General features: G+C 42.2%; 1 protein-coding gene across 6 annotated transcripts; it reads right to left on the reverse strand.

Moving 5' to 3' along the window:
• Positions 1-55,075: 55,075 nt before the first annotated feature.
• LOC140205050 (low choriolytic enzyme-like) lies at positions 55,076-186,739 on the reverse strand. Of its 6 annotated transcripts, none has more exons than XM_072272161.1 (14): positions 186,665-186,739; positions 181,363-181,474; positions 181,208-181,286; positions 170,564-170,641; positions 147,630-147,779; positions 138,001-138,118; positions 130,704-130,882; positions 123,865-123,946; positions 122,149-122,273; positions 106,482-106,603; positions 96,665-96,887; positions 96,456-96,571; positions 63,010-63,241; positions 55,076-56,280 (listed from the first exon to the last, which is right to left on the reverse strand). In XM_072272161.1, exons 2-14 carry the CDS (start codon positions 181,429-181,431, stop codon positions 56,177-56,179), a joined length of 1,677 nt encoding a protein of 558 aa, XP_072128262.1. In that variant the 5' UTR covers positions 181,432-181,474; positions 186,665-186,739; the 3' UTR covers positions 55,076-56,176. The 6 variants fall into 6 exon arrangements, with proteins under 6 accessions (XP_072128262.1, XP_072128264.1, XP_072128263.1 ...); XM_072272163.1 differs by having other exon boundaries at positions 181,363-181,446; positions 186,665-186,719; XM_072272162.1 differs by having other exon boundaries at positions 181,363-181,479; positions 186,665-186,697.
• Between the last annotated feature and the right edge of the window lie 101,619 nt (positions 186,740-288,358).

The raw sequence follows: 288,358 nt of genomic DNA on the forward strand, positions 1-288,358 counted from the left end.
CAATATGACCTTGCAATTCTTGTTTAACCTGCACGATGTGCTAAAACTGTCTAAAAAAATGAGGAACTACCTCATTGTGCACAATCTCATTGATGGCTTTTGCCTTTTAAGGTAACCAAAGGGTCTTTGTCTTAAAATACCACTGTTGCTGGGCACATGACCATGGAGGTAGCTAAAACTTGTTTCCTGTTACATGGCATAAATGATATAAAAACCCTGTGTCTCTGCACTTTGAGGGAGAGGCCACTGGTACGGATCCCGTGTGTGTCCGAGAAGTGCGCTCTCTTTCCAGTAGCGAGCTACTAATAAAGAAGCAGTTGCTTTATCTCCCGTAGTACTGTGTGTTCTTGCATTGGGTAACAGGTGATAACTAGAAGTAAGATTCAACAATTAGGCGAGCCAGCCAGGAGACCAAGACGAAGTATTCCCTGAGACGGCGTCAGCGACCAGCTCGGTGGCAGTGACCTGAGATGGATGGGCCCACAGGTAAGATTTACCTTGATCTCTCATTAATTGTCCACCTTGATGACCCCTTCGTCTGGCAGGCAACCCTCTGACAGACTCCTGAAGAACCATTAAAATTACCCGAGTACTATGGTAAGGAGAGTGGGCTTGAGGATTCACCCTGGTATAAGAAGAGTGGGCTTGAGGATTCACCTTGGATGACAGTTAGAGGATTCACTGGGATAACAGTTAGAGGATTCACTGGAGTAAGCTTATAATAATTTGCCTGTCTCGGACACCCTGCCTTAGACCGGTTGTTAAGAGGGGAAATGCCCCACACGAAGGTCAGGACCCTGAAGTGGGTGCAGAGAGACATGGCACAAGATTAATGGATTAAAGGAAAACGGGTCAGACCCTTGATAAGTCAAGACCAGACACCCCCTTGTTCACAATTTGTAAGGAGAATCCCAGGGACGAAAATGATTTCTATAAATGATCTGCCTCATTAAATAAGAAACTGGGAAATGGAATGTGGCCACTAGGAGGGATCTGGGATGTGGAAAAATGCATTCAAGCAGAGGAGGCAATGTGGAAACAAAATTCAGGGGAAAATGGAAAATTTTAATAACAACATGCAGAAAAACCATTGAGGAATTAAGCAATAAGTCTAGACAAAGTAGTTGGGAACACAATGCACGTCGAAGAGGGATTAGTGTATGTGATGGGGAAGGCAAACCCAAGCCATGAGAAGTATTGAAGTATCAGTGTGAGGGGCATGATAAAGGACAGAAAAGGAGGGAGAAAACTGGAGAAGGAACTGGATGGGGACAGGAGGGTGCTAATTACCAGGGTAAAACGGTGGTACCTCCAGACATGTCTGGATTGCCCATGTTGTTCCAAAATGAGACCGATGACACAGACGAAACGAAGGAGGATTGGTTAGTGAGACCCACAGTCCCCGTTTATCCTCTCCTCCTGCAACCACAGGCATCACAACTGCCACCCCTGTACTCTCCCCAAGGCCCCCATGGGCAGGAACAGGATCGGGAGTTGGGACAATTCACTGACCCGATAACCGGCAGACTAGGAGTCAAACTAAACAGCAGTGGTAGGAAAAGCCCTCCCGGCTGCCAGTGTCCAAAGGAAGGGGCAGAAGGAGGAATTGTGTGGTAGGAGATCGACCCTTGATAGACTCAGATGAGGAGTACATTGATGACGATCCTTTCGGGCCAGGGGCCCCGAGCACTAGTACTCCTCGATTGTTACCCACCCGAATTGTTCCCAATCCCCATGGGAATGCAGGGAATCCCATCCTACAGGTTTATACTCCCTGGAAGCCACACAAGATGATTATGATTATGGGTAAAGCCCCTAATAGGAAAACTAACCCAGTTGATTTCATAGACTACATGATAGGAACAATTCAGATGTATCACGCCACCCCTCAGGCCTTTTTAGTCTATGTTGTATGGCCCCCACCCAGGATGAGAGAACTAAATGGTATGAGATGTTAGAGAACCATAGGGATTGGGAGGCCTTTAGGGATGCCAATCCTGACCCACCGCAACAAGTAGACAAGATTAAGCATACTTTAAAGAAAACCTTACAACAACCCATTGATATGACCAAAGTCTTGGAGTGTCGTCCCAAGGATAAGGAGGATGGAACCGATTTCTGGGATTGGTTTTATTCCACATATACTACTTATGCGGGGGATACCGCGTATAACACAGGTAACCTCTCGCCGCAGTTCAATGTATCCCTGAGAACATTGCCACCGCTATAAGAACTAATAACATGAATTGGCCAGATAACTCACGCCCCCAAATGAAGCGAGTGCTCATCTTTTACTGGAACCTGATCAAAGAATCAAACTCTATGAAGGTGAAGTATGAGATGGTCCAGCACACTGTCCATCCTAATGGACCCAGAGAACCACTATATGGGCCGCCTTATGCTTCAAATCCTCGGTCCCGTGGTGGTTAAAGACCTCCATTCCCCCGTCCTTCCGACCTGGCCCTGATCAGTGTCCGGTTGACAGGATGCTTTTACTGTGGTGCCGTGGACCACTGGAAAAAGGATTGCCCCTACCGCATAAAAAACCCACCAGGAAGGCCAGAACATACAGGCAGACGACATCCTTTTACCACAGATAACCCATTTTCGGCATATAGACACTGATGCCCGCTCACATGTTTCCCACACTTACCAACAACCTGGAAGAAGAGCTCGTATTTAATTTGTTAGTGGAAGGTACTAATATCCCCTTTATGGTGGATACTGGAGCAACTACTTCAACCCTTGAATCTTCATGTATTACTCAACATAGTTTTAGAATGTCAGGTGAATGTCACTCTGACCGGTCTGATGGGAAACAAAGATCTTACCCATTGACAGCGCCTTTACAGGTGCAATCTGGAGACTAGTGCACTGAAATTCAGTTTGCACAAACTACAAATCTTGGAGTAAGTCTAGCAGGAGGAGATCTATTATGCTCCCTTGGCCTCAGTATCTAGTGCCTTGACGGTGGCGTCACTGTTATCGGCCCGACAACTGGCAGAATCCTCTGGACACACCATCCTCCCCAATGGTGGTCCATAGACCTTCAGCTCGGGGATTATGACGCACCCCTCAATGTGTCCGATCCACATGTGACGCTGGCGTATGACCCTTCAGGGGTCTCAAAGGAATTGGAAACCCAATGTGCTCCCGTTGTGGGTGGCATGGTCGGAGTCGCGGTTCTGGGGGAGGTGCAGGGCAAGGAAGGGACAGCATTACTTATCCAAGTGCCTGCTGAAATTTGGAGTCAGTCAGGGTTTGTATCCCCCCATGTTACCTTGTCAGTGGCGGCTGGACACAAGCCAAAGGAACTAGGCTTCCTAGCCTATCGACTGCGGCAGCAGGCAAACCCGTACATTTTAGGAATACCCCAGACACTAACAGATGGTACACTTACCTATTACCCTATCCCCTTTTCAGTGCAGGGACCATCAGCCACACCGTTCGCCTTCAGATGAACCGGCTCCTGACTTATGGGCTGCATCAAAGGACGAAGTGTGATTGACTTCAGTGCCCCTGTGCATATTATGGTAAAACAAGGCGCACAATTACCTTCCATTCCGCAATATCCCCTTCGGAAAGAAGCTGTTGTTAGTGTTACTTCCCTAATAGACGGCTTTTGTAAACAGGGAATTTTAGTTCCCCGCCAGTCACCCTGTAATACTCCCATTTTGCCTGTCCCTAAACCCGGAAGAACGGACTGGCGCCTGGTACAAGACTTGCGTAAAATTAATGAAATGGTTGAACCCCTACGTCATATTGTTCCCAACCCTGCTACCATTCTTAGTACTATCCCAGCAGATGTCTGTGTCTTCACTATTATTGATCTGCAACACGCTTTCTTTGCCATTCCATTGTCCTCCGACTCGCAGTATCTATTTGCGTTCACTTTCCAAGGTCAACAGTATACCTGGACGCGTCTCCCCCAGGGATTTGTCCATTCACCGACAATTTTCTCCCAGATACTACATAACCAGCTAAAAGACTTACAGTTCCCTAGCGGCTCGACGGTAAGACAATATGTGGACGACCTTTTGCTGGCCAGCTCCTCCGAGTCTGCCAATGAACAGGATACCAACAGGCTCCTTAATGCCTTCCATTCCTGGGGTTATGTAGTTCCTTGCCACAAGGTGAAACGTGGCCAACGCCAAGTAAAATTCCTGGGCACCCTGCTTAGTGCGTATGAGAGAGAGTTTACCTCTGAACGAACAGCGCCCATTCTGGCGACCCCACCACCAACTACTCCCGAGAGTATTAGAGCTTTCCTGGGGCTGGTAAACTTCTGCAGGCAATGGCTGCCCAACGTTGCCCTCTTAACCAAACACCTGTCGACCTTGGCGTCGAGCCAGACGGCAGGACCCTTTGAGCTCACCCAGGAGCAAAGGGATGCCTTTGATAAGCTTAAACAGGCCCTGGCTCGTGCCCCCTCTATGATCGTCCTTTCCAGTTATTCGTCCATGTCTTGGAAGATTGTGCTACAGCAGTCCTTGCTCACGGGGATAGGAAACGGCCAGTAGCGTACTTCTCCACGTGTCTAGATCCAGTAGCAAGGGGCCGGCCACCATGCTCACAAATACTCCCAGCCATTTATTCCCTGGTAATGGCCACCTCGAATATCACCTTGCAGCAGCCGGTGGTCATACATTCCTCGCATACTATTACTGCACTTTTGATCTCCCATCAGACCGAACACCTCACCTCAGCTAGGTTGAATAGATATGAGATAGCACTCCTTAATAACCCACTTCTCACCTTTGCCTACTGTACCACCATCAACCCTGCCACCGTTCTAGGAAGCCCACCTGAAAACCCTACGGACCCGCCCCGTGACTGTTTAACAAGAAACCATTTCTTGACCACACCTCGCCCGGACCTCTCCGACAAGGCTTTTCCATCTGCGGATTTAACTCTCTACGTTGACGGTACCTCCTCTTCTCTGAACAGGGACCCGCCTTAGCGGCTATGCCATCGTGAATGACTCGGCTGTGGTCGAGTCTGCATCCTTACAACCTCCTGTCTCAGCACAAAAGGCGGAACTATTTGCCACTTTATCCTTGCCCAATATACAGGCTCTGGCCGAGGATAAAGTGGCCAATATTTTTACTGACTCCCGTTACGCCTTCAGTGTGGCTCATGACTTCGGACAACTGTGGGGATTCCATACTTCTTCAGGGACCCCTGTCCAGAATGTAAAGTAATGTATGTAAAGAACCTCCTCAGTGCCATCCTCCTCCCAAAACAATTGGCTATCATTAAGTGCTCAGCGCATCTCTCCGACTCCTCTAAAGTTACCCTAGGTAATAATCGGGCGGACAGGGAAGCCAAATTAGTAGCGCAGACTGCCATTTATATTGTCTCCGCAGCAGAAAAATTGGCTTTGCTCTGCGAACCAAACACCACAACCAAGGGCATTCCAGACATGGACACTGTTCGATCTCTACAGGGGGACGCCCCCGATTCAGAAAAACTAATCTAGAAGACGCATGAGTGTTTGCACTCTGCGTCTGAGAGCCTCTGGCTCACTCCAGTTGGCCAAGTATGTATACCTGATGCTTTGTTACCAATGCTTATTGATTGCCTGCATACTGATACGCACCTTGGCAAGGAGGGAATGAGTAACATTTTATTATGCACCTGGTGGCACCCTAGATTGGAAGAGGCGGCGCAAGAGAAAATACGATCATGTCTGATAGGCCAACAAACAAACGCGGGAAAAAGAGTAAAATGTGCCCCAGGGAAAAAAAAACCCTTGCCAAGTGGTCCTTTTGAATGCGTTCAGCTTGATTTTTACCGAACTACTGTGTGTACACTGTTACAAGTATTATTTGGTGATTGTAGAGTTCAGTAGATGGATTGAAGCCTTTCCGACCACCAATAATAAAGCTTCTACGGTGGTAAAGTTGTTACTTACAGAGATTATAACAAGATTCGGGGTACCCAGACAGATACGTTCGGACAATGGCCCTCATTTTGTGGGAAACATAAATAAAGAGCTGCGCGAGGTGCTGCACACTGAACAGCAGTTTCATTGTGCCTACCATCCGGAGGCTGCAGGAGTAGTGGAACGGGCTAACGGCACCCTGAAAAATAAGTGGGCTCAGTTGATGTCCGAAACCGGGCTGAACTGGCTAAAGGTCCTTCCGTTAGCTTTGTATCATATGAGGATTACTCCCCACTCCACTACTGGAGTATCACCAGCTGAAATTGTTTATAGACGTCCTGGAAAGACCCCATGGGATGCTAACACGCAGCCTCCCACTCAAGTTGACCTTAATGTCATGGGGGTTGAATTGCAAAGGTATTTCAAGCAATTAACATCCTCTCTAAAGTTTCTTCATTCTCAGGTGTAGAAGAAGTTTAAGCCACAGGAAAAACCAGAGGCGGAGTGGCCGGATTTGAAAATTGGAGATTCGGTACTGATAAGGGATTGGGAGCGCCCCAAGCTTGGATCCCGGTGGAGAAGACCTTTTCAGATCCTTCTCCAAACGCCCACAGCAGTAAAAGTACAAGGTCACGAACGGTGGATACACCTGAGCGATTGTAAGCGATGGTAGCCGGATGAAAAGTGATTGTTGTTGGACTTGGACTCTTTATGTTTGTACTAACAGACTTTGGAAAGTAATCTTTTTTATGAAACGCATATGCGATTATATGGTATTAGAACTGTATGCTCAGTCTGTGGAGGCACCATTTTTGGCTAACCCATCTGAAAAGAGGTGGGAGGATTTAGTGGAAGAGGATAGGTCAGACAGAGAGTGTAAAGGTGATAAGGGAAGGTTTAGAAGAGGGAGTAGGGGACGGTGTGTGGAAAGTCTGAACGATACCTCTAGGTGGACCTCTGAGAACTGGCAATCCAGTGCTGGGGAACTCAGTCCTGCCTAAAGGCACGAATGCAACGAAATGACCATTGGGAAGAGGGACGTTGAGTCACTAACTCTAGCTGTATGGGCACCCAAAGCTACCCTTTCTGTTTCCAGGGATTAGGATGGGGGGGGGAGTGTAATTGTCAAAGTTCCTAAGAACATCCCCTGCATTGAAAAACAGTGTCTGAATCATGATTGCAGAATAAAACGAGGGAAGTTTTCATGTACCTGTACTCGAGAAAGGTGTGTTTCCCTACCCAAAGGGAGTCAGTATGTATGTGGTCATTGTAATGGGACCCACGTTTCTAGAAGGACACTGTCACTGGCTTTCACCCCAATATACCGCTCTGAACATATCTGGTATCAGAAAATATTTTCTTCTGGTAGTTCCACATGCTACCGGGCAAAGAGCGGATATGTGTTCCTCTTTAACGGAACCTATACTACAGCTGCCAATGTTCTACCTCCACTATTCGCAGTAGGAACAATCAGCCCTCTCACTGTTCCTTGCCCGCAGGAAGTTCACGTTCGACAACGACCGGTGGCTCGATCCATCAGTAAAGATTTTTGTGCGGGTTATAGGGACCCGACCATTCTGGGATCAGCGGTAGGCTACGGCTGGCTCAGCACGTTCTCCCTCGGGGGATCTACTGGGGCCACAGCTGTCAGGAGTCGCAACTACCTCATCTGTGGGCTGACAGCATTGGGGAACAGCACAATGGAGGGCCTGGAGGCAATCAACCAAGAAATGGCTGAACTTCGACTTTATGCTCTGCAGACCCGGTATGCCGTGGACTACCAGTTAGCTCAGCAAGGAAGGGTGTGTGCCGTAGTTGGGGATAAGTGCATCACTCATGTCAGGGACGAGTCCTAGAATGTCTCTCGCGCAATTCTAGAGGTTCAGGAGCAGTTAGATAGTTTTAGGCAAGGGTCCGCCGGAGGAGAAGGGTGGCTCGGCTGGTTGCTAGGGGGATCATGGGGCTCTTATTTCCTACATGGGATAATCATTCTTATCGTGATAATCATCGTGCGTCGTGTATTGTTGACCTGTTTGAACACTTGCTGCAAGGCTTTCGCTACCAAATTAGTGGCACTGTTTTCAGCCCCATTTTAATTGTGTCGTCATAGAATGATAAAAGGAGGGTATGACATGTTGAAGGGGTTGGGGGTGGTTTTCGGACCCTTGTGAGGAGGGGTTGCTCGGACTTCTGTCTGGGTGGTCTATCTGTGTTGCTTTCAGACTGACAATTTTGCAGAAGTTATGTTTTGTGAATTGGGTTCCGCTTTTCTGTCTTTGTCTGTAAGCTCGTCGTACAAATACTCTTAAGTTAGACAAAGGTTCAATATGACCTTGCAATTCTTGTTTCACCTGCACGATGTGGTAAAATTGTCTAAAAAAAAAGTGAGGAACTACCTCATTGTGCACAATCTCAGTTTGATGGCTTTTGCCTTTTAAGGAAACCAAAGGATCTTTGTCTTAAAATACCACTGTTGCTGGGCACATGACCATGGGGGTAGCTAAAACTTGTTTCCTGTTACATGGCATAAATGATATAAAAACCCTGTGTCTCTGCACTTAGAGGGAGAGACCACTGGTACGGATCCCGTGTGTGTCCGAGAAGTGCGCTCTCTTTCCGGTAGCGAGCTACTAACAAAGAAGCAGTTGCTTTTTCTCCCGTAATACTGTGTGTTCTTGCATCGGGTAACAGGTGATAATTAGAAGTAAGATTCAACACATGATTGGACTGCAGCTTGTGTGGAATGCCAGTGGGCAAAAAATAACCATCATGGTCAGGAGCCATTGGCACCATTTGAGGTCCCTGAGTGCATCATGTTAGGATGCTCTCTACTGCGCATCTGTCGAAGCTCATGGGTATTGATGGGCACAACCCAGCTCTCTTCAACCTCCTCAGAAAACAGAGGTATTGGTGAGCTTTCTTGATTATGTAGGATGGGTTTGGGACCATGAGAGGTTGTGTGAGATATTAGAAACTGTTTGCAGTGATATTAGAAACTGTTAGGCCACTGATGTAAAGAGGGGTGTGAGTCTTTCAGGTTCTGCTGGAGCCGATAACAATCTACTTTTTCTTGTCGACATTGAGGAAGAGGTTTTTTGCCTGGCACCAGACCTCAAGCTCTTTCACCTCCTCATCGCTGTTGTCGACGAGCCCCACCAGTGTTGTGTCATCGATGAACTTGATGATGTGATAATTCAGGTGTTTACTCTTGCAGTCATGTGTGAGCAGAGTGTGTAGCTGTGGGCTCAGCACAGCCCAGTGTTGAAGATGTTGGGGAGGGAAACGTTGCTGTGCATCCTGACTATCTGAGGTCTAAACTAAGCTGTTGTGTAGTTAATTATTAATATAACCATATAACAATCACAGCACGGAAACAGGCCAACTCGGCCCTTCTAGTCCGTGCCGAACTCTTACCTAGTCCCACCGACCTGCAATCAGCCCATAACCCTCCATTCCTTTCCTGTCCATGTATCTATCCAATTTAACTTTAAACAACAACATAGAACCTGCCTCAAACACTGCTGCTGGAAGCTCATTCCACACAGCTACCACTCTCTGAGTAAAGAAGTTCCCCCTCATCTTACCCTAAACTTCTGTCCTCTAATTCTCAACCCATGTCCTCTTGTTTGAATCTTCCCCACTTTCAATGGAAAAAGTCTAACCATGTCAACTCTATCAATCCCCCTCATAATTTTAAACACCTCTACCAAGTCCCCCCTCAACCTTCTACGCTCCAAAGAATAAAGACCTAACTTGTTCAACCTTTCTCTGTAACTTAGGAGATGAAACCCAGGCAACATTTTAGTAAACCTCCTCTGTACTCTCTCAATTTTATTGACATCTTTCCTATAATTCGGTGACCAGAACTGTACACAATACTCCAGATTTGGCCTTACCAATACCTTATACAATTTCAACATTACATCCCAACTCCTACACTCAATGCTCTGATTAATAAAGGCCAGCAAACTGTTACGTACCCCATAACTGGGTTGCCAAACCAGCAGAAATGGACCACTTAGTTGGAGTCTGGATTACTGGAACTAAGAAAGTTTTATTAAAGAAATAAGTAACACAGTACTCTAAACGAAAGGATATAAATGCAATGGGTTAGCAATGATAAAACACACATGTACACAAAACTAGTATAATAGGAATCAATCAAGCTCTATCGCAGTCTAGGGGTAAAATGATCAGTCTCAAGTGACACAGAGTTCAGTTCAGTTTAGTTCAGTTTGCAGTAATCGCTGTTGTGCCGTTGGGGAGAGAGAGAGTGAATGATGATATTCAAATCAGATTCAAACAGACCTTTGATATTCCTCACAGTTAGCTTTCGGGCGAGCCCTTTATAATGTCTTCTGAGGTCACCGACCGTGACCCCTCCGTTCCGGATACGATGGTTCTTCTGCGGTGAACCCGGCACCCAGGCAAGAAACATAGAAAATAGGTGCAGGAGTAGGCCATTCGGTCCCTCGAGCCTGCACCGCCATTCAATATGATCATGGCTGATCATCCAACTCAGAACCCTGTACCAGCCTTCCCTCCATACCCTCTGATCCCTTTAGCCACAAGGGCCATATCTAACTCCCTCTTAAATATAGCCAATGAACTGGCCTCAACTGTTTCCTGTGGCAGAGCATTCCACAGATTCACCACTCTCTGTGTGAAGAAGTTTTTCCTCATCTCGGTCCTAAAAGGCTTCCCCTTTATCCTCAAACTGTGACCCCTCGTTCTGGACTTCCCCAACATCGGGAACAATCCTCCTGCATCTAGCCTGTCCAATCCCTTTAGAATTTTATATATTTCAATCAGATCCCCCTTCAATCTTCTAAATTCCAATGAGTATAAGCCTAGTTCATCCAGTCTTTCATCATATGAAAGTCCTGCCATCCCAGGAATCAATCTGGTGAACCTTCTTTGTACTCCCTCTATGGCAAGGATGTCTTTCCTCAGATTTGGGGACCAAAACTGCACACAATACTCCAGGTGTGGTCTCATCAAGGCCTTGTACAACTGCAGTAGTACCTCCCTGCTCCTGTACTCGAATCCTCTTGCTATAAATGCCAGCATACCATTCGCCTTTTTCACCGCCTGCTGTACCTGCATGCCCACTTTCAATGACTGGTGTATAATGACACCCAGGTCTCGTTGCACCTCCCCTTTTCCTATTCGGCCACCATTCAGATAATAATCTGTTTTCCTGTTTTTGCCACCAAAGTGGATAACTTCACATTTATCCACATTAAATTGCATCTGCCATGAATTTGCCCACTCACTTAACCTACCCAAGTCACCCTGCATCCTCTTAGAATCCTCCTCACAGCTAACACTGCCGCCCAGCTTCGTGTCATCCGCAAACTTGGAGATGCTGCATTTAATTCTCTCATCTAAGTCATTAATATATATTGTAAACAACTGGGGTCCCAGCACTGAGCCTTGCGGTACCCCACTAGTCACTGCCTGCTATTCTGAAAAGGTCCCGTTTATTCCCACTCTTTGCTTCCTGTCTGCCAACCAATTCTCTATCCACATCAATACCTTACCCCCAATACCGTGTGCTTTAAGTTTGCACACGAATCTCCTGTGTGGGACCTTGTCAAAAGCCTTTTGAAAATCCAAATATACTACATCCACTGGTTCTCCCCTATCCACTCTACTAGTTACATCCTCAAAAAATTCTATGAGATTCATCAGACATGATTTTCCTTTCACAAATCTATGCTGACTTTGTCCAATGATTTCACCGCTTTCCAAATGTGCTGTTATCACATCTTTGATAACTGACTCTAGCAGTTTCCCCACCACTGATGTTAGGCTAACCGGTCTATAATTCCCTGGTTTCTCTCTCCATCCTTTTTTAAAAAGTGGGGTTACATTAGCCACCCTCCAATGCTCAAGAAGGGCGGAACACACACCAGGTTCCCGCCGATCGTACCTTTTCACCCTGTGCGTCTATGGTCAGTCCCTCGACCAGACCTCCAAAACTCCCACCAACTTGTTTGGGGGCACCGCACTTCCAGGGTCTCGTTACCTCGCCGTGTCGTGGTGTATCTTGCCTTAGTGAACCTGTTCCTTTTATCCCCCTGCTGGGGTATCGCCTGTCCATCAAACTTCAAATAGTTCAGGTTCAAAGTAACCGGTCTAAACAATACTCGGAACTGTGTCTCTTTTTGTTAATCTCTCTCGTCTCTCTGTGATTAGCATTTTGAATGTTTCCCCCATTTGTCTCTCTCTTATCTCTCTTATCGGCATCAATCTTCTGATAACTTGGTCTGTTGTCACAAAACCAAAAGCTTTCTTCACCACCCTATCCACATGAGAATCCATCTTCAGGGAACTATGCACCATTATTCCTAGATCCCTCTGTTCTAAAGCATTCTTTAATGCCCTACCATTTACCATGTATGTCCTATTTTGATTAGTTCTACCAAAATGTAGCACCTCACATTTTTCAGCATTAAACTCCATCTGCCATCTTTCAGCCCACTCTTCTAACTGTCCTAAATCTCTCTGCAAGTTTTGAAATCCTACCTCATCAGCCACAACACCACCTATCTCAGTATCATTTGCATACTTACTAATCCAATTCACCACCCCATCATCCAGATCATTAATATATATTATAAACAACATTGGACCCAGTACAGATCCCTGAGGCACACCTTGAAAATTATTGAAATTATTGAAAAAGCTGAGAATTTTCTGGGCATTATTACATTGACAATGTGCACAGTTCTTGATACAATGATGCTCATTGCTGGGTGCAGCATGTGCTGAGGTAGGACAAGTTAGGTCTGAAGGCGTTTTCATATTTCTCTCCAAAAATGATTACTTTTTTGCTGGGAATGTCAGAAGTCTTCAAACCAAGTTCCAGAACTGTGCTGTCTACTGGAAAGATACTAACTGCCTAAACCTTCATGCCCTGTAGTCTTATTCTAACTTGCCATCCTCATTTCACTCTGTGAGTTGTGCAATAAAAATTCAGAGTTCTTTTTTTTTTGACTGTCCATGCCACAGTGCTGTTCCCAACAGGACATCCCTCTGTGTATTTTTGGCATGAATATTTTATAAAGTTTCTTCTACACAGATCAATTAGATAGTTTTAGCTTGTGGACTCATTCTTTAAACAGTTATTGTGTATATATACAAACACGAAAAGCTTGCTTTTTTGCACCGTATTCTTGTGAAAAAGCTTTGCCTGCACTTTGATTAAAATTCCCATTGTCCGTTTTTTGTGATTTTATGCCACATTGCAGAATTTTATATTTGATAATATATGCAATTAATACCATGGATAAGATCTGATTACATTTGATTTCAAAAGTTCATTTATTATCGAAGTATGTATACAGTATACAACTCTGAGACTCATCTTTTCCAGATAGCCACGAAACAAAGAAAACTATGGAAGTCATTCAAAGAAAGCAACAACCCCCCACACATAAAAAACTTACTGATTGCCCCAAATTAAATCATGCAATGGCAACAAGAGTATCACGCCCCCCCAGCAGAAAAATAAATTGTGCAATTCCTCCCCCACCCCGCAAAACAAAAACTTAGAGATTGTGTCAAAATTAAAATGCTCAGAAGGCAACAAGAAACAATGGGCATAAAGCCATAAAACCGAAAAGAATCCATAAATTGCAGGACTTTGGTAACATCTTCCAACAGCCTCGAGAGAGAAGAACACCACTTGATTACAAAAGCAGAGCAGTGAGAGAGATGGGTATCCCACACAGACATCTTACCAGGCAGCATGAGCAATAGGCGGCCACACACAGACGTCTTATCTAGGAACAGCGAATGATAGGCGGTCACCCACAGATACCTTATCTGGTAGCACTGCAGCGAGAGGCAGGTAGTCGGTGTGAATACTCATTTTTCATTACATATTCCTGCCAAGAATGTAAGCCCTTACTGGGAGCATGGACTCAACATGGAGCGATGGAGGGAGCTGAACTGATAGAGGTGTTCAAGATGATGAGAGGCATTGATCGTGTGGATAGTCAGAGGTTTTTCCCCAGGTCTGAAATGGCTAGCATGAGAGGGCATAGTTTTAAAGTGCTTGGAAGTAGGTACAGAGGAGATGTTGGGGTAAGTTTGTTATGCAGTGAGTGGTGAGTGCGTGGAATGGGCTGCCGGCGGCGGTGGTGGAGGCGGAAATGATACGGTCTTTTAAGAGACTCCTGGATGGCTACATGGAGCTTAGAAAAATAGAAGGCTGTGGGTAAAGCCTAGGTAGTTTTAAGGTAAGGACATGTTCGGCACAGCTTTGTGGGCCGAAGGGCCTGTATTGTGCTGTAGGTTTTCTATGTTTCTAACAGTGACCTGACTATATCTTGGATGTGTGTGCGTGGATCATTCACCAGCATCCTAGAGAAATATATGGCATTCTACAGGAAAGCTAGTAGTCTCAGCCGTAGTCACCAGGGAGAGGTGGTGATAGAACAAAGCACACAGCTGAATACAAGCCAATACACATTCCACGGGAGTGGTTATGTCCATGAGACCCAGTGCATTTGCAAATTGGGAACAGTGTGTATCAAAAGTGGTAATAATTGTATAAGTCATAGGAAGAATGATTAGTACTATGAAGATAATTTGGTACTTAAACCAGAGCCAAATCCATTTGAAGTTATAGAAGTGGAGATAGTGTGGTCAGTTCAGTGAGCCTACAGCAAGTCAAACTGACATTTAAACCATTGGAGAAAGAGGAGGAGAGAACAGCAATGGTCAAGGTTGGAAAGGTAGATGAAAGGAGAAACACACTATCTGGAGATGCTGGTGGAAACCAGAACAATGACGGGAGTAACAAGGGAAAACATACTCATTTGGCTGCCCAGGAAGAATGCTCCAGCTAAGAAAGTGTCAGCATCTTCAGAGCAACTCAAGTGTTCATGCAGACTCCTGGGTCTGTACCAGCTGAGTTATACTTAATCTGATACTGTATGTGTAGACATTTGAATGTTAATTTGTTCAGTTCATGTATGCACATATGCTAAGTATAATGCCTACAAATTGAAAGGAACATAATATGTTCTCATGCATAATAAGTTTATAAAAGTAAATGTTCTTTTTCATTTCCTTAATGAATAATATGGTATATGTTTTTTGAATATTGGCATTGAATATGATTGTTACTTTAAGATTGGTGGGTTGTTGTCCATTTAAGAGAATGCCCTATTATTAACAATTGTTGCACAGTATACACTGTTCTGAAACTCATTGGGTCTGACTACCATAAGGGTTCTGCTTCACAAGAAGCTTTAAGTCTAAGTGAGTTACTGAGGGACATATGTCTTAGGGATGAACTGCATTCACCCATTAACACATCTTACTTTTTTGTCTTTTCTCCTCATCCCATTCCACCTACCCCAACCTGTCCCTGTAGTTCTAACCTGTTCAAGTTTCGATGAAAGGTCTCTGTTCAGTGATGCTGCCTGATTTGTCCATAAGACAGGGGAGCAGAATTAGGCCATGCCATCATGGCTGCTTCGATGACGTCGGCTGGAATGTCTTCCATGATGAGGATGTCTCCAAGTTCACTGATGGAGTCACGTGCTTCATCCAGATGGGCAGCAACGATGTTGTGCCCCAGACGTCGGTCAGGGTCTTCCCAAACCAGAAACCCTGGGTCAATTGTCCGTCCGAGCAGCACTTACTGCGCGACATCGAGCTTACATCGCTGGCAATCAACTAGAGCTCACGAAAACCAGCTACGATCTGCGCAAAGCTATCAAGGCTGCGAAACCTTATAGAGAGAAGACTGAGTCAAGATTCACAGGGTTTCCTACTGTCGCAGACTTCAAAGCCAAACATTGTGGTGCCGCCAATATCACGGCCTCTCTTTCAGATGAGCTCAATCGTTTTTACACTCAGTTCGATGTCGTTAACTCTGAGCCTCTGAGGAAAGCCACCGCTACAACCTGCAACCTGGTCATCTCTGAGACTGAGGTACACAGATGTTTCCAACGGGTGGACAGTCGCAAGGCTGCGGGACTGGATGGCATCCCAGGGTGAGTACTCAGGATGTGAGCAGGACAACTGCCAAGTGTGTTTACAGAGATTTTTAATCTCTCCCCCTCCCAATGTAGAGTGCCCTCCTGCTTCAAATGATCCACCATTGTCCCTGTACCAAAAAAGACCAAGGTAACATGTCTGAATGATTGACATCCTCTCGTACCCACCTCAATAATAAGCAAATGCTTTGAGAGGCTGGTCAGGGACTACATCTGCAGCATGCTACCACCCACACTGGACCCCTACAGTTCACCTACCGACACAACTGATCGACAGATGACGCAATAGCCACGGCTCTACACACCGTCCTTACACATCTGGAGAAGCAGGATGCTTATGTGAGAATGCTGTTCTTGGACTACAGTTCAGCATTCAACACAATAATTCCCTCCAGGCTCGACAAGAAGCTCAGAGACCTCGGCCTTGACCCTGCCTTGTGCAGCTGGATCCTGGACTTCCTGTCAGATCGCCAGCAGGTTGTAAGAGTGAGCTCCCTCACCTTCAACACTCTGACTCTCAATACAGAAGCCCCTCAGGGCTGCGTACTGAGTCTTCTCCTTTACTCCCTGTATACCCATGACTGTATCACCACCTACAGCTATTTAAATTTGATGACAACACTACATTGATTGGCCTTATTTCAAACAATATCGAGGTGGTCTACAGGGAAGGAGTCATCTGTCTGAGACAGTGGTGTCAAGAAAACAACCTCTCCCTCAATGTTGCTAAAACAAAGGAACTGGTTGTGGATTACAGGAGAAATGGAGACGGGCTAACCCCTATTGACATCAATGGATCTGGCGTTGAGAGGGCAAACAGCTTCAAGTTCCTCAGCATCCACATCACTGAGGATCTCACGTGGTCTGTACACTCCAGCTGTGTGGTGAAAAAGGCACAACAGCAACTCTCACCTCAGACGGTTGAGGAAGTTTGGTATGGGCTCCCAATTCCTAAGAACTTTCTACAGGGGCATAATTGAGAGCATCACTGTCTGGTATGGGAACTGTACCTCCCTTAATCGCAGGACTCTACAGAGAATGGTGTAGACAGCCCGGTGCATCTGTAATTGTGAACCTCCCATGATTCAGGACATCTACAAGGATGGGGGTGTAAAAAGTGCCCGTATTATTATTGGTGACCCAAGTCATCCCAACCACAATCTATTCCAGCTACTACCATCCGGGAAGTGGTACCACTGCATAAAAGCCAGGACCAGCAGGCTCTGGGACAGCTTGTTCCACCAGGCCAACTGACTGATAAACCCCATATTGCATTGACTGGTCTATTTATTATAAATTACTATGATTGCACATTTAGATGGAGACATAATGTAAAGATTTTTACTCTTCATGTATGTGAAGGATGTAAGAAATAAAGTCAATTCAATTAACCCTTTCAATCCCATCTCCTGCCTCTTCCTCATAACCTGTGACACTCTGACTAATCAAGAACCTGTTAACTCCGCTTTAATCATACCCAATGACTTGACCTCCACAGACATCTGTGGCAAAGAATTCCACAGTCTGACTACATTCCTGCTGAAGAAATTCCTTCTTAGCCGTGTTGTCACAACCACGGATTCAGCAGCACAACAGATACGGAAGTTGTGCTCGAGAATATGCATGTGTCAGCTCATTATTATTTCATTGTGATAGTATTTAATTCAATTCTTTCCATCGTAGTGGTTGTCAAGACTTGAACCCAGCATGGCAACGTTTTGCTGCCTGCTTGCATTCGGCCTGGCCTGAGCAATTGGGACTGTCGAGTCAACTGACTCTGAAAACTAGTGGTATTCATTTTATATTTAGTTAGTCCCTTCAGCCGCAGTGTACGCTTCGTTGTCCTTTTGAGAGTTTTAGTTAATGGCCCTGTTTGGCCTAGTGTTTATTGTTTTCTTTTCCCTTTTAACTCTGTTTGTCTTAAAGTTTGTGAACTATCAACCCATTTCATTGTCTCTCGCTTCGCACTTGGGCCATATCCAAACCTGGTGACATTTATTTTAAACGGACGTCTATTCTGAGCCTGTGCCCTTTGGTCGTAGACTCCCTGTTGACTATGTTGCTGTTGAGTGGCTTGCCAAGACGGCTTGTTAGCTTGCAGACTTCTCATTACCCAGCTAGGCAACACTATCAGTGCAACTACCACTGACGTGTGGGTGATCTACATTGTTCGTCTTTTGTGTCCTATGTTTAGTCCGTTTGTGTGTGTGCGTATATGTACCATTTCTATTGGTTACCAATTATATAATCCGCCATTGGTTTGTTAAAATCCCATTAGGTGATAATTGTGCTGCAGGCCATGTTAGTCGATAGTAGTGTTAACTTCATCCTCATTGACACGTATAATAAGAAGCCTCCAAGAAAATCATAGCTTTTATGTATAAATGAATGGAACTAAGAGTAGGCGACGTCTACAAAAGAACGGACCACCTACCACAAGGATCAGTCCTGGCACCTCTACTATTTAACGTTTACACAAATGACCAACCAACCTTTCCTAACACACGCAGGTTTATCTATGCAGACGACCTATGCATAGCAACACAAGCTAGCTCCTTCCAAGAAGTTGAAGTACAACTTACAGCAGTCCTCGAAGCAATGAAGCAGTATTCTGAAAAATGGTCTCTGAACCCAAATCAATCAAAAACTCAAGTGTGTGCATTTCACCTGAGGAATCGAGAAGCAGCTCAGAAACTCAAGATCTTCTGGTGTGGGAAGGAGCTCAAACACCATCCGACTCCAATTTACCTGGACGTGACACTGGATAGGATGCTCTCGTTTGCCACCCACATCCAAAAACTCCGAGGGAAAGTTGGCTCTTGCAATTCTCTCTTGAAAAAATTAGCAGGCACGAAATGGGGAGCTAATGCTCACACACTTGGATCAACTGCCCTAGCACTCTGCTATGCACCCGCAGAATATTGTGCTCCTGTGTGGGGCAGATCAGCCCATGCAAAGAAAATAGACCCATTGCTTAATGAAGCCCGCTGAATAATCAGGGGCACACTGCGCCCCACACCCACTAACATCATTTACAGACTTGCAGGCATTGTTTCCCCAGAGATCCGAAGACACACTACAACAAAAATTGAAGAAGGTAAACAGAACTCGGATCCACGGCACCCACTACATCATCATGTGCCAGTTTCCAACCGCCTAAAGTCGAGGAAAAGCTTTGCTACAGTAGAGGAGCTACTACACGGAACATCCTCCCAAACATACAGGATTGACCTCTGGCAACAAACAGAAGCCAGAACCCCACCAAACAATACAGTGCAAGACCCCACAGAAATGTTGCCAGACGAGGCACTGCTTGACAGACGGAAGTGGTTCACTCTCAACAGAGCGAAAGCGGGAGTTTGTAGGACGGGAGACAATACGTTGAAGTGGGGTTTAAAGACCAGTGAATCCTGTGAGTGTGGTGAAAGGGTGCAGAACATTGAACGCGTTCTGTGCAACTGCCCACTCTCACCTGATTTAGCTGACACTGACCTGCTCGACATCAACCAAACACGAGTGGCTGGCTGTCTGGTGTGACAAGCTACGATGATGATTAAATGTGAATTGGCTCTGGACTGACCACTTGATGCTGAAGTGGGATGTCAACTGGGTTCATTTCGACGTGCTTGTTGATAAATTGCACTGATGTTGTTACCTAGATGGGTAACGGTACGTCTGCAAACTAACGAGCCAGCTCGACAAGCCACTCAACACCATCAACCCCAGCTGCGCATCTTTTCCAACATCTCAATGACTATAGGAAACATTCTCCTCACATCCACTGTACATGGACTTATGAACATTTGATAGATTTCAATGATCTTTCTGCTGAAAAAGCAGGACCTCCCAGTGGCCACACATTTTAATTGCACCTCCCATTCCCATCCTGATACAGTATGTCTATCCACGGCCTCCTCTACTGTTGGAATGAGGCCACACTCAGGTTGGAGGAACAACATATATTCCATCTGGGTAGCCTCCAAACTGATGGTAAGGACACTGATTTCTTGAACTTCCAGTGATGCCCCCCTCCTTATCATTTCCCCATCACCTTTTCCCTCTTTACCGTATCTCCTCAGCTGCCCATCACCTCCCTCTAGTGCTCCCCTCCCTTTTCTTTCGTCCAGGGCTTTCTGTCCTCTCCTAGTGGATTGCCATTTGTCCAGCCCTGTATCTCTTTCACCAATCAACTTCCCAGCTCTCTACTTCCCCCTTCCCCCTCCCGATTTCACCTATTTTCCCCTTCCCTCCCCCCACATCTTAACTCTATTTCTCATTTTTTTCCCCTCTCCAGTCCTGCTGAACTCAACTGTACTCTTTTTTCCATAGTTGCTGCCTGGATTGCTGAGTTCTTCCGACATTTTGTGTGTGTCGCTAACCTACAGGTGGATTATGGATGCTGGTAGATTTGTCACTCCAGTTAGATTTCACCAGAGATGAAATGGGACATCTCATTGTTTCCATACTTAAATTGTTGGGTTTTCCCAGGAGGAAAGATAGCCAGTGGGATACTTTCTGGCTCTTTGCAGTGTTTGTAAGACATCAGTATAAAATGATAGAGAGTCTTGGGAAGGAATTTTAAAACCTCAGTCAGCACTATTATTCTGAATCACTATTGATGGCTCAGAGTAGGGCAACAGAGTGAAAGGATAAAGTCAGCTAATGAAGCTACACCCTGTTAAGGTTTGAGCCATGATGAAGTGGGTAATGATCCTACTGTGGTTCTGGGATGTAGAACACAGAACTGTCATGGTCCCTTCTGGCAATCCCCCACCATGCCATTTACCTCAGGAATTGGGCCTCAATCACCTCATTTAAATTCCAATCATTCCCAGGGTCCACTAACTACACACACCTGCTTCCCATCAGAAACTGCAGGATAAAGACCCTGTGACCACAACAAGGAGTTGCCAGTTTGTTGGTTGACTCTTGTATGAGTAGCTTCATTCTATGGTTCTTGGGACTATCAGTTCTAATTCTAGCATCGTTTGTGAATTCTCTACTAAAACTAAGACTTCGGCTAAAGACTCTCTCTAGACACCAATTCCACGCTCGCTACGGCCATAACGTCTCCTGACTCGGCCTCCGTGCCTGTGTTCAGCACTTGGGTTCGTACCACCGCCACGTCCTTGCAACAGAATGAACTGGCCACGATGAGCCCAGCGGACACGGATCCCGTACAATAGGTGGGGCTAACTGTTGGGCGCCCACGACCAACTACTTCGGGAGATCACGGAAAACCTTCGAACACTATCCACGAATGTGCAGAAGGTCAGTGAACAAGCGGACCGGTTCTTGGCTTCCGTTCCTCAGTCCCCTCCAAGAACCCCGACTACCCAAACCGCTTGGGTGGCTTCGCCCCTGAAATCAGCAACACCATCCCCTCGAGAGCCGTACGTACCCGATCCTGAACTATACGTCGGGGACCTAAGTCGGTGCCGGGCCTTCCTGTTGCAACGCTCCCTAGTCTCTGAGCTGCAGCCACGTACCTACACTTCTGATAAATCAAAGATCGTGTACATCATGGGGCTGCTACGAGGGGATGCCTTGGCTTGGGCAACCGCGATGTGGGATAACCGACCAGAAATTTGTTCCTCCTACTTCTCCTTTGTCGCTGAAATGAGGAAAGTATTCAAACAATCCATTCGCAGTAAGGACGTCGCGAAACGGTTGCTGACTCTTCATCAAACTTCGTGAAGTGTGGCCGAGTATGCCATTGAGTTCCGGACCTTAGCCACAGACTCTGGGTGCAATGACGCAGCCCTACTGGAGGTGTTTCGTCAGGGCCTCTCGGACAAGATAACGGATGAGTTGGCCGCGAGGAACGATACAGACGGTCTGGACTCGTTGATATCGCTAGCCATTCGATTAGATTATTGACTTCAGGAGCGTCAGCGAGATAGAACCAGTTGCCCCACTCCTCAGGAAAGCCCACAGTCCTCCTTACCAGTCTCAGCCAGCCTCCTTCCCCAGCCGCTCCCCGTGTGGCTCCTGCCCCGGCCGAACTACTTCGGAGGAGAGCTGGGGAATGCTGCTATTGTGGCCAGCCAGGCCATTTCCGGGATCCCTGCCCTCAGCGGCCTAAAAGGGAGGGCTCACCAGTGAGAAAGGGAGTTCGGGTGAGCCGAATGATACTCCCTTCAGCACCCCGGACTCGGATGCAGATCCCGGCAACCGTGAATTACCAACAACAGTCCCTGTCCCTATCTGCTTTGGTGGATTCCGGTGTTGAGGGCAACCTGCTGGACGTAGAGATAGCCACCCAGGCTGGAATACCTCAAGCCGCTAACCACCCCCCCGGAGGTCCGGGCCCTGGACGGAAAGCTGTTGCTCGGGTGACCCACCATAGACCGCCCCTGACCTTGTTCCTATCCGGCAATCATCGGGAGGAGGTAAGGTTCAGTCTCATCCATTCACCTCAAGCCCTGGTAGTTCTAGGGTATCCATGGCTGACCCAACACAATCCCCACATCGACTGGTCGACCGGGAGTATAGCTGAATGGAGCCAGTCTTGCCATGCCAACTGTCTGCGATCAGCCCCATCTCCCAGAGAAACTACCGCGACCCCACATGTTTTGGAACCCCTCGACTTGTCCTGTGCCCCCACAGAGTACCATGACTTGGGATAGGTGTTTAGTAAACCAAGGGCCCTGTTCCTGCCTCCGCACCGCCCATATGATTGTGCCATTGACCTTCTCCCTGGGGCCCCACTACCCACCAGTCGCCTTTTTAACCTCTCCCGACCAGAGAGAGAGGCAATGGAGAAATACATTAGCGAGTCCCTCGCAGCAGGCATCTTCAGGCCTTCATCCTCCCCAGTAGGGGCAGATTTCTTTTTTGTAGAAAAGGACGGGGCGCTTCGCCCTTGTATCGACCACCGAGGCTTAAATAATATAACAGTTAAGAACAAGTACCCTCTACCCCTCATTAGTTCGGCATTTGAACCACTGCACAGAGCCACCATCTTAAAGCTGGACCTTCACAACGCCTACCACTTAGTCAGGATGAGGGAGGGGGACGAATGGAAGACTGCCTTCAATACACCTCTGGGTCACTGAATAGTTGGTCATGCCATTTGGCCTCACCAATGCTCCTGCCGTTTTCCAAACCCTGATCAATGACGTACTGAGGGACTTTATCAATTGGTTCGTATTTGTTTACCTTGACGATATCCTGATTTTCTAGCAGCCCCCAAGAACACGTACACCATGTCCGTCAAGTCCTCCAGCGACTATGGAAAACCAGTTATTTGCAAAGGTGGAGAAAAGGGAGTTCCACGTTCCTTCGGTCAGCTTCTTGGGTTATGTCATTGTGAGCGGGCAGGTAAAAGCAGAACCCGAGAAGATCCGGGCAGTGGAGGAATGGCCTAGACCCACGACACGCAAACAACTTCAGCGATTCCTGGGCTTTGCAAACTTCTACCGCAGATTCATCAGAGACTACAGTCGAGTGGCGGCCCCCCCTTACCCGGCTTACCTCGCCTACCACACCGTTTTGCTGGGACTCCGAAGCGGACGCAGCATTCACTGACCTGAAGAGGCGTTTCACCACCACTCCCATTCTGGTCCATCCGGACCCATCACCTCACTTCATAGTTGAGGTGGACGCCTCTGACTACGGGGTAGGAGCAGTCCTATCCCACGGTCATCTTCGGAAGAAAGGCTTCACCCCTGCGCCTTCTATTCTCGCCGAATGTCCCCCGCCGTGCGGAATTACGACGCGGGGAATCGGGAACTGCTGGCGGCCAAACTAGCACTGAAGAATGGAGGCACTGGTTGGGGTGGGGGGGGGCAGAACACCGGTTTGTGGTGTGGACTGATCATAAGAACCTGGGGTGTATTCAGACCGCCAAATGATTGAACTCCCACCAGGCCCGTTGGGTATTTTTTTTTTTTGGGACGGTTCAAGTTTACCCTCGCGTAGCGTCCAGGATCCAAGAATGGGAAGCCGGACACGTGTCCCGCCAGCTTGACTCCAAGGATGACACCTCCGGTCCCGAGACTATCCTCCCACCATCCTGTGTGATTGCCACCCTCACTTGGGAGATCGAGGCTAAAGTAAAGGAAGCCCAGCGGGACGACCCTGACCCGGGCAATGGACCCGGCGATCGCCTGTACATGTCCGTCTCCGTCAGGTCCCAGGTTCTCCAATGGGGGCACACATCCTGGTTCGCCTGCCACCCCGGGAGTGAACGGACCCTGGATCTCCTGAGGAAGCACTTTTGGTGGCCGTCCATGGAGGGGGACACCCATTCTTGTGTCTCAGCTTGTTCCCTCTGTGCCCGGGGAAAGGTCTCTCATCGACCACCTGCAGGTCTGCTTTGTCCTCTACCTGTCCCTGGTCACACATCACCTTAGACTTCGTCACTGGTCTACCCCCTTCCTGCAGAAACACCACAGTCCTCATGGTGGTAGACCAATTCTCCAAGGTGGTGCACTTTGGCTCTCCCTAAACTCCCTTCCTCTCAGGAAACCGCAGATCTTCTTGTCCACCACGTCTTCCGCATCCACGGAATCCCCGTGGACATCGTCTCCGATTGAGGTCCCCAGTTTGTCTCGCAGGTATGGAAGGCCTTCTGCCAAGCCTTAGGCGCATCGGTCAGCCTGTCATCCGGCTTCCACCCCCAGACGAACGGGCAGATGGAATGGGTCACCAAGACCTGGAGGAGACGCTTCGTTGTGTAACAGCAAACAACCTGTCGACCTGGAGCGACCACCTCCCGTGGGTTGAGTACGCCCACAACTCTCTGGTGAGCTCTGCCATTGGGAGGTCTCTGTCCGAGTGCTCCCTGGGGTACCAACCCCCGCTGTTCCCCGTACCAGAAGAGGAGATTGGGGTATCGTCGGTTCAGGACCAAATTGATCGGTGCTGTAAGATTTGGGAGGAGACACGCATGGCCCTACTCAGATCAACAAATCGAAATAAGAAGACAGCTGACCGACACCGCACTCTGGCACCACAGCACCAACCTGGGCAGATGGTGTGGCTGGCCTCCAAGGACATCCCGCTCAAGAACGAACATAGGAACCTCGCCCCTCGCTTCCTGGGACCATTCAAGATTGAAAGGGTAATCAATTCCACAGCGGTCCGCCTAAAGCTGCCCAAATCCACGTGCGTCCACCCAACCTTTCACGTGTCTCAGTTAAAGCCAGTTTCTGTCAGCCGCTTGTGTCCCCCAGCCGAGACTCCCCCACCTGCCCGTATCATCGACAACCATCCGGCATACACCTTCCGACGACTACTAGATGTGCACCATCGGGGCAGGGGTCTCCAATATCTGGTAGATTGGGAAGGGTACGGTCCAGAAGAGCGTTCCTGGGTCCCCTGCTCCTTCATCCTAGACCCTTCCCTCATCCAGGACTTTCATCAGGACCATCCAGACAGGCCTGGAGGATCGCCTGGAGACTCCCGTTTGGGGGGGGGGAGGGGTACTGTCATGGTCCCTTCTGGCAATCCCCCACCTTGCCATTTACCTCAGGAATTGGGCCTCAATCACCTCATTTAAATTCCAATCATTCCCAGGTTCCACTAACTACACACACCTGCTTCCCATCAGAAACTGCAGGATAGAGACCCCGTGATCATGACAAGGAGTTGCCAGTTTGTTGGTTGACTCTTGTATGAGTAGCCTCGTTCCATGGTTCTTGGGACTATCAGTTCTAATTCTAGCATTGTTCGTGAATTCTCTACTAAAACCAAGACTTCGGCTAAAGACTCCCTCTGGACACCAATTCCACGCTCGTTACGACCATAACGCCTCCTGACTCTGCCTCCGTGCCTGTGTTCAGCATTTGGGTTCGTACCACCGCCACATCTTTGCAACAAGAACATAAAATATTACAGCACAGTACAGGCCCTTCGGCCCACAATGTTGTGTCGACCCTTAAACCCTGCCTCCCATATAATTCCACCCCCTGCCACCTTTTCCTCCATATACCTGTCTAGTAGTCGCTTAAATTTCCCTAGTGTATCTGCCTCCTCCACTGACTCAGGCAGTGCATTCCACACACCAACCACTCTCTGAATAAAAAAAACCTTCCTCTAATATTCCCCCTTGAACTTCCCACCCCTTACCTTAAAGCCATGTCCTCTTGTATTGAGCAGTGGTGCCCTGGGGAAGAGGTGCTGGCTATCCACTCTATCTATTCCTCTGATTATCTTGTACACCTCTATCATGTCTCCTCTCATCATCCTCCTCTCCAAAGAGTAAAGCCCTAGCTCCCTTAATCTCTGATCATAATGCATACTCTCTAAAGCAGGCAGCATTCTGGTAAATCTCCTCTGTACCCTTTCCAATGCTTCCACATCCTTCCTATAGTGAGGTGACCAGAACTGGACACAGTACTCCAAGTGTGGCCTAACCAGAGTTTTATACAGCTGCATCATTACATCGCGACTCTTAAACTCTATCCCTCGACTTATGAAAGCTAACACCCCATAAACTTTCTTAACTACCCTATCCACCTGTGAGGCAACTTTCAGGGATCTGTGGACATGTACCTCCAGATCCTTCTGCTCCTCTACACTACCAAGTATCCTGCCATTTACTTTGTACTCTGCCTTGGTGTTTGTCCTTCCAAAGTGTACCACCTCACACTTCTCCGGGTTGAACTCCATCTGCCACTTCTCAGCCCACTTCTGCATCCTATCAATGTCTCTCTGCAATCTTTGACAATCCTCTACACTATCCACAACACCACCAACTTTTGTGTTATCTGCAAACTTGCCAACCCACCCTTCTACCCCCACATCCAGGTTGTTAATAAAAATCACAAAGTAGAGGTCCCAGAACAGATCCTTGTGGGACACCACTAGTCACAACCCTCCAATCTGAATGTACTCCCTCCACCACTACTCTCTGCTTTCTGCAGGCAAGCCAATTCTGAATCCACCTGGCCAAACTTCCCTGGATCCCATGCCTTCTGACACTCTGAATAAGCCTACCGTGTGGAACCTTGTCAAATGCCTTGTTGTAGGGTGAAATCACCAGAGAGACAGTCACTGCTGGATACAAAGCAGCTTCTTTATTTGACACAACAAGGTACAGCAGGCATCATACGGATGGAGATGCTTTTGGTAGAAAGGTCTGCTAGCCCAATGTGGGCTCGATATTTATATGCTAAACACAAAGGGCAATCGCTATTTACAAAGTCATAGACAATGCTTCCTTTTGAAGCTACATACAAAACATCACACCTTCTGACTTCATCCTTTCCTCCTGACACCCGCATGTCTGGGTTTGTACTCAACCTTTAGGAATGCAAGTTAAATCCACAGTACATTTATTTGGTATTTTACAATAGACAATAGGTGCAGGAGTAGGCCATTCAGCCCTTCAAGCCAGCACCGCCATTCACTGTGATCATGGCTGATCATCCACAATCAGTATCCAGTTCCTGCCTTATCCCCATAACCTTTGATTCTGCTAACTTTAAGAGCTCTATCCATCTTTCTTGAAAGCATCCAGAGACTTGGCCTCCACAGCCTTCTGGGGCAGAGCATTCCATATATCCACCACTCTCTGGGTGAAAAAGTTTTTCCTCAACTCTGTTCTAAATGGCCTACCCCTTATTCTTAAACTGTGGCCTCTGGTTCTGGACTAACCCATCAGCAGGAACATGCTTCCTGCCTCCAGCGTGTCCAATCCCTTAATAATCTTGTGTTTCAATCAGATCCCCTCTCAGCCTTCTAAATTCCAGAGTATACAAGCCCAGTCGCTCCAGTCTTTCGACATATGACAGTCCTGCCATCCTGGGAATTAACCTTGTGAACCATGCTGCACTCCCTCAATAGCAAGAATATCCTTCCTCAAATTTGGAGACCAAAACTGCAAACAGTACTCCAGGTGTGGTCTCACCAGGGCCCTGTACAGCTGCAGAAGGACCTCTTTGCTCTTGTACTCAATTCCCCTTGTTATGAAGGCCAGTATGCCATTAGCTTTCTTCACTGCCTGCTGTACTTGCATGCTTGCTTTCAGTGACTGATGTACAAGAACACCTAGATCTTGTTGTGCTTCTCCTTTTCCTAACTTGATCCCATTTAGATAATAATCTGCCTTCCCATTCTTACCACCAAAGTGGATAACCTCACATTTATCCACATTAAACTGCATCTGCCATGCATCTGCCCACTCACCCAGCCTAAGTCACCCTGCATTCTCATAACATCCTCCTCACATTTCACACTGCCACCTTGCTTTGCGTCATCGGCAAATTTGCTGATGTCACTTTTAATTCCCTCATCTAAATCATTAATATATATTGTAAACAGCTGCGGTCCCAGCACTGAACCCTGCGATACCCCACCGGTCACCACCTGCCATTCCGAAAGGGACCAATGTGCTAATAGAGGACAATTAATATTTATAAAGTATAGATTAGGCTGTCTTCAAAACTACCTGTAAACTTCACACTTCCACGCGCAGCGTCTGGGCTAGTATTCCGGTCTTCACAGCTTTTAGGAAATGCATTGTTGTGAACTCAATCTACAGTACTTTGTCAAACAGAAGACTGATGGCCAAAGTCATTTAAGTGTAAATGAATCATCTACCCAAAAACTCACTCTAACAGTCCCTCCTCTTGGCCCTCCTGGACAAAAATTAAATTTGTATCAGGAAAGGCCAACCTAGGAGGATCTGCTCAAACAGGGCAGCAAAAATGCCCTGTCTCGAAATTAACCCCCCAATTTTGTGTCTCGATATCTATCCTAGCATTCCCCAATCGCTACCTACCAAATATTAAGCAGAGAGGCTGCCCCAAGTCTTTAGGAAAATGCGGCTCCTTTCGTATGCCTGTCGGCTCTTTCCCTGCAGGCCGACTGCAGCTTAATCACATCCCTTTGTCTTCAGCCCTTTATCCTCTGGTCGCTGAAACTCTCCTTCCAGGAGCACCCACGGGCTCTCTCATCGATGTACAGGAAGGGGTTGGGGTGGCCTCTACGTAAATGTCTGCAACCACCTCTCCCCGGTGGCACCCCCTTCTGAACTGGCCCGTCGATCACTGGCCCAACTGCTGAAAGGGCCCAGCTCCTCAGACTGGGGGTGTCTGCTTTCAGATGCCATGCGCAATCTGAAATGTGATCAAAGTGGTGGAACTTGCTGTCTCTGCTTTAACTCAAAAATCCCTCTGTCTATTTCCCAATAATTTTCTATTCTATGCTGTAAAATTAATCATCTACCTTCATCAACCAGCCTTCTTTAGAGTACCGTCATCATCACACTTTATCAGGCTATTCATGGTTTTCCAACATGCTTTTGGCGTTTTCTGCCTTTGCGTTTTCTCCGGGTATGTTTTCATCAGCTGTGGTCAGGTCTTAGATTCTTTGTAATTACATGGTTACTGGGTACACTTGGTCCCCTGCTCTGTCTGTGGGGGCAACAAGAGGGTGAGTCATATGCTTCAATCTGGGTCCAGGTCAAGTGATTCCACTGGCTGCCTCGCCGAGTCTGTACACAGACACACGAGTCATTGATTCAGGGTACCGTCTGTGGTCCTATCCATCTGGGGTCAAACCCCGGCCTTTCCAGCAGCACCCTCACCATAACTTGGTTGCCGGGCTGTAGAATGACTATCCCCTTTCCTTCTGGCTCTCTCTGATCAGCGATTTGCTGCCGTTGTTTCACTCGGTCCTTCAACACCTTAAGTTGGTTACAAAGGTCTTTCACATATTGTGTCATTCTATCCCTGTAAGCCCCAGGCTCCTTGTAATTACCCCATAAGGGAGTCGTATTGCTTGCCCCATCAATAATTTGTAGGGGCTGAGATTCAAACTGTGGTTCGGGGTTGTATGCAATCTCATCAGGATTCCTGGTAATGCATCCACCTATGTCTTTCCTGTCTCAGCTATAGCTTTGGCTAACGCATTCTTGATTGTTCGGTTCATCCTTTCTACCATTCCTGAACTCTGGGGGTGGTAGGGTACGTGGAACCGCTGTCAATAATTTTCCTTCATCACTTTCCCCATGAAATGTGCTCCCTGATCTGAATCCACCTGAACTGGGGTTCCCCACCTTGGGAGGATTTCCTGAGCTAAGACCCATGCAGCGGTACGGGCGGTGCAGTCCCTTGTTGGGAAAGCCTCTACCCACTGAGTGAAGTGATCCATTTGGCAGGGGCCCTGTGAAATCTATCTGGATGTTTTCCCAGGGTCCCCTCGGCCGAGGCTGATTTGCCAGCTGCAGTTTTCTGCCCTTACCAGGGTTCTGCTGGGCAAAATAATACAATAGTGGTGGAATTTCTCAACATCCCCGCCCATCCCTGGCCACCACCAGTCCTGCTGGAGGGTAGTGATCATGCTCTGCCTTCCCTGATGCATCACCCCATGATATCACTTTAGTAGTGTCTGTCTAATACAGGGTGGGGCCACTGTGACTCTTTCCTCCCCATGTGTCCAGCACCCATCTGATCCCTCCTTTGCTCCTTTTCTCCTCCATTTTTCCTTCTCTTCTGCCCCTACCTCTTCATATAATTTTACTAAGCTGGCTTCTGTAGTTTCCTCCTGCACACTTGCAATTTCAATTGCCTCTTGTTCCTCTGCTGCCGCCTTCGCAGCAACATCTGCCCACTCACTTCCGTTCCGTTTCATGCTCTCGCCTTTCTGGTGTGCTTTAACCTTAATCACTGCCACCCCTTCTGGTAGGCTCACTGCTTCCAGTAGCTGTTGTATTAGGTGCCCATGCTGAATATTAGCACCTGTTGAAGTTACGAATCCTCGTCGTGCCCAAGCTGTTAGGTAATCATACACCACCCCAAATGCATACCAGCTGTTGGTATATATATTTACCTGTCTGCCCTCACTGCAGCGTAGAGCTTCTATCAGAGCGGCCAGTTCTGCTACCTGAGCTGAGCAGCCCCCTGGCAGTGCTCCTGAAGCTTACTCTTCACTGGTTTCCTTTACCACAGCCCACCCAGTTCGTGGTTTCCCATCTATGTACCTCCTAGACCATCTGTAAAGATTTCATCTGTTCCTTCCAGAGGTGTTTCCTTCACACCAATATCTTCTTCCTTGACAATTTCAATTTGGCACTCATCTGCTTCTCCCTCTGTTGGGATGGCGCTCGCGGGATTCTCTCCCGTGTCTCTAATTATGGTTACCGACTTGGAATAAGAACTAGCTCCCAAGCGGCTCTTCGGCTATCGGTGACTGCCCTCAGCCTCCCTGTGCTCAGGAGCTCTACAATGGTATGGGGTGTGTGTGGTAATGTATTGTGTGAGTATTCGTAGCGTCAGAGTACGTATGATGTCAGGACGTGGAAAAGGTTTAAAAATGGAAGCCTGGTGAATAAACGTGGTTGTTCAATCTACACCGGTGTCCGAGTCACATCAATATTACATGGTGTCAGAAGAAAACGCGAAAAATAAAAAGGAATAGAAGACACGTAAAAGATGTCACAGTTACAGCCGCCGTCAGATTTAAGCCTACAAGGTAATCTTGCTGAGAACTGGAATATATGGATCCAGAAGTTTGAGCTGCGTTGCACCGCTAACGGCGTAGCTGAAAAGATGGAGAAAGTGCAGTGTGCTACGTTTCTGCATGTAGCGGGAGAAGAGGCAATAAGGGTTTGCAACACGTTTGTCTTCCAAGATGATGAGCAAGATGAAATTGAAGTGTTGAAGAAAAAGTGTCAAGGTTACTGCAAGCCAAGAAAAAACTTGCCGTTCATCCGATACCAGTTTTTCACGAGGGCTCAAGGACCAACGGAGACCATAGACGCCTACGTAACAGATTTGAAGAGCAAGGCGAAAGACTGAATTCAGACAACTGCATGATTCTTTAATAAGTGGCAGGATTGTATGCAGCATAAGGGATGATCAAGTGAGACGCAGGCTATTGAGAGAGGCAGATCTTACATTAGAAAAGGCGATTGATGTTTGCCGTGCCAGCGAGATCACGTCAAGTCAGGTTAAAGTGCTCAATGAAGAGATTGAAGTGCACAAAATAAAAACTGTGAAAACTGACACGAGTAGGACAAAGCCAGCTCCACAGGATGATCAAAAGGAAGTTAACTGCAACAGGTGTGGTTATAAACATGGATACAGAAAATGTCCAGCCTTTGGTCAGACATGCAAGTTATGCCAGAAAAGAAATCACTTTGCAAAGATGTGCAGATCGAAGGAGCACGCAAGGAAAATGCGTGCTGTGGAACAGAGTGAGGGCAACAGTGACATGTTCATTGGCACAGTTGAAGTGGAACAGGAGGTGTGCATCAAGAATATTGACAATGCAGAGATGGAGGATGAAGATGATTGGACCCAAGATCTGATAATAAACAGGAGGAAAGTGACATTTAAGCTTGACACTGGGGCAAAGTGCAATGTAATGTCAGCAGAAACATTCAACTCACTGGACATCAGAGGAAGACTGGAAAAATCCACCTGCAAGCTTGTTGCATATTTTAGCCACAAGACGGCGCCACTGGGCAAAAAAGCACTCACCTGTGTATACAAAGGTCAAAAATACAAGATTGAGTTTGAAATAGTGCAGCAACATGTTTCAGCAATACTGGGCAAAGCAACATGCACAAAGCTAGGCCTGGTGAAACAAATCTATGGTGTTGAAAAAGAAAATGACATTCTCAAAGACTTTGATGACTTGTTTTCTGGATTAGGATGTTTACCAGGGAAACAGCATATCCAGATTGATCCAACTATTGCACCAGTCGTGCATGCCCTGAGAAAGATTCCAGTAGCTCTCAGGGATCAAGTAGTGGAGGAGCTACACAGAATGGAACAGATGGGAGTCATAACAATACAAATAGAACCAACTGACTGGGTAAATAGTATGGTGACGGTGGTCACAGAAAAAAAGACGAGGATTTGCATGGATCCACAAGATCTCAACCAAGCCATCAAAACAGAGCACTATCCACTGCTCACGGTTGAAGAGGTTGTCTCCCGCATGCCTAATGCAAAATACTTATCAGTATTAGACGCAAATCAAGGTTTCTGGCAGATCAAGCTGGATGAAGGAAGTTCCAAATTATGCAATTTCAACATGCCCATAAGGAGGCATCATTTCCTGTGTCTACCCTTTGGGATCTCTTCTGCATCAGAGGTATTCCAGAGATCCGTGGCACAAATGATTGAAGACCTGGACGGAGTGGTCAACATCATTGATCATTTGCTGATATGGGGTGACACAATTGAGGAACATGATCAGAGACTGAGGAAGCTCCTGGAGAGAGCACGTGAGTACAACCTAAAACTGAACAAAAGTAAATGTAAGATCAGAACTACAGAGATCAAATACATAGGTCAGGTACTCAGCGCTGATGGGCTAAAACCAGATGATGAAAAGGTCAGAGCTGGGGTACAACTACCACCACCCAAAGACAAGCAAGAACTATTGAGGTTCATGGGCATGATACAGTATCTTGCCAAATTCATTCCCAACTTATCAGAGGTCAGCACTCCACTCCGAAAGCTACTAGAGAGCAACACTTATGGCATTGGGAAGACAAACAAAAGAAAAGTTTTGAGACATTGAAGCAGTTGGTCACCAATGCACCAGCACTCAAGTTCTATGATGTCAATAAACCAGTGACGATGTCTGTGGATGCCAGTTCAGAGGGAATAGGAGCTGTTATACTGCAGGATGGGAGGCCTGTGGCGTATGGATCATGAGCACTTATGGACTGCCAATGCCGATATGCTCAAATCGAGAAGGAATTACTCGCCATAGTGTATGGGTGTGAGAAGTTCCACCAATATGTATATGGCAAAGAAATCCAGGTTGAGAGTGATCACAAACCACTTGAGAGCATCTTCAAAAAGCCACTCCACCAAGCTCCTATGAGGCTGCAAAGGATGCTTCTCAGGCTACAGAGGTACACTCTCACAGTCACCCATAAGCCAGGAAAAGAACTGCACATCGCTGATGCTTTGAGCCGTGCTTACCTTAAAGAGCAAACGGAAGAGTTGCTAGGAAGAGAGCTGGAGGTCAACTGGGTTACACCTCAGCTACCCATCTCTGAGGAGAAGTTGAACATGTTCAGGAAAGCGACTGCAGATGATCCTGAAATGCAAATGCTAAGAGACATTACAATGAATGGATGGTCAGCAGAAAGAAAAGATGTTCCAGAGGAAATGCAGAAATTCTGGACATTTAAAGAAGAAATCAGCTATGCATCAGGACTAATGTTCAAAACAGCAAAACTCATCGTACCAAACCAAATGCGACAGGAAATGCTCAACAGAATTCATGAGTCACACCTGGGGATAGTGAAATGTAAAGAAAGAGCAAGAGACATTCTCTATTGGCCAGGCATGTCAACTCAGATAGAAGACATTGTGCCTCAGTGTGCTGTCTGTAATGAAAACAAAAACAGCAATCCAAGAGAGCCTCTGCTTCCCCACCCACTACCAGGAAGACCATGGGAGAAGGTTGGCACAGATCTCTTTCACTACAATGGTGCAGAATATCTGCTTTGAGTGGACTACTATTCAAAATATCCGGAGATCACCAAGTTAAGTGACACGTCCAGTCAAGGTGTCATTACCGCAATGAAGTCAGCATTCGCAAGACATGGTATTCCAGATATTGTTGTTAGTGACAATGGTCCACAATATGCCAGTGGTGAGTTCAGAGGGTTCTCAGAAAGCTGGGAATTTCAACATGTTACTTCCAGTCCAGGGCACGCTCAGTCTAATAGACAAGCAGAGAGAACTGTACAAACTGTCAAGAACATGCTCAAGAAGGCACATAGCAGCAACGGTGACCCTTACATTGCTCTGCTTGAATACCACAACACACCGATTGAGGGTGTGGGGTTCTCTCCTGCGCAGCTGTTGATGGGACGTCGTCTGAAGTCCAAACTGCCAACGTGCACAACTCCACTGACTCTTGAAGGTAATGCTCAAGTACATGACAAGCAATAGTACAAGCAAGTAAAGCAAAAGAGCTACTATGACAGACGTACAATACAGTTGCCAGATCTGCATACAGGTGGAAATGTCAGAATACAGAGAGGAGACACTTGGCAACCAGCTGTGGTTGTGAACAGACATCAGCAACCAAGATCCTTCATAGTTCGCACACTGGATGGAAGAGTCTACAGGAGGAACAGGAAGCATCTGCTGAAGACAGGCGAGAGGGAGTTTCCACGTACAGATGCACAGGACATTTCCACAGATACAGACATGGAAACAAACGACACCAAGAGTGAAGCAGACCCCAAAGACACAGAGGTCACTCGAGAGACTGACGCTGAAGAAGGTCCAGCACAGTCAGTTGTATCACACACGGTCTGGGAGACAAGTCAAACTTCCAGCTAGATACAGAGACTAGACATAGTGTGAGGCAAAGTCACGCATGTCATAAGTTCCAAGGTGTGAAATAAAAGGTTTATTAGTCTATGTTAGTAAAAGAAAATACACTGCTGTTAGTATTGTAAGATACAATGCAGAATACAGTACAAGTTAAGATTTTTTTTTGTTTATGACATGGTTGTTGCACTGTAAGAAGGGCGTACCTGGAGGCATCGTTTTGGTAATTCACAGAGTTTTTTTAAAAAAAAGTCTTGAGAAGGGGGATGTAATGTATTGTGTGAGTATTTGTAGTGTCAGAGTCCGTATGACGTCAGGACGTGGAAAAGGTTTAAAAATGGAAGCCTGGTGAATAAACGTGGTTGTTCAATCTACAGCGGTGTCCGAGTCACATCAATATTACATGTGTAAGATCAGTTGCCCCATCATCACAACTGGTTCGCTTACTCGCACAGCCCACGCGGCGCAGTCTGAAGCTGCAATGTAGTGGGGAGCCCTGCGGCAATGGGGTCTTGTTTCATAGGCCACTGGCCTTCCAGTGTCCCCATGGTCCTGCACTACTACCGCGTTGTAGTGCCCTCCCTCGTTACTACAGTATAGGTGAAGGGGGCGAGCTGCATCTGGTAACCCTACCGTGGGTGCAGAGACCAGGGCTTTCTTGATTTCTGTAAAGGCCTTTTCTTCTTCTGACCCCCACTTTGCTGCTTCCAGGGGGGCTTCCCTCCTTTAATCAAGGCCTGTATCGGGGCCGCTAGTGCTGAGAACACCGGTATAAAATTTCGGCAGTAGTTAAACCCATCACCTTCCTCACGCAGTCCCCTTACATTGACTGGGCAGCGCATGGAGCTGATTGCCGAACGTCTGTCATCTGACATGTCCTTCCTCCCTTGGGAAATGGTGTAGCCCAGGTACTGTACGGTCTGTTTGCCTAGCTGAGCCTTGTGCGGACTGATTTTAAACCCCTCGTCCTGCAGTACCTCTAAGACACTGACCATCGCTCCTAAATGGCCTTCTTCATCTTCAGAAGCAATGAGTAGGTCATAGTCATAGTCATACTTTATTGATCCCAGGGGAAATTGGTTTTCATTACAGTTGCACCATAAATAATAAATAGTAATAAAACCATAAATAGTTAAATAGTAGTATGTAAATTATGCCAGTAAATTATGAAATAATTCCAGGACCAGCCTATTGGCTCAGGGTGTCTGACCCTCCAAGGGAGGAGTTGTAAAGTTTGATGGCCACAGGCAGGAATGACTTCCTATGATGCTCAGTGCTGCATCTCGGTGGAATGAGTCTCTGGCTGAATGTACTCCTGTGCCCAACCAGTACATTACGTAGTGAATGGGAGACATTGTCCAAGATGACATGCAACTTAGACAGCATCCTCTTTTCAGACACCACCGTGAGAGAGTCCAGTCCCATCCCCACAACATCACTGGCCTTACGAATGAGCTTGTTGATTCTATTGGTGTCTGCTACCCTCAGCCTGCTGCCCCAGCACACAACAGCAAACATGATAGCACTGGCCACCACAGACTCATAGAACATCCCCAGCATCGTCCGGCAGATGTTAAAGGACCTCAGTCTCCTCAGGAAATAGAGACCGCTCTGACCCTTCTTGTAGACAGCCTCAGTGTTCTTTGACTAGTCCAGTTTATTGTCAATTCGTATCCCCAGGTATTTGTAATCCTCCACCATGTCCACACTGACCCCCTGGATGGAAACAGGGGTCACCGGTACCTTAGCTCTCCTCAGGTCTACCACCAGCTCCTTAGTCTTTTTCACATTAAGCTGGAGATAATTCTGCTCACACCATGCGACAAAGTTTCCTACAGTAGCCCTGTACTCGACCTCATCTCCCTTGCTGATACATCCAACTATGGCAGAGTCATCTGAAAACTTCTGAAGATGACAAGACTCTGTGCAGTAGTTGAAGTCCGAGGTGTAAATGGTGAAGAGAAAGGGAGTCCACACTGCCTTCAGCTCCTCTACTGCTAGCTTGCCAGAACCCAGTGATGGTCCTCATCCCCCTCCAGACCTCTCTCATGTTGCTCTGCTGGAGTTTCCAATCAAGCTTCCTCCTTTACATCTACATATCATCTACATATTGTAAGATGGTCGACTGGTAGGGTGTTAAATTGAGGGATAGAGTTTAAGAGTCACGATGTAATGATGCAGCTCTATAAAACTCTGGTTAGGCTACACTTGGAGTACTGTGTCCAGTTCTGGTCATCTCACTACAGGAAGGATATGGAAGCATTGGAAAGGGTACAGAGGAGATTTACCAGGATGCTGCCTGCTTTAGAAAGTATGCATTATGATCAGAGATTAAGGGAACTAGGGCTTTACTCTTTGGAGAGAAGGAGGATGAGAGGAGACATGATAGAGGTGTACAAGATAACAAGAGGAATAGATAGAGTGGATAGCCAGCGCCTCTTCCCCAGGGCACCACGCCTCAATACAAGAGGACATGGCTTTAAGGTAAAGGGTGGGAAGTTCAAGGGGGATATTAGAGGAAGGTTTTTAACTCAGAGAGTGGTTGGTGTATGGAATGCACTGCCTGAGTCAGTGGTGGAGGCAGATACACTAGTGAAGTTTAAGAGACTACTAGACAGGTATATGGAGGAATTTAAGGTGGGGGCTTATATGGGAGGCAGGGTTTGAGGGTCGGCACAACATCGTGGGCCGAAGGGTCTGTACTGTGCTGTACTGTTCTATGTTCTATGTTTATGATGTTTTCCAAAGTCTGCGACATGACCTTATGAAAAATAGCTGGGCTATTGTGGAATCCCTGGGGGAGTCTGGTCCACGTATACTGCCACCCACCCAGGGTAAAGGCAAATTGGTCTTGGGATTCGGGTGCTAAGGGGCGCCCCCAAAACCCATTAGCAATATCCAGGACTGAAAAATATTTATGTCCTGGAGACAGGCCATTCAGGATTGTCGCGGGGCTCACCACAATGGGATGCAATCTGGGCGTGGTCTTATTAAGGGCGGTATAGTCTATTGTTAACCGATATGACCCGTCGGGTTTCTTTACTGGCCATATAGGTGAGTTAGTAGTGGCCGCAGTCTCTCTGAGTATCCCCTGGTGTTTTAGTTCCTTCACTATACCCTGAACAGCTGCCAGCGCGCCTGGTTTTATAGGATACTGCTTATGGGGTTTATGCAGGTCCCCATCTATTTTAACTGGGCCTATCTTTACCTGCCACAATCTTGCTTGTGTCTAGCCCACACTGCTGGAAACTGCTGACAAGGTAACCCATAGACACCATCTTGGCTCCAGTCTCTAATGATCGGGGCAGCTGCGCCTGTGCTGGCCAGGCTGTGTATTCTGTTGGTTGTACGCGTTCGCTGTCCCTGACTTGTCCATATCATTTCTCCCTTTCTATAAATCTATAACAGTTCCTGCTTCCCGTAGGGTGTCTATTCCGAGGATCGCGCCCTCATTATTTGGACATACCCAGAAATACACTGGAAGCTGCACTCCCCCGATTTCTAGTATTTGTGACTCGCTTCTTTCTGCTTTTACCGTTTTCTCTCCTACTCCTGTAATATAAATAGCCTGTCTGGTTGTTGGCAAGGGTAGGTCAGTTATCGATACTGATGCCCCTGTGTCCACTAACATATTGCAATGCCGTCCCCCTAACAATGCTGTTGTGTACATCCGCGGGTCACCGGCGCTGGCAGTGGGGGCCGCCACCAGCTATTTTCCTGACTTAGAAGCCGTCTTTACTAGTTCTATGATCTGATCAGCAGTCAGATTGGACAGACTGGGTGCTGATGGGGTGAGTGACTGGGTGCCTGCCATGACCTTCACCTGGATTTTCCCCCTCCCTTTTGGACACTGTCTCCAGCCATGTTCCAATACGCCATAGCTCCTTCACTGCCTTATACCTGGTCTGGCAGTCCTTTGCTAGGTGCCCTGCTGCCGGCAAGCAAAACAAGCTCTCCGGGACATCACAGCAGCTGCATCCAATATACCTACTTTACGATTTCTCTTGCCTTTTCTTTGGTCTATCTCACTGGCCCACAAAACTATCTCAGAGTAGTTGGACCCCACCGTTATGCCTAAATCTAAAACTTCCTGGTGGGCTGAGCTCAGGCCTTCCTTCAGCATTTTTAGGAAGACTGGGTCGTCCCTGCCTGGGTAATCCAACCCGGAATATTCCTCGTACTCTTGATATTTACGTTCTGCATAATCCATGGCTGTCTCGTCAGCTTTTTAAATTACTGCCATTATCATTCCCCAGCTACTCTCGCCTCCCCCCAGCCGCTGCCTCACTTCCCCTTTAAAAGAGCGATATCTTTCTTCATTACTGGGGCTCCCGGTAGTTGCCCATGTACCATCCCGCACCCCCTGGGCCACCCTCTCACACATATTCCTCGGGCACTTCGCTTTCACTAACGCGTGTATATCTTTAGGGTGCATCTGATGAATTTCAACTATTTCCTCAAGCTTGCGCCAGAATTCTGAATTCCCACAGGCAACTTTAAGTGAGGGCAACTCAGACAAGATGCTCTGTTTCTCCCTGGGGTGAAGGGCTTATGATAGTTGTAATCAAGGTCAAGGGTTGGCTCGGATCATCAGGGTTCTCAACCTGACATTGCCTGACCTCAATAGGTGCCATTCTGGTCGATCTCTCTGGGTAAAACCTCTTCCTGAGATATCCCCACACTACACGAAATATAAAAGGTGGGTAGCAGTTAAACAGCACACACTTAAGACCACAGAGTATGTATTCCACAATCTGCCACTTGTGAGTACCTGAACTCATGGTGCCTTTGCATCACACTTGCAAATGTATACACTAAAATGCAGCTCCCCGAACGAATATACACGCCTCTACTCTGACATCTCAAACTGTATCGTCGGTTACCACCTTTCGCAACTGGTGGCTCTGTCTCAGCAAATTAACACGTAAAGTTTCCGTGCTTCCTTCTACTAAAATCCATGTCGATCACATCCACTGCACTACCCTCATCTATATGCCTGGTCACCTCCTCAAAGAACTCTATCAGGCTTGTTAGACACGATCTTCCCTTCACAAAGCCATGCTGACTGTCCCTGATCAGACCATGATTCTCTAAATGCCCAGAGATCCTATCTCTAAGAATCTTTTCCAACAGCTTTCCCACCACAGACGTAAGGCTCACTGGTCTATAATTACCCAGCCTATCCCTACTACCTTTTTTGAACAAGGGGACAACATTCGCCTCCCTCCAATCCTCCGGTACCATTCCCGTAGACAACGAGGACATAAAGATCCTAGCCAGAGGCTCAGCAATCTCTTCCCTCGCCTCGTGGAGCAGCCTGGGGAATATTCCGTCAGGCCCGGGGACTTAACCGTCTTAATGTATTTTAACAACTCCAACACCTCCTCTCCCTTAATATCAGCATGCTCCAGAACATCAACCTCACTCATATCGTCCTCACCGTCATCAAGTTCCCTCTCATTGGTGAATACTGAAGAGAAGTATTCATTGAGGACCTCGCTCACTTCCATAGCCTCCAGGCACATCTTCCCACCTTAATCTCTAATCGGTCCTACCTTCACTCCTGTCATCCTTTTGTTCTTCACAAAATTGAAGAATGCCTTGAGGTTTTCCTTTACCCTACTCGCCAAGGCCTTCTCATGCCCCTTTCTTGCTCTTCTCAGCCCCTTCTTAAGCTCCTTTCTTGCTTCCCTATATTCCTCAATAGACACATCTGATCCTTGCTTCCTAAACCTCATGTATGCTGCCTTCTTCCTCCTGACTAGATATTCCACCTCACTTGTCACCCATGGTTCCTTCACCCTACCATTCTTTATCTTCCTCACTGGGACAAATTTATCCCTAACATCCTGCAAGAGATCCTTAAACACTGACCACATGCCCATAGTACATTTCCCTGCAAAAGCATTATCCCAATTCACACCCACAAGTTCTAGCCTTATAGCCTCATAATTTGCCCTTCCCCAATTAAAAATTTTCCTGTCCTCTCTGATTCTATCCTTTTCCATGGTAATGTTAAAGGCCAGGGAGCAGTGGTCACTGTCCCCCAGATGGTCACACACTGAGAGATCTGTGACCTGACCCGGTTCATTACCTAGTACTAGATCTAGTATGGCATTCCCCCTAGTCGGCCTGTCCACATACTGAGACAGGAATCCGTCCTGGACACACTTAACAAACTCTGCCCCATCTAAACCACTGGAATTAATCAGGTGCCAATCAATATTAGGGAAGTTAAAGTCACCCATGATAACAACTCTGTTATTTTTGCATCTTTCCAAAATCTGCCTCCCAATCTGCTCCTCAGTATCTCTGCTGCTACCAGGGGGCCAAAAGAATACCCCCAGAGTAACTGCTCACTTCCTGTTCCTGACTCCCACCCATACTGACTCAAAAGAGGTTCCTGCTACATTACCCACCCTCTGTGTAGCTGTAATAGTATCCCTGACCAGTAATGCCACCCCTCCTCCCCTTCTACCCGTCTCTATCCCCTTTAAAGCACTGAAATCCAGGAATATTGAGAATCCATTCCTGCCCTGGTGCCAGCCAAGTCTCTGTAATGGCCACTACATCATAATTCCATGTATGTATTCAAGCTCTCAGTTCATCAGCTTTGTTCCTGATGCTTCTTGCATTGAAGTACACACACTTTAGCCCTCCTACCTTACTGCCTTTACATCGTTTATTCTGCTTCTCTTTCCTTCAAGCCTCTCCATATGTTAGATGTCTGGATGGATGATGAAAATGAGGAAGAGGATAGTGTGGACGCCTCAGTTTATCCCTCGAGATGATTGCCCTCTCTCCTCTGTACTTGAAACAGTAGGGACCAGGCCATTGAGCACACGTTTTGACACCTGCCATGGGGGTATCAGCCCGTGGCTTCTTTCCCCTGGGGGTGGGGGGGGGCATAGGATCAGGAATGTGTGGGAGATGGTAAAATGGATACCTTGGAGACTACAGATCAGGGAATTCTCTGCTAAGAAATTGGTGAGTTTAGGCGACAGGCTCAGGCAAAAGGCTGGGAAGTCTTTGTCCGTGTGGTTATTGAGTATATGGGATGAGGGGGGAACCGGAGTGAGCCTATCTAATAGAGATGGGTATTTTAGGGAGACTATAGTCCCCCACACAATTAATAACAGCCTGAGAACGCTGCTTGCTTCCCTGAGCATAATACACCGGGTAACGGCAGAAGGTGTCCCACACTTACTGAATGGAATTTAAAACGCCAAAGCAGAACGGAGCACAGTAGAGGGAGATACGGAAGTTCTTTGCCAGTGGGCTCTGATCACTGAATTGTACCCGATAGTAGTAGTCTGCCGGAAGGATATTGAATTAACTTCTGGAATGATAGGCCATATGGTTATCGCTGTGCGTTATCCAATAGAAGGGGCAGTACTGGCTTTATAGCAACTGCTCATCATCTTATAAACACAGCCATTCAATTATTATAAGGTTTGGAGGGTGCGCGTAGCCAGGTACGGAAGTTGAGGAAGCCGACGGGGAGTGGGGGTTCCCGCAAATAAATGTTTTCAGTGTTGCTTCCCCCCACCCCCGCACCCGACCCTCTATGCACTGTGGAGGAAGTTGTGTCCGAGCAAGAAAGGGAGGCTGTTGAGGAGAAGGGATTGTTCAAGTCCTCCCCCTATAATGGCATCTTTTGTCCTATGCTAGAGTCCTCGCAGTCCATTCAGGGTTCCCTACAAAGGACCCGGTGTACGTTCGCCAGCAGTGGGAGTGGGGGAGGGGTGTGCGTTGGCTAACATATTCGAGTCTCATTGTTGCGGGGGGGGGGGGGGTCGTTCGGCCTGCTTCCTTCTTCCCTGTAAATCGAGCGTGAATGATTTGAATGCGGAGAAATGAGGTGTGAATGTAAGGTTTAAAAGGCCGCCCGGATACTTCTCCCTTCGCAGTTGTTCTCTGATAAGGGTGCTCTTTCTCTGAGAGAAATTCATTCTCTTTCTGCAGTTCCATACTGCTACATCCACACTAGACTGGATAATTTTGAAAACGCCGGTTTCGCGTAACACCGATAGGCGTTCACACCAGGCCTCATTCCGTCGACATTAAAACGGGTCTCCTGCTACTGGGTACGCGGAGGACATACCTACAGCAAGCAAGCGCAGAGAACACGCCACACTATCTCCGTTTCCGCGGCGGCGTTGTGCTATTTCCATTGGTCAAAAACTAGAGTACCAACAACAACAGCGAAAGAAGGTTTTCAACAATGTCTTCGAGGAATACAAAGAAAACCTCCGCTGGAAAAACAGACTGGATTTCTTTGTTTGGACAGACGATGAAGTTGAGCTGCTTCTGCGAGTTACAAAAGACTACAAAGTCAGCAAAGCAGTGGCGAACGTGGACTGGGAGTCGTGCCAGACCAAATACAATGACCGTTATAAAGAACAGTACCTCGCGGCAGAGCAGTCGGAATCTCTGGGTAAGGACTACCCGCATAAATTGGACAATATAACCAAGACAATTATTGAAACCAAACTTAAGGTGATTCGCCACAAATACCGGCAGGTAGACGAAAGGGTGGACACGGTAGAGCAGTTCTACTGTACTTCGAGTTGTGTGAGCAGATCTGCGGGGTGGGGGGCTCACCAGCCACAACAGCAGTTCAAGCCGGCATTGAAACTTGCGATTTGGAGGATAGGGTCGACGCACATCACAGCGACCGATGTACAGCCTCTTCACCCGCTTCCAGTACCCCCGACTCGGACAGTTTGGAGCAGCAACAGGTGACGGCTGTGACACGTTTGGTGTGGAATCTCGCCGTGAAAGACTTGGTGCGCATTTGTCCAGTTACAGACCAGAAAAACTTAAAAGGAAACTGCCAAACGATGGACAGCTGTTGGCCCTCGCGCAGGAGGACTTAAAACTGAAAAAAAAACAACAAATACTGGAGCGTATGGAGGCAACCGACTGGGAGTTCACGGACAGTATGACCCGGCTGATGACGAACATTGAAAAACCGACTAACTCTGTTGCAGAGGGATTTGCAATGATGAGGAATATGATGGCTCCTCTCTGGGTCACCCTGGAAACATTTCCTACAGCCATAGTCTCTTCACCGATGAAAGGGACGACAGCTACAACTAAATGCATTAAGGCTTGTTATTGGGCAAAAGTGAAATTTGCTGTTACATCATCTGTTTGCCTTTACTTTCGCCATGTCTTCCTGTATTATTTTGCTGTATTTAACATGTGCAATAAAACGAGTTACGGGGAAAAGTGATTTTATTTTTACCTGAGTGAAAGTGAAACTTACAATTTTCCTTTTTTGGCCTTAACATTTTCACGTCTATGTCAAACATAAGCTACTATTTAAAAATGACATTTTGGAAGTAGTGACAATTGCATCTATTGAATGTTTGCACAAGCAATACATTAATAAAGCACCTTGTTAAATTTATAAGACATGTCTGCATCAGTGCCCTGACGAAGGGTCTTGGCCTGAAACGTCGATTGTACCTCTTCCTAGAGATGCTGCCTGGCCTGCTGCGTTCACCAGCAACTTTGATGTGTGTTGCATCAGTGTTATCTTGTATTTCCATACAATGTTACATTAGGTTGTTACACATTTATTGTCAGAGAAGTACTTGCATAAATAGGTAAACCACGTTCATACAAGCAAGGACAGAAAATGGGGCAAAGTGAGTATACTTATTTATTCAGTAAACTATGGGTCGAAGTATTTGGTGAGTACATTTCTAAATCTGGCTTCAGTCTCATTGCCGTCTGTTCTGAAATTGTTAGGTTGTGTGGGGGTTTGAAGTTCTCTGTCGTACTGCAAAGCTGCAGTAACATTCTGCTCAGGGACAGTCTCCTTGTTTGTCTCACAGGAACTGTGCAGCACAAAGCATGCATAAATGACAGGGAAAGTCCTCTATATTTTTGTCCATTACTCTGCACAGAGTACTAAAACTTGCCTTCAAACATCCAAAAGAGCATTCAATTACCATTCTTGACTTGCAGAATGACATGCCAAAGTACTGTTCCATATGGGGTCACACCACCGTTAGTGTACTCTTTCATAACATAAGGCATCGGGGTATGCAGGGTCTCCCAGCAAAAAAAACAGGAATGTCATCCTCACCCTCCACCACAACTCGTTTGTAAGAGGGAATCCTCTCATTTTTCAAATAGTCATTAATTTTTGAACTTGCAAATATACGAGCATGATGGACACAGCCTGGCCATTTCGCAACAACGTCCATAAAGCAGAATTTGTAATCACATGTAGCCTGTACATTCAAAGAAAATCTGCCCTTTCTGTTCAGGTAATCTGTGGAGTTTGTTGGAGGCTGTATAACTTCAATGTGTGTGCAATCAACCGCCCCCAAACACCGTGGCATGCCGTGAGCATGGTGGAAGTTGGTTACAAAGTATTTCTCTTAAGACTCTGTGCGTGGGATCTTGATATATGCAGGGCCCAGATGTGCAGTTATAGCCTTGCATACTTCTCTAATGATCTTGGGCACCACCTGCCCTGATAATCCAAACGCGTTAGCCGTTTTCCTGAGCCTTTCTTCCTCGCTTAGGTAGCACGAAGTGCAAGCGACCTTTTTAACCACAGCCAGCGGTGATCTCAGTCGTGTTGTCTGGCCTTCGATTATCATGGTCCGGTCCGAAGTCCGCATTCTGGTTCACGGTCCCGTCTGCAGACTCCGGACTCCAGGTCTTCCGGCTGTCCCTTGTTTTCGTTGGACTTAACCATAAGCACCTGATGGTTATCTTGGGGCTGGGATTATAAGTGGCCCTGGGATCGAGTGTGGTTGCTGGGTTGTCTTGTCAGTCTCCCTTTGGGGCAACCCACTGGTGGAAGGCTAGTGCAGTCATCGAGATATGGATTTGATTGTTCCGTAGCCCACGGAGGTTACTGCCCGCCTCGATTCTTGGAGCCACCTCGGACCTAGCTCCCTTCCTGTCCCTTGCCTCCGTCGGGTAAGCCAGGCCATTTGCTATTACCCTGCAGTTGGTTCTGTCCCTTTCTGTCCCTTGCCTCTGTCGGGTAAGCCAGGCTGTTTGCTGTTACCCTGCAGTTGGGTCCGTCCCTCCCCATCCTGCCCAGGAGTTTCCTCGAAGTACCCTTGCCCCTTCATGTCCTCATCTAGTCTCCAAGAACCCAAGCCTCGTTATGCCTTCGCCTAGATTTGGGGTCCGAGCCCAAGTCAAGACCCAGGTTCTGGGTCCTTGTCCAGTCTCTGGCCTGGAGTCCATGCCCAGGCTCCTTGTTCCCAGTCCCTCGTCCTGGTCCTGCTCCCCTAGCCTGGTCTGTATTCCTGTCCCTACTCCTAGTCTGCATCCTGTCCCGTCATTTAGTTCTGTCCGTTCCTGTTCCTAGTACTTCAGTGTCTGTGTCTTGCATTTGGGTCCGTTCACAACGCCCCTCTTTATGACAGAACAACCCAGCCATTCATGGACCCAGCAACGCAGACACTGTCGTCTAACTCCCGTCACCCGGGGTTCCCTCCTGATTGTATACACTGCCCCCCCCACCCGCTCGAGTCGTCCTTAGTCCTGGAGAGTCTCTTCGGTTGCCCGGAGGCTCCCATAGAAGGGGTGGGTGTGTACTGTCATGGTCCGGTCCATGGACTCCGGACTTCAGGTCTTCCGGCTGTCCCTTGTTTCGGTTGGATTTAACCATAAGCACCTGATGCTCATCTTGGGGCTGGGAATATAAGTGGCCCTGGGATTGAATGTGGTTGGTGGGTCGTCTTGTCAGTCTCCCCTTGGAGCAACCCACTGGTGGAAGGCTAGTGCAGTCATCGAGATATGGATTTGGCTGTTCCATAACCCGCTGAGGTTACTGGCCACCTCGAGTCTTGGAGCCACCCCGGACCTAGCTCCCTTCCTTTCCCTTGCCTCCATCAGGTAAGCCAGGCTATTTGCCGTTACCCTGCGGTTGGTTCTGCCCCTTTCTGTCCCATGCCTCCGTCAGGTAAGCCAGGCTATTTGCTGTTACCCTGCGGTTGGTTCTGCCCCTTTCTGTTCCATGCCTCCGTCAGGTAAGCCAGGCCGTTTGCCGTTACCCTGCAGTTGGGTCTGTCCCTCCCTGTCCTTGCTTCCCTGGGGTGGAGTCCCGCATCCTGCCCAGGAGTTGCCTCGAAGTACCCTTGCCCCATCATGTCCTCGTCTAGCCTCCAAGACCCCGAGCCTCATCATGCCTTCGCCTGGTCTCCAAGATCCCAAGCCTTGTCACGTCTTCACCTAGTTTTGGTGTCCAAGCCCGAGTTAAGACTCAGGTTCTGGGTCCTTGTCCAGTCTCTGGCTCGGAGCCCACACCCAGGCTGCTTGTTCCCAGTCCCTCATCCTGGTCCTGCTTCCCAAGCCTAGTCCGTGTTCTTGTCCCTACTCCTAGTCTGCGTCCTGTCCCATCATTTAGTTCTGTCCATTCCTGTTCCTAGTACTTCAGTGTCTGTGTCTTGCATTTGGGTCCGTTCACAACGCACCTCCATTATGACATTGATGTGAGGAAGTAATAGTTCATTTAGATGAAGGAAGGAGCTCCTGGACATTCTAAAGTTATCACACCCTTTGTCAGGAACCACAACTTCATTTGCGAAATTGTCCCACCAGGTACTGGTTTGGCCGGGTCGTCTCCAAAACTGCCCGTCTTTGTACGGTTGATAATGATGTTGACATTGTGCTGATCTATTGCACAACGACTTTGAGTACAAAAGACACCTTTTTGTATGTAGATATGCTGCCTGTACATGGTAGGTAGCTATGTTTAATTCCAAACAAGCTATTAACATAGACAATAAAGTAAACAACACATGCATGAAGCCGTCCGCCATTGTTGTGGTGTTGGAAGTTGCGTTCAAGAAAACAATGAAACGCTGCGCTGCCACCACCATCTGTTCTGGCACGTCATGACAGCATTTTTAAAAAGCTCCGGTAACCCCGTACACACTACACCGCCCAACCAGCGTTTTCAGATTTACACACTCTGGAGAACGGTTTAGAAAAGCTCCGTTCTCGGGGGAGGAAAACACCGTTTGTGTGGGTGGAGGGTCAAAACGGAGAGAAAAAGCTTCGGTTACAGATTTATCCGGTCTAGTGTGGACGCAGCCTGAGAAGGTGAGTACAGCCTGGGTTTCCTGTTTTGTTCTAATCTGTTACTTTTTTTCTTGTGGTTGTTTAAGCAATTACTTTGTTTCTTGTTTTCTTAATCTGTTGCGTGTTAATTGTGTCTTAATCTGTTACCTGTTTTCCCCATGCAGTTGGTAAGGATGACTCATTTCATACTGGCCAGATGAAATTTGAGTTAATGAGGTAAGAATTTGGGCAACTTACTCCAGATATGAGATGCCAGTATTTCAGAGGGACATAGCATTTGGGGAGCAATTCCAGTAGGGTTGTTGTGTTTTCTAAATATCCAGTGACTAATCAGGAGTGAGTGCATTTGTATCACTCTGCATTACAGAATGACAAAGTGGTGGATGCTAACTTGTGGGAGATCCTGAGATATATTCCCGTGGATGGCGTTTGAATTTTCACACTGGACCAATGGGTCAGATTGCTGAATTTGTATGAGGATCCTTACTGCATCACGGAAGGGATGTCACTGATATTGATCCCTTTGACAAGAAAGAGACTGTTGAGGAAATTATCTGGCTTCTCGGATTTGGCCATTCTGTTTTGGGGGAGTTGGGAGGAGTAGTCTATTCCAGCCAACCTCAACTCAGAGTTTGGTAACAGGCTTGAGGGACTTGAGCCTTAATAGCCCTGGTGGAGTGAATGCTTTAAGGGCTGGCATTTCCCCACATAACCTTCGTATAATTGGAAAGTCCTGACTCTTAAAGTGATTTCCCCATTTGACAGTGTGTTGGTGTAGGTGGTCTGTGGTACAAGGTGTAAGGTGGATGGGAAGTGTGAGCAGGAACAGTATCCTAGGATGGCTGTGTCTATGCTAAGTGTTGTGAAGGCTACCCGGGTTCCCGCAGGGTGGTGTTGTTTGTCTACCGCCTCAGTGCTCTTAATGAGCACCCCCCCTCATCCATGCCGGTCGGTAAGAGGGCTGTTCCAGAGGAGGGAAGGATTTGAATGATGGCCTTTCTCAGCATGGTGTCCAGACTGTCCCAGGAACTGATTTCAATGACCTTAGACTACCTGCTCACAAGTAGGTAGCACTGGGTCAAAATTGCTGCACCTTCATTCCTGATGAGTTTGGTAACATTGTTCACCTGGTATTGATCACATCTGAGAGCCAGTGTATAAGATTAAGTGGGGACCAGCTCACTAGCTATTACACACTGGGATGGGGCCTTTTGGGGCACAGGGAGGCTGTGCACCATTGTAGTAGACTGGGGGTTGACAACTGGGTTTGTAGTATTGAATATTGTACTCTTGTGTTTTATATGTAGCTTATTTGGGATACTATTCTGAGGATTGAATCATCACATTTGCAATTTTTGAGGGGTAGTGCTGTATTCTGATTGTTGAAAGTAGCTTTCATTGTCATTGGTTAGTTCTGAAACTGCAGTTTCTTTTCCCATTGGTTGGCTGCCTGGTTTCCAGTTTCAAATATCTTGAATATATAGAGAGCAAGTGTTTGAGGTTCTTTCTCTCTCCCTTTAAGGCAAGCGTTGCACATGACCATTGGGGAAAGTATGCTCTGAGCGCTTTTAGCTAAGTATGTTGGTTGAATATTCAGCTTTGTAGTTTCTGTAACTTGGGGAACATGAATGTTTAGTTGAATTTTTACTGTTTGTAAATAAATCACATTTATTATTTATTCACAGTAGTGCTTATTCACAGTCCATGTTCTCTGTCTTGCTTACCAGACCCATGAACCTGATTCAACATTACATCTTCCAATCAACATTCTCTTCTCCACACTTCAATGTAAACTTGAACAACTTTTAGATGTCGTGCTGAATTTCTTAAAACTCCTAAGGAAGTGAACTGCTGCTGTGCTGGGCCTAGGATAGTCTTCATGAAATAACACTGAGGAGCTTAAAGATGCTGATCCTCTCCATCTCTGATCCAATGAGGATTGGCTCATGGACCTCTGGTTTTCTTCTCCTGAAGTCAATAATCAGCTCCTTGGTCTTGCTGACATTGAGTGAGAGGTTGTTGTTATGGCACCACTGAGCCAGATTTTCATTCTCCCTCCTATATGCTGATTCATCACCATCTTTGATTCAGCCAATGTAAGGGTGTCATCAGCAAACTTGAATATGGCATTGGAGGTGTGCTTGGTCACACAGTCATAAGTGTAAACTGAGAAGAGCAGGGGCTCTAAGCACAAGGCCTTGTGGTGCACCTCTGCTGATGGAGATCGTGGAGATGTTGCCAATTCAACCTGACTGAAGTCTGCAAGTGAGGAAATCCACATTCAGTTGCACAAGGAGATATTAAAGCTTATTGATTAGCTTTGAGGGGATGATGGTATTGAACGCTGAGCTGTAGTCAATAAAGAGAAGCCTGATGTATGCATCTTTGCTGTCCAGATGTTCCAAGGTTGAGTGATGAACCAATGGGATGGCATCTGCCGTACATCTCGTGCAGGCAGAGGAGAATGTCAAAGTTTTGGATACTCTCCTCTGGTATCTTGAGGGTATGGGGACACAGCTGGACACCACAGATCCTCTGCTGTTGCTAGAAGTCATCAGGCATAGCCAGCTTTCTGTTGCCCTGCAGGGTGTTGTTGAAAGGGTGGCAAGAAGCCATAATGCTGGCCTCAGAGTTTTAAAAGAAGTGGCAGTAGTGAAAGCAGATACATTTGATCTTCAAAAATTCTCTAAATATCACCAAGAAAGGATGGGAGAGAAATTATGGAATAATAAAGGCAGCTAGCCTGAATCAATTGTCAAGTTGATAGTGGCATTGTTAAGGAAGAGATAAAAGGATACTCAGAAAATCTTAGTATGATTAGGCAGAGTCGACATGAATTTCAGTGATTCTTAATGGCAGATAGGTAATTTAGTAAGTTGCAAAATCACGGAGAACTAGTAGGAAGTACAGACTTGTAGGGATGTGGTAACATACTAGTATGGATAGAAAATTGGTTAATGGCAAAAAAAAGTGTTAATAGATTGGTCACTTTCAGGTTGTCAGGATCTTATTAATAAGCTGCAAATATTGGTTTTTCTGTGATCTATAGTAATAAACAAATGAAAGAATCTCCTGCAATTTTGCCAATGATGCAAATTTAGATGGAAGAGCCGGCTATTGGAAGGACATGAAGAAGGTACAGATAGAATGAGTTGGTTGTACTGATGACCAAGCTTGCTCATTGCATGACCTTGCACCAGTTTCTTCAAGCACAATTTTGGCTATGACCTTTCTACATGAGGTTGACTCCCAACTAATCATTGACGTAACACACACAAAATGCTGGTGAACGCAGCAGGCCAGGCAGCATCTATAGGAAGAGGTACAGTCGATGTTTTGGGCCGAGACCTTTCGTCACTGAGGTGCTGTGCCTGGCAAGTTGCTGGTTCCACTCCTCGGCATCACTGAGGTGGGGCCTCGCCAAATGCCAGATGGTAGGGATTCAAAACCCATAGTTGCATACAACAAAAGCAGGGTCTGCCAATCAACCGTTCACACTGCAGGCATGAATATACAGTATATTATACATTTAATCTCTTCTAATTCTAAAGATTTTTACACAAGTCCCAATCACAAGACAAACAAAACCTGTTCACTACTGGGGCTCCTATATCTAATTTACAACATTCACTTGAGTTAAATGTAAGTAATTTCCAAGACTTCCACTAATAGCCTTCTGCCTTATTCAACACAATCTCAGCTCCAAATTACTCTCTAACAAGCTTGCAAGTAACTGATTATTCCTTTGAGTGCAAATGCAGTGCTGTTTTCTGTATGACCAGCCTTACATGCTCCAAGCATTCACATGAATTGTGAGTATATGCTGTATGAGATGTTAATTGTATGTCATACATGTGCTAATATTGTGATTGTGACTAGTGGTGTCCCACAAGGATCTGTTCTGGGACCTCTACTTTTCGTGATTTTTATTAACGACCTGGATGTGGTGGTAGAAGGGTGGGTTGGTAAGTTTGCAGACGACGCAAAGGTTGGTGGTGTTGTAGATAGTGTAGAGGATTGTCAAAGATTGCAGAGAGACATTGATAGGATGCAGAAGTGGGCTGAGAAGTGGCAGATGGAGTTCAACCTGGAGAAGTGTGAGGTGGTATACTTTGGAAGGACAAACACCAACGCAGAATACAAAGTAAATGGCAGGATACTTGGCAGTGTGGAGGAGCAGAGGGATTTGGGGGTATATGTCCACAGGTCCCTGAAAGTTGCCTCACAGGTGGATAGGGTAGTTAAGAAAGTTTATGGGGTGTTAGCTTTCATAAGTCGAGGGATAGAGTTTAAGAGTCGTGATGTAATGATGCAGCTCTATAAAACTCTGGTTAGGCCACACTTGGAGTACTGTGTCCAGTTCTGGTCACCTCACAATAGGAAGGATGTGGAAGCATTGGAAAGGGTACAGAGGAGATTTACCAGGATGCTGCCTGCTTTAGAGAGTATGCATTATGATCAGAGATTAAGGGAGCTAGGGCTTTACTCTTCGGAGAGAAGGAGGATGAGAGGAGACATGATAGAGATGTATAATAAGAAGAATAGATAGAGTGGATAGCCAGCGCCTCTTCCCCAGGGCACCACTGCTCAATACAAGAGGGCATGGCTTTAAGGTAAGGAGTAGGAAGTTCAAGGGGATATTAGAGGAAGGTTTTTTACTCAGAGGTGGTTGGTGCGTGGAATGCACTGCCTGAGTTGGTGGTGGAGGCAGATACACTAGTGAAGTCTAAGAGACTACTAGACAGGTATATGGAGGAATTTAAGGTGGGGGCTTATATGGGAGGCAGGGTTTGAGGGTCGGCACAACATTGTGGGCTGAAGGGCCTGTACTGTGCTGTACTATTCTAGGTTCTATGTAATATTACTACTTGTATTCTATTTGTATGTATGACTCATTCAGAACTATTCAGTCATGTCATGCAGTTTATTTGATCTTTTTTATGGATCCTATTCAACTGTTCTGTGCATAGATTTGGGCAACAGCACTTAACTACTAGGCCCTTACACCCACAAATTAGAAGGTGATCAGTCTCTTCCCCTTTAACATCATATTCTCATGAGTATTTTTTCCTGCCATTTCTTCTTTGGTAGACCCTTGGGTTGAAGGATGACGTCCTTCTACTCTTGCTGTGGCTGATGCATCAAAATGGAAAAAGCAGACTCTTCACAGGTGGGGAAGGAAGTGCCTGACGGGGTTGGTGAGTGGTTTGTAAGGTGATGCACTCCTTTTCCCATGACATGGGGAATCTGTGTGCTCTCATGCATGACCTCCATGTTCCCAATACCATCCTGAATCTTCTCCTTTAAGTTATTGGGGCTAAAGAATCCCCAGAGTCAATGGAGATGCTGCATTTTATTGAGGCTTTGAGCATATCCCTGAATCCTTTCTCCTGGTTGGTAATCTCTCTCTCGCAATGGTATCAAGTTAAAGTACCAGCACTTGGAGGGTGGAGCTAACAGGAATATGAACCAAATGCAGAAATTGGGACTAGCTGGGGTTATCGGCAAGGGCTGACTCAACCAAAGACCCAGTATCTCTGCTGTATCGCTCTGTGACTTGTGCGTAAAATTAGGATAGAAAATCTACTTGGGAATTCGGTGTGGACACATAAATGATGTAATCTTCCCACTGCAACTAAATGAATGCCTTAGTGTTGGGATGATGGCCTGGGAGAGATCACCAACATTGGTTTACATGGCCTTCCAGTGGATTGGAGGGATTGGTGTTGACTCATTCCAAATCTACTTAGGCCTCTTATTTTTCTGATGCCATCTAATTGTACATTGTTTTTTCAATGTGCCATTTCATGCTCAATTAGTTTAAGCTACTCGAGAGCAGACTTGCTCTTGAGGATAATGGGCCTGATCTTTGAGATGCAACTTGCATGCACAACCCTACAACTGTAGAACTGGTTCCAATGTCTCAGAAATCTGAAGTTCTCTCTTGCTGACTGTACCTCTCATCAAATAGTCAAATAATGTTTTCTCAGCATCACAAGGCCCTGGAAGTAATCTAAAAGCTTTGAAAGCTTTGTGGATCAACCTTTTAACTTTCTTTGTAGCTCCAAAACCCTCACCCTAGGCAGAATCCCAACTGAATTTACGGTACTATTTGTTCCAAAACAGGCCAAGAGTTCTACTTGCTCTTCTAGTAGAATGTCCATGTTCTTCCTTTCCCTGGTCACCAATGAGGTAACACACAACAAAGGTCTCACATTAATGGTTCTCTCTCTCCCTGACTACTAATTACTTCTATATTTTTGTTGTGCCCAGCCTATTCAGTTTTTTGTCCTGTGGTGCCAAGCTTGAGTCTTCACTTTAACGAGTCCTAATTTCACTGGTTTGCATAGGAATATCAGTTTGAGACCAGTGTATTCCAGCAGGATGGCTGCACATTGAGCATCTTTCTTTCTTTTCCATTGGTCAATTGATACTTCAGAATTTTATCTGTGAGCCTACATGCTATACATCTTTTTAAGCATCTCATATCCAAATTAGGTGTATATACTTAAGTATTATGTAAATTAGAATGACTGATGACCTTCATGGATCATAAACTACATCTAGTTGGCTACATCAACTACACTGTAGTTGAGAATTATGTATGGTATTTGTATTTGAAATTTGGGATTCAAACAATTCAGTACCTTGGTTTGGTGCTTGCAGCTGGATTAGCTTCAGGTGGTTGCATATGTATATATATTGTAGATTAACTTAATGGGATAGAGTATGTTTTTAATTTTCTTTTGTAATTTAAAGACAAATATGCTTGGTCTTAAACTATTAAAATAGCATTTTTAATGATAAATAATTTCACATAAATATCACAATTGCTTTACCAGCAGAGCAAGAATTAAACAATGAAAGTAGGGTTAATTACATATCAGCAAATGGAGAATTACTGATTTGATGTTAAACAGCAAAATCCTTAGAGTCAATCACTATATTCTGTTTGGAGTGAAAGCCACTTGGGAAAATTGATCATTGACCTTTTAATTTCCCTTAGAAGTTATTTTAGTTTTTGACTGTTAAGTATTTAGGTTAGAAAATCAGATGTTGTCAGTCACCTGGAAAGTATGCCAGATGTAGAGAGTCCCTGGATCTCCTGACATTTATTGTTGGATCACCTTAAAATTGAAATTGCTTCAGAAGAATGCAAACTCATGGTGTTGCTGTGAACTTTGTGCATCATGAGTTAGGTTGAAGCCAGTCATCAGGATTGGTGTTATGAAGGAAAGTCAAGGTTATCAGTGACCAAGTTCTGATCTGCAGTCCCTGGTTCAGAAGGCTAGTATTGAGGAGGCTAGTATCAACTGGTAGGAAGGAATTTTTTATGGGGAGGATTGGTGATAGTCAGGAGTGAACATGGTGGCAGTTGACTACATCAAGGTTAAGATTGTTATTGAGGCTCCAGATTCTCTCAGTTCCATACTTAGCTGATGTGTGGTTCCTCAGAGCATGCCTATTTAGATGTGAGGTTCCTTTTCTGTACCTGCAGATGGCTTAAGTTAGAAAAGGACATAGCTTTTCCCCTTTCTAGCCATACCTGTATGCATACTTCCTAGCAGAGTTCCTGATCCCTCGGTAGGCCAATCAGTACCCTACAAATGGATGCTGGATGCCTGATTTTTGGGCTTTCTTTTAACAAAAATGTGTTCTATCTTTAATTATTTCAGTTAAGGACAACAGAAGTGAATGAAAACAAGAACACATTACAATATATTTGGCTCCAGGATTAAACAATTAATTAAGCAAATACAGCACAAAAATATTTGTTCCATATTTACCAGTTTCAGGTTTTTTCTTTTGTTGATTTAATTAATTGTCCTGTTTAAAAAATAATGTGCTTGTTCATTCTAACAGCAACAGTAATTCCCAGTTTGCCTTAAATGCTTTAATTTTAGTTAATCATTGTACAAAGCACATGGATTTAGAATTTCCAGATTCTATAAGTAGTGGAAATAAAGGACTGCAGAAGTTAGCACTAATGCTAAAGTATTTGGGTAACTCCCCTTGTTGTTGTAGGTAATAACTTCAGGAGGGTTCTTATCTGCAAAAAGAAAGAAAAATATAAACTTAATATTCTAAATAGTCCAAGAACCAAATTGGAGTATAGATGAAAGGAAAAGTGATTGCCAAAATCTGAAAGACATTTACTAAAATTACTTTTCTTTTAAATACTGATTGTCACAAAGCAACGTTCACAACTCTGCAATATATATAGACAGCACTTACCTTTTTGCCAAGTTACAGCTGGCAGAAATTGTGATCAAATCTAACCAAGTTAAATGCAAGGACTTCAAAAGGAGCAAGAAGTAACAAAACTAAACAAAAACCTACAACTGAAGATTTTCTAGAGTTTTACATGCATTCAAATTTTTATCTCACCTGCTACATTCAGAAGGAAAGAAGAATAGAAGTGCATGCTTATAGAATCTCATTGATAGATTGCTCATGGGGTAGTAGTGTGCTAAGCTCGGTTTTGTTTACTATGACAAGGCAATGCTGGTTATGAGACAGACTATTACAAAATATGTTCCCTGTTGACCTGAAGCCACTATAAACAGGACAGAGGCTGTGAACAGTAACAGAATCAGTAAGATAGAGTATTTGAATATAATTTTACTGAATCTTGATCATGCATTTCATCTCTACATCTTGACTGACAATGCACCTGGGTTGTAGGGGCTGTACTCTGGAACATGGCTTTTGCAGGTATGCATTCTTTCTGCCTTCTCTACAAGTGTCTGGAGAATCACTTGCCTATCCCCTTGATATTTGCTTTCTGACTCTTTCACTAAGATCTCCATTGTAACATGACAGCATGAAGACACTCTATCTCCTTTAGATAACCATTCATTGCTTTTCATCAGAACTGTCATCAGCTCTCAATATCAAGAAGCACAAGATTTGTATCCATTTGGGTTACCCGGAGAAATTGGCAGTAGCAGAACATAGCATTCGCAATGGACATAGGATTGACTTTGGCACAAATCTACTGTGCTATGCCAATGGCTTTTGGGACTGCCTGGTAAAGGAAGCCATTGAAATAAAACTATAGGGAAATGATTTTAACAAAGATGAAGGTCTCGTCCTATGTAAGAATTGGAATTCAGTTGTAAACAAGGTGGGATAGCAGAGGTCTGCTTGGATGAGAACTAACCAATCAGGTGGGACGGATGATGAGGGTATAAATATCACCAGCCTAGACATGCCCAGCCATAATTTCTGATGAAAATGGAATTGTAACGGCTGATAAAATTGATATTTGTACCCAGCTGGAAGCACAAGAATCTGATTAATGATTCTCAGTAAGCTCTTCTGCTATAATGTACCTCAATTTTATCAGATTCTGTTTTACTGTCATACATTGAAAGGTAGTCAAGTTATTGGTTTCCTTGATGATGCATGCAGGTAATGAATCAATGAGTTGTGTGGAGCACGGAATGCATGGGGAAATTATTATGATATGGCAACACAAGTTTGACTCTGCTGAATTCCATGCATTCATGCATCATACTCACTCCATTCATTTTAGTGAGCTGTTTTGAATATTTAACTCACTGGGAATAACATAGATATTCTGGGTTCCAAACAGGGGAGCTAGTCTGGGCCTGTACATTTCTATTGAGCTGTTTTATTCATGATCTCAATACAGCAGAGCAAGCATGGTTTTTTTTTTCTGAACAACACCTTTTGAAGGGAAGAACGAACTCAGAGACTGAGGGATCCTAATGGAGGAAATACAATAATTTAGAACTCCTTTATTCCAGTGGGACCAGAAGGCCATTCTTACCTAAGCCAGATGCCATGGCAGAAGATGGGACGTAGTTAATCTCCAGGAGTAAGATGCTCCAAAATATGGAGCAAATTAGGAATAACAATCATGAGATGTATGAAAGTCCACACCCAAAAATCACTTCTGATTGTACTTCCTTCAACTACAACATTCTTATTTATTACCACTCACTAAAGTAACCATGACATAAATCTACCTTGTTAATTAGTCTATTCCTCTTGCAGCCCAAGATGTGACATAATTGATCATAGTCATACTTTATTGACCCCAAGGGAAATTGGTTTTTGTTACAGTTGCACCATAAATAATTAAATAGTAATAAAACCATAAATAATTAAATAGTAATATGTAAATTATGCCAGGACCAGCCTATCGGCTCAGGGTGTCTGACCCTCCAAGGCAGGAGTTGTAAAGTTTGATGGCCACAGGCAGGAATGACTTCCTATGACACTCTGTGTTGCATCTCGGTGGAATGAGTCTCTGGCTGAATGTACTCCTGTGCCCAACCAGTACATTATGTAGTGGATGGGAGACATTGACCAAGATGGCATGCACCTTACACAGCATCCTCTTTTCAGACACCACCGACAGAGTCCAGTTCCATCCCCACAACATCACTGGCCTTACGAATGATGGCTGTATATCCATAGGAGGAAGGGGCCCTCTTGTGCTTGGAAACCAACTGACGTAGAGCTCCCCCCTCCTGTAGACCATATCTCTAGGACAACAAGTTGCAGCACAGGCAAAGAATTCACAAAGAATGCAAATATCTAATGCTTTTACATCTCTTCTCTCCTTCTGAAATGACTGTCTAAAAAAAGTACTGCAAGTGTACTGGCCATACTCTTCAAAGGTAACGGTAGCTTGTGCCCTTGTCGTTGCTGGTTCATCAGGGGAAGTCTATTATAGCAGTGCACAGCTTCAGTGCTTGAAGGATTCCCAGAAATCAGGTAAGGAGGCAACATATTTAATTTCCAAATGGCCATGTATCAGGGCACTGTGGATCCAGAAGGACATTCATCAGCTGTGACTACAGTCTAGACTCCAAACTTTAAAAGTTGCTACCTCAAATGGTCTTGCTGCTTCAACTGTGTCAATCATAGATAACCATGTCTGAGAACTTGTTTGTGTTATTCCTCGCCTTCATTTCCTTTCCTCGTCTAACATTTTTTTTCTACCAAATTACTTAAATTGCAAATTTGAATGCAGTTTAATGAAAGCTATTTTAATAAGTAATAAAACTCTTCCCTCATTAGATTTTCCAGATAAGAATTGAACAGTACTTCTAAAGTTCTTCAATGACTTATACATAGTTCTTGTGTCTAAAAGATCCAGTTTCACTTTTAGAATTCAAAGATCTGCAAATAGCATAATGAAATGAAACTCTCAATAGTAATTGACTCAACTGGAAGGTGTGGCCAGTTTTATGGGGCAAAAATCAGATTTACGATGAAAATTGATTTTTTAGTCTCTTGCATACATCATGTCCTGCATCATAAGGAAGCACATCTAAGCTCAAACTCCAAATTATCAAATTTAGTATGAAATTAATGCATATAAATTAGTGCAGCAGCCAAACTGATTCAGTGTTCATCATATTCTATTGAGCTGCATCAGATGTGGTCTCTTGTTCATAAACACAAAAATGCTGGAGGAACTCAGCAGCCAGGCAGCATCTATGGAAATAACGTTTTTAACTGAGACCCTTCAGGACTGAGAACGAAGGGGAAAGATGCCAGAATAAAAAGGTGGGATGAGGGGAAGGAGGCTAGCTGGAAGGTGATGGGTGAAGCCAGGTGGGTGGAAAGCCAGTTTCTGGAGAAAGAGGAATATGATAAGAGAGGTGAGTGAACCATAAGAGAAAGGGAAGGAGGAGAGGACCCATGATAAAAGTAGAAGAATAGATGAAGAGGGGAGAAGGGCAATTTTTTTTACTGGAAGGAGAAATTGATTTTCCTTGCACCAGGTGAACTTGAGGGTGGCCTCGTCTCATAAGAGGAGGCCATGGACCAACTTGTCGGAATGGGAATCATAATTAAAATGTTCGGCCACCAGGAAGTTCCACTTCTGGAGGATGGAACGAAGGTATTCAACAAATCAGTCCCCCAATTTATGATGGATCTCACCAATATAGAGGAGGCTGCAACGAGAGCACTGAACACAATAGATGAACCCAGCATATTCACAGATGAAGTGTTGCCTTTTGTGGAAGGACTGTTTAGGGCCTGAATGGAAGTAAGGGAAGACGTGTATGGGCAGGTGTAGCACTTAGGTCACTTGTAGGGATAATTACTGCAAGGAAGATTAGTGAGAGGTGAATGGGTGAAGGAATCACAGGGAGCAATCCATGTGGAAAGCAGGGGTTCGGTGGGGGGAGGTACAGATATGTTTAGTGGTAGGATCCCTTTGGAGCCAGCGGAAGTTGCAGAGGATTTGTTGGATGCGTTGGCTGATGGGGTGGTAGGTAAGGACAAGAGGAACTCTATAATTCTTAAGGTGGCAAATGATGGGGTGAGTGCAGATGTCCAGGAAATGGAGGAGATGCAGATGGGAGCAGCATCAGTAGTAGAGGGAGGGACACCCCATTCTTTGAAGCAGGTGGACATCTCTGATCTCTGGAACAGAAAGCCACATCCTGGGAACAGATGTGACTGAGGCCAAGGACCTGAGGAAAAACGAATAGCATTTTAACAGGATATAGGGTGGGAAGAGGTATAATTAAGATAACCGTGGGAATCAGCAGGTTTATAAAAATGTCAGTTGACAGCTTGCCTCCCAAGATGGAGACAGAAGGATCAAGTAAGGGGAGGGAGGTGATGGATCAAGTGAATTTAAGGGCAGTGTGGAAGTTAGAGGCAAATTTGATAGAAGTGACAAGTGCAGCATGGTGCACGAAGTAGCACCAATGCTGTTGTCTATGTAGCAGAGGAAGTCTTGGGGAGTAACCGGGGAAGGCCTCAAACATGGACTGCTGTACATAGCCAATGAAGAGGCAGGAATAGCTGGGGTGCATGTGGATGCCCATGGCTACCCCTCGTGTTTGGAGAAAGTAGGAAGAGTCGAAGGAAAAATTGAAGGTGAGGACCAGTTCCACCATGTGGAGGAGGGGGAATTGGTTGGTTCCTCTGTCATAAGAGAAGTGGAGAGCTTTGAGGCTTTCTTGATAGGGGGGATAGAAGTGTATAGGGACTGAACATCCATGGTGAAAATAAGGTGGTCAGGGCCAGGGAATTAAAAATTACTGAGGAGATTGAGGGCATGGGAGGTGTTATGGATATAGATGGGAAGGGACTGAACCAAGAAGGATAGAATGGAATTGAGGTATGAGGACAAGAGTTCAGTGGGGCAGGAGCAGCCAGAAACAATAGGCCTACTTGAACAGCCCAGTTTGTGGATCTTGGGTAGGAGGTAGAGTTCAGGGTAAGAAGACTGAGTTTAATGGTAACGGATGGGAGTTCTTCAGACTTGATGAGGTCAGTGATGAAGTCAGAGATAGTTTTCTAATGGCCTGGAGTGGGTTCCTCTTCAAGGGGTAGCTATGAGGAGGTGCCTGGCCTCAGTAAAGTAGAGATCAGTGTGCCACACTACAAAAGCATCCCACTTTGTGTGTTTGATGGTAATGTTGGGATCAGTGCAGAGAGAGTGGAGGGCAGTGTGTTCAAAAGGGGTAAGGTTTGAAGAGAGAAGTGTTGAAGTTGAAATGGTTCATGTCTTGTTGGCAATCTAGAGCAGGAATCAGAGAAGAGGGTTGAAGATAGAAGGCGGTCATCTGTGCAGGGTGTGGAAAGTGGTTGGAGAGTGGTGGTGGGGAAAGATGAAACTGGAGGCCCAGCAGCAGTGAGTAAAGTCTTGGCCTGGAGATGGTGGTAGTCAAGGTCCATTCTGGAGCTGGAGTTAGAGGCTGTGGAGCCATTGGAACAGGTGTTGGTGGGGTCAGTGATGGATTTGGTGAGATCCGTGATCTGAGGGCATCCAACTGAATTAAGACCTGAGCAGGAAGCAGGAATGATCATGGTCTAGGGGTGTCCAGGGCCACCAGACTTGGAGGTGGCAGGATCTGTGATCTGGAGACGGGTGATCTTCTGAACCTTACTGGATGTGAGGAAGGTTAAGAACTGACAGTTGAGAGCATGGATCTGGCAGAGACAGAGCCAGCCTTTCTAATCAGTTTATTGAGCCTGTTGGCATCACTCGTGTTGATGCCATTGCCTAGCATACCACCACAAGCAAGATTGTGCTGACGACAACTGACTGGTAGAATGTGAAGGAAAGGCCTGCATACTCCAAAGGACCTCAGTCTCCTCAGGAGATAGAGGCAACTCTGGCCCTTCTTGTACATATCCTCTGTGTTGGTGCTCCACTCAAGTCTGTCATCCAGGTGCACCACCAGGTACTTGTTGGTCCTCCTCACTACATTTACATCCTCACCATCAATAGTGACAGGGAGCAGTACAGATTTGGCCTTCCTAAAGTCCATCACCATTTCCTTTGTCTTACTGATGTTGAGCTACAGATGATTCAGTTTGCACCATTTGACGAAGTCCTCCACTAGGCACTTTATTCATTCTCCCGTCCTCCTCTCTTTATACACCCAACTATTGATACACCATCAGAGAATTTCTACAGGTGACATGACTCAGTGTTGTAGCTGAAGTCTGAGCTATACAGGGTAAACAGGAAGGGAGCTGATACATTCCCCCGTGCTGCTTGTAGCCATGTCTGACACACAGCTCTGAAGCTGCACATACTGTGGTCTGCCAGTCAGATAGTTCATTATCCAGGATACAATGGAAGTACCAACCTGCATTGAATGGAGCTTCTCCCCCAGCAATGAGGGCTGTATGGTATCGAAGGCACTTGAGAAATCTAAAAACGTGATAAACAGTGCTGCAAATGTTTTTCAAAGCTGAAATGTTTGACATTCTTATAGGTTCATGTAAGAGAAAGATTTCTGTAGCTTTTGTGTTTATAAATACTTACTAATAATAGATTTGTATTCAGCTGAAATTCCCCATCCAAGATCTGGCATTGGATGAGACAATTCTAGTACAAGTGTCCTTCCAGTTGAGGTAAAAACAACTGGCTGAGGTAGCTTTCCACAATATTTTCCAAGGAGTGTAGGAGGATTTGCAGCAACATCATGGATGGCCAAGTAGTCCTCTGTACAGGTTCCATTACTGCTCATGTGCAATGTAATTAATGTGAAGACTATCTGTAAAATAATGGCACCGTAGGATACGTTCATAAACATATGACAGTTTCAAGTGAAAGTTTTGCAAATAGTATGTCATTACGAGGAAGCTTAATTCAGAATCTTAAAATAAAATTTATACTTAATATTACATTTGGAACACCTTGTACTGATAACAAATCACTGGAAACAACACACTGGACCATTGCTACACCACCAGCAAGAATGCCTACCATGCTATTCCACGTCCTCACTTCAGGAAGTTTGATTACCTGACTGTACTTCTACTCCCTGAATATAGGCGGAGACAGAATACTGCAGCACCAGCAGTGAGGACCAAGGAGGTATGGACAAGGGAAGCACAGTAGCGCCTACAGGACTGCTTTGAATCAGTGGACTGGACTGTATTCAGGGATTCATCTTTGATACTGGATCAGTATGCTGCAGTTGTTACTGACTTCATTAAAGCCTGTGTGGATGAGTGTGTGTCTACAAAGACTGAACCAGGATGTACGTCACCTACTGAAGGCTAGTCCTGTGGCATTCAAGTCTGGTGACCCAGGCTTGTACCAGAAAACCAGGTATGATTTGCCAAGGGTTATTTCAAGGGCGAAGAGACAATTTTGAACGAGGTTGGAGGCAACATCCAATGTACGACAACTCTGGCAGGGTTTGCAAGACATTACTTCCTACAAAACCAAACCCAATAGCATGAATGGCAGCAATGTTTCACTACCAGATGAACTCAACGCTTTGAAAGGGAGAATACAACTACAGCTGTGAAGATCCCTGCTGCATCTGATGACCCTGTGATCTCTGTCTCAGAGGCCGATGCTAGGCTGCTTTTAAAGAGTGAACCTTGCAAGGCGGAAGTCCCGATGGAGTACTTGGTAAGGCTCTGAAAATCTGTGCCAACCAACTGGCGGGAGTATTCAAGGACATTTTCAACCTCTTACTGCTATAGGCGGAAGTGCCCTCTTGCACCCAATGCAATTTGCCTATTGCCACAATAGGTCAATGGAAGATACAATCTCAATGGTCTTCACACAGCTTTAGACCACCTGGATAACACAAACACCTATGTCAGGATGCTGTTCATCGACTATAGCTCAGCATTTAATACTATCATTTTCACAATCCTGATTTACCTCAAGGGTGTGTGCTTAGCCCACTGCTCTACTCTCTCTATATCCATGACTGTGTGGCTGGGCATAGCTCAAATACCATCTATAAATTTGCTGACGATACAACCATTGTGGGTAGAATCTCAGGTGGTGACAAGGGGGCATACAGGAGTGAGATATGCCAACTAGCGGAGTGGTGCCACAGCCACAACCTGGCATTCAATGTCAGTAAGATGAAAGAGCTGATTGTGGACTTCCGGAAGGGTAAGACGAAGGAACAAATACCAATCCTCATTGAGGGATCAGAAATGGAGAGAGTGAGCAGTTTCAAGTTCCTGGGTGTCAAGATCTGAGGATCTAATCTGGTCCCAGCATATCAATGCAGTTATGAAGAAGGCAAGACAGCAGCTATACTTCATTAGGAGTTTGAAGAGATTTGGTGTGTCAACTTCTATAGATGTACTGTGGAGAGCAGTCTGACAGGCTGCATCACTGTCTGGTATGGGGGGGGGGGGGTACTGCACAGGACCGAAAGAAGCTGTAGACGGTTATAAATTTAGTTGGCTCCATCTTGGGTACAAGACTACAAAGTACCCAGGACACTTTCAAGGAGCGGTGTCTCAGAAAGGCAGCACCCAGTGCATGCCCTTTTCTCACTGTTACCATCAAGTAGGAGGTACAGAAGCCTGAAGGCACACACCCAGCGATTCAGGAACAGCTTCTTCCCCTCTGCCATCCGATTCCTAAATGGACATTGAACCACTGGACATTACCTCACTTCTTAAAATTTTATTTTTTTTTCTTCTATATTATGTATTGCATTGAACTGCTGCTGCTAACTTAACAAATTTCACGTCACATGCTGGTGATAATAAACCTGATTCTGATTCTGAAATCAACAAATCTACTATAAGCTTTATTTAGCAGTCTAATGTCAATGCCTCCAACTAACCTGAATGTCCACTGTAAAGAAGACTTTGACTACCCTAAAGTGGCATGCTTAAATAAAGTTTCACTACTTAAATTATTTGTTTATGCAAGTTTTGCAATTGCTTACTCTGTGAATTGTATGAATTTCTTATAATGACTATAAACCTATTACTGTGCTATTGAATATCTAAAAGGTGCTGCTGGCAGCCCAAGTCAACAGATATCAGAGCAAACACGAGAAAATCTGCAGATGCTGGAAATTCAAGCAACACACACAAAATGCTGGTGGAACACAGCAGGCCAGGCAGCATTTACAGGAAGAGGTACAGTTGACGTTCTGGGCTGAGACCCTTTGTCAGAACTGATACATTTCCAATGTGAAAGTTCAAAGCTCAAAGTAAATTCAAAATCGGAATCAGAACTACTATCATTGGCAACAATACAATGCAGTATCTAATAATTGACAAAAACCTGTGAATTACAGGAATTAAGATAATTAAATTTGATTAAGTAGTGCAAAAAAAGTAACGAGGTAGTGTTCATGGGTTCAATGTCCATTCAGAAACTGGATGGCAGAGGGGAAGAAGCTGCTCCTGAATTGTTGCCGCTGAACAGTTTATTGTCTTCACTCTGGTTGGTCTTTCATTGATCCTGTTATATTTATTATTCTATAGATTTGCTGAGTATGCCCACGGGGAAATGAATCTCAAGGCTGTATATGGTGACGTATATGTACTTTGATAATAAAATTTACCTTGAACTTTGAATGTGTGCTTTCAGGCTCCTGTACCTCCTTCCAGATGGTAGCAATGAGAATAGGGCATGCCCTGGGATGGATGCTGCGTTTTTGAGGCATTGCTTCTTGGAGATGCCCTGGGTACTAGGGAGGCTAGTGCCCATGACGGAGCTAACTAAGTTTACAGCTCACTGAAGCTTATTTTGATTCTGTGCAGTAGCCCCACCCATATCAGATAATAATGCAGCCAGTTAGAATATTCTCTACGGTACATCTGTAGAAATTAGCGAGTGTCTTTGGTTACATAGCAAATCTCCTCAAACTCCTTATGAAATATAGCAACTGTTGTGCCTTCTTTTTATCTGCATCAATATGTCGCACCCAGAATAGATCTTCAGAGATATTAACACGTAGGAACTTGAAATTGCTCACTCTCTCTACTTTTCATCCCTCTATGAAGACTAGTGTGTGTTCCCTTGTCTCACGTTTTCTGGTGTCTACAATCAGATCTCTGGTCTTACTGATGTTGAGTGCAAGGATGTTGCTGTGACACCACTCAACTAGCTAATATATCTCGCCCCTGTATGGCCTCTCATCATCATCATCATCATCATCTCAAATTCTGTCAGCAAATTTATAGATGGGATCTGAGCTGTTCCTAGCCACACAGTCAGGGGTGTAGACAGAGTACAGCACTGGGCTAGGGAGACATCTCTGAGGTGCACCTGTGTAAACTTTCACAAAATCCCACATGGGAGGCTGGTTCAGAAGGTTCAGTTGCTTGGCATTCAGGATGAAGTAGTCAATTGGATTTAATGTTGGGAGAAACCAGGGATTGGTAGTGGATGGTTGTCTCTCTGATTAGTGTTGTGCCATAACATAGAAACATAGAAAATAGGTGCAGGAGTAGGCCATTCGGCCCTTCGAGCCTGCATCGCCATTTATTATGATCATGGCTGATCATCCAACTCAGAACCCTGCACCAGCCTTCCCTCCATACACTGATCCCTGTAGCCACAAGGGCCATATCTAACTCCCTCTTAAATATAGCCAATGAACTGGCCTCAACTGTTTCCTGTGGCAGAGAATTCCACAGATTCACCACTCTCTGTGTGAAGAAGTTTTTCCTAATCTCGGTCCTAAAAGGCTTCCCCTTTATCCTCAAACTGTGACCCCTCGTTCTGGACTTCCCCAACATCGGGAACAATCTTCCTGCATCTAGCCTGTCCAATCCCTTTAGGATTTTATACGTTTCAATCAGATCCCCCCTCAATCTTCTAAATTCCAACGAGTACAAGCCCAGTTCATCCAGTCTTTCTTCATATGAAAGTCCTGCCATCCCAGGAATCAATCTGGTGAACCTTCTTTGTACTCCCTCTATGGCAAGGATGTCTTTCCTCAGATTAGGGGACCAAAACTGCACACAATACTCCAGGTGTGGTCTCATCAAGGCCTTGTACAACTGCAGTAGTACCTCCCTGCTCCTGTACTCGAATCCTCTCGCTATAAATGCCAGCATACCATTCGCCTTTTTCACCGCCTGCTGTACCTGCATGCTCACTTTCAATGACTGGTGTATAATGACACCCAGGTTTCGTTGCACCTCCCCTTTTCCTAATTGGCCACCATTCAGATAATAATCTGTTTTCCTATTTTTGCCACCAAAGTGGATAATTTCACATTTATCCACATTAAATTGCATCTGCCATGAATTTGCCCACTCACCCAACCTATCCAAGTCACCCTGCATCCTCTTAGCATCCTCCTCACAGCTAACACTGCCGCCCAGCTTCGTGTCATCCGCAAACTTGGAGATGCTGCATTTAATTCCCTCATCCAAGTCATTAATATATATTGTAAACAACTGGGGTCCCAGCACTGAGCCTTGCGGTACCCCACTAGTCACTACCTGCCATTCTGAAAAGGTCCCGTTTATTCCCACTCTGCTTCCTGTCTGCTAACCAATTCTCTATCCACATCAATACCTTACCCCCAATACCGTGTGCTTTAAGTTTGCACACTAATCTCCTGTGTGGGACCTTGTCAAAAGTCTTTTGAAAATCCAAATATACCACATCCACTGGTTCTCCCCTATCAACTCTACTAGTTACATCCTCAAAAAATTCTATGAGATTCGTCAGACATGATTTTCCTTTCACAAATCCATGCTGACTTTGTCCGATGATTTCACCGCTTTCCAAATGTGCTGTTATCACATCTTTGATAACTGACTCCAGCAGTTTCCCCACCACCGACGTTAGGCTAACTGGTCTATAATTCCCCGGTTTCTCTCTCCCTCCTTTTTTTAAAAAGTGGGGTTACATTAGCCACCCTCCAATCCTCAGGAAATAGTCCAGAATCTAACGAGTTTTGAAAAATTATCACTAATGCATCCACTATTTCTTGGGCTACTTCCTTAAGCACTCTGGGATGCAGACCATCTGGCCCTAGGGATTTATCTGCCTTTAATCCCTTCAATTTACTCAACACTACTTCCCTACTAACATGTATTTCGCTCAGTTCCTCCATCTCACTGGACCCTCTGTCCCCTACTATTTCTGGAAGATTATTTATGTCCTCCTTAGTGAAGACAGAACCAAAGTAATTATTCAATTGGTCTGCCATGTCCTTGCTCCCCATAATCAATTCACCTGTTTCTGTCTGTAGGGGACCTACATTTGTCTTTACCAGTCTTTTCCTTTTTACATATCTATAAAAGCTTTTACAGTCAGTTTTTATGTTCCCTGCCAGTTTTCTCTCATAATCTTTTTTCCCCTTCCTAATTAAGCCCTTTGTCCTCCTCTGCTGAACTCTGAATTTCTCCCAGTCCTCAGGTGAGCCACTTTTTCTGGCTAATTTGTATGCTTCTTCTTTGGAATTGATACTATCCCTAATTTCTCTTGTCAGCCACGGGTGCACTACCTTCCTTGATTTATTCTTTTGCCAAACTGGGATGAACAATTGTTGTAGTTCATCCATGCAGTCCTTAAATGCTTGCCATTGCATATCCACCATCAATCCTTTAAGTGTCATTTGCCAGTCTATCTTAGCTAATTCACGTCTCATACCTTCAAAGTTACCCCTCTTTAAGTTCAGAACCTTTGTTTCTGAATTAACTATGTCACTCTCCATCTTAATGAAGAATTCCACCATATTATGGTCACTCTTACCCAAGGGGCCTCTCACGACAAGATTGCTAATTAACCCTTCCTCATTGCTCAAAACCCAGTCTAGAATGGTTCTGCTCTCTAGTTGGTTCCTCAACATGTTGGTTCAAAAAACCATCCCGCATCCCGCAAGGATTGGTGCTGGGTCGATTGTTGTTTATAATTTATATTCATGACTTGATAAATTTGCAGTTGATACCAAAATTAGGGTGAAGTGGACAATGTCAAAAGCTATAAAATATTGAAAAGTAACCGGATCAGCTAGGAAAATAGGCTGAGGAATGGTAGATTTAATTTAATGCAGACAAGTGTGAAGTGTTTTGCTTGGGGAGGATAAGCAAGGGTAAGATTTACACAGTGAACTGTAGGGCACTGAGGTGTGGGGTAGAACAAAGTGATCTGGGAATACCGTAATTCCTTGAAAGTGGCATCACAGGGAGAGTGGATCACAGAGAGCTCTTGAATCATTGGCATTAAGTACATGAGTTGAGATGTTATATTGAAAATGCATAAGTCATTGGTGAGGCCTAATTTGGAGTATTGTATGACATGCAGTCCTAATCACCAACATACAGGAAAGATATAAATAAATTTGAAATGTTGCAGGTAAAATTTACATGAATGCTGGGAATTAATGACCTGAGTTACTGTACAGGGACAAGTTAAATAGATTGGAAATAAATTGAATATTTTAGGACTTTATCCCTGACCTTCAGTATTATGGTGCTTCACTCATGGCTAAAGACATCTTAATTATCTTTGCCCGACCCCCTGCAATATCTGCCCTAACCTTCCACAAGGTCTGAGGAAACACATTGTCAGGTTCTGCGATTTATCCACCCTAATTTGCATCAACACAAAATCACCTCCTCCTGACAATGACCAATTTTGTCCCTTGCTATTCTTTGCTCTTATGATTCTCCTTCATCTTGCTTGCTAAAGCAACCTCATGTGTTCTTTTAGCACTCCTAATGTCCTCAGTGTTCTCCTGGATTTCTTATACTCAATTACCTCATTTGTTCCTACTTGCCTATATCTGCTATGCACCTCCTTCTTTTTCTTAACCAGGGCTTCAATATCTCTTGAAAACCAAGGTTCCCTAAAACTGTTAATTTTACCTTTTATTCTGACAGGAACGTACAAACTTTGTACTCTCAAAATTTCACTTTTAAAGGCCTCCCACTTATAAAGTGCACCTTTGCCAAAAAACCATCTGTCCCAATCCACACTTTCCAGTTCTTTTCAGATATAATCAAAATTGTCCTTTCTTCAATTTAGAATCTCAACCCCAGGACTAGACCTATTTTTTTCCATTATTACCTTGAAACTAATGGCATTATGATCTCTAGATGCAAAGTGTTCCCCTATATAAACTTCAGTGACCTGCCTTGTTTCATTCTCTAATAGATCTAGTATCACACGCACTCTAGTTGGGACTTCCATGTACTGATTAAGGAAACTTTCCTGAACATATTTGACAAAGTCTTTCTCCATCCCACTCTTTTGCAGTATTGGGACCTCAGTCAATATGTGGGAAGTTAAACATCATCTACTGTCATAGTCTTACGTTTCTAGCAACAGTTTGCGATGTCTCTATAAATTTACTTCTCTAAATCTCGTAGACTGTTGGGTGGTCTATAATCCCATTAATGTGATCATACCTTTCTTATTCCTCAGTTATAACCATAACACCTCATTAGACGAACTTCCAGTCAGTCCTGACTGAGCATTGTTGTGACATTTTCCTATTAATAATGCCACCTCTCCTCCCTTGATCGTTTCCACTCTATTGTATCTAAAATAACACAACCACGGAATGTTGGGTCCCAGTTTTACCCCTCCAGCAACCAATTCTCACTAATGGCTGCAATGTTATGATTCCATATGCTGACATCTAAAACTCTGACAAATTTCTATAGATATGTGGTGGAGAGTATATTGACTGGCTTTATCACAGCCTGGTATGGAAACACCAAAGCGCTTGAACAGAAAGTCTTACAAAATGTAGTGGATTTGACCCAGTCCATCATGGGTAAAGCCCTCCCAACAACTGAGCACATCTACATAAAACACTGCCACATGAAAGCAGCATCCAATATCAGGGATTCCTACCACCCAGGTCATGCTCCCTTCTTGGAGCTGCCACAGGAAGAAGGACCAAGAGCCTCAGGACTCAAACCACCAGGATAGGAAAAGTTACTACCCCTCAGCCATTAGGATCTTGAATAAAAGGGGATAACTTCACTCGCCCCATCATTGAACATTTCCCACAATCAATAGATTCACTTTCAAGGACTCTTCATCTCATGTTCTTGATATTTTTTGCTATTTATTTATATTTACTGTGACACCAAACCAAGTTATTGGGCGATTGATGCTAATGAGAGAGATAAGAGAGACAATAGAGAAACGTTCAAAATGCTAATGAGAGAGGAGAGAGAGATTAACGGAAAAGAAACACAATTCAGAATACTGACAGACCGGTTGCTTTGAACCTGAACTGTTTGAAGTCTGATGGACAGGTGAAACCCCAGCAGGGGGATAAAAAGAGCAGGTCCGCTAAGGCACGGGACACCACGAGACAATGAGACCCTGGAAAGAGCGGTGTGCCCCCACAAGTCGGTGGGAGTTTGGAGGTCCGATTCGTGGGAACTGATCATAGACTCACAGGGTGTAAAGGTACGATCGGTGGGAACCTGGTGTGTGTGTCCGCCCTTGCCTGGGTGCCAGGTTCACCGCGGAAGAATGGTCGTATCTGGAACGAAGGGGTCACAGTCGGTGACCACAGCGGGATAGAAGACATCAAAGGTCTGCCTGAAACAAACTGCATCTCCCCCCGCTCCAACGGCACAACAGCGATTACTGCGAAGTGTACTAAGCTGGACTGAACTCTGCGTCACTTAAGACTGATCATTTTACGCCTAGACTGCGATAGAGCTTGATTTGATTCCTATTACCCTAGTTCTGTGTACATGTGTGTATTATCATTGCTAACCTGTTGCATTTATATCCTTACGATTAGAGTACTGTGTTACGACGACAGTCCATTTCTGCTGGTTTGACAACCCAGTTACAGGGTATGTAACATAAGATTTGCATTTTGTTGTCATCTGCAGTCTTTCATTGATTCTATTATGGTTACTATTCTATAGATTTGTTGAGTATGTCCACAAGAAAATGTATCTCAGAGTTGTATATGGTGATATATATGTACTTTTATCATAAGATTTAGTTTGAATTTTTGAAAATTGATCCACGGCCTAAGCTCATCCACCTTTCCTACAATATTTCTTGCATTGAAATATACACAATGCAGATCTTAAGTTCCATTATGCTCGGCCTTAAGAGTCCTGACTTTGTGCGTAGGCTTAACAACATCTTTCCCCACAACCAATGTACTATCTGTTCTGGTCCTCTGGTTCTGATCCCCCCCGCAACTCCTCAGCAAGATCTCTCTAGTTTAGAATCTTAACCCGAAGACCAGTCCTACCCTTCTCCATAATTATTTTGAAACTAATAGCATTATGATTACAATATCCAAAGTGTTCCTCCACACTTACATTGCCTAGAAAAAGTATTCACCCATCCCCAGAAGTTTTCATGCTTTATTGTTTTACAACATTGAATTGCAGTGGATTTAATTTGGTTTTTTTGATTACTGATCAACAGAAAAAGACACTTTCGTGTCAAATTGAAAACAGATCATTACAAAGTGATCTCAGTTAATTACAAATATAAAACACAAAATAATCGATTACATAAGTATTCACCCCCTTCAAGTCAGTATAAGTAGATGCACCTTTGGCAGCAATTACAGCCTTGAGTCTGTGTGGATAGGTCTCTATCAGCTTTGCACATTTGGACACTGCAACTTTTCCCCATTCTTCTTTACAAAACTGCTCAAGCTCTGTCAGATTGCATGGGGATCATGAGTGAACAGCCCTTTTCAAGTCCAATCACAGATTCTCAATTGGATAGAGATCTGGACTCTAACTTGGCCATTCCAGGACATTAACTTTGTTTTTAAGCCATTCCTGAGTAGCTTTGGCTTTATGCTTAGGCTCATTATCTTGCTGGAAAACAAATCTTCTCCCACGTCGCAGTTCTCTTGTAGGATTTCCCTGTATTTGCTGCATTCATTTTGCCCTCTACCTTCACAAGCCTTCCAGGGCTTGTTGCAGTGAAGCATCCCCACAGTGTGATGCCCCACCACCATGCTTCACAGTAGGGATGGTGTGTTTTTGATGATGTGCAGTGTTTGACTTCTGCGAAACATAGCGTTCAGTCCAATGACTAAAAAGCTCAATTTTGGTTTCATCAGGCCATAGAACCTTCTTTCCAGTTGACTTCAGAGTCTCCCACACACCTTCTGGGAAACTCTAGCCAAGATTTTGAGTTATTCTCAACAGTAGCTTTCTCTTTGCCAGTCTCCCATGCGACTGGTGAAGCACCCAAGCAACAGTTGTATATGAAGTCACTCCCACCTCAGCCACTGAAGCTTTTAACTTCTCTGGTGGCCTCCCTCACTAGTCCCCTTCTTGCATGGTCACTCAGTTTTTGAGGATGGCCTTCTCTAGGCAGATTTACAGCTGTGCCATATTCTTTCCATTTCTTGATGATTGACTTAACTGTACTCCAAGAGATATTCAGTGACTTGGAAATTTCCTTGTATCCATCTCCTGACTTGTGCTTTTCAATAACCTATTCCTGGAGTTGCTTGAAATGTTCTTTTGTCATCATGGTGTAGTGTTTGCCAGGATACTGACCCACCAGCAGTTGAACCTTCCGGGTACAGGTGTATTTTTACTACAAACAATTGAAACACCTTGACTGCACACAGGTGTCCAAAAACATAAGACCATTTAACTAATTATGTGACTTCTTAAAACCAATTGGCTGCACCGGTGATGATTTGGTGTGTCATATTAAAGGAGGTGACTACTTATGCAACCTATTATTTTGTGTTTTATATTTGTAACTAATTTAGATCACTTGGTTGAGATCTGTTTTCACTTTGACAGAAAAGGGTCTTTTTCTGTTGATCAGTGTCAAAAATGATAAATTAACTCCACTGTGATTCAATTTTGTAAAACAATAAAACATGAAAATTTCCAAGGGCGTAAATATACTTTATAGGCACCGTACTTGTCACCTGCCCTGTATCATTTCCTAAGAGGAGTTCCAGAATTTCACTCTCTCAAGTTTAGACCTCTGTATATTGATTAAAGAAACTTTCTTGAACACATTTGACAAAGTGCATTCCATGCACTCCTTTTACAGTCTGGGAGTCCCAATCCATAAGTGGAAATTTAAAATCACCTATCACAACTTTTCACATTATTTCCTACAACTGTCTGCTATATCTCTACAAATTTGCTGTTCTAAATCATGCTGACTATTGGGAGGTCTAAAATATAGTTCTATTAATGTGGTCATCCCTTTCTTATTCCTCAGTTCCACCCAAATTGCCTCAGTAGATGAGCCCTCCATTATGTCCTCCATGAGCGGTGTTGTGACATTTTCCCTCGTGAGTAATGTCACCCCTCCCTATTTAATATAGACAATGGAACCCTAACAACATTGAGCTGCTAGTCCTTCCCCTCCTGCTACTAGATCTCAGTAAAGGTACAATATAATTCCATGCTCTAGGCTCATCTGCCTCACCAACAATAGTCCTTGCATTAAAATAGATGCAATTCAGAACACTAGCCCTGCAATGCTCAAGCTTTTGGTTTTTGTACGCTTATTGTCCACTTTCCCCACATCCACTCCACTAGATGTCCTGGCAGTCTGGTTCTCATCCCCTCCAACTATTGTTTAAAACCTCCGGAGCAGCATGAGCAAATATTCTTCCAAGGAGATTGGTTCCTCTCCAGACCACGTACAAACCAAATTCAGGTTGCACTTTCCCTGGATGAGAGCCTAATAACCCAAGAATCTGTAGGTCTCCCAGCTGTACCATTTGCTTGGCTACATATTAACCCACACTATCTTACTATGTTTTTCTCTGCTAATGCTTGGCATGGGTAGCAATCCTGAGATCACCACCATGGAGGTCCTGTCTTTTAACTTGGCACTTAACTCCCTGAACTCACTTTGCAGGATCTCATTGCCCTTCTTGTCTATGTCACAATGATCCACAACCTCTGGCTGCTCACCCCCTTCCTTTAGAATGCTATGGATCTGATTCAAGATGCCTCTGACCCTGGCATCTGGTAGGTCACATACCATCCAGTGTCTCATTCTCATTTACAGAACTTCCTGTTTGCTTCCCTAACCAAGGAATCATCTATCACTATCACTCACCTCTTCTACCCTTTCCCTTGAGCCACAGAGAAAGAGTCAGACTCAGTATCAGAGACTGGAACACCATTGCTCTCCTTCGTAGGTTGATTCACTACCCCCTCCCTCAACACTATTTAGACCAGTTCTGATGAAGGGTCTCGGCCTGAAATGTCGACTGTTGACTCTTCTCCGGGCCTGCTGAGTTCTCCAGCATTTTGTGTGTGTTGCTAAAACAGTATACTTGCTATTGAAGGGAATGGTCACAGGTTTACACTGTACTGACTACCTATTCCCTTTCACTCTCCTGACAGTCACCTAGCTACTTGCCCCCTTTAACTCCTGTCTATCGACATCTTAATCTCCTAAATGATCTGTAGGTCATCAGCTCCAGTTCTCTGATACAGTCTGTAAGGAGCTGCAGCTGAATGCACTTCTCGCAGATTGTCTCATCAGGGGCATTGGAGGTCTCCCTGACTTCACACATCATGCGATGGGCACACCATTGCTCTGGGTTCCATTTCCACTAGTCTAGTTGTGCAATAAAAAAGAAAGAGGGAACTTAACAGAAACATCACCTTGGTCTCCACCTCTTCTTGCCAAATCCTGTTACGCCAAAGCCTCATCACTCCACTCTACACTGGCCCACTCACACAAAAGAAAATAGGTTTCTATCAAATACCCAATATAATTTTAATAATTCTTATTTTAATGCCCTGGTTAAGGTTTTTACTGCTATGTTGTAGGTATTTCATTTTAGCAATTTTGTAAGAGCAGTTTGTACTGCTCTCAGCTTGTTGGGTTTGAGCTGAGATAAGAAGCTTTCTTGTTCAATTTAGGAATGTGCTGTCAACCAATCAGAACAGTAGATTTGGGAGGAGATTCTAGAGGATGCTGCCAGAGAGGTTTCTGTTGGCGGGAGCTGGGAGAAGACAGGAGGGATGATGGCTGAGGAGGCTGTCCCTGTTGCACAAGGTGCTTTGTGCAGATGAATGGCTTCAAGGAGGAAGAACCAATACTCTGGAGACCCGTTTGTTCGAGATGGATTTTGAGCGACAAGCAGAAGGTGATGTGTGCTTTTATGCAGAATGAAGGTCTAGTCTGTGAGTGACAGACAAGTTCAAGATGAGCTCCAACTTGGGTGCACATTTGGCTGTTTAAGACTAATGGGCCCTTTTTTCTTTTTTCACTTAATAACTGTTTGCTAAAATTAGCATTCTTAAATGTACTTCTTTATAATTGTATACAGAGTATGACCTGTTATTTCTTGCTGGGGACAGTAAATCACACAGTATTCACATAAACTGGGATTTGGGTGGGTGAGACATCCCAACCTCACAGATCTGACGGGACTAAAGTTGTATACATCCTAGATGTACGAAGCTGGAGGAAGGTGCGTTTATCGCTGTAGAATCCAGTGGCTGTTAGCAAGAGTTTTCCGGAGACACCTAGTAAAAGGGGAATTCATTATGTTTATTGTTCCTGGTACTAGAATTGGATGAAATATTTCCATTTGCAGATATGCCTGCCCTGTCAAACTACCCAAGTCACAAGCAGCTGTGTCCGTGTAGTTCAGTTAACCTTCAACACAATGAACACAAGGAGAAAAGGGCAATCTGCTAGCATGAAGAGAAAGGGGCTATGACTTTACCAGTGGAGCATATCAATTCAGGGAACAGATATTCAATTCTTTTACAGCCTGTGGTTTTCCAAGAAGCTGGTGTATCCATCATTGCAGCTATGGTGCTGAGCATAAATAATCTGTAAATGTATGTAAAGTTCATTCAACACTGTGTTGGGAATGTCAGAAAGTAGCTCAATATTATTTCTGATATAATACAGGCTCGCAAGGAGAAGAAACTTCAAGTCCTCTTTGAAAAGCGAAGAGCAGGAAATGATTTTCAATTTGTTCATTATGGTACAGTTGGTGATGATTGAACTTATTTTACAATGCTTGATTAAACTGGAACCATATAACCTTTTATTCACTTAATCTTCAATAGTGCATGGCCAGACCAGAATATATAATCAATGACAAACGTCAAGGTAACTTACACAACTTATTCATCTTGTGCTGATAATGAATGGCTGTTTAAGGATAAGCAGTACCTAGTTCTGATTCTAAAAAGCGGCTAAATTGCAACCGCCTGAGAAACACAGAAGCAAGAAGTGAGTTTCAATGCATCCTAGCTGAGAAATTAAGGGAGTTGGAACCTTGTCTGCGCTCAGAAAATACCATGGAACAACAGTGGACCTACATCAGCTCTGCGCTCTATGAGGCAGCAGCCCAATCCATCGGCCATAAGAGCAGGAACCACCAAGACTGGTTTGACGATAACTCAGACGCCATCCACAACTTGCTTAAGGATACACACAAAGCACACCAGGCAACTTTAGACAACTCTTCATCCACCAGCATCAGGCAGCATTGGCAGGCAACTTGGAGGAACGTGCAAAGGCAATACGGGTCATTCGAAATGAGTGGTGGACTGAAAAGGCACATGAAATCCAGTTCTTTGCCGATAATAATGTCGTGCATAATTTTTACAATGCTGTCAAAACCACCTACGGCCCAATAAGTTGATGCGTTACTCCCCTGAAAACAGCAGATGGTCTAACACTTCTGAAGAATCAGAATACCATTCTGCTGAGGTGGGCTGAGCATTTTAACACCCTGCTTAACCAGGACTCTGATGCAGACCCCACCATCCTGGACGAACTACCTGAACTTCCTCCTATCCATGACTTCAGTCTACCACCAACCTTCCAGGAGGTTCTATCAGCTGTCCATTCCCTTAAGAACAATAAGTACCCTGGCACTGACAATATCCCTGCTGAGTTACTGAAGAACGGATGGTACATGTGTATGCGCACCCTCTACCAGTACATCACCAAGGCCTGCACTGATGAGAACATCCCACAGCAATAAAGAAATGCAAACATCGTTGTCATTTATAAGAACAAGGGTGACAAGGCCATCTGTAGCAATAGTAGGGGTGTATCACTCCTTTCTGTTGCTGGAGAGGTCTTGACTAAGGTGATGCTTCAGAGACTCATTAGCAACATCACCGAGTCAATGCTGACTGAATCGCAGTGTGGATTTAGGAAGAACAGGAGCACGATCGACATGATCTTTACAGCCCGGCAGCTTTAGGAAAACTGCCGGGAGAAACATCAGGACCTGTTTATGGCTTTTGTCAACCTCTCCAAAGCATTCAACACTGTGCAAAGAGAGCTCTTATGGGATGTCCTCCTTAGGTTTGGCTGTCCCAATAAATTTGTTAACATCCTCTGCCAGCTCTATGATGGGATGACTGCTCCGGTGACCATAGGAGGACAAGAGTCCGAGCCCTTCCTTGCATGCACAGCGGTGAGGTAGGGGTGTGTACTACCGTCAGTGCTCTTTAACATCTTCCTCTTGTGTGTTACCAAGCTTCTCCACAAGGAGACTGAAGACAGCAGCGGTGTGGCAGTGGACGTCAGATTAGATGGCAACCTCTTTGACATCAGGAGGCTCCATGCAACCACCAAACTCCGTCGAGAGCGGGTCCTGGAGCTGCAGAATGAAGACAACTGTGCTCTTGTGGCCCATACTCTGGAGGATCTTCAGGCTGTCCTTGCTGTGGCGGTGAGAGCGTACAGCAGGATGGGGTTGACTGTCAATACCGCCCAGACAGAAGTGGTTTGCCAATAAAAAGCTGTCAGTAGTGCCATCTTTCAAATATCTGGGAAGCATCCTCTCTGAGGATAGTGGCGTTGACAACGACATCCGGAGCCGCATTAGACAGGCATCAGCTGCCTTTGGAAGACTTCGGCATAGAGTCTTTCAGAACAGGTGTCTTCGTTCCTCCACAAAGGTCGCCGTATACCAAGCAGTCTGTGTCACCATCTTCCTTTATAGCTGTGAAGCTTGGGTAACCTACAGTCAACACATCAAGTCCTTGGAGCACTTCCACATAAGCTGCCTCCAGCGCATCCTGGGAATCACCTGGCGTGAGCGAGTGCCTCACACTGAAATACTTGTAAAGACCAACTGCAGAAGTATTGAGGCCATGATCACCCAGCGTCAGCTGCAGTGGCTGGGGCATGTGATAAGGATGCCCCCATGTTGGCTACCTCACAGAGTGTTATACGTCCAGCTACATCATGGTTGACGCTCAGCTGGAGGGCCGAAGAAGCGCTATAAGGATCAGATGAAGAATGCTTTAAGGAAGTGCAAGATCAGACCCGAAGACCTGGAGGATGTTGCTGCTGACCATGACACTTAGCGACAGCTGTGTAGGGACGGGGTTCGAATTCTGGAGATGGAAAGAACAACCAGAAGACAGCAGAAGAAAGCCAGGAGAAATGCAGCCATGGTTCCACCTGCAATAGAGCTTGTGGGTTCAGGATAGGACTGTAGAGTCATCAAAGATCTCACTGTTAAAGGAGTGGATGTTGTCATCAGATTTCGATGGACAACCAAAGGAGTTCTGATTCTAGTGAAGATTTGATGTACACAAAAACGATGATTTTAAAAGTACAGATAAACAGCCACTCATAAAGTAAAATTTCTCCTTAGGCTATTCCTTGGGATCAAGCCTGACTGATTTCTACACCAGTTTTTGAGTACTAATGTGGCTACACAGACCAATGCTGGAGCAGCATACTCTATCAAAGACGGGTCAGGCAAGGCAATGGTCCAGTAGTTTGTAAGATGCTGCACTCTTCCAAGTTGATGTGTTTTGGCTTTTGTGTTCTCCCATGTATTACCTGAAGTTCTTAATATCATCTTAAATGTCCCTTTGCCACTTTGAGCAGTCATAGGTGAGAGATACGTATGAGTTAGAGGGGACATTGGCTTTCATCAGAGATTTTGAGCACAACTTTCTATCTTTTGTTTCTATAGGGAAAAATCTTCTTGTTCTGGAATCCTGGAAAATAGTGTCTACTTCTAGAATTTAGCATTGGGCATGCATGTAATAATGCTGGCCCAAAGGAGCTGACTGAGTTTAACTAGGACCTCAATACTGGGGAATTTGGCTTAACAGAGAACATTGCTGATCATTGTCCTTCCAGTGAATTTGGAAGATTTTATGAAAACAATTTTGTATTTTTCCAAAGTCTTGAGATATCTGATATAGGCAGTTCAGGTCTCAGGGGCACACGGGACAAATAGGACACAAGCGCAGTCTATTACAGTCTAAGATTTGTGTTGGCTTACTGCGTGTTCCAGAAGCCTGAATCCTCATAGAGGTAGTTATTACCTGCAGCTGTGCAGTTGGAGGAAAAAGATAAAGGGAATGAAGAGATGTGCAAGAGAAACAGTGGAGGTGGTCAAGATAGCAGGTCCCTTGAGCTGCAGCATGGACATACACAACATTCTACGGATAATGCTCAGGAAAGCAGTGTTTTGTGCTCACATACAGGTAATACCATTCAATGTCAAACATAGTTAAGTCAGTTGAAAGTGCCCTTTGCTCACACAGGTTTGATGTAAATGTTACTTGCCATTTATTTGTCTAAGTCACGCCTTGTGTATGTGAGTACAAAAAAAAAGCTGACTAGTTTGATTGGCTTAAAACAGTATCTGAGTGGTTTGACTGATCTTCTTCAAGATTACAGATGACAAATCAAACAGAATTTAAGACTTTTGGTAAATGACCCTTCAGTAGAACTTCATACTTCCTGTACTGGGAGTATATTCGTTATGTACTGAAGATGTGCCTTCACTATTATAATTCCAAACATACTCATCTCCAAATTCCTAAATCTGGGCCGTTGCAACTGGATCACTAATTTCAAGATCAACAGACTACAATCATCACTCTAGGCAGCAACACCTCTGCCACAATTATTCTCAATGCTGGTGCCCCACAAGGCTGTGTTCTCAAGCCCCATTGTACTTCCTACACACTCAAATATACCTAAAGACATGCCCTCCACAGCCATTTGCGGCAAGTTATTCCACAAATTCGCCACTTTCTGGCTAAAGAAATTCCTTCTCATCTTTGTTCTAAAGGGATGTCCTTGTATTCTAAGGCCGTGCCCTCTGGTCCAAGACTCCCCCACTACAGGAAACATACTATCCAGTCTACTCTTTCTAAGCCTTTCAATATTCTTTCTTTGACGATGATTCTTCCTTTGTCTCCAACACTCATCCTCTTCTTGGAAGCCTTACTCTGGTTTTCTGTCTGTTCTGGATCTTTTCTTTTTGTCATATGTCTGCGTGCGTGCGAGTCTGTGCGTCTGCGTGCATGCGCGTCTGTGCGTGTGCGTCTGTGTGCATGCGTCTGTGATGATGTCTTTTTCATGGCTTTTACAAGGCGCAGAGCGAGAGAGAGGGGAAGGTGAAAGTTGGAGGCAAAGTTAATAAAGTCAACGAGTTCTGCATGCGTGCAGGAAGCAGCGCCAATGCAGTCATCGATGTAGCGAAGGAAAAGTGGGGGACAGATACCAGAATAGGCACAGAACATAGATTGTTCCACAAACCCAACAAAAAGGCAGGCATAGCTAGGACCCATACGGGTGCCCATAGCTACACCCTTAGTTTGGAGGAAGTGGGAGGAGCCAAAGGAGAAATTATTAAGAGTAAGGACTAATTCCGCTAGACAGAGCAGAGGGTGGTAGAGGGGAACTGATTAGGTCTGGAATCCAAAAAGAAGCATAGAGCTTTGAGACCTTCCTGATGGGGGATGGAAGTATATAAGGACTGGACATCCATGGTGAAAATAAAGTGGTGGGGGCCAGGGAACTTAAAATCATCGAAAAGTTTAAGAGCGTTAGAAGTGTCACGAACTTAGGTCGGAAGGGATTGAACAAGAGGTGATAAAACCGTGTCGAGGTATGCAGAAACGAGTTCAAATAAACCCTGCCCTCAAGTTTACCTGGTCCATTTCCGACACCTCCCTCCCCTTTCTAGATCTTTCTGGCTCTGCCTTTGGAGACAGCTTATCCACTGATGTCTACTACAAGCCTACTGATTCTCACAGCTGTCTGGACTATTCCTCTTCTCACCCTGTCTCTTGCAAAAACGCCATCCCCTTCTCGCAATTCCTCCGTCTCCGCCGCATCTGCTCTCAGGATGAGGATTTTCATTCTAGGACGAGGGAGATGTCTTCCTTTTTTAAAGAAAGGGGCTTCCCTTCCTCCACTATCAACTCTGCTCTTAAACGCATCTCCCCCATTTCACGTACATCTGCTCTCACTCCATCCTCCCGCCACCCCACTAGGAATAGGGTTCCCCTGGTACTCACTGACCACCCCACCAGCCTCCGGGTCCAACATATTATTCTCTGTAACTTCCGCCACCTCCAACGGGATCCCACCACTAAGCACATCTTTCCCTCCCCCCCCTCTGCATTCCGCAGGGATCGCTCCCTACCAACTCCCTTGTCCATTCATCCCCCCCATCCCTCCCCACTGATCTCCCTCCTGGCACTTATCCTTGTAAGCGGAACAAGTGCTACACATGCCCTTACACTTCCTCCCTTACCACCATTCAGGGCCCCAAACAGTCCTTCCAGGTGAGGCAACACTTCACCTGTGAGTCGACTGGGGTGATATACTGCGTCCGGTGCTCCCGATGTGGCCTTTTATATATTGGCGAGACCCGACGCAGACTGGGAGACCGCTTTGCTGAACATCTACGCTCTGTCCGCCAGAGAAAGCAGGATCTCCCAGTGGCCACACATTTTAATTCCACATCCCATTCCCATTCTGACATGTCTATCCACGGCCTCTTCTACTGTAAAGATGAAGCCACACTCAGGTTGGTGGAACAACACCTTATATCCCGTCTGGGTAGCCTCCAACCTGATGGCATGAACATCAACTTCTCTAACTTCCGCTAAGGCCCCACCTCCCCCTCGTATCCCATCTGTTACTTATTTTTATGCACACAATCTTTCTCTCACTCTCCTTTTTCTCAGTCTGTCCCTCGGAATATACCTCTTGCCCATCCTCTGGGTCCCCCCCCACCCTCCTTGTCTTTCTTCCCGGACCTCCTGTCCCATGATCCTCTCGTATCCCCTTTTGCCTATCACCTGTCCAGCTCTTGGCTCCATCCCTCCCCCTCCTGTCTTCTCCTATCATTTTGGATCTTCCTCTCCCCCTCCAACTTTCAAATCCCTTACTCACTCTTCCTTCAGTTAGTCCTGACGAAGGGTCTCGGCCGAAACGTCGACTGCACCTCTCCCTACAGATGCTGCCTGGCCTGCTGCATTCACCAGCAACTTTGATGTGTGTTGCTTGAATTTCCAGCATCTGCAGAATTCCTGTTGTTTGTCTTATATTCAATACTTCGATTAATAAAGGCCAATGTACCAAAAGCTCTCTTTACGACCCTATCTACCTGTGACGACACTTTTAGGGAATTTTGTATCTGTATTCCCAGATCCCTCTGTTCCACTGCACTCCTCAGTGCCTTACCATTAACCCTGTATGTTCTACGTTGGTTTGTCCTTCCAACGTGCGATACCTCACACTTGTCAGTATTAAACTCCATCTGCCATTTTTCAGCCCATTTTTCCAGCTGGTCCAAGTCCCTCTGCAGGCTCTGAAAACCTTCCTCACTGTCTACTACACCTCCAATCTTTGTATCATCAGCAAAATTGCTGATCCAATTTACCACATTAACATCCAGATCATTGATATAGATGACAAATAACAATGGACCCAGCACTGATCCCTGTGGCACACCACTAGTCACCGGCCTCCACTCAGAGAAGCAATTCTCTACCACCACTCTCTGGCTTCTTCCATCGAGCCAATGTCTAATCCAATTTACCACCTCTCCATGTATACCTAGCGACTGAATTTTCCTAACTAACCTCCCATGCGGGACCTTGTCAAAGGCCTTACTGAAGTCCATGTAGACAATATCCACTGCCTTCCCTTCATCCACTTTCCTGGTAACCTCCTTGAAAAACTCCAACAGATTGGTCAAACATGACCTACCACGCACAAAGCCATGTTGACTCTCCCTAATAAGCCCCTGTCTATCCAAATGCGTGTAGATTGTGTCTCTTAGTACTCCCTCCAATAACTTACCTACTACTGACGTTAAACTCACCGGCCTATAATTTTCCGGATTACTTTTCGATCCTTTTTTAAACAACGGAACAACATGAGCTACTCTCCAATCCTCCGGCACTTCACCCGTAGACAGCGACGTTTTAAATATTTCTGCCAGGGCCCCCGCAATTTCAACACTAGTCTCCTTCAAGGTCCGAGGGAACACCCTGTCAGGTCCCGGGGATTTATCCACTTTAATTTTCCTCAAGACAGCAAGCACCTCCTACTTTTCAATCTGTACAGTTTCCATGGTCTCACTACTTGATTCCCTCAATTCCATAGATTTCATGCCAGCTTCCTTAGTAAATACAGACGCAAAAAACCTATTTAAGATCTCCCCCATTTCCTTTGGTTCCGCACAAAGTCGACCACTCTGATCTTCAAGAGGACCAATTTTATCCCTTACAATCCTTTTGCTCTTAATATACTTGTAAAAACTCTTTGGATTATCCTTCACTTTGACTGCCAAGGCAACCTCATGTCTTCTTTTAGCCCTCCTGATTTCTTTCTTAAGTATTTTCTTGCACTTCTTATACTCCTCAAGCACCTGATTTACCCCCTGTTTCCTACACACGTCATACAACTCCCTCTTCTTCTTTATCAGAGTTGCAATATCCCTTGAGAACCAAGGTTCCTTATTCCTATTCAATTTGCCTTTAATCCTGACAGGAACATACAAACTCTGCACTCTCAAAATTTCCCCTTTGAAGGTTTCCCACCTACCAATCACATCTTTGCCAGAGAACAACCTGTCCCAATCCACGCTTTTTAGATCCTTTCTCATTTGTTCAAATTTGGCCTTCTTCCAGTTCAGAACCTCAACCCTAGGACCAGATCTATCCTTGTCCATGATCAAATTGAAACTAATGGTGTTATGATCACTGGAACCAATGTGCTCCCCTACACAGACTTCCGTCACTTACCCTAATTCGTTTCCTAACAGGAGATCCAATATTGCATCCCCTCTAGTTGGTCCCTCTATATATTGATTTAGAAAACTTTCCTGAACACATTTTACAAACTCTAAACCATCTAGACCCCTAACAGTATGGGAGTCCCAATCAATGTATGGAAAATTAAAATCCCCTACCAGCACAACTTTATGTTTCCTGCAGTTGCCTATCTCTCTGCAGATTTGCTCTTCCAAGTCTCGTTGATTATTGGGTGGTCTGTAATACAATCCCACTAATGTGGTCATACCTTTCCTGTTTCTCAGCTCCACCCATAAGGACTCAGTAAACAAGCCCTCTAATCTGTCCTGCCTGAGCACTGCTGTAATATTTTCCCTAACAAGCAATGCTACTCCCCCACCTTTCATTCCTCTGCCTCGATCACATCTGAAACATCGGAACCCTGGAATATTAAGCTGCCAGTTCTGCCCCTCCTGTAGCCAAGTTTCACTAATTGCTACAACATCATAATTCCACATGTCAATCCACGCCCTCAACTCAGCATTCTTCTCTCCTCTTCGAACCTTACCCTTTCTGAATGCACTATTTGCCCACCAATCCCAACCTCACCATCAAACCCACAGACAAAATGGGTACTGTTGTAGTCTGGCTGACCGGCCTCTATAGTGCTGAGGCCATACAGCAACTCTCAGACACCTCCTCTTACTTACCCTCGATACGGACCCCACTCAGGACTATTAGGATTTTGTCTCCAGCATCATTACAAATCTCATCAACTGTAGCAGTCTCCCATCCACTGACACCAACCTCATAGTTCCCTTACATCACACTGCTCATTTCTACTTCCGATCCATAAACCTGACTATCTATCCACTTTCTGCTTACAAGGATTGCACCCTCTGTGATTCCCTTGTCCATTCATCGCTCTCCACTAATCTCCCTCCTGGCATTAATCCCTGCAAGTGGAAGAAGTGCTACTCCCCCCATTCACCTCCTCCATCATCTCCATTCAGCGCCCCAAACAGTCCTTCCAGGTGAGGCAACACTTCACCTGTGAATCTGTTGGGGTTGTCTACTGTATCCGATGCTTCTGATGTGGCCTCCTCCACATTAGTGAGACCCAAAGTAGACTGGAGGACTGTTTTGTCGAGCACTTTCGCTCCATCAGAATAAAGCAGGATTACCTGGTGGCCGACCATTTCAATTTCTATCCTCATTCCCATTCTGGCATGTCTGTCCATGGCCTCCTCTTCTGTCATGACTTCTTCTTCACCTCCCCCCGGTGCCCCTCCTCCTTCCCTTTCTCTGATAGTCCACTCTCCTCTCCTATCAGATTCCTTCTTCTCCAGTCCTTTCTCTTCTGTACCTTTCACCTCCCAGCTTCTTACTTCAGCCCTTCCCCCACCCACCGGACTTTACCTAACACTTTCTAGCCTGTACTCCTCCCCCACCCCCAGCTTATTATTCTGGCAGCTTCTCCTTCCTTTCCAGTCCTGATGAAGGTTACTCAGCCTGAATCATCTGTTTATTTATTTCCATAAATGCTGCCTGACTGGTTGAGTTCCTCCAGTATCTTGTGTGTTGTCCTTTTAATATTTGATAGATTTCAATGAGATCTCCCTTTATTCTTCTAAAGTCTAGGGAGTACAGGCCAGAGCAGTCAAACTCTCCTCATATGTTAACCCTTTTTATTATGTGCCAAGTACCTACAAACCTCATCCTTAATAATGGACTCCAGCATCTTCCCAACTACTGATGTCAGGCCAAATAACCTTTAATTTCCTGTCTTTTGACTCTCTCTGTTCTTAAAGAGTGAAGTGACATTTGCAATTTTCCAGTGCCTTGGAACCATTCCCGAATCTAATGATTCTTGAAAGATCTGCCTGAGTCAGTGGTGGATACACCCGGAAAGTTTAAGAGACTACTAGACAGGAGAATGAATTGGGAGAAATTGTTATGAGAAACAGAGAAATGGCAGACGAATTTAATAAGTACTTTGGATCTGTCTTCACTAGGGAAGACACAAGCAATCTCCCAGATGTATGGAGGGGCCAAGGACATAGGGTAACAGAGGAACTGAAACAGATTGACATTAGGAAGGAAATGGTGATGAGTAGACTGATGGGACTGAAGGCTAACAAATCCCCAGGTCCAGATGGTCTGCATCCTAGGGTACTAAAGGAGGTGGCTCTGGAAATTGCGGATGCATTGGTGATCATTTTCCAACGTTCTTTAGATTCAGGATCAGTTCCTGAGGATTGGCGAATGGCTAATGTTATCCCATTTTTTAAGAAAGGAGGGAGGGAGAAAACAGAGAACTATCGCCCTGTTAGCCTAACATCAGTAGTGGGGAAGATGCTAGAGTCCATCATTAAAAATGAAATAGCGGCGTATCTTGATAGCAGTGACAGAATTGGGCCGAGCCAGCATGGATTTACCAAGGGCAAATCATGCTTGACTAATCTATTGGAGTTTTTCGAGGATGTAACGAGGAAGATAGACGCGGGAGATTCAGTGGATGTGGTGTACCTTGACTTTCAGAAGGCATTTGATAAGGTACCACATAGGAGATTGGTGGGTAAAATCAGAGCTCATGGCATTACTGGGAGGATATTGACATGGATAGAAAACTGGTTGGCAGATAGAAAGCAAAGGGTAGCAGTGAATGGGTGTTTCTCGGAATGGCAGGTGGTGACTAGTGGGGTGCCACAGGGCTCGGTATTGGGACCACAGCTGTTTACGATTTACGTCAATGATTTAGAGGAAGGCATTGTGAATAACATCAGCAAGTTTGCTGATGATACTAAGCTGGGTGGCAGTGTGACGTGATGAGGATGTTAGGAGAATTCAAGATGACTTGGATAGGCTGGGTGAGTGGGCAGAAACTTGGCAGATGGCGTTTAATGTGAATAAGTGTGAGGTTATTCACTTTGGGAGCAAGAACAGGAAGGCAGATTATTATCTGAACGGTGTGGAGTTAGGTAAGGGAGAAATACAAAGAGATCTAGGAGTACTTGTTCATCAGTCTCTGAAGGTAAATGCAATTGTACAGGGCCCTGGTGAGACCACACCTGGAGTATTGTGTGCAGTTTTGGTCTCCGGGGTTAAGGAAGGACATCCTGGTTGTGGAGGAGGTGCAGCTAGGTTAATTCACGAGGTTAATTCCTGGGATGTGCAGACTGTCTTACGCAGAGAGGTTAGAGAGACTGGGCTTGTACACGCTGGAATTAAGGAGATTGAGGAGGATCTGATTGAGACATATAAGATTATTAAGGGATTGGACAAGATAGAGGCAGGAAATATGTTCCAGATGCTGGGAAAGTCCAGTACCAGAGGGCATGGTTTAAGAATAAGGGGTAGGTCATTTAGGACAGAGTTGAGGAGGAACTTCTTCTCCCAGAGAGTTGTGGAGGTGTGGAACACGCTGCCTCATAAGGCAGTGGAGGCCATTTCTCTGGATGCTTTCAAGAAGGAGCTAGATAGGTATCTTATGGATAGGGGAATCAAGGGTTATGGGGACAAGGTAGGAAACGGGTACTGATAGTAGATGATCAGCTATGATCTCAGAATGGCGGTGCAGGCTCGAAGGGCCGAATGGTCTACTTCTGCACCTATTGTCTATTGTCTATCACTGCTAATGCCTCCACAACATCTTCAACTACCCCTTTTAGAATCTTGGGTGTAGTTTACTTTCAGACCTTTCGTGTTCCCGAGCACATTCTCCTTAGTAATTGCTTCTGCCCCGACTATCTTGCATTTCTGGCATACAGCTGGTGCATTCCATTGTAAAGACCAATACAAAATAATTAGAAACCATAGAAAAACTGCAGCACAGAAACAGGCCTTTTGGCCCTTCTTGGCTGTGCCGAACCATCTTCTGCCTAGTCCCACTGACCTGCACACGGACCATATCCCTCCATACACCTCCCATCCATGTATCTGTCCAATTTATTCTTAAATGTTAAAAAAGAACCCACATTTACCACCTCGTCTGGCAGCTCATTCCACACTCCAACCACTCTCTGTGTGAAGGAGCCCCCCCTAATGTTCCCTTTAAACTTCTCCCCCCTCACCCTTAACCCATGTCCTCTGGTTTTTTTCTCCCCTTGCCTCAGTGGAAAAAGCCTGCTTGCATTCACTCTATCTATACCCATCATAATTTTATATACCTTTATCAAATCTCCCCTCAGTCTTCTACGCTCCAGGGAATAAAGTCCTAACCTATTCAACCTTTCTCTGTAACTGAGTTTCTCAAGTCCCGGCAACATCCTTGTAAACCTTCTCTGCACTCTTTCAACCTTATTAATATCCTTCCTGTAATTTGGTGATCAAAACTGAACACAATACTTGAGATTCGGCCTCACCAATGCCTTGTAAAACCTCATCATAACATTCCAGCTCTTATACTCAATACTTTGATTAATAAAGGCCAATGTACCAAAAGCTCTCTTTATGACCCTATCTACCTGTGATGCCACTTTTAGGGAATTTTGTGTCTGTATTCCCAGATCCCTCTGTTCTACTGCACTCCTCAGTGCCTTACCATTTACCCTGTATGTTCTACCTTGGTTTGTCCTTCCGAAGTGCAATATCTCACACTTGTCCGTATTAAACTCCATCTGCCATTTTTCAGCCCATTTTTCCAGCTGGTCCAAGTCCCTCTGCAAGCTTTGAAAACCTTCCTTACTGTCCACTGCACCTCCAATCTTTGTATCATCAGCAAATTTGCTGATCCAGTTTACCACATTATCATCCAGATCATTGATATAGATGACAAATAACAATGGACCCAGCACTGATCCCTATGGCACACCACTAGTCACAGACCTCCACTCAGAGAAGCAATCCTCTACTACCACTCTTTGGCTTCTTCCATTGAGCCAATGCCTAATCCAATTTACCACCTCTCCATGTATACCTAGCGACTGAATCTTCCTAACTAACCTCCCATGCGGGACCTTGTCAAAGGCCTTACTGAAGTCCATGTAGACAACATCCACTGCCTTCCCTTCATCCACTTTCCTGGTAACCTCCTCAAAAAACTCCAATAGATTGGTCAAACATGATCTACCACGCACAAAGCCATGCTGACTCTCCCTAATAAATCCCTGTCTATCCAAATACTTGTAGATTCTGGCTCTTAGTACTCCCTCCAATAACTTACCCACTACCAACGTCAAACTTACCAGCCTATAATTTCCCGAATTACTTTTTCATCCTTTTTTAAACAACAGAACAACATGAGCCATTCTCCAATCCTCTGGCACCTCACCCGTAGACACCAACATTTTAAATATATCTGCCAGGGCCCCTGCAATTTCAACACTAGTCTCCTTCAAGGTCCGAGGGAATACCCTGTCAGGTCCTGGGGATTTATCCACTTTAATTTGCCTCAAGATAGCAAGCACCTCCTACTTTTCAATCTTTACAGTTTCCATGATCCCACTACTTGTTTCCTTTAATTCTATAGACTTCATGCCAGTTTCCTTAGTAAATACAGACGCAAAAAACCCATTTAAGATCTCCCCTATTTCTTTTGGTTCCGCACACAGCCGGCCACTCTGATCTTCAAGAGGACCAATTGTATTCCTTACAATCCTCTTACTCTTAATATACCTGTAAAAGCTCTTTGGATTATCCTTCACTTTGACTGCCAAGGCAACCTCATGTCTTCTTTTAGCCCTCCTGATTTCCTTCTTACGTATTTTCTTGCACTTTTTATACTCTTCAAGCACCTTATTTACTCCCTCTTTCCTATACATGTCATACAACTCTCTCTTCTTCTTTATCAGAGTTGCAATATCCCTTGAGAACCAAGGTTCCTTATTCCTATTCACTTTGCCTTTAATCCTGACAGGAACATACAAGCTCTGCACTCTCAAAATTTCTCCTTTGAAGGCTTCGCACTTACTGATCACATCCTTGCCAGAGAACAACCTGTCCTAATCCACGCTTTTTAGATCCTTTCTCATTTGTTCAAATTTGGCTTTCTTCCAGTTCAGAACCTCAACTCTAGGACCAGATCTATCCTTTTCCATGATCAAGTTGAAACTAATGGTGTTATGATCACTGGAACCAAAGTGCTCCCCTACACACACTTCTGTCACTTGTCCTAACTCATGTCCTAACTCATTTCCTAACAGGAGATCCAATATTGCATCCCCTCTAGTTGGTCCCTCTATATATTGATTTAGAAGACTTTCTTGAACACATTTTACAAACTCTAAACCATCTAGACCCCTAACAGTATGGGAGTCCCACTCAATATGTGGAAAATTATTGAGTTTGTTTCAATTTCTTTGTCCTCCATTATTACCTCTTCTCCAACATCATTATCCAGTAGTTCAGTAATCACTCTCTTTTATTCTTTATATATCTGGAAAAAATAACCTCTGTAGAAATGTGTCCAGACACACTGAACATCAACTGGGATGCTGAGAGCATCATAGATAACCGTTTAAGTGAGGTGGCCATACCTAAGATGCACGCTGCAGGTAGCTGGGTGATTATCATGAAAGGTAAGCAGGCAATGCAGGATTTCCGGTGGCTAATCCCCTTGAAAACAGGAAAATCAGCAGCAGCAGCCAGATCTGTGATACTAGTAACAGCTCTGAGGCTCAGCAGGGAAGGGTGAAGCTAGACGTGACTCTAGTGATAGGAAATTTCCTAGTTAGAGAGTACAGAGGAGATTCTGTGGCTGCAAAAGGGACTCCAGGATGATATGCTGCCTTCCTGGTACCAGGGTCAAGGATGTCTATGAACAATTGCAGAACGTTCTGAAATAGGAGGCTGAGCAGCCAGAGGTTGTGGTGGATATTGACATAAATTATGCAGGTAGATAGAAGAGGTCCTGCAGAGTGAATATACCAAGTTAAGAAGAAGGTTATAAAAAACAGGACCTCATGCAGAGCAATCTCTGAATTATTCCCAGTGTCATGTGGTAGTGAAGGCAAGAAAAGGATGGTTTGGCAGATGAACGTGTGGCTGAAGGGTTGGAGGAGGGAACAAGAATACATACTTTTGGATCATTGGCATATATTCTGGGACAGAGGTGATCTGTACAAGAGAAATAGGTTGTACTTGAACTGGAGGGGTCTAACCTCCAGGTGGGCAGACTTGCTCATGCTACTAGAGAGAATTTAAACTAGATCTGTTATGGCGGGTGGTAGTGGTGGCGGGGGGGGGGGGGTGTGTGTGAAGGTGGGATCCAAATGTGTAGTGGGGCAGATGAGAGGCTGGAATTTAAATCAGAACTGAATGGGAACCAGTACATCAGGTCAAATAGTTTTGGGATTAAGAAGATAAATAGGCTTGGAGGCAGAGGATATGGGTAAGTTCCTAAATAAGTACTTTGCATTGATATTCACGAAGGAGATTCACACAGTGAGATCATTCTGGAATATGCTAATACGTCAGAACCTTTTGAGATAAACAAAGAGGTGGTGTTTTGTCTTTTGAAGAATATTAAGGTATATGTCCCCAGGGTCTCAGGAGATATGCCCCAGGTTACACAGAGAAAGACAAGAGATGAGATGGCTGGGATCTTGACCAATATATTTGTGTCTTTTCTAGCCATAGGCAAGGTCCCAGAGGACCTGTTTATCCTCTATCCAGGAAGGAAAATGGAGATAATCCTGGAAATTATAGACCAGAGAGTCTCATGTCATGGCCAGGAAGCTACTGGAGAGGATTCTTAGTGATTATGAGCAATTGGAAAAGTATAGCCTAATTAGGGATGGTCAGCATGGCTTTGCGTGGGAATGGTCATTTCTTACTAATTTGATTCAGTTTTTTGAGGAGGTTTCGAAGATGATCAATAAAGATGGAGTAGTGCATTTTGCCAATATAGATCTTAGTAAGGCATTCAACAAACTTTATCCAGAAGATTTAAGATGCATAGGATCCACAGTGACTTGGCCACTTGCATTTGGAATTAGCTTGCCCAAAGAAGATACAGTGTAGAAGTCAATGGGTCTTATTCTGGCTGGAGGTCCATGACCAGTAATATTCCATGGATTTGTACTGAGATGTCTGCTGTCTGTGACTTGGATAAAAATGTGGCTGGATGGGTAGGTAAGTTTGCAAATAACACAAAGATCGGTGGTGTTGTAGACAGTGAAGAAGACTGTCAATGGATAGGACAGGATGTAGATCAGTTACAAATATGGGCAGAGAAATGGCAAAAGGCACTTTAATTTCAAAAGTGTGAGCAGTTGCACTTTGGGAGATCAAATGGATAAACAAATTACAGTTGGTTGGCAGGATGCTTAACAGCATTGAATTACATTAGAGTGTAAATATATTAAATATTGGGAGCTGTTCGTTTGCTATCAAACTCAGATTTATAGTCAGAGACAGGAAGTGGAATATAATACATGGGTGACTGGAGCTAAGGGATGGGAATATGGATAGTTTTGCAAATGTTGCCAAAAGATGTGAGTAGTTTCGTCACCAGAGCCAGAAAACCAGACCATGGATACATTTGTGGCCAGAGGAAGATATTTGAGATTGTGAAGTCAGACTGAAGTTTGTGAATGTGGAAAGCTGTACTGTTAGAGACCTGGATGGAAAAGTGAGTTTTCCAACTGAAGCTGGGAGTCAGGGATATGTGTAAATTTGTGGTCAGGAATGATATATCTGCATACCTGGCATCTAATTGAGTCAATCCTTGTCCTATACTGGAAAACTGGAATGGTGCCATGAAATTTGGACAGCCTTACCATTGTAACACAGAATGAACTTATATCCTAAGTCAGGCAGAAGATTTATCAATGCTGCATCATATCCTATTTAAGCACTAACTGGATCAATTCAGACTGTACAGGAATCATCTAATTCAAATTACTACTTAAAACAACATATTTGGAAATACGGAACAGAATTACACCATCCATATCTGCAAATGAAAATATTTCATCCAATTTTGAAATTGAAAGAGCTGGAGGATTGATTGTATTTGGATTACTAGCATCACATACTGTAGAGTCTATCACTGTCCTTTCCTAATGGGAGCAAGGATATGGAACAAGCACTCATCTGGAGCTGGGAATGGGGAACTTGAGACAGGTGTATAGCCAGAGCTGGGGAGAAGAATGTTGACCTGCTTATGTTGCTGAAGAGTGGGGCAAACACTCAACAGGGTACTAATGAGCCTAGCCCGCGCATGTGCGTGTGTGTTTATGTGTCAGTTTGGATGTGTGTGTGTGTGTGTGTGTGTGTGTGTGCGCGCACGCGCGCGTGCATAGGTTTTACATACATTTTAAGCACACTCTGATTTGGTTTCTGACTCACAGAGAAATCCGTTAAGCTGTGAATGCAGCAGATGCACAAAGATTATTTCCAATTTTAAAAATATTTTTACTAATGGGACAGCCCATTGCAATATTGCAAGACCTAGATAAATACCCAGATTTGAAACTATACCCACGTTAATTGCCTGCAATAATGACATCTTAATTTATAAAAAAGCAAGTGCCTCTCTCTTGGGCATGATAAATTAGAAACATAGAAAACCTACAGTACAATACAGGCCCTTTGGCGAACATGTACTTGCTTTAGAAATTACCTAGGTTTACCCATAGCCCTCTATTTTTCGAAGCTCCATGTAACTATCCATGAGCCTCTTAAAAGACCCTATTGTATCCGCCTCCACCACCGTTGCCGGCAGCCTGTTCCACGCACTCACCACTCTGCGTAAAAAAAAAACTTACCCCTGACATCCCCTCTGTACCTACTTTCAAGCACCTTAAAACTGAGTCTTCTCGTGATGGCCATTTGAGCCCTGGGAAAAAGCCTCTGACTATCCACATGATCAATGCCTCGCATCATCTTGTACACCTCTATCAGGTTACTCTCATTCTCCGTCGCTCCAAGGAGAAAAGGCCAAGTTCACTCAACCTATTCTCATAAGGCATGCTCCCCAATCCAGGCAACATCCTTGTAAATCTTCTCTGCACCCTTTCTATAGTGTCCACATTTTTCCTGTAGTGAGGTGACCAGAACTGAGCACAGTACTCCAAGAGGGATCTGATCAGGGTCCTATACAGCTGTAATATTATCTCTCAGCTCTTAAACTCAATCCCACGATTGATGAAGGCCAATGCACCGTATGCCTTCTTAACCACAGAGTCACCCTGCGCAGCTGCTTTGAGTGTCCTATGGACTCGGACCCAAGATCCCTCTGATCCTCCACGCTGCCAAGAGTCTTACCATTAATGCTATATTCTGCCATCATATTTGACCTACCAAAATGAACCACCTCACACTTATCTGGGTTGAACTCCATCTGCCACTTCTCAGCCCAGTTTTGCATCCTATCAATGTCCTGCTGTAACCTCTGACAGCCCTCCACACTGTCCACAACACCCCCAACCTTTGTGTCATCAGCAAATTTACTAACCCATCTCTCCACTTCCTCATCCAGGTCATTTATAAAAATCACAAAGAGAAGAGGTCCCAGAACAGATCCCTGAAGCACACCACTGGTCACCAACCTCCATACAGAATATCACCTGTCTACAACCACTCTTTACCTTCTGTGAGCAAGCCCACTTAATTAAAAACAACACAATGGCTATAGTGCAGTCACTCAATCCTTGTTCATAATACGAATGGCTTAAAAGGCGTGCACTGGAACTCCCATCATGGCCTGGATAGATATGGTTGCAACACTTAAGAAATCGAGCATGCTCCAGAACAAAAGATCAATTTGAGTGGTATAGCTTTTACTGAAAATGCCTGATTGTGGATGCATGGAGGATTACTCTATATTATCATAGAGAGTTTTTAGCAGAATCCAGAGCCAAATAAGTAAAATTAAATGTTATAATTAAAAACAACTATTCAATATAACTCAAAACTCACGAGAAGTTATTTAATATTAATTTTCTTCAGGATTCCTCCGTTCAAAGTAGATGTCAACTTACCGAATATTCAAATCTGAATTTCTAGGATTTTTAAAAATAGTTTAGGGTTTATAAAACATAAATACTTCTAAGATATACTCACAGTATTTTTGTTTTTGTACAGTACCTTAAATGCTCTTGGCATTAGCAGGGCCCACCAACATCTTTGTCTTGAATTAGCTTTTTTCCAAGTTCTAAAATTAATATTGCCCTTTTTGTCTGTCAATGTATAACCACATTCAACTGAAAGGGAGAAAATATTTATTAAACAGAACAGTTTGAAAACATACAGAAAGTCAAATAAATATATGAACTCTAACTAGATGAGAGTATTACCAAATTGAAACTTTGCACTGAAACCAAATGCTCTCCATATGCGTGAGGAGAAAAATTCCACTAATAAAGATCCTCCAGATGATACTACTGCTGGATTTTCTGAACCACAAGTTGGTCCATCAAGAACAGGAGACACTAAACTTTCACCATCATAAATTATTACACGGTCGGAATAACAGTTAATAAACTGTTCTACTTGAAATTTAGTAAATTGCAAGAAGATCTGTGAAAAATAAACAGAATTATAACAGACTGGTTATGAAAAATTATTCAAAAATACTGTAACAAAACCAAAAATCAATAAGCAGAAGAAAATGAACAATCTCTTAAAGAAGAAATTTGAGAATATCTTTATCATTGTAAGATTTGTCTTCAATTGTCTGAAGATAAAAGCCAATTGGAAATTCAAGTTTGTTCAGTTATTCTGGTCTTTCAAGCACAATTCTCATTGCCACTTGTCTACTTGGGTAAAGTTAAGATAATACAGGAATTCATGTGAAACCAAACAGAGCAGACACCTTGTCAGTGTCCACCCCTCTCCTTAAAAAAACATCCATTTGCTCTGTCGCTAGTAGTGTGCACAATTTATGCAAAACACTGCAGCAAATCACAAAAGACTTTTTGGACAGCATCTGCCACAACTCCAGCTTTAATCATGTATTTGCTTCTTGGGTTCATACTGTGACAAAAAGTATCTCATATTTCACAATCACTTTAGAGCATTCCATTGGAAGAGTAAATTATCAGAGGTTGAGGTCCACATTGGTACTAATGACATAGGTAAAAAGAAGGAGGTTCTACAACATAATTCTGGGAACTATGTGAGGTTGAGAGTGGAGGCTATAGGAAATAGGAGTAACCAAACAGTAGCAACATGGTTCAGGAACTCATTCAACAGCAGGGTGTTGAGCAAAATGTTGTAGTACTTGGGGATAGTATAGTCAGGGAAATAGATACAATTCTCTGAAACAGGGATCGAGAGTCCCAAGGGCTGGGTTGTCAGCCCAATGCCCATGTTCGGGACATTTCATCTGACTTGCTGAGAAATCTGGAATGGGAAGGAAAAGATCCAGTTGTCCTTGTCCACATGAGCACCAACGATGTAGGGAGAACAAAAGGGGTTCTAATGAGAGAATTTGAGCAGCGAAGGGCAAAATTTAAAACACAGAACCAAAAAAGATAGTAATCTCAGGATTGTTAACTGAGTCATGTGCAAACAGGCACAGACGTCAGAGAGCTAAATGCGTGGCTCAAAGATTGGGTTTGAATATGTGGGACATTGACAACTGTTTCAATGGGACAGGTTCCATCTGAACTATGATAGGATTAGGGTTCTCCCAAATCATATAACTAGGTCTGAGGATGGGCTTTGAGTTTGGAAAAGTAGGATAAAGTAAAAGGAAAGTAGAATGCAGGAGAGGTTATTGAAGTCTCTAGAATAAAGAATAAGACAAAAAGTTTAGAAAGGGATAAAAAAAATTAACTTCAGGCAAAATGGAAACAAAATTGAAAAGAGTTGCGCAGTTCGAAATTGGCGGGAATGACATGACTGAGTTATGGTTGAAGGAAAATCAGAAGTGGGAGTTTAACATCCAAGGATACACATCGTATCAAAGGGACAGGCAGTTGGGGTGGAATTGAAATTAAATTCTTAGAAAAATGTGACATAGAATCAGAAGACATGCAATCCTTGTGGGTAGAGTTAAGAAACTGCAAGGATAAAAAGACCCTGATGGGAGTCATATACAGGCCTCCAGACAGCAGCTCATATATGGGGTACAAATTACAATGGGAGATAGAAAAGGCATGTAATAAAGTTACGAAGTTACGATGGTCAATAAGAATTTCAATATGCATGTAGATTGGGGAAAATCAGGTTGGTGCTGGATCCTAATTGAAGGAATTTATAGAATGCCTATGAGATGACTTTCAGAATCAGAATCAGAATCAGGTTTATTATCACCGGCACATGACGTGAAATTTGTTAACTTAGCAGCAGCAGTTCAATGCAATACATAATCTAGCAGAGAGAGAGAGAGAGAGAGAGAGAAAGAGAGAGAGAGAGAGAGAGAGAAATAATAAATAAAATAAAACATAATAAACAAATAAATCAATTACATATATTGAATAATTATTTTAAAAAATGTGCAAAAACAGAAATAATGTATATTAAAAAAAGCGAGGTAGTGTCCAAAGCTTCAAAGTCCATTTAGAAATTGGATGGCAGAGGGGAAGCAGCTGTTTCTGAATCGCTGAGTGTGTGCCTTCAGGCTTCTGTACCTCCTACCTGATGGTAACAGTGAGAAGTGTGCATGCTTTGGGTGCTGGAGGTCTTTAATAATGGACGCTGACTTTCTGAGACACCACTTCCTAAAGATGTCCTGGGTACTTTGTAGGTTAGTACCCAAGATTAAGCTGACTAGATTTACAACCTTCTGCAGCTTTTTTCACCCATGGACAAGGCGATGATGAAACTCCAAACTCCAGACTCAAACATTGGGTGTGCCAACTCGCAGGCTCTCGGGCCTCCTTGTGCTTTCTGTTTTTCTGTTCGCACAGACATCCGATCCCAGGATCCACCAACTTGGGACAGCCCAACATCCATGGATGTCCTTCATCACCTGTCCATATCGCTGGCCTTCAACCACTGAGTGGAGACCTAGACTGCAGATGAACTTTGTTAACCAGGCGCATCACTGGACTTTGAACATGGATAATAGAGCGGAGGTCTGACCTCTAACTCCTCCACATCCCTATCCCTAAAACCTAACCTAATCCTAACCTGTCTCCCTGTGCCCAAAACTATTCCTATGAACTTTAAAAACAACTAAGTCTGATGTATCAGTATTACAATGAGGTAAAGGAAACAACAGAGGCATGAGAGAGGAGCTGGCCAAAGTTGATCAGAAGGGGATATAGAAGGGATGACAGTAGAGTAATAATGGCTAGTGTTTCAGGGAGTAATTTGGATGATGCAGGATTGACTTATCCCAAAGAAGAAGCATTCTAAAGTGAGGAAGAGGCAAACGTGACAGCATAAAAGTGAAAGAGAGGGTATACAATATAGAAAAAATTAGAGGGAAGTGAGAGGATTGGGAAGGTTTTGAAAACCAACAGAAGGCCACTAAAAAAACAATATGGAGATATAAAATGAAACATGAAGATAAGCCAGCCAATAACATAAAAGAGGATACCAGAAGTATTTTTTTAGATATATAAAGAGTAAGAGAAAGGCAAAAGTGAATAGTGGACTGCTGGAAAAGGATGGTAGAAGACCGTAATGGGGAACAAAGAAATGGCGGATGCACTAACTAAGTATTTTACATCAGCCTTCACTGTGGAAGACACCAGCAGCATGCCAGAAGTGCAACAGTGCCAGGGGAAAGTAGTAGTTGCTATTACTAATGACTAATGAGAAGGTGCTTAGGAAGCTGAAAGCTCAGAAAGTAGAAAAGTCACTTCGATCTGTTATACACCCCAGGGTTCTGAAAGACGTAGCTAAAGAGATTATGAAGGCATTAGGAATAATCTTTCAACAATACTGGATACTGGATATTGGAATAGTTCCAGAGGACTAGAAAATTGCAAATATTACTCCACTGTTTAAGAAGGGAGGAAGGTAGAAGCTAGGAAATTATAGGCCAATTAGCCTGACTTTGGTAGTGGGCAAGATGTTAGAGTCCATTATTAAGGCTGGGGTTTCAGGGTATTTAAAGGCACATGATAAAACAGGCCAAAGTCAGCATGGTTTCCTTGAGGGGAAACCTTTCCTGACAAACCTGTTTGAATTTTTGAGGAAATAACAGGCAGGACAGACAAAAGAGAGTCACTGGATGATGCTGTTTGTTTGGATTTTCAGAAGGTCTTTGACAAAGTTGGCTGCTGGTGACTAGCAGTGTTCCACAGGGATAGATGTTGGGTTTTGCACTTGTCATGTTAATATGTTAACAATCTGGAGAATGGAATTACTAGCTTTGGGGACAATACAAACATTGGTGAAGAGGTAGACAGTGCTCAGGAAGCAGTGAGTCTGCAGAAGGACCTGGACAGATTAGGAGTACTGTATGGGTAAAGAAGTGCCAGATGGAATACAAAGTAGGGAAGTGTCTGGTCATGCACTTTGGAAGAAGGAGAAAAGGTGCAGTTTATTTTCAAAATGGGGAGAAAATTCAATAACCCTAGCACAAGATTTCTTAGCGGTTAACTTGAAGGGGGAGGTGATCGTAAGGAAGACAAATGCAATGTGAGCATTCAATTTGAGAGCATAAAAGCAAGGATATAATACTGAAGCTTTGTAAGGCATTGGTCAAGACCGCATTTGGAATATTGTGAGCAGTTTTGGGCCTCATATCTAAAAGATGTGCTGGCATTGGAGAAAGTCCAGAGGAGGTCCACAAGAATGACCCTGGGAATGAAGGATTTAATCTATGAGGAGTGTTTGATGGCTCTGGGCCTGTACTCACTGGGTGTATATGAATTAGGGGGATCTCATTGCAGCCAACCAAATTTTGAATGGCTTAGATAGAATGGATGTGGAGAGAAAGTTTCCAGTAAAAGAAGAGTCTTGGATCAGACAGAGTCTCAGAATAGAAGGACATCCCTTTAGAACAGAGATGAGGAGAAATTTCTTCAGCCAGTGGGTGGTGAATCTGTGGAATTAATTACCACAGATGGCTGTGAAGGTCAAGTCAAGTCAAGTCATTGGGTACATTTATAACAGAGGGTGCTAGGTTCTTGATTAATGGTGTCAACGATTATGGGGAGTAGGGGGAGAGAATTGGGTTGAGAAAGAAAATAAATGAGAGATTACTGAATCACCTAATTCTGTTCATTTCTCTTATGGTCTTAGCCACAATCACAATGGCAGTGAACTCCCTCAGTAAATTGAAGGGCCTGCACATCACCATTAAAAACTCTACCATAGATGAACTGTGGGTTGTCACTACCCAACTGTTTACACACCAGTCTTTATTGATGTAGCTACATACACCATCACTTCAGATCTTAATAGAGATCATGGGAATTTTGTTGGTCCAAAAAGAGATGAAACCCTCTAGCTGGAAGGCTGCTTCAGGGATGGTATCCTGGAGCCACGTTTCCGTCAGAATAAGCATACAGCTGTCCTTCATCTAACACTGATTCAGTCTCGGATGCAGGTAATCTAGTTTATTTTCTAGCAATTGAACATTTGAAAGCAGAAATATCAGGAGAGCTGGTCTAAAGAGTTTTGCCTTTAGTCTCTCATAAATAACTGCTTCCTTGTGCACTGCTTTCAACAGCATCTCCACTGGGTGTCTGTAGCAGGCAACAACACGGTGTGCAATAAGCCTATGCTGGGGAACTCATCTGCAGTTCAACAACTCACTAGTGAGGTAGACGTGAAGTACTTGGTGTTCCTAATATGCAGCAGTGTCTTGCGATCATAAAAAAAGATGTAAAGGATGAATAATTACACCAATAGTTGGAGCTGGAGTGGCTGCTGTGACTAGCTATGTCGCCATCTTGAAACTACATGGACTAGTGAAGATCCTTAGATGCATTGATTTAGGAGGAATCTGGAGGTCCAAGGCCATAGTTTCCAGAAAGTGCAACAGAGTAGAAGACATATAGCAAGCTTCACTTCATTGATCAGAGTGCTGAGTCCAAAAGTTGGAAATTCACATTGCAGCTGTATAAAGTTTTGGTTAGGCCATGTTTGGATTTGTATTACAGGAAGAATGTGGAGGATATTGCTTGGATTAGAGAGAAATGGCTGTAAGAGGTTAATTATTTTCTCTGGAACATTGGAGGTTGAGAGGTGACCTGATATAAGTACAATATATAAAATGATGACGGGCAAAGACAGGATAGATAGACAGTCTTTCTTCCGAGGGTAGTAATGTCAAATATTAGAGAGGTCAGATGGGGAAAGAGTAAGGAAGATTTACTTGGGATATCTTTTTACACAGAAAATTATGGGTGCCTGGAATGTAAATTTCAGGGAAATGATAGGAGCAGGTATAAACATCCAAGAGGAATTTAGATAAGCACATGAACGGACATGGAATTGAGGAATAGAGGCCCTGAGGGGCAGACGTGTAGTTTAAATCGGCATGCTCCTGTGATGTGCTGCTCTCTGTTTGATGAATGGGCAACTCAACATTGCAGGTTATAGAATTTTCAAGCAAGGAGTAGTGGGGGAGGAGGGGATGCAAATGAGGAAGTGGTACTGCAATATTGATCCTTTACTAATTTCATTTGATGTCAATTTATATTTTTCATTGCCCTTTGACCTGATACCATTACACTTCCTAAACTACTTTAATGCAGTCCTTCGATTAAACTATTGTCTTCTTGGCCTGAAGAGTCTAATCATAAAGAGCTTGCAAATATGTTTTTTGGGACAGTAGGACAAACATTTCATTAAAGAACTACATTAAAATAATTAAGGCAGTGTAGTGGTACCAGGTCCTATAATGGCTACACCATGAAACAAAGCTACTCAGCTCACAGGCCCTATGTAAGAATAATCCAACTAGTACAACTATCCCTGATGCTCTGCAAAATCCCTCCTTCGAGATAATAATGCAGATCACTTTTGTCTACAAGTCAATTTGTTTCTTCTGCTACTGAAAGGTATTTCAGTTCCTAACCAAATGTAGAATAAATTTACTTTCATCACAGTTCTTTTGCCAGTCATCTTCATTTTGCATCTCCTAGTTGCATACAAAGTCACCAAGACTATGGGAAACTGCAAGATCGGGAAAATGTTATAAAGCAACAAAAAACTAGGGAAGATAGATAATGAAAGTAAACAAACACAAAATATAAAAACAAGTTATGAAAGCAATGGGAGGTGAGGACCTTGATACAGACACTCTCACTGAAGAGGCAGTGATGAGCAAACTAGTGGGCCTAAAATTCGACAAGTTCCTGGTCCTGTTGGGATGCAAGAAATAGTGGAAGTTATAGTAGACGCACTTGTGATAATTAACCAAAATTCTCTGGGCACCGGGCAGATCCCAGTGGATTAGAAGACCACTGTTTATAATGCCATACCACTGTTTAAAATGGATATAGGCAAAAGGTGGGTATCTACAGGTCTGTTAGCTTAACATCTGCAGTCAGGAAAGTGATTGAAGCAATCATTAAAGAAGAAAGACTGAATCAGCATGAGATGGAGGATAGCTGCCCTCTTATTCTAACAAAAATATGGCTCCAAAATACCATTCATCTGGATGGTTCACCTTGAGAGAATTCCTGTGATCTCTGGCAAGTCCTGCAATGGAGCTGTAAGTACCTATGTTAATAAGAACTGGTGTGTGAACACTTTGGTAATGATGAGCCACTGTTTGTCTATGGTAGAATTCTTAATGGTGAAGTGCAGGCTCTTCTATTTACCAAGAGAGCTCACTGCCATTGCGATTGTGCTTGTATACATCACCCACACTGCCCGCCCCCCACCGCACCATGCTAATTCTTGGGAAACGCTGCATGAGCTTTATGGCGCCATCTGTGGCTTGCAAACCACACACCCTGATCATTTCTTTATAGTTGCTGGTGTCTTCAACTATGCTAACTTAAAAACAGTCTTGCCTAAATTCTACCAGCATGTTGATTTTGCTACGAGAGGTGAGAATACTTTAGACCTGATTTATACCAACGTCCCTGGTGCATACAAAGTAGCTCTCCATCTCCACAACGATTCAATGACCACTTATCTGTCATGCTACACAAATGAAAAAGTGTCATAGCATCTCAAGGGGAGACGTAGCCAGAAAGAACCACCTCAGTTTCCAGGACGGTGTTGGAACATGTTCAGGGAGGTGGCTACCTCTGACCATCACATTTACAACAATGAATATGAGAGATCTGTCACCAACTACATAGAGAACTACACTGAGGATGTCACTGTTATCAAACACATGAGCTCCCTTCAGGTCATACAGTAAGACTTCAGGTCAGCTTTCCCGTGGCATCAGGAAGGAAAAATGGGATTAGTCATAGAGAACATACAGCCATTCTGTGACACCAGAAGTATGAGGTGCATATGACAGGGCATCCAGACCATAACGGACTACAAGTCCACCTAGCACATCAATGACAGTGATGCTTCTTTCTGATATGTTGAATGCTTGTTACACTTGGTTTATTGCATGGAATAATGAGCCAGTGGTCCCTTTCCTTGAGGACCAGGCACACTGTCAGGATACAGCTGATGTGAGGAAGTCCTTAGCCAGGGACAACCCACATAAAGCTGTGGGGCCTGTATTGTACGTGGTCGGGTGCTGAGGGACCGGGCAGCTCAGTTAACTGAGGTTCTAATAGACATCTTCAACATCCTTTTAGAACAATCCACTGCCCCTTCAGACTTCAAGGTGACTACAATCATCCCAGTGGCCAAGCGGATTATAATAACCTGCCTCAGCCACTACTGTCGAGTGGCATTGATTGCAACAATAATGAAGAGCTTTAAGCAACTGGTTATTGATTGCATAAATCTCATTTTTATGCTACATTGGACCCTTCCCAGTTCGATTATCACTCAGGTCGGTCCACTGATAATGCCATAGCTTCTGTTCTCCACTCTGTCCAGGACCACCTAGAAAATGGTGCCTCATATGCTAGGATGCTGTTATTGACTTCATCTTGATAATCTCTCAGAAGCTGATGGGTAAACTGGCCTCGTCCATATTTTTTACCAATTTTTACACCATCAATAGGGTCCTGACCAGCTGCATTACTGTCTGGCACAGGAATTGTAAGGCTTCTGACAGCAAGTCCCTACTAAGGATTGTGAGGACTTCTAAGAGAATAATTGGGGTCTCTCTTCCACCCATTGGAGATATTTATTAGTAGTGCCATGAATGCAGAGCCTTTAGCATTGTCAATAATCCCTCCCATCTGGCCAACATTCTCTTTGACCATTCCTCCCCCACCCCAACCCCCGCACTATCAGGTAGGAGGTACTGTAGTATTAGGACAAGAACTGTTAGGATGGGAAACAGCTTCTGCCCCCCAGGCTCAAAGATTACTGAACTCCCTGCCACCACCCAGGTCTCATCACGTACGAAGCGCCGGTAACATTATACTGCTTACTTTTTAACTTGTAACGTATATGCACCTTATTATTTGTGATAATATTACTTTGTGTTAAGAGTTTGAATAATATGTAGTGTGTTGTGTACCTTGTTTCATTTGGTGATATATATTTTTACAGATGAATGACAATAAACTAAACTTGAACTTGAAACATCAACTGTTTATTCTTTTCCATAGATGCTCTCTGACCTACTGAGTTCCTCCAGCATTTTGTGTGTGTTATTCTGGATTAGCGGCTCTGCAGAATCTTGTGTTTATAGACTAATAGTAAGTATTTTGAATCAAAAGTCTGATCGCAAGGGAGAATATTTAAAAATCAGAGCAATGTTTTTTTTTGGAGTCAACTTGCAAAGAATTTCAATGCAGAAAGATTAGAAGAAACTTCAAACTCCTTTCTAACAACAACTGACACATTTTAAATCCGATAAATTTTGTTAATCTAAGATCTTAGGTGAAATGGGAGTTGAATTACAGAGAGGTATGAATCCATGAAAACAGCTGCAAGGCTCTAACTGGTCCACTACTATTTTTAAGTGTTCTTATTTAAAAATGAAAAAGTCACACTAATGTGTATTTTTGTATACTGTGGCATTAATTGGCATTCAGATTTCCTCAATCATTACATGTGATGATTACGTGTATAAAGAAGTAATTAAAGGTCTCTGATGACAGTGCCCTTGGACTTGATAAATATCTGCCACCAGCAGTTGCAATATTTTGTTACAGAATTACTTACTTTATTTTTATAATTAGGTGTTCTAACTAGCCATATGCAATGAAGATTGTTTGGATATAAATCTGGAAATCCTGGAGAGTTGAGAAGTTCATGATCCTTCATTAACAATCCTCCACATGTTTCTGTAAAATGAAATTAAGAATTATTGCCCAACTGTGATTTAAAAAATGTTCTTAGGTTAGATTTCTTGGTAGTGATGTTAATATAATACTTATTTCTGGATTAGTAATCTAGAGACTTGGATGGATGACTTGGAAATGTGAACTCAAAGCCAGCGCTGGAGGTATTATAATATAGGCATCTGTTAGTCTCGTGAGACCATGGATTTGCACCTTGGAAGGTTTCCAGGGCGCAGGCCTGGGCAAGGTTGTATGGAAGAACAGCAGTTGCCTATGCTACAAGTCTCCCCTCTCCATGCCACCAATGTTGTCCAAGGGAAGAGCACTAGGGCCGATACAGCTTGGCACCGGTGTCGTCGCAGAGCAATGTGTGGTTAAGTGCCTTGCTCAAGGACACAACATGTTGCCTCAGCTGAGGCTCGAACTAGCGACCTTCAGATCACTAGACCGACACCTTAACCATTTGCCTAACACGGAAGTAATTATCCATTGTTAGAAAATAACCTTCTGGGGACTTTAATGTCATATTAATCCAGGAAACTAACTTTGGTTAGTTTCCTGAATCCAGGATCAGTAAGGAAGCTTTAAAATTGGCTCGGAGGTAGGAACTGGAGGGTGGTGGTTGAAGGTTGTTCAGAACTTTCACCAGTGACCAGTGGTGTCAGTGCTAGGACCCTGGTTAGTCATTATTTAAAGTTCAAAGTAAATTTATTGTCAAAGGACATATTTGTGACCATATACAACGCTGAAATTAATCTTCTTACAGGCATACTCAATAAATCTATATTAGAATAACAATCATAACAGTTATCCCCCTTGGTTCAAAAGCCTGATGGCTGAGAGGTAATAGCTGTTCTTGAACCTAGAGGTGTAAGTCCTGAGGCTCCTGTACCTTCCACCTGATGGCAGCAGCGAGAAGACAGCAGATCTAGGGTAGTGGGGTTCGCTGATGATGGATGCTGCTTTCCTGGACATTGTGTAGATGTGTTCAATAATGGGGAGGGCTTTACCCATGATGAACAGGGCCATATCCATTACTGTTTGTAGGATTTTCCATTCAAGGGCACTGGTGTTTCAATACTGGGCTGAGATGTAGCTAGCCAATATACTCTCCACTACACATCCATAGAAGTTTGGCAAGTTTTTAGATGTCACCCTGAATCTTCGCAAACTCCTAAGGAACTAGAGGTGCTAATGTGCTTTCTTCATAATTGCACTTACATGCTGGGCCCAGGTCAGGTCCTCAGAAATAATAACTCCAAGAAATTTAAAGTTGCTGACCCTGTCCACCTCTGGTTATCTTCTCCTGAAGTCAATAATGAGCTCCTTGGTCTTGCTGACAATGAGTAAGAGGTTGTTGCTCAGCCAGATTTTCAATCTCCCTCCTATATGCTGATTTATCCTCACCTTTCATTTGGCTTACGATAGTGGTGTTGTCAGTAAACTTGAACATAGCATTGGAGCTGTGCTTCACCACACAATTGTAAGTGTAAAGCGAGTAGAGCAGGGGGCTAAGCACACGGCCTCGTAGTGCACCTGTACTGATGGAGTTACTGGAGGAGATGTTGTTGCCAATCTAAAGTGACTAGGCTTTGTAAATGAGAAATTGAAGATCCAATTCCACAAAGGGATATTGGAGGATATTGATTAGTTTTGAGGGGATGATGTTATTGAATGCTGAGGTGCAGTCGATAAAGAACAACCTTATGTATGCAGCTTTGCTGTCACTGTTCCAGGGTTGAGTGAAGAGCCCACAAGATGGTATCTGCTGTGCTCCAATTGTTTCAGTATACAAATTGGAGCAGATCCAAATCACTTCTGAAACAGGAGTTGATATGTTTCATCATCATCCTCTCAAAACAGTTCCTCACTGTAAATGTAAGAGCTACTGGATGATAGTCATTGAGACAGGTCACCACGCTCTTCTTAGGCACTGGTATAATTAAAGCCTGCTTGAAGCAGGTGAGTACCCCAGAATGCCGAAGTGAGAGGTTAAATATCTCAGTGGCACTCCAGCCAGTTGATCAACACAGGTCTTTAGTACTTGGCCAGGTATCCCATTTGGGCCAGATGCAGTTTGTGGGTATACCCACCTGAAGGCTGTTCGCACGTCAACCTCAGAGACTGAAATCACAGGATCATCGGGAACTGTGGGAGTTCGTGATGGTTCCTCATTGTTTTGATGGTCAAAGTGAACATGGAAGGGATTGAGCTCATCTGGAAGTGAAGCCCTGTTGTTGCCCATGTCACTTGATTTAACTTTATAAGAGTTGATAGTATTCAAGCCCTACCACAATTGTTGAGCACCTTTCATTGATTCACATCATACAAATGATTTGGGTCTAAATGGACAAAGCCTGATAAATAAGTTTGCAGATTGCACTAAATTAGCTATTGTTAATAGCAAATATGGTTATTATAGACTATGGGAAGGGATCTTGACCACTTAAGGAAGTAGTCTTAGTGGTAAATGAATTTCAATATAGAAAGTCAAATTAGTGTAGGACAGACTCCATAGTAATTGAGTATATGCTCCATAGTCCTTTGGACTTATTTTCCTCTGCAGATGCTGTCTGGTTTGCTGAGTTCTTCCAGCATTTTGTGTATGTTGCTTAAGATTTCCAGCATCTGCAGAATCTTATATTCAGGACTATTGGGTGCAATGGAACAGGGGAATTTGGAATACAAAGTCATAGTTCATTGAAATCAGTGCCACAGGTCAACCGGATGGTAAGAAAGTTGTTTAGCACACTGGCCTTCATCAATTAGGGCACTGAGTATAGGAGTTGATATGTAAAGTTGCAGTTGTCTAAGTCACTGGTGAACTCAGTCTTCGAATACTGCTGAGTTTAGGTCACCAGGAATAGGAAAGATGTGGTTAAACTCAATAGTGCAGAAAAGATTTACGAAGATGGACTTCATAACTAGAGGGCCTAAGTAAGAGGGAAAGATTGACTAGACTGTCTTTATTCCTTGGAATGTAGAATGGGGCGAGTGGTGACCTTATAGATATATTTAAAATTATGAGAGGCAGGTTTCAAGATAGAAGTTCATTTATCACATGTATATCGAAGAATACAGTGAAATGTGTTGTTTGTGTTAACAACCAGCACACCCAAGGGAGTGCTGGAGACAGCTTAGGCACAGATAAGGTGGATAATAAATCTTTTCCCGAAGGGGTGTCCAAAACTAGTGTGTATGGATTTAGGGTGTGAGCCTAAAGATTTAAAAAAGGACCTGATGGATCACTTTTCCAATAAGAGGGTGGTGTGCATCTGGTAGTGATTGAGCCAAGCATAATGTTATAATTTAAGAGACACTTGTACAGGTATCTAGAGGGGCAGGCTGGGTGGGCACTGCTGTTAGCATGGTCTCAATGGACCAAAGGGCCTGTATCCATACTAAATTGCTCTATGATTCTGATTAGTGAGAGGAAGTTAAAAAAAAAAGATTTTAGTCTCTTAGTCCACAAATTACAATATGTTCTCTAAATTCTGTCTGTTCTCTCCATACAAACAGTGTTTGAGCTGCTTAGCGTTTTTAGCATTTTATTTCCATCTGCAGGATTTTGATTTAAATACTTTTATTATGGAAAGGCTGTAGTACAAAGCCACTACACAAAATTGCCAGAGTGGGGTCATGATACAATGGCAAGAAAATCTAAAGTGACTGTACACAAAATAGTTAAAGGTTTAAGGATAGTTCCTCCTGATTTTCCGTTGTGGGAATTCCACCAGCAGCATATTAGCTAAATATTTTCTGGTTACCTGATAGCTGACCAATGGTTACAGATTTCACCATTCTTCATTTTGTCAGACTAAGCCATACACCTGAATCCACTGCCCAAGTTCTATAAATAGATGTGGAGATGGATCTTTGAACCTTTCTGCATTCCTCAAAAGTCCCAAGAATGTTTAGACTGTCCAAACACAACGTGAACTTCACTAAAACCATTTTGATTATACTTTTCTAAGTGCCCTACGGTTATATTATTAATGATATATTCCAGTTTTATACTGAGAACAGGTGTCAGGTGTCTATTATTCACCCTAAGAGCGACCTGAGCATATGTGTACATAAATTATTGAATGAGGAAAGGAAAGCGGAGGAAACAGTTACTAAAACATAAAAAAACTCTGGGCTTTATTCATATGGAAAGTATAAAAGCAGGGAAGTTGTGCTGAATAATTATGGTATGTTATGACGGAGGATGAGAGGTGACCTGATAGAGGTGTACGAGATGATGAGAGGCTTTTACCAGGGCTGAGATGGCTAGCACGAGAGAGCACAGTTTTAAGGTGTTTGGAAGTAGGTACAGAGATGTCAGGGGTAAGTTTTTTATGTAGAGAGTGGTGAATGCGTGGAATGGGCTGCCAGCGACGGTGGTGGAGGCGGATACAATAGGGTCTTTTAAGAGACTTTTGGATAGGTATATGGAGCTTAGAAAAATAGAGGGCTATGTGTAACCCTAGGTAATTTCTAAGGTAAGGACGTGTTCGGCACAGCTTTGTGGGCCAAAGGGCCTGTATTGTGCTGTAGGTTTTCTATGTTTCTATGTTATCTTCAAGAGGTAGTACTTCAGGAAGATGGCATCCATCAATAAAGACGCTCACCATCTGGTCATGTGCTATTTTTGTTACTACCATTGGGGAAGAATACAGGTGCATGATGCCCCCCCACACAACATAGGAACAACTTCTTCCCCTTCACCATCAGATTATTGAATAGTTCATGAACCCATAAACACTTTTTTACTTTTGTTTTTTTTTGCACTCCATTTTCAATTTATAGCTTTTTTAAAAATATCTTGCACTGTACTGCTACCATAAAACAACAAATTAACAACATATCCGTGATAATAAAGCTGATTCTTAAACAAGCACTGTGTTGATTTTTGGTCATCGCATTGTAAGAATGTGTATCTATTAGAAAAGGTCCAGAAAAGATTTATAAGGATCCACATTGGATCTGACACTAGTCAATGAATGCTGGTAGGTGTCAGATCTCTTCATGGGTGAGCATTTTGGAGACAGTGACCACAACTCCAAGCTTTACAATAGCCTTGGAGAGGGATAGAAGCAGATGGTATGGGAAAGTATATAACTTGGAAGGGGATTATGTTGTTATTAGGCAGGAACTTGGAAGTATAAATAGGGAACAGATGTACTCAGATAAATACACTATGGAAATATGACTTTGTTTAGAGAATGCTTGCATGAGGTTCTGTATAGGTTTGTCTCATTGAGGTAGGAAAGGGATGGTAAGGCAAGAGAAAGAAAGAAGAAAGACCATTAAGGTCCAGGGCGCAAGGATCAGAGATGAAAGGCAACCAAGGAGCTTAAGAATAGACGCAGGAGAACTACATGAGGGATTGAGAAGGCCCCAAGGGGTACTACATGCATACGAAGAGTAGGAGTATGACTTGAGTGAGGATAGGATGAATCAGGGATAAAAGAGGAAAGCATTTGGGAGGAGGTAGAGGGGTCCTTCATGAATATTTTGCTTCAGTGAGTGTGGCCTTAACATTCTGGAGGACAGCATTAAAAGGCTGATATGTTTGAACATCAAAATAAGTTGCAGAAACTTGTAAAATTAGTCATTTCCATCATGAGTACTAGCCTCTATAGTATTCAAGACATCTCCAAGGAGCAGTGCTTTAGGAAGGTGGCATCCATTGTTAAGTTCCCTACTACCCAGGACATGCCTCTTCACACTGAAATTGTCAGGAAGAAGGTGCAGAATCCTGAAGGCACACACTCAGTGATTCAAGACCAGCTTCTTCCTCTCTGCCATCCAATTTCTAAGTAGACACTGAACCCATGAATACCACCTCACTACTTTTTTATGTTATTTTGCGCTGCTTAAACTATTTAACAGACATATATATACTAATGTAACTTAGTTTTTTTCTCTGTATTTATCGTGTTTTTCATTGTACTGCTGCCGTAAAGTTAACAAATTCCACAACATATGTCGGTGATATTAAATCTGAATCTGATTCTGATTTAGATGTTAAGATGATGTGCTGGAACTTTGGAAAAACAGAACAATCGCTGAATCCCAGGACCCGGGCTGGATATATCCCAGATTATTGAGGGAAGAGAATGCTGCACCTTTGGCGATGATCTTTGCGTCCTCATTGGCCCCAGGAGTAGCACCAGATGATTGGAGGGTGGCAAATGTTATTCCTTTGTTCAAGAAAGGGAGTAGGGATAAGTCTAGGACTTATAGACCAATGAGTCTTATTTCAGTGGCCGACAAATAATTAGAGAAGATTCTTAGAGAGGGGATTTACAAGCACTTAAGGAAGTATTTTGCCTGGAGGTTGGTTAACAGTGGTGTTCTGCGGGGATCTGTTTTGGGACAACACCTCTTTGTGATTTTTATAAATAACTTGGATTGGTGCTATTGTGGATAGTGTAGAAGGTTGTTGAGTGTTACAACCAGACATTTATAGGAAGCAGAGCTGGGCTGGGTGCTGGGCTAGGGAATGGCAGATGAAGTTCAACCCAGAATAGTGTGAATTGATATACTTTGGAAAGTTGAATTTTAAGGCAGAATACAGTGTTATTGGCAGGTTTCTTAGCAGTGTGGAGGAACAGAGGGATCTTTGGGTCCACATCCATAGATCTCTCAAAAATGTCACAGAAGTTAATAAGGTTGTTAAGAATGCATATGGTGTGCTCATCTTTATTCGTTAGGGGATTGAGTTCAAGAATCACGAGGTAATGTTGTAGTTCTATAAAAATCTAGTTAGACTACACTTGGAATATTGTGCTCACCCTGATCACCTCAATATAGGAAAGATGTGGTAAAGACAAGACTGAAGGCTGATTTACATTTGTACGTCAAATGTATGCCATAGCAGCGTACCCTACACTGTACTCTACGGCGAACCCTACGCCATAGCCTAACGCGCACCTCTCCCAAAATGTAACTATGTGTCACAGTGACACAGACCACAACAACTGTGATTGGTCCGCTTGGTAACATCGCGTTTCCTCCTACGTTGCAGTAGCTTCCCATTGGGCGACTGAAGGGCAGGGAAGGAGCTCTGGCTGCCATGCTTTCCATAAAGCTTTACAGACCTCTGAAATTATGGAGGACCCTGTGCATGACGCCAGTTTGTAGCTAGCTGCTACAGCCTGTTGACTTCCACCTGAAGCTAAAACTCGAATGGTAATTGCCCATCTCTGAGTATACTGTGTGTACACTGATGTGAAATAAATGGTTGGAGACGATGAACCAAATTGTCAAATCTACCTGTCGACATCCGAAAATATCTGAAATGCATTTCCTCATCTATGTCTCTCAGTAGCTGGACAAGCACAGAAAATTCACCCTCCTTCAGTTTCAGTTGCCATTGTTTGAAGTTCGAGGTTCTTCGTGTTGAAACTCAATACAGTGGCATAGAGACCCCACCACCAACTAGAGTTTTGGCGGTGAATTGCAGATAGACATAGACACACCAACGCACAAGTATAAACGCTCACAACGGCGTAGTCCACTTGCGTAGGCTACGGCGTAAGCTAGTACACACAAGTATAAATCAGCCTTAAGGGAGGATTTAAACAAGGTATATAAAATAATGAAGGGTTTGAACTGAGTGAATAGAGACTGTTCCCTCTGGTGGAAGGCTCAAGAACTAGAAGTCATTAATACAAAATTAAGGAGTAGAATTAAAAATATGACGAAAAGCCTTTCATGAAATCTTGAATGCATTGTCTATAGCCTTGAAGGGTACTGCATAAATATATGGTGAACAAAGACCTGTGGATCGAATTGTGTTGTTCTGGCGACGAACTGGCCAAAATGGCAATCTCCTGTCATGTAACTATTCTATGATTGTATGAAGATTACTAATACTGTATCACAATGCAAGATGCAAACAGTACTGCCTCTGAAATTGTCCATTGTGCAATTACCATTTTTATCATTCCAGTCTGTATTATGATTAAAGACCACTATAATTATTGCATAACTTTTGATACAAGCTTTTTTTTTATTTCTCTTAAGTACTTCTTAAGTGTTTCTGCTATTGATATCTGGTAAAGTACTTTAAGCAATGTTTTTTGTTTCATCAGCAACACATTGTTCCTGTCCTTCTCAGATAAGATTATTCATCATGACTGTCCTTATAACAATGATTATGATTATTTATTTTAATATTTTCTCTGTACCTCTAAACATCTACTACCTTGGACATTTAATGTTCAACCCTTGTCACTGTGTAATCATGTCTCCAGAACAGTTATTAGATGAAATCCATTTATCTCTTTTTGTATTTTGTAATGAATACTTCATGCATTCAGATGCAATACAATTAATTTTAGTGTTACCCAATTTCATTGAATTGACTTTGTATATTAATGCAACATTCTTGTTAAACTATGACTTCCTTCCTGTCTCATTCCAGTTAACATTAACTGGAATTATTGGACAGCAAAGATGCATACATCAGGGTGCTCTTTACTGACTACAGCACAGCATTTAATACTCTCATCCCCTCAGAACTAATCAATAAGCTTCAAGACTTTGCCTCAATACCTCCTTGTGCAATTCGATCCTCGATTTCCTCACTTGCGGACTCTAGTCAGTTTGGATTGGCAACATCATCAGCATAGGTGCACCACAACACTCAGCTTTTAGCCCCATGCTCTACACTTTATCCTTCAAGTACAGCTCCAACGCCATATTTAATTTGCTGACGACACCACTGTTGTTTGTCAGATCGATGACGGTGATGAATCAGCATATAGGAGGGAGATTAAAATATGGCTGAGTTGAAACCAGAGGTCCATGAGCCAGTCCTCACTGGGGGATCAGAGGTGGAGAGGGACACCAACTTTAAATTCCTCATTATTACCATTTCCAAGGACCTGTCCAGGACCCAGCACAAAAGTGCAATCAAGAAGTGTCGTCTCATCTGAAAGGTGTTTTCGGGGGCCAAAATGGTGGTGAGGTAGAAGCTGTGGCACTTGTCACACTCCTAGGGTAAGTGCCATGAAGAAGATTAGTTGGGAGACACAAGTGAGTTACGTAGAGAAGGATCCATTTAGAAAGTCTAGAATGTGAGGCAGGAAAGATGTGCCTAGTGGAAGGATCCTGTTGAAGATGACAGAAGTTATGAAGAATTATGTACTAGATATAGAAGTTCATGTGGTAGTGGGTAATCTATAGTGCTGAATCAGCTAAAAAACAAATCAAGATCACCCAAACACTAATCCCTCCTACCTACACAATGTCCATATCCCTCCAAATTCCTTACATCCACATGCCTATCTAAACATCTCTTGAAAGCCCCTAATGTATTTGCCTCTACCACCATTCCAGTCATCCACCACTCTGAGTAAAAAACTTCTCTCTCACATCCCCTTGAACCTACTCCCTCTCACCTCTAACATATGCCTCCTGGTATTAGACATTTTAACCCTGGGAAACAGGTTAAATGTCTACTCTATCTCTGCCTCTCATAATCTTATAAATCTCCATCAGATCTCCCCTTAGCCTCCGCCGCTCCAAAAACAACCCAAGTTTATCCAGCCTCTCATGATAGCACATGTCCTCTAAACCAGGCAGCACCCTGGTAAACCTCTTCTGCACCCTCTCCAAAGCCTCAACATCCTTCCTATAGTGGGGCCATCAGAACTTTATGCAATTATGTGGCCTAAGTTTAACAAAGTTGCAGCATAACCTTTTGACTTTTGAACACAATGCCCTGACTAATAAAAGCAAGCATTCCATAAGATACTTTAACCACCTTATCGACATGCATCACACATCAAAGTGCTGGTGAACGCAGCAGGCCAGGCAGCATCTCTAGGAAGAGGTACAGTTGACGTTTCAGGCCGAGACCCTTCGTCAGGACTGACGAAGGATCTCGGCCTGAAACGTCGACTGTACCTCTTCCTAGAGATGCTGCCTGGCCTGCTGCGTTCACCAGCAACTTTGATGTGTGTTGCTTGAATTTCCAGCATCTGCAGAATTCCTGTTGTTATTGACATGCATAGCCACTTTCAAGGAGTTATGAACTTTGAATCCAAAATCTCTCTGCTCAGCAACACTGTTAAGGACATTACCCTTAATAGTGTACTGTCTCCTTGCATTTGCCCTACCAAGGTGCAACACCTGACATTTATCTAGGTTAAAGACCATCTGCCTTCTCTCTGCCCATATATGCAACAGATCTATATCGCGCTATATTCTTTGTCAGTCTTCTACACTATCCACAACTCCACCAATTTTGGTGTAAACTGCAAACTTATTAACCCACCCATCTATACTTTGATCCAGGTCATTTATATACATCACAAACAGCTGAGGCCCTAGCATAGATCCTGTGGAATACTACTAATTACAGACCTCCAGGTCAAATAAATCCCTTCAACTATTACCCTCTGCCTTCTATGTACAACTCAGTTCTGAATCCAGACAGCCAATTTACTGTGGACCCTATGCGTCTTAATCTTCTGGATCAGCCTCTCATGAGGGATTTTGTCAGACGCCTTACTAAAATCCATATAAACAACATCCATGTGGACAATATCCACTGCCTTACCCTCATCAATCTCTCTCGTCACTTTGCCAAAAAACTCAATCAAGTTGGTAAGATGCGACCTTCCCTGCACAAAGCTATAATTAGGCCATGGGTTTCCTAAGGCTTATATATCCTGTCCCTAATAATTTTTACAGAAATTTCCATACAACTGATGTGAGATACACTGGTCTATATTTCCCAGAATTTGCCCTTGCTCCCTTCTTAAGTAGAGGTACAATACAAGCCACTCGCCAGTCCTCAGGGACTTTGCCTGTAGCTACAGAGGACACAAACGTACTGGTCAAGGCCCCCAAAATCTCATCTCTTGCCTCCTTCAATAACCTGGCACAAATCCCATCAGGCCCTGGGGACTTATCCACCTTAAAACTCATTAGGAGGCCCAACACTTCCTCCTCCTTGACCTCTAAACACCCTAACATATTTGTACACTCAGTAATGATCTCTAGGTCCTCCAAATACTTTTTTTTTGGTAAATACTGAAACAGTATTCATTAAGTACCTGGCTCGCATTCTCTGCATACAAGCAAATATTACCCTCTTTATCCTTGAGTGGTCCCATCCTTTCAATAGTTATCTTCTTGCTCTTAATGTAAATATAGAATGCCTGGGATTCATCTTACTCCTACTTGCCAAGGACTTTTCTTGGCCCCTACTGAATATCCTAATTCCTTTCTTTAGTTGTTTTCTGGCTTCTTTGTACTCCTCGTGTGCTTTGTTTGATCCTAACTTCCAAAGTGTTACATACACCTTTCCATTTTCTTCTTGGCTAAATTCATCACCTCTCCAGACATCCAAGTTTCTCTTTGCTGTACTCCATGCAATTGATCATTAAACACCCCTTATGTGTCTGACATGGACTTGCCAGAGAAAAGGTGTTCTCAATTGACACTTCTTAGTTCCAGCCTAATGCCCTCACAATTTACGCTACTCCAATTTAACTCTCCTGCAACAACCATACCTATCCTTATCTATACTGTAACTATCCTGAAAGTTAAGGAGTTGTGGCCATTGTTTCTTAATTGCTTGTCCACTGAAAGGTCAATCATCTGGCCAGGTTCATTAACCAACACCATATCCATTACAGCCCCTCCTTTTGTTGGACTATCCACATATTGATTTAAGAAACGCTCCTGGATACACTTAACAAATTCTGCCCCATCTAAACCCCTAAGGAGATCCCAGTTTAATTCAGGGAAGTTGAAGTCCACATGACAACAACCCTATTATTTTTACACATTTCCCTAAACCGATTACACATCTGTTCCTCAGTGTCCCAGGGCTATCGGGGGTCTGTAGTACAATTCCTTCAGTGTGATTGCACCCTTCCTGTTCCTGAGTTCTACCCAATGGACTCTGTGTCTGATCCCTCCATTACATCTCCCCTGAGTGCAGCTGTGATATCGACCCTGATTAGTATTGCAACTCCCCTCCCTTTTACCTCCTCCTTTAACTTAGCTAAAATTTGAAAATCTAGTATATTAATCACCTATTCCCATCCCTCTCTCAACCAATGGCCACAACATCATAGTTCCATGTACTGATCCATGCTCAAAGTTCATCACCTTTACCCATAATACTCCAGCATTAAAATATACACACTTCAAGTTATCTGGCCCATCATACTTGTTACTTCAATTTTGCCTTTCAATACTTTCCCTGATACCTACCTTTTAGTTCGATCCTGGTGCTCGGATTCCCTGCAAAACTGGTTTGAAACCTCACGAGTAGCATTTGCAAACCTCCTGGCCAGGATATTGGTTCCCCTCCAGTTCAGGTGCAAATCATCCTTCTTGCACAGGTCACCTTCCTTAGAAAAGTTTACAAGGATGCAAGAACTTGAAACTTTGTCCCTTGCACCTTCTCTTCAGTCACTCATTCACCAGTGCTATCACCCCATTCCTACCTGCACTAGCCTGTGGCACTAGGAGTAATCCAGAGATTACTATCTTGGAGGTTCTTCTCTTCAACCTCTTTCCTAAGTCTATATACTCACTGTGTAGGACCTCTTCACAAACAAGAGAAAATCTGAAGGCGCTGGAAATCCAAGCAACATACACAAAATGCTGGAGGAACTCAGTAGGCCAAGTAGCAGACTCCTGCTCCCGAAACGTTAACTGTACTAATTTCCATAGATGCTGCCTGGCCTGCTGAGTTCCTCCAGCACTTTGGTGTGTGGGACCTCTTCCCCTTTTCTGCCTAAGCCATTAGTGTCAATATGCACCACGACCTCACGTTGTCTCATTTTTACTATGTTCTGTACCAGCAGTTATGGTTGAAATGACAATAAAAGTGACTTGACTTGGCTATTCACCCTTATCATTGAGAATATCCTGTAACTGCTCTGATACATCCTGTACCCAGGAGGTACCTCTTTTGCAGCTACAGAATCTTCTTTCTATCCCCCAACTATCCATTCCCCTATAACTACTACACTGCCTGAGTTTTCCCTTCACTGTTGAGCCTCAGAGCCAGCCACAGTGCCACCAGCCTGGATGCTGCTGCTGTGCCCTGATATCCAAAGAGATATACTTGTTGCTGAGGGGAACTATCACAGGGGAACCCTGCACGGACTTCCTAATCCCTCATCTCTCATATCGGTCACCTATCTACTGCCTGTACTCTGGGTGTGACCATCTCGTCAAAAATCTCATCTCTAATATCTTCAGCCTCCCAAATGATCCTGAGTACATCCAGCTCCAACTCCTTGATCTGGACAGTCAGGCACTGAAGTTGGGTGCAGATGTAATCATCAGGGGAACAGTCAGGTGTCCTGAATTCCCACATCTGACAGGAGAAGCATTCCATCCTGACTATTCTGTATTTAAAAAAAGGCTTCTCTTCTTAACAGTGCCTCCTGTGCCTCATAGATACTGCCTGACTTGCTGAGTTCCTCCAGCATTTCAAAGTTCAAAGTAAATTTTGCTATCTAAGTACATCTATGCCACCATATACAACCCAAGATTCACTTTGAGGGCATACTCAACAAATCTATAGAATAGTAACTTTAACTAAAGCAAAGAACGACCACACAACTAGGGCATACAACCAGAGTGCAGAAGACAACAAACTATGCAAATTCAAAAAGAAGAAACAATAATATAAATAAATAAGCAAAAAATATCGAGAACATGAAATGAAGAATCGTTGAGCGCAAGTGCACAGGCTGTGGGGAAATTTCAATGATGGTGCAAGTAAGTTGAGTGAAGTTATCCCCTTTGTTCAAGAGCCTGATGGTTGAGGGGTCCTAAGGCTCTTGTATCTTCTTTCTGATAGCAGCAGTGAGAAGAGAACATGTCCTGGGTGGTGGGGGTCCCTGATGATGGATACTGCTTTCTTGTGACAGTGTTTCATGTAGACAAGCTTTACTAGTGACGGACTGGGCCATATCCACTACTTTTTGTAGAATTTCCCATTTAAAGGCATTGGTGTTTTCATACCAGGCTGTGCATGTTACTCAATATTTCCAGCATCTGCAGAATCTCTTGTGCATATACTCTGCAAAATGAGTTATCACTTGCCTTAACATCTATTTATGTTATTGATTATTAAAATTTTGCTTCATAATTCTCCTCTTCTGCATTTGGGGAAATCATGTTAAAAGTAAATATTAACTTCAAAAGTGATCTTGGGCTATGAGTAAAACAATGGCATCTTTCATTTTTACACACCTTAATTAAGATGAGCAATTTACTGAGTGGTCCAAATCAAAGTCAAGCTTATTGTCATACGCAAATACAATTATGAACAAGATGCTATGAAAAGCTTGCAGCAGCATCACAGGTACATAGCATCATATATGTAGTATTGACAAGAAAGCATAAATTAATTACAAATTAGATACAATCATTTTTTACAAGAAAGTGTTGCTCAACTGGCATGATTGGGGGTTTTGTCAGTTGCTTCAAGGACAAATGGCTAAAGTACAGTAGCTGTTCTTGAACCTGGTGGACATCAAGCTTCTTTAGTGATTGCCTAATAATGGCACAGCCCAGATGGTGTGGGTCTTTGATGTTAGATGTTGCCTTCTTGAGGTAGAGCTCCTTGTAGGTACTCACAGGAGGGAACCTAGTGTTCATGTAGATACTACTAATGGTGGGGAGGTACATGCCCATGACATGCAGGGCTAAATCCATTATTCTCTACAGCTTATGTTCCTGCAAGTTCAACTTACCAACCTAGATTATTGATGTAATCAGTCAGGACATCTTCAACAGTATATCTGTAGAAATTTGTTAGAGAGTTTGATAAAAACCTGCTATTCCCTAACCTCCTACGAAAGACTTTCTTTATGATTGCATCAATGTGTTGAGCCCAGAACAGGTCATCTGATAGGTTGAGACCCAGGAATTTAAAGCTACTGACTCTCTCAATAGCCAGCTCCTCAAAGTAGACTTGTATATTTGCCCTCCTTCACCTTCCTGAAGTCAACAATCAGTTTTTTAGCTTTGCAGTCTTTGAGCAATTGGTTGTTTTTGTGGCACGACTTAACCGGGTGACCTATCTTGTTCTGGTAAGCTGACTTGTCACCATCTGTGATTCATCCAACATAGTGTCAGTGGTAAATTTGAAACCAACATTGGAATTGTGCTTCAGAATCAGATTCTGATTTGCCCTTCTTCACCTTCCTGAAGTCATCAATCAGTTTTTAGCTTTGAAGCCAACACTGTCATGTGTGCACAGACAGTAGAGTAGGGGTCTTAGCATACAGCCTTGAGATGCACCTGTGTTGATGGTTAGTGAAGAGATGTTGTTACCAATTCTCATAGGGTCTGCTGATAAGGAAGTTGTGTATACAGTTACAGAGGTAGGTACAGAGAACCATGTCGGGGAAGAGAATGGTAATTTGCTATTCAGCGAGACAATCTATATTTATTTTATCATTTGGTACACAAATATGACTATAGGTTTATCACGTACATAAAATTATACTTTCCAGCATAAATTTGCAGTACAGTATCTGCAGAAGCTTGAGTTTACATTTTATACTTACTGCAGTTATATAACTTGTTAACCTTATCAACATCTAGAGTGGCCATTCCATATTGCTGTCCAATAGATACATTTGGATCTGGTTTGGGTAAAATGGTAATGTTGCCATTTTTAGAAAAAGCATATCTGCAAATAGAAACACTACTATTTTAACTTGTGTTGAATATATGATTCTCAGATTTACCTAGAAGCAACAAAAACTTTAATTAACATCAACCATGTCAGTAGACACAGTAGACATTGGCTATTATAATTACATTAAAGATACTGCAGTTCCTTTTTCAAGTGCAGAATCAGAATAGAACTATCCAACAGGAAAAAAAATATTGGTAGGATTTCAAAGAATTTTGAATTATTACAAGCTTTCACAGATCTTGCAGACAAGTGAGTCATCATGCAGCGAGATAGGAATCACAGGAGTTAGAACCCCAGATATTCATAAACTATATCAATGACTTGGCTAAGTGAACTAAATATTATATTTCCAAGTTGGCTATGTGTATAACAAATAGGATGATGAGAACAGTATAAGGTATTAAGAGTTATAGACAAATTGAATGAGTAGGTTAGATGGAATATAACGTGGGGAAAATATTTAGCATTCAACTTAGGTGTGCAAAACAGAAAAGTAGAGTATGCTTAAAGGTAAAAAGTTGGATACTGTTGCTGTTTAATGGAATCATGGTGCACTTCCACATGTTACAAAAAGTTAATATGCAGATCCTTAATGATACCGCACCTGGACTCTCATGTACAACTTTTATCTTCTTTCTTAGAAATAGGATGTACTTGCCATAGAGAAGGTGCAATAGATGGCCAATTTGTCATAGGAGGAAGGATTTTATAGACCAGGCCTGTGTTGCATAGTCTGTGTTTTATAGGAGAATGAGTATTATTGAAACTTACAAAATGTGTACAGGGCTTGATGGGGGGTTGCAAAGGGTCAAGAAACTGTAATTAAAATAAGACGAGGGGAAATTTCTTCAGAATATGATGAATCTTTTGAAATTCACGATTCAGCATTCAAAACAACCAGCAATGTACTTTTGCAACTTAAAGATATTAGAAGAATGCAGGAAACTGGCTCTAAGGTGGAAAACTAATCAGAACTTTACTAGTTCGAAGGGCTAGATGACCTTCCTTTATTCTTACTTTGCAGTATTATTTAGATGATCACCAGATCAATCACTATATCCTAACCACCTTCTTCAAGTCATCGTCCTGGGGTCTTAACATCTTTCAATCCCATTAAATTCATCAATATTAATTTTAATGCTAGATGATGACAAAAATACTATATACAGTATCTGAAATAAAAAAAAGTGCTAGAAATATATGGCAATTCAGGCAGCATTCTGGGAAGAGAAACATGGTTAACATTTGAGGTCAACCAGAATAGGAAAAACATTGCTTTAAGTTTCAGCAAAGGGAGAGTTGAAACGTGGAAATACAAACAAAGGTAATAGCTATGGAAACGTAGAGACCAAGTTAATCAAGGTGATACAGTGCTCTTGAAGCCATCTAGATACAAATACAGTAAATAAGGGCAGAGAGAGAAAGAAGAAAAAAAACAATTTTTGGGTTTATAAAATGCAGACACAGCAGTTGCTGTAAATCTAAAACAAAATACCTTGCAGATCAAACAGTGAAAAACAGAATTTATGTTACAGGATTCATCAACACCCCCTAATCATGCTTGGCATTCTCAATCACTTACTTATCATAATGCATGACTGAAGAATAATCATATGTCGTTCCCAAATTATTGGTGTCCAATTTATTAAAACTGAATTTTAAATCTGCAAAAAGACAAAGAAATTACTGAAATAAATTTATTTTTCGTTCGTTAGTTGAACATGCCTTTTTCTTCAAAGTGATTTGATTTGGAGACTCAAGAATGTAAATGCTACTATCTGAAGCAAAAAATTATTTGCTGGAGGATCTCAGCAGATCAGGTAGCATCTGTGGAGGGAAATGGATAGTTGACGTTTGGGGTCAACACCCTTCCTTTATCCTACTGGATTCTATGATGGATTTTATGAAGAATCTGTTAGTATAGCACAATAACAACTGGCAGCAGTACAAAGATTTATGTCTTCTATAAAATCTAGCACTTTTGTGGATGATGTTCAGTATCTTTTAAGTATCACAACATTTATAGAGTAATCTTGTGCCAACATAGCACAGAATTACTTAATGAATGGGCAGTTCTTAAAGAGGCTTCTTGGCTGACCTCTTATGCCAACACCAATATTCAGAAAGAGAGCATAACAGGAGCTATGTTTCCTCCAAGGTGTGTGTGTGTGCATACATCTTTTGCTACAACTCCACAAAGGGATCAAAACTGCGCACAAAAGGTTGTCACCCTCTACCTCAGTGGCATGTTAACTATATTTTGTACACAATCATAATTCCTTTTCCAGTATCTGATGCAGATGCTGTTGACAAAGTGGAGTTTGCAGTGATTCATCTGCAGATTTTAGAACTAGCTTATTTCTACTGCTCTTAGTGAATTAATCAATAATTTCTTCAATATGTCGAATTCCAAAGAAACAAAGGCCATGAAAGACAAAAAGAATTTCTTGTTCACTTAAAGCAGAACGGCTTAATAAAACAGTGAAAACTGCTACACCGGAAGTTCATGAGGTCAGGAACGTGCAACTATGAAAAATATCGTCATGATGCAAAAGTTGCTGGAGAATATGCAAGTGGGAAGGAATGGAGTGATGTCTGGAAACTTGATTTTTTAAAGCGTCATTTAGTAAGCAAATCACATAGGGACAGTGTACAAAAGCTTTGGTGAGAAAATCCTTAATTACTCGCTACAGGCCTGCTACGTATGTTTTGTGAGAGTGCAGATTAACGAGAGCGAAAATGATCAAACTCAGAGGAAATCAAAGTTCTTATTGAGTGTTTTGCTAGCTGCCAAAATGAATACCTACGTGATATTTATATGCTAGTTAAGTTGAATTTCTTGTAATTGGTCACCTCTAGGACACTGGTGGCAAGAAATGGCATGTAAAAAAGATGATGTTATGATAGTCATGGAAGATTTCAAAATGCTGGTAGATCAGGATAATCAATTTGGTAATGGATCACAAGAGAATGAATTTGCAGAATGTTTACAAGATGGTTATTTGGAACAGCTTGTGGTTGAGGCCACTAGGGGAAAGGCTATTTCCCTGGTTGTTGCATAATGAACCAGATTTGTTTAGATATTTTAAGGTAAAGAAACCCTTAGGAAGCAGTGATCATAATATGATACAATTCACACTGCAGTTTGAGAAGGAGAAGATAAAGCCAGATGTATCAGCATTACAGTGGAATAAAGAGAACTACAGAGGCATGAGAGAGGAGCTGTCCATAATTGATTGGAAGTGGACACTAGTGGGGATGACGGCGGAACAGCAATGGCTGGAGTTTTTGGGAGCAGGACAGATTCATCCCAGAGAAGAAGCATTCTAAAAGAATGGTGAGGCAACCATAGCTGATAACCGACATCAAAGACATAACAAAAATGAATGGGAAGCAACAGGATTGGGGAGCTTTCAAAAACCAACAGAAGGCAACTAAAAAAGCAATAAGGAGAGAAAAGATGAAGATATAAAGGAAGATATAGAACATATAAATCTACAGCACATTACAGGCCCTTCAGTCCACAACGTTGTGCCGACCATGTAACCTACTCTTGAAACTGCCTAGAATTTCCCTACTGTATAACCCTTTATTTTTCTAAGCTCCATGTACCTTTATAAGACCCTATTGTATCCCCCTCTATCACCGTTACTGGCAGTGCATTCCACGCACCCACAATTCTTTTTATATACGTATGAAGAGTAAAAGAGAGGCGAGGGTGTATGTTGGACAAATGCAATGTAATGCTGAAGAGGTAATACCGAGGGACAAAGAAATGGCAGATGAACCATATAATTATTTTGCATCAGTCTTAACTGTAGAAGACACTAGCAGTATGCCAGAAATTTGAGTGTCATGGGGGGGGGGGCGGGGGAGAGGCAGAAGAGTGTGTTGCTGCTATTATTAAAGAGAAGGTGCTGGGTAGCCAGGTAAAGTTGTTGGCTGACTGGTTATGCCTAGATCTCTTAAAGGGGCAATGTCCTCTGCTAATAACCATTTTCAGTCACAATGCAGCACCAAGATAATTAATTGCAGCAACATTTATTGCTCTCACTTGGGACTTCAACTTTTGAGACATTTTGTTAGATATATTTATCAATGGAAGTACTGTAGAATAAAGAAGGAAAGGTGCGTCGCATCCGGAGTTTCTCCGGTTAGCAGACGATTTCCCTCCACGCCTCTCTGATGTAGTGGGGAACCACGTATGAGGCAAGTTACAGCCTTCTGCTGGGTGAGTTTCCAAAGAGATCACCAGCTTGTAACGCAGCACAGATGGAAAGCGTGCAGGGGAGCTGGCTGGATTCGAACATGGGACCTTTCGTCCTGAAGTCCGGCACTGATGCCACTACACCACCACTGTAGAATAAAAAGAGGTCTTATGTGCCAGCCATCAGGTAAAAACAATCTTGCACAGTCAAAATTAGCATCAGTGGGAAAAAGTGACCAGATGGACAAACCCAGGAACAAAGCATTAGAAATGTAACAATTTCATACCCATGAGGACAGTGAGCACATTAGCACATTTCAATGGCCAACAACCTATCTGTAACATGGAACTACCTTATCTTTCTTTCCCAGTTCTGACAAAGGGTATTAGACTAAAGCATCAAGTATTTTCCTGCAGTGTTGACCTGTTGACTACAGTGTTTTATTTCAAATGTCCAGTTTCTGCAGTTTTCTTATGTCAATTCTACTTGGCCTGATATTCATGGCTCCCCATTAACAGCTATGAAACTATGACCGAGACAAGACTTAGTGGACTCTTGGATATTGTTTCAGTCTTGATTGAACATAATCAGAAAAGACCTGATCAACTTGATTAATGTATTTATAATCTAAAAAAATGAGTACCAACTGAAGAATAGGAATATAGAAACTGTCTATTCATATTTCATATTTGGAGAGTGAGCATACATGGGTGGTCAGTTTGTAATGACTATTCCTAATTATAATTGACAATGATAAAGACTTCTTTTCCCAAACTGGTGCAACATTTAAAGTAACTATCCCAGTGCTCCAAGATGAGCAGCTCTGAAATTGTTATAATGCAGCATCTCAGCAATGGTAACACCTAGTGCCAGATTTTTCTGAAGTGTAGCTCTGCTCGGAATTGCAGACATTTCCCAAATATAACCATCAGGAAGTTCTGAGCTCCTATTATACATTTGGATCTCAATTATCTTGAGGTATCATTGCCTACATAAGATTTTATGGAAGGAAATCAACATTTCACAAGTTCTCACCAGATAAGCTAGGAGGTCAGACTCGTTTAAGATCTGAGACTCTTTCGAGAGGTCAATGTGGCAATATTGCAGAAGTTGTAGGCTTTTCAAGTAGCTTATGATGGTAACCCCAACAGTTACTTTTCTGGCACAACTCCAAATACAAACACCATTGTATTATTCTTAATGTAACCTTTGTGTGACTTCACCAGTTTTTAAATGGGAATTCAATAGGCTGTTATGCTAATATTTAGTGTATCCATACAATATCTATTGTGATCTATTAAACTAAAAGGTTGGTGGCTAAGGGTAACATGGAAAAATGAGAATATACATTTCTGCCTGAATAAAGTAGTTGAAAATCACAGTGTGCCCTTGAGAATATGTCAGGGCCTGCATTTTCCACCCTTGAAGGGCTGAAATTGACATAATTGAAAAGATGGCACCAATTCTACAGAAACAACAGGAATACTGCAGATGCTGGAAATTCAAGCAACACACATCAAAGTTGCTGGTGAACGCAGCAGGCCAGGCAGCATCTCCAGGAAGAGGTACAGTCGACGTTTCAGGCCGAGACCCTTCATCAGGACTAGCTGAAGGAAGAGTTAGTAAGAGATTTGAAAGTGAGAGGGGGAGGGGGAGATCCAAAATGATCGGAGAAGACAGGAGAGGGAGGGATGGAGCCAAGAGCTGGACAGGTGATTGGCAAAGGGGATATGAGAGGATCATGGGACAGGAGGTCCGGGGAGAAAGGGGTGGGGGGGGAGGAACCAGAGGATGAGCAAGGGGTATAGTCAGAGGGACAGAGGGAGAAAAAGGAGAATGAGAGAAAGAATGCGTGTATAAAAATAAATAACGAATGGGGTACGAGGGGGAGGTGGGGCATTAGCAGAAGTTAGAGAAGTCAATGTTCATGCCATCAGGTTGGAGGCTACCCAGACGGAATATAAGGTGTTGTTCCTCCAACCTGACTGTGGCTTCATCTTTACAGTAGAGGAGGCCGTGGATAGACATGTCAGAATGGGAATGGGATGTGGAATTAAAATGTGTGGCCACTGGGAAATCCTGCTTTCTCTGGCGGACAGAGCGTAGGTGTTCAGCAAAGCGGTCTCCCATTCTGCGTCGGGTCTCGCCAATATATAGAAGGCCACATCTGGAGCACCGGACGCAGTATATCACCCCAGCTGACTCATAGGTGAAGTGTCGCCTCACCTGGAAGGACTGTTTAGGGCCCTGAATGGTGGTAAGGGAGGAAGTGTAAGGGCACGTGTAGCTCTTGTTCCGCTTACAAGGAATTAGTCCTTACTCTTAATAATTTCTCCTTTGGCTCCTCCCACTTCCTCCAAACTAAAGGTGTAGCTATGGGCACCCGTATGGGTCCTAGCTATGCCTGCCTTTTTGTTGGCTTTGTGGAACAATCTATGTTCCATGCCTATTCTGGTATCTGTCCCCCACTTTTCCTTCGCTACATCGACGACTGCATTGGCACTGCTTCCTGCACGCATGCTGAGCTCGTTGACTTTATTAACTTTGCCTCCAACTTTCACTCTGCCCTCAAGTTTACCTGGTCCATTTCTGACACGGCCCTCCCCTTTCTAGATCTCTCTGTCTCTGGAGACAGCTTATCCACTGATGTCTATTATAAGCCTACTGACTCTCACAGCTATCTGGACTATTCCTCTTCTCACCCTGTCTCTTACAAAAATGCCATCCCCTTCTCGCAATTCCTCCATCTCCGCCGCATCCGCTCTCAGGATGAGGCTTTTCATTCCAGGACGAGGGAGATGTCCTCCTTTTTTTAAAGAAAGGGGCTTCCCTTCCTCCACTATCAACTCTGCTCTCAAACGCATCTCCCCCATTTCACGCGCATCTGCTCTCACTCCATCCTCCCGCCACCCTACTAGGAATAGGGTTCCCCTGGTCCTCACCTACCACCCCACCAGCCTCCGGTCCAACATATTATTCTCCGTAACTTCCGCCACCTCCAACGGGATCCCACCACTGAACACATCTTTCCCTCCCACCCTCTCTCTGCTTTCCGCAGGGATTGCTCCCTACGCAACTCCCTTGTCCATTCGTCCCCCCCATCCCTCCCCACTGATCTCCCTCCTGGCACTTATCCTTGTAAGCGGAACAAGTGCTACACATGCCCTTACACTTCCTCCCTTACCACCATTCAGGGCCCCAAACAGTCCTTCCAGGTGAGGCAACACTTCACCTGTGAGTCGGTTGGGGTGATATACTGCGTCCGGTGCTCCCGATGCGGCCTTCTATATATTGGCGAGACCTGACGCAGACTGGGAGACAGCTTTGCTGAACATCTACGCTCTGTCCGCCAGAGAAAGCAGGATCTCCCAGTGGCCACACATTTTAATTCCACATCCCATTCCCATTCTGACATGTCTATCCACGGCCTCCTCTACTGTAAAGATGAAGCCACAGTCAGGTTGGAGGAACAACACCTTATATTCCGTCTGGGTAGCCTCCAACCTGATGGCATGAACATTGACTTCTCTAACTTCCGCTAATGCCCCACCTCCTCCTCGTACCCCATCCGTTATTTATTTTTATACACACATTCTTTCTCTCACTCTCCTTTTTCTCCCTCTGTCCCTCTGACTATACCCCTTGCCCATCCTCTGGTTCTCCCCCCCCTTTTCTTTCACCCTGGACCTCCTGTCCCATGATCCTCTCATATCCCCTTTGCCAATCACCTGTCCAGCTCTTGGCTCCATCCTTCCCCCCTCCTGTCTTCTCCTATCATTTTGGATCTTCCCCTCCCCCTCCCACTTTCAAATCTCTTACTAACTCTTCCTTCAGTTAGTCCTGACGAAGGGTCTCGGCCTGAAACGTCGACTGTACCTCTTCCTGGGGATGCTGCCTGGCCTGCTGCATTCACCAGCAACTTTGATGTGTGTTACCAATTCTACAGATACTGAATTGCAAATATGAGAACATTTGTATGCCGTTAGCTCAGGGGAACTTTCTTTCAACAACCCTCTAATAATCATCACTTGAAAGATTAAGTTGCAAGTGATGGTTTAGTTTCCTTATGCCTCTAGGTATCATAAATATCAAAACAAAATCCCTGTATACTCTAGTGCACTCATTGTCCAAAAGGTTTTCATTGTACTGCCAATTGGCCCTACCCCCTTTAATTATCACCATTTACTAACATGAATACTTCAAACACGCTTACCGTCCTCAATATTATCAAATAGGATGGTGACATAGTCATCACGGTCACTTCTACTTTGCTCATGATTAAAACCAATGGTATGCAGTAACTCATGATGTATTACCCCACGAGTGACACAACCACTTTTGTCGAGTGAAACATTCTGTATTTGCTTAAGATATCCTACATGTGACCAGCAGCTAAAAATAAACAATTAAGATGAAAAACTTAATATTTCATTCTTCGAAATCCGCTGAGTTAAATTTTTCAGCAATGTTATTCTGATGGTTAATTATTTTATCAACAAACAGGAATTAAAATTCTTCTATTTGCTGTTTTATGTGCAGTGGTTTTCCAGTCTACACCAAATAAGTGAATTACCTGCTCAGATCTCAATGCTTCTGTCTCACTTCAGAATTCTGGAATGCTTTGAATTAGAATTTCCATATATGAAGTACTTTATGTCATTTTAATTAGGCAATAATAAAGATTTCTATCAACCTAAAGTAGCTCAGCTTCTAGTTTATAGTGAGATAAGGTTGCCCAAGATACAATGCTTGTGGGATCGCAGACTCATTATCCTACACCTCAGTTCCACTTCACCAGGTGTCTTGTCCTTTAGTTCACCTTTCCTAACCTCCTTCTGCCTCTCCTAAGTGGTCCCATATGCTGATCACCCTCCCCTTATCTGGTTCCAACTATCACTTATTCAGCCTCTATCTCCAACCCATCCCCTTCCCCTTTCTGTTTTCATCTATCAACCTGTCTCAATATTCCTCCTTCTCCCACCTGGCTCTATTTACCCATCAGTCTCGCCCCCTTTCTCAGCCGTCCCCGCCCACACCTGTTCCACTGATCATCCACCTGCCTCTATCTTACCCTTCCCTCCCACTTTGATGTACTAGCTATCCTTTCTCTATGTTCTCAATCTCTCAATTCTGGAGCAGGGCCTTGATCCTAAACATCAAACATTCCTTTGCTTCCACAGAAGCTGATGACTTCTTCCAGCAGTTTTGTTTTCTTTGCTCATGATTATAGCATCTGTGGTTTCTTTCATCTTCTTTCTGAAAAGATCATTGCTTTTATGACTCTCAAGTCCACTCTCCCATCTCCATTATTGCATGGTGCCTTTCAACATAATTGCAGAAAATACCTGCACTTTATCTTTGGTCCTTCCAATCAAGGACCAAGCAATCCTTTTGGGTGAAGTATCTCTTCCAATCTGACGTAATACATTCAGTACTTACAATGTAGTCTTTCTGTTATTGCAGAAACCAAATGTAGATCTAGTAAATGTGAAGCAAAGGCTTTTACTCAAACTGCAGGGACAGCCATTAGCTTTCATTGCAGGAGATACACTAACATTGTAGTCTAATGAAAGGTCATTGACCTGAAATTTTCACAGTTTCTCTCTCCACTGATGTTTCTAAACCTGCTGATGACTTCTGCTATTTCTTTATTCTGTCAATGTTTTCCAATGTGAAACTGAGTCTTTTCTCCTGTTAAGTGTATTCTTGCAATATTTACATTGAAAGACTCGGAAGGAGGGACTTTTATAAGGACCTGAAAAAAATGATAAACTTATTTGATTAAATAGGACATCTGCTCTTTGTTGCTGCTTCTGCCACAGTGCCACTGTATGGATAGGATTGAAAGCACTTATAACAGAAGTGAGAGTTAGCCAAAAATGCTTTAAACAGGAATTCATGACACTAAGTTAATCACATCCAATTGCTGAAGACTGAGTTAAGGACAGTGCTTTTATCGTAACTGGTCATTAATTCCTTGTCACTGTGTATCATGAAGTAGTCAAATGATACAATGAATTAAAATAAAACCTGCATATACTTCCATGTGGGACTTCTTATTGCTGGATGACTGTTGACATTCACAGCTTTGAAATATAACCTATTTCATTGTGTACTAATCCGATCTACAAAGCATGTCTAGTAGTTTCTAGAAAACTCAATGAGCTCTGATTAAGTGGTTAATAGTTTGAATGTTGGAATGGTTTGAGGACCTAGTTATCTATATCTGCTGCTATTTTCTCATGTTCTTAAGATGGGCAGGTTCATAGAAGGTAGAATGAAATCTGGCCAGGAAGGAATTTGAGTCTGAGAATTAAAAAATGATTTCATTAATAGAGGGTTTGAGATAAAATCAGAGGTACAGGTATTATTGTGGATGAAGAATGGGGCTGCCAACAAAACCAAACAGTGAAAACCCGTGTCAATACGAGGAAATCTGCAGATGCTGGAATTTCAAGCAACGCACATAAAAATTGCTGGTGAACGCAGCAGGCCAGGCAGCATCCCTAGGAAGAGGTACAGTCGACGTTTTGGGCCAAGACCCTTCGTCAACACTAACTGAAGGAAGAGCTTGTAAGAGATTTGAAAGTGGCAGGGGGAGGGGGAGGGATGGAGCCAAGAGCTGGACGGGTGATTAGCAAAAGGGATATGAGAGGATCATGGGACAGGAGGTCCGGGGAGAAAGAAAGGGGGAGGGGGGAAGTCCAGAGGATGGGCAAGGGGTACAGTCAGAGGGACAGAGGGAGAAAAAGGAGAGAGAGAAAAAGAATGTGTGTATATAAATAAAGAACAAACAGGGTATGAAGGGGAGGTGGGGCATTAGCAGAAGTTGGAGAAGTCAATGTTCATGCCATCAGGTTGGAGGCTTCCCAGACGGAATATAAGGTATTGTTCCTCCAACCTGAGTGTGGCTTCATCTTTACAGTAGAGGAGCCCATGGATAGACATGTCAGAATGGGAATGGGATGTGGAATTAAAATGTGTGGCCACTGGGAGATCCAGCTTTCTCTGGCGGACAGAGCGTAGGTGTTCAGCAAACAGTCTCCCAGCCTACACCGGATCTCACCAATATATAGAAGGCCGCATCGGGAACACCAGACGCAGTATATCACCCCAGCTGACTCACAGGTGAAGTGTCGTCTTACCTGGAAGGACTGCCTGGGGCCCTGAGTGGTGGTGAGGGAGGAAGTGTAAGGGCATGTGTAGCACTTGTTCCGCTTACAAGGATAAGTGCCGGGGGGAGATCAGTGGGGAAAGCAGAGAGAGGGTGGGAGGGAAAGATGTGCTTAGTGGTGGGATCCCATTGGAGGTGGCAGAAGTTACGGAGAATTACATGTTGGATTTGGAGGCTGGTGGGGTGGTAGGTGAGGACAAGGGGAACCCTATTCCTAGTGGGGTGGCAGGAGGATGGGGTGAGAAATCCATGTCAAAGAAGACTGGTCAACAACATGATACCTTACTTCCAACAAACTTCCCATGAGAGAAAGGGAGGGAGGGGCACAGAAGGATTTCCTAGGAAGCATTTAATCAGCAGCAACTACGCTCCAGAAACAAGACTCTCCTGAACTTCAGTAATGGAGCTGGAAATATTTGTGATGGTGATTGTACAGATGCTGAATTCCAACTATCATGGGCTCATTGATGTAAAAACAAAACCACATGAAAAAAGATCAAAATTCTTTAGCAACCAATTTCCACTGCTTGACTGTCATCAGCAATAAAGACTGAGAAAGACCCTGGAAAATATTCTAAGGTGCTACCGCACAACAACGACAGACATTGGTGAAATTTACCACCACATTCAACTATCTGCCATTTTTTGGAGGAATTAATATGCGATAGTTGTCAACATAAATTCCATAATCTTGGAGTACTGGAAGGTTTACGAAAGAAACTTAGAAGGGAGGGAGGGAAGGGGAAGGAGGGGAGAGGGGAGAGAGACAGAGGAGAGGAGAGGTGGATGGGGGAAACAGGGGAGGGAGATAGAGGGGGAGGGAAGAATAGGGAGGGGGAGGGAGTGGGAGGGTGGGGATGGGGGAGGGAGGGTGGGAGAGAGGGCGAGAGGGAAGGGGTGAGGGAAGGGAGGGGGGAGAGGGGTGGAGAGGGGTGGAGAAGGGGGAGAGAGGGGGGAGAGAGGGGGGAGAGAGGGGGGAGAGAGGGGGGAGAGAGGGGGGAGAGAGGGGGGAGAGAGGGGGGAGAGAGGGGGGAGAGAGGGGGGAGAGGGGGAGAGGTAGGGGATTGGGGAGGGGGAGGAGAAGGAGAAGGAGAGGGGAGGGGTGAGATGGGGGAGAGAAAGTGCAGGAGAGGAAAAAGAAAGAATTAAATAACTTTTAGATGACTTCACAGCCAGGATTGGAAAAGATGCTATCTCCTTTCAGCATGTGGTTGGCAAGGAGGAAGTAGGGAAATATATTGGTATTATTCAGCATTCAACACAGTCATTCCTCAGAAACTGATTGGAAAGCTGAGCCTACTGGGCCTGAACACCTCCCTCTGCAACTGGATCCTAGACTTCCTGACTGGGAGACCTCAGTCAGTCCGGATTGGAAGCAGCATGTCCAACACCATCACACTGAGCACGGGGGCCCCCCAGGGCTGTGTGCTCAGTCCACTGCTGTTCACTCTGCTGACCCACGACTGTGCTGCAACACACAGCTCGAACCACATCATCAAGTTCGCCGATGACACGACCATGGTGGGTCTCATCAGCAAGAACGATGAGTCAGCATACAGAGAGGAGGTGTAGCGGCTAACGGACTGGTGCAGAGCCAACAACCTGTCTCTGAATGTGAACAAAACAAGAGATGGTTGTTGACAGGTATACTGGACAGGTATATGGAGGAATTTAAGGTGGGGGGTTATATGGTAGGCAGGGTTTGAGGGTCGGCACAACATTGTGGGCCGCAAGGCCTGTACCGTGCTGTACTGTTCTATGTTCTATGCTTGACTTCAGGAGCACACGGAGTGACTACTCTCCGCTGAACATTGACGACTCCTCCGTTGAGATCGTTAAGAGCACCAAATTTCTTGGTGTTCACCTGGTGGAGAATCTCACCTGGTCCCTCAACACCAGCTCCATAGCAAAGAAAGCTCAGCAGCATCTCTACTTTCTGCGAAGGCTGAGAAAAGTCCATCTCCCACCCCCCATCCTCACCACATTCTACAGTGGTTGTATTGAGAGCATCCTGAGCAGCTGCATCACTGCCTGGTTCGGAAATTGCACCATCTCGGATCGCAAGACCTGCAGTGGTTAGTGAGGTCAGTTGAGAAGATCATCAGGGTCTCTCTTCCCGCCAGTACAGACATTTACACCACACGCTGCATCCATAAAGCAAACAGCATTATGAAGGACCCACGCACCCCTCATACAAACTCTTCTCCCTCCCGCCATCTGCAAAAGGCACCAAAGCATTCGGGTGCTCACGACGAGACTATGTAACAGTTTCTTCCCCCAAGCCATCAGACTCCTCAATACCACGAGCCAGGATGACACCAACCTACTGCCCTCTACTGTGCCTATTGTCTTGTTCATTATTTATTGTAATGCCTGCACTGTTTTGTGCACTTTATGCAGTCTGCAGTCTAGTGTAGTTTTGTGTTGTTTTAAGTAATTCAGTGTAGTTTTTGTATTATTTCATGTAGCACCATGGTCCTGAAAAATGTTGTCTCGTTTTTACTGTGTACTGTACCAGCAGTTATGGTCAAAGTGACAATAAAAAGTGACTTGACTTGACTTGATTTTCATTCTGGAAAATACGTTTGGAGTACAATCTAACAGGTACTCATGCTTGTTGCAGTGACTCTGCCCAATCTGTTTTCTTAGTATATTTACTGTCTGAATGGGAGAATGTTTTTTCTTCCCCCGGCAGGAGAAATCTAAAACCCAGGGTCATAGAATGAGACTATAAGTAATACTTTTGACCAGTATAGGTCTCTTCATCATGAGCAAAAGGCACTCAACAGCTGGGAGCCAGAGTGAAAGGAAAAAATTGTGCTGTACAAGTTCAGACTGCTGCTTCTGTAATCATTTGCCAGGCACAAATGTGGTACCAAAGGGCATGGATCTGATGATATTTATCTGGATGACAGTGACCATGATACAATAATTGCCATACACTAATTCCTTAACTTTGAGCCAACTAACCCATACTGGTGTCATAGCCCTTCAGGCTAAAACTATTCTTGGCTATCCTCACCGTCACCTGTAACCTTTTTCACCGAAAGAGAGCAGCTTTCCACCAGCCATACTGCAACCACTACATAGCACATCAAACAGTAACACTATAACAAACATTCCAGCTTGATTTTGGTATTATTTAAAATTCTTTACAAATTTCACTGAAGAGTTTTGTGCTGGTTTCTACTGTATTTTCACTTTGTAAATTCTGCCTCAGGCTACATGAGGGCAAAGTAAAGTGGGGTTTGTGATTAGGGATTTTAAATTTCAGTTCTTTACAACACCAATGATTTTTCCCCCATTTACCTGCTCTCCGGCTGCTTACTATGTAGCTAACTGCATCTGAATAGAGGGTGTAAGTGATTACCCTAATATAAGAGTAAACATCTGTAAATTGGAGAAACTAACATTAAAACATTTGACCATTGTCTCTAAGCATATAGCCAACATCAAGCAGTAGCTGGCTGGGTTTAGTGAGATTGTCTTTTCTGAAATGTAGGTGTTTTATGCACAGTCCGTGGTGAGGTTCAAAAAAAAGAAAGCATCCCTGAAAAACCTTAGGAGCCATTGCCATTCTTCAGCACATCACCCATCAGCACTCTACCCACAGCTGCTTCCTCTTTCTTATCCTCTCTCTTCTAGCAGCTTGTTCTCACCTGTGTACCACCTACTAATTCTGCTTTTCATGCACTATTCTATAGGGAATGCTTTCTAATGCATAATGCTCAGAACAAATAATTCATAAGAATGCAATTAAGATGAACTCCCTTCAGCGTTAATCACTGTAAATCTTAATAATTTTGAAGAATTCCATAAAGATTACATTTTTGTAGAAGCATTGATTTGGAGCATTTATTAATAACAGTTCATACCAAATCAGCTTTGCATGGTATTTGTTTTCACAATTTAACAACTCAACAGATTAACTGGTTGTTGAGTGTTGTTGGCAGACATAATACATTCTCCAAATGTCATTGTAAATTTCAATCTCCACGTTTTTTATCCAGTTTTAGTATGCCAATGATCACATTGTTGCAGAGAATCTGCCTTTACTATGGAGTGAGTTTCCAGTTCTCTCAAAATTAGGCATTGCTTTCAATAATTAGTCACTTTTTTCAGAAGCAATAATATGGCCAATTTGATTACATGACACATATACCAGAACATATAACTCAAAAAATATTTTTAAAAACTATGGCATTTTGTAGATTATTAAAATATATTGACTTCCTTGTTAATTGGTAAGACCTTCATACTCTATCAGTTCGTTCACATAATAACTGCAGCAGATACAAAAAGGCATAGATCTGAATATCAATAATCATGAACTTACCCATCTTCTGCGACTATTCGAACATAATTTCGTTCTTGCTGCCTATATACGAATCTTATGCATGTTAGCATAGCAAAGTGCTGCATGGCATTGTGTATCACAGCCTGTTGTGACTTACCTATAGTTACAAAAGTACAATATTATTCATCATTTATTACATGCACAAGCATATAATTTATAAGCTGTAAAAAATATAATGCAATTATTCAAAAATCTAATGAAGGAAAGCAGAACATGGCTAGAGACTTTTAAAATCAGGTATTTCAATTCAAATTGAATGCTAGTTTTAAAGCAGAAAAAGAAATAATGGGAGTCTAATAACTGCCATTTGTATACAAGATTCAAGATTGTTTATTATCATTTCCAGTACACAAGCATCAAGGAGAACAAAATAATAATTACTCCAGATCAGATGCAACACAAAAAATTAAACACAGTAAGAGAAAGAACACAATAATAAAAAAAACCCACAACAAATATAAATACTTCTCTGAGGTCTCTGTTAGTCAGACCATGGATATTGTGTCCTAGCTGTCTAGATACGCAAGCCTGGGCAGTATGATATGGAGAGCTGTTGCCCATGTAGCATACTCCCCCTCTCCACGCATCTTATGAACCCAAAGGAATGGCAGAGACCGATACAGTTTGGAACCAGCAGCATCGCGGGAGTTGCCAGTCAATAACCATCTCCTTTGTCTTGCTATATTGATGAAGGGTCATTTACATAGAACCATGTACTGAGCTCTTCCACCTCCTTTCTGTAGGCAGTCTCACTGATGTTAGTGATGAGCCCCAGCATGGCATGTCATTGGTAAACTTGTCAGAGATTATTTCGGTGTTTGGCCATGCAGTTGTGTGTGAGCAGAGTGCACAGGCATGGGCTCACAATGAGTGGCTACTGGGAGATCCCACATTCTCTGATGGACTGAGGTTATTTTTAACTGAACAACCTCTTGGGATTTTCTTTAATCCTGCCTGCCAAATCAATCTCATATCCTCTAGCCTGGGTTTAAAGCTTTATATTTGTTGAGGGATTTACTTGTAACAAGCTGCCTAATGTGATGTATGCTTCCTTGTTTTTCCTTACCAGAGCCATGATATCTCTATTCTGGCAGGGTTCCCTGATCTTGACATATCTATCCTTTATCTTGAATGGCAGGCAGTGACTAGTGGGGGTACTGCAAGGCTCAGTGCTGGGACCCCAACTGTTTACAATATATATTAATGACTTAGATGAGGGAATTAAATGCAGCATCTCCAAGTTTGCGGATGACACGAAGCTGGGCGGCAGTGTTAGTTGTGAGGAGGATGCTAAGAGGATGCAGGGTGACTTGGATAGGTTAGGTGAGTGGGCAAATTCATGGCAGATGCAATTTAATGTGGATAAATGTGAAGTTATCCACTTTGGTGGCAAAAACAGGAAAACAGATTATTATCTGAATGGTGGCCGATTAGGAAAAGGGGAGGTGCAATGAGACCTGGGTGTCATTATACACCAGTCATTGAAAGTGGGCATGCAGGTACAGCAGGTGGTGAAAAAGGCGAATGGTATGCTGGCATTTATAGCAAGAGGATTCGAGTGCAGGAGCAGGGAGGTACTACTGCAGTTGTACAAGGCCTTGGTGAGACCACACCTGGAGTATTGTGTGCAGTTTTGGTCCCCTAACCTGAGGAAAGACATCCTTGCCATAGAGGGAGTACAGAGAAGGTTCACCAGATTAATTCCTGGGATGGCAGGACTTTCATATGATGAAAGACTGGATCGACTAGGCTTAGCTACTCTCTGGAATTTAGAAGATTGAGGGGGGGGATCTTATTGACACATATAAAATCCTAAAGGGATTGGACAGGCTAGATGCAGGAAGATTGTTCTCGATGTTGGGGAAGTCCAGAATGAGGGGTCACAGTTTGAGGATAAAGGGGAAGGCTTTTAGGACTGAGATTAGGAAAAACTTCTTCACACAGAGTGGTAAATCTGTGGAATTCTCTGCCACAGGAGACAGTTGAGGCCAGTTCATTGGCTATATTTAAGAGGGAGTTAGATATGGCCCTTGTGGCTAAAGGGATGAGGGGGTATGGAGGGAAGGCTGGTACAGGGTTCTGAGTTGGATGATCAGCCATAATCATACTGAATGGTGGTGCAGGCTTGAAGGGCCGAATGGCCTACTCCTGAACCTATTTTCTATGTTTCTATTGACAGGAATATACTGCCTCTGGGTTCTTGATATGACCCTTTTGAACCCTCCCATTTGTAAACTTTTCCTTTAAATAGAATCACCTGGACTATCTCAGGTAGATCTTGCCATATGGCCTCAAAGTTGAAACCTCCCACCAGCACTAGGGTAGAAAAGTATAAAATTAGTGGAATTAGATTTAAGGTAAGAGTGGAAGGATTTAAAATGGATCTAAATAGCAAGCTTTTTACATAGAGGGTGATGGGTAAATGGTATGAGCTGTCAGAGGCAGCTTTATAGCTGGATACAATTTCAATGTTTAAAAGTCATTCAGACAGGTACATGGAAAGAAAAGATTTAGAGGAATATGGGATAAACAAGGCAAATTGGATTATTTAAGCAGACATTTTGGTTGACATAGGTAAGTTGAGCCAAGTGGCCTCTTTCCATGCCATATAAATCTATGTAACCTATATATAGATTTGAAGACCTTGCAGAGAAAGAAGCATTGAAAACATGGAGACTTGAAACAAAAGTAATTTATAGTAATTTTTTATCTTTGCATATTAAGTAAGTCAGTTATAACAAACCTTATTCAGATTCTGAGTTTTAAGACTGTAGTTTGCCTTAACTTTAACTCAACATAGGGGAGACACTTAAACAGATCTACGTATGTGTTAGTTTTTGACAAAATTAGAACGTACAGCCAGAAATGCACTGGAATGGTAATTTTCTTAGCTCACAGAAATGTTAAAATTTCAGCTAAGTAGGTGAGCTGAAGCAGAAATGGAGTCAAATGAGAAATAGGAAGAGCCAAGAATAGTTCCTTGGAAGCATGAAAGATAATGGTGCAGGCACTCGATTGACAGATCAGCACATAGGAGGAAGATTGGAAATGTGCCTGAATGGTGCCACAACAACAACCTCTTATTCAATGTCAGCAAGACCAAGGAGCTGATTATTGACATCAAAGAATGAAACTGGAGGTCCACAAGCCAGTCCTTATCGGGGGATCTGAGGTGGAGAGGGTTAGCAACTTAAAATTCCTCAGTGTTACCAATTCAGAGGATCTGTCCTCTGTCACTATATAACAGTATGTAGGCATACTCAATAAATTCAGTAGCCATAATATATTCAATGAAAGATCGCACCAACAGGGCAGACAACTAGTGTGTAAAAGTCAACAAACTGTGCAAATACATAAAGAAACAAAAAATGATAATAAACAGGCAATAAATATTGAGTACCTAAGGCAAAGAGTCCTTGAATATGAGTACAAAGCTTGTGGGAACAGTTCAGTGCTGGGGCAAGTTAAAATGAGTGAAGTTATTCCCTCAGGTTGACTTTGAACTTTCACTACATCACATTTAAAAACCTCCCACTTTTTGGTGGTCACTTTGCCCACAAACACCCACTCCAACTTTTGCAAACTGCTGTTTAGCAGTCAAAATTTGCCTTGCTCCAACTTAGAACTTGAACCCGTGGAACAAGTGAAAGAAAATCAAAATTTTAATCACACAAAGGAGCTGGAGGAATTCATTGAGTCAGGCAACATCTATGGATGGAAATAACACTTTGATGTTTCAGTTGAAGTAAGAGTGTAACCAGTCGGTGAGGTGTGGGTAATGGGCAGACCAAGAGGGCAGGTGTTAAATACAGTATGTGGGTTATGACCAAAAGAAAAAATGGCTGGAGTCACTTACCACTTTAGCTCAAGCGTGCTTATTAGGTGCGTTAAAAATCAAACTTACAGAATTAGTGAGAATAATGAAAGGAACACCACCAATATTTACAAAAAGATATCTACCAGAAAATACAGTATTAGCTCTGTACTATTCTGTCCAGTATTGAAATCCTGGCAGTCCCTACCTCTCTTTTCCACTGAGAGCAAACAGCCTCGTTTATTAGGCACCAAGACATACCATTTTAATTACTGACAAAGCTAATTTAAGACTACACATGACTTAGAATATGATGCACCCCACAATGTACACAATCATTTTACAAAAAAAGTAGCATCTACATTAAATACAGTATACAAACATATACAGAAGAAATGGAATGTATGGTGGGAAAGGCACCATAAAGCCAACCTGAGTGCATCAGTTCGGTCTAGGGCCCACTATACTGGGAAAGACAGTGAAGTGTGTACTTTCAGTGCAATAACAGCAGAATGAAAGTTGTGTGCATGTGTAGGGTGTGTGTTATCGAGGGCTCTCTGTTACACCAGGGGAAGAGAAAAGATGGGGTGATGGGGCTAGTGTAATGGGGGGGGGGGAAGAGGGGAATGGTTACCATAAGTTAGAGAAATTGGTGTTCATGCTATTAGGTTGGAGACCACCAAGGCAGAACTTAAAGTGTGGTTCCACTAACCTACGACTAGCCTCAACCTGGCACTCTAATCTAGCATTGGTTCCCCTCCTCACTTCCTTCCCTTTATTGTGCATTTTACTGTGCTCTCTCATCATGTCCAATTTTCTTCAGCCCTTTGTTTCTTTCACCTATTCACTTCTCGCTTCTTACAGCATACCCACCCTCTTTACCCCCACCCTTCATCTGAATCGACCTAACATGCCACGCCTTTGCTTCACCCCTTCTTCTCTCCTTTTTATACTAGCTGCCTGTTTCTTCCCAGTCTTGATGAAGGGTTTTGTCCCAAAACATTGATCGTCTATTTCCCTCCATTGATGCTGCCTGAAACACTGAGTTTCTTCTGCTCTTTTGTGTGTGCTCCAGCCTTCTAACATCTGCATTTTTTTCATTTAAAATTTTAATCACATAACTTTGCTTTTTCAATTTTTTGTTGCATTAGACAGTCACTTGGGGTTGAGGATGTGTAACTACCAATTGGGTTTTGTGAGTAATGGAAGAGGCCAATATAGGGCTCACTGAGTTTTCCATGGATGGGGTAGACTGGTTGGCTGGGTGGGTGGTTTCTGAGGTAACCATCTACACTGGGCTTCTTTGTGCCCTTAATTCATGGATTCAAGATTCTCAATATATTCTCATTGTTACTTCTTCACTTCAAGAGCACATCCTTGAATTTTTTCTTCTAACCTAACGTTTTACAGAGCCAGCAACCCACATTCAATTCCTGTTGCTGTCTGTAAAGTGCTTGTATGTTTCCCTGTGATCGTATGGGTTTCTTCTAGGTGCTCCTCTTTTCTCCCACGTTCCAAAGACATACAGGTTAGGATAAGTAAGTTGTGGGAATGCTTTGTTGTTGCTGGAGCATGCAGAAACTTGCAGTCTGCCTCCAGCACATCCTTGGGCTTTGATGGTTGTTGACGCAAACGATGCATATCATTGTATGTTTCAATGTCTTGATATACATTTGATAAATAGAGTTATTTTTCCTTTAATTGCTTCCCATTAACAAATGATATGGCCTACCCAAAGCAGTCAACTGAATATAAGTATACTCTCACTGTTGGCAATGCTAGTTTAGGACAGGGCAATGAGGTGGTTTGTCCAGCTTTAGGGAGAACTTGGAGAATTCCGCAGAGACAATTTTGGTGATCTTTTTCCAGTGCTATGAGAAGCCTGCTATATCTAACCCACGTCTTAGAAGCATACAGGGATCACTATTTACCAGTAGATCATGCATCTTGTGCCGCTAAGTGGATGGAATCCATAGCATGACTTAGTTCTTCTCCACTGGGCGTAAAACAGTTAGAGCGTATTCTAGTAACGATATTCTCTGTGAAATACAGTGAGGAGACTGTTTTGTGCTCACTACAGTTAGAGCGTGTCACATTCAAGAAAGAGACTACAACTATGGCACCTTTGAGTTACCATAGTGCATCATCTTCCTAGATATGAATGTTGAGATTGTGGAATCATAATTTTCAGCAGCAGATGGCATTCTGCTGCTTTTTCAGTATCACGCAAAAAGAAAACATACTATCTTCTGAGTGAAACATGAGATGTTTGAGCCACTTTGTATTGCTTCAAAACTTGAACTAGATACTTCTGAATGCAAATCCCTCATGTGCTTGCATGAATGTGCTTGGTTTGGTGTAACTTGTAAAGAAGCTTGGGATGAACTCAGACTTGAATTAACATTGCTGGTCATTCCTGGGACAAGGGATGACAAGAAGTTGGATTGCACTCATTTCGCATATGTTAAAACATGCTTGTATTCAGAATTAACTCCAATTTGAGTCCCGTTCAAACAGAATTTACTAAAATACAAAATGTTTTTGAATTGGATACATTTACCTGCATAAACAAGCATTAAAAGGGGGCCATACAGTTTCATGCATCTCCTGACACTTGGTTGAACAGTATTTTGAGAAGACCCTCAGGCCTCTGGAGATGCGCTGCAAGGCAGCTACATAACACCAATGTAGAATATGACTGCAATAAAGATAGACTGAAGGGTGGGAGACAGTAACAACAAACACTCAAAGAAGGAATGCAAACCTTGCTTTAGAAGATAGATGGCAGGAGAAAGCTTTTAACTATTATATAGAGGGCAAGGAAGTATATGTAATTGGCCAAGGCCATCATAAAATGAGCCTGGCATGAAGTGTCAACTGTAGCATAGTCGTATCCTCTGGGAGTGAGCGCTCCCATGAACTATCGAAATGTTATGATTAAAAACCCATAGAACAGAGATCCACACGGATGATTTATTTTATGAAAGGATTTGAGTTCCTTAAACGACAAGCCACCCATCAGGAAACAAGGAGATTTTGTAGCAAAGTAGTCACGTAACTGGAGAAAGGGAATTTTTATTCAGGGCGGATAGAGATGCAAAGTAGTAAATATTTTATCAATCATTTAGCCTCTTGATATTGTAGTTTGGTAATAGCTTGGTGTTAAGAAGTGTAGTACAGAAAAAGCTAGCTGTAATTTTTTTTGCAAGTTCTTTGGGAAATTACTTTATTAAAGAATCCCTTATAATTACAGTCAATGGTCATCTCATGCATGCTGAGCAAGAACATCTACTTATTAATCTACTATTCCCCTCTTCTTTTCAGACTGAGTATTCCTACTCATCTTCCTCTGTCAATGACTTGTTGGATTGTGCAATGTGCATCAGATAGTGCCAAAGTCTCCACATCTACTTGCAATATACTTTAGGCATAGGTAATCCAATCTCAATTTAAGGCAGCCCATGCCATATTCCATTACTTCGCTGGTACTTGGTAGTACCTGTATTAATGTTTTGTTGCAGTGGCTAGGGTGCGCATTGGTCTATGGAGCCAAAGTGGCGGAGAATAATCTTCATTCTCCAGAATCCATCCCTCTAAGTAGTGTTGGCTGCTGAACAGAATTTTTTTTCTTGAACTAGGGGAAGCCAGAAAAGCTGCCAAGTACCAACACTTCATGCCATCTGCTTCCCAATGAAATTATTTCTTTTTGGGAACAATGCCTAAATGATCTCTCTAATGCAGTAATGAACAGCAAACTGGGAAACAAGACAAAGATCTGTAGTTGCCACTTGCAAAGTACTTTAGCAAGGAATGTATATATTAATGTAATTACAGCCTCAACAGAGGGAATAGTCCAGGCACAAAACAGGACTGGAGGTCTTCCTGCAGTACGTCCTATATTGCAGTGATAGCAGCGTAAGTAATATTGATCCTGGAAATACTTAAATTACCAGAACAGCAGGGTTGGATGTGGTGACACATTATTACTTTGCTTCCTGGCTCACCAACCTCCTGATCAGTTGGTCATAGCCTTAATAACACCTTCAATTATGGACTGCTGCTAGCAGTGCCAAACTGAATACTGAAAAACCACTTATGGTTAGTTATTGCACACTTTTTGCACTTTGAAAAGTTAGCTTTCTGCCCATTGAAATAGGGAAAAAACAGAGCACCATTCTATTGAAGGTGTTCCGTGATAGCTACACATTGCAATTCTCTGTACTAATTTTTGTTTGGTATGGATGGAAATAGCCATTAGATATTTAATGACCACGTGCTGATAAGAAAATGTGCTGATATGAATAATGCACAAGCACCACACCTAAGATATGTCACCACAATTCTGTTTGAAGTCAATTAGAGTGATCTACTTCGTATTGCAGAAATTGGACCAAACAGCTCACAAAAGTGGACCCTATTCAATTCAATTCAATTTTTGTGCTTACGTTTTCCTAAATTAATGCCATACTAGTACCCTATCAGGTTAGTTCCTTATTTGGATTTAATTAATATGATTAATATTTTGGTATTAATAATTAATAACCTATAATTAAAAATTAATTATTATTATAAGTTCCCCAACCACCATGATGTCACAGTCAATCCACCAAACCTTCCAATTTTTTGACCTCTCAAACTGCCAAACATCAATCTGTCAAAACTCTGACGGAAGATATAAACTCCAATCAAACTTCCTTCACAGCCACTATCATCAAAGTCACCTATGACCTATGGTCTCCAATCCCCTGCCCTACTGTCAGCCCAAGTTTGGGGCCTCCAACCTTAACCCAAGGCAAAAATCTTAATTCTTCTTCCTTTTAACTAAACCCCTCAACCCATGCCACCAGCTCAAATCTTCTTTCCCAGCCTGCTCTTACTAGCCCTCAACCTAATTCTATTTCCCTAACCGAGGCTCCTATTTTCATTTCTCCCAGCCTCCTCATTTACCACCATCACTTCCATTCCAACACAAACTGTCAGTGGAATTCTTCTTCCCCCACTTCAGTTAAATCTGAATTTTGCAGGAGAATTTCCACAGGTTAAATGGCCATTTCGATAACTTATGGTATGCATTAGAAATACCAGACCTCAGATTTGTAATCATTTCAATTCATGAACAAAAGAGACAGCTCTACCGTAAAAAAAAGTTGTTTGATTAATGGTCACATAAATGAATTGTTAGGAAAAAAAAATCAAACAAATGTCATTAAAGGATCTTCATGGATACAAATTGACCAATAAACTGAAAGGGCTAACTGGTGGTGAATGGTTGTTTTTATCAGAATGGGAAGAAGTGTGCAGTATTGAACCACTCCCTTCCTTTATATACACTAATGGTACTAATGCCAAAGGAAATCTCTCTTATCGAGTTGGAGAGATTGAACTCCCCATCCCTTAAATTACTTTTGTCTCTGAATATCTTCACATTGGTGTTATCATTTCTGAACATTTAATCAAATGTTACCTCTATTTATATTTCACAAGTTATTTCTATCTTTTTAGAGCTTTTCTATGTATACATTGGAAACATATCTATTAAAATAAACAAATCCAGAATAAGGAATTACAATAATAGTGAACAATTGAGTTCAAAGCCTTAACCTAACAAAACTATGAATTCTTTGTAATACTTCATACAGTATAACAGTGGAAGTTAAAACAACAAACAACATCATACCATAATAAATCTTTCATTAAAAATGTATTTCTTATGTATTATTTCATTATAACTACAGCAATTTTTCAGTATATGTATTTATCAATAGCAAATATTGGGAAAAATAATCTGACTTACTGTAGACACTATCAAGTGTATATGGTATGTAAACGATCCCAAAACGATTACGGGGCCACAAGCAGGACCTGGGACCATGGAGACACTTATGGGCATTTTTGGAACTCCCTGTTGCAATATCTCCATATTCAATATCACCTCTATGTGGCCCTAGGTTTAAAAAAATTAAGCTGTAAATACTAGAAATATTCATTAGATTCACTAGTTGTTTTTAAGTAAAAATATGATATTCAAAAGATCGTATTCATCTTACATATTTATTTATCAAATAAATTTAACATAATAAAGGAAATTTCCCATATGCCTCTAAACTAACCTTGTTACTTCATTTAAGACAATCTCTCAGGTTAAATAATATTTTTTCTCTTTTCAATGGTAAAATTGTAATTTGATAGCAAAGTGAATTAATGCTAAAGTAAAACTGCAAATTACAAAATATTAGGGTCGGTAGTTAACTCAAACATTTCAGGGGATCAAGTTTTTATGGAGACTGGATATTATTTGACTTTAAATAATATAGTTTAAACAATTATTTCTTCAAGGTGATGGCTTTTCATCTATAATTTTCTAAATAATCAATATGCTTCCTAAAAAAACATCAAGAGTAGTTGATTGAGGTTCACTGATTGATGTTACCTTTTTAACATCCAGTTCAGAATTACTTCTAGATTTCAACCTACCACACTTCATACAAATTCCTTGAAACGTACCTGACAACAGTTACAAGTTCCCCTTACAGTGATAAAGAAATATATGAAATCAGGTTTAATAATTAAAAATTGACTTTTAGAGGTTTCCTTGCCTAAAGATTAAGAATTCAATTTTGTCATTACATCAGCAACAATCTGTCAATTTCCTTGCTATCATTTCTTCACAGTACTAACAATAACTTCATGATGCTGGAAAATTATGTTGGAGAGGTAGTAATGGAGGACAAGAAGACGGCAGATGAACTGAATAAGTATTTTGCATCAGCCTTCACTGTGTAAGAATGCCGGAAATTTTCAGAATGTCAAAGAGCAAAAGTTAGTGAAATTGCCATTACTAGGGAGAAGGAGCTTGGGAGCCTGAAAGGTCTGAAAGTGGACTATGGTCTAAATGGAAAGAAAATTCAAAAATCTGTGATGCAAGGGACTTGGGAGTCCTTGTGTAGGATTCCCTAAAGGTTCATTTGCAGGTTGAGTTGGAGGTGAGGATCCAAAATGCAATGTTTCCATTCATTTTGAGAGATCTAGAATACAAAAGCAAGGACGTAATGTTGAGGCTTCATAAGGCACTAGTGAGGCCTCACTTGGAGTATTGTGAGCAATTTTTGGGCTAGTTACCTAAGAAAGTAGGTATTCATAATGACCTGATTATTCATTTTGCACCATTCTACCCATTTCTCACCTCTTTCATTTCTTTCCCCTAATCCAAATTTTCCTATGGTATTTCCATCAGCACCTTGTCCTACTTTAGCATTTAGATCTCCCATGACAATAACAATATCTTGAGATTTGCATCCATTCTTTGCTTGTTCAAACTCTTCATAGGATTTATCTATACCTTCATTTGTTCTACCTGTTGTTGGTGCATATACTTGTATAATTGTTAAATCAAATAGTTGTCCTCTGAACCTAACAAGGAACATTCTTTCTGATATTGCCCAATGTCCTAAAACACTTTTTGTCATGTTTTCATCCATAAGAATTCCTACTCCATTAGTATGGGTTATTCTACAAGAATAAACTAGTGTTTTATTTCTAATCTGAAATGTTCCAGCACCTATCCAACGAACTTCGCTAATTCCCATGATGTTAATCTTTAGTCTTTCCATTTCATTTATCACATTGTCCAATATTCCTGCTTGGTTTAGTGGCAATAATGTTCTTTTGTGTTAATTTAATTTTATGAGCAGTAGCTTGATGACAGTTGGGGTTTCCCTGCTGGCCAGAATCAACCCTACCGAGCGAAACATCTTCAGAGTTTTCTTGAAGATCCTCTTGACGCTGTTGTTGTGTGATACATTTTGTGAGTTTTCTTAGCAAACAGCAATGGTGGTTTGCTATTGCCAGCCGTTGGATGAACTAAAGAAATCGCCATTTCTCTTCCCAAGGACATTTGAGGTCGTAGCTCATCCGCCTTCTCTGTCATAAGTTCAGTTACTGAACCTGCCGGATCTGCCGTTGGCCTTCGCTCGTATCCTGAGCAGGAACCTTTGCAGGTGCTACCGTTCCGGGTTAGAGCGGCCCTGGGAACAATGAATGACTAAGGGGTTGTGGACCTGGAAAAGTACAGGTGATAACACTAGAAATCAAATTGACTTTATTACTATAAACCAAAGATTTAGTAACTCAGTGACTCAATGCAAAACATATCCAGGTGTAGACTGTAATAGTGACCATAACCCAGTACTACGTCATGCAAAAGTAAAACTTAAAAAACTAAAGAAGAAAATACCTGAACAATCCCTTGACTGCTTGCAATTAATTAAAGAAGAAAACTTAAGACAAAAATTTACAATTGAAGTAAGGAATAGATTTCAAAGCCTAGAAATAGAATCTGTTGAAGATGACAGCAATCATGTAGAAATGAAATTTAACTCTCTAAAGGATGCTTTGGTAGAATCAGCAAAGTCAGTGATTCCTAAAAAAGAAAAAAGCACAAAGAATAAATGGATGACAGATGACATCAAAAATCTAATGGAAGAAAGGAGACGGAAGAAAGCAAATCCAATAGAATATAAGTCCTTAGATAAAAAATTAAAAGCTTATGTCAAAAAGCCAAAGAAGAATGGTTAAACCAGGAATGTGAGCAAATAGATAGAATCCCTATTACTGATCCAAAAAGGTTACATCAACAAATTAAGAATATCACTGGTATAAAGCTCCTCTGTTCTTCAGGTGGATGTTTGAAAGCAAAGGACAGTACCATTATCATGAAAAAAGATGAGATTATGAACAGATGGACTGTATATTCAGGAATTGTTTGAAGACGATCAAGGCGAAAAACCAGAAATTAAGAAAAACATTGAAGGTCCAAGTATTTTAAAATCTGAAGTTCGTAATGCAATAAATATGATGAAGAAAGGAAAGGCAGCAGGTCCTGATGAATTAGTAACAGAACAAATTATTGCCCTTGAAGATTATGGAATTGAAAAACTTACTGATTTAATCAATGACATTTATGAGACTGGAATAATACCAGAAGAGATGAAAAAATTAGTATTTATCACTCTTCCTAAGAAAGCTAGAGCAATAGAATGTGAATTACATAGGACCACAAGTTTAGTGAGTCATATCACTAAGATACTTCCAAGAATTTTAATAACAAGAGCTAAAAGTAAGATACAAGCTGAAATAGGCAAAGAACAATGTGGTTTTGTGAAAGACAAAGGTACAAGAAACGCAATATTGATGTTAAGGATACTATCAGAACGAGCTATTCAAGTACAAAAAGATTTGTTTGTTTTATTGACTACACAAAAGCATTTGATAAAGTGAAGCACAATAAGTTATTTGAAATATTACAGAATATTCTAGATCTAGATTCGAAACACCTCTGCCTAATCAGAAATCTGTACTGGGAACAAACTGCCGCTGTAAGAATAGATGGAGAAGTGAGTCAGTTTATGAAAATCAAGAGAGGTGTTAGGGTGTGTTTTCTCCCCTGATTTATTTAATGTGTACAGTGAAACAATATTACAAAAAATAAGAGACATCTTGGGAATCAAATTTGGATGTGAAAACATCAATAATTTCAGATATGCAGATGACATTGTGTTAATTGCAATTACGAAGGAAGAACTACAAAACTTAATTGATATAATTGTTGAAGAAAGTGCAAAAATGGGTCTATCTATCAATTGCAAAAAGAATGTATGGTGATATCCAAAAAGGAGAATCCTATCTGCAGGCTGAGAATAAATGGGGAAGACATAAAACAAGTAAAGAACTTTTGGTGCTTAGGAAGCTGGGTGACATCGGATGGCAAGTGCGACATGGACATCAAAAGAAGAATAGGGATGGCAAAAGACACCTTTCCGAGAATGAAGAGTATACTGACCAATACTAAACTAGGCATGACAACCCGCCTCAGAGTACTGAAATGTTACATTTATCCAGTTATGTTGTATGGCTCAGAATGTTAGACAATATCTAGTAACATGAGGAAATGAATTGTAGCAGCAGAAATGTGGTTTTTGAGGAGGATGCAAAGAATATCATGGACGAAATGAATATCTAATGAGGATGTCATGAACAAAGCAAACACAAAAAGAGAAATAATGTATGAGATCATGAATAAGCAACGTAACTTCATTGGACATGTGATTAGGAAAGAGGAGTTAGAATGCACGGTAATTATGGGAAAGACTGAAGGGAAGAAAGCAAGAGGAAGTCAAAGACAAATGATGATGGAGACAGCAGCCAGAGAATTGGAAATGAACACCAATGAATTGATCCACTTGACCCGAAACAGGAGTGTGTGGGCCATGGCAGTCAAAGCTCAAACTGGGTACGGCACCTGATGATGATGATGATGATGATCTAAGAAAGTATGTGCTGACACTTGAGAGGGATCAAAGTAGATTTGCAAAAAGGATTCTGGGATTGAGAGGCTTATGATATGAAAAGCATTGTGTCACGCAGGTGAGAAACTGCTAGAAAGTTCAGCAGTCTAATGAACAAGGAGGCAATTAAAAGAGAGATAGCATGGCGCGAGCTGAGACACGAGCTGGGAAGTCACCATGGTAACAGCTCAGAGCAGTTGAGCTAACAGATGCTGGAATTTTGGATGGATTATAAAAAATTGATCCTTCAGTCTGATAACAGCAGAGCGGACACGACACGAAAGAACTGCGGAAGGTACCCAAGAAACCACTGGTGGAGTTTAAGACCACCACAAGGGTGGAGGCCCCGGACAGATTAATTTCGACCCATGATTACCAGTGCGGGTAAGAGCTTGCCTGTGGGGGGGTCTGCTGGTGGTGAACTCGTGCTGTGGGTTAGTAGACCGTTCCCTAGAAGGGGCTCTGTCCATCTGTGTCTGTGTGGGGGTCACACGAAGTGACTCTGAAGATTTCAAAAGCAAGAACAACTAAAGCTGCCAACTTGAACATCAACTCAACTCTCTCTCTCTCTCCATCAATTCAACTCGACGCAACACAAAGTGAACTGAACTGCTTAAACTTACCTGACACCGATATCTACCTCCTAGACTATTATTTTTTTTGTATCCACACACACATTTATGGATATATTTATTTATATAATAGTTTATAATCTGTATTGTATTATTCGGTTTAATGATATTAATTCGTAGTAGTAATAAATATAGTCTTAATTTATAGTAAACCAGACTCCAGGTGTGTTCCATTTCTGCTGGTCCTTTTCAACCTTGTCGCAGGGTTCATGACAGTTTGATGACACTGATCCTATAGAAATCTACAGTTTATTACAGGTCCTTCAGCCCACAATGTCATGCTGACCATGTAATCTACTCTAGAAATTGCCTAGAATTACCCCACTGCATAGTTCTCTATTTTTCCAAGCACCATGTACCTATCCAAGAGACTCTTAAAAGACCCTACTGTACCCACCTCTACCACAGACACTGGCACACATCCACCACTCTCTGTGAAAAACTTACCTCTGATATCCCCCTTGGACCTACTTCTAAGCACCTTAAACGACGCCCACTCATGTTAGCCACCTCAGCCGGAGAAAAAGCCCCTGGTTATCCACACGATCGATGCCTCTCATCATCTTATGCACCTCTATCAGGCCATCTTTCATCCTCTGTCGCTCCAAGGAGAAAAGGCCAAGTTCACTCAACCTATTCTCATTAGGCACACTCTCCAATTCAGGCAACATCCTTGTAAATCTTTACTGCACTCTTTCTATAGTATCCACATCCTTCCTGTAATGTGGTGACTAGAACTGAACACAGTACTCCAAGTGGGGTGTAACTAAGGTCTTATAGCTTTAACATTACCTCACGGCTCTGGAACTCAGTCCCACGGTTGATTCAGGCCATCACACCATACACCTTCTTAACAATACTGTCAACCTGCGCAGCAGCTTTGAGTGTCCTCTTGACATGGACCCCAAGATCTCACTGATCCTCCACACTGCCAAAAGTCTTACCATTAATATTATATTCTGTCTTCAAATGTAACCTACCGAAATGATCCACTTCACACTTATCTGGGTTGAACATCTGCCACTTCTCAGCCCAGTTTTGCATCCTATCGATGTCCCACTATAGCCTCTGACAACCCTCCCTACTATCCACAACACCCCAACTTTTGTGTCATCATCAGATTTACTAACCCACCCTTCTACTTGCTCATCCAGGTCATTTATAAAAATCACAAAGAGGAGGGGTCCCAAAATAGTTCCCTGCAGAACATCACTGGTCACCTTCCTCCATGCAGAATACGAACCATCTACAAACACCCTTTCCCTTCTCTGGGCAAGCCAATTCTGGATCCACAAAGCAAGGTCTCCTTTGATCCCATGGCTCATTACTTTCTGAATGACCCTTGCATGGGGAACCTTATCAAATATCTTACTGAAATCCATAAACACTACATCCACTGCTCTACCTTCATCAATCCGTTTTATTACACCATCAAAGAATTCAATCAGGCTCGACCTGCCCTTGACAAAGCTATGCTGACTATCCCTAATCAGATCATGTCTCTCCAAATGCTCATAATTCCTGCCTCTCAGGATCTTGCCCACCACTGAAGTAAGACTCACTTGGTCTATAATTTCCTGGGTTATCTCTACTCCCTTTCTTGTATAAAGGAACAATGTTTTCAACCATCCAATCCTCTGGTACTTCTCCTGCCCCTATTGATAATGCAAAGATCATTACCAAAGGCTCAGCATTCTCCTCCCTTGCTTCCCACAGTAGGCTAGGTTATACCTCATTCAGTCTCGGTGATTTATCTAACTTAATACCTTTCAACAGCTCCAGCACATCCTCTTTTTTAATGTCTATGCACTCAAGTGTTTCAGTCCACTGTCAATCATCCCCACAATTCCCAAGGTCCTTTTCACTGGTGAATACTGAAGTATTCATTAAGTACCTCCACTGGCTCCATGCACACGCTTTCACTATTGCATTTTATCAGTTCTATTCTCACACAACTCATCCTCTTGCTCTTTACATACCTGCAGAATGCCTTGGGGTTTTGCTTAATAATGTTTGCCAAGGCCTTCTCATGGCCCCTTCTGGCTCTCCTAGTTCTATTCTTAAGCTCCTTCCTGACACCCTTGTAACTTTCTAGAGCTCTAACAGTACCTAGTTTCTTGAACTTTCATAAGTGTTTCTTTTCTTCTTAACTAGATTTTCTACATCCTTTGTACACCTTGGTTCTTCTACCCTACCATCCTTTCCCTGCCTCAATGGAACATACCTATGCAGAACACCATGTAAATGTTCCCTGAACATTTGCCACATTTCTGCTGTGCATTTCCCTGAGAACAACTGCTCTCAATTTATGTTCCCGTATTCCTGCCCAATAGCATCATATTTCCCCCTACCTCAATTAAATGCTTTCCCAAATTGTCTGCTCCTATCCCTCTCCAGTCCTATGGTAAAGCAGATAGAGTTGTAATTACTACCTCCAAAATGCTCTCCCACCAAAAGATCTGACACCTGACCAGGTTCTTTTCCTGATACCAGATCGAGTACAGCCAGGAAACCTTCTTGAACACACCTAACAAACTCCACTCCATCTAAACCACTTGCTGTAAGGTGATGCCAGTTAATATTAGGAAAGTTAAAATCACCCATCATAACAATCTATTATTATAGCAATGAAATATATTCACTGAAATTCAGAAGATTGAGCGAGCATCTCATTGAGACCTATTGAATGTTGAAAGGCTTCAATAGAATGGATGTGGAGATGATGTTTCCCATGGTGATGGAGTCTAAGACCAGACGATACAGCCCCAGGATAGAGGGATGTCCATTTAGAACGTTGAGGGGGAATTTCTTTAGCCGGAGAGTGGTGGATCTAGGATATTCGTTGGCACAGGTGGCTGTGGAGGTCAAGTCATTTGGTATATTTAAGACAGAGGTTGATAGATTCTTGGTTAGTCAGGGCACGAAGGGATGTGGAGAGAAAGTAGGAGATTGAGGCTGTGAGAGAAATGGATCAGCCACGATGAAATGGTGGAGCAGTCTTGATGGACCAAACGGCCTGATTCTGCTCCTATATCTTATGGTTTTCATACACATGTATCTTAACTAGGGAGTTCTTTAGGCACTATCAATAATGTACCATACCTTCATATTCTAAGCTGTTTGCAACCTTATTCAATACAATCACTATGTAATTGTAAGAGTCTTCATTTTTGGTTCCTTATAAAGTAACCAGGATAGATTATTCTGATATTCGTATGCTTTGTGACCAGAGTTCTGCAAATTTTATTAACACATAGCAGAATACTTGGCCTTTAGAAAGTAATTTACTACAAACTGCAATTACATTTGAACAGTTTAATACCAAGTTATTCTAAACTAAAAAACTGAAATATTCTGATATTTCAATTTGTACTTTGATCCAAAAGTTCCTCATTTATATTACAGAAAAGGGGTGACAATGGACCTCTTAAAAAATATCAAGGCCATCCGCTGTGGAGCTGCAGCAGATGGCTAAGATTTTAATATCTATTTCTCCAAAGTGTTTACAAAGGAGAATATCGTGGATGTCAAAGAAATTAGGGTAATGTGGTGGTAAGGTATTCGATCATATGCATATTATGAAGAAAGAGTTATTTACAACCTTGAGGCGCAAAAAGGAGGACAAATCCTGAAGTACCCCTCTCCCCCCCCTCCCCCCCCGACCTTATGTCAGGTAACGGAAGAAATTGTGGTGGCCTTTGAATATTTGCTTCATGATTAGCAACCAGCAAAAATATTTTAAAAACTGCAGGGTGCTAGTGTTATTCAATTGTTCAAGAAAGCAAGGACAGACTAAGGAACTACAGGCTGGTGAGCCTGACTTCAACTGTAGTGGAGCTACTGGAGAGAATTGTGAAGGACAAGATCTACCATCACATGAATAGTCAAGGCCCGATTAGGAATAGTCAGCATGGTTTTGTGTGTCGGAGGTAATGTCTGACAAATATTATGAAGATGTTCCAAGAGGTAACTTGGAGGACAGATGAAGGTAGGGCTGTGGATGTTGTTTATATGTTCTATAGTAAGGCCATCACAAGGTCCCACATGGCAGGCTAATCTGGAAAATTAGGTTGCATAGGATTCAGAGAGAGCTAGCAAGGTGCAGAACGAATTGGCTCAACGATAGGAAGCGGAGGGTGATAGGTGAAGGCTGCTTCTCAGACTGGAGGCCTGAGACTAGTGGGGTGCTCTAAGGATCAGTACTAGGACTTGTTATTCATTATTTATATAAATGGTTTAGATATAAATGTACATGTCATGATTAGCAAGTTTGCAGATAATAATAAATTAGGAGGTCTTGTTGATATTGAAGTATGTTACAACGAATTGCAAAAAAGATCTTGATTAGTTTGGGAATGGCAAAAGGATTTCAAATTTACGTAAGAGTGAGGCAACATATTTTAGACAGTCAAACTAGAGTAGAACTTACACTGTGAATGACAAGGCCTGAAAGTACATGTGCACACTTTGCTGAAAACAGCTATGGAAATAGAGACGGTGATGAAGTAGCCATTTACAATGCTGGCCTTCATCAGACAGGGCATCAAGTTTAGGTAGGGACATCACATTGCAGTTGCTGGTGAGGCTGCAATTTGGAATATACATAGAAAATAGACCACCCAATAGTAACAGGGACATCGAGGAGCAGCTAAGGAGACAGATTCTGGAAAGGAGTAATAATAACAGGGTTGTTGTGGTATCTCCCTACAGTGAGGGGTTTAGACAGTGTGGAGCTTGTTAGGTGTGTTCAGGAAGGTTTCTTGGCACAATACGTAGATAAGCCTACAAGAGGAGTCTGTACTTGATCTGGTACTGGGAAGTGAACCTGGTCAGGTGTCAGGTCTCTCAGTAGGAGAGCATTTTGGAGATAGAATTGTGATCACTATCTCCTTTACTATAGCATTGGAGAGGGATAGGAACAGACAAGCTAGGGAAATGTTTAACTGGAGTAAGGGGAACTATGAGGCTATCAGGCGGGAACTTGGAAACATAAATTGGAAAAAGATGTTCTCAGGGAAACGTACCGAAGAAACGTGGCAAATGTTCAGGGGGTATTTGCATGGGGTTCTGAGTAGATACGTTCCAATGAGACATGGAAAGGATGGTAGGGTACAAGGTTCGTTATGCACAAAGGCTGTTGTAAATCTAGTCAAGAAGAAAAGAAGAGCTTACAAAAGGTTAAAAAAAACTAGGTAATGACATGAATCTAGAACATTATAAGGTTAGCAGGAAGGAGTTTAAGAATTAAATCAGGAGAGCCAGAAGGGGCCATGAGAAGGCCTTGGCGGACAGGATTAAGGAAAACTCCAAGGCATTCTACAAGTATGTGAAGAGCAATAGGATAAGCCATGAGAGAATAGGACAATGGAAAAGTGTGTATGGAACTGGAGGAAATAGCAGAGGTACTTAATGAATACTTTGCTTCAGTATTCACTACGGAAAAGGATCCTGGCGACTGTAGGGATGACTAGCAGTGGACTGAAAAGCTTGAGAATGTAGATATTAAAAAAAAAGGATGTGCTGGAGCTTTTGCAAAGTATCAAGTTGGATAAGTCACCGGGACTAGACGGGATGTACCCCAGGCTACTGTGGGAAGTGAGGGAGGAGATTGCTGAGCCTCTGGCAATGATCTTCACATCATCAATGAGGACGGGAGAGGTTCCGGAGGATTGGAGGGTTGCGGATATTGTTCTCTTATTCAAGAAAGGGAATAGGGATAGCCCAGGAAATTATAGGCCAGTGAATCTTACTTCAGTGGTTGGTAAGTTGATGGAGAAGATCCTGAGAGGCAGGATTTATGAACATTTGGAGAGGCATAATATGATTAGGAATAGTCAGCATGGCTTTGTCAAGGGCAGGCCATACCTTATGAGCCTGATTGAATTTTTTGAGGATGTGACTAAACACATTGATGAAGGAAGAGCAGTAGATGTAGTGTGTATGGATTTTAGCAAGGCATTTGATAAGGTACCCCATGCAAGGCTTATTGAGAAAGTAAGGAGGCATGGGATCTAAGGGGACATTGCTTTGTGGATCTGAACTGGCTTGCCCACAGAAGGCGAAGAAAGGTTGTAGATGGGTCATATTCTGCATGGAGGTCGGTGACCAGTGGTGTGCCTCAGGGATCTGTTCTGGGACCCTTACTCTGCGTAATTTTTATAAATGACCTGGATGAGGAAGGGCAGGGATGAGTTAGTAAGTTTGCTGATGACACAAAGGTTGGAGGTGTTGTGGATAGTGTGGAGGGCTGTCAGAAGTTACAGTGGGACATTGATAGGCTGCAAAACTGGGCTGAGAAGTAGCAGATGGAGTTCAACCCAGATAAGTGTGAAGTGGTTCATTTTGGTAGGTCAAATATGATGGCAGAATATAGTATTAATGGTAAGACTCTTGGCAGTGTGGAGGATCAGAAGGATCTTGGGGTCCGAGTCCACAGGACACTCAAAGCTGCTGTGCAGGTTGACTCTGTGGTTAAGAAGGCATATGGTGTATTGGCCTTCATCAATCGTGGAATTGAACTTAGGAGCCGAGAGGTAATGTTGCTGCTGTACAGGACCACACTTGGAGTACTCTGCTCAGTTCTGGTCGCCTCACTGCAGGAAGGATGTGGAAGTCATAGAAAGGGTGCAGGGGAGATTTACAAGGATGTTGCCTGGATTGGGGAACATGCCTTATGAGAATAGGTTGAGTGAACTCGGCCTTTTCTTCTTAGAGCGACAGAGGATGAGAGGTGACTTGACAGAGGTGTACAAGATAATGAGAGGCTTTGATCATGTGGATAGTCAAAGGCTTTTCCCCAGGGCTGAAATGGCTAGCATGAGAGGGCATAGTTTTAAGGTGCTTGGAAGTAGGTACAGAGGAGCTGTCAGGGTTAAGTTTCTTTTTTAAAAACGCAAAGGGTGGTGAGTGCGTGGAATAGGCTGCCGGCAGCATTGGAGGTGGAAACGATCGGGTCTTTTAAGGGACTCCTGGATGGGTACATGGAGCTTAGAAAAATAGAGGGCTATTGGTAAAGCCTAGATAGTTTTAAGGTAGGGACATGTTCGGCACAGCTTTGTGGGCTGAAGGGCCTGTATTGTGCTGTATGTTTTCTATGTTTCTAAAATCTGGAGGGCAAAGAGAAAGCTTAAAATGGACCTGGCAGGAAAAATCCCAAGAGATTCATAGCTATATTAAGAGTAAAAGGGCAGCTAGGGAGAGAATATGTCCTCCTAGAGATCAGCAGGGCTGCCTATGTCTTGAACTGCCAGTAATGGATGGGATTTTTAACAAATATTATTCCTTGATGTTCACTGAGAAAGTCACAGCTGTTACTCAAGAGATACAGGAAACAATGCAGATGTTTTGGAGGACATTCATATTACTAGGGAGGAGGTATTTGCAGCCTTACAGTGCATTAAGCTGCATTAACACCTAGTGCCTCACCAAATACATCCTCAGACTCTGTAGGAGGATACAGAGGATATTGTGGAGACCCTTCCAGAGTTATTTGCTCCACTGTTAGTCAATGGTGAAGTTCCTGAAGATGGAAAGTTTGCTAAATTTCCATCGTTTAAGATGCTTAGCAAGAACAAGCCAGGGGTACAACAGGCTAGTCAGCTTGACATCAGTAGTAAGTTCCAAGTTTAAAGTAGATTTTATTATTAAAGTACATCTATGTTACATATACAACCTTGAGATTCATTTTTTTGCAGAAATACTTAACAAATCTATAGAATAGTAACTATAACAAGATCAATGAAAGATCCTGTAGAAGACAACAAACTGTGCAAATGTAAATCTAAATAAATGTATGAGGGAGATACAAGTATTAATGTATAAATAACAAGAACACAAGTTGAAAAGCTCTTGAAAGTGAGTTAATTAGTTCTGGGAACATTTAAATGATGGGAAGTTGAGTATAGTTTTCCCCTTTTGCTTAAGAGCCTGACGGTTGCGGGTAGTAACTGTTCTTGAACCTGATGGTGAGAGTTCTGAGGCTCTTGTACCTTCTACTGGATGGAAGCAGTAAGAAGAGAGCACGACCTGGGTGGTGGGAATCCCTGATGATGGATGCTGCTTTCTTACGACAGTGCTGGGAGGGTTTCACTCATGATGTACCGGGCTAAATCTGCTACTTTTTGTAGGATTTTCCATTCAGAATTTCACTTATGTGCTGGGACCAGGCCAGGTCCTCTGAAATAGTAACGCTTAGGAATTTAAAGTCGATAACCTTTACCTCTGATCCTCCAATGAGATTTGGCTCATGGACCTCAGGTGTCCCTCGCCCTGGTCTTGCTGACATTGAGTGAGAGGTTGTTATGACACCATTCAGCCAGATTTTCAATCTCCCTCATACATGCTGATTCATCACCATCATTGTTTCGGTCCACAATAGTGGTATCACCAGCAAACTTGAATATGACATTGGAACTGTGCTTAGCCACACAGTGATAAGTGTAAAGCAAATGTGGATAGTGTAGAAGACTGGCAAAGAATACAGTGCAATATAGATCAGTTGCAGATATGGGCAAGACCTTTAACAGTGTTACTGAACAGAGAGATCTTGGGGTCCACATTCATAGCTCCATGAAAGTGTCTACACAGATCTATAGGGTGGTTAAGGCAGCTTACAGAATGCTAGTTTTTATTATTTGAGGTACTGAGTACAAAAGAGGTTTTGTTTTAACTTTATAAAACCCTGATTAGGCTACATCTGGAGTATTTCATACAGTTCTGGTCATCCTACTGTAGGAAGGATGTTGAAACTTTTGAGAGGGCGCAGATGAGTTTAACCAGGATGCTACCTGGCTTGAGTGGCTGGACAAACTTGGGTTGTTTTCTTTGCAGTGGTGGAGGCTGAAGGGAGAACAGATAGAAGTTTATAAGATTATGAGAAGCATGGATAGAGTAGACAAGGAGCGTCCTTTTCTCAGGGTAGAAATGCCAACCAGCAGGTATGCATTGAAAATGAGAGGGGGTAGGTTCAAAGGGAATGTGACGGGTAATTTTTTTACTCAGAGTGGTGGATACTAGAATGCATTACAGAGTATGATGGTAGAGGCAAATACAGTAGAGGCTTTTAAGAGGTATTTAGATGGGCATGTGAAGGTGAGGAAAATGGATGGATATGGATATTGTGTAGTTAAGAGAGACTAGTTTTTGGGGATTTTTCATTTACTCTTTAGTTGGTTTGACCAATATTGTGGGCCCAAAGGCCTGTTCCTGTGCTGTGCTGTGCTGTGCTGTGCTGTTCTGTGTTCTATGAATAGAGCAGGACACAAGTTGGAGCAGAACCAAGTCGCCTCACAGGCAGGAGCTGATATGTTTCATCAACAACGTCTCAGAACAGTTAATCATTGTGGATGCAAGTGCAACTGGGCGAAAGTCTTGAGGTACATCACCACACTTTTCTTAGGCACTAGTATAATTGAAGCCTGCTTGAAGTAGGTGGGAACCACACACTGCCAAAGAGAGAGACAGATCTCAGTGACCACACCAGCCAGTTGTTCAGTACAGGTCTTTAGTACGTGGCCAGATACCCCGTCCAGTCCGGATGCTTTCCATGGACTCACCCTCCTGAAAGGCAGCCAGTACATCAGCTTGAGAGACTGAAATCTTAGCATCATTGGGGTATGTGGGAGTTTGTGAAGGTTCCTCAATGTTTTGACGGTCAAAGTGAGCAGAGAACGCACTGAGCTCATCTGGAAGCGAAGTGTAGCCATGCTGTCTCCCATGTTGCTTGATTTAACTTTATAAGAGGTGATGGCATTCAAGCCCTGCCACAGCTGCTGAACATCCTTTGTTGATTCAAGTTTGGTCTGGAATTTCCACTTTGCCTGTGAAATGGGTTTCTGGAGAGTGTACCTGCACCTTTTGTAACTTTCTTAGTTTCCAGACTTGAATGCCCTCAGATTTTGGACCTTGTGGTTTATCCAGGGCTTCTGATTGGGGACTCTGAGCAACTTAGTGAGGACACACTTGTCTACAGCTATTTTAATAAAGTCCATTACAACCATTGTGTATTTATTCAGATCCCTAGATGAATGCTTGAACACAACCCAGTCCACTGACTCAAAGCAATCCTGTAAGCACTCCTCTCCCTCCCACGACTACATCTTTGTTGTCCTAATTTCTGGAGCTTTGCTTTATGCCTCTGCTTATATGAAGGTAGAAGGATAGCCAATTGATCTGATTTACCAAAATGCAGTCTGGGCAAGGAGTGGTAGGCATCCCTTATCTTAGTATAACAGTGCTCTAGTGTGTTGGGACCTCTGGTGCTACCTCTTACATGCTGGGGTATTTAGGCAGGGTTTTCTTCAAACAAGCCTGGTTGAAATGCATCAGGATTGGCTGTTTCTTGTTTGTAGATGACATTGTGCAGTGAACTGTCACGAGCGCTTGATTATAATGGACGGATTTCAACTATTAGATGTTCAAGGTCGGAGAACATGAATTCAACAGAACCACCAATGAAAGTTAACCATAAAACACACCTTCTTCTTTTTCCTTTCCTGAGTCAGTTCCTGAGGAAGTTACTGGTGGAAATTCTGAGTATTTGGATAAAGATTGATTAGGAGGCATCAGAATGGCTTTATACATGGGAATTGTGCTTGATGAACCTTTTTAGAGTTTCTGTTTTGAAGATGTAATCAGAAAGGTAGATGAATTGGAGCAGTGAATGCTGTCTATTGGAGTTTAGTCAGGCCCCTGACAAGGACCTGCATACTGTAGTAGGCTATTCTGGAAGGTTAGGTCTCACTGAATCTAAGGGGAACTAGTTACATGGATTCAAAATTGGCTTGGAAGTAGGAAGCAGAGGGTGATGATGGTATGTCTTGTTTTGGAATGGAGACAGGTAACTATATATCCACACCACAGGGGTGGCTTTGGGACACAAGTTATTTGTTATTTAACTATGTGATTTGGATTCAAATGCACAAGTTTGTGGGTAACACAAAGTTAGGTATTGTTTATAGTTAAGAAAGTTATCAAAGAATGCAGGAGATCAGTTAGGGAAGAGGGCTGAGAAATAGCAAGTGGATTTCAATACAGGTAAGTGTGAGGTGATGCATTTGGAAAGTCAAATTAATGTAGGACTTATACTATAAACTTAGCTGGCGTGACATCTGGGAGATGGAGGGATCTCAGCAAAGTTTTGTCATCAGAGCCACTTATGACCTCCTACCCACATCCCAGAACCTGAACCAGTGGTGGGGAGAAGACCCCACTTGCTCTCTTTGTCAAGCACCTGGATTACTAAGGCACATTTTAACAGGATGCACCACGAGCCTCACCCAGGGGCGGTACACTTGGCAGCATAACCAAGTTCTCAGACAGCTGGCATCAATCTTGGAACAGAGGCGAATCACCACAAATGCTCTCCCACAAACATCAGCAGGAAATGTCCACATCACATGATTTGTACCAGCAGGCCAACCTCCAAAGCACCATACAACATCAAAAGATGTAACAATTTTGCAGGTTGCTCGGGATTGGAAAATGGACATGGACTTAGAGAAGAAGCTTGTGTTTCCCTCAGACATTGTGGCTACAACACTCCGGCCAAACATGGTCCTGTGGTCCACAACAGCCAAGCTGGCGTATGTTGTGGAATTGACAGTACCATGGGAAGATGGTGTCGAAGAAGCTTATGAGAGGAAAAAGACCAAGTACTCTGAACTGGCAACTGTAGCTGCCCAGAATGGCTGGAAGACCAAGATTTTCCCTGTAGAAGTGGGATGCAGGGGATTTGTTGCTACATCTATGACCAGTCTATTGAAGAAGATGGGGGTAAGGGGTCACTCCCTCCAACAAGCAATCAAGGCCTTGTCAAATGCAGCAGAAAAAAGCAGCAACTGGATTTGGATTAAAAGGAAAGACAACAACTGGGCTGCAAGATGAAGACAGGAGGGTATGGAACTGAGGGGGGTGTATCTGGGATGCCAGGTAGCACCATTGAGCCCTCTGGAGATGTTGTGGGCTTATCAACGAAATGCCAAAGAAGGAGGGTGCCCACCTGATGACCCCGATGACGTACCTACCCTCCCTCCTTGTTACCAATCCAAACCCACTGCCAACATCGAGAGTGCCAACTTACCACAGGGATTGAAACATCAAGTCCTAATAACTCTACTGAATGGTAGGGCACTAGGGGTGATATTGGAACAGAAGGACTTAGGAATACAAGGACATTGTTCATTGAACGTGGCGCCACAGGCAAACAGGGTGGTGAAAAAGGTGTTTAGCACATTAGACTTCATCAGTATGAGCACTGAGTATAGGAGTTAAGACATTATGTTTCAGTTGCATAAGTGTTGGTGAGGCTATACTTGGAGTATTCTGTACAATTTTGATCACCCTGTTATTGCAAAGCATGGTTAAACTGGAAAAATAACAGGTAAGATTTGCAAGGGGTTATATGGAGAGGTTGGCCAGGCTAAGAGTTTATTTCCTGAAATGTCCAAGAAGGGGAGACTGCATAGAAATATTTAAAATTATGAGAGGCATAGATAAGGTAGACGACATCTTTTACTCAGAACAGGCATCCAAAACTAGGGATCATAGGGATCGTAGTTTTAAAGTGAGAGGGAAAGATTTAAAAGGGACCTGAAAGACATCATTTTCCATGCAGGGGGTGGTGAGTAGATAGAACAAGCTGCCAGAGGAAGTGGTTGAAGTAGGTACAATGTCATCTAAAAATCACTTGGACAGGTCCATGGAGGGGTGGGGCTTGGAGAATTATGGGCCGAATATATTTACATAGAGTGCCGACTAACTGGCTGAAGTGTTCAAGGGCATCTTTAATCACTCACTGCTGCGTTCTGTGGTTTTCAACTTTTTCAAAGGGCATCATACCACTTTTCACCATCATCAAAGGGCACAGTATTACATCAAGATCTTGAGGTGGCAGAACTGAAGGAGCCAACCCTCAGTGCTTAAACTGGCATTCATTGAATAAAACTTAGCTGAGAAATTCAGTTTCGGAGTATGGACCTCTTGGAAATCCTACAAGACTTCTCCTTTGTGATTTCTTTGGAGCTTTTGTTTTCCATAGGAAGTGCAGAGTGGTGTGAATACTGAAGTTTTAGGTATTCTGCAATCCCACAAATTCATTTGCCTTCTATTGTTGGTTTCTAATATTTTTCCTTGAGAGAGCATTGTGACCGAACTAAAACAGCACTGAGCTTCAGGTTATGACAAATTGTGAATTAGCTGCCAATGTCAGAAATAATCTGGAAGCTAGGAACATCAAAGTGGCATCAACGCTAAAAGAAGGATGCTATACAGCTAGAGGTTAAGGATTTTAACATGCGAGTAGATTGGAAAAATCGGGTCGGCACTGGATCTCAAGAGAGAGAATTTGTAGAATGTCTGCGAGATGGCTTTTTAGAACAGCTTGTCGTTGAGTCCACTAGGGGATCGGCTGTACTGGATTGGGTATTGTGTAATGAACCGGAGGTGATTGGAGAGATTGAGGTGAAAGAACCCTTAGGAGGCAGTGATTGAGTTCACTGTGAAATTAGAAAAAGAGAAGCCGAAATCTGATGTGTCGGTGTTTCAGTGGAGTAAAGGAAACTACAGTGGCATGAGAGAGAAACTGGCCAAAGTTGACTGGAAAGAGACACTGGCGGGAAAGACGGCAGAGCAGCAGTGGCTGGAGTTTATGCGAGAAATGAAGAATGTGCAAGACAGGTATATTCCATAAAAGAAGAAATCTTCGAGTGGAAAAAGGATGCAACCGTTTTTGACAAGAGAAGTCAAAGCCAAAGTTAAAGCAAAGGTGAGGGCATATAAGGAAGCAAAAATTAGTGGGAAGACAGAGGATTGGGAAGTTTTTAAAACTTTACAAAAGGAAACCAAGAAGGTCATTAAGAGAGAAAAGATTAACTATGAAAGGAAACTAGCAAATAATATCAAAGAGGATACTAAAAGCTTTTTCAAGTATATAAAGAGTAAAAGACAGGTGAGAGTAGATATAGGACCGACAGAAAATGATACTGGAGAATTTTTTTAAAGAAAGGGGCTTCCCTTCCTCCACTATCAACTCTGCTCTTAAACGCATCTCCCCCATTTCACGTACATCTGCTCTCACTCCATCCTCCCGCCACCCCACTAGGAATAGGGTTCCCATGGTCCTCACCTACCACCCCACCAGCCTCCGGGTCCAACATATTATTCTCCATAACTTCCGCCACCTCCAACGGGATCCCACCACTAAGCACATCTTTCCCTCCCACCCTCTCTCTGCATTCCGCAGGGATCGCTCCCTACACAACTCCCTTGTCCATTCGTCCCCCCCATCCCTCCCCACTGATCTCCCTCCTGGCACTTATCTGTGTAAGCGGAACAAGTGCTACACATGCCCTTACACTTCCTCCCTTACCACCATTCAGGGCCCCAAACAGTCCTTCCAGGTGAGGTAACACTTCACCTGTGAGTCGACTGGGGTGATATACTGCGTCCGGTGCTCCCGTTGTGGCCTTTTATATATTGGCGAGACCCGACGCAGACTGGGAGACCGCTTTGCTGAACATCTACGCTCTGTCCGCCAGAGAAAGCAGGATCTCCCAGTGGCCACACATTTTAATTCCACATCCCATTCCCATTCTGACATGTCTATCCACGGCCTCCTCTACTGTAAAGATGAAGCCACACTCAGGTTGGAGGAACAACACCTTATATTCCGTCTGGGTAGCCTCCAACCTGGTGGCATGAACATCGACTTCTCTAACTTCCGCTAGGCCCCACCTCCCCCTAGTACCCCATCTGTTACTTATTTTTATGCACACATTCTTTCTCTCACTCTCCTTTTTCTCCCTCTGTCCCTCGGAATATACCTCTTGCCCATCTTCTGGGTCCCCCCCCCCGTCTTTCTTCCCGGACCTCCTGTCCCATGATCCTCTCGTATCCCCTTTTGCCAATCACCTGTCCAGCTCTTGGCTCCATCCCTCCCCCTCCTGTCTTTCTCGGCCTGAAACGTCGGCTGCACCTCTTCCTACAGATGCTGCCTGGCCTGCTGCGTTCACCAGCAACTTTGATGTGTGTTGCTGGAGAAATTGTAATGGGAGATGAGGAGATGGCAGAGGAACTGAACAAGTATTTTGCATCAGTCTTCACTGAGGAAGACAGCAGGATACCGGACACTCAAGGGTGGCAGGGAAGAGAAGTGTGCGCAGTCACAATTACGACAGAGAAAGTACTCAGGAAGCTGAATAGGCTAAAGGTCGATAAATCTCCTGGACCAGATGGAATGCACCCTCGTGTTCTGAAGGAAGTAGCTGTGGAGATTGCGGAGGGATTAGCGATGATCTTTCAAAAGTCGATAGATTCTGGCATGGTTCCGGAAGACTGGAAGATTGCAAATGTCACTCCGCTATTTAAGAAGGGGGCAAGGAAGCAAAAAGGAAATTATAGACCTGTTAGCTTGACGTCGGTGGTAGGGAAGTTGTTGGAGCTGATTGTCAAGGATGAGGTTACAGAGTACCTGGAGGCATATGACAAGATAGGCAGAACTCAGCATGGATTCCTTAAAGGAAAATCCTGCCTGACAAACCTATTACAATTTTTTGAGGAAATTACCAGTAGGCTAGACAAGGGAGATGCAATGGATGTTGTATATTTGGATTTTCAGAAGGCCTTTGACAAGGTGCCACACATGAGGCTGCTTAACAAGATAAGAGCCATGGAATTACAGGAAAGTTACATACGTGGATAGAGCGTTGGCTGATTGGCAGGAAACAGAGAGTGGGAATAAAGGGATCCTATTCTGGTTGGCTGCCGGTTACCAGTGGTGTTCCACAGGGATCAGTATTGGGGCCGCTTCTTTTTACATTGTACATCAATGATTTGGATTATGGAATAGATGGCTTTGTGGCTAAGTTTGCTGACGATATGAAGATAGGTGGAGGGGCCAGTAGTGCTGAGGAAACGGAGAGTCTGCAGAGAGACTTGGATAGATTGGAAGAATGGGCAGAGAAGTGGCAAATGAAGTACAATGTTGGAAAGTGTATGGTTATGCACTTTGGCAGAAAAAATAAACGGCTAGACTATTATTTAAATGGGGAAAGAATTCAAAGTTCTGAGATGCAACGGGACTTGGGAGTCCTCGTACAGGATTCCCTTAAAGTTAACCTCCAGGTTGAGTCGGTAGTGAAGAAGGCGAATGCAATGTTGGCATTCATTTCTAGAGGAATATAGTATAGGAGCAGGGATGTGATGTTGAGGCTCTATAAGGCGCTGGTGAGACCTCACTTGGAGTACTGTGGGCAGTTTTGGTCTCCTTATTTAAGAAAGGATGTGCTGACGTTGCATGTGCTGAGGGTACAGAGAAGATTCACTAGAATGATTCCGGGAATGAGAGGGTTAACATATGAGGAACGTTCGTCCGCTCTTGGACTGTATTCCTTGGAGTTTAGAAGAATGAGGGGAGACCTCATAGAAACATCTTGAATGTTAAAAGGCATGGACAGAGTGGATGTGGCAAAGTTGTTTCCCGTGATGGGGGAGTCTAGTACGAGAGGGCATGACTTCAGGATTGAAGGGCGCCCTTTCAGAACAGAAATGCAAAAAAATTTTTTTAGTCAGAGGGTGGTGAATCTATGGAATTTGTTGCCACGGGCAGCAGTGGAGGCCAAGTCATTGGGTGTATTTAAGGCAGAGATTGATAGGTATCTGAGTAGCCAGGACATCAAAGGTTATGGTGAGAACGCGGGACAGTGGGACTAAATAGGATAAAATGGATCAGCTCATGATAAAATGGCGGAGCAGACTCAATGGGCCGAATGGCCTACTTCTGCTCCTTTGTCTTATGGTCTTATGGAATCAAATCTTAAGAACGCTATGGGCCTCTACTTTCCAAACTTTTGCAACCATAGATTGTAGGTAAAACACTCCTTAGATAGATCACTTTAGGGGAGTGAAACCCTATATATTAAGTGGCCATGAGACCTTCTAGCCTCTCCCTTTGGGATTCTTAGGGAAAGTCAATCCTGCCAATGACATTATAGTCTACCTCCCATTCATTCAGCATGCTAACGTGCCAACCACTGAAGCATTTATGCAAAGTTTAATTACGAGAAAGATAATTACATCTTCACCATTGTAGCATTGGCTGTTTGGGGCTCCCTACTTTAATAGTAATTTGAAATTCCTATGTAGTTCACTGCCTACCTTGTGAAAAGTGGTTGAACAGCTTATCAAAAAGGATGGCTGCTATGAAATGAGTATGGTTAAATGTTGCTTCCTCTGATTTTTCCCTCAACATATCCTTAATCAAACAAGTTTGATTATTTTTTTCATTGAGGAATATTCTAACTGACCTTAGAAGAGAATTGAGGTCACAGATGCACACACTACAAATGTCCTCTATGCATGTGTGCAACATCTATTCATACAGTTTTTGCAGTCTGCACAAGCTATAGTTTTATTGTGACTTACACTCAACTTTTAAGATTTATTTGCATAGCAAACAGAAACATTAATGAACTTTTAGACCACAACAACTCAGTTTTTTAAAGTTTTGCTGTACCTATATTGGTCAACAAATTAACCTACATTATACTTCAAAATATGTTTCACTGGTTTGAAAGTGCTTTTGGACATCCTTAAATGGACATGGAAGATGCAATACAAATATAAATAGTTTACTGACATGGTCTAATGTACTGTAATCTAAAACTGATTTGCAGAATGAATTCATAAATGAGGTAACATTACTTGAGTTACATTGCATTACATATGATTTCTTAACAAAAGCACTATATGATTCTTACCCAGATCTTGGTTAATTTTTGAAATCTTGGCGAAAATATCCACATCACTAGATTCCTGAATTCCTTTTTGCGATTGACCTTATAATAAATCACAGATGTCAATTTTTTGAAAATTCATAATAGTACAGTATTGTCTCCCAATTTATTCCTTTAATTTTAAGAAAATACTTTATCCCTGTTAATAATTAAAAGCTAGGTGACCCTAAGAATTGGTAGGAGGATGCACAGAATCTTCAGGACTTCAAAATACAGTGGATTCTGGTTAATTAGAATCATAGAACCACAGAACATTACAGCACAGAAACAGGTCTTTTGGCCCTTCTTGGCTGTGCCGAACCATTCTTCTGCCAAGTCTCACTGACCTGCAACTGGACCATATCCTTCCATACACCTCTCATCGATATACCTGTCCAAGTTTTTCTTAAATGTTAAAAGTGAGCGGGCATTTACCACTTCATCTGACAGTTCATTCCACACTCCCACCACTCTCTTTGTGAAGAAGCCCCCCCTAACGTTCCCTTTAAACTTTTCCCCCTTCACCCTTAACCCATGTTTTTTTTCTCCCCTAGCCTTAGTGGAAAAAGCCTGCTTGCATTCACTCACTCTGTCTATACCCATCATAATTTTATATACCTCTATCAAATCTCCCCTCATTCTTCTATGCTCCAGGGAATAAAGTCCTAACCTATTCAAACTTTCTCTGTAACTCACTTTCTCAAGTCCCGGCAACATCCTTGTAAACCTTCTCTGCACTCTTTCAACCTTATTAATATCCTTCCTATAATTTGGTGACCAAAACTGCACACAATACTCCAAATTCGGCCTCACCAATGCCTTATACAACCTCATCATAACATTCCAGCTCTTATACTCAATATTTTGATTAATAAAGGCCAATGTATCAAAAGCTCTCTTTACGACCCTATCTACCTGTGACGCCACCTTTAGGGAATTTTGTATCTGTGTTCTCAGATCCCTCTGTTCTACTGCACTCCTCAGTGCCCTACCATTTACCTTGTATGTTCTACCTTGGTTTGTCCTTCCAAAGTGCAACACCTCACACTTGTCTGTAGTAAACTCCATCTGCCATTTTTCAGCCCATTTTTCCAGCTGGTCCAAATCCCTCTGCAAGCTTTGAAAACCTTCCTCACTGTCCACTACACCTCCAATCTTTGTATCATCAACAAATTTGCTGATCCAACTTACCATATTATCATCCAGATCACTGATATAGATGACAAATACCACTAGCCACAGGCCTCCACTCAGAGAAGCAATCCTCCACTACCACTCTCTGGCTTCTTCCATTGAGCCAATGTCTAATCCAATTTACTACCTCTCCATGTATACATACCACTGAATAACTAACCTCCCATGCGGGACCTTGTCAAAGGCCTTACTGAAGTCCATGTAGACAACATCCACTGCCTTCCCTTCATCCACTGCCCTGGTAACCTCCTCCAAAAACTCTGCTGTGCCTTGCCTTTAATTACACTTTGTAACATCACTGGCCATTACTCTTTCGGCCACCCTAAACTTGGAGCAAGAGTTTCGAAATGCTGGAAATATTTGTCCCCTTCAGCTTCATTAAATGGCGGAGCCAAAATAACCTCATGACTAGCTGTTCTGAGCTGTTTCTCAGAACCAGAAGACTGATTTCTCATCCTTAATTTCTCCATCTCTAACTCAAATTTTCTCTGGTTTTCAGCTTCTCTATCTTTAAATTCCCTTAATTTATTTTGCTCTCTTTCTTCAAATTCCCTTTTTTATTAGCCTCTCTTTCAGCCATTTCTGCTTTAAATCTTTCAAACTTTATCTGTTCAAGATGTAACTGCATTTCCAGATTACTCATTGGAAACCTATCTAACACCTCATCATCAAACCTTTTTAAACTGATATAATGCTCAGCAATTTTTCTTTGAATTAAGACCTTTGTGGTACTCTTCATAACTCCCTTAATATCCAACCTCCTAGCAATCTCCAATACAACAGGTTTACTTGCATTCACTAAAAACTCCAGGTCAGGCGAATCCATAAAGATGTCAATATTCATTGCTGCCGAATACCACTCACACACCAATCAAACAAAAAAAGATCCGGTATTTCCCTTTTCCAAATCAGAATGACAATTAAACCAGCACTTAAACTCAAAAATTTGGAACAATATCTGGACGAGCCCTCACAATATATGTTACGTAACCGGCAACAATGAATATCAATCGAGTCAGGTTATATAAAAACAACCAAACATTTACTAAACACAGATAAACAATAAAAAACGAACAAAAACCTTAACGGGAAGTTAAGCGCTATGCGACCGTTCAACAAATCGTCACTCGGTACTGGTTCTTAAAGCGACAAATTCGAAAACAGTTCTTAAAGCGGTAAAGTCAAATACAGTTCTTAAAATGGTAAATTCGAAAATCCAACAGATTTATACATTCATTTGGGAGAGACTTCTCTGGAGAAGGATTTCTTCATAGAGGCAACTTTCCTGCTGGTTCGGTCCAAAGGATTCACGATGAAGGAAATAAACGGCTTAAAACAACTGACCTTAATTTCTAGAGAGCACCTTGCATGAACTTCCTTGCACTTTTGGCAAGAGTTATCTGCGATGCAGGTCGCTACTTCTTCAAAGAGGACTGAATAAGGTCAATTGTTTATTAAACTGCCGAACTATACCAACTTCTCTTAATCCTTCAGCTCCTGTACTTCGATAAAGTCTTCACTCTCCAATACTACTGAAAAGGTACATCAACAAATCTAGCAGAAATTGCCAGTCCAGCACTATTGTACCTTGCAACAGAACGTAACGCTCTGTTTTAAAAATGAAACTGCGTCATAAAACAAATACGCAACGGAATGGAGACACTGACAAGCGTTCTAGCTGGAAAACTAAACTGCATCACCAGAGGTCTTCCCTTTTATACCCGTGATGAACATGTCATCACGTGACCTCACATCAGCGGGAAAATTACATCAGGTGACCTCCAAAAGACCGTTACATCATTCTCACAAGAATGTCACAAGATCTCCTTGAGGTATGTAACAACTTGAATAGATTTGTTAAACATGACCTACCACGCACAAAGCCATGTTGACTCTCCCTAATAAGTCCCTGTCTATCCAAATACTTGTAGTTCTTATCTCTTAGTACTCCTTCCAATAATTTACCTACTACCGACGTCAAACTTACCGGCCTATAATTTCCCGGATTACTTTTAGAGACTTTTTTAAACAACGAAACAACATGAGCCATCCTCCAATCCTCCGGCACCTCACCCGTAGATACCGACATTTTAAATATATCTGCCAGAGCCCCTGCAATTTCAACACTAGTCTCTTTCAAGGTCCGAGGGAATACCCTGTCAGGTCCTGGGGATATATCTACTCTGATTTGCCTCAAGATTGCAAGCACCTCCTCCTTCTCAATCTGTATAAGTTCCATGACCTCACTACTTGTTTGCTTTATTTCCATTGACTCCATGCCAGTTTCCTTAGTAAATACAGACACAAAAAAACCATTCAAGACCTCCCCCATTTCTTTTGGTTCCATACATAGCTGACCACTCTGATCTTCAAGAGGACCAATTTTATCCCTTACTATCATTTTGCTCTTAACATACCTGTAGAAGCTCTTTTTATTATCCTTCACCTTGACTGCCAAAGCAACCTCATATCTTTTTAGCCCTCCTAATCTCTTTCTTAAGTATTTTTTTGCACTTTTTATACTCCTCAAGCACCTATTTGCTCCCTGTTTCCTATACATGTCACACATCTCTCTTTTCTTCTTTATCAGAGTTCCAAGATCCCTTGAGAACCAAGCTTCCTTATTTTTATTCACTTTGCCTTTAATCCTGACAGGAACATACAAACTCAGCACTCCCAAAATTTCTCCTTTGAAGGCCTCCCACTTACCAATCACATCCTTGCCAGAGAACAACCTATCCCAATCCACACTCTTCAGATCCTTATATAAAAATTGCTGGTGAACGCAGCTGGCCAGGCAGCATCTATAGGAAGAGGTACAGTTGACGTTTCGGGCCGAGACCCTGACAAAGGGTCTCGGCCCGAAAGGTCGACTGTACCTCTTCCTATAGATGCTGCTTGGCCTGCTGCGTTCACCAGCAATTTTCATATGTGTTGCTTGAAATTCCAGCATCTGCAGATTTCCTCGTGGTTACCTTTTTAGATCCTTTCTCATTTCTTCAAATTTGGCCTTTTTCCAGTTTAGAACCTCAACCCGAGGACCAGATCTATCTTTATCCATGATCAAGTCAAAACTAATGGTGTTATGATCACTGGAACCAAAGTGTTTCCCTACACACACTTCCCTCACCTGTCCTAACATCTTTTCCTAATAGGAGATCTAATATTGCATCCTCTCTATTTGCTACCACTATATATTGATTTAGAAAACCTTCCTGAACACATTTTACAAACTCTAACCCGTCTAGACCTTTAACAGTATGGGAATCCCAATCAATATGTGGAAAATCAAAATCCCCTACTATCACAACTTTATGTTTCCTGTAGTTGTCTGCTATCTCTCTGCAGACTTGCTCTTCCAATTCTCACTGACTATTGGGTAGTCTATAATACAACCCCATTAATGTGGCCATACCTTTCCTGTTTCTCAGCTCCACCCATATGGCCTCGGTAGGTAGACAAGCTCTCTAATCTGTCCTGCCTGAGCACTGCTGTAACATTTTCCCTGACTAGCAATGCCAACGCCGCCCCCCCCCCCCCGGCACCCTTCATTCCTCTGCTTCTATCACGTCTGAAACATTGGAACCCTGGAACATTAAGCTGCCAGTCCTGCCCCTCCTATAGCCAAGTTTCACTAATGGCTATAATGCCATGATCCCATGTGTCATCCATGCCCTCAGCTCGTCAGCCTTCCCCACAATACTCCTTGCATTGAAATAGACACACCTCAGAAGATTATTACCACCACACACAACCCTTCTAATTGTGACTTTGCATGAACTTTCAACATATTTATTTTCACCCCCGATCCACTATCTGCTCTGGCACTCTGGTTCCCATCCCCCTGCAAATCTAGTTTAAACCCTCCCCAAAAGCACTAACAAACCTCCCTGCAAGGATATTGGTCCCCTTGTAGTTCAGGTGTAACCTGCCTCTCTTGTACAGGTCCCACCTGCCCCAGAAGAGGTCCCAATGATCCTGAAATCTGAAACCCTGCCCCCTACACCAGTTCCTCAGCCACGAAGCCATCCGCCAGGGCATCCTATTCTTACTCTCACTGGCACGTGGCACAGGTAGCAATCCTGAGGTTACCACCTTCAAGGTCTTGCTTTTTAACTTCCTACCAAGCTCTCAATACTCATTCAGGACCTTCTCACTCTTTCTTCCTACGTCATTGGTACCGATGTGTACCATGACATCTGGCTGATCACCCTCCCACTTCAGAATGCTGTGCACGTGATCAGAGATATCCCTGACCCTGGCACCCGGGAGACAACAAACCATCCGGGAGTCTCTGTCACGACCACAGAACCACCTTTCTGTAGCTCTAACTATTGAGTCCCCTATCACTACCGCTCTCCTCTTCTTCCGCCCTCCCTTCTGTACTGCAGAGCTAGACTCAGTGCCAGAGATCTGGTTGCTGCAGCTTGTCCCAGGTAAGTCATCTCCAACAATATCGAAATCGGTATACTCATTGTCGAGGGGAATGGTCATAGGGGAACCCTGTTCTGCCTGCCCTTTCCCCTTCCCTCGCCTGATGGTAACCCAATTACCTGTGCGTTGCTCCTTTGGCATAACTACCTCCCTGAAGCTACAGCTATAAACACCTCATTCTCCCGAATGATCCGGAGGTCATCCAGCTTCTGCTCCAGTTCCCTAACGCAGTTTGTCAGGAGCTGCAGCTGGATGCACTTCTTGCAGGTGTCATTGTCAGGGACACCGGAGGTCTCCCTGACTTCCCACATCCTGCAACAGGAGCATTCCAACATCTTGCCTGGCATTTTCTCTACTCTAGACAAACAAGACAAAACTTACCAGAACCTACCCTCGCCTTTGCCTGTTCACGCTGAAGCCTGTTGAGCCAAAACCGTCCCACTCTGCTCCCTCTCACTCCGCTGCCTGCTCTCAACGCTGCCCGCTCTCAACGCTGCCCGCTGTATATGATAGTCTTTTTTTTAACCTTTGGCGCTCTACGTCACTCGCCTGTGCAGTCTATCCTCTTTTCCCCCAGCAGTGTAAAAAAAGTCTTCTCTCCGAGATTCCTTACTCCTTCACTCTGGGCCTCTTGCTCTGATTTAAAAAAGACCGTTGAAAATTCTTCTCCCTTTTAAACCTTTAGTGCTCTACGTCACTCGCCTGCGCAGTCTAGCCTCTTTTCCACGAGCAGTATTAAAAAAAAAAAAAATTCTTCTCTCCGAGATTCCCTACTCCTTCACTCTCAGCCTCTTGCTCCAATTTGGGGCAGCCACTTATTTGGCACAACTCTTAAAGAATGCAAACTAATCAGAGAAATAGCTGGGAGTCCCTTGCTTATTTGGGACACTGTGCTGCTTAATTGGAACAGTTTCTAACTAGTATCAGTCGCATGCACTTTGTGTGTTTGTAAGGCTCAGAGCGAACAGTTTAAAAAGTGTCAATTGTGTGTGTTTGAGTTCAAAATGCAGTGATTTCTGTCACTGATAGTTGGTGAGAAATAAGCAGCAAGACAATTGAGAACTGTTTTGTTCACTGCGTTGTTGCGCATTAAAGCTCAGAGATGCCAGAAACAGCCGTGAGTAAAAATGAAATGATTTTTACTACTTCAACATGTTAAGAACTAGGAAGAATTTGAAGGTATTGACCATCATCTTGAACGCACAATTAAAACGATGATTTGGAGGATGCAATCGTGAAAGCATTTTATGACGGCAGTCCATTATCTGCACTAGGCATCAGTACTCATTTCATTCAATTACAGTCAATCATGGCAGTACATAGCATCGTATATAGTCAATAACTATTAAGAAAGTAATGCACAGTTTTATAGTACTGCAGTGGTATCTGTAGGGTTCTAATTTGTTCTGTATTTTATTTAAATACATTATTTGTTATTCAGTTAAACAGTAGTTTGTCATTTTAATACCTTTTTAACTATTTCCATGAAACTTCAGCGAATTGTGGCAGCCACTTAATTGAGCTAAAATGTACTGGTCCTGATATGTTCTAATTAACTGGAATTCACTGTATATAAAGAATCTAAGCAATTATAAAATAGAAAAATGTTGAGCTGGGAAGTTACATATTCCAAATAAGCACCATAAGTCACTGTAAGTTAACATGGTGCAACAATAAATTAGGAAGACAACTGGTATGTTGACCATTATTGCAAAAATACTGAGGACAAGAGTAAAAACATTTCTTTTCTATAGGGCCATGATAGGACAGCTCTTGGACTATAATATGAATACATTAGCTCCCTACAAAAGACTAACCTACTTCTGATAGAATGAGTACAACAAAGTCTCACAAGATTGATTCCTGGATTGAGGAGATTACTTTTTGATCACAAGTTAACAGACCATGTCTACAGTTATAAAAATGAGAAAGCATCTCATTAAAATTCTTACAGGGTAGATGCAAAAATTATGTTTGAGCTTGCTGAGACGTCTAGAATCATGGATTACAGTGGGGGATAATTTGGAATTATATTCTAGACAAATAGATTTCAATAGATTTTGATTATTAAGAGAATCAAAGAATATGAAGTTAGTGCTGGGAAGTGATACAGATGTAAAATATTGTCCGTGATGTATTGAATAATAGAGTGGATGAAAAGGACTGAACAAACTATTTCTACTTCTCTATTATATTGAAACACCCTGGTATCCTTGGCTGCGTAAGTCTAGGGAAGACAATCTCTGGCCCCGTCAAACTTAAGTGATTGAGGCACAAGCCCACCCTAAACCCCTTGTTTGTGTGGACACTGTGTAATTTGCTCCCCTGTTACAAATTAATGCCGGGAAATAACAGACAGTACACTGCATATGATTAAAGGAATTATGTTTATGAACCTTAACTAAAGGGTTAGTAAAGAATAACAGAAAGGGCCCATTCTAATTAAACAGTCAAATGTACACAAGTTGGAGCTCATCTTGAACTTCACTGTCACTCACGCATTGGGTCCTCGGTCAATGTGAAAGCACACACCACCTTCTGAACGTCACTCGCAATCCATCTTGAACAAATGGGTCTCCCACCGAATCATATGCTACGACCAGTTCTCCCCAGCGTCTTCTCTCAAACAAAAGCTCCAAGCCCAACCTTAGTGTCCCTCACCAGAGAAACCTCCCCTTAACTGGACCATCCTAATTGGGCGGAACACATTTCTCCTCTCTTTTATCTTCAACAGTAACCCAAACAAGCTGAAATCAAACAGCTCACATAGAACAGCACAAAATGAAATATATACAGCATAACAGTAAAAAAATATGAACCAGGGCATTACACTAATTACATCTTCAACAGAGCTTCCCTTTAAGTTGTGGGAAAAAAATCATGACATAGCATGCTGTGCCCCCAATTCTACTGATACTGGTAGATGAAGGACATGGTACCGAGCTCCGAGCTCCAATCTCTGTCCATGTGGTTACCTATCTAGTGATGTTAATAGAAATTTATCTAACTCTAGGGAAATATCAGATGGGTTAACATGCATCACATACAGACTTGCTTGGTCTATTTTCACAATTGGCAAGATTTCCTCTTGAAATGACCACTAACATAATGTAATAGGGTAAATAGATTCTGAGTTCTCAAAATTTTATGGAAACAAAGCACTCTACAATACAATTTCTGTCCATGCATTAAAAGATTGAATTTCTAGGCTACAGCCTCCAGATTATTGGAAGCAAAAGCCCTAAAATTCATCTGTAGGACACCAACTAAGATTTCTTGCTAAGTCAAAAGTCCCATTTATAGTAAATGATGTGAATTTGCACTATCTGGTTGTGTGACTGCCAGCTGGAGAATTTGATACAGCTATATTTAAAGATGCCAATCATATAAATATATTGATTTCCATGCTACACTACAGCCACTGCTGACATTGAAGGCTGACCTTTCATTGCACCTCCATACACTCTGCTGCATTTAGAGTGGTCCATAATAAGACAGAGCAATGACCACAAAGGTTAAGCTTCTATGCAGTAATCCTCACTTACAACTGTGACTTCATAAAGATCAAGTACATGTTCTTATTTGAAGAATCTGCAAGCATTTTTGAGATTTATATCACTTAAATTTCTATGCTGGTGCATATCACACATCCTGGTTATGTGACCACTGACGCCAGGCAGACAATTGCTGAAGAGTATTGATAATGGCTGGGGTCACTTGTCTTGTAAAGACAAAGGCAATGGCAAACTTTTGTAGAAAAATATACCAAGACCAATCATGGTCAAAGACCATGATTGCCCACACCATACGATATAGCACATAATGATGATGAAGATCACTTAAAGGTAGCCTGAATCATTTAAAGCTACCTTGAATCATTCAAAAGGGAAAGCACACTAAATGGAACAGGTGTCTTGCTTCCTCAGATGCTGCCTAACCTACAGAGCTTCTCCAGCATTTTTTATTTTTATAATGGTATCACTCAGTCCTATAGTTCTTCAAAACATCTCCTGCAAGCTCAGGCATATGGTGGGTCATTTTTGGACTTACAAAATGGGAATAAGAAATTTTGATTTTACAAACAGGGAAACACAGGCTTCATGAGTTCTACACGAAAGACTGGTTTGCAAAATTAAGACCAAAGAAATTAACAGATCAACAGCAGAGTTAATAAGAAAGTGGTTCAAAGTCAGAGAACAGAGATGGCATCAACGTGTTGTTTTTCAAAGTGAAAACATTGGACAAAGCACATTCAAAGAGGTCAGGAGAGGCGGCATCTTCCTTAACAAGTAATTCCACCTCTCCTCTTTTCTTGGTCTTTCCTGACTTTCGTGCATGCCTTATGTGTTGAAATATTAAGTTTTCCTTGATTTTCCTTCCTCCTTACTAATGACAGAAAAGAGACACTAGTAAGGAAGAAGGAAATTAAAGGAAAACTTCTTTTCACTGAAAGAATGACTTGAGGAACTCAGTGGACCAGTTACAAGAGCTGTTGCCTCATGGATCTGGCAACAAAGACAATCTTGAACTTGGGTGCCGTGTCTAGAGTCTGCACATACTCCCTGTAATTATTGTTGGTGACTGTAGCCGCTGTAGTTTGTATGTGGGTGACTAGTAGTACCTAGAATGGGAAATACGAAAAATAGGTTGTCGGGAAATTTAGCAGAGAAATAGGATTTTTCTATGAACTAGCGTGGGCTAAAATGGCCTCCTTCTCCATTGTAAGTAAAAATGGCAATATCCTAATAAATATGGAAATAATTTAAGTTAAGCAAGTAATCATGAAAGGGCATTGAAACAAGCAGTCAAATGCAGAAGTAAGAGGTCAAGTTTAGGCTATCAATGAGAAATGAAACTTTATAAGTGTTAAGGGTTTCTTTCAAATACTGAAGCCACTCTCAAACAAATTCAATTTCTTCTCATTACAACATTCTTGATTTCCACTTTTCTAAATCTAGAAATTAACTTTTTTTTTAAATAAGTGATCTGTTATGTACTTACCTTCAAATCCGTAAATATCTGGGTTTATATTCTGTGCAGGAAACAAACCTTGTATTGTCTTTGTTGTCGAACTATTTACCTGCATTAAAAGTATTTTGTATTACAAAAATAACAACAAATGACTAAATATCATTCATAACTTATTCTTCTCTCACCATTACTGGATTCTTCCATGATGTGCTCATCAGGATTAAGGTTAATGTTGCTCCAAAGATAAAATCCATCTTCTATTATTACACCTTTAATGAGAATCTTAGAATTGGGGTACTGTTCTAAATAAATGAACAGCATGTCATTTATGAAACAAAAAATAAAACTTCAAGAATATATGATGCTGCTTAGGGCAATATATTTATATTAACCTAACATAATTTTACTAAGAAACATGCTGAAGCAATTAAAAATCTAAGTATCTTGAGTCATTTTGAATTTGATTTTTTCACCCTTTGCCCAAATTTAGAAGATACAAAACTGAAATGAATAGAGAGAACACTAATTGGCAAATGTTTTGATAGCATGATTGATATTTAAACATACAAATTTATGCTTGAGAGTAATTTTCAACACACACGACTGCACTACAAATATAATGTACCTTATAATTAGTCTGTCTTTTGCTAACTTCTCATATTTAAACATTCATTGCATTCACAATTCAAATTAGGTATCATTATATCTGCAAGGCAAATGTTTCCATTAAAATTATCAAAGGCCATTCGTTCTAACCAACACCAATCAATAAACATGTCATTGACAAAAATCAGTTGCAGACTGTATAGTTTTTTTTACATAATGAAGATATTAATAGTACTAAGAAAGTTACCCACTGGATGGATTGTACTTCTCCATCACAGAACAGTTTATAGAAATCAGTGAAAAGAAATCAGACCACTCCACCATATCATAATGAAGACAGCAGTCACTGTGATGGTCAGAATTTTATTACCATCCTTTTTCTGTGCACCATCATTGCTTGGAGGCATTTAATTTGATGCACTTCATTCATCATGCTGCATTACCTGGCACACTAATCATCCCACAACTTGCCATGATGCAGGGCCTCTCATAGCACGGAACTCAATCAGGACAGTAAATTACATTGAAGTATGAAGACAAATACTAAAGATCACGTTATTAACCCTCTGCTATGTTTCCCCTCACCTCTACTAAACCCTTTTATGCAACTGGTCTATGTCTGCTATGGGAATGTGTCCTTTAAAGTTTGACAACATTTCCAGTGTACAACTTGTCAAAGAAGTATCAATCACAATACTGTAATAGTCAGTAGCTCCTGTTGGGAAACAAATGAGTCTCTACTGAGCATTCTTATTGTAAACTACTTTAAGTATTTCAAATATACTTCTGGCCAATTTTACAAACTTGCATGGGAGCCTCAAATCAAACATTAGCATTAAATGCAGTGGACCAAAAGTAGGTGAATGCAGCTTTAGAAAAGTGAGTGTTGCTGCTGTCTGACTACACAGGAAGTTTGTCCTTAAAAGCCACTGTCCTTCACTTAATGTTGCAGGTAACATTTTTAGAAATTGTGTTGATCTGAGTACTGTCCTGTTTTAGTTTTAACTTCTGGTGTATAACATTACTGTAGACTTGTTTCTGACCAATTTTATAACATTTCTTCAGGGGATTTGGCATTGGTGTCAAATGCAACAATGTTTCAGCTCACTAAAAATACTGTATCACAATGCAACACCTCAGCATTCATGTCCACAGTTCCCTGGTACAAAATTCCAAAGATTCACAACCTGCTGAAAGAAGTTGTTCCTCCTCATCTGAGTTTTAAATAGTAAACATTTTATTCTAAGACTGTGCCTTCAGTTCTATGTTCCTTGTAGAAAATCATCTCTTTCTCTACCCTCTACCAATTTTGCAAGTAAAAGCCAACATTCACTTTTCCTCCTAATTACCTCCTATATCTGCACACTAACTTTTTATGCTTCTGAGATAACACTGGATATCTTTGAACATCAGCATTCATTAACATAACAGCATATAATATTATGATTTTCTATTCTTGTATTTTTTCCACATTAGATTTATTTACCGTCCTTTCGCTGATTTACCCAACCTGATTATGTACCTTGGCAATGGTTTTCTATTTTTACCACTATTTACTTTCCTACATCTCTACACATCATTAAAGATTTTGGAACAATACTCAGCCCTTTCATCTAAACAGCAATATAAATATGAAGTAGTTGAGATATCAGCACCCACTGATGACCCACAAGTTACAGGTTGCCAGCATATAAAGGGTCCTATATCCCTACTCTCCTTCTTAACCAATGCCCATCCATCCTAATATATTACACTCAATATAAAGGCAGTAACTTTTTAATTAGCACTTAATAGATGCCCTTTAGAAATCCAACCATGCCACTTCCTTTATCCACACTGCTGGATTTATCCAAAAAAAAATCAAATATAACTTGCCCTTCACAAGCCAAGTTGACTCTCAAATTATATTATAACTTGCTTAAAGTGTCTTGGATAATGGACCTGCACTTTCCCAAAAGACATTTGTTACACTAACTGGTCCACAGATCCCTGCTTTCTTTTACTCTGTTCCAGATTAATGGTGTTACGTTTGTAGTTTTCAAGTCTGCTGAGACCTTTACAGAGTTTACTGTTTCGGAAAGTCATCAGGACAATTGAGTAGGTGATAAATTGCTTCATTATTCTCTCATTTTGAAGGACAGTGAGGAACTCATTTTGCATGATATCCATACAGATGATTTCATTACAACAGTGCCCTGAGACAGTACAAGAAAAGCAGTAAGAGAATGCAGAATAAATTCTGAGCTACAGAGAAGTGCTGTGCAAGTAAACAATACGATGCAAGATCAAAACGAGGTAAATTGTTGAGATTTAATCATCTTGTAACTGGAGGATCGAAGCTGTCCTTGACCTTTGTGTCTCACCCCACTGGGTGCTTGTTCTGGCATCTGTGAACACTGTTAGGTTTATAACTCAAAATGGAAGAAGCTAGAAAATTTCAAAGAGGAGCACAGAACCACACAAATATATCTGGTCTTGATCTAAGAGCGAGGGAAACAGGAGAGGAGCAGAATAAAAAAAAGGTGGGAAGACAAATAAACAAATCAAGAAATAAACAGTGAGCCAGAGAAGCTGAAGTGACATGGGAAAGAGAGTGGAGCAAGTTGAATGGTATACTTTACACTCTCTTGCAAACTACCATTTCCTCCTTTTGTATTTATGTCTTCCATTCCCCTCTCAGCCTCATTTCTCCATTCCACATTCATCATCAAATTTATTTATCACATGTACATTGAAACATACAGTGAAATGCGTGTTTGTGTTAATAACCAGCACAGCCAAAGGATGCACTCAGGCAGTCCACAAATGTTGACACACATTCCAGCACGAACACAACGTGCCCACCATGCTCAGCAGAACAACTCAGAACGCTGTAAAACAGAACACAGCAAGGAACAAACAGCAGCAGCAAAGCAACTCCCTTTCCACACTTTCATTCATCCAGTTTTGCACACACACAACAGGCCTCCGGACCTCCAGTGGACTTCTGGTCAATGGGGCTCTGGCTTCCCCAGTGGACTTCAGACTTGAGCCAAGGGCCCAGGGTTTTGGCTATTTAGTTTCAACTTCTGGACTTCCAATTGACCTTTGGGCTTTGATATCATCCCCAGGACTATCTGGTGACAGGACCCTGAACTCCAAGCCATGGGGCTAATCAACTAGCGTATCTAGGGGGTCATCGGCTCTTGTGTCCCCTGCTCACACGGATATCCAATCCCGGAACCTACCGACCGGGGGGACTCACTGAGCTGGTGGGCCACCAGCCCTCATCCTCAGCGCTCAACCTCTGCAGCTCTAAACAATCATGACCCTTTCATCTTTCTCAGTCATACCATGATACTCCTCTTCCTAAACTGACTCTTAGATCTTCCATAGGATTGTTTTCACTGTTACCTGCCCCCTCACAAGTCAATCTCTCTCTAGCACTCTCCCAATATCCACACCTGCTCCCCACTCCACAATCCCTTTTCTAAACCTTTCCTACTCTCTCCTCTTGAGCTCTCCATTTTATCAGCTGTTTAAAACTAAGATGCATCAGAATTTCTTCTTGCAAAAAGTGATGATCACTAAAATTCTCTCTCCTTAAGGGATATAGAGGTTAGATCTTTGGATATTTATGTCAGAAGTAGATCAAGTTTAGAAATACTGAAGAATTGAGATCTATTTAGCATGGCTATAGAAGAAAACTGAGGCTCTAGGAATTCCTCTGCTGAAACCAACAGTTTTAGCAGGATGTTAAGCAGGAAAACCTGACTATACTACTCTATGAATTTCAGAAATGAAATTCTTACTTTCTATGCTAGCTTGGGGGTGGGGGGAGGGGTAAAATGGGAAAGTATGATGCCAATGGTTAGAAACACTGCAAAATACAAGGTAATTTAGTTGAAGAGCTAACAAAGATTTTTTTTAAAGTAAACGTGGTCATCCCACCAGCTGTTCCAACCTTTGAGTTGCTGGAGGATCTTTGGGATCCCCAAAACAATATAATCTGTTATATTGCTCAACATTTATCAGGTGAAGGACATAGCAGATATTTTACATGTGAACAAATGGGCCTTCCATTTTGATTGCTGAAAAACTGCTTGATGTAGACTTTCATAAAGAGCATGGGTAACCTGACAATAAACTTTAACACTACAACGACCCCTATAGAGAGCAATTTCTGGACTATGTTCTGCTTTTGGATAATGCCTCTACCACCAACCCCCACCCCCAGGCAAGCATACCGACAAGATCCCGAAGAGCGAGTAATATGCCCCAATACTTTTGAAAATAACAACACAGAAATTCGTAGAGCGCAATTAGTGCAGAAAAATAAAAGTTGTAGACGCTCAAATTTGAAATAAAAAAAACAGACGATTCTAAAAGCACGTATCAGGTCAGGAAGCATCTGTGGAGAGAAAAACACAAAGGAAGTTTCAGGGGAATAAAACATCCTTTATCAGAACTTGGAAAGAGTTAACAGTCACTTTCAAATTTCAGGGAAAAATGTAGCACGTCTTCTAAACTATGGCTGGATTTTCTATTGGGCATACTGTCAGGGGTCCAATAGTCAATAGGTTTCCTGTTGCAGTAACAATGAATAAAATCCTTGTGATGAGGGTAGTTAGTGAGGATTATAGAGAAAACACAGAAAGCGTAAAATGCAGGACCGTAAAACAATTAGAGACAGGCAGCAAATGATGGTCCCGCTCACAAAGCCCCACTTCCAAGGTGTGATGGAGGATTTCTCCTCACTCTCCCCAACCCAAATCAGCCTCCCAGGTAAACACACTCCCGGCTCTGGCCGCAACTACACGCATGTCAAATGAAGACCCGCCCTGTTCTAACAACATGACACTTGTATAGGCTCAGACCCCCGACAACGCTTGCCCACATTACCCGTCCGTCGCTGTCCGGCTGCCGGCTTCGAGCAACCTCCCAGCGCGCGCCCAACTAACGGGCGCGGGCGCGGGCTCGGGCGCGGGCGGGGGCGGGGGCTCGGGCTCGGGCTCGGGCTCGGGCTCGGGCTCGGGCTCGGGCTCGGGCTCGGGCTCGGGCTCGGGCTCGGGCTCGGGCTCGGGCTCGGGCTCGGGCTCGGGCTCGGGCTCGGGCTCGGGCTCGGGCTCGGGCTCGGGCTCGGGCTCGGGCTCGGGCTCGGGCTCGGGCTCGGGCTCGGCTCGGCTCGGCTCGGCTCGGCTCGGCTCGGCTCGGCTCGGCTCGGCTCGGTGGTGGTGACCTCACCCGTCGCGTCACCGAGCCCTTCCCGCCCACTGATCAGTTTCACCAGTGAGCAGGTAACCAGCGCAGCCGTTCCATCACACAGACTGGAAATGGCCTTGCATTTACCGGCTGCCGTTCTCATGATTGAAGGCCATGAGTGTGTTAAGGCTGTGGGAACTATTCTCTGATACTCCGAGTAATCGGTCCTTAAAACATGAGTGCACTTCCAGGTAGCCCGCAAAGCTGAAAATTCCGTATCTGATCACCTCATGAAATGGAAATATAGACAGATTCTTCCTCCAGGAGCAATGACCCTTGGTGGTTAATGAGTTTTATTGATTTCATGTTTTCTTTTGTTGCATTGTCCAAAATTAAATGTAAAGAAATATGTCATTATTTAAAATAACATTTTATTTCCAAATAATTTCAAATTAAAGTACACAAACTGCATAAAGTAGTCAGTTTCTACTCAACATGAAGTTTTTGTTCATTCCTGTAAACAAAATTTTTGATTCAATACCAACAGTAGAATCCCTGGAAATCAATCACCTTGTTCAGTTTCATGCAAGAGGGTTCAAGAAAAGTCAGAGGATCTATGTTTTCCTTTCCTTGAGTCACATAAAGGTAAAAACAATTATACATCAAAAATGAATTATAAATTGTGTATCTAGAAATGAAATTAATGCAATGGTGAGTAAAGTTATAAAAGTGGCAACAAAGCCTCTTGACACCCTTTCAGGTTATTTTCATCTGATGTTGGGACAGCCTCTGCTAGAGATTTACTGTTCTAATGACCTTCTAATAATCTTCATTTTACTTTAACCCACTCAATGACAATGAGGCTAGTGGCTGGTTTGACTCAGACACATGTTTAGTTTGATTTTACACTACACTGAAACTCATTGTAAAATTGGGCTGAGGATAAAGAAAATGAAATGCAAACCAGTCCCATTTGCACTAATGGGCCAAGTTAAAATCAAGGCTCAGTAATCTGTTCCCTAATGTAGATTTGTGTAAAAAATGCCCTTAAGTAAGTACACTTTTGGCTGGATTTTCACAGTTGTTCTAGGGAAGGCTCATCCAACATAACTCATCATAACTTTTGCTCATGTCCTTGAGTCAGTTATTATTATTTGGTAACCAAGCATATTTAGTAGATTTCTCAACAGACAATGGCTTAAAATACTTAAGATAAAATCAGTAAGCAATAGCAAACAGTATGAAAGAAAGCAATACAATTTTAACCAGGAGATTTGCTTTTTCTACATATGTAATCACAGGTAAAGGAAGCATCTCTCAGACCTTTCCCTGCCATATCTATGAAAGTATACAGATTCTACAAAATCTCTTTCTGTGTAGTGGAAACCTTAATGTTTTATTCACCTCTATAATCTATTTATCATGTATCAGAATATTTCTTTAGTAATTCTGAAAAGAAAATCCTTTCCTTTAAATATATCACTTATCATATGACCTGTTTTGCATTTGGTGTAAGACAGGTTCCAAAGACAATTATGTTGCAAGATAATATTGTAAGAACATGAATCAACTACACTGAAATTTATTTTGTGGTGGTTAGAAAGCGCTATTAACCCTTAAGTCTTTTATTAAAACTAACAAAATAATGATTTCAAATGAATAAAGATTTCAGCTAGATATATGACACTATTAGTCTACCACTTCAGAATGCAATTTTCACAGCTTTTGTTCTAAATACCTTAAATGAATGTGTTAAAAGCATTCAAATTATACTTATAATACATGTTTTTTGATCATTGGCCAAATTGCTGACATCAACTTTTTACAATCTGAAGGTAGAGAAAAATCAAAAAATTGTTGGTGTTCTGGTTATTTTACAACAATTTTTCATATAAATAGTGGTAAGATGCTTGCCACAAGCAGAAAACTGTTGTAGTAACTCCCACGAGAGGACCCAGATAATGTAGGTGGATTTCTATCTGCAAAATAGACAAGCTATTTTTAACAATTTCCAGAAGCTGCATACATTAAACTTAATACAACATAATGCTGAAAATTGGAAACAATAATATAAGTATTGGAAATGACTCATCTATTTGATCTACGCCCTTGGTTCAGATGCTGACTGATGTACTGTGTACTTAAAACAAGATGTATACAAACATCTGAAATATGAACTGTAAGCACATTGTAGGAGGAATCTGAATGGAACAATTAAACCTGCTCTCACTACTATTAACTTGTAATGCTTTCCAACCCCTATCTGCCTGCTGAGTACGTAGATTATTTTAATCAACACTTTTGCCAATAACCTTCTTTATGTGTTTTCCAGTTTATAACCTTTTGTTGATGGTAATACAGTCGGCCCTCTGTATCCGCGGGGTTTGGTTCCAGGATCCCCCCCCCCCCCCACCCCGTGGATACCAAATTCCGTGGATGCTCAAGTCCTGTATATAAAGTGGCGTGGTATTTGCATATAACCTACGCACATCCTCCTGTATACTTTAAATCATCTCTAGATTACTTATAATACCTAATACAATGTAAATAGTTGTTAGCAACACACATCAAAGTTGCTGGTGAACGTAGCAGTACCTCTTCCTAGAGATGCTGCCTGGCCTGCTGCGTTCACCAGCAACTTTGATGTGTGTTGCTGGAATTTCCAGCATCTGCAGAATTCCTGTTGTTTGCGTTTTTAAATAGTTGTTATACTGTATTGTTTAGGGAATAATGACGAGGAAAAAAAGTCTGTACATGTTCAGTACAGACACATCCATTGTAGCTCTTCTGGGAACGCTGATGCTGCCTCGGCATCAGCTGATGCTGATTCTCCTGTGTTCTTCAGGCTGTAGCGCTTTACGTAGCTAGCCAACCATCCCTTACTAGCCTTAAGCTCCTTCCTCTTGCTCACAACACAAGTAGTGAACAGACGAGATGCAAGGTGAACAATGCTCAAACAACGAGTAATACTTTTAATCATCTCTAGATTACAGTACTTTACGCTCCCTCACAGCCTTTGAGGAATTGCTTTGACCACTTAATTGCTTTTTAGGAGCCATTTCTTCAGAGAAACAAAGGGCACACACAACACAAGTAGCGATCGAACAAGACGCGAGACGAACAATGCTGAAACAACGAATGCTGGAGAGAGAACTTCCAGGGCTTTTTTCGATCCTGATCTGTGGTTGGTTGAATCCGCGGATACAGAGGGCCGAATGTAGTCTTTCTGTAACTTTGATGCTGGAGCTCTTACTCTGGAGCCTTCTTAAAGTATGGTACCCAGATTTATATAGAATACTGCCCCTGTGGCTGAAACAGCATTTCATTTCAACTTGATCTCCTTGCTCTTGTGCTCTCTGCCTACATATAATCCAGACTATCATGCTTATTTAATCACTTTTACTTTTACTTCTACTTTTACCCAAACAGATTTCATTGCTTTTATGCCCCTTGAAAAATTATGCATTTTTGTTTATGGATTCCAGTTAATTGGGATACATCAGACCAGTACATTTTGGCCCAATTAAGTAGCTGTCCCAATTAGCTGAAGTTTCATAGAAATAGTTAAAAAGGTATTAAAAGGGCAAACTACTGTTTAACTGAATAACAATTTATGTATTTAAATGAAATACAGAATAAATGAAAACACTACCAATACCTCTACAGTATTATAATACTGTGTATTAGTTCCTATTAGTTATCAATGGAGGAATTCATTGGGTGTATGCTGCCATGTTCTTTTGACTGACTGTAAATGAATAAAATCAGCAGACACCTGGGACAGATAACAGACTGCTTTCATGCAATGCTTTTGACGATTGCATCCTCCAATGAAAATCTTTATTTTCATTGTAACATTCAAGATAGTTATTGGTACGTTCATATTCTTCGTAGTCCCTAACTTGTTGAAGTAGTGGAATCATTTCATTTTCACCCCTGGCCATTTCTAGCATCTCCAAGCCTGAATGCTCAAAATCGTGGTGAGGAAAACAGTTCCAAATTGTTTTACCGCTTATTTGTCACCAACTAAATGACAAAAGTCTCTGCTTTTTGGATACAAACACATGCAACTGATGCTATTTAAAAACTGTTCGCTTGAAGTATGGTGTAGTGTCTAGCAGCCACACAAGTGTACAAGACTGACACTAGTCAGAAACTGTTTGGCAACAGTTTCCTGTCCCAATTAAGCAGTATAGTGTCCCAAATAGACAAAGGGAATTCTGGCTACTTTCTTGATAAGTTTTTGTTCTTTAAGAGTTGACCCAAATAAGCGACTTCCCCAATTAACCGTTGGCCCTGTAAGGTGGAATCCACTTGCATAAATTACATCTACTACCAACCTATCCACTCTACCAGCTTATATGTACCTCTTCGAAGTTGATTACTATGTTCCTCTCAGTTCACTGCACCACTAGGTTTAATGCCTTTTGTAAATTTGGAAGTTGTACCCCATACACTCATGTCCAAATTATTGGTGAATAAATAAAGAAAGTAGTGAATCCTGTACAAGCCCTTGACAAAATCTTTTACATTTCTCTCCAGTCTGATAAACAATTTTCAGAGCTTTTCTCTGTTTACTGTTTCTTAGTGAATTTTATATCCGTGTTGCTACAATCTTGATGAAAGATTTATTATGTAGCACCTTTTGGAAGTGCAACTATATTATATCAACTGCATTTTCCTGTTCAATTCTTTTCCTTAATGAAAAAAAATCTCAATTTGCTTTCAATAAATCCACATTGACTTTCATTAATAAAATCTATAATTCCCAAGTAACTATTAATTCAGTATTGATTTCTCAAATTTTCCCCACAGTTATGGTTAAATTGACTAGTCTACATTGCTGATTTTATCAAATACCCCTTTTTTAAACAATGTAAAAAAGAATTGCAACTTTCCAGTCTTTATGTGCTTCCACTGAATCCATACTTATTTGTAAATTATGGATATGGGCCTCTTCACAATTTGCTCCCTTATTTCCTCCAGCATTCCAGACCAGGATATTTATCTTATGTAAGCGCAATTTGCTTTTCTAGTATATCCTCTTTACCCATTTTAGCCCATTCAGAAGCTCCATAACATATTGCGTTATTAAGGCTCCATCAGCTTTTCCATCCTTGAAAAATGATATACTCATATAGTACCTTAGCTGTGTACTCTACAAACGAGTATAAATGATATATCTGAAATGAATCTGAAAAGCTGTTAAGTGCTTGTTCTTAAGTTATTTACCTCGAAGCTACAGGTATCCTTTCATTCTGCTCTGCTGTATCCAAGTAAGTCATTCTGTTCGAAATATTAGTTAGATGGGTGCCCTGTCTCTACCACATCATTGATGCAGTTATAGCAGTGCTGGAGAAAGAAGGCCGGAGAAAGGTTCTGATGGAACTGATGTGGGCATAAGATGAAGGTAATGTGTTGGGTAAATCCCTAACAGACAGCTTAATGTTGAAAAAATGTCTTCTTAGCTGATGTAACATGAAAAAAGCTAGCTACACATCCAACGATTACAGTGTTTCATGCATACAATAATATTAACTTACAACTGACTTCCCTATAAATCCTAAAATGTGAGAGGATATGTGCAATAGAAGGCCTGAATTAGTAACTATGATACAGACTTGAGACCTACATTTGATCCCTTAAAGAACTGTGAAGAGAGTTGATTTGGTGGTAGACACTCACCGTCAAACATATTTGAGAAGAACCCGTCTGGCAGCAAAGGATTCCTGGTACATGCAAATTGTGAACTTGTAAATAGTAAACTCTACAGAATGATAGAACTAGTTTAATAGTGAAAACTAGTGAAAAATTTGCATGAAAGAATGGAAAAACATTCAAAGATAAATTTCTATCATAACAAAGATCTCAATAAGACCTTGTGTTTCAAGTACTTACCGGCAACATTCCTATAAATAAGTTTAAATCCATGATCAGCTTGTGTCTCATTTTGTCGAAATTCTGTAATAGCGGCTCGTCCATAGGGCTGATATTTATTGGGAGTGATACGTTTCCACAATACTTCCCTGCAATATGCAGAGGACCTCAGGCATGGTCATGAATAGTTAAATAGTTTTCTGTACAATTGGGTGTTTCTTGACCATGCGTCTCTTCAATTTTCAACATGTACTGTTCAATTAAAAATACAAATATACGATGACAGCTTCCATCTACGTTTTACTTCACATTTTTTTATAATCACAAGCAAGATGTAAGTTAACACACAAGATCACAAAAAAAAAGATTCTGCAGATATTGGAAATCTTGAGCAACACACACTAAATGCTGGAGGAACTCAGCAGATCGGGTGGAATCTGTAGAAGGAATTGGACAGTCAACATCCAGTCAAGACCCTAATCTGGATTTAATGGCAGATTAATGTCAATTCTTTAACCCTTTCTTTCCTTTCCTTTCAATATTAGCTCCATTTCATTATTAGTCAAATTGACCTATTAGAATATGAGAATGTTGAAATTGAAAATTTAAGATCATCAGGAAAATTTGGTATAAGCCATCCGTCCACTTTTGCTTCCTCTGCCTTTAAACAAAGTCTCAGTTGATCTAAGGTGTCACACATGCGGCTGCTTAACAAGATAAGAGCCCGTGGAATTACGGGAAAGTTACATATGTGGATAGAGCGTTGGCTGATTGGCGGGAAACAGAGAGTGGGAATAAAGGGATCCTATTCTGGTTGGCTGCCGGTTACCAGTGGTGTTCCACAGGGATCAGTGTTGGGGCCACTTCTTTTTACATTGCACATCAACGATTTGGATTATGGAATAGATGGCTTTGTGGCTAAGTTTGCTGATGATACAAAGATAGGTTGAGGGGCCGGTAGTGTTGAGGAAACAGAGAGTCTGCAGAGAGACTTGGATAGATTGGAAGAATGGGCAGAGAAGTGGCAAATGAAGTACAATGTTGGAAAGTGTATGGTTATGCACTTTGGCAGAAGAAATAAATGGGCAGACTGTTATTTAAATGGGGAGAGAATTCAAAGTTCTGAGATGCAACGGGACTTGGGAGTCCGCATGCAGGATACCCTTAAGGTTAACCTCCAGGTTGAGTCAGTAGTGAAGAAGGTGAATGCAATGTTGGCATTCGTTTCCAGAGGAATAGAGTATAGGAGCAGGGATGTGATGTTGAGGCTCTATAAGGCGCTGGTGAGACCTCACTTGGAGTACTGTGGGCAGTTTTGGTCTCCTTATTTAAGAAAGGATGTGCTGACATTGGAAAGGGTACAGAGAAGATTCACTAGAATGATTCTGGGAATGAGAAGGTTAACATATGAGGAACGTTTGTCCACTCTTGGACTGTATTCCTTGGAGTTTAGAAGAATGAGGGGGGACCTCATAGAAACATTTCGAATGTTGAAAGGCATGGACAGAGTGGATGTGGCAAAATTGTTTCCCATGGTGGGGCAGTCTAGTACAAGAGGGCGTGACTTAAGGATTGAAGGGCACCCATTCAGAACAGAGATGCGAAGAAATTTTTTGGCCAGAGGGTGGTGAATCTATGGAATTTGTTGCCACGGGCGGCAGTGGAGGCCAAGTCATTGGGTGTATTTAAGGCAGAGATTGATAGGTACCTGAGTGGCTGGGGCATCAAGGGTTATGGTGAGAGGGCGGGGGAGTGGGACTAAATGGGAGATTGGATCAGTTCATGATAAAGTGGCGGAGCAGACTCGATGGGCCGAATGGCCGACTTCTGCTCCTTTGTCTTATGGGCTTTCACTTCAGTGGTCTTTCCTGTGCTAATCTCATTCCCTTTGTTTCTCATAATATTTAAAAAGCTATTGATCTCTGTTTTAAATATGATGACGCTTCTTGAGGAGCGAATTACAGCCAGTTCACCCTTGTCTCAGTAAAGCATTTTTTTCCCTCATCTCTGCCCTGAATCGCCAACTCCTTATTTTTGAACAGTAGATCCAGCATTTACCTAGCCTCTTTCCGTTCTCCTGAAGCCTCCTCACCTTTGTAACATCTCTAAACCTGGATACATGATACACTTAGGCCTCCTATTCAAATACAGATTGGAAACTGTTGGTTCCCAATATTAATCTCTGTGTCACCCGAGCAGACGTAGGTCCCACATGGAAAATATAAACAAATTAATTAGAAATTGGCAACTTGGTCCTTCAAATCTGTTCCACCATTTAATAAGATCATGGCTGATCTTAAGGCATTCTCATCCCTCTCTATCTGTGACAACTGTTCCTCCTCTGGCTTCTCAAGAATCTATCTTCCTTTGCCCTAAAAATGTTGAGTCATGGGATTTCACTTACACTTCTTCCACCCCTTTCTACTAAATACAATATTCACAAGTGGCCTCCTTTGCACTGGAAAAACAAAACACAGAAATGACCTTGAACCTCTGGTTGTTGCTGTTTTAATTCCCTATCCTCTTCCGGCCTCTGCCTGCGGCTCCCTGCAATGTTACAACAAAGCCCTTATCAACTGTCTGGGCATAATGCAGACTTTCGGATTCCATATTGAATTCTTTAGCGTCAGATAACTTGCTCTTTCTTTCCATTGGTATCAAGGTTCCCCATTTGTGCTGCCATTCTCTCCTCCTTTAGAATAAAATATACGCTGGCATGCTCAGCACATCCCAACAGGACAGACTATACTAACATCAGACAGACTTTACATGACTAGCAAGACATTACCCAGAAATAGGAGCTCTTTATTCTATGGCTGCCCATCATTTCACCTTATTACAGACATTTTCTTTGTTACACACAATGCTCTCCCTGTCTTCTCTGTTACTTGGACTAACTTGCTTTCTCCTTTTCTCAGTTTTGATGAAAGATTTTTGACTTGAAATGTTAACTGGTTTAATTTTCCACAGATGAAGCTTACTTGGCTGAGTTGTTGCAGCATTTCTGCTTTATAGTTACATAGAGTACAACAGCATAGAAACAAGCCCTTCGGCCCATCCAGTCAGTGCAGAACTAATATTTCTGCTTAGTTCCACTGACTTGCACTTGGATCATAGCCCTTCATACCCTCCCCATGCATGTACGTATTCAAACCTCTTAAATGTTGAAATTGAACCCGCATCCACCACTACCATTGGCAGCTTGTTCCACGCTCTCACCACCCTCTGAATGAAACTGTTCCCCAAAACGTTTCACTTTTCACCCTTAACCTATGACCCCTAGTTCTAGTTTCATACAACCTCAGAGGAAAAAGCCTGCTTGCCTTTACCCTATGAATACCCCTTATGATTTTTTATACTTCCATCAAATTTGCCCTTATTCTCCTGTGCTCCAGGGAATAAAGTCCTCAGCTATTCAAGCTCTCGCAAAAACTCAGGCCGACAAGTCCCAACAATATCCTTGTAAAATTTCTCTGTACTCTTTCAATCTTATTTATATCTTTCTGTAGGCAGGTGACCAGAACTGACCAGGGTTGTGCTGGTTCTGGTGCAGTGCACTCCAGCCCTACTGTGCACATTGTTTGTGAGAGTGTGACAATAAAGTTTGCTCTGGAGCATTCATTTGTTCTGTTTTAAATTTTGGATGTGGCTGCTTATTTAACTTGTGTTTGGTTGCTTTACGGGGCTGCGAAGGAATCTTTTTCCGGCCTATCTCTTGCTTTGGGCGGCCTATATTTTTGCCTTTGCACAAGCAGTTCACTAGTACTAGCGATAAAAGAGGCGCTTAGTTTGTTTTCAGTGAAAAAGCGAGCTGATAATTAGATGGTGGTGAAGTTGTTGTAGTCCTAACAAGGCAGGAACAAGAATTGCTTCACAGTATAGTTTACAGGTGGAGAAAGTGAATCAATCGGGAAGCACAAGTCTAGAAAGTCCAGGGAAGATCCAAGCACCTGTCAGGCACTATCTGCTCATTGGGTCAAAGTAGGAATATAGGTATAAATAGTAGTTTACTTTTAAGACTTCAAATAAATACGAACATTTAATCTTCAATAATTCAGTTGTTCTTCCCTCCTAAAATAACAATAATGCAGCCTCTGCAATGTCAATCTTGCCTTTTGTTCGGATTCACAGAAACTTGCTCCCTGAAGAGTTCATATACGAGAAATATCAGCCAATCCAACACTTTGGGAACAAGGTGGCTGAACTTGAGGAGGAAGTATCTGACTGGCAATGTCGTAGAGAATTGGCAGATGTGCTCCAGATATCCTTTAGGGAGATAGTGTGCACTCCAAGAGAGCCACGGGTTGAGACCCCAGACCAGAAAGAAAGAGACAAGTACGTGACCTGGGAAGGAAGCGCAGGGTAAGAGGTGCACATTGTCCAGAGGCATCAACCCCAGAGTTGGAAATGTCCAACCATTTTGAACATAAAGCAATGCTTGACAACCATGAAACCCCTGAGGTGGTAGACAGGCCAGAGGAGCCCCACAGGACCCTGTCTAATCATAATCCTAAACCCCATAAAAAGGAAATATTGATATTATGGTACTCAATTATCAGGGGGTTGAGAATCAGGTGTGTACTGACAAGGAGTCTCGTATGGTGTGTTGCCTACCAGGAGCACAGGTAGGAGGCCTCCCTGGACGAGTAGATAAGCTCCTGGCCAGAACTGGGGTGGATCTAGTAAACATTGTCCACATTGGAACAAATTACATAGCTAAGGGCAGGCTTTCAGTTCTGGAAAACAAACTTAAAAAGTTAAGTGGGAAGCTTAGGAACAGAACTGACAAGATGGTCTCCTCAGAAGTTCTGCCTCTGCCACTCACCAGTCGAGATAAATTGGAGGAGATTAGAAGATTTAACACGTGGCTCAAATCATGGTATAGGTTAGAGGGGCATAGCTTTATGGGACACTGGTGTGGGCCCCTTGTGGGCAGATGGAACTTGTACCACCAGGACAGGTTACATTTGATCTGGGGGGGGGACTGATGTACTGGGCAGGTGTACGCTTCAGTTAGTTGAGATCTGTTTAACCTAGGGAATTGGGGGGGGGGGACTTAAAACAGACCAGGCTTAACAGTTTCAACATCTTAGTGAAAATAACATATTTGGACATAAACCGATTATAGGCTTCAAAAATATAAAAATGGGTTGGAATACATGAAAAACAACAGTAATGGGCTAAGGATGGCGTGTGTAAATGCAAGAAGTATTCAGAATAAAAAAAAACAAGCTGGAATTATATGCAAGTGCATATAAGTATGATATAATAGCAATAACTGAAACCTGGCTGACCTCAAAGGATGATGATGAATATAATGTTAAAGGATATATTTTACTTGGGGAAGATGGGCAAGATCGTAAAAGTGGAGGAGTAGCTATTTACATAAGAGAGAATTTGTATGTGAGGCTGCTTATGATAGGAGATGAATTGAGACTTAGTGAAGATATTTGGGTGAGAATTGAAAACTATAAGGATGAAGGAATAACATTGGATGGATGTTATGACCCTCTCATGCTGATAGTGATTTTAATAAAGAACTCTTACCAGCATATTGAAAAAACAAGTTCTGAAGGTGATTTTATAGTTATGGGTGACTTTAATTTCCCAAATATTTAGTAGGAGAACAAAGTGACTAATGGATTACAGGAAAGTGAATTCATTGTGTAATTGAATGATTGTTTTTTTGACTCAGTATGTAAATGCACCAACAAGAGGGGAGGCCAGACTAGATTTGCTACTCTGTAACAAATAGGATAAGATTTTGAGTACGGAAGTTGTTGAGCCTTTAGGAACAAGTGACCAGAATTATTAGTCTCAAAGTTTTTTTGGAAGGGTATATCAGTAAAAACCAAAGCCATTAAATTGAATTTCAGAAAGGCAAAGTTTGTGCAGATGCAGCAAAGACTTCAGAAGGTAAACTAGAAGGAATTGCTTGATGTTGAGTCAGTTGAAGAAGAATGGGGATGATTTAAAGAGGTAATACATGTAGTGCAGGAAATGTTCATACCCAAGGTCGGGAGAAGCAATAAAAACTACATGGATGAATAACGACATACATGAAAAAATTATTGAAGACAGCTATATAAGGAATACAGAAAAAATAGTACTGATGTTAGCCATAGGGCATATAAAAATACGAGAGCTATAGTCAAGAGGAAAATACAGATTGCAAAAAGCAGGTTGGTAAAGGTATTGTTGATAATGCTAAGATTGACCCCAAGAGATTATTTTTAATACTTTAAAAGTAAAATAAAAGTCAAGGATGAAGTTAGGTGTATTAGGAATAATAGTGGGGTGGTGTCAATAGTAAACCATTGACAGTGCTTACATTTAAATAATATGCAAAATGACTGATGTGGTGCATATAGTCAGGTTCATGCCTATCATGAATACAGATAACTCCAATAAATTGAAATGATATGTATAAAATAATTATAAGATCATCCCTCCACAGATGCAGAATCAAACATTACATTTGTCCGAAAGCACCAAATTTCTTGTGTACTTTTTGCAACCAAGTAGATGGGTAGTTAAAATAGAGAATGCAAAACCCAAGGAATTTCCTATTGTCTGCCACCTTAACCTGCTAAATTCTGTAGTTACTGAGGGGACCTGCCTTAAGCAAGCAATGAAAGGTATGTATTATTAACACAAACATGAGGAATTCTGCAGATGCTGGAAATTCAAGCAACACACATCAAAGTTGCTGGTGAACACAGCCTGCGTTCACCAGCAACTTTGAGGTGTGTTGTATGTATTATTATATAGGTCAGAACCCACATGCAGAAGACCATTCTATTAAGTTTATTTGGGTTCAATAACATCAACTTCCCAGAATCAGTTCCTTCCAGAAATATGCTGTGAAGTAAAATTATACCACTTCTCTATAGTGATATTTAAGAATGTGTAGAATTCTTTGATATCAATTTTTCAGTAAGTTACTTTCAGACCTTACGCTTCATTTTGCTGAGCAGGACCCAATAACAGTGTGTGGCCTTGGAGTGGCTAGCTTTATGTGCAATATCTCCATTTCTGTTTGTCACCATATACCCACATTCAACTAGAAGAAAGAATAGTATAAAATAACATTAACATTGATAGAAATAGGCAACTGCGTTTTAAATTGACAACATAAATTTAAGAACATTACCAAATTTGTATTTTGCACTGAAACCACGTGCTGGTAATCTCCAGGTTGAGGTAAATGTAATAAGTAACTCATTTCGTGTTGACATTGCAGCTGGATTTTCTGCACCACAAGCTGGTCGTACAAGGAGTTTTGAAAGCAAATCTGGACTATTGTAAACTGTTAAATGATCACCAAGGCAAGCAGCAAATTCTTGTACTGCAAATTCCGAGAATTCCAAGAGGATCTAAATTTTTAAAAAGTGCATTCTCTTAAGCCAAACCAACAAAGGAGGTCATAACTGAAAGTTTGACATAATTCTCAGAAGCATATACAGTACATCGTTTTTGTAATACATAAGGCAGATTTTGTTTAAAACTTATTATTGTCACTGGCAAAGCAAACAACTAGTGCTTATGAAAAGCTTATTGTTATATACCTTTCTGAACAACTACAGTTCATATGGTCAAGGGATCTCATAGTGCTGTAAGATAGAGTGTTTTAGAATTTCATATTAGTGGAATATATCTTCAAGACTGGGCGCTTCTATGTCCTTTTCAGTAGTAGAGTACAGATTGGAGAGGTACTGTGGAGGAAACCTTGTTGAATTGTTGCAATGCATTTTTAAGATGGCTTATAATATAACTACAGAGTGCTGTTGGAAGACAGAGAGAACGTTTCAGATGGATCTCTTGGTGCTACAAGGTGATTGTCAGCGCTGTTGGAGCAGCAATCTTCCGCCAAGTGGCATACACCTTGATTAACATGGGAAGATGGTTTGGGAAGTTAGGAGGTGAGTAATTCACTGTGGAATACCTGGCCTCTAACAGGTCCTACAGCCACACATTGGTACCTGGTCTTCATAAGTTTCTAGGAAAAGTGATATAGTATCCCAAGATGTTGATGGAGGTGATATACAATGGAACAGTATGGTAGAGAAAGAGGCCCTTCAGCCCATGATGTCTGCACCAAACACTATCCCAATTAAATTAAATCTCTTCTGCTTGCATATGATCCATATCTCTACATTCCCTGCAAATCAGATATATGCTTAAAAGCATCTTGCACAACAGTATCATAATCTGATGTCACTTCTTCTCCTAGCAGCCTGTTCCAGGCACCTACCACTCTCTTGAATAAACAAAAATTGCCCCACACATCTCCTTCATACTTTCCTTCTCACCTTAAATACATATCCTCCAGTGTGTAATATTTCTACCCTGTGAAAAAATTTTGACTGTCCATCCTATCTACACCTCTCATGATTTTATGAAGCTATCAGTTATCTCCTCAACCTTCTAATCTCCAGAGAAACAACCCAAGTTGGTCTAACTTCTTCTTATCGCTCATGCCCTTTAATCCAGGCAGCATCCAATTAAACCTTTTCCTTAACCTTTTCCCTCCTGTAACAGGCCAGCCAGAAATGCACATAATACTGCAAGCGTAGCCTGAACTATTTTTATATAGCTGCATCGTGACTGCCTCACTCTTATACTTAATGTCCCAATCATGAAGGCAAGTATGCAAAATATTTTCTTTACCATCATAGCTACCTGCATGGCCACTTTCAGGGAGCTAAGGACTTGAACCCCAAGATTCCTTTGTATATAAATGTTGTTAAGGATCCTGACATTAAAAGTGTACTTTCCCACTGAGCACAGATATGATGATGATAATATTGTTGAATGTCAAGGGAAAATGTTGAAGATTTTTTTTGTTTAAGATGGTCTTTCCCTGAAATTAAAATTATATATAGTTTACTTGTTACTTATCCCTGAATGTCATTCAGATGCAAGACCGATGGCTTAATTATCTGTGGAACTATGACAGAAATAAACATTGAGCAATCACAGAATGTCCCAGCTTCTGATCCTGTGATGGAGGGAAAGTTATTGATGAAATTATTGATTGTGGTTCAATATATGGCATAATCCTGAAGAACTATTCCTTGGATGGAGATGATTGTTCAGAGCTCTTGATTTGATTTCTACTGGTTTCAAATGTACTAATGTCCCATATTGCCATACAAGGTCAAATTTTGACTCAATCTCAAGAATGTCATTTTTACTACGAGAATTTTATTCATTTTAACAAAGTTGTAATAAAGACTGGAGCTGTGTGATCCTGACAGGAACCAAACTAAACAATACTGGGGAAATTTTGGTCAATAAGTAGCACATAATAATTCTCCTACTGACATATTGGTGATGATTGAATATAGACTTATAGGACAGTAATTTGCTGGCTTGGCTAATCATTATTTTTGAGCAAGCTGAACAACTATCTAGAGTACTGAGTAGATGCATGGTGTATTGAACTTAGTTCAAAGTGTAACTAATTCTGAAATTAGAGCACAAATCTTCAGCTGAATCCTGTATTCTCAGCCACCTTTTAATATTAAGTAGAGTGACTGTCGTGTCTTCAGGTTAAAGGTCAAGCTTTAGAATGCTGATTTGCTGTTTAACATGCATACAAGCATGATTTATCTTAATTTCTTTTTAATTCATTCAAAGGATTTGGGTTTAACAAGCTGATCCATCATTTATTGACCATCCCTAAATGCCCCTGAGGAAGTCTTGACCCACTGCAGTTATATCACATTTCAAGGTTAATTCTGCACTTGCTCCTAAAATGCTAATACTATCACAGCTCTGCTGTTCAAGCGCAGAGATATTGTTCTACTTAAGGTTGATTTATACTTCTGAGTACGGGTTACGCCGTAGGCCTGATGTATACTTCTGCGTAGCTCTACGCTGTAGCGAGCATGCATTGTTGTGTCTGCGTTGCTCTGCAATTCACTGCCAAAACGCTAGTTGGCGGTGGGGTTTCTATGCCACTGTATTGAGTTTCTTCGTGAGAGACATGGACGAGGAAATGCATTTCAAATATTTTGGGATGTCGGCAGGTAGATTTGACGATTTGGTTCATCGTCTCCAACCACCTATTTCGCATCAGTGTACACAAATGGCGGAGAAAAGCAACCGGAAGTGCGTAGGAGGAAATGCGAAGCTACCAAGCAGACCAATCACGGTTGCTGCGGTCTGCATCGCCGCGGCGCATGAGTTACTTTTTTGGGGAGGTGCACGTCACCCTACAGCGTAAGATACGCGGTACCTACGGCGTAGATTTAGTGCAGAAGTATAAATCAGGCTGTACATTCAATCACAGCAATTTAAGGGTCTCCTCATATTAAGTAAGGACCTTTCTGCCCAAATGACCTTGCAAGTGAAAATCAATAAAATATGGAATGGGTGAATTATGGTAAATGATTCCCTTAATTATAATTGTGGTTCATACTGGGTTTGTAGGTTAAATTTCATGATCATAAAATAAATTGTGAAATATATTCCTTAAATTCTTGACGCTACCAAGTCCAGATGGGAAAATGTTACCAAATCTTCCTAATACTGTTTGTAGTCATTGTGACAAAGAGAAATAAATTAGCAGAAAATTCCTCTCAGATCTTGGAGAATATTTATTTAGGATTACAATTAATTAAAAATAATGCTACTTTGGCTTGCCACATTGAATCTTGTTTTCATTCCTGTTGAGTTTTTACATACCTTATTCTGAAGTGGTGACCTAATTATCCACTTGCAGTCAGCATTGTTAGGATAGTTTAGTGGGAAATTTGAGGTGGTGAAATTTCCAGATTTGTCTACGAACATGTTTGAACACATTTCTGGAAAAATTAAATTTAAAAAGGACAGTTTTGATACCACATATTGCAAACAAACATTACACAGCACAATACAAATGTCTTAGCTAGGATCATTCACAAGATGTATCTAGAATAGCAAATTAAGCCAGTTAATATTATAACAAAATAATTACATCTAGCTCTGTAGTACAAGACTTGGGAGCACCTCCATTATTTTAATTTACTTTTTTGCTTAAACTGTTCTTATATTTTTTCAAATATTAAATTGTCATTATATTTTCAAATTAGTGGATTTGATGAATCAAAGACAGGGGAAGCAGACAAACCAATTGTCTTTGATTCCCCCCCCCACCGCCATTCTGCAGTCTCTGAGCTGATTCTTGCTCTGGGATAATCTAATCAGAGCGATTGAATGTGGACACAAAAACTTCAGGTAATGACCTGCTAAACCTGAGACCATTCTCAGACAAGTAGCTATTTGTTATGTAAAATGCCAGACCTACCTAACAAGCAATCTGTAATCTCGTTAGGCTATGTTTGGGTTGCCTCATTTAACGGTTTGGACCAGTCAGAGTTGAAAGACACAAATAGACAAGGCTAGGGTGGGCAGAACCATGAAACAATGTTGGTTGTAGCCCTGGACTAGAACCAGGAAGAAGGTGACTCAGGTAGGTCAGGTGACCTTGAACCAATAAGATGGAGATCCACCAGTTTAACTGGTGAGGAACACTATAAGAGTCAGGAGCTCCAAATACATAAGGGCGATATCTCTCCAGCAACCAGAGACCGACCACCTCAGATATGGAGGACCCTATGGACACATGGACATTGGGACCACAAGGAATGCCTGGCCAGTGTAGACTCTTTTCCCAGGTAGTACCTTTTCTCTTCATTGACTGTTCATGGAGGGTCAGGGATTCTAGTGGGGTGCACACAGGTAGTTAGCTTGTGAACCTACGTGGTTTTTAGAACAATATAAATTACTTGTTGGTAAATACAGATTCACGGTGCCTCACTGATCATCATTACAAGGGGTGATTCTTGTAACAGAGAGAAGACCATCCCTACTGTGGTGGCAGCATCATGCTGAGGGGATGGTTCAATGGCAAGGAGGAAGGCACTGTTGAAAAAAGCTCGCATGAATTCTCAGCTACAGTTTGCCAGAAGGCATGTGGGAGACTCTGAAGTCAGCTGGAAGAAGGTTCTATGATCTGATGAAACTAAAATTGAGTTTTTTGGCCAACAGACTAAATGCTACATTTGGCTTAAGCCAAACACCTCACATCATCAAAAACACACCATCCTAATGTAAAGCCAAGTCAAGAGTCCAGACCTCAATCCAATTGTGTTTGGACTTGAAACGGGTTGTTCATTCATGATCTCCATGCAACCTGATAGAGCTTAAGCAGTTTTGTGAAGAAGAATTGGGAAAAATTGCAGTCTCTAGATGTGCAAAGCTGATAAAGGCCTATACACATAGACCCAAGGTTGCAGTTGCTGCCAAGGGTGCGTCTACTAAATACTGACATGAAAGGGGTGAGTAATTATGCAATCAATTATTTTGTATTTAATAATTGTAATAAATTTAGAACAATCTGTAGAAATTTGTTTGCATTTTGACACAAAATATTTGCTGTTGATCAGTGTCAAAAAAGCCAAGTTAAATCCACTGTGAATCAATGTTCTAAAACAATAAAATATGAAAACTTCCAAGGGGGGGTGGGGGTGAATACTTTTTATAGATACTGTGTAGATACATATAATATATGTATTGTGTGTGTGTGTGTGTATATATATATATATATATATAGAGCATCTTTCATATCCCTTCAGTGTGTTGCAAAGTACTTGACAACAATGAGTTATCTTTTAGGTGTAGAGCTAGACATTTATCAAGATGACTGATATCAAGACTTGACTGATATCAATACATTGAAGCCGCCAAAGAGAAGGAAAACTGCAAGGAAAGATAGCGGAAAGAAGCAGGGGATAAATTGAGGAGAAACTTGAGAGAGACAAACTTACAAAGAAAAGGATTCAAAGTAAAATATACAAAGTAGGTATATTTTATACAACCTTGAGATTCGTCTCTTACAGGTAGCCATGAAACAAAGAACCTCAATAGACCCCATTAAAAACAAAAGAAGACCATCAAACACCTACTGCACAGAGAGAGAAAAAGAAACAAATTGTGTAAACAATAAAGCAAGCAACAGCATTCAGAACTGAAGCTTACAATGGCAAGCATCACTGCAGCCGATTCAGAAGGCCTCAGTCTAGCTAATGACAACCGAATGCCATTAATTTGAAACATTAACTATATTTCTGTCTCCAGGGATGCTGTCTGATCTATCATTTCCAATATTTCATGCTTTTATTTCAGCCTTACAGCAAAGTAGCATTTTGCCTTAAAAAAATAGAGAATGAGTGTTACTGACAAGAAAGAGATACATCAAAAGGACATGCAGGCCACCCACCTCAACATTATACATTGGTCTTAAATTACTACTAATAATAATCCACATATCATCTTTCTGGCTCTGGATTATTCACTCTAATTAAAATATTTATTAACCTATTCAAATTCTCATTAACCTGTGTGAGAATTAGTGCCTTCTGCCTTCTGTTTTAAACCAGCCTGCATCATAGCCATTCCTTCTTCACCATTCATCTACTGGAAACAGACTGCTTCCACACAGATCTATCCTTCCATAATTTTAAACATTTTTATCATGCCACCATATAGTGTAGTAGATGGTTGCTTCTGTGACTGGAGGCCTGTGACTAATGGTGTAGCGCAGGGGTCGGTGTTGTGTCTATTGTTGCTTGCCAACTATATCAACGATCTGGATGATAATGTGATAAAGTCGATCAGCAAATTTACGGATGACACTAAGACTGGGAGCACAGTGGATAGTAAGGAATCAGGACCGCTTGAAAAATTGGCTGAAAAATGGCATTTGAAATTTGAAATTCAAAGTAAATTTATTACCAAAGCATGTATATGTCACCATCTGCTACTTTGAGATTCATTTTCTTGCATTCAGAGAACAAAGAAATATGAACAAAATTAATTAGAAACTACACACAAGAGAACTGACAATCAACATGGAAAAGAAGACAAACTGCAAATACAAAAAAATCTCCCACAAATAATAATAAATAAATAATACTGAGAACGTGAGTTGTAAAGTCTGTAAAAGTGAATCCATAGATTGTGGAAGTCTTGAAGAGAGTGAATTTATCCATGCTGGTTCAGGAGCCTGATAGTTGAAGGGTAATAACTGTTCCTGAACCTGGTGGTGTGGGACCTAAGACATCTGTACCTCCTCCATAATGTAACAGCGAGAAGACAGCATGGCCTGGATGGTGAGTGTCATTAATGATGAATACTGCTGCTTTCCTGCGGCAGCGCTCCTTGCAGATGTTCTCAGTGGTAGGCAGGGCTTTTTCTGTGATAGACTAGGCTGTATCCACTAATTTTTGCAGTCTTTTCTGTTCTTGAGCACAGATACTTCCGTACCAGGCTGTGATGCAAACATCTGCATCTGTGTGCATCTACAGAAATTTGTCAAGGTTTTAAGGACATGCCAAATCTGCAAATCTTCTAAGAAAGTAGAGGCACAGCTGTGGATGCAAATTTGTTGGAGATCATAACTGGCTAGAAATCATAGATATTTAGATATTAAGAAAATCAAGGGCATAAGACGTAGGAGTAGATTAGGCCATTTGATCCATCCACCCTGCTTTGCCATTGGGTCATGTTCGATTTATTTTCCCACTCAACTCCATTATCTTGCCTTCTCCCCATAACCTTTGATCGCCTTATTAATGAAGGACCTATAAACTTCTGCTTTAAATATACCCAATAACTTGGCCTTCTCAGCATCTGTGACAATGAATTCCACCATCCTCAGGCTGAAGAAATTCCTCCTTACCTCTTTTCTAAAAGGATGTCCTTGTATTCTGGGCTGTGCCCTCTTGTCCTCGACTTCCCCACTATAGGAAACATCCTCTCCATGTCCACTCCACCTAAGCCTTTCAATATTCAATGGCTTTCAATGAGAAACACCCTCATTCTTTTAAACTCCAGCGAGTACATGTCCAGAGCCATGAAACGCTTTCCGTTTGTAAACCTTTTCATTCCCAGGATGATTCTCGCAAACATCTTCTGGGCCTTCTCCAATGTCAGCACATCCTTTCTGAGATGAGCCTGAAACTGCTCACAATTCTCCAAGCAAGAGGAATTCTGCAGATGCTAGAAATTCAAGCAACACACATCAAAGTTGCTGGTGAACGCAGCAGGCCAGGCAGCATCTCTAGGAAGAGGTACAGTCGACGAAAGGTCTCAGCTTGAAACATCGACTGTACCTCTTCCTAGAGATGCTGCCTGGCCTGCTGCGTTCACAATACGCCAAATGCATTTTGACCAATGCCAATGCCTTTTAAGTCCTCAACATTACATCACTGCAGTCCTCTTGAAATTAATGTTAACATTGCATTTGCCTTCCTCAGCACCAACTCAACCTACAAATTAACTTTTAGGGAATCCTGCACTAGTACCCCCAAGAACATTTTCACCTCTGATTTCTGAATTTGCTTCCTGTTTAGAAAATAGACAGTGCATTTAGTCCTTCCCTACATTGTATTCCACTGCCAGTTCTTTGCCCATTCTCCTAATCTGTCCAGGTCTTTCTGCACTTTCTGCCTCCTCAACGCTACTGCCCCTCTATCTACATTTGCATCATCTGCAAACCTGGCCACAAAGCAATCAATTCCATAATTCAAATCATCAACATATAATGTTAAAAGAAATGGATCAAACACCCACCCCTGTAGAACACTGCTAGTTACTAGCAGCCAATCAAAAAAAGGCTCCTTTTCCCACTCTTTGTCCTCTGTCAGTCAGCCAACTAGTCCATGCTAGTATCTTTCCCGTAATCCCATGGGCTCTTATCTTGTTCAGGAGCCTCATGTACTACACCTTGTCAAAGGCATTCTGAAAATCCAAATCCATCTACTCTCTCTTTCGTCTAAGCTGTTCATTATTTCCTTAATGAATTCCTACAGATTTGTGTTTTAATGCAGGAAAAGAGACCCAACTCTTGCTTCTATTTGCTCCACAAGTATTAATTTAATCCATTCAGGTTTAAACTTTAATCCTGAAATTCATAGTATTTTCATTTCCAAAGATATTAAGATATATAGGTCATTGATGGGGCTAGGTCACAGATTCAGCAATGATTATACTGAATTATACTGTATGTGGTTGAGAATCGATGTGGTCTACTCCTGTTCTCATCTATACAGTAGACAGTATTGAATGCTGTATAGCAACGCCTTTCACTTTTAGCCAGTCCAAAACATTGTTTCACTCAACTCCTTTGATGCTAATGTAGCAATTAGCATAACTCTATTACAGCGCCAGTGACCCTGGTTCAATTCCATCGCTGTCTGTAAGGAGTTTGTACATTCCCTCTGTGACTGGTGGATTTCCTCTGGGTATTCTGCTTTCCTTCCATATTCTAATGACGTTAGGGTTAATATGTTGTGGGCATGCTATGTTGGCACCAGAAACATGGCAACAGTTGTGGGCTGTCCTAAGCATATCTTTGGATGTTGGCCGTTTATACAAACAACACATTTCATTGTATGCTTTGATGTTTTGATGTACATGTGACAGATAAAGCTAAGCTTTTACATTTTTTTTAAATCTTTACTTCCTAAACCAGGGGTTCTCAATCTGGAGTCCACAGACCCCTTAGTTAATGGTAAAGACCCATGGCATAAAAATAGATGGGAACCCCTGTCCGAAATAGTGATTTACAATTCCCCAATTAATTCAATACCTTGGAACCTTTTTTTTGTAGTCTTTGTGTGGTATTTAAAGTATTTTATGCATTTATTATTTTGGAAAACAATAATGGGTTGGAGGCACTGGGGAAGAATCGGGATCAAATATATAACACATGGACGTTAAATATAAAGGCCATAGCAATTAAGTGGGTCATCAGGGAGAGTCAGTTACAGCAAAAATCCGTGCCATGAAAAACTGATAACATGAGCAAAAATGGCAACAATAAATATGCTAGGCAAAAATAGCAATAATTACACTAGATTAGCTGAGAAAAAAAATCTAGAAATGAATACACTGAAAGATAAGCAAGAAAATAGGGAATTGTGTATTCGATACAATGAAATTAGGAAACAGAAGTAACAATATTATGGAGAATGTTATGAAATAAGGACTGGGAGACCAATACTGAGGCATATGAAAGTATGGTGAGAAAGTACGGATAAGCAAGGAGTAAAGTCTGAAGAAGATGCCAAGATCTTTGAGGCAGACAATTCAATGCAAGCAATGCCAAGTGTCAGACAGATCAAACTTAATTTTCATAGCGGGCCAGTTCTGAAGGTCTGAGAAGTAATGAAGCATGCTTTCAGCAAAAATTATCTGGGGATACTGGGTCAACTTTGGTATATTTTTATTCATTCAGGAGCATAGAACAAGGTTTAGAAATTCAAGGCATATGTTCCTGTAACAAATTGATTCCTCATTGCTTTTATACCACTCAGGGGAGGGGAGGGGAGGGAACGTCAACTCAGACCATGAGAGGCCTGTGTCGAGCATTTTCATGCCTTACAAGGCGCATATTTTAAGCCTAGGTGGGGCGCCACTCCCTGCACAGACGAGAGCAATGTGTGATTAAGTGCCTTGCTCAAGGGCACAAACACACTGCCACAGCTGAGGCTCGAACTAGCAACCTTGAGGTAACTAGATGAACGCCTTAACCACTTGGCCACGTGCCCAACACAAAAATAGGTTACCACTCAAATAGGTTAAAAAAAATTAAACTTCCTTGCCTATGTGTGGAAAAGCAGTTTTCCTTGTAGCTCAAACGTGTGTCTCTCCTATTCATATTCAGTATTGAATCTCTCTAGTCCTCCCTTTTATTCCTTTAGGATTTCTCCAAAAACCTGTTTCTCTGATGCATCTGCTCTGATATCTCCTTATTTCGTTTGGACATACGTGTTGCTTTACAATCCTTTACTACACTGATTTTTCATGCCTTTTAGTCCCATTTGTCAACCATGGTTGAAAAGTTCTTTTCAGTCATCCCTTTACAACTTGCACCTCTTTGTGCTGCTCCCTCTTAACATTGCTGCTCCTGGTCTGGCAAAAGATACTGGATTCCTCTTAACCATATCTGCTCCTTTTCCCCAAACACACAAGTTCAATCATTTGGATCACTTTCAGCAGTTTCAATTTTCCCTCTATCCTCAGCTGCGCTGTCACTTCAGGCACCTGTTCTAATTTGAGATATTACACTCTCATTTCCAGACCTACAAATTCTATGACCAAGACAGACAAGGGTAGAAGGAAGATGGGAATGCTATATCCAGTAAGTCGCCCATATCTTACTAAACCAGAAAGATCATTGTTCTTTTTTTCATTGCTTAGTCTAAATCCTGAAAAATGTATCTGCCATAACTTTGGGAGCACTTTAGCAAACTGACTACAACAGTTGAAGAAGGTGAAATCACTACCTTCTCAAAGTCAGAAAGAGATGGGCAGTAAATAACGTACTCAGCAAAGCAAAGAGGTTAAATATTTTTGTCAGAAATTAAGAAATACATTTTTGCAGGATGCTGAAATAAAGCAGAAAACACTGAAAAGACTCCGCAAGTCAGGCAGCAATTGTGGAGATAAAAGCAGAGCTAAGAGTCAAAAAATGCCAAATGCATGTCAATTCAACAGTACATGAAGTAAAAATTAACAGAAATTAAAGACTAAAAGCTAAACTGTCAGACAATAACAAGCAACAGACAGCTCAAATAATTTATGAGCAGAAAATAAATTAATCTTTAAGCATTAACTGATTTGTCTGCCACTTTCACTTTTTGGTCTGCCTAAATTACCACTGCTGATGCTTGGCAATGTCTGATGCAAATAAATTTGTCTTACTTCTCTTTCTCCCGCTCCCCAGTTTGGCTATGCCTTAATTACAAAGAGACTTACACATAGAAAAGTAAAACTACCAATTTTAAATTGAAATCACCATCCTTCCCTGTACGTCATGCTGTGTTTCCGTAATTAATTTCTCTTTTGGAATCCATCCAGTTGGAATTAGCATTTTCACCTTGCTGGTTGCTAGCATTTTAGCATTTTATTTCAAAAGGGAAGATACGTGGTTGAATGTTTCTACTAGTATGTATAAAGTTCACACTATGTGCATGAAGAGACAGATAAAAGAATTAAGAGTTTACTTGAGTAAAATATATGAGAGTTAGTAAGGGGAGGGCGGTGATGTTTATATATTGCAGTTTATAATATATACTCATTAAAAGAAAGGGAAACTTGAAAAGAGACCAAGATCTTGTTGATACTGTTGGGTGCAGGATGGAAATGGTAAGTATTCCCTACATACTTTCTACATCCAAGTAAAATTACAGAATTTCTTGAAGACACAAAAAAACTGCGGATCTTGGAATCTGAATCAACAATCTGCTGGAGGAACTCAACAGGTCAAGCAGCATCTGTAGGATGAAAGGAACATTTGATATTTCAAGTTGATACTTGTATTAGGAGTGAGTGTGGAGAGGAAGGTTGATTTTTTGCTTTTGAAATTTCTTTTATCACCTCTTCTTGAACATCCTGCTTAAGATCACCTATCGTGTTTATTCTTCAGACTTTGCGCGTTTAATAACAATATCCTTAGGACAAAATAAACTATCATGAACTACAGCATACAGCAGAACATTCATGTTACCAATCACTGAACAACATGTAACAACAGTTTTTATGGTTTCTCCAGATAAAATCTACTTCCAGAGTTTTCTGCAATTCCTTCTTGCTACATTAAATAATTTTTCAGATTTTGTTAAGATCACACAACTTTTGCTTCCATATATATGCACATTGCAATATGAGATACAGGGCTACCTTGAAATTTACTCTTCCTTTGGAAACAATCTTGTAAATTATTATCTCTGCTTTAATTATCATAGCTTATATTGGTGTTTCATAAGTTCCAAAGGCCACAAAGTAAATATAAAGGCTATATTGTAAATGTCAAACATACCACAGTTATACAGTGTCTTGATTTTATAAACATCTTTGGTGGTAATCCCTCTATACTGTCCAAGTTTAATGTTTGGATCTGGTTTTGCTAGCATAGTAACAGTTCATGGTTTAGCAAATGCATGTCTGCAATAAAACTAATAAAATTAATTACTTTGCTATCACTTTTGGTGTGCGCTTGATGGTCAGTTGCTGACTTTTGGATCTTTTGGTGGTTAAATGGGGAAGCTGGAGCATATAGAATTTAATGTAAGGTCATCCATTTTGAATTTTGGCAAGGTAAATCAAAGTATATTTTTAATGCATCTAACAAGAAATAATAGTGAAACAAAAATTACCAAAACCAAGTATATAATTTTTTTGGATACTTATTTATGACAATACAAGACAATGGGAGTAAGTTAGAGTACTTTATTTTTCAGTTCTAGGTGCCATTTGATCAGGGTTACTTTGGTCAGAGGTATGCTGAATTGCAAGACAACGTAGATTTACTGTAAGAGATCCTATGTTCAGAGAATTAAATTTAATAATGTAGAGTAAAATTTCAAATGAGGAATATTTATGGAGTGCAAATTTGGCAAACTGACAAGCATTGGAATTTGATGCAGTGGACACAAGAACTGCACTTGCATTAAAACAAATAGGATTGTGAAGAAAATGAGGGTCAAAAGGAAGTTCTAGAAATAATTAGACCAGGCAGCATTTTGGGGAAAGATACCGAGAGAAACAAGAAGAGAAAGAATGAACAAAATGAAAGATCTGTAATTAGGTTGAACTCAGGAGAGAAGAAATGATAGAGGAAACCCAGTGAATGGGAGTGGAACCCAATGAGTGTGAGTGGTCAGTAACAAAATGTAAGTCTAGAGGGGCTATAAACAGAAGATGAATATTATGTGAAATTATCGTCAGAAAGAACAAAAGTTTAAATGCTGGAATTGAGAGAATTGCTGATTATCTGTAATTGTTAAATACAGCAAGGTACAATATGAGTGTGCTGGCCAGAACGAACTACAGTCTATAAATCAATGGATTCAGATGAATCAAGGACAATGGAAGTAGTCAAAAGTAATTACAGTCTACAAATATTCCTCCAGTATTTTGTGTGTGTTGCTTGGGTTTCCAGCATCTGCAGATTTTCTCTTGTTTATACAGTGGATTTGAATAAATTTGGATGAGGACAGTGAAAGTAGATAAATCAACAGTCTACTCTAGGATAATCTAATCAGAGCAATTGAATGTGGACACAAGGAGCTTCAGCTGATGACCTGCTGGACCTGAGGCCATTCTCAGTTGAGTAGTTATTTATAATATAAAGTGGCAGGTTTACTGGAGAAGCAATCTGTAATCTTGTTAGACTCATTGTCTGGGTCATCTGGTCTGACTGGTTTGAAAGGAACAATCTGGTCTGACTGGTTTGAAAGGAACAAAGGCACGAGGCTGGGGGGAGGCGCGTGCAGGAAGCATAGAACAATGTTGGTTCTAGGCATAGACCAGAGCCAGTAAGAAGGTGACCATGAGCCAATAGGATGGAGTTCAACTATAAGGATCAGGAGCTCCAAATACATAGCAGCGATAACTCTTCAGCAACCAAAGAACAACCATTACAGATGAGGAGATTGGAGATTGGAACCACGGGGAATACCTAGTTGGCATACACTCCTTTTCTGGGTAATACCTTTTCTCTTCATTGACTGTTCATGGAGGGTCAGGGAATTCCAGTGGGTGCACACACAGGTTGTTAGTTTTCAAACCCACGTGCTTTTTATCTAAGACAGTAAAGGTTTCTTGTTGATAAATACAGACTCTCTGTGCCTCGCTGATCATTATTACTAAGGGGTAGATCCTTATAGCAGGTGGTAAGTGGATGTGTTGGCTTTCTTTCAACTTGTTTGAGATTCTTTAGAAAAGCATAGAACAGAATAGGAGAGTGGATTGGATAATTAAAAGACTACTTAAACAGAAGCTTAAAGCCATTTTTCTGAACTACATGATTAGACAGAGCAGTCAATGCCCCTACATTAAACTGGAGAACTAAAGACATACATAACATGTTAAACTACACTCAATATCCAATTTATTAGGTACAGAACTATACCTAATAAAGTGGCCACAGGAGTGAAACTCAATTTGGTCTTCTACATCTGCTGTAGGCCCATCCACTTCAAGGTTCAACATATTGTCTGCAAACCAGTGTTATAATACATGGTTACCTGAGTTACTGTCTCCTATGTCATGTACCTTTCACTAGATCTTGTAACTAAGAACCAAAAATAAACACAGAGTGGACCTGCTTACAGACGTGTTTATTGATATCATTGGGAAACATCTCCAGTCCTCATGGAGAAGTGTGTTTGGGAGAAATGCATAGACGCAGTAGCTCGTCATCACGCAAGGCCGCTGAGAAGATTTAAAAAGTGATGAGTTTCAGCGGGAGGTTTGTTTGGGAGAAGTGCGCAGATGCAGTAGCTCATCATCGCACAAGGCTGCTGAGAAGGTTCCAGGATAAAAAGGAGACACTGCCTAGTGGAGGGTCATTGAAGGAGCAGTTGCTGGGGTAGTGTGAGACAGAGTAGCGGGGCTTTGGCTCATCAGGGCTTCAGCAAGGACGGGCCTCTTCTGGGGCAGGTGTGACTTGTATAAAAAGTTCAGGTTGTATTTGAATCTGAGGGGGACCAATATCCTGGTGGGGAGGTTTGCTAATGCTCTTGGGAAGGGTTTAAACTAGATTTACAGGGGGTTGGGAACCGAAGTGAAGGGGCAGAGAATGAGGTGGTTGGCGCACAAGTAGAGCCAGCTTGTAGGGAGTTTGTGCGGAAGGATAGGCAGATAATAGAGCAAAGATGCACTCAGCCAGATGGTTTGAGATGTGTCTATTTTCATGCAAGGCGGATGAAAGTGTGTGGATCAATATGTGGAAATATGGCGTTGTGGCCATTACAGAGACTTGGCTGTCTCAGGGGCAGGAGTGTGCCAGGCTTTGGATGTTTCAAAAAGGACAGGGAGAGAGGCAAAAGAAGTGGGGGCATAGCATTACTATCCAGGGGTAGTGTCATGGCTGCAGAAAAGGAGACTGGAGGGAATTATCTACTGAGTCGGTGTGGGTGGAAGTTAGAAACAGGAAGGGGGCAATAACTCTACCTGGTGTTTTTTGTAGATGCCCAATATTAACAGAGACACCGAGGAGCAGATAGGGAGTCAGATTCTGGAACGGTGCAATAACAATTGGGTTATTGTGATGGGTGATTAACTTTCCTAATATTGACTGGCATCTCCTTAGAGCAAGGGATTTAGCTGGGGTGGAGTTTGTTAAGTGTATTCAGGAAGGTTTCCTGACGCAACATATAGATAAGCCAACCAGAGGAGAGGCTGTACTTGATCTGGTATTGGGAAATGAACCTGGTCGGGTGTCAGATCTCTCAATGGGAGAGCATTTTGGAGGAAGTGATTACAACTCTATCTCCTTTACCATAGTGCTGGAGAAGGAGAGAAGCAGACAATTTGGTAAAACATTTAATTGGAGTAGGGGGAAATATGATGCTATTGGGTAGGAACTTGGTTCATAAATTCGGAGCAGATGTTCTCAGGGAAATGCACAGCAGAAATGTAGCAAATGTTCAGGGAATATTTGCATGATGTTCTGTATAGGTATGTTCCATTGAGGCAGGGAAAGGATGGTAGTGTAAAAAGGATGTAGAAAATGTAGTTAGGTAGAAAAGAAAAGCTTACAAAAGGCTCAAGAAATTGGGTACTGATAGAGCTCTAGAAAATTACAGGGTTGCCAGGAAGGCACTTAACAATGAAATTAGGAGAGCTAGAAGAGGCCATGAGAAGGCTTTGGTAAGTGGGATTAAGGAAAACCCCCAAGGCATTCTACATGTATGTAAAGAGCAAGAGAATGACCTATGTGAGAATAGGACAAATCAGGTGCGATGGTGGAAACGTGTGCATGGAGTTGGAGGAGGTAGTGGAGGTATTTAATGAATACTTTGCTTCAGAATTCACCAGGGAAAAGGACCTTGGTAATTGTGAGGATGATATACAGTGGATTGAAATGCTTGAGCATATAGACATTAAGAAAGAGGATGTGCTGGAGGTTTTGAAAAGCATTAAGTTACATAAGTTGCCGGGACTGGACGTGATATACACCAGGCTACTCTGAGAAGCGAGGGAGGAGATTGCTCAGCCTCTAGTGATGATCTTTGCATCATCAAAAGGAACAGGACAAATACCAGAGGATTGGAGGGTTGCAAATGTTGTTTCCTTGTTCAAGAAAGGGAGTAAAGGATAACCCAGGAAATTATAGACCAGTGAGTTTTACTTCAGTGGTGGGCAAGTTGTTGAAGATCTTGAAAGGTAGGCTTTATGAGCATTTGGAAAGACATAATCTGATTAGGGATAGTCAGCATGGCTTTGTCAAGGGCAGGTTGTCCCTTACGAGCCTGATCTAATTCTTTGAGAGTGTAACAAAACACATTGATGAAGGTCAGTGTAGTGTATATGGATTTCCATAAGGCATTTCATAAGCTCCCCAGGCAAGGCTCCCTCAGAAAGCAAGGAGGCATGGGATCCAAGAAGTCCTTGCCTTGTGGATCCAGAATTGGCTTGCCCACAGAAGTCAAAGGGTGGTTCTAGATGGTTCATATTCTGCTTGGAGGGCAGTGTTCCACAGGGATCTGTTCTGGGACCCCTGCTCTTTGTGATTTTTATAAATGACCTGGATGAAGAAGTAGAGTGCCAGTTAGTAAATTTGCTGATAACACAAAAGTTGAGGGTGTTTTGGATAGTCTGCACGGGTGTCAGACATTGCAGCAGGACATTGATAGTTTGCAGAACTGAGAAGAGAAGTGGCAGATGGTGTTCAACCCAAATAAGTGTGAAGTGGTTCATTTTGGAAGGTCAAATTTGAAGACAGAATATAATATTAATGGTAAGACTCTTGGCAGTGTGGAAGATCAGAGAGATCTTGGGGTCTGTGTCCATAGGACACTCAAAGCTGATATGCAGGTTGACAGTGTTGTTAAGAAGGCATATGGCATGTTGGCATTTATCAACCGTGGGACTGAATTCAAAATCCGCAAAGTAATGTTACTTTTATACAACACCTTGGTTAGACCCCACTTGGAGTACTGTGTTCAGTTCTGGTCACCTCACTATAGAAAAGATGTGGATAGTAGAAAGAGTGCAGGGAAGATTTACAAGGATGTTGTCTGGATTGGAGAGCATGCCTTATGAAAATAGGTTGAGTGAACTTGGCCTTTTCTCCTTGGAGCAATGAAGGATGAGAGGTGACTTGATATAGCTGTATAAGATGATGAGAGACATTGATCTTGTGAATAGTCAGAGGCTTTTGCCAGCACTGAAATGGCTAACACGAGGGGTCATAGTTTCAAGGTGCTTGGAAGCAGGGACAGAGTGGATGTCAGGGATAAGTTTTTCACACTGAGAAAGGCGGGTGCATGGAATGCACTGCCAGTGACAGTGGTGGAGGTAGATACAATAGTCTTTTAAGGGACTCTTAGATAGGTAAGTGGATCTTAGAAAAAGAGAGGACTATGTGGTAGGGTAATACTAAGCAGTTTCTGGAGTTGATTACATGGTCAGCACAACTTTGTGGGTATAAGGGCCTGGAATGTGCTGTAGACATCTATGTTCTATGTTCTATTTTTGGTTCTTTGTTATAAGATCTAGTGAAAGGTACACAACAAAATTTGAAGATTTCACCAAGACCGCTTGTCTAGGCGCAGTAGCATTGTGGGAGAAATTCTGACGACTGGGTTTCCCGAAACAGATTCCCTGGTAAAAGCAATTGCCTAAAAGTAAGACTGTTTATGTTTCTAGGGACTTCCCCTCTCAGAGTTGAAACTTCATCTATTTCGCTATCACCAGTCTATGCTCTGGTCTTGAGTGGATTGGGTTCTTACACTGAGACTCGGATGCATTCAGCACAGTGACAGAAATGCTAAAACAAACAGGGCAATAAAAAGGTGAGCAAATGAATTGGATAGTTCAATGTCAGGGACACTTTGAGGGTTGGAATACATGGCTCGAGTCCGTAAAAGTTAAAAGGTTGGAAGGATCGGTCCAGCATCTGGGACACACTAAATTGTTGTTCGTCATGAGAAGTGGGAGTAATTGATTGCCCCAAAGTCAACAAAAGACAGAAAACATTTTAATAACAGCTAAGTCCAGAAATAAGGTTTGAACCCTACTAGATGCTGTAGTGGAGAAAAAATAGATTGCCCTGATTAAGGACTCAACAGTAAGTGAAGGGTAAGTGAGAGATGGGACGATACATCATTCCCCGATCCAGAAAAAGGAACACCTGCATGGTATATGCTTAATAATTACAGGAGGGGGTCTGTGCAGGAATTACCCAGATAGGTAACATGAACCAGAGATACCAACAAGCCCTTTTCCCCAGATGAGTCCTTTGATAGGGATAGAATTCAGCAGTTGAAAGCTATATTAGAAAAGAGGGACCCTCTTAAGAAAGGATGTAAGCATGTGAGATGACCAGCATTTGAGGATTTGGAGAAGGAGTCAGAGAAGCAACACGAAAAGAGTAAACAGTGTAGTATTGTGAGTCAGACAAAGAAACAGAAGGAAAGAGAAAAGAAACAAAAAGATAAATATCCAGCATCAGCTCCACCTCCTGAGTATGATCCTGTCATGGTCCGGATCGGGGTCCCTTTAAATTTAGCTTGTTTATGTTACGATCCGGACCGTTGATTCCCTGTTTTCCCGTGTCCCTCGACTTTGGTGATTAGAGGCAATTAACACTCGGCTGAACCGGTAGTTTATAGTCTCCGGCTTTCAGCCGTTCGGTGCGGGAACGTCTGCAAAGTCACGGCGTGCCAATGTCATCCGGCCGGAGCAAGCCTTGTCTCTGCCCGAAGTGAGTGCCGGTAATTCGCCTTTCCTTACTGGAGCAACCCTGTCAAGTTACCCCGCTAAAGCGAGCCTGCAAAGTTTCCTCACCGAGGTGGGTCCGTCAGTTAACCCGCTGGAGGGAATCAAGAACCGCTGTCTACTGTTCCCTGGCCGAGTTGAGAGCTCGGCACTATCTGGAGGTCCTAAGCACCATGTCCTGGCTCCGGCGGCATCCAAGTATCACGTCCACGTCCTGGCCCCGGCGGCATTCAAGTACCACGTCCAAGTCCTGGCCCTGGCAGCTTCCCAGTTCCAAGTCAAGTCCTGGCCCTGGCGGTCTGTGATTCCTGTCCTACCCCGCTGTCTGAATCCCTTCTCTTCCCCTCTCGCCTATGTCCTGTACCCAAGGAGGGGTCCCGGCTCTCTGTTCTGTGTGTGCGTCCCAGCCCTATGTCCTGTACCCAAGGAGGGGTTCCGACTCTGTGTTCTGTGTATGTGTCCATGGTTCCATGCACCTGCTCCCCGAGACCGAGACTCTGTGTTCCCATGTTCCTTCTCTCCCTAGCCCATGTCATGTCCTTGCCTGGTTCTAGGGTCTGAGCCCGAGGCAAGACCCAGGTACTGGGTCCTTGCCCAGTCTTTGGCTCGGAGTCCATACCCTAGCCTCTTCATGTCTCCTCTAGTTCTGGGAGCCGATTCCAAGTCCAAGCCCAGACCCTTGGTCCCAGCCTAGTCATAGTCCTGAGTCCTTGTCCAGTTCGCTATTTCCTGCTCCTGCCTTGCTGTCCTGGTATCGAACAATAAACTAAATCTAAGTAACCTCACAAGATGTGTCTTGCACTTGGGTCCACCCTTGCTCCCGATGCCCCGCCATTGTGACAGATCCTTATTATTTACCCCCTTATACACCCCCAGCACCCAAGGAAGAAGCTGCTGGGCAAGATATGCCAGGGCCAGCAGAGTCCACCTCATGCCCTGTATGGCAACTCGATCATGGGCGGGGGCTAGCTTCCAGACACCAGGGCATCAATATTGAGAGGAAGTTCGAATTAATCTTGATCTCAGAAGAAAAAAATTGGTAAGGGAAATATTTTGCTCTGGTGTGTATTTGCTTTTGTGTTTTAAATGTGTTGGGAACCCCATGCAGCAGTTTTATCCCCCTTGGTTCTTTGTAAAATGTGTGAAAGCTTTTCATGGTGAGAATTAACTGTTTAAGTTTTGCAGGTACTTGTAAAGGTTTTGAAGGAAGAACAGTACAAGCACGGATTTTTTCCGTTCTGTTTTGTATATGTTTTTTGGTTTGTTTCCTTATTTGTTTTCCATGTATTGATTTTAGAATTCTCCATTGGCCATATGGAATCTGGGTTAATAAGACTGGATATCTGTGCATCTGTATTCCAGATATGAGATGCCCACACTTATGAGGAAAATGGGCAACAGGGGAAATTGCTCATTGGTGGACAGTTAAATTGGGAATCTGAAATTAATAATTTGGAAAGATTGAAATATTTTGGGAGCAATTCAAAAAGATGCTTTATTAACAAGACCACTTGTTGAGATTCCTTGGAAAATTGATTAAATTGGTGTTTTGTTATGTAAGTTACAAATGAAAGAGTTTCCAGTGGGCTCTACCTTATATAGTACGTGGGTGGTCTCCTGTTGACCTCCCCAAGCAAGGAATTCCCTTCATCAGGACTAACTGAAGGAAAAGTTAGTAAGAGTTTCTTACTATCTCTTCCTTCAGTTAGTCCTGACGAAGGGTCTCGGCCTGAAACGTCGACTGTACCTCTTCCTAGAGATGCTGCCTGGCCTGCTGCATTACCTGGGAATGACTGGATAATGTGGACAATGGATTTTAGATTATGCAGCTATTATTAGGCCCCTCAAGAATATATCTCCTCCCAACAAATCAGATTTTTAATGCTGGATCCTGCAAGCTGAGGAGACATTTTGAATGTACAACAGAGGCAATGATATCTGCCTCAGCGATGGGCCTCCCAGACCAAGAATGGCTTTGCTTAAACCATTTTGACTCAGGACCACATGGGAAGACAAAGGCAGATTGTTTATTTCAATGCTCAGTTAGACCGGACAGCCAGATGTCTACCAGGTTGTCTTCTAGCGGTGGCAGCCACTTGCTTTGCTGTTAGTATATGCAGTCTCTAACTTTCAATCTTCTTACTTACGTCCATATCCCACATTTTGTGGAAACATTACTGACTAGTTGTTCCACGTAACACCTTACCCCTGCTAGGCAAACTAAGTACAAAATTGAGTTATTAATAAACCGAATGATAGAATAACTTGCCATGCAACTCGTAATCCAACAACTCTTCTCCCCACAGAGGAAGGCAGCGACCCAGACTATCATGAAACTGTTACACAAGAAGTAATAAACCCAATAGTCATACTTTATTGATCCCGGGGGAAATTAGTTTTCGTTACAGTTGCACCATAAATAATTAATAGTAATAGAACCATAAATAGTTAAATAGTAATATATAAATTATGCTGGTAAATTATGAAATAAGTCCAACACCAGCCTATTGGCTCAGGGTGTCTGACCCTCCAAGGAAGGAGTTGTAAAGTTTGATGGCCACAGGCAGGAATGACTTCCTATGACGCTCTGTGTTGCATCTCGGTGGAATGAATCTCTGGCTGAATGTACTCCTGTGCCCACCCAGTACATTAAGTAGTGGATGGGAGACATTGACCAAGATGGCATGCAACTTAGACAGCATCCTCTTTTCAGACACCACCGTGAGAGAGTCCAGTTCCATCCCTACAACATCACTGGCCTTACAAATGAGTTTGTTGATTCTGTTGGTGTCTGCTACCCTCAGCCTGCTGCCCCAGCACACAACAACAAACATGATAGCACTGGCCACCACAGACTCGTAGAACATCCTCAGCATCATCCGGCAGATGTTAAAGGACCTCAGTCTCCTCAGGAAATAGAGACGGCTCTGACCCTTCTTGTAGACAGCCTCAGTGTTCTTTGACCAGACCAGTTTATTGTCAATTTGTATCCCCAGGTATTTGTAATCCTCCACCATGTCCACACTGATCCCCAGATGGAAACAGGGGTCACCAGTACCTTAGCTCTCCTCAGGTCTACCACCAGCTCCTTAGTCTTTTTCACATTAAGCTGCAGATAATTCTGCTCACACCATGTGACAAAGTTTCCTACCATAGCCCTGTACTCAGCCTCATCTCCCCTGCTGATGCATCCAACTATGGCAGAGTCATCTGAAAACTTCTGAAGATGACAAGACTCTATGCAGTAGTTGAAGTCCGAGGTGTAAATGGTGAAGAGAAAGGGAGACAAGACAGTCCCCTGTGTAGCCCCAGTGCTGCTGATCACTCTGTCGGACACACAGTGTTGCATGAGGACCTTACTGATACTCCTATCACTAATGCCGATTTAATTTTCTTTGAAGATGGCTTGGCTTTATGTAACGATAAGGGAAAACTGTGTGCAGTATATTGACAAGGTCTCCAGAGTAATAAAGCAACAGAATGTACTGCAAAAATGGCAGCAAATAGGCCCACCCTTGTTGTGCCAGGAACAAGTGCCCTACACAGTTGCAACTGCTGACACCTCTCACTTTGGAAGATGTATGAGCATACCAGTCCACTGCTCCATCGGCCACAAGGATTAAGTGGGAAAAGCTGGGTTGTAGGCAGCACAATAGTGTGTGGCTCCACCCCAATGAATGTATTGTGGCCCAAGGTAAATTGTTACCATGGATTGCCCAATGTGTTCACAAGTTCAACATGCAGGCAAGGGGGAATGATTAATCAAATAAACCAAACTTAGTATGACCCTTGAGTACCTCAAGATGCAGAACAAATCTGTAGACAACATATATGTGTCTTACAGAATCTGGGAAAACAGGTACAAGTAACAGGGCTCATACTCCGCTGTTAGGTGCTACTTTTGGACACTTAAAGATGGACTTTATTGAATTACCTCAATGTGAAAGGTATATGTATGTATTAGTCATTACTGATGTGTTCTCATGAAACATTTCCTTGTAGAAAGAATGATGCAGTTACAGGAGCGAAATGTCTATTAAAGGAAATAATCCCACAATTTGGGAACCCCTGGAAACTATTTAGCGACAACAGTACCCTTTTCACTGGTAAAGTAATTGAAGGAGTATGCAAATCCTTAAAGGTGGATCAGCATTTCCATTGCAGCTACCAACCTCAGTCAGTGGGCCTAGTGGAAAGAATGAACAGAACAATTGAGAATAAACTTAGCAAAATATGTGAGGAAACTGGACTAAAGTGGAGCAGGCAACACACATCAAAGTTGCTGGTGAATGCAGCAGGCCAGGCAGCATCTCTAGGAAGAGGTACAGTCGACGTTGTGGACCAAGACCCTTTGTCAGGACTAACCTGAAGGAAGAGCTAGTAAGAGATTTGAAAGTGGGAGGGAGAGGGGGAGATCCAAAATGATAGGAGAAGACAGGAGGGGGAGGGATGGAGCCAAGAGCTGGACAGGTGATTGGCAAGAGGGATATGAGAGGATCATGGGACAAGAGGCCCAGGGAGAAGGAAAAGGGGGATGGGGGGGGAAACCCAGCCGATGGGCAAGCGGTATAGTCAGAGGGACAGAGGGAGAAAAAGGAGAGAGAGAGAGAGAGAAAGAATGTGTGTATATAAGTAAATAACAGATGGGGTACGAGGGGGAGGTGGGGCATCAGCAGAAGTTAGAGAAGTCAATGTTCATGCCATCAGGTTGGAGGCTACCCAGATGGAATATAAGGTGTTGTTCCTCCAACCTGACTGTGGCTTCATCTTTAGAGTAGAGGAGGCCGTGGATAGACATATCAGAATGGGAATGGGATGTGGAATTAAAATGTGTGGCCACTGGGAGATCCTGCTTTCTCTGGCGGACAGAGCGTAGATGTTCAGCAAAACGATCTCCCAGTCTGCGTCGGGTCTCGTCAATATATAGAAGGCTTTGTTTCTGTTGACCATTGAGACACTGTAAATAGAACCATTGGTCTGTCTCCACATGAAATCAGAATGGAAGACCCAGTGCCTGTCACCTTATGTGCCACAAGGAATTAAACAAATGGAGGTACATAATTGGATGAGAGCATGTTGAATTATTGTATAATCTTGACAAAAATAGTATCAAATATTATCAGCAGGCAAAAGAAGCCCAGAAACCAATAGTGGACTATATGGTAGTGCGGACATTAAAAAAAATAGAACTGTTTGGAACTTTGATTTGAAGTACCATTTCAGGTATTAGTAGTCACTAATACAGCCATCAAGGTAAGAGAAAAGCCATCGTAGATTCACACCTCTCACTATAAGAAGGTGCTGAATGACGTTAAAAAAAGTAAGTGTCCTAATGACAACAGTCGGATTAGCTTGTGTCACTTTCCTGACAGATGTGACTGCCAGAAACACTCAGGTTGCTGGGTTTGTATGGCTGTCCCAGCATGTGTAGAAATGGGTGTGCCCCTTGTACTGGTGCCCATCGAAGAAACAAAGATGAAATGTTACTTTAATTGGTCCATGCCCTTAGCCCAAGGTATGCTTGATTTCTGGCACATTGATGATGGGGCTCAGAAACATAATCCCCCTTCCTCCCCTTATGTGCAGCCAGAATGTCAGTGGGGGGAAGATGGGGATAAATTTGGAAACAAAGAGTGTTTCAAAGGATGGTATATCTTCATGCTAACCCCTGGGTAAAAAGGACCTAGTGTTTTTCCTGGATAGGTAACATTAGCCTCGAGAACCAGTAAAGCAGCACAGGAACCAATTAACATGGCATTAACATTGGAAAGTTAGGAAGTGAAACTGTATATAATCTTGATCAAATCCAATGAGCAATATCTAAATTGTTGGCAGAATTGGTGGTGGTCTGTACAATGGCATTGCAAATCTACATGGCTTTGGACTTTGTTTTATCTGAAAAAAGTGGCAAGTGTGCCCTGATTGGACAAGAATGGTGCACTTACATACTATAGGAGTCAGGAGAATATAATTCACTTTACAGATCATATCCAAAAAGCCAGGAGAAAGATTAAGGAAATGGGAGACCAGTTCCACAATCATAATCCCACAGGAAGGTTATGGCCATTTAGGATGATGTGAGGATGGTGGACTGCTGCTCTGCATTATGGTATTATATTATAAGTCATCCTTTGCAATTTCTGTGTGAGGTATTTGGATCCTGAAAAAGGGAGTATTTGTAAATGGGTGCCTGTTGGTCTGGTCTAGGAAAATGGGATTTTGCTTGACTAAAGCTCTGAGACTGTATCGTTATATGAAAGTCTGAAATCACTTTGATGACTATATTCAAAAGCAGGAGCTTGTGAAATAATGGGGCTATAATGTAATGAGGGAATGTGGAAATACATTTGAAACTTTGAGCTTTTTTATCTATTTGATCTTATAATGTTACAAAATGAACTATAAAACCCCATGGTATTTTGTTGTATGCTGAGTATGTATGTGACCGGAGGCATGCAATGTCCTTAATCATTGCTCATTGTGTAACTAAAGGGAGGTTGATGCTGGCCTCAAAGTGCAGCTGTACTGGAGGAGCTAACTTTGTAAAATGGATAACAGCCAAAGCATAGCCTAAAATCTTGTGATAAAAAGGAACCTTGTAAGCTGTAAATCAATGAGTGGAGATAGTGCTAGCAATAAGCAGGTCTTTAAACAGATCCACTCTGTATTTATTTTTGGTTCTTTGTTATAAGATCTAGTGAAAGGTAAATTACACCTTCCTGTCAGTTTGAACCAGTCTGACCATTTTTCTCTGCACTCTCTCATCAACAAGACACTTTAGCCCACAGAACGGCAGTTCATTGGATGTGATTATTTTTGTTTTTCGCACTATTCTCTGTTGACTCTAGAAACTGTTGTATATGAAAGTCTTAGGCGATCAAGTTTATGATTTGCTCAACTACCCAGTCTGGCTATTATTATAAAAAAGAAATACATATATACACAGACACACAACTGAATAATTACACTTCAAAACTTAATAAAACAAATTAAATAAATAACAATAAAAATAAAGTATCTATGAGAGTATGGGGACACCACTGAGATACTGAACAACTAAATGCCCAATAAGTCACTGAAATTCTAGGTATTTAGCCAATTGGCGCATGGGAATCCGAGCTTTAGACATTTTAACACATTGGAAAGGGAAAAAACAATAACCAGACACTTTGCTCCCAAAAGCAATCATATACTTGAAGATAAATGCTGTAGATTTGGTCAGCTGTAGAACAGGATTGTGTGATTACTATTCAGGAAGTTATGGTGGCCAACGACACATTAGAGGAGTCATAATCCTTGGATTTATTTAAGCATTCTGTGTGGAGAAGAACAGGTATTGCAGAAAAGATGAGCAAACTGACCACAGTATCCTGGAACCAGTGGCCTTTCAAGTTTGGGAGTAGAATGGAATGTAGCAACGGCAGGTGTTTGTATAGTTAGGGGAAGTCAGCACTGCTCTCTATAATCATGAGCATTGATTCCAGAAAGTTGTGTTGATTGGTCGTTTAGACTACTTCCTCAGTAGTGGAGAGGGATGATGTGAAAGGAAAGAGATCCAGTTATTGTGGTACATATTGGAACAAATGACATAGGTAGAAATATGAAGGTATTGCTGAGTGCGTATAAAATTCTGGGACAATAACAGAAGTATGTGTGTAATCTCTAGATTATTACTTTAGCTATGTACAAATTGGCAGGGAATCAACAAGATTAGTGAATTGAACATGTGGCTCAATGTGGTAAAAAGGGGCTTCATTTCATGAGCCACTGGCACCTGCAATGGGAAAAGCAGACCTTCACCGGAGTTGTCCTGAAAAACCATGTTACTCAGGTTGTGAAGAGGGCTTTAAATTAAATTGCTGGCAGGAGTGGGAAAGGGTAATTGTGCTCAAGAGAAAGGAAATAGACAAAGAAAAGAACAAGCTAATTTTGCATGAAAATGATATTATTAATAGTGGCAACATGCAATATGAAGAGACAGAGCATAGGGAACATAACAGCAAAAAAGCCCCAAGTAAGAAATAGTAGTTAAACAATCAATTATAAGCCCATTATCTGAATACATAAAGCATTCACATTAAGGCTGATAAATTAATGACACATTTGATGTAAATGTCTATGATTAGTTATTACAGTCACATAGTTCTAAGGTGAACAAGGCTGGGAATAGAATATTCTGGGAATATTTGATATTTCAGTATACAGGCAACAGAAAAAAATTGTTCTGACAATGAAGGGATGGTGATGAGAAGTAATTTTGGATTAACAGATAAGGAACTAAATTGATGAAGAAATGGTAAACAAAAAACTTCCATTGCAGGCATATTCTACACACAAGGCTCAAATCAAGGCTAATGAAAAAATTGTGGGTTAGATGACTATTTACTTATACTGGGTTAATCTAATTAGCAAGGTAATCTTGAGGATGAGTTCATGGAATACATTATAAACACTGAGTGGAGTCTTATTATTTATTTGGTGTTTATTATCATAAATTTAAATTGGTTTATTCATGTCATGCACTGAGGCATAGTGTAAAACTTCATTTTGTATGTTACCTACAGAGATAATTTCATTACAACAGTGTGTTGAAGTAATACAAGGTGAAGCAATAACAGAATGCAGAATGAAGTATTACAGTTACAGAGAAAGTGCATTGCGGACAGATAAAAGATGCAACACCACAATGAGGTTGATTAGGAGATCAGGAGACCACTTATCATAGATGGGGACTGTTCAACAGAATTTACAGTGAGGAGCAGGTTTAATTTGATTTGACATCTTGAACGTTTGTTGAATAGAACATAGCAGTACATTTTCCAGACAAGGTGAAGGTTGCAAGTCTGGCTGAGGTCATATTAATTCTGAGCTGTTTCCAGAAGGAAGACATCCTCATTGTGCCCCGTCAAGTCCCCTTAGAATCTTATGTTTCCATGAAGTTACCATATAGATCTGTTTTCCTCAAGACCTGTGTACAGTCAAGCTGCTTCAATCGATCGTAGTAAAAATATACCTGTATCTGGAAGATCCATCTGCTAGCAAGTCAGTATCCTGGCAAAAACTACACCATGAAGACAGAAGAACGCTCCAAGCAAGTCGGTGAAAAAATTTTTAAAAAACACAAGTCAGGAGATGGACACAAGAAAATTTCCAGGTTACTGAATATCCCTTGGAATACAGTTAAGTCAATCATCAAGAATTGGAAAGAATATGGCACAGCTGTAGATTTGCCTAGAGCCCGCTGTCCTCAAAAACTGAGTGACCGTGCAGGAAGGGGACTAGTGAGGGAGGCCACCAAGAGACCTATGTCAGCTCTGGAGGAGCTACGAGCTTCAGTGGCTGAGATAGGAGAAACTGTACTTAGAACAGCTGTTGCCTGGGTGCTTCACCAGTCACAGCTTTATGGAATAGTGACAAAGAGGAAGCCACTGTTGAAAAAAACTCACATGAAATTTCCACTAGAGTTTCCCAAAAGTCACGTGGGAGACTCTGAAGTCAGCTGGAAGAAGGTTCTATGGTCTAATGAAACCAAAATTGAGCTTTTTGGCAATCAAACTAAATGCTATGTTTGGCATAAGCCAAATATCACACATCATCAAAAAGACACCAACCCAACTGTGAAGCATGGTGGTGGCAGCAACCTTACAAAAGGTTCAGAGAGTTAAGTAATGTTAGAGAGCTAGAAGATTATAAGGCTAACAGGAAGGAGCTTAAGGAGGAAATTAAGAGAGGCAGAAGGGACCTTGAGAAGGCCTTGGCGGGCAGGATTAAGGAAAATTCCAAGGCTTTCTACAAGTATGTGAAGAGCAAGAGGATAAAACGTGAAAGAATAAGACCTATCAGGTGTGACAGTGGGAAAGTGTGTATGGAACCGGAGGAAATAGCAGAGGTACTTAATGAATACTTTACTTCAGTATTCACTGTGGAAAAGAATCTTGGTGATTGTAGTGATGACTTGCAGCAGACTGAAAAGCTTCAGCATGTAGATATTAGGAAAGAGGATGTGCTGGAACTTTTGGAAAGCATCAAGTTGGATAAGTCGCTCGGACCAGATGAGATGTACCCCAGGCTACTGTGAGAAGCGAGGGCGGAGATTGCTGAGCCTCTGGTGATGATCTTTGCATCATCAATGGGGATGGGAGAGGTTCTGGAGTACTGGAGGGTTGCGGATATTGTTCCTTTATTCAAGAAAGGGAGTAGAGATAGCCCAGGAAATTATAGACCAGTGAGTCTTACCTCAGTAGTTGGTAAGTTGATGGAGAAGATCCTAAGAGGCAGGATTTATGAACATTTGGAAAGGTATAATATGATTAGGGGTAGTCAGCATGGATTTGTCAAGGGCAGGTCATGCCTTACGAGCCTGATTGAATTTTCTGAGGATGTGACTAAACACATTGATGAAGGAAGAGCAGTAGATGTAGTGTATATGGATTTCAGCAAGGCATTTGATAAGGTACCCCATGCCAGGCTTATTGAGAAAGTAAGGAGGCATGGGATCCAAGGGAACATTGCTTTGTGGATCCTGAACTGGCTTGCCCACAGAAGGCAAAGAGTGGTTGTAGATGGGTCACATTCTGTATGGAGGTCGGTCACCACTGGAGTGCCTCAGGGATCTGTTCTGGGACCCTTACTCTTCGTGATTTTTATAAATGACCTGGATGAGGAAGTGGAGGGATGAGTTAGTAAGTTTGCTGATGACACAAAGGTTGGAGGTGTTATGGACAGTGTGGAGGGTTGTCAGAAGTTACAGCGGGACATTGATAGGATGCAAAACTAGGTTGAGAAGCGGCAGATGGAGTACAACCCAGATAAGTGTGAGGTGATTCACTTTGGTAGGTCAAATATGATGGCAGAATATTGTATTAATGGTAAGACTCTTGGCAGTGTGGAGGATCAGCGGGATCTTGGGGTCCAAGTGAATAGGACACTCAAAGTGGCTGTGCAGGTTGACTCTGTGGTTAAGAAGGCGTATGGTGTATTGGCCTTCATCGATCGTGGAATTGAATTTAGGAGCCAAGAGGTAATGTTGCAGCTATATAGGACCCTGGTCAGACCCCACTTGGAGTACTGTGCTCAGTTCTGGTTGCCTCACTACAGGAAGGATGTGGAAGCCATAGAAAGGGTGCAGAGGAGATTTACAAGGATTTGGCCTGGATTGGGGAGCATGCCTTATGGGCTGAGTGAACTCGGCCTTTTCTCCTTGTTTCTATGCTGAGGGAATGCTTCACTGCAGCAGGCCCTGGAAGGTTTGTAGAGAGTAAAATGAATGCAGAAAAATACAGGAGGAAAATCTGATGCAGTCTGCAAGAGAACTGTGACTAGGGAGAAGAATTGTTTTCTAGCAAGAGAATTACCTCAAGCATAAAGCCAACCTACACAGGAATGGCTTAAAAACAACGAAGTTAATGTCCTGGAGTGGCCAAGTCAGAGTCCAGGCCTCAATTCAACTGAGAATTTGTGGCTGGACTTGAAAAGGGCTGTTCACTCATGATCCTCATGCAATCTGACAGAGTTTGAGCAGCTTTGTAAAGAAGAATGGAGAAAAATTGCAATGTCCAGATGTACAAAGCTAATAGAGACCTATCCACACAGACTCAAGGCTGTAATTGCTGCCAAAGCTGCATCTACTAAATAGTGACTTAAGAGTGATGAGTAATTATACAATCAATTATTTTGTGTTTTCTATTTGTAATTAATTTGGTTCACTTTGCAGAGATGTGTTTTTAGTTTGACATGAAAGTGTCTTTTTCTGTTGATCAGTGTCAAAAAAGCCAAATTAAATCCACTGATTCAATGTTGCAAAACCACAAAACATGAAAACTTCTAAGGCAGGTGAATACATTTATAGAAACTGTACCTTTCCCTTCAATGATACAATTAAAACTGAACATATATAGTACTCCTGTTACCAAAGCCTAGAACAGTTGCAATGAGACTTCTTTACTTTTATACCAATCCCTTTTCCAATACAAAACATTTGATTTGGCTTCTACAACTGAATGCTAACTCTTATCAGTTGTAGGAGGACACCCAGACCTCTCTGAATATTAATATTTAATATTCTCAATTTAAGTTACCCAATCTTCCCATTAAAGTGAATCCTCCACTCATTCTACTTCACCTCCCAACTTTTTTGCTAATACACCCACATCCTTTTCCATACACAAATTATTCTCCCACCCATTATTATAGCATTCAGAAATTTGGTCCATTCATATAATTCTTTAACAAGGATTATAAAAATATAAGGCCCCAACACTAATTCTTCTGACACCCCATTAGTCACAGCTTGTCATTTAGGGACATTATTGTATGTTTTTCTGCTTTATTATCATTTCCATAATATTGGATTTCAAAGTTTTCCTGACAGTCTAAGTTAGATGAACTGATCCTATTTTTTCCTCCTTCCTTTCCCTAATAGCTGTGCTTCTAAGGAACCAACTTTTTACTTTTGCACTGCCCTTTCTTTTTACATGTTTGTAGAAGTTCTTCATCTTCATCTTTTTTGTTTTTTGGTTTTTGTTCATGTTCCATATTTTTTCTTTTTGACAGTGTTTTATGTACCCTTTGCTACTTGCTAAAATTCTTCCAAACCCCATTATTTTGATTAATTTTTGCATTTTTATAAGTCTCATCTTTCTGCATATCCATTCTATAATCTTTAACTTCCTTATTCATGGATGAATGGATTTTCCCTTGTTGTTTTTATTTCTCAATGGAATTACTAACAATAAGGAAATAATGTTTAAAAATTTTTTGCTATATCTATGTATTTCATTCAAGTTTGCCAAACTACCTTGTCTAATGTGTCCTTCATAAATTGCTCTTATTTAAGTCCAATTCGTCATGGCTGTAGATTTGCATCTAGTCCTTTAGGGAGGAAAGTCTCTACCTGCACCAAAATGTGATTCTATGCCTGTGATCATGCTATTTCTTGATAATGCTCTGAAACAGCTGCACAAGCCATCAGGATTGTGGGCAATTATAAAAGTGAGCCTTAGTCGTGACATCTATCTTCATAACACATTAAAATACATAGATGTAAGCATATGATCTCAAACTCACCTGCCATAACGCATGACTGAGATATAATCATATTCTGTACTTAAATTATTTTTAAGGAATCGGTTAAAATTACGTTCATGCCCTGGAAAGATAATAGATTCATAATGAAGCGCAAAGTGAAGTTGATCAACAGACAGGAATGGAAAGGTTGAGCGTGGTGGGACTAATGTTCTGAGCTGTGGATATTTCAATGCAAGCAGTATCGTAGAAAAAGCAGATGAGCTTAGAGCAGGGATCTGCATGTGGAATTATGACATTGTAGCCATTAATGAGACTCGGTTGCAGTTGGGGTAGGACTGGCAACTCAATGTTCCGGGGTTCCATTATCTTAGACATGATAGGGCAGGATGGATTAAAGAGGAAGGGGTGGCATTACCACTTAGGAAAAACGTCACAGCAGTGCTCATACAAGGCAGACTAGAGCGCTTGTCTACTCAGGTTATATGGGTGGAACTGAAAATTAACAAAGGGATGACAACATTAATGGAATTATATTATAGACCACTAAATAGCACAGAATTTAGAGAAGCAAATTTACAGAGAGATTGCAGATTGTTGAAAGAAAGACAAGGTTGTGTTAATAGTTGATTTTAACTTTCCACTTATTGACTGGGACGGCTATACTGTAAAAGGGCTGAATGGGAAAGAGTTTGTCATGTGTGTTCAGGAAAGTTTCCTTAATCAGTACATAGAAGTCCTAAGCAGAGGGAATGTGATACTAGGTCTTCTATCAAGGAATGAGACGGGGCAGGTGACAGAAGTTTGTGTAGGGGAACACTTTGCATCTAGTGATTGAATTGAATTGACTTTATTACTTACATCCTTCATATACATAAGGAGTAAAAATCTTAACATTACGTCTCCATCTAAATGTGCAATGTGCAATTTATAGTAAATAGTATGTACAACAGGACAGTCAATATAACATAGAAATACAATTGTATCAGTATGAATTAATCAGTTTGATGGCTAGTGGAAGAAGCTGTCCCGGGGCCTGTTGGTCCTGGCTTTTATGCTATGGTACCGTTTTCTGGATGGTAGCGGTTCGTGGTTGGGATGACTTGGGTCCCCAATGATCCTTCGGGCATTTTTTTCTTACACACCTGTCTTTGTAAGTGTCCTGAATAGTGGTAAGTTCACATCTACAGATGCGCTGGGCATCCTGCACTGCTCTCTGCAGTCAGGCGATTAAAGGAAGTACAGTTCCCATACCAGGCAGTGGATGCTCTCAGTTGTGCCCCTGTAGAAAGTTCTTAGGATTCCGGAGCCCATACCAAACTTCTTCAACTGACTGAGGTGAAGGAGGCACTGTTGTGTCTTTTTCACCACACAGCCAGTATGTACAGACCATGTGAGATCGTCGGTGATGTGTATGCCAAGGATCTTAAAGCTGTTCACCCTCTTAATCCCAGATTCATTGACGTCAATAGGCATTAGCCTGTCTCCATTCCTCCTGTAGTCCACAACCAACTCCTTTGTTTTTGCAACATTATAGTCATAGTCATAGTCATACTTTATTGATCCCGGGGGAAATTGGCTTTCATTACAGTTGCTCCATAAATAATAAATAGTAATAGAACCATAAATAGATAAATAGTAATATGTAAATTATGCCAGTAAATTGTGAAATAAGTCCAGGACCAGCCTATTAGCTCAGGATGTCTGACCCTCCAAGGGAGGAGTTGTAAAGTTTGATGGCCACAGGCAGGAATGACTTCTTATGATGCTCAGTGCTGCATCTCGGTGGAATGAGTCTCTGGCTGAATGTACTCCTGTGCCCACCCAGTACATTATGTAGTGGATGGGAGACATTGACCACAATGGCATGCAACTTAGACAGCATCCTCTTTTCAACACCACCGTGAGAGAGTCCAGTTCCATCCCCACAACATCACTGGCCTTACGAATGAGTTTGTTGATTCTGTTGGTGCCTGCCACCCTCAGCCTGCTGCCCCAGCACACAACAGCAAACATGATAGCACTGGCCATCACAGACTCGTAGAACATCCTCAGCATTGTCCGGCAGATGTTAAAGGACCTCAGTTTCCTCAGGAAATAGAGACGGCTCTGACCCTTCTTGTAGACAGCCTCAGTGTTCTTTGACCAGTCCAGTTTATTGTCAATTCGTATCCCCAGGTATTTGTAATCCTCCACCAGGTCCACACTGACCCCCCGGATGGAAACAGGGGTCACTGGTACCTTAGCTCTCCTCAGGTCTATCACCAGCTCCTTAGTCTTTTTCACGTTAAGCTGCAGATAATTCTGCTCACACCATACGACAAAGTAGTCCTGTACTCAGCCTCATCTCCCTTGCTGATGCATCCAACTATGGCAGAGTCATCAGAAAACTTCTGAAGATGACAAGACTCTGTGCAGTAGTTGACGTCTGAGGTGTAAATGGTGAAGAGAAAGGGAGACAAGACAGTCCCCTGTGGAGCCCCAGTGCTGATCACTCTGTCGGACACACAGTGTTGCAAGCACACGTACTGTGGTCTGCCAGTCAGGTAATCAAGAATCCATGATACCAGGGAAGCATCCACCTGCATCGCTGTCAGCTTCTCCCCCAGCAGAGCAGGGCGGATGGTGTTGAACGCACTGGAGAAGTCAAAAAACATGACCCTCACAGTGCTCGCTGGCTTGTCCAGGTGGGCGTAGATACGGTTCAGCAGGAAGACGATGGCATCCTCAACTCTTAGTCGGGGCTGGTAGGCGAACTGGAGGGGATCTGAGTGTGGCTTGACCATAGGCCGGAGCAGCTCCAGAACAAGTCCCTCCAGGGTCTTCATGATGTGGGAGGTCAATTGAGGGAGAGGTTGTTTTCTTGACACCACTGTGTCAGGGTGATGACTTCTTCTTTGTAGGCTGCTTCATTATTATTTGAGATTAGGCCAATCCATGCTATTATTTTCAAGGTAATTATGGAAAAGGATAGGTCTGGTTCTCAGGGTGAGATTTGAAATTGGAGAAAAGCCAATTTTGATGGTCTTAGCAAGGATCAAGCAAGTGTGGATTGGGATAGGTTGTTTCCTGGCAAAGGTGTACATGGTAGGTGGGAAGCCTTCAAAAGTGACATTTGTGTGGAATCAGTGCTATGCTGGATAAAAGGTAAGGATAACAGTTTAAGGAAACTTTTGTTTTCAAGAGATATTGAAGCCCTGGTTAAGAAAAAGGAGGTGCATAGCAGGTATAGACAAGAAGGAGCAAATGAGGCACTGGAAGAGTATAAGAAATACAAGAGGATACTTAAGAAAGAAATCAAAAGGGCTAAACAAGGCATGAGTTTGCTCTAGCAGACAAGGTGAAGTAGAATGCCAAGGGCTTCTACAGATATAGTTTTAAGACCAAGGTGTTAGCAAGGGACAATATTGGTTCCCTGGAAGATCACAGGAGTCATCTATGCATGGAGCCGAAAGAGATGGGGGAGATCTTAAATACATATGCTGCATCTGTATTTTTTCGGGAGGCGAGCACAGAAGCAGCACAGAATATATAGATTACAGAGGAGGAATTGTTTGCTGCCTTGAGGAAAATTAGGGTAGATAAATCCCCAAGGCCTGACGAGGTGTTCTTTCGGGCCCTGTGAGAGGCTATTGCAAGAGCACTAGCAGAGCTAATTAAGAGGCCTTAGCCACAGAAGAGGTGAAGTGGTGTAGATAGCAGCTAATGTTATTCCATTGTTTAAAAGCTCTAAGAATAAGCTAGAAAATTATAGGCCAGTGAGCTTGACATCAGTAATGGATAATTAATTGGAAGGTGTTCCAAAGGACTGTATATACTATAAGAGTATTTGGATAAACATGGACTGATTAGGGATAGTCAGCATGGCTTCGTCCAGTCTAATCAGTTTTTTGAGGAAGTTACCACAAAAGTGGATGAAGGCAAGGCAGTGGATGTTGTCCACACGGACTTTAGCAAAACCTGTCAAGGTCCCGCATGTGAAGCTGGTCAAGAAGGTTTGGTCATTTACCATTCATGATGAGGTAGTACACTGGATTAGACATTGGCTTCGCAGGAAAAGCTAGAGAGTGGTAATAGATAGTCGCCTCTCTAACTGGAGGGGTGATTAGTGGAGTGCTGCAGGGTTTTGTGCCAGTCTGCTGTTGTTTGTCATCTATAAATAATCTGGATGATAATGCTGTAAACTGGATCACCAAATTTGTAGATGACACCAACATTGGTGGTGTGGTGGACAGCGAAGAAGACTTTCCAAGCTGTAGCAAAATCTGGAACAGCTGGAAAAAATAGACAGAAAATAGCAAATAGAATTTAATAAAGTCAAGTGTGATGTGTTGCACTCTGAGAGGACAAACTACTGTAGGTAGGATTTACACAGTGAGCAGTAGGGACTGAGGAGTGTGGTAGAATAGAGGGATCTGGGAATACATATCCATAATTCCATGAAAATGATGATCACAGGTAGACAGGGTCATAAAGAGAGTTTTTGGCAAATTGACCTTCATAAATCAAAGTATTAAGCACAGGAGTTGTCATGTTATGTTGAAATTGTGCAAGATGTTGGTGAGGCCTAATTTGGAGTATTGTGCTCAGCTTTAGTGACTTGCCTATAATAAAGGCATTAATAAAATTGAAAGACCACAGAGAAAATTTATAAGGATGTTGCCAGGACTTTGGAAAGATTGAATAGGTTAGGACTTTTATTTTGAGAGTTTAGGAGAATGAGGGGAGATTTGATAGAGGTACTATGAGGGTAATAGATAGGGTAAATGCAAGAAGGCCTTTTACATTGAGGTTGGGTGAGATTTCAGGATTAAGAGTTAAGGATGAAAGGTGAGATGTTTAAGGGGATCAAGTGTAGGTCCTTCTTCACTTAGATGATGATGAGAGCATGGAATGAACTGCCAGTGGAAGTGAAGGAACTGGGTTCAATTTCAACATTTAAGAAATTTGGATAGGTTCATGGCTCGGAAGGGTATGGAGAACTATGGTCTGGTGGCAGGTTGATAGGACTAGATACAGACTAGATGGATTAAAGGACCTGCTTCTATGCTGTAGTGTTCTACCAGTCTATGACTATGAATCTAAATTTAGGTAACATCTTTAACAAAGAGAAATATTCCTTCATAGAAGCTTTGGCAAACAAAAAATGGTGTAGAGTTACACATCAAAACATTTGAACAAAACTTTGGTAAAGGAAGAGTTCCATCATCTAAAAACCTAGAAAATCTATGACACAAAGGAAAGTCCGCTGGCTGATTAGAAATGAAATATCTAGCCTTATTCCACCTTTTCACAACTGGGCCATGATCTTCAAAGTACACATTCAATTACTTTTTTTTAAATATGCTAAGAGTATCTGCCTCTACCACTTTTCAGGCAATGAGATCAAGGACTCTACTATCATCCAGACTCCAGTGGTAAATCACACATTAATCCCAAGAAATAGCCTAGTGTACAATTATGCCCTTTCATAAATAAGGGTATCGAAACAATATATAGTACTCCAGGTGTGGCCCCACCAAATCTGCCCAAATGTAATAGCATTTTCCTGTCTGCTTTTAGATTCTGTGCAGACCCAACAACACCCAGGAAACTTAGTGCTATGCTGGAGAAAGCAGTGCATTCAATTGGCACCTTATCGATCTCATTACACCCTCCCTGCATGACTGCATTGTGACTGCAACCACAAGACAATGCAGTGACTCTCCAAGATGCCACCCAGCCATACAAACTGGTATGGATAAAAATGGAAAAATCTCTCCCCACCCCACCAAGGTCACACAAGCCATACTGACACTTGATCAAAATTTTAAAATCCCTCATCCAACACAACTTGTATTTTGCAAAGTAGACTGCAATTCGAGATGACAATTGACCAGCATGCTCTTAAGGACATTTAATTATTAAGTATTAATGTTGACCTTGGTAATAATGCCCTCATCCTAGGAGTGGAAACTAAGAAATGAACATGTATAGATTTGTCAACTAATAGCCAGAAGCGAACCTCCAGATTGGCTTGAAGAAAGGTGGCAAGAAAGACTGGGATAGGAAAGAAGAGTCAAAGTACTCCAGGCCGGGTCTTTATGTGCTGCTATTGTGACTCCCGTATCCCCTTCCCCCACCACCACTCTGCAACTCCGTCTCCCTCAGATCCCACCGTCAGCGCCTGGGCCCTCAGAGGCTCCATCTTCCTCTCACCCCAACCCTCCCCTCTCCACTGACACCCCCAGCCTCCCCCCTCCCCCCTCTGATCCCAGCTCTCAAGATTCCAGCCTTGAACTCCAGGCGGGGTCTTTATGTGCTGCTATTGTGACTCCCTTCTCCCCTTCCCCCACCAATACTCTGCAATCCCGTCTCCCTCAGATCCCACCATCAGCTCCTGGGCCCTCAGAGGCTCCATCTTCCTCTCACCCCAACCCTCCCCTCTCCAATGACACCCCCAGCCTTCCCCCTCGCCCCTCTGATCCCAGCTCTCATCCATGCCGGGTCTTTACTATCCCCTCCGACCTTCAACTGTCGGAGGCAGAGCGCTCTGTCCTCAGTAAGGGCCTCACGTTTGTCTCCCTTCGCCCACACCTCAACAAGTTCCGTGTTCGCCATGATGTGGAACTTTTCTTCCGCCGTCTCCGTCTCCGGCCTATTTCTTCAGTAAGGACTCTTCCACCCCCACCGATGACCCCTTCTCCCGTCTTCAACCCTCCTCTTCTTCATGGACACCCCGCTCTGGTCTTCTGCCTGCTCTGGATCTCTTTATCGCTAACTGCCGACGGGACATCAACCGTCTCGACTTCACCGCACCTTGTCCCCATTCCAACCTCACTCCTTCGGAACGCTCTGCTCTCCACTCCCTTTGTACTAATCCTAACCTTATTATTAAACACGCCGATAAGGGGGGTGCTGTTGTAGTTTGGCGTACTGACCTCTACCTTGCCGAGGCACAGCGACAACTCGCGGATACCTCCTCTTATTTACCCCTCGATCGTGACCCCACTGAGGAGTACCAGGCTATTGTCTCCCACACCATCACTGACTTTATCTGCTCAGGGGATCTCCCATCCACTGCTACCAACCTTATAGTTCCCACACCTCGCACTTCCCGTTTCATCCTCCTACCCAAGATCCACAAACCTGCCTGTCTTGGCCAACCTATTGTCTCAGCTTGCTCCTGCCCCACCGAACTAGTTTCTGCATACCTCGACACGGTTTTATCCCCCCTTGTTCAATCCCTTCCGACCTATGTTCGTGACACTTCTCACGCTCTTAAACTTTTCGATGATTTTAAGTTCCCTGGCCCCCACTGCTTTATTTTCACCATGGATGTCCAGTCTCTATATAGTTCCATCCCCCATCAGGAAGGTCTCAAAGCTCTACGCTTCTTTTTGGATCCCAGACCTAATCAGTTCCCCTCTACCACCACTCTGCTCCGTCCAGCGGAATTAGTCCTTACTCTTAATAATTTCTCCTTTGGCTCCTCCCACTTCCTCCAAACTAAAGGTGTAGCTATGGGCACCCGTATGGGTCCTAGCTATGCCTGCCTTTTTGTTGGCTTTGTGGAACAACCTATGTTCCATGCCTATTCTGGTATCTGTCCCCCACTTTTCCTTTGCTACATCGATGACTGCATTGGCGCTGCTTCCTGCATGCATGCAGAACTCGTTGACTTTATTAACTTTGCCTCCAACTTTCACCCTGCCCTCAAGTTTACCTGGTCCATTTCCGACACTTCCCTCCCCTTTCTAGATCTTTCTGTCTCTGTCTCTGGGGACAGTTTATCCACTGATGTCTACTATAAGCCTACTGACTCTCACAGCTATCTGGACTATTCCTCTTCTCACCCTGTCTCTTGCAAAAATGCCATCCCCTTCTTGCAATTCCTCCGTCTCCGCCGCATCTGCTCTCAGGATGAGGTTTTTCATTCTAGGACGAGGGAGATGTCTTCCTTTTTTTAAAGAAAGGGGCTTCCCTTTCTCCACTATCAACTCTGCTCTTAAACGCATCTCCCCCATTTCACGTACATCTGCTCTCACTCCATCCTCCCGCCACCCCACTAGGAATAAGGTTCCCCTGGTCCTCACCTACCACCCCACCAGCCACCGGGTCCAACATATTATTCTCCGTAACTTCTGCCACCTCCAACGGGATCCCACCACTAAGCACATCTTTCCCTCCCACCCTCTCTCTGCATTCCACAGGGATCGCTCCCTATGCAACTCCCTTGTCCATTCGTCCCCCCCATCCCTCCCCACTGATCTCCCTCCTGGCACTTATCCGTGTAAGTGGAACAAGTGCTACACATGCCCTTACACTTCCTCCCTTACCACCATTCAGGGCCCCAAACAGTCCTTCCAGGTGAGGTAACACTTCACCTGTGAGTCGACTGGGGTGATATACTGCGTCCGGTGCTCCCAATGTGGCCTTTTATATATTGGCCAGACCCGACGCAGACTGGGAGACCGCTTTGCTGAACATCTACGCTCTGTCCGTCAGAGAAAGCAGGATCTCCCAGTGGCCACACATTTTAATTCCACATCCCATTCCCATTCTGACATGTCTATCCATGGCCTCCTCTACTGTAAAGATGAAGCCACACTCAGATTGGAGGAACAACACCTTATATTCCGTCTGGGTAGCCTCCAACCTGATGGCATGAACATCAACTTCTCTAACTTCCGCTAATGCCCACCTCCCCCTCGTACCCCATCTGTTACTTATTTTTATACACACATTCTTTCTCTCACTCTCCTGTTTCTCCCTCTGTCCCTCTGAATATACCCCTTGCCCATCCTCTGGCTCCCCCCCCCCTTGTCTTTCTTCCCGGACCTCCTGTCCCATGATCCTCTCGTATCCCTTTTGCCTATCACCTGTCCAGCTCTTGGCTCCATCCCTCCCCCTCCTGTCTTCTCCTATCATTTTGGATCTCCCCCTCCCCCTCCAACTTTCAAATCCCTTACTCACTCTTCCTTCAGTTAGTCCTGACAAAGGGTCTCGGCCTGAAACGTCGACTGCACCTCTTCCTGGAGATGCTGCCTGGCCTGCTGTGTTCACCAGCAACTTTTATGTGTGTTGCTTGAATTTCCAGCATCTGCAGAATTCCTGTTGTTCAAAGTACTAACTGATAGTTACAACTCAGTTGATCTTTGAGGGAATCAAATTTGTTGTAATTTACAAAGATGTCCAGTGGTTTTAAGAGATCAGTGAAAGCAAATCATGTATTACCTACAGTAGCTATCCCCTTGAATACTTGAGTGAGGCTTAAAGTTATATTTTCAGTTTCCATCTATTCTTAGAGAAGAACACAGGTATTCTTCCTGTTGCAGATTGCTTGATAAAATTTCTGATTGTTCAATGCACTGTTAAAATTGTGATAAACCACTGATGTCATCTGATGAAAGAAAATCATTACATGAAAAGGTATATATTGTTCTTGAATACCTTAAGTGCTGTTTTTCATCACCTATTGTAGAGCTAGAATTTTGGCTGTACAGTTGACAAACCTCAGTAACAATCCTCAGTAAAATTAATGCATGAAAAGTACCCTGTGCAGCTTTTGCATGATACACTTATCCATCTACTGTCATAGCTTTTTTAAAAATTGTCTTTCTTAAGTTGCAATGAAAGACCACTGAACTGAATTGTCAACTCCCATTTCTATCTCCACTGTTGAATACTTAGAGCAGTATTTTAAACTGTTTAGAAATCAGACATTACAGTGAAACTGAACCAAGCAAAGCCATCCTTCTTGATACAGTTAACATGCCAAAAAGGAGCCATAATTGTCAATACAGAAATTAACATTATTTGGCATGACTTGTGTAAACAGCACCAGCTCCTTTACATCTGATATGGTCCATGAGATGCCACACCAGTTATATGTATTTTGAGTTAGACACTGGACCATAACAGTATCAAGGAAGTATCCTAATATAAATCTTTTACTATTGCTTTAATTAAATTTGGTTGGAGCTCTGAGTTCAACTCAATCTGCTGCAACATTCAGTTCCTAATGAATGTAAATTTTCTGCCTACTATATTGGATCTCTTGAAAAACTCCCGAGAAGTCATCTGTTCTGTTCACTGCTTACGCCGTGATTGCCGAACACTATTAACTTACTGAACAATTTGAATAACTAAAATGTCCTCTGCATTCAAGACATCTAGCCCTTTGTGCTCATCTTCATCAAGCTTCTCTTCACCATTTAAAATTGGTAAAATGATTTATTATTGTCACATGTGCCGAAGTACAGTAAAAAAAATCCTTTTTGCATACCATCCATAAAGATAATATCATCACATCAGTACATTGACAAGGTAAGACAATAAAATAAAACATAAGAGCAGAATTAGGCCACTTGGCCCAGTGAGTCTGCTCCACCATTTCATCATGGCTGATCCATTTTCCCTCTTGGCCCCAGTCTCTGCCTTCCCCTCATATCCTGTTTGAGTACTGTTGGGGGGCACAGCTTACCCGGGAGAAGCGACAGTGGCCGTGCCTCCGGCACAGAGTCTGGCCCTGTAGCTCAGAAGGGTAGGGCAAGGAAGAGGAGGGCAGCTGTGATAGGGGACTCGATAGTAAGGGGGTCAGATAGGCGATTCTGTGGACGCAGTCCAGAGACCCGGATGGTAGTTTGCCTCCCTGGTGCCAGGGTCCGGGATATTTCTGATCGTGTCCAAGATATCCTGAAGTGGGAGGGTGAGGAGCCAGAGGTCGTGGTACATATAGGTACCAATGACATAGGTAGGAAAAGGGATGAGGTCCTGAAAGGAGAATATAGGGAGCTAGGAAGGGGGTTGAGAAAAAGGACCGCAAAGGTAGTAATCTCGGGATTACTGCCTGTGCCACGCGACAGTGAGAGTAGGAATGCGATGAGGTGGAGGATAAATGCGTGGCTGAGGGATTGGAGCAGGGGGCAGGGATTCAAGTTTTTGGATCATTGGGACCTCTTTTGGCGCAGGCGTGACCTGTACAAAAAGGATGGGTTACACTTGAATCCTAGGGGGACCAATTTCCTGGCAGGGAGATTAGCGAGGGCTACTGAGGTGACTTTAAACTAGAATGGTTGGGGGGTGGGAATCAAATTAAAGAGGCTAGGCGAGAGGAGGTTAGTTCACAACAGGGGGATGGGAACCAGTGCAGAGAGACAGAGGGGTGTAAAGTGAGGGTAGAAACAAAAAGTACTAAGGAGAAAAGTAAAAGTGGCAGGCCGACAAATCCAGGGCAAGCATTAAAAAGGGCCACTTTTCAACATAATTGTATAAGGGCTAAGAGAGTTGTAAAACAGCGCCTGAAGGCTTTGTGTGTCAATGCAAGGAGCATTCGTAATAAGGTGGATGAATTGAAAGTGCAGATTGTTATTAATGATTATGATATAGTTGGGATCACAGAGACATGGCTCCAGGGTGACCAAGGATGGGAGCTCAACGTTCAGGGATATTCAATATTCAGGAGGGATAGACATGAAGGAAGGGGAGATGGGGTGGCGTTGCTGGTTAAAGAAGAGATTAACGCAATAGAAAGGAAGGACATAAGCCGGGAAGATGTGGAATCGATATGGGTAGAGCTGCGTAACACTAAGGGGCAGAAGACACTGGTGGGAGTTGTGTACAGGCCACCTAACAGTAGTAGTGAGGTTGTAGATGGTATTAAACAGGAAATTAGAAATGTGTGCAATAAAGGAACAGCAGTTATAATGGGTGACTTCAATCTACATGTAGATTGGGTGAACCAAATTGGTAAAGGTGCTGAGGAAGAGGATTTCTTGGAATGTATGCGGGATGGTTTTTTGAACCAACATGTCGAGGAACCAACTAGAGAGCAGGCTATTCTGGACTGGGTTTTGAGCAATGAGGAAGGGTTAATTAGCAATCTTGTCGTGAGAGGCCCCTTGGGTAAGAGTGACCATAATATGGTGGAATTCTTCATTAAGATGGAGAGTGACATAGTTAATTCAGAAACAAAGGTTCTGAACTTAAAGAGGGGTAACTTTGAAGGTATGAGACGTGAATTAGCTAAGATAGACTGGCAAATGACACTTAAAGGGTTGACGGTGGATATGCAATGGCAAGCATTTAAAGGTTGCATGGATGAACTACAACAATTGTTCATCCCAGTTTGGCAAAAGAATAAATCAAGGAAGGTAGTGCACCCGTGGCTGAGAAGAGAAATTAGGGATAGTATCAATTCCAAAGAAGAAGCATACAAACTAGCCAGAAAAAATGGCTCACCTGAGGACCGGGAGAAATTCAGAGTTCAGCAGAGGAGGACAAAGGGCTTAATTAGGAAGGGGAAAAAAGATTATGAGAGAAAACTGGCAGGGAACATAAAAACTGACTGTAAAAGCTGTTATAGATATGTAAAAAGGAAAAGACTGGTAAAGACAAATGTAGGTCCCCTACAGACAGAAACAGGTGAATTGATTAGGGGGAGCAAGGACATGGCAGACCAATTGAATAATTACTTTGGTTCTGTCTTCACTAAGGAGGACATAAATAATCTTCCAGAAATAGTAGGGGACAGAGGGTCCAGTGAGATGGAGGAACTGAGCGAAATACATGTTAGTAGGGAAGTGGTGTTAGGTAAATTGAAGGGATTGAAGGCAGATAAATCCCGAGGGCCAGATGGTCTGCATCCTAGAGTGCTTAAGGAAGTAGCCCAAGAAATAGTGGATGCATTAGTGATAATTTTTCAAAACTCGTTAGATTCTGGACTAGTTCCTGAGGATTGGAGGGTGGCTAATGTAACCCCACTTTTTAAAAAAGGAGGGAGAGAGAAACCGGGGAATTATAGACCGCTTAGCCTAACGTCGGTGGTGGGGAAACTGCTGGAGTCAGTTATCAAAGATGTGATAACAGCACATTTGGAAAGCGGTGAAATCATCAGACAAAGTCAGCATGGATTTGTGAAAGGAAAATCATGTCTGACGAATCTCATAGAATTTTTTGAGGATGTAACTAGTAGAGTGGATAGGGGAGAACCAGTGGATGTGGTATATTTGGATTTTCAAAAGGCTTTTGACAAGGTCCCACACAGGAGATTAGTGTGCAAACTTAAAGCACACGGTATTGGGGGTAAGGTATTGATGTGGATGGAGAATTGGTTAGCAGACAGGAAGCAAAGAGTGGGAATAAACGGGACCTTTTCAGAATGGCAGGCGGTGACTAGTGGGGTACCGCAAGGCTCAGTGCTGGGACCCCAGTTGTTTACAATATATATTAATGACTTGGATGAGGGAATTAAATGCAGCATCTCCAAGTTTGCGGATGACACGAAGCTGGGTGGCAGTGTTAGCTGTGAGGAGGATGCTACGAGGATGCAGAGTGACTTGGATAGGTTGGGTGAGTGGGCAAATTCATGGCAGATGCAATTTAATGTGGATAAATGTGAAGTTATCCACTTTGGTAGCAAAAATAGGAAAACAGATTATTATCTGAATGGTGGCCGATTAGGAAAAGGGGAGGTGCAACGAGACCTGGGTGTCATTATACACCAGTCATTGAAAGTGGGCATGCAGGTACAGCAGGCGGTGAAAAAGGCGAATGGTATGCTGGCATTTATAGCAAGAGGATTCGAGTACAGGAGCAGGGAGGTACTACTGCAGTTGTACAAGGCCTTGGTGAGACCACACCTGGAGTATTGTGTGCAGTTTTGGTCCCCAATCTGAGGAAAGACATCCTTGCCATAGAGGGAGTACAAAGAAGGTTCACCAGATTGATTCCTGGGATGGCAGGACTTTCATATGAAGAAAGACTGGATGAACTAGGCTTGTACTCGTTGGAATTTAGAAGATTGAGGGGGGATCTGATTGAAACATATAAAATCCTAAAGGGATTGGACAGGCTAGATTCAAGAAGATTGTTCCCGATGTTGGGGAAGTCCAGAACAAGGGGTCACAGTGTGAGGATAAAGGGGAAGCCTTTTAGGACCGAGATTAGGAAAAATTTCTTCACACAGAGAGTGGTGAATCTGTGGAATTCTCTGCCACAGGAAACAGTTGAGGCCAGTTCATTGGCTATATTTAAGAGGGAGTTGGATATGGCCCTTGTGGCTATGGGGATCAGGGGGTATGGAGGGAAGGCTGGGGCGGGGTTCTGAGTTGGATGATCAGCCATGATCATAATAAATGGCGGTGCAGGCTCGAAGGGCCGAATGGCCTACTCTTGCACCTATTTTCTATGTTTCTATGTTTCTATCCCTTCATGCCCAGACCACTCAAGAACCTATCAACCTCTTCCTTATATATACCTAAAGACTTGGCCTCCACAGCTGCCTGTGGCAATGAATTCCACAGATTCACTACCCCCTAGCTAAAAAAAATTCCTCCTCATCTCTGTTCTAAAAGGACACCTCTCTATTCTGAGGCTGTGTCCTCTGGTGCTAGACTCTCCCACCATAGGAAACACCCTCTCCATATCCACTCTATCAAGGCAATCACCATTTGATAGGTTTCAATTAGGTCACCCCTCATTCTTCTGAATTCTGGTGAATTCAGGGCCAGAGCCATCAACTGCTCTTCATATTTCAAGCCATTCAATCCTAGAATTATTTTCATGAACCTCCTCTGCACACACTCCAGTTCTAGTATGTCGTTTCCAAGGGTCCCAAATCTACTCAGGATACTACACGTGAAGCTTCACCAGTGCTTTATAAAGTCTCAACATTACATCCTTGCTTTTATATTATAGTCCTCTTGAAATCAGAATCAGGTTTATTATCACCGGCATGTGACGTGAAATTTGTTAACTTAGCAGCAGCAGTTCAATGCGATACATTATCTAGCAGAGAGAGAGAAAAAAATAATAAATAAAATAAAACATAATAATAAATAAACAAGTAAATCAATTACACATATTAAATAGATTATTAAAAATGTGCAAAAACAGAAATACTGTAAATCCATTACGTATGTTGAATAATTATTTAAAAATATGTGCAAAAACAGAAATACTGTATATTAAAAAAAAGTGAGGTAATGTCCAAAGCTTCATGTCCATTCAAGAATTGGATGACAGAGGGGAAGAAGCTGTTCCTGAATCACTGAGTGTGTGCCTTCAGGCTTCTGTATCCCCTACCTGATGATAACAGTGACAAAAGGATATGCCCTGGGTGCTGGAGGTCTTTAATAATGGACGCTGCCTTTCTGAGCCACCGCTCCCTAAAGATGTCCTGGGTACTTTGTAGGCTAGTGCCCAAGATGGAGCTGGCTAGATGAATGCTAACATTGCATTTGTCTTTCTCACCTAAGCTCAACCTGTAAATGAACCCTTAAGAATCCTGCAAAAGGACTCCCAATCCCCTTTGTGCTTCAGATTTTTCTACTTTCTCTCCATTTAGAAAATAGTCAACCCCTTGCATTTTGTCTACCAAAATGCATAACCATACACTTCCTCACAGTGTATTCCATCTGCCTCTTCTGTGCCCATTCTCCTAAACTAAGTTCTTCTGTAGTCTCTCTACTTCCTCAGAACTACCTGACCTTCTACCTATCTTTGTATAGTCTGCAAACTTTTGCAACAAAGCCATCAGTTCCATCACACAAATCATTGCCATGTAACGTAAAAAGGCCCTGTGGAACACCACTAGTCATCGGCAGTCAACAAGGTAAGGCTCCCTTTATTTCCACTCTTTGTCACCTGCTAATCAGCCACAGCTTTAACCATACTAGTATCTTTCTTGGGCTCCTAACTTGTTAAGCAGACTCATGGGTGGCACTTTGTCAAAGGACTTCTCAATATCCAAGTACACAACATCAACCTATTCTCCTCTGTCTATTCTGCGTGTTATCTCTTTGAAGAATTCCAACAGATTTGTCAGGTAAGGTTTTTCCTTGAGGAAACCATGCTGATTATGGCCCATTTTATCATAACCTTCCAAGTACTTGGAAACCACATCCTTAACAATCAACACCAACACCTTCTGAACCACTGAGTTCAGACTAACCAGCCTATAACTACCTTTCTTCTGCATCTCTCCCTTCTTGAAGAGTGGACAGACATTTGCAATTTTCCAGAACCATTGCAGAATATAATGATTCTTTAAAGATCATTACCATTGCCTCCACAATCTCTTCGGCCACCTCTTTCAGAACACTAGGGTGTACACCATCTGGTCTAGGTGACTTACCTACTTTCAGACCTTTCAGTTTCCCAAGAACCTTCTTTCTATTAATAATAACCTCACATACTTCATGACCCCTGACCAATGGGGGGGGAGGGTGAGGTGGAAGAGAATGTTTGGGGTATGTGGGGTCTTTGATTACAATAGGTGATTTAGTGAGGCAGTGAGAAGTACAGATAGTGCCTACAGAGGGGAGTCTGGTGTTTGCGATGTGCTACCTCAGTGCAGTGCCTTGCAGTCATGGCAGAGCAGTTGCCATGATGCATCCAGTTAGGATAATTTTATGGTGCATTTATAGGAATTGGTGAGGATCAGAGGGGACATGCCAAGTTTCTTTAGCTTCCTGAGGAAGCAGAGGCATGGTGCACTTTCGTGGCCATGGTGTCTATGTGGTTGGATAATGACAGGCTTTGGTGATGTTCACTTCTTGGAAGTTGAAGCTCTCAGCACTCTCAACCTCAGCGCCATTGATGTGAATGGGACTATATGCATCATCCACCTTTCTGTAGTCAATAACTAGTTCTTTGCTTTTGCTGACATTGAGGGAATAGCTGTTGCCATGACACTATGTCACGAGGCTCTCTAACTCCTTCATTATCACTCTAACTCATCATTATTTGAGATTTGGCCCACCACAGTGAAGTCATCCACAAACTTATACATGCAGTTAGAGGAGAATCAGGCCACATAGTTGTGTGTGTATTTAGAGTAGAGTGTGCCTTATGATGCAGCCTTGTGGAACACCCAGTGTTGAGAATAACTGTGGTGGAGATGGTCTTACTTATCCTTAGATGGCTACCAAAGATGTGTGACAGCTTACTGGCAGTTTGGAAGGCAAGAGATTTGACTAAAAACATTACTTATAACATCTTTTCTGAAGCAAATTGCAGTGAACTATCGCTGTAGACAGTGAGGAGGCAGGTGGAGCAAGGCTGCTTTGGAATATGTGCCATTTTGGGGCATTAAAACGGAGGGTGGAGCTTAGGATGAAGGCACCTATCGGTGATTCTTTTGCTTACATCTTTGGAAACAGCTCTATTTCTATCTTTAATATCTCTTTTTTTTTCTTCTCAGGGTTCTTTTGAGGACCCTGAACTGGAGTTACATGCTGCTTCAGTTCTTTGCAGGAATGGGACTCGCTCTCAGGGCCTCATGACCAGCCGTTTTTTTGATATGCCAAGGATGTGGCCTGGAAGACTAGCATGCCTTTAGGGTGCTGGATTTTCGTGGCTCTGGAGGTGGGCAGATTTGAGGACAGTACCACTTCAGAAAACTGGTGTGTAGTGGGAATAGACAGAAGATTGAAAACAGTGAGCTGGCTGCTGGCTGTGTGCCCAGAGACCCAAGATCTCATTAATCAGAGAGTTGTTTTATTATGTCTCCCCTCTTACTGTGAACGGGGATATCTCTTTTTCTTTTACTAGGGGGAGAGAGCCTGTGGTATGTCAAATGACCAGGTGATTAAGTAGTCTTTGGGGTATTGCAAGTCTGTGTCTTTATTGATGCTTTGCTGCATGCTTGAGTGCTCGGTGGAGGATGCAGATACTTTTTTGCTGGGGGGGGGTGTCACCGCTTTGCTGCTGCTTATGCATGGGAGGGGGGAGCTTCGGGGTTCTAACATTTAACTGTCATTCATTCTTTAGGGTACTCCTCTGTTTTCATGGATGTTTGCTAAGAAAAAGAATTTCCGGATGTATATTGTATATATTTCTCTGCCATTAAATTGAACCTATTGAATTATGAGGTGCAATGTGTTCGAGCCAGAGTCACAGATGGAACTGGTATTGCTGCCAGAGATGGAGTGACCGATTTGGAGAGGAGTTGATGTGGAAGAGTTTTGTTGCCCGTCCGCCTAACCCGGGTGCAAGGCCCGATCACTCCAAGCACTGAGCCAGTTTAGTGGGATCAGAATAGCTCTGAGCTGGGCAGCTCAAGCCTATTGTGACACAAGGGTCTGGGTCCTAGAGTGAGGCGCTACCCAGTTTTCAGACAATTTAAACACGGGTACATATAAACTGGAAGTCCCAGTGTCAGGAATAGAGGCGTGGATCGTGCTGATCTTGCTTCCTCTCCCGTGAATGTCCATTCTTTCTCTGTGACGCTGATGCTGTGAACTGATCTGGCTACTGTGCATCTTTGCCCCACTGGTGTGATGAATCTGGGACTGAGACTTGGGCCTACTCCAGCTGCTCTGGGAGCAGATCTGGGGATTCAGTCTGGTTTGGAATGCTGTTGGTTTGCTTCTATTGTTTGCACGATCTGTGTTTTTTTTTGTCTCTTTTGCTGTACAGTGATTTTTGGTCTTTCTCTTTTTTTTAAATTGTGTTATTTCGGTTTCTTGCTTTGTGGCTGCCTGTAAGCAGATAAACCTCAAGGTGTATAATTTATAGATTCTTTGATAATAAACGTGTTTTGAACCTTTATTGATTGAGGTCTGTTTGTCAGGAAGTCAAGGATCCAGTTGCAAAGGGGGCTGCATCTGCTGTGGACCTATTTCAGTGGTGCACAAATTGCAATGGTTTGATACTGCCTGGGAGGTTGGTGTTGGTCTGTCCTACAAAAGGCCTCGCACAGCACTTCATGATGTAGATGTCAGAGCCACCAGGTGATAGACACTAGTGCGCATTACTTAATTCTTTTCAGCCACCGGGACATTTGAAGCAAGTGAGGACAACAATCTAAGTACACAGCAGGCAACTACATCTTGGCCAAATGCTTTCCGTGGGTTTTTAAGTTATGAATCACAATACCAATTTAAACGTTATTTATAACTAAAATAAAGGAATACACGATCGGAACATCAAGTTTAAATGTCATGGAGTCATGGGAAGCATGTCCTATGGCTCAACTGGTCTATACCAATCAAAATTCCCATCTAAACTAACCCAATTTGTCTGCATTTGTCCCACTTCTCTCTAAAATTTTCCTACCCAAGTACCAGCTCAAGCACCTTTTAAATGCTATTAATGCACCTGACTTAACCAATTTTTGTAGCAGCTCATTTTTTACTGACCACTCTCTAAGTGAAACAATTGCTCCTCGGGTTCCTATTAAATCTCTCCCCTTTAACAAACCTCTGCTCTTAAATTCTAGATTACTCAACCCTGAGAAACAGACCTTATTCACCTCATCAATGCCCTTCATCATTTTATACACCCGGATAAGACCATTCCTCCTTATCTGCTACAATGAAAAAAGTCCCAACCTCCCTCCATAACGCAATCCCTTAAGTCATTGCATGATCCTATAAAATTTCTTCTGCACTCGTTGCTTAATAGCAAATTTCTTACACAGAATGAACAAAACTGAACAAAATATTTCAAATGTGGCCTCACCAGCATCTTTTACAAGTGCAAATTAACAGCCTAACTCCTATACTCAATCTCCTGACTGATGAAGGCCAGTGTGTCTAAAGCCTTCTTCACCATCCTGTCTGCCTGTGACACCACCTTTAGGGAACCATGTACTTATACTTCTCGATCCCTCTGTTTTACAAGTGATTCAATTAAAGAAATTAAATTAAATTAAGGTAAATCTCAAAATCAGCAGGTAAAAAAGCAAAACAGATATTTTCAAATTTCTTACCCTTTCGGATTATTTTCATGGAAGATTGTGACATAATTATTACGATCGCTCCTGCTGTGCTCATGATGAAAACCAAGTACATGCATAAATTCATGTGCTATTAAAGGGAAAAATACACAACTTGGTATTTCCAGTGATAGCCTCCTTAAATGTCTTTTGTAACCCAAATGAGAAAAGCACCTTAGGAAACAATGAATTAAAAACAATTACATTTTGCTTTGTTTTAATTTTTTTAAGTTACATCTGTAGATCGATTAGTTCTATAAGCAATCTTAGTTGCTAGCATGTAGAGTGAGTGCTACAGATTTAGGCAAGGTAGTGGTTAGGGTTGTTTTAAACTACTGTAAATTGCAGGGAGCTCAAGGTAGATGTTTGAATGGAGAGATATAATCAACTAGAGAATAAATAGTTAATAAGCCTAGTAGGCAGAACAAGTATTGTTGTCATCACTGAGACTAGGTTGAAGAAGCAGCAAGTTTGGGATCTCAATTAATAGAGATATAAAATATTCAGAAGGGAAAGTAAAACAGGTGGTGTTGTTGCCCTGTTAGTCAAGAAATGCACGACTTCAATATGAGAGGATATCTTAGCAGGATCTTCAAACAGGGCCAAATGGCTTGATATAATGAATGCAAAGTGTGTTGTCACTTTGCTGGGGTTATTGCAAACTTCTCAACAAATAATAAGAGGCAGAGGAACAGGTATGTAGGCAGATATCAGAGATGCAATTAACATATGATACTAGGAAATTTAAGTTCCCAAATATAAACAGTGTTTAATGCTCAGTAGGGGCAGAGCTTCTGAGAAGTGTTCAAGGGAGTTTTTGATACAGGATATAAATAGACCAACTACAGGACTTTATTTTGGGGAATGAAGCTGATCAGGTGGAAGAAACGTCAGTGGGGGAGCATTTTTGGGTACATTTCAAAGTAGTTATGCAAAAAGAATTGAATGAATCAGAACTCAATGTCTTAAATTGGGGGGAGGCCAATTTCATTCCATTATATAGAAATTGGCTCAAGTTGATGTTGCACCTACTTCTACACAAGACTACATTTGCACAGTAGGAAACATTCAAAGGAGACACAACAAACACTTAGGGCCAACATCTTCCAGTAAGAGTAAAAGCCAGCAGTGCAAGTTCTCGGGACTCTGACTATTGAGTTATTGAGAACAGGATAAAGAGAAAAAGAAAGACAATGCCCAAGGGAGGCAGGTATAGGGAACTAAAAGTGAGTGCAGGCAATCAGTGGTGTTCCTCGGGGATCAGTACTGGGTTAGTTTCTGTTTGTAATACATTGTAATAAATGAATGATTTGGATGCGGATGTTGCAAATAACACAAAAATTGGCAGAGTCATGGATACTGTGAGTGATAATCTAGGGTTATGAAGGAATATTGAAATGTGATAAAATGAGGTAAATGGCAGAAAGAGTTCAAACCAGATAAATTTTGTATGAGCTGACATATTTTGCAAACACTAATAAAGCTAGAACATACTGTACATCAAGAATAGTAGGATCTTAGGGAGCACTGATAAGCATAGGAACCTTAAAGTCTAGGGTCCTTGAAGGTGGCAATGAAAGCACAAACGTATATAACATGTTTAGGAAGGCAGATGGTATACTGGCCTTCATTAGTCAGGCCAATGAATAAAGAAGTAGGGAAGTTACACTCCAACTTTATAAAACTTTGGATCAGCATTAACTGGAGTACTAGATCCAAATCTCTTACACCACACTGTGGGAAGAATGTGATAGTGCTAGAGAGGGTGCAGAGGAGATTCACCAGGATACGACATTTCAGTTAAATGGAGACACCGGATCTGTTCTCCCTGGAACAGAAGTGTTTAAGAAAGGGCACCATTTAGGCATATAAAATTATGAGAGTTGACTGAAGAAAAATATCAGAGATAGACAAAACAAGAGCACATACATTCAAAATTTCTTCTTCCTCATTCTTAGAGGTCTCTTCCACCCAGACACGGGTGAGCAACTGGAATGCAATGCACAAGAAAATGGAGGAAATAGGGTTGGAGACAATATTTAAGAAATTTCTAGCCTAGTAGATGAGCAATTGAATCACTTAGGTATACAAGTATTGGCCAATTGCTAGCATTTGACGTCTGGAAGGGTGCCCATTGGTTGGTGTAGATGTGGTGGGCCAAATACCTTGTTTCCTTGCTGTACACCAAACTGACTCTACAGAATATTGTATTGGTTTACACTGACTCTACAGAATATTGTATTGACTCTACAGAATTCAGAAGCTGACTGTACAGAATTAAGGACTTAGTCCTTACTCATAATAATTGGAATTAGTCCTTACTCTTAATAATTTCTCCTTTGGCTCCTTCCACTTCCTCCAAACTAAAGGTGTAGCTATGGGCACCCGTATGGGTCCTAGCTATGCCTGCCTTTTTGTTGGCTTTGTGGAACAATCTATGTTCCAAACCTATTCTGGTATCTGTCCCCCACTTTTCTGTCGCTACATCGACGACTGCATTGGCACTGCTTCCTGCACGCATGCTGAGCTCGTTGACTTCATTAACTTTGCCTCCAACTTTCACCCTGCCCTCAAGTTTACCTGGTCCATTTCTGACACCTCCCTCCCCTTTCTAGATCTTTCTGTCTCTATCTCTGGAGACAGCTTATCTACTGATGTCTACTATAAGCTTACTGACTCTCACAGCTATCTGGACTATTCCTCTTCTCACCCTGTCTCTTGCAAAAATGCCATCCCCTTCTCGCAATTCCTCCTTCTCTGCCGCATCTGCTCTCAGGATGAGGCTTTTCATTCCAGGACGAGGGAGATGTCCTCCTTTTTTAAAGAAAGGGGCTTCCCTTCCTCCACCATCAACTCTGCTCTCAAACGCATCTCCCCCATTTCACGCACATCTGCTCTCATTCCATCCTCCCGTCACCCCATTAGGAATAGGGTTCCCCTGGTCCTCACCTACCACCCCACCAGCCTCCGGGTCCAATATATTATTCTCCATAACTTCCGCCACCTCCAGCGGGATCCCACCACTAAGCACATCTTTCCCTCCACCCGTCTCTGCTTTCCGCAGGGATCGCTCCCTACGCGGCTCCCTTGTCCATTCGTCCCCCCCATCCCTCCTCACTGATCTCCCTCCTGGCACTTATCCTTGTAAGCGGAACAAGTGCTACACATGCCCTTACACTTCCTCCCTTACCACCACTCAGGGCCCCAGACAGTCCTTCCAGGTGAGCTGACACTTCACCTGTGAGCTGGCTGGGGTGATATACTGCATCCGGTGCTTCTGATGTGGCCTTCCATATATTGGCGAGACCCGACGCAGACTGGGAGATCGTTTTGCTGAACACCTACGCTCTGTCCGCCAGAGAAAGCAGGATCTCCCAGTGGCCACACATTTTAATTCCACATCCCATTCCCATTCTGAAATGTCTATCCACAGTCTCCTCTACTGTAAAGATGAAGCCACACTCAGGTTGGAGGAACAACACCTTATATTCCGTCTGGGTAGCCTCCAACCTGATGGCATGAACATTGACCTTTCTAACTTCCGCTAATGCCCCACCTCCCCCTCGTACCCCATCAGTTATTTATTTATATACACACATTCTTTCTTTCTCTCTCCTTTTTCTCCCTCTGTCCCTCTGACTATACCCCTTGCCAATCATCTGGGTTCCCCCCCCCCTTTTCTTTCTCCCTGGGCCTCGTGTCCCATGATCCTCTCATATCCCTTTTGCCAATCACCTGTCCAGCTCTTGGCTCCATCCCTCCCCCTCCTTCTTCTCCTATCATTTTGGATCTCCCCCTCCCCCTCCCACTTTCAAATCTCTTACTAGCTCTTCCTTCAGTTAGTCCTGATGAAGGGTCTCGGCCTGAAACGTCGACTGTACCTCTTCCTAGAGATGCTGCCTGGCCTGCTGCGTTCACCGGCAACTTTGATGTGTGCTACAGAATATTGTATTGGTTTACACAAGCCAGGATGTTTCTGATATGGTTCCTTTTAGATAAACTTTCTGCTCTATGAATAGTAAGCTGATCTAAAAATGTTGGGGTATGTCAAATGGCTTCAGAATTTTTGAGCATAACGGAAAACACACCCACTGATCTACCTATCTTTACGCAGTGGATACCCTTCATAGTATGCTAGAATGTATATTTAGAATAGCTCTGGCAAGTCAAAACCAAGTATATGAGAGAAACAATGGATTGGCAGCAGCAGCAAAATTGTACGTCATCTCAATAGTAATATATTCATGCCATGGATCTGGTTAAATGAGAAGTGTAGAATAGTTTACTGGGAACAGCAAAAGGCATTCCAGAGCCAATGTGGCAAAAGATTTCATGTGTGCCTAACAAAACCTTAGATGGCTGGAGTTCAATCCGACATCCTCCATGATCCAGATGGCGCTCATGGAGTGAAGTTACTTCTCGGCTTCGCTCCATTACTGTTTCATTTTATATCTATGATCACCTTTATTTAATTTACCTTTAAGTTTGGATTTTGAACTTTGAAGACATGAGTAAAGAAACAACTACAAGACCTAAAGTCCAAGACACTAAACCTGCAAAAGAAGCCAATGGCAACAGGAGAAAGAAATTTGATCCTAAACAACCTGAATTAACTTATGATATAATGTTGAATTTGTTCCGTGAACAATCTGAAGAAATACGCCGAAGTGTTAGAGAAGATATTAAGTCAATTACAGATTCTATTAATTTGCTCGACCATGAAGTTCAACAGCAACAAAACAAAATTGCCGAATTGAAGGAGGAAGCGAGAAAGAGAGATCAAAAAATTGAGAGTTTGGAACTAAAAGTTTCTTCGACAGATAAACAGCTGGAGAGTCTTAAATCTAAGATTACTAATCTTGAAAATCGATCCAGAAGAAAGAACTTACATTTAATTGGTCTCCCTGAGGGTGTTGAGAAAGGAGACCCTTATGTATTCTTTTCTGAACTTTTAAATACTGCGTTCAGCTCTGAATTCCCGGATGATCCTCCATTGCTTGATCGTGCTCATCGTATTTTACGCCGAAAACCAGATTCCCAATCTAAACCAAGACCAATAATTATCTGATTTCATTATGTTCATGTCAAAGAGCAACTCATACGAGTAGCCCGATGGCAGGGAATGATTAAATTTCAAGGCTATCAGTTCCGATTGCATGAGGATTTCAGCCCCGAAGTAATGAGCGCGCGACTGGCTTTCAAACCTCTGATGATGGAATTTTACCAAAAAGATCTCAAACCAGCGTTATTGTATGGGTTCCGGCCCGAAACATTGACCGATCTTTTGCACTGATGCTGCCCGACCTGCTGAGTTCCTCCAGCGCGTTGTGAGTGTTGCTTTGACCCCAGCATCTGCAGATTATTTTGTGTTATTGTATCCTGCTTGTTTTAGAATTTCTCCTCTGAACAGCCAGCGATGTTTCTTCAATTCTACAAGTGCAGCTCGAAGTTTCTTGGATGAACTTGAATCAGATGCCACGGTCTGATTAATATACGATTCTTGTAATATTGGTTTCTATTTTTTGTCTTTTCTTAAATACTATTATTCATATAATTCATTTCTGAAGATTGACCTTTATAAGTTTAAGATTTCTGGTTTTGATCGGTAGCGTTGTTATTTCTTATACTTTACTTAAATTTTTTTATCGACAGATTCTGTATTTCTCTTTCATTTTGTTAATTTATAAATTTATGATTTGAAACAGTCGTTATCGGTTGGATCCTATATCCTTGATTGTATGAGGGGGAATATCATGTTTTTCTCCCTGTCGTATAACCATGATGGCGTTTTGTCTTCTTCTTCCCACAATACCTTTTGTTTTTTTTTGCTGCGCCATCTTTTTGGGTTCTTCTTCCCATAATACTTTTCTTTTTCCGGATGAGCCTTTTTTTCATTCAACTGTTCTCCATTACAAATATTCAATATTTAATAAATACGTATTGGTATCATTTTTTTCTTTTTATTTTATTATCATGTCAGTAATTATAATACAAAGGTATTTTATTTTATTGTATCAGTTAAATTTTTTATCTTTTTTGTTGTTATAGTGTAGTCTTTTTTTAGGTGGTCTTCTCACCAACATTTATTTTGGAGCTGCCTTCTGGAGAAATGGGGGTAGATTTAGTGTTAGTTAGCTTTCTGGCCTTTTCTTGGCTTAGTTCTGGATTTTCTCAGGTGGTGGGTGGGGGGCTTTTACTATTAGTTTTTCAAAGGGACTAAATTAGAACTACAAAAATGTCTGCAGTGTCGTAACTTCCGTTTCCTTCCTAAATGTTGGTTCCTCTTCCGATTTCATAAGTTTACACTCCGGTTAACTTTTTATATACCAAAAGGTTGATTCTAGGTAAATATGGCTCAGAGAATTAATTTTGTTTCTTGGAATACAAATGGATTAAACCATCCGATTAAAAGAAAAAAGGTTTTTAAAGTATTCCACAGAATGAATGCTCATTTCATTTTTGCACAAGAAACTCATGTGAGGAAAGAGGATAATCAGCGTTTTTTTTAAAGTTTTGGAAGGAATAACAGTAACACTCAAACTCCAAAGCTAAATTAAAAGGAGTTTCAATTTTTATAGATTCTTCAATTGTATTTGTACATCAGGATACTTTCTCTGACCCAAATGGTAGATTCTTGTTAATTACCGGTTTACTTTTTAATAAGAAAGTTGTTATGGTTAATGTTTATGCCCCAAATGTGGACTACCCTGAATTTTTTAAATAATTATTGACCTCCTTTCCTAATTTAAGTGATTACATGTTGATAATGGGTGGTGACTTTAATTGCTGTTTAAATCCCTCAATGGATAAATCTGTATCTACTCAGGCATTACCAAATAAGTCGGCTACCCTTATCAACTTGTTTTTGACTGACTCAGGAAATCTCAGAGATCTGGAGATTTCTACATCCTAAGGATAAAGAATTTTCTTTTTTTTCACATGTACATCATACTTATTCTAGGATTGACTTTTTTTATAGACTCTCGTTTAATTCTATCTGTAATTGAGTGTAATTATGACCTCATTGCCATCTCTGATCATGCACCATTGAATCTCTCTATCAAGTTAATGGATATACCTTCTAATACTAGACAATGGCGTTTTTATTTCAATTTACTTCAAGATTCAGATTTTGTAAAATTTATTAAGGATCAGATTGACTTTTTTTTTAACTGATGCTACAGATAAAATTTCCAGTGGGGTTATATGGGACACTTTTAAAGCATATATCTGTGGTCAGATTATTTCCTACTCTGCTGGATTGAAAAAATGTATTAAGAATGAAATACTTGTGTTGATTGATAAGATTAAAGACATTGATAAAAAATATGCCATTGCTCCTAATGAGGAGCTTTACAAACAGAGAGTTGAACTTCAAATGGAGCATAGTTTATTCTTAACATCATCAATTGAAAACCAACTAATGAAAACAAGAAGTGAGTTTTATATACATAGTGATAAATCTGGTAAATTATTAACCAATCAATTAAAAACAGCTTCGGTTAAACGTCAAATTATTAAGATTTGCAAGCCTGATGATACTTTAACAGTTGATCATGATGAGATTAATAAATCTTTTCAAGAATTTTATACATCTTTATATCAGTCAGAATCTCCTCATGAACCCAATGAGATGTATGACTTTTTAAGGAAACTGAACTTTCCAAAATTGACGCCCGAAGAACGTCTAAAGTTAGAAACACCTATTACAGATGAAGAAATAAAGGGTGCTATTTCTTCAATGAATTCTGGCAAATCACCCGGTCCGGATGGCTATACAGTAGAATTTTTTAAGTTTTTCTCTTCTATCCTTTCTCCCCAGTTGTGCAGAGTTTTTAAAGATGCATTTATTATAGGTAAACTACCACAGCCATTTTATGAAACCTCTATTTTCTTGATTCTAAAAAAAAAAGAATCCTGCTGGATGTGCATCATATAGACAGATATCTTTATTGAAAGCAGATTCTAAATTTTTTTCTAAAATATTATTATTCTAGGTTAGAAAAGGTATTACCTCAAATTATTTCTTTAGACCAAACTGGATTTATTAAAAATCATTATTCATCCTTTAATATTAGGAGATTAATTAATACTGTTTATTCTCCTTCACTTAGAACTCCAGAATGCGTTATTTCATTAGATGCTGAGAAAGCTTTTGACGGAGTTGAATGGCCATATTTATTTAGTACGCTTGAGAAGTTTAATTTCAGTCCGATATTTATATCCTGGACTAAACGGAAATATCATACCCCTCTAGCTTCGGTTTAGAACCTTTAGCAATTGGTATTCGAGATTTTCACCAAATATTTTTGGTATTACTCATGGGAAAGAGATACATAAGTTATCATTATATGCAGATGATTTATTATTGTATATTTCTGACCCAGAGAAATCGATTCCTGCAATTTTATCTTTGTTGGTTAAGCTTAGTAAATTTTCTGGCTGCGAACCGAATCTTAATAAGAGTGATCTTTTTCCATTAAATATACAGGTTCCAAATTATAACTGTTTACCATTTAGATTAGTTACTGATCACTTTACCTATTTAGGAGTAAAAATCACCAAGAAGCATAAGGATTTATTAAAGGTTAATTTTTTACCTTTTTTTGATCAGATTAAAGGTTTGTTTACTAAATGGTCACCAATGTCTTTGTCATTAATTGGTCCGATCAACGCTGTTAAGATGATTATTTTACTTAAGTTTTTATATTTATTTCAAGCACTGCCAATTTTTATTCTGAAATCTTTTTTTGATAATGTTGATTCAAAAATTTCCTCATACATATGGCAGAATAAAAATCCTAGACTAGGTAAAAGATACTTACAGAAGCCCAAAAAGGAGGGCGGTTTAGCATTGCCGAACTTTAGATTTTATCACTGGGCAATTAATATTCGTTATTTAAAATTTTGGACATGGAATTTGGACACAGTTTCAAGTCCACAATGGGTTATTCTTGAATGTAATTCTATTTCAGGATTTTCATTGGGTTCTATTTTAGGGACCCTGCTCCCCTTTGATTTTTCTAAATTGGACAAACAAATGGATAACCCAATAGTTAAATATACTTTTCGAATATGGTTCCAGTTTCGAAAATTTTTTGGACTGAATCAATTTATTTTAGCAAGCCCTATTGTATTCAATTTTCTTTTTCATCCCTTGCTTTTGGACCAAGCCTATCTAGTCTGGAAAACAAAAGGTATAATACGATTTTCTGATTTATTTTTGGATAATTGTTTTATGTCTTTTGAACAATTATCTAATAAATATAATTTAACTAGATCCCACTTTTTTTTAGATATTTACAGATCAGAAACTTTTTAAATATTGTTCTTACTACCCTTCCGATTTCATATTCTACTGATACAATGGAAAAAATTTTAGATTTAAATCCCTTTCAGAAAGGTTCAATGGCAATTATTTATAATATGATAATGAAAATAAATCCAGATGTTTCAAATACAATTAAGAACGATTGGGAAAGGGAACTTAAACTTACTTTACCTATTGAGAAATGGCAAAAAATTTTCCAACTAGTTAATTCTTCCTCTATTTGTGCTAAACATGCGTTGATACATTTTAAAGTTGTACACGGGGCTCATATGTCTAAGGATAAATTAGCTCGTTATTACTCTCATATAAACCCTGTATGTGATAGATGTCATTCTGAGATAGCTTCATTAACTCATATGTTTTGTTATGTCCTTTGTTGAAGAAATATTGGGACGATATCTTTGATATTATTTCAACTGTTTTGAATATTGATCTACAACCTCATCCTATTACTGCCATCTTTGGTTTACCAACGATAGAACAACGTCATCTGACCTCCTCAGCTTGTCGGATGATTGGTTTTGTTACTTTAATGGCCAGAAGATCTATACTATTTAATTGGAAAGAGATTAATCCTCCTACTACATTTCATTGGTTTTCTCAAACTATGTCTTGTTTAAATTTAGAAAAAATTAGAAGTGTCATTTATGACCCATCTATTAAATTTGATGAGATTTGGAGACCATTTGTTCAATATCTTCACATGATGTAATCTGACCCTTTCCAATTCTATTTTGTTACTTCAATATATGGGGAGAGGAGCGGAAGTAGCGACACTATTGGTTTTATCTGAGATATCATAATAGCCTTTTCTTTTTCTCTTTTTCTTCTCTTTAGTTTTCTTCTAGTTTGGTTAGATTAGTTTTTTTTCTAACGGGATTTTTTTTCTTTTTTGTTTTTTATGATATTTTTGTATTTTCATGTATAATTTTTCTATATTTTATTGGCAATTTTGCGAGATTTTGGGAGGCTTATTAAGTATGTGCCATTTGAGTTTATCCTTGTATAAACTGATTATTATCAATATAATCCCAATTGCTCCGTAGTTACTTTTTGTAATGTTTATGATGTTGAAATTAATAAAAAGATTGAAAAAGAAAGAAAGAAAGTAGTTCTTGCAAAACTGAAGTCAATAAGCAGCAAATAAAAGCTCTCCATTTACTGGAAATAAACACTAGGTAACAATCAGTTTACATACCACTTTTGAATTTGTGATGAAAGGGATATCATTAATGAAGTAGCTAAAAATATTTGAACTTTGTTCACCATGATGAAGAACTGCTGCACTAGTGTTTGAGGTATAAATGAAGCTACACCAATATGATAATGGTTGTTCCAGGGCAATCATCTTGGTTATAGGTTCTCATTACTGGGGTTACTCAGGGTAATGTCATCAGCTCAGCCATCTTCAGTTACATAATTGATGGCCTTCCTTCCATCAGAAGATCAAAAGTGGTAATCTTAATTGATCGTTGCTTAACATTCAATTCCAATCACAACTGTTCTGAAAGTACAACTGTCTATCCATACATACAGTAAGGTCTCAATAATGTTTAATTAATAGTTGAAATTTGGCAAGTCATATTTATTCCACATAAACATTATGCAATGATCACTACCACTATAAGAGTATCTAACCCCTAACATTATCAATGTCAAGTTTCTTACCAACAATCATTAATCGCCAGCTACACGAAGCACTGATGACAAGAACAGGTCAGAAGCTGGATGCCTGTATTTTCTAGATTTTCAAAGACTAAGAGTAGATTTTATACAAACTTACAAAATTCTTACAGTGCTTGGGAGGGAGGGGCACTGTATCAAATAAGGGGTAGGCCATTTAGGACTGAAGTCCAGAAAGTGTGAATCTTTGTAATCTTTGGATATTCTCTACCCCAGCTTGTAGCTCAATGATCCAGTTTCACTGAGTACAGAGATTAACAGTTTTCTGGATATTAAAGGAATCAGGGATATAAAGTTGGTCCAAGAAGATGGCTCTAAGGTAGATCAGCCGTCAACTTGAAGAACGTGAGCAGATATAATCCTTTTCCTATATCTTATATTCACCCTCCACAAGGCACAAATCAAAAGTGTGAATATATGCTCCTGACTTTGTAAATTCAGTCCACCAGCACCATGAAATGTGACGGCATCCAGAGCAAAGCTGCCGACTCAATTGGGTTTGACCCAGAGACTTCTTGAATTAATTTAAATATTTATAACTGAAATATTGAGTCACTTTCTTGCAAGTATTAAGAGTTATTTTGGGTCAGTTGAAGGGGATCTGGGAGGGAAATAGATTTGAAGTTCGGTATGGTGGTGAATACCGGTAGCTCAGATTGAGACATTTGATATTGCGGTCTTGTCAATTAGTTTGCAGTTGAGGTGATATCCTCAAAGCGCAGTTATTGTTGTTTTTCTCTAGGAATGCTTGCGTTTATATAGCGTCCACCCCTGTTCACTTGCCTTGATCCTCACTGGCTAGCCCTTCAGCTGACCTTCGAATTTTATTGGCTCGTATTTCTTTGGCTCTTAGGGATTTGTAGATGGTGTCTACTTTGATATGTCTGCTCATGGAGTTATCAGAAGAGATAAACACTTCTAAAAATTCTTGTGTCTGTCCCTTGTTTGCCTGTGCCAGAAGCTCCGTAGTTTCCCAGTTAAAGTGGTGTCCTCCTTGGTCTTCATGTACTGAGCAATAGTGGATCATGTCACCATACTGCCAGTCTGTGTTCCTGTAAATGAGTTGAAAGGTTATACCCTGTCTGGACAATGCAGTAACCGTGAGGAATTCTGCAGATGCTGGAAATTCAAGCCACACACATCAAAGTTGCTGGTGAATGCAGCAGGCCAGGCAGCATCTTTAGGAAGAGCTACAGTCGATGTTTCCGGCCGAGACCCTTCGTCAGGACTAACTGAAGGAAGAAGTTCTTCAATGGCTGGATAATGCAGTTCTTGCTGCAGTCTCCACAGGTGATCCTGTATACCACAATGCTTTTGTTGGTTGTCTTCACTGGTATCTTGGTTCTTGATAAAAGCTTCCTTAAAGTTGTCATTGGTTTATGAGTGATTGTGATGTCATGACGTTCAAGCAGTCAAACTGTCATTTCTGATATATTCTTTATGTAGGGCAAGGTCACGTGTTTCAATGTGCATTGAGTAAGAAAGGTCTGCGTGACTTTCGTAAGTTTAGTTCAGCTGTGATTTAATGACATTGTACAAAAGATCTGAAACATTGAATTAAGCAAAAATTTATAACAAAAGTTTGCCATATTTTGGTCTCATTGGCATCAAATCTTTGTGGAGTGAATTTAGAAAGAATGTCTTGATGCCAAACTACTACTATTACGTCGACTCAGGCCTAGGGGGCCGGTGTCGGGCACGATGACAGACTCTCCACTTCTCCCTCTCCCTCATCAGTGTTTTCAGTTCATCTACATTAGCCGCACCGCTGTCTTCTAGGAGTGTATTGACCATAGTCTTGGGAGGGCACCCAGGGTTCATCCTCCTGTGCTTGGGCCCCCATATGATGACTAGGCTGGCAGGTAGCTCGGGGTGGCATAGACAGTGCCCCGCTAGTTGCAGTCTTCCTGCCTCGATTTTAGTGGTGAGCATCAGTAGGTTGTTATAGAGCTCGACGTTTGTCGTCTACTGTTGCCAACTCACGTCAAGAGCCATCCGGAGCATTCGTGTATAGCAACCATTCAGAGACTTTCACATCGTCTTGGTGAGTGTCCATGTCTCGCATCAGTACGTGAGAATGGACTCTATGACTGCTATGAAAATCCTCTTTATAAGCCCTCTGGTCAGGTTCAACTTCCAGATTTCCTTCATGTCGTTCATAGCCCTCCACGCCAGCACCTTCCGTATCTTTATGTCCTTCTCCGAACTCATCATTCTTGACCCGAGGTACTTGTAGTCAAAGACTTTCTTAATGGCATCATTCTCTACGGTCTTGAGAGTACCTTCGTCACAGTTAAACGCCATGTACTCTGTCTTTTTAGTGTTTAGGTGAAGTCCAAATTTATTGCACTCAATTTCCACTTTAGTCAGTAGCTGCTGTGCTTCCTCCATCTGGTCAGAGAGCAGGACTATGTCATCTGCAAAATCCAGATCTGTGAGCGTAACTGGTCTGACCCTTTTGGTTCGTCCTGGTTTTATGGTAAAACCAAGCTTGCCATGATCTTTGGTAGCTTGACGCAGAGTGTAATCAAGGGCGATTATAAAGATATAGGGTGCCAGAGTGCAGAGTGTAGGGTGCAGCACACCAGCTCGGAGTTCGAACACTGCTGATTCTCCGTCTGGTGATACAACTTTCGCCATGGTTTTGCTACAGCTGGACTCTATTGCTCTCAGTAGATGGTCTGGCACTCCATAAGCTTTCAGGATCTTCAGCATTTTACCTCGGTGAATGGAGCCAAAAGCTTTGCGAAAATCGATGTAAGCACGCATGGCTGGTAGGTTGTTCTTCTTGACTTCCTCGATGATCCTACGGAGAGCAAGTATTTGCATTACTGTTGTGCGCTTCTGCCGAAAACCATTCTGATTGAATCTTAGCTTAGGGTCAATGGCGGTGCGAATCCTGTTCAAGATCATACGATTGTATAACTTTGCTAAGATGCAGGTCAAGCTGATACCGCAGTAGTTATCTGTCTTTGTGAGGGATCCAGACTTGGGGACTGGGATAATGTTTGTGAGTGACCACTGTTCTGGTTTGTCGCCTTTCATCAGTGCCGTATTACATATGTCCAGCAAGATGTCGTCCAGGTCACAGTTCTTCAGGACATCTGGTGGTATCCCATCTGGTCCAGCTCTCCTGCCCTGTTTGAGTGCATATTTGGCCCTCTTCAGTTCCTCGATGGTGAATGGGCCGTCATCAATGTTAACTTGCGTTAGTATCGTGGGTACGTCTTCTTCTTCTTCCGTGATCATTGGAGGGCTTCCCAGCAGGTTCTTAAAGTGGGTAAACCATGTCAGGACACGGTCCTCTGCTGTTTTACCACTTATTTGACCTGATGGGGATTTCTTCCATCTACTGATCTCATTGACTAGGTGCCATGCTTCTCCATGCTGCATGTCTTCATTAGCAGCTTCTTGATGCCAAAGCAAAGCAAATTTTGGAGGCATATCAAACTTAATAAAATTTTAAATGCAAATGCATTTAACTCTGAAATGTACTGATGCCAATATTTTAAAGAAAAGTGAAGTGTTCCCTAGTATGCTCATTAATCTTGATGCTCACAATGAAATATAAAATATTAAATATTCTGAGGAGAGCATGTTTCCCATCAAGGCAGAATTGAGAGTCACGGTAAATATTTTTAGAATCAGCGTTCCTCTATTTAAGATGGAAATGAGACCTTTTTCACATTGGGTGGGTTGTGAAATTTTGGAATTTCTACCTCAGAGAGCTGTAAAATACATTGAATATATTTAAGGTTGAGGCAGATAGATGTCACTGGACAACAAAGATTTTGCTTCCTGAATACTTGTGGCTGTACCTTATGGATTTTGGACTGCTGATCATGAAAATCTCCAGGAAATTTCCCAATCACATGCCATTCTTTTGAAATTGCCAGTATTTGTTATCACAATTCTTAATTCAAGTCAATTAAAATGTTCCCCACAAAGCAAGTTGAAAAGTTTTCTATCTTGACCAGGCATGCCTAAGCATGCTAAGGTAGGGCAGATGCTGTATGACACCACATGTTTTAGAAAGGCTATAGATGTCATGGTCCGGATCGGGGTCCCTTTAAATTTACTTTGTTTATGTTACAATCCGGACCATTGACTCCCTGTTTTCCCGTGTCCCTCTGGCTTGGTGATTGGAGGCAATTTACTCTCAGCTGAACTGGCAGTTTATAATCCCCAGCTTTCAGCCGTTCAGCGCGAGAGTGTTTGCAAAGTCACCAAAGGTACTGCGAGCCAATGTCATCTGGCCGGAGCAAGCCTAGTCTTCCCCCGAAGCAAGTGCCAGTAAGTCGCCTTTCCTCACCGGAGCAACCCTGTCCAGTTACCTCGCCAAAGTGAGCCTGCAAAGTTTCCTCGCCGAGGCGGGTCTGACAGTTAACCCGCCGGAGGGAATCAAGAACTGCTGTCTACTGTTCCCGGGCCGAGTCTAGAGTTCGCCACTACCCGGAGGCTCCAAGTACCACGTCCCGGCTCCGGCGGCTCCAAGTAACACGTCCTGGCCTTGGGGGGATCCAAGTACCAAGTCCTGGCCCTGGTGATCCGTGATTCCGAGTCCTAGCCCAGACCCTTAGTCCCAGCCTAGTCCAAGGCCTGAGTCCTTGTCCAGTATGCTATTCCTGCTTCTGATTTGCTCTCCTTGTATCGAGCAATAAACTTAACTAAGTTAACCTCGGGTGTTGTGTGTGTCCTGCCTTAGCAAACCTGTCCCTTTTTATCCCCCTGCTGGGGTATCGCCTGTCCATCACTTCAAACAGTTCAGGGTTCAAAGGGGGGAGCCGCTCTAGACAGCTCTCTCTCCCGTCCCTTCATTACACATCTCCAGATCGCCTGTCTATCACTTCAAACAGTTCAGGGTTCAAAGGGGGAGCCGATCTTGACAATACCCAGACTGATGGCTCCTTCATTAACATCTCCAAATGCTGCTCATTGTGTTCCTTATCTCTCCCTCCCCTGAGGACAGGTGGCAGACCAACTGCTGATGCCACTGGTGCTACCCCAGGCCAGCAAACATCTTAATTTACGTGTATTCTTGTCACACATGTCATGTGTTGCCAGAGTCAATGTACAAAAACTACCTTAAACAGAGTTCATGATTATTTCCTGTCATTAACACTTTGGATGTTGCTGTGGTGTTGCTATTCAATGTGTTATATAAGAATAAAAGATCAAAAGAACAAGAAGCAGGAGTAAACAATGCTGCTAAGGAGTCTGTTACCATTTAAAGCCTATCATTATTATTGAGGCAGATTCAATATATCATGTGTGCAAAGGGCTTTTAAGATGTCTTTGGAGACTCTTGGGGAGACCTCACTCAAGTTTCATCATTTTTCTGGACTTTGGACCTCAAAACATCAGCTATCTGCTCATACAGTATCATTTTGGCACTAGGAACGAGTATCACTTAAAGACCAGTTACCCCTGAAGAAAAAGTTAGATCCCTTGACTGATTCATAGGGGTCCTACAGTATTCCACTGGCAAGGTGTCTAGTTTTGCGCAAATTGCTTTAAACTCTATCTTCTGGCAATAACTTGACATTCAGTTACCATTTGCAGTTTTGTCAGAGAGTTAAATTGTGGAGCTACAAGAAAAGGGAATGAACACAATTCACAATAAGAACTGGAAGAGGAAAATGAAATAATTGTGCAACAGTCCAGAAGAGGGCATTAATGACCTTATTGATGCAGCACTGAGTTACAGATTACCTAATGCTGCATAGTTCATGTATTTTATATTCTGGAAGAATCAAGACGAGAGACTGGTAGCCTGCCCTAGTTCAGTAAATGCTGTTCTCCTCATGATGAAGAGGTACACATCTTCAGTTAGAAATTAGTATATTTCTCCATTGGTTTCTGAGAAAAAAATGCAACATTCAGATGCACAGGAGCTTTCAGACAGGACCTCAGTTTTCAATTTTCATTTGTTGACTGTGATCAATTGACTCCACTTCCTTTGAAGATGACTTTTGACAAATAGAAAATTTCTGGGATACTCTTTAAACTTTCAGTTCCATTGCATCAATCTTTTTCCAAGAAATTATTTCAGATTTTAAATTTAAAAACTATCTGCTATGATATTTCACTGTTGGAAACATCATGAGTCTTCAGGAAAAGAGGCACGTTTCCATATTTCCTTAGAAGAAGGCTATTCCACCTTATTTATCTGCAACAGTTTACAGAGAAATTCATTCTCCCATTATTATTTTCTGTAGCATGGGCACAAGCAACTGCAGTGGATCCTTTCATTCTGAATGATAAACTGGAAGAGGTGTGAGCTGAAGTACAGTAACATGTGGACTGAATCAATGACCAATATTCATATTAGGTAATACACATTAGAGTTAGTCACGTCATGATTGTTGAACAGCTTGGCATACAGCGTGTACGTAGATACATTAAAAGGTATGTAGTTCAAGCCAATCAATTTGTGCTGATAAAGTGATTAAAATCTCGTGAAACTCTTTGAAAGTTAAGGTTCAGTTTAAGCTACTGAACCAATTGATGACTCCAAGAATCACAACATTTAGAAGACTGCTTTATTTCACTCTGTTCACACTAATAGTGGTGTCACAATATTCTGCTCAAACAATCACTTCCAACTAATCAGATTTCCAATCATAGAACTTTTAATCCTAAACATAAATACGGGACAGCTTTGAACAGGTTTTTTATTTCACTGTACCATCTTGGTCACATTCATCAGTCCTTCATAGGAGTCACCCCTTTAGAGAATATACTAATAGGAAGTCTTTGAAGAATGCACCAAACAGGCAATAGGGATCCTGAGATTGGATTATACTTTACTGAATGACTGTACTCATTTACTGCCAGAATTACAGCTCATGCTTCAGTTGTACTGGCAGTATGGTAACATTTATATTTTTAAATCCTTTACTGGTTAGCAGCAATCAGGTTGACTACAAGACAACTGGTCTGAAATTCATGTCATTAGCATCATACCAAATGAGGCACTGCCATGTATGGAACAATATCAGCAGCTGTCAAATCAATAAGCCTTCTCTCTGTGTGGTAAAATATTCTATTTGCGTCAAATGAGAATATACTTAAATGTTACTTGCATATTGAAGAACATTTAAAAAGTAACGTAAAATTGCAAATTACAACTTTTATCTTTCCAATTAAACACTGCAATTCCAACACCTTTACAAAAACTTGCAGACTGTGTTCAATGACCTAACACCACTTCAGAAAAACTCCCCTTTATCTGTGTCAAATTGCTGGATAACTATTCTACTTCCTTGTAAGTTTCTACAGCTATCCTCTCCACAACAACCAAGTGGTTGTACTGCTATCTGACTGCCACAAGAGTACATATTGAAGGCTGATGCTCCTGACTGTTGCATGGCAAGCTGTCAGCATCTGCATTGACTTTACGTCAGTCTCATCAAAGAACCACAGATTGACATATGCGCAACACACATCAAAGTTGCTGGTGAACGCAGCAGGCCAGGCAGCATCTCTAGGAAGAGGTACAGTCGACGTTTCAGGCCGAGACCCTTCGTCAGGATTCACATATGCGCTTATTTCTGGGTAGTATATATTGCTGCACACTTATTTTTCACCAAGTTCATGATTTCTGAAGGGACCTAAACTGGTACTTGTATCATAAGACAATGCCTGAGTATACCACAGGGGTACAATTTAATTTCCAGACATACCATGATTATTCTTTGTCTAATGAAAGAAACAAATAGCAGAAACATTACATTTCAACAGCACTTAAATTTTTTAAACTATGCACCCAGTAGCTAATTTTAGTGACAGGGATCTTGGATAACCTACTTCTTCAATAAAATATAGTATAATCCCAGTGGAAGTCACAAAGTAAATGAGAACTTGAGGAGAACAGTTCAGAATGGCCCCTGAGAAATTGATCCTAAACAAAGACTGTATGCCCTGTTGACGCTGCATTTCAACAGTCTACCCTTAACAGTCTGAGTCACTTGTCTTAAAGGCAATGCCAAGCTAATGGAACAGAGACTAGACAATGTTGAAACAAGAAAACAACATACATAATCATTGCAGTATTTGTTATGGATAAACACGATTCATACATTTTTTTTATTTGTAACATTCAATATTTAACTAATTTCAAATTAATTATATAATCCTTGTGAGAATAATCCACCATAGCAATAAATCATTGGGTGTCCTGGGTCAGAGTTGCGACAAACTCAATGAAAATCGAAAAATTGACCAATTTGCCTCCTCCAATATCTTTAAACAAAAATTTACTTTTCAACATCTGCTCAATACTTCTCAGCAGGATATTTTATGATGTAATAGCTTTCCAAGTCTAGCAATGTTTATTCCCTTCTCAATTCAATGCCTTCTAAATACTGATTCATGGGACAATGCTGTTTAACTAGTTACATTAGATGCTTGAGAATTTTTAATTCTTAAAATCAATTAATCTTAACTTTTTTTTTACTCCTGTAAAAATAGCCTTTGTATCTCATTTCTCCAAGTTTTCCATTGTAGTAGGTTAAATCTCTAAATATGACAACTATAAATACTCATAGCTATAGAATAACTTTTAATCCAGCAAGTCATAATACAAAAGTTTTCTTACGTAGTTTTTCATTACTTTTCAAAATTATACTAAACACATCTTGTTCACCAGTGTCCAGGCGATTTCTTTTCAAACCATCTGAAAAGAATCAAAAATTAAAATGTAATTTATTTAATTATTTTACATTTTGCAATTTTACATATGATGTACTCTTTGCCTTTGGTGAGAAACATTTCAGCTATTTATTAAAAATTAGATATTATATAATATTTAAAACTTTGCAGGCTTCAGTTGGCCTCCATCATATACTACCTCCTTATAATTTGCCTACGATCAATGTCTCACTACCTCGTGGCAAAGGGTTTTAGGGTATTAATATAATATTCCAACTTAACTTAAGATTCAGTAAGCCAATTATACCATTCCCTATTATTTCATATTGCTGATTCCTATTCAGTTGACAGCATCCGTCATCTCTTTCTTATTCTCAGTACTGTGGCAATTATGTTTCCACCAATATAGCTTCTCAATAACATCATTGTGTCTATCAACATCCCTCAGACTATGGGCACACTATAAAAATTAAAATAAGATTAAGAGGTTGAAATTCAGAAATGAAATATAGCTCTCATGATTTAGCTACAAAGAAAAGAAACTGCTAAGTTTGAGTTATGGATAAAGTCTGCCAAAGGAAACAGCTTAACTCCTAAATGTGGGAAAATTTTTCACTTACGAATTTCTGTACCAAGCTCTTTATAAATGAAGTAAGGGCAACACAAAGTGGTGGCTCCAAGGTTGTCAATAGAATGTGGAGTGACTAGCGGTGAGCAGAGCTACGAGTCTGAGATCCAACTATAGTTCTGTACATAGCCAGCTGCTTTATAAAAGTAGTTCTCCCCCACTGATCTTGGAAACAGGAGTTTCAAAATACTGGCATCCCACAGATTTCTAATGTCCATTTATTTATATCAGGAATCAATCAAAATATTCTTCTGTATGAAGAATTCTTGGAAAAAAATTCCCAGACTCTTTCACAAACACAAGGAATTCTGCAGATGCTGGAAATTCAAGCTACACACATCTCTAGGAAGAGGTACAGTCGACGCTTCGGGCTGAGACCCTTCGTCAGGACTAACTGAAGGAAGAGCTAGTAAGAGATTTGAAAGTGGAACGGGGAGGGGGAGATCCAAAATGATAGGAGAAGACCGAGGGGGAGGGATGGAGCCAAGAGCTGGACAGGTGATTGGCAAAAGGGGTATGAGAGGATCATGGGACAGGAGGCCCAGGGAGAAGGAAAAGTGGGGTGGGGGGGGAACCCAGAGCATGGGCAAGGGGTAAAGTCAGAGGGACAGAGGGAGAAAAAGGAGAGAGAGAGAAAGAATGTGTGTATATAAATAAATAACGGATGGGGTACGAGGGGGAGGTGGGGCATTAACGGAAGTTAGAGAAGTCAATCTTCATGCCATCAGGTTGGAGGTTACCCAGACGGAGTATAAGGTGTTGTTCCTCCAACCTGAGTTATGTCCCACATCCCATTCCCATTCTGATATGTCTATCCACGGCCTCCTCTACTGTAAAGATGAAGCCACACTGAGGTTGGAGGAACAACACCTTATATTCCGTCTGGGTAGCCTCCAACCTGATGGCATGAACATTAACTTCTCTAACTTCCGCTAATACCCCACCTCCCCCTCGTACCTCATCCGTTATTTATTTATATACACACATTCTTTCTCTCTCTCTCCTTTTTCTCCCTCTGACTATACCCCTTGCCCATCCTCTGGGTTTTTCCTCCCCTCCCCCTTTTCCTTCTCCCTGGGCCTCCTGTCCCATGATCCTCTCGTATCCCTTTTGCCAATCACCTGTCCAGCTCTTGGCTCCACCCCTCCCCCTCCTGTCTTCTCCTATCATTTTGGATCTCCCCCTCCCCCTCCCACTTTCAAATCTCTTACTAACTCTTCCTTCAGTTAGTCCTGACGAAGGGTCTCGGCCCGAAACGTCGACTGTACCTCTTCCTAGAGATGCTGCCTGGCCTGCTGCGTTCACCAGCAACTTTGATGTGTGTACCCAGACTTTTTCCTTCTGTTCTTCAATTTCCTGAAAAACGGAGGTCTCAATTTATATACAGAATTCAACAACCTAGAAACTAACATGTGGCTTAAAAGCCCCGAGCACTACTAAAATGCCATCACAAATTTTCCTCTGCTTGCTGCACAGTGCTGTACCAAATATATAGCGTTAGGAACTACAGCAGTGTTCAGAACTTGGTGGTGAAGAAAGGGGCAGGGTAATCAGGGTAGAGGAATTGGAGAGACAAATGGTGAAGTTTATTTCAACAAAAGGCCTGATCAGGGCTTCTGTGGAGAAGGGTCATTAGTTAACAAGTAATCTATGATTGGTACCTTGTTGGGAGGAAACCAATTACTTGGTTTTGTACTGAAAACAAGGGTTAAATCCAAGTACTTGGAATACAATGAAGTCACAGCTCAGAGAAGCAGGAGAAGTTGGATTAATTTCTGCACATTGCTTCAAAAGAAACATGGAATAGGAAATAATATTTCAGGGATGTCCAAGTTTGAAATCATATTGTATCATATCATATGTGTAAGTGTGAATAATTCCAGGAAATGTCTGACTGAATTTCCAGAATAGCATTCAGCAATTCAAAAGTGATTATCATCACGTTGCTATGTTCAGAACCCAAGGATAAAAGTTGGTAGAAAACCAGTATTTGGACTTTATGCAGTTGCTTCCTAGCTGCTACAATCAACACGAAAGGTTAGACGGTGCAGGTTTCAACCTAATAACTTTCTTTGGAATGATGCATTGACATATTCATCTATTCTAGAAATAAACTTGTCAGCATAACACACACAAAAAAATATAAACTCTTCTTCGCTGATGTATTAGCTGAGGGAGCAGAGAGTGGTGAGCGTGGAATGGGCTGCTGGCAACGGTGGTGGAGGCAGATACGATAGGGTCTTTTAAGAGACTCCTGGATAGGTACATGGAGCTTAGAAAAACGGGAGGGCTATGGGTAACCCTAGGTAATTTCTAAGGTAAGGACATGTTCGGCACAGCTTTATGGGCTGAACGGTGTGTATTGTGTTATAGGTTTTCTATGTTTCTCTGTGTCTATATTGTGGCCCTTAACCATGCTTTTGTAACCTCTGGAATTGACTGTTCTCTCCTAGTTGGCTTCACATCCATCAGTCTAAATAAACTCGAGCTTATCTGGGAATTTTACCTAACACAGAGATTTTGGCACTTGAAAAAATTTGTCCTCCCTCCATTCATCTGTATCAACCGCTTGCACAAAACCACCCCATCAAAACTTTGCATGATTACCATCTGTTCTTCTACTCGGAAGCTAGTTACAATTCCTAACACTTGAACTTGGAAGCTGTAACAAAGTGATTTGATAATGGGAAAGACTTTTCTGAATAATTTATCTAAAGTTACAAAAAAAATATCATCACTGGGCTTGAATATGCTAGCATTGTCTAAAGAAGCTTGCACAAGTGCACAATTAATTTATTGGGAAAATGCTTACTTGGCGTATTGATACTATTCTAAGCCTACAAGACTTCTTTCTGTGTTGTAAATTCTTTTCAGTTTCTTAAGATTTATAAATTCCTATTTATAAATTATAAAAGCCTAACTTTCCTACCCTGTGTTTGATGGCAGTAAAAGTCTTGGGCCATTTAGAATTATGTTAACCTACTGACATCACAGATTCTAACAGAGAGGAAATTAAGAACCTGGTGGCATGGTGCGAAGACAATAACCTATCCCTCAACATCAGCAAGACGAAGGAATTGGTTGTTGACTTCAGAAGGAGTAGCAGACCGCATGACCCAATTTACATAGGTGGTGTGCAAGTGGAACAGGTCAAAAGCTTTAAGTTCCTCGGGGTCAATATCACAAATGACCTGACTTGGTCCAACCAAGCAGAGTTCACTGCCAAGAAGGCCCACCAGCGCCTTTACTTCCTGAGAAAACTAAATAAATTTGTCTGTCCCCTAAAACCCTCACTAATTTTTATAGATGCACCGTAGAAAGCATTCTTCTAGGGTGCATCAGAACCTGGTATGGAAGTTGTCCTGTCCAAGACCGAAAGAAGCTACAGAAGATTGTGAACACAGCCCAGCACATCACACAAACCAATCTTCCATCCGTGGACTCACTTTACACTGCACGCTGTCGGAGCAGTGTTGCCAGAATAATCAAGGACATGACCCACCCAGCCAGCAGACTTTTCGTCCCTCTTCCCTCCGGGAGAAGGTTCAGGAGCTTGAAGACTCGTACGTCCAGATTTGGGAACAGCTTCTTTCCAACTGTGATAAGACTGCTGAACGGATCCTAACCCAGATCTGGGCCGTACCCTCCAAATATCCGGACCTGCCTCTCGGTTTTTTTGCACTACCTTACTTCCCATTTTTCTATTTTCTATTTATGATTTATAATTTAAATTTTTAATATTTGCTAATTTTAACTATTTTTAATATCTTTAATATTTAATATTTGTAATCCAGGGAGTGTGAAGTGCAGAATCAAATATCGCTGTGATGATTGTACATTCTAGTACCAATTGTTTGGCGACAATAAAGTATGAAATATAGAATCAGCACAGCATGCATATGTAGGCCAGTGTCCTACCCCAAAAGTATGCTGACCTCCCAAAAGAATCTGTAAAATGTTAGGGTCAGATACTTACTGGTGCTACTGAATGAAAATATCTGTAAAATTTTGATTCAGGAAAAGTAACATGGTAATGAAAAGATCAAAAGATCCTAATTTTTTTGTTGAAGAAGCACAGTCCTAAACCTCCAAACATACTGTATATATCAGCCTATATATATATATATATCCTATTTTATTAAATAATTCAAATGACTCAGGTATTTTTCTATTTTCACATAATTCAATAAATGAATATTTTTGTCAAAAAGTGATATAAGTAGGAATTGAAATTTTGTCCACTAAGGTTAGTTCTACAGCAAGCTTTATGAGGTCACTTAAAACGTTTTTCCCTCAACATATTTCAACTGTAACTTGAGAGGTCACCTTTCTTTTTGTCTTCTTTTGCATTCACTTTTCAAGTCAGGTATATATTCTACTAGTTCTCCTTTCAAATTTGATAGTAGGTAACATTTAACACAAGAAACAAACCTTCTAAGGTTGAATTCTTGTAGTTCATCTGCAGGAAAATGAAAGCTGTGTTACAAGTGAAAGTAAATACTTTGAACTAAATATTTTAACTTGTTTATCTCATACCAATGCAGAATGGATGCATCTCAGGGATAAGGTCAACAGCACTGCAACTGTTAAGTTCATCTTCTCTCCTTCCACACCTTTCGATCACCCCAGTCTGAGCTGAACAAAAAACATTGTTAAATGCTGTACACGATAAAGTGTCTACTCTAATTTTACTGAAATAATCATTTAGAATAAATTCTAGAAAATGTTATACTCCCTTTAAATCATATTACCACAATGGTTACCACAAATTACATACCAGTTTAGATACTCTCTAACTTGATATTCCAAAAGATTATATACCTTCAAATAGAGAAAACAGAATGACTCACTCTGCTGCTGATTTTTTTGAGAAGAAAAAGCAGCTCTCATCTACACAACATTAGCAAAATCTGTGCACTGATATTTTTGAAAGATCAATGACAAAAATAAATTCACCTTGCAACAATCAAAAGACAAAATATTAATTCTGCAATAACAATGTGAGGAGGGGCAAAAACTTGGCAAATGGAAAATAAGCTTTCAAATTATGAATAAGTGTGGTTATAAGAAGGGGAGATCTGATAGATTTATAAGATTGAGAGGCAGAGATAGAGTAGATAGCCAAAATCTTTTTACCAGGGATAAAATGTCCAATACTAGAAGGTGCGCATTTAAGGTAAGTAGGGAGCAAGTTAAAAGGAAATGTGTGATTCAAGATATTTATTTGCACAGAGAGTGGTGGAATGCACTGCCTGGGGTGGTAGTGAAGACAAACGCAATTGGGGTGTTCAAGAGGATCTAGGATAGGAATACGAATGTGCATAGAATGGAAGAATATGGATATTATGTAGGCAGAAGAGATATTTGTCACCACATCTTTGCAGAACCATCTTTCAAGATTTTGGTCTTGTGCTCACTATTGTTTTCCTTCCCCCTATTTCTGTCCACGAAGATTATAGATGCCCCGTTGGGCAGAGAACCCCCACCTTTCCCTGCCTCTTCTGACAGGTTACCCTGTTTTGAAGGAATTTCACTTCCTTCTTCCTAGCATGCTGGATGCCCTGTAAAATTATCAATATGTACCAATGAAAAGAAATTGCTGGAGAGATAACAAGAAATTCTTCATCCACAGAACTCTATGGAAGTAATCAAATTTAGCTGCTCATTCCAGTTTTGCTGAAATCCACCTCGATCAACAACACAGCCACAAATGATCAAGGGTCTCTTTTAACAGGTGGAAGGACATGTGTTTGTTAGAGAATACCAGGCTTCCTATTATTTATGGTATTAGTTGGATCACTGTTCCCCAATTTGCAGAACTAACATTAAGTTAGTGATACACTCAAACGGTTGTCATCAAAAGCCTCCTGTTCTGACATCCACACACACGAGACCACATTATCCAGTACTCAAAGTCTTTCTCTGATGAGTTTGGAACAATGCCATCTTTGCACTCTATTATAACTCTAATTCACAACTTATTACTTTCTTAATTATTCTTTAATATCTATTGCAATTTTGATTTTACATTATCATACATGTACATGTTTACATTGTATGAGGGCATACAATGAGGGCATCTGTTTTGATCTGCAATGCACTACCTGGAGGTTTAGTGGAAGATGATTTAACAGTACTTTTTCAAAATCTGAAGGAAAAATACTTTAGTCCTTTTAGAAATACTCTACCAGAGCTAGGATAGAAGTGATGACACGAATGGCGACCTGTGCATTTATTGATTCTGAAGAGCAATTCAGAAATAAAATTCAAATTAGAAGTTAGATTATGAGGACACGCAGTCCTCTTTTATTGTCATTTAGTAATGCATGCATTAAGAAATGATACAATGTTCCTCCAGAATGATATCACAGAAACACAAGACAAACCAAGACTAAAACAAATGACAAAAACCACATAATTATAACATATAGTTACAACAGTGCAAAGCAATACCATAATTTGATAAAGAACAGACCATGGGCATGGTAAAAAAAAAGTCTCAAAGTCTCTCGAAAGCCCCATCATCTCACGCAGACGGTAGAAGGAAGAGAAATTCTCTTCCTGCCATGAACCTTCAGCACCACAAACTTGCCAATGCAGCACCCTGGAAGCACCCGACCACAGCCGACTCTTGAGTCCATCCGAAAACTTCGAGCCTCCAACCAGCCCTCCGACACCGAGCACCATCTCTGCCGAGCACTTTGACCCCGGCCCCAGCAATTGGCAAAACTGAGGATTTGGGGCCTTCCCCTCCGGAGATTCTCGATCGCACAGTAGCAACAGCAGCAAAGCAGGCATTTCAGAAGTTTCTCCAGATGTTCCTCTGTGCTTCTCACGTCTGTCTCCATCAAATCAGGATTGTGCATGGTACCTACTTAACAAATACGATATCATTTTGGAGCGGCCGCGTGCGCTGCGTCGCGTCGCCATCTTCTCCTCTCCACAATCCAGTCCGAATCCAGTTAGAGAGGCAAATCTAAAATTATTCAATGTTCAAATAACTTAAGCTTTCTGTGTTGATCCAGAAGATAGCCCATACCATCATGTCAGAATATCTGCTGTCCTTTGCAACACATTAAACAGAAATAGGGAAAATTTTAACTGTACTTGGTAAATGAGTAGCTTCTTAAAAATGCTATTTCTAAGTTAAAGAACAGTAAATCTCGATGATGGATAGAAACTGGTTAACAAATTTAATTATTGTAGATTGGCAAACATTACAATTTAACATCACTGGGAAACATCAAACACACGTCTGCAGTTTGAGAGGGAGAAGCTAAAGTCAGATGTATTACAGTAGAGTAAAAGGAATTACAGAGGGATGAGAGAGGGGCTGACAAAAGTTAACTGGAAGGGAACACTAGCTAGGATGACAGCAGAACAGGAGTGGCTTGATTTTCTGGGAGCAATTTAGAAGGTGCAGGATAGATACATCCCAAAGAAGTAGTATTCTAAAAGGAGGATGACACAACTGTAACTGACAAGGGGAGGTAAAGACAATGTAAAAGCAAAAGAAGGTGCATATAACACAGAAAAATTAGAGGATAAGAAGAAAATTAAGTTTTTAAAACCTAATAGAAGATAACTAAAAAAGCCACAAGAAGAGGTAAAGATGAGAAAAAGTGCAGAGAAAACCCTTTTGGCCCTTTGAGCCACGCTGCCCACCAACCCTGATTTAATCATGGGATAATTTACAATGACCAATTAACCTACCAACTGGTACATCTTTAGACAGGAGCAAACCCACACAGACTACTTACAAACTCCTTTACAGGCAGTGGCAGGAATTGAATGCAGGTCGCATGTACTGTAAAGCATTGTGCTAACTATGACACTACTGGGCTGTTGTATAAAAGGTAAAATATAGAAGAACATACCAAAAATTTTCCAGGTATATTAAGAGTAAAAGAGAGGTGATGGTGGATATCAGACCACAGGAAACTAACTCTGGAGAGGTAATGATGGGGGACAAAGAAATGGCAGATGACTGATTTTTCTTCAGTCACACTGGAAGACACTAGCAGTATGTCAGAAATTCAGGGGTAGTAGTGAATGTAGTTAGTATTACTAAGGAGAAGGTGTTAGGGAAGCTGAAAGATCTGATGGTAGATACAGTAAGTCACCTGGATCAGATGGACTACATCACAAGGTTCTGAAAGAGGTAGCTAGAGGTTCTACAGAGGAGCAGAACTTAGGATGATGGTGCCTAACGGCGATTCTTTTGTTTGCATCTTTGGAAACAGCTCTATTTCTCTTTGATACCTTTTTTTCTCTTTCAGGGTTCTTTTGAAGACCCTCACCTGGAGTTACACGCTGAATTCGGTTCTTTGTGAAAATGGGACCTGTTCTCAGGTCCTCACGACCAGCTGCTTTTCCATTTGCCAAGGATGCGGCCTGGGAGACTAGCGCGCCTTCAGGATGCTGGATTTTCATGGTCTGGAGACAGGCTGATTCAAGGCCAGTGCCACCGCCTGATGTGTTGTGGGGGTACACGGAAGGTCGGAAGCAGCGAGCTGGTTGCTGGCTTTGTGCCCAGAGACCTGAGTTCTTAGGGCACAGAGCTCGGAAAAAGTGACACAACAGACTTTTAACAGCATAAACTAGTTTTATGTCTTGCCTCTCACTGTGAAATGGTGACATCTCTTTTTCCCCCTATTAGGGAGAGCGAGAGGCTGTGACTTACTGTACTGTGGTATGTTGAATTATCGGGTGAATGAGTAGTCTTTGGGGTACTGCAAGTCTGTGTCTTTATTGAGGCTTTGCTGCACGCTTGAGTGCTTGGTAGGGGGGTGCCAATGCCTTTTTGCTAGTGGGGGAAGGTGGGTTGTTGCTTTGCTGCTGCTTTTTCATGGGAGCAGGAGTTAGGGGTTCTAACATTTAACTGTCATTCTTTCTTTGGGGCACTCCTCTGTTTTCATGGATCTTTTCAAAGAAAAAGAATTTCAGGATGCATATTGTATACATTTCTCTGACATTAAATGTACCTATTGACCTATTTATTGGGGCAGCATTAGTTATGACCTTTCAATAATTACTAGATTTTGGAATAGTTCCAGAGGAATGGTGTAATGTCAAAGCAGGTTCACGGGTTTGGTGATTGAGACAGAAAACACTGACTACAAAAAGCATATTAATCATTTATTTACAAACAGTAAAAATCTGACCAAACATCTAAGTTCCCCCAAGTTACACAAACTACAAAACCAAATATTCAAAAAACAGATACTTAGTAAAAAGTGCGGCCAGAACATACCTTCCAAATGGTTCTGTGTAGCATGCCCTGGGAACAAAAGGAAAGAGAGAGAGAACAAACCTCTCACGTGTTACTCCTTATATCCCCAAGACACTTGAAACTGGACGCTAAGCCAATCAATGGGAAAAGATAGTTGCAAAATTTAAATGAATCAATTACTAACACAGCGCAAGTGGCTTTCGACTGGCAAATGAAGCCACACTCCCACATTATAGGCCACCCCCCAAAAGTTACAACAATATGATAATTCAACCTTCAGACTTGTAATGACCCTCACAAACTCCTTACTAAGCTACATATGAAACATAAAAGTACAATACCCAGTACTGTAAACCCAATAGTTACCTCCCAGTGTACTACAGTAGTCCACCAGGCTTTCTGTGCTCCAATAGGCCATTAACCTTCCCCCAGAGTGTAATAGTTAATGAGCTGGTCCCCCACTTAATCTTATACACCGATTCTCACATGTGATCAGCCAAGTGAGTGATGTTCCCCATCTCGTCAGAAATGTAGGTGCAGCATTCTTGATCAATAATAACATGTACCACCTTTCTTTGTGAGCAGGAAATCTAAGGCCATTGATATCAGTTCCTGGAACTGTTGGGAAAGGCTATCATTCAAAACCTTGCTCCCTCTGTAATAGCCCTCTTACAATGCCAACCAGCATAGGCAAAGTGCTCATCCAGGTAACTGGGGTGGTATACCTAAGGCACCACATATAAATCTTGATACTTGAAGTACTAATACTTCCATAAATGTTTCAGATTCACTCCTTGTTTGATGACAAACCCACCTTGACCGTCCTGTAATATTGAAGATGCTACATAAATGAAAGCTGCTGTTGCTGCAATGGATACCTCAAAGATGTTTTGATAATTCCATACATTTGGGACTCACAGAGATTTTTTTCTCCACAGATGTTGGTGTAATGAAGGTTTTTTCTTTGGCTTCAAGGTTTTTACAAAACCTGATATGAATGTGTTAGTAAGTCTGGACCACTGCATTGAAGAATTGAGGATATATAAAAAAAAATCATTTTGAACCTAAGTAATCTCTGGCTAAAAGAATAATTGGGATTGAACAGGAAATTTTGTACTGAAGTAATTCTGTCTTCAGCGGTTAGAAAAAAATGGCTTATATGAGTTTTCTCTTTATTGGCAGAGAGATATTGAGAATTGTACATTATACCCTTGTTTGTCTAGGGGAAGGGAGGACTCACTGATAAGAACAGGAATGAACATCTGTCTGTAATTAAGTCAGGGTCTTGCAAAGGGAATAACTGATAAGGACTGGACAGTACATCCATCTGTAATCAAACCTTAATTTAGTGGACTCTCTTATCTAAGTAATTAAGTTTTGCACCAACAGACTTGGTGGGCGTACCAGTTCTAATAACAGCTTGCAATAGTAATGTATGGGGCTTACTATGTATAAATATACAGCTGGAACCTGACTAAAGTAGTCCACTTCTCAGAGGGTGGCAGTACTGATGTGCCTTCCCTTTGACAACTGGTTCTCAAACTCTGCAGGAGAGTGCGCAATAAACTGCGATAATGATAAGAAGCTGGTCTCCCGAGTTTTATTCAGATTCGACTTTAACAGCATGACTGATAGAAGGAGCGGAAGATAATCAGAGCATGAGAACTGTGAGAATTAGCTGGGCTGGAAGAGAAATTCTCAGAAGGAATTATCTACTCAGGGTCAATTCTCTGAGCAGAGTCTTACTGGTGACATGGTAATAATTCAGTTAGCACTATTGCTTCATTATTTCAGAGAACTGGGTTTGATCATGAATTCTAATGTGCCTATGTGGAGTTTGACTGTTCACAAGATCACAAGACAAAGGAGCAGAAGTAGGCCATTCGGCCCGAGTCTACTCCGCAACTCCCCCGTGAGCTAAACCATTCTCCCATCTAGTTCCAATTTCTGGCTTTTTCCCCATATCCCTTGATACCCTGACTAATTAGATATCTATCAATCTCCTCCTTAAACACCCTCAATGATCGGACTTCCACAGCTGGATGTGGCAACAAATTCCGCAAATCCACCACCCTCTGGCTAAAAAAAAATTCTCCTCATCTCTGTTTTAACTGGGTACCCTCTAATTCTAAGACTGTGGCCCTAGGGTTCTGAAGGAGTTAGCGGTAGAGACTGTGGTGGCATTAGAAATGATCTTTCAAAAATCATTGGACTCTAGCTTGGTGCCAGAGGACTGGAAAATTGCAAATAATCAGTCCACTCTTTAAGAAAGGAGGAAAGCAGCAGAAAGGAAATTATAGACCAGTTAGTCTGATCTCAGTGGTTGGAAAGATGTTGGGAATCAATTGTTAAGGATGGGGTGATGGAGTATTTAGTGACACAGGACAAGATTTAGATAATGGAATGGATAGTTTTCTTGCTAAATTTGCAGATGATATGAAGATTGGTGAAGGGGCAGGTAGTGTTTAGGAAACATGTAGGCTGCAGAAGGATTAAACAGATTAGGAGAATAGACAAAGTCATGATTCTGGGAATAAAACGATTATCATACGAGGAATGTTTGATGGTTCTGGGTCTGTACTCGCTGGAATTTAGAAGGATGAGGGGGAATCTCACTGAAACGTTTCGAATGTTGAAAGGACTAGACAGAGTAGATGTGGAAAGGATGTTTACTATGGTGGGGGAATCTAGGACAAGGAGGCACAGCCTCTGGATAGAGGGGCGTCCATTTAAAACAGAGATGTGGAGAAATTTCCTTAGCCAGAGGAAATTGTGAATTTGTGGAATTTGTTACCACAGGCAACTGTGGAGACCAGGTTGTTGGGTGTATTTAAGGTAGAGATAGATAGGTTCTTGATTAGACACGGCATCAAAGGTTATGGGGAGAAGGCTGGGGAAAGGAGTTGAGGAGGGGAGAAAAGGATCAACCATGATTGAATGGTGGATCAGACTAGATGGGCCAAATGGACTGATTTTGCTCCAATGTCTTATGGTTTTATGAAACATTCCTTAAGTAATAAGTGGTAATCAAAATCTCCTAACCGCTGTTTCAGTATCAACAAAGATTGATATTCACTGGAATGGCAGGTGGAACCGAAGTACTGATCTCAGTGAATTGCCTTTAATCAAACCTGTGAATCTGAGAAAAGTTTATTTACAAGCTTTTCTCTGATAGACATTTTTTAGTCCATGTCAGTATATTAACCCCAAATCCTTCTGCTCTAAACTAGTTAACTTACAGGCTGTGCAGGATGTCAGTGAAAGCTGCAAATATGCCATGGGAGGTGTATGGAGGGATATGGTCCATGTGCAGGTCAGTGGGACTAGGCAGAAAATGGTTCGGCACAGCCAAAAAGGGCCAAAAGGCCTGTTTCTGTGCTGTAGTTTCTATGGTTTCTATGGTTTTCTATGGTCATTGATTTCGCTTAATCTATTCTATTAATCCCATCTTCAGTGAGCTCCAGTGGATTAGTCAAACATCATTTTCTTTTCATTCATCCATACTGACACTACACAAACACGAGGAATTCTGCAGATGCTGGAATTTCAAGCAACACACATCAAAGTTGCTGGTGAACGCAGCAGGCCAGGCAGCATCTCTAGGAAGAGATACAGTCGACGTTTCGGGCCAAAACCCATCAGCAGGTGATGATTCCAGGCTCCTTGGGAAGATGATATCCTTGTGCACACTTTCCTGGAAGAATGAGAAAAATGCTTTGGCTTCAAGACACAAGATTGTCTTACTTAGCCACTTACTGTCCTCTGCAAACAAAAGGGCTCTAACACATATTCAAAGGTCAATAACAAAACCCAGGATGACATTAGTTGATCCAAGATTATATCAGATTTCTCTGCTCTTTCATTGAAGGTTAAGAACAACATGCAGAACAATACCTTACTTTTCAATAATACCTGTGACCAGCCAATTAACATCAGAAGATGAGGTTGATAATATCTGGGTGGTATTTTTGCTCCTTACCAGCATTTCACTGCTGCAACCTATGGACCAGAATGCTATTGCTGCATTCAAAATTTACCATCTACAGCATGTAAACAGTCACATCATTGAACGTCAATAATAAAATAATCTTTTGTGAATTAAGATATCCAGAAAATACACCTGTTCCCCTTTGAATAATATAACACATGCAGCAATGTATAGGGAAAATTTTACCCAAAATGCATGCATAAATCTGATGCATCAATTTCTTGAAACAGCTCCAAGACAATACTGTATTGCTAAGCTGGCAAACAAAGGTTGATAGGGTGACACAGTGGCGGAGTGGTTAGCACAATGCTTTACAGTGTTCAATTCCTGCTCTGGTTTCCTCCCACAGTCCAAAGACGTACCAGTTGTTACATCAATTGGTCATTGTAAATTGTTGGGATTGCTGGTTGGTGTCGCTTGAAGGGCCAGAAGGGCCTATTCTGCTATATCACAATAAATAAATAAATGCAAGAGACCAGGCTGATCTAAAACCTCGTAACTCAGAGCTTACAATTGAGGGTCCGTTAGGGGTTGATCAACAGAGGCACAGATATGTAGAAATTATTTGGATGAAAGTGTATGTGGACAATGATATCCACCCTAGCTTTGCGCCTCCTGGACTACAGTAAGGAGTTTCACCTTTCCATTCACTTTAAGAATAGCTTTGCTCAAGCCGTTTTAACTCAGGAGCATGGGTAAAGACAAAGGCTGACTGCTTATTTCAGTACTCAACTAGGTGCAATAGCCAGAGGTCTACCAGGTTGTCCTTCAGCAGTGCAGCCACTTCTCTTGCTGTTGCAATATGCAGTCTCTAACTCTTAATTAATTTAGTCATGTCCACATCCCAGATTCAGTGGAAATGTTACTGACTCACTGTGCCACACAGCACTTTCCACTTTGCTGTAAAACTGCTACACAAGTAATAAAACCCCACAAGGAGTTTAATGATACTCCTATTGCTAATGCTGATTTAATTTTCTTTGCTGAAAGCTCAGTTTTACATAGTGATACAGGAAAACCATGCAAAGGACATGGATGTAGTCTCCAAGAATAATAAAGTGGCAGAATATGCTGCAAAAAAAGCAGAAATTAGACCCACCCTGGTTGTACCAGAAACAAGCACCCACACGCGGTTGGCCCTGATGACACCTCCCACTTTGGAGGATGTACAAATATACCAGTCCACTACTCCATCGGCCACAAGAACAAAGTGAGAAAAGCTGGTTTGTAAGCAGCACGATAGTATGTAGCTTTACCCCAATGGACGCATTGTGGCCCCGGGTAAATTGGTACTGCGGATTGCCCAATGTGTTCATAAATAGACAATAGACAATAGACAATAGGTGCAGAAGTAGACCATTCGGCCCTTCGAGCCTGCACCACCATTCTGAGATCATGGCTGATCATCTACTATCAATACCCGGTTCCTGCCTTGTCCCCATAACCCTTGATTCCCCTATCCATAAGATACCTATCTAGCTCCTTCTTGAAAGCATCCAGAGAATTGGCCTCCACTGCCTTCTGAGGCAGCGCGTTCCACACCTCCACAACTCTCTGGGAGAAGAAGTTCCTCCTCAACTCTGTCCTAAATGACCTACCCCTTATTCTTAAACCATGCCCTCTGGTACTGGACTCTCCCAGCATCTGGAACATATTTCCTGCCTCTATCTTGTCTAATCCTTTAATAATCTTATATGTCTCAATCGGATCCCCCCTCAACCTCCTTAATTCCAGCATGTACAAGCCCAGTCTCTCTAACCTCTCTGTGTAAGACAGTCCAGACATCCCAGGAATTAACCTAGTGAACCTACGCTGCACCTCCTTCACAGCCAAGGTGTCCTTCCTTAACCCTGGAGACCAAAACTGCACACAATACTCCAGGTGTGGTCTCACCAGGGCCCTGTACAAATGCAAAAGGATTTCCTTGCTTTTGTACTCAATTCCCTTTGTAATAAAGGCCAACATTCCATTAGCCTTCTTCACTGCCTGCTGCACTTGCTCATTCACCTTCAGAGACTGATGAACAAGTACTCCTAGATCTCTTTGTATTTCTCCCTTACCTAACTCCACACCGTTCAGATAATAATCTGCCTTCCTGTTCTTGCTCCCAAAGTGAATAACCTCACATTTATTCACATTAAACACCATCTGCCAAGTTTCTGCCCACGCACCCAGCCTATCCAAGTCACCTTGAATTCTCCTAACATCTTCATCACATGTCACACTGCCACCCAGCTTAGTATTATCAGCAAACTTGCTGATGTTATTCACAATGCCTTCTTCTAAATCATTGACGTAAATCGTAAACAGCTGTGGTCCCAATACTGAGCCCTGTGGCACCCCACTAGTCACCACCTGCCATTCCGAGAAACACCCATTCACTGCTACCCTTTGCTTTCTATCTGCCAACCAGTTTTCTATCCATGTCAATATCCTCCCCCCAATGCCATGAGCTCTGATTTTACCCACCAATCTCCTATGTGGTACCTTATCAAAT

This window comes from Mobula birostris, chromosome 11 (genome assembly GCF_030028105.1).
Source record: "Mobula birostris isolate sMobBir1 chromosome 11, sMobBir1.hap1, whole genome shotgun sequence".
In the NCBI taxonomy this organism is placed as follows: Eukaryota; Metazoa; Chordata; class Chondrichthyes; order Myliobatiformes; family Myliobatidae; genus Mobula; species Mobula birostris.

What these genes read in the sequence shown, in the direction of transcription:
- LOC140205050 (XM_072272161.1), bottom strand. Translation starts at nt 181,431, where the DNA reads ATGGATTTTATCTTTGGAGCAACATTAACCTTAATCCTGATGAGCACA. An exon ending in AAAAATTAACCAAGATCTGG is followed by an intron (nt 147,780 to 170,563) that starts GTAAGAATCATA and finishes TTTTAAACCTAG; the next exon opens with GGCCACATAGAGGTGATATT. An exon ending in TAATGCCAAGAGCATTTAAG is followed by an intron (nt 63,242 to 96,455) that starts GTACTGTACAAA and finishes ATTATTTTACAG; the next exon opens with ATAGTCTTCACATTAATTAC.